At 37.2% G+C, this 260,107-nt stretch overlaps 23 protein-coding genes, 7 long non-coding RNA genes, 1 other non-coding gene and 6 pseudogenes across 53 annotated transcripts in view; 21 read left to right on the top strand and 16 right to left on the bottom strand.

The window, feature by feature from the left end:
• The first annotated feature begins 7,711 nt into the window (after positions 1-7,711).
• On the top strand, positions 7,712-9,314 carry LOC148693167 (uncharacterized). Its single transcript, XR_015952939.1, has 3 exons — positions 7,712-8,553; positions 8,646-8,728; positions 9,150-9,314. It is a non-coding gene; the product is annotated as an uncharacterized LOC148693167 (long non-coding RNA).
• Positions 9,315-12,143: 2,829 nt separating this feature from the next.
• On the top strand, positions 12,144-14,954 carry LOC137742875 (F-box protein At3g62230-like). Its single transcript, XM_068482820.2, has 3 exons — positions 12,144-13,363; positions 13,934-14,113; positions 14,269-14,954. The coding sequence occupies exons 1-3, from the start codon at positions 12,386-12,388 to the stop codon at positions 14,566-14,568; spliced, it is 1,458 nt and encodes a 485-aa protein (XP_068338921.2). The 5' UTR covers positions 12,144-12,385; the 3' UTR covers positions 14,569-14,954.
• Positions 14,955-18,438: 3,484 nt separating this feature from the next.
• Positions 18,439-19,424, bottom strand: LOC148693166 (uncharacterized). The gene is made up of 2 exons (XR_015953590.1): positions 19,285-19,424; positions 18,439-19,006 (listed from the first exon to the last, which is right to left on the bottom strand). It is a non-coding gene; the product is annotated as an uncharacterized LOC148693166 (long non-coding RNA).
• A 25,171-nt stretch (positions 19,425-44,595) lies between these two features.
• On the bottom strand, positions 44,596-47,086 carry LOC137743409 (septum-promoting GTP-binding protein 1). Its single transcript, XM_068483293.2, has 6 exons — positions 46,635-47,086; positions 46,388-46,508; positions 46,203-46,299; positions 46,050-46,089; positions 45,506-45,589; positions 44,596-45,164 (listed from the first exon to the last, which is right to left on the bottom strand). Exons 1-6 carry the CDS (start codon positions 46,947-46,949, stop codon positions 45,000-45,002), a joined length of 822 nt encoding a protein of 273 aa, XP_068339394.1. The 5' UTR covers positions 46,950-47,086; the 3' UTR covers positions 44,596-44,999.
• Positions 47,087-56,206: 9,120 nt separating this feature from the next.
• On the top strand, positions 56,207-60,927 carry LOC137743329 (uncharacterized). Of its 2 annotated transcripts, none has more exons than XM_068483198.2 (9): positions 56,207-56,372; positions 56,526-56,676; positions 57,049-57,161; positions 57,509-57,587; positions 58,061-58,089; positions 58,490-58,583; positions 59,092-59,181; positions 59,276-59,453; positions 60,439-60,927. In XM_068483198.2, exons 2-9 carry the CDS (start codon positions 56,533-56,535, stop codon positions 60,849-60,851), a joined length of 1,140 nt encoding a protein of 379 aa, XP_068339299.1. In that variant the 5' UTR covers positions 56,207-56,372; positions 56,526-56,532; the 3' UTR covers positions 60,852-60,927. The 2 variants fall into 2 exon arrangements, with proteins under 2 accessions (XP_068339299.1, XP_068339300.1); XM_068483199.2 differs by having other exon boundaries at positions 56,207-56,404.
• Positions 60,928-61,376: 449 nt separating this feature from the next.
• On the top strand, positions 61,377-64,810 carry LOC137743311 (chloroplastic lipocalin). The gene is made up of 5 exons (XM_068483177.2): positions 61,377-61,602; positions 62,179-62,302; positions 62,797-63,036; positions 63,378-63,668; positions 64,344-64,810. The coding sequence occupies exons 1-5, from the start codon at positions 61,547-61,549 to the stop codon at positions 64,620-64,622; spliced, it is 990 nt and encodes a 329-aa protein (XP_068339278.2). The 5' UTR covers positions 61,377-61,546; the 3' UTR covers positions 64,623-64,810.
• Positions 64,811-65,570: 760 nt separating this feature from the next.
• On the top strand, positions 65,571-69,799 carry LOC137742804 (protein MOS2). 6 transcript variants are annotated; one of them, XR_011069440.2, is made up of 4 exons: positions 65,571-66,958; positions 68,377-68,557; positions 68,651-68,676; positions 69,221-69,799. XR_011069440.2 is itself a non-coding variant. In XM_088679897.1 (2 exons), exon 1 carries the CDS (start codon positions 65,617-65,619, stop codon positions 66,949-66,951), a length of 1,335 nt encoding a protein of 444 aa, XP_088536023.1. In that variant the 5' UTR covers positions 65,571-65,616; the 3' UTR covers positions 66,952-66,958; positions 68,351-68,835. The 6 variants fall into 6 exon arrangements, 1 of the variants encoding a protein (XP_088536023.1); XR_011069442.2 differs by having other exon boundaries at positions 68,351-68,557; positions 68,651-68,911; XR_011069441.2 differs by lacking the exon at positions 69,221-69,799 and adding an exon at positions 67,894-68,012 and having other exon boundaries at positions 68,371-68,557; positions 68,651-68,835.
• Positions 69,800-70,265: 466 nt separating this feature from the next.
• On the bottom strand, positions 70,266-71,964 carry LOC137743272 (protein LHCP TRANSLOCATION DEFECT). Its single transcript, XM_068483140.2, has 2 exons — positions 71,645-71,964; positions 70,266-70,633 (listed from the first exon to the last, which is right to left on the bottom strand). Exons 1-2 carry the CDS (start codon positions 71,903-71,905, stop codon positions 70,376-70,378), a joined length of 519 nt encoding a protein of 172 aa, XP_068339241.2. The 5' UTR covers positions 71,906-71,964; the 3' UTR covers positions 70,266-70,375.
• A 6,656-nt stretch (positions 71,965-78,620) lies between these two features.
• On the bottom strand, positions 78,621-80,813 carry LOC137742471 (uncharacterized). Of its 6 annotated transcripts, none has more exons than XM_088680477.1 (3): positions 80,525-80,813; positions 80,117-80,335; positions 78,621-79,999 (listed from the first exon to the last, which is right to left on the bottom strand). In XM_088680477.1, exon 3 carries the CDS (start codon positions 79,722-79,724, stop codon positions 79,224-79,226), a length of 501 nt encoding a protein of 166 aa, XP_088536603.1. In that variant the 5' UTR covers positions 79,725-79,999; positions 80,117-80,335; positions 80,525-80,813; the 3' UTR covers positions 78,621-79,223. The 6 variants fall into 6 exon arrangements, with proteins under 6 accessions (XP_088536603.1, XP_088536604.1, XP_088536600.1 ...); XM_088680478.1 differs by having other exon boundaries at positions 78,621-79,838; XM_088680474.1 differs by having other exon boundaries at positions 78,621-80,335.
• Positions 80,814-82,656: 1,843 nt separating this feature from the next.
• On the bottom strand, positions 82,657-83,708 carry LOC148693165 (akuammiline synthase 1-like; annotated as a pseudogene).
• Positions 83,709-84,616: 908 nt separating this feature from the next.
• Positions 84,617-90,178, top strand: LOC148693164 (uncharacterized). The gene is made up of 5 exons (XR_015953340.1): positions 84,617-84,917; positions 85,012-85,155; positions 85,256-85,418; positions 85,520-85,593; positions 86,526-90,178. It is a non-coding gene; the product is annotated as an uncharacterized LOC148693164 (long non-coding RNA).
• Positions 90,179-91,102: 924 nt separating this feature from the next.
• Positions 91,103-93,476, top strand: LOC137721902 (uncharacterized). Its single transcript, XR_015953339.1, has 5 exons — positions 91,103-91,553; positions 91,648-91,791; positions 91,892-92,088; positions 92,190-92,263; positions 93,196-93,476. It is a non-coding gene; the product is annotated as an uncharacterized LOC137721902 (long non-coding RNA).
• Positions 93,477-96,132: 2,656 nt separating this feature from the next.
• On the top strand, positions 96,133-100,682 carry LOC137743587 (TORTIFOLIA1-like protein 1). Of its 3 annotated transcripts, none has more exons than XM_088679775.1 (5): positions 96,133-97,176; positions 97,528-97,719; positions 98,277-98,382; positions 98,502-100,066; positions 100,371-100,682. In XM_088679775.1, exons 1-5 carry the CDS (start codon positions 96,442-96,444, stop codon positions 100,566-100,568), a joined length of 2,796 nt encoding a protein of 931 aa, XP_088535901.1. In that variant the 5' UTR covers positions 96,133-96,441; the 3' UTR covers positions 100,569-100,682. The 3 variants fall into 3 exon arrangements, with proteins under 3 accessions (XP_088535901.1, XP_068339612.2, XP_068339611.2); XM_068483511.2 differs by having other exon boundaries at positions 96,142-97,176; positions 98,490-100,066; XM_068483510.2 differs by having other exon boundaries at positions 96,166-97,176; positions 98,475-100,066.
• Positions 100,683-101,202: 520 nt separating this feature from the next.
• POLGAMMA2 (polymerase gamma 2) lies at positions 101,203-110,721 on the bottom strand. The gene is made up of 12 exons (XM_068483509.2): positions 110,302-110,721; positions 108,837-109,713; positions 108,477-108,668; positions 107,015-107,691; positions 105,570-106,026; positions 105,339-105,434; positions 104,993-105,085; positions 104,727-104,921; positions 103,747-103,839; positions 103,361-103,573; positions 103,148-103,237; positions 101,203-101,794 (listed from the first exon to the last, which is right to left on the bottom strand). Exons 1-12 carry the CDS (start codon positions 110,415-110,417, stop codon positions 101,633-101,635), a joined length of 3,261 nt encoding a protein of 1,086 aa, XP_068339610.2. The 5' UTR covers positions 110,418-110,721; the 3' UTR covers positions 101,203-101,632.
• Positions 110,722-116,418: 5,697 nt separating this feature from the next.
• LOC137743588 (putative serine/threonine-protein kinase PBL23) lies at positions 116,419-119,235 on the bottom strand. The gene is made up of 5 exons (XM_068483512.2): positions 118,775-119,235; positions 118,025-118,206; positions 117,734-117,923; positions 117,232-117,623; positions 116,419-117,126 (listed from the first exon to the last, which is right to left on the bottom strand). The coding sequence occupies exons 1-5, from the start codon at positions 118,896-118,898 to the stop codon at positions 116,902-116,904; spliced, it is 1,113 nt and encodes a 370-aa protein (XP_068339613.2). The 5' UTR covers positions 118,899-119,235; the 3' UTR covers positions 116,419-116,901.
• A 3,143-nt stretch (positions 119,236-122,378) lies between these two features.
• LOC148693163 (uncharacterized) lies at positions 122,379-124,251 on the top strand. The gene is made up of 2 exons (XM_088679776.1): positions 122,379-123,031; positions 123,518-124,251. The coding sequence occupies exons 1-2, from the start codon at positions 122,379-122,381 to the stop codon at positions 124,221-124,223; spliced, it is 1,359 nt and encodes a 452-aa protein (XP_088535902.1). The 3' UTR covers positions 124,224-124,251.
• A 165-nt stretch (positions 124,252-124,416) lies between these two features.
• Positions 124,417-131,968, top strand: LOC148693162 (uncharacterized; annotated as a pseudogene).
• A 246-nt stretch (positions 131,969-132,214) lies between these two features.
• Positions 132,215-134,157, top strand: LOC148693161 (uncharacterized; annotated as a pseudogene).
• Positions 134,158-134,541: 384 nt separating this feature from the next.
• LOC148693160 (uncharacterized) lies at positions 134,542-136,092 on the top strand (annotated as a pseudogene).
• A 4,572-nt stretch (positions 136,093-140,664) lies between these two features.
• Positions 140,665-142,785, top strand: LOC137742795 (uncharacterized). Its single transcript, XM_068482748.2, has 2 exons — positions 140,665-140,924; positions 142,320-142,785. Exons 1-2 carry the CDS (start codon positions 140,762-140,764, stop codon positions 142,601-142,603), a joined length of 447 nt encoding a protein of 148 aa, XP_068338849.1. The 5' UTR covers positions 140,665-140,761; the 3' UTR covers positions 142,604-142,785.
• Positions 142,786-145,217: 2,432 nt separating this feature from the next.
• Positions 145,218-145,831, top strand: LOC137742877 (uncharacterized). Its single transcript, XM_068482822.2, has one exon. It carries the CDS (start codon positions 145,329-145,331, stop codon positions 145,710-145,712), a length of 384 nt encoding a protein of 127 aa, XP_068338923.1. The 5' UTR covers positions 145,218-145,328; the 3' UTR covers positions 145,713-145,831.
• Positions 145,832-148,726: 2,895 nt separating this feature from the next.
• Positions 148,727-149,338, top strand: LOC137742878 (uncharacterized). The gene has a single exon (XM_068482823.2). The coding sequence runs from the start codon at positions 148,822-148,824 to the stop codon at positions 149,191-149,193; it is 372 nt and encodes a 123-aa protein (XP_068338924.2). The 5' UTR covers positions 148,727-148,821; the 3' UTR covers positions 149,194-149,338.
• Positions 149,339-155,961: 6,623 nt separating this feature from the next.
• TRNAM-CAU (transfer RNA methionine (anticodon CAU)) lies at positions 155,962-156,033 on the bottom strand. Its single transcript has one exon. It is a non-coding gene; the product is annotated as a tRNA-Met (tRNA).
• Positions 156,034-156,069: 36 nt separating this feature from the next.
• Positions 156,070-158,222, top strand: LOC137742699 (vacuolar protein sorting-associated protein 22 homolog 1). Of its 2 annotated transcripts, XM_068482634.2 has the most exons (7): positions 156,070-156,220; positions 156,304-156,414; positions 156,653-156,788; positions 156,900-157,054; positions 157,532-157,639; positions 157,761-157,850; positions 157,964-158,222. In XM_068482634.2, the coding sequence occupies exons 1-7, from the start codon at positions 156,170-156,172 to the stop codon at positions 158,063-158,065; spliced, it is 753 nt and encodes a 250-aa protein (XP_068338735.2). In that variant the 5' UTR covers positions 156,070-156,169; the 3' UTR covers positions 158,066-158,222. The 2 variants fall into 2 exon arrangements, with proteins under 2 accessions (XP_068338735.2, XP_088536702.1); XM_088680576.1 differs by lacking the exon at positions 157,532-157,639 and having other exon boundaries at positions 156,092-156,220.
• Positions 158,216-159,626, bottom strand: LOC137742698 (fatty acid desaturase 4, chloroplastic). The gene has a single exon (XM_068482633.2). The coding sequence runs from the start codon at positions 159,498-159,500 to the stop codon at positions 158,559-158,561; it is 942 nt and encodes a 313-aa protein (XP_068338734.1). The 5' UTR covers positions 159,501-159,626; the 3' UTR covers positions 158,216-158,558.
• An 8,620-nt stretch (positions 159,627-168,246) lies between these two features.
• LOC137742150 (uncharacterized) lies at positions 168,247-172,399 on the top strand. Its single transcript, XM_068481917.2, has 7 exons — positions 168,247-168,679; positions 169,502-169,642; positions 169,743-170,108; positions 170,376-170,621; positions 171,185-171,277; positions 171,388-171,588; positions 171,954-172,399. Exons 1-7 carry the CDS (start codon positions 168,374-168,376, stop codon positions 172,167-172,169), a joined length of 1,569 nt encoding a protein of 522 aa, XP_068338018.2. The 5' UTR covers positions 168,247-168,373; the 3' UTR covers positions 172,170-172,399.
• Positions 172,400-173,504: 1,105 nt separating this feature from the next.
• Positions 173,505-176,109, bottom strand: LOC137742056 (protein FATTY ACID EXPORT 6). Its single transcript, XM_068481798.2, has 3 exons — positions 175,773-176,109; positions 174,811-174,898; positions 173,505-173,773 (listed from the first exon to the last, which is right to left on the bottom strand). The coding sequence occupies exons 1-3, from the start codon at positions 175,969-175,971 to the stop codon at positions 173,701-173,703; spliced, it is 360 nt and encodes a 119-aa protein (XP_068337899.2). The 5' UTR covers positions 175,972-176,109; the 3' UTR covers positions 173,505-173,700.
• A 565-nt stretch (positions 176,110-176,674) lies between these two features.
• LOC137742371 (uncharacterized) lies at positions 176,675-182,087 on the top strand. Of its 4 annotated transcripts, XM_088679364.1 has the most exons (7): positions 176,684-176,920; positions 177,047-179,234; positions 179,358-179,485; positions 179,568-179,804; positions 179,957-180,084; positions 180,185-180,317; positions 181,495-182,087. In XM_088679364.1, the coding sequence occupies exons 1-2, from the start codon at positions 176,711-176,713 to the stop codon at positions 178,118-178,120; spliced, it is 1,284 nt and encodes a 427-aa protein (XP_088535490.1). In that variant the 5' UTR covers positions 176,684-176,710; the 3' UTR covers positions 178,121-179,234; positions 179,358-179,485; positions 179,568-179,804; positions 179,957-180,084; positions 180,185-180,317; positions 181,495-182,087. The 4 variants fall into 4 exon arrangements, with proteins under 4 accessions (XP_088535489.1, XP_088535488.1, XP_088535487.1 ...); XM_088679363.1 differs by having other exon boundaries at positions 176,675-179,234; positions 179,579-179,804; XM_088679362.1 differs by having other exon boundaries at positions 176,675-179,234.
• On the top strand, positions 178,727-182,087 carry LOC137742372 (CRS2-associated factor 2, mitochondrial-like; annotated as a pseudogene). Its single transcript, XR_015953167.1, has 6 exons — positions 178,727-179,234; positions 179,358-179,485; positions 179,579-179,804; positions 179,957-180,084; positions 180,185-180,317; positions 181,495-182,087. The product of XR_015953167.1 is annotated as a CRS2-associated factor 2, mitochondrial-like (transcript).
• Positions 182,088-182,888: 801 nt separating this feature from the next.
• LOC137741762 (purple acid phosphatase 18) lies at positions 182,889-187,662 on the bottom strand. The gene is made up of 5 exons (XM_068481482.2): positions 187,325-187,662; positions 185,185-185,853; positions 183,902-184,090; positions 183,729-183,817; positions 182,889-183,349 (listed from the first exon to the last, which is right to left on the bottom strand). The coding sequence occupies exons 1-5, from the start codon at positions 187,460-187,462 to the stop codon at positions 183,130-183,132; spliced, it is 1,305 nt and encodes a 434-aa protein (XP_068337583.2). The 5' UTR covers positions 187,463-187,662; the 3' UTR covers positions 182,889-183,129.
• A 5,584-nt stretch (positions 187,663-193,246) lies between these two features.
• LOC137743462 (cytochrome P450 71AU50) lies at positions 193,247-195,356 on the bottom strand. The gene is made up of 2 exons (XM_068483357.2): positions 194,382-195,356; positions 193,247-194,117 (listed from the first exon to the last, which is right to left on the bottom strand). Exons 1-2 carry the CDS (start codon positions 195,264-195,266, stop codon positions 193,503-193,505), a joined length of 1,500 nt encoding a protein of 499 aa, XP_068339458.1. The 5' UTR covers positions 195,267-195,356; the 3' UTR covers positions 193,247-193,502.
• An 18,655-nt stretch (positions 195,357-214,011) lies between these two features.
• Positions 214,012-217,363, bottom strand: LOC148693159 (uncharacterized). 2 transcript variants are annotated; one of them, XR_015953714.1, is made up of 4 exons: positions 215,690-217,363; positions 215,462-215,520; positions 214,602-214,672; positions 214,012-214,438 (listed from the first exon to the last, which is right to left on the bottom strand). It is a non-coding gene; the product is annotated as an uncharacterized LOC148693159 (long non-coding RNA). The 2 variants fall into 2 exon arrangements; XR_015953713.1 differs by having other exon boundaries at positions 215,462-217,363.
• Positions 217,364-221,729: 4,366 nt separating this feature from the next.
• On the bottom strand, positions 221,730-224,041 carry LOC137742879 (clathrin light chain 2-like; annotated as a pseudogene). Its single transcript, XR_015953649.1, has 3 exons — positions 223,459-224,041; positions 222,966-223,118; positions 221,730-222,324 (listed from the first exon to the last, which is right to left on the bottom strand). The product of XR_015953649.1 is annotated as a clathrin light chain 2-like (transcript).
• Positions 224,042-224,429: 388 nt separating this feature from the next.
• On the top strand, positions 224,430-225,029 carry LOC148693158 (uncharacterized). Its single transcript, XM_088680320.1, has one exon. It carries the CDS (start codon positions 224,430-224,432, stop codon positions 225,027-225,029), a length of 600 nt encoding a protein of 199 aa, XP_088536446.1.
• Positions 225,030-231,332: 6,303 nt separating this feature from the next.
• Positions 231,333-235,038, bottom strand: LOC148693157 (uncharacterized). 2 transcript variants are annotated; one of them, XR_015952857.1, is made up of 4 exons: positions 234,501-235,038; positions 233,571-234,413; positions 231,890-232,873; positions 231,333-231,775 (listed from the first exon to the last, which is right to left on the bottom strand). It is a non-coding gene; the product is annotated as an uncharacterized LOC148693157 (long non-coding RNA). The 2 variants fall into 2 exon arrangements; XR_015952856.1 differs by having other exon boundaries at positions 231,890-232,899; positions 234,501-234,784.
• Positions 235,039-253,170: 18,132 nt separating this feature from the next.
• LOC137743452 (cytochrome P450 71AU50) lies at positions 253,171-255,220 on the bottom strand. The gene is made up of 2 exons (XM_068483343.2): positions 254,248-255,220; positions 253,171-253,977 (listed from the first exon to the last, which is right to left on the bottom strand). The coding sequence occupies exons 1-2, from the start codon at positions 255,121-255,123 to the stop codon at positions 253,363-253,365; spliced, it is 1,491 nt and encodes a 496-aa protein (XP_068339444.1). The 5' UTR covers positions 255,124-255,220; the 3' UTR covers positions 253,171-253,362.
• Positions 255,221-259,883: 4,663 nt separating this feature from the next.
• The window catches only part of LOC148693156 (uncharacterized), a 2,404-nt gene continuing 2,180 nt past the window's right edge, over positions 259,884-260,107 (top strand). For both annotated transcript variants that reach the window (XR_015952938.1, XR_015952937.1), the window contains exon 1: positions 259,884-260,107. This exon is cut by the window's right edge and continues 63 nt beyond it. This is a non-coding gene — a long non-coding RNA (uncharacterized LOC148693156).

Below are 260,107 nucleotides of genomic sequence, written 5' to 3'. Positions count from 1 at the left end.
AAACAGTTAACTAGAAAACTCAATTAAGATATCAATACACAAACTAATTTGATTTGTGATTAAATGACGATTAATGTTTAAGAATTAATTCTACTTATACTATATAGGATCAATCCTAGAGAGTAAATGACAGATAAGCAGTATGCTTTGGTACCGAATAAAAAATTAAAAAAAATTAAAAAAATGCAGAGAATCAAAGATGCAATCAACGAAGGGCAAGGTTAGCCTTCCCTAAAAATTCAACGACAGGACCCTAAAATCCCACTCTCAACACAGGAAAACTACAAGTCTTGGGGCTTTCAAGGCATTGTAAAAACAGATTGTAAAATTTGCTATTATATTATCACACTTCTACGGCTTTAGATTGTGAAATATATTGCAGAAATATACCAACTATTTATATGATCAAATATAACAAATCAAGAGCACGTTTGGTACACCTCCTTAGGAGGGATTGGCTTGGACTACCTTAAGTAGGACTATAATCCTACGTTTGGAAGGTTGTGGGACTAAAATCGACTACGAGTCCCTGCGCACTTCGCTAAAGCTCTCAGCCTAATCCCACGCTTTTGCTTGGTATTAGCAAGGACTAAAAGAAGGAAACCAGGCCGACATCCAATCCCCACTTACGCTTGCTAAACACCCCCCCCCTCCCCCAATCCCTCCACGCTCCGCCTTCTTCTGTGGAGCTGTCACCATGGCCAGGGTGTCCGCAGTGATCCACCTTCATCTTTTGTGCGACCAAGATTCGGTGTCATCGAGGGAGGACGACGACGAGCTCGAAGAAGAAGAGATCGTCGACGAACCAAAAGGAATAGCGCTGCAATCGCACACTCTATAGCATTCTTGGACCTTCTGGAGTTCTGGGTTAATTTTGTTTGGTTGGTAGGAAAACTTGTATGGATTTGGCGTTGCAGTGTGGAGTTCTGGATTTAATTTTGATGTTAATTTCTTTCATTTCCTTTTTTTTTTTTTTTTGGTTTAATTTTGAGTTCTGGGTTAATTTTGTTAGGGCCTCAAAGTCTCTTTCTTGAAGGAATATACAGTGTGTGGTCTTTGTCATAACCGGCATGCTTTGCTCATCTCCATTTTCTAGTGTTTTACACTGCCCATCATCATTTCCAGGTCTGGGTTTAGTTTTGATGTTAAATTTCTTTAATTTTTTTTTTTGGTTTTAATTTTGTTTGTTTCGGTTTAATTTTGTTTGTTTCGGTTTAATTTTGTTTATTTTGGGTTTAATTCTGGAGTTCAAGACCTTTTGATATCATATCGATTGCAATCCTAAAAATTGGAAACGATGAATTTGGCTCAATGTGGCGTTGCATTTCTTTCTTAATGTTCTCTTATTAACAAAAAAAAATTGGGTCAATATTTTAGTCCGACACTTAGTCCGGCACTACACCAAACACTTCACTATTTTTATCCTATTTAGTCTAAGCCAAGTCGGTCTAGCTTAGTCTCTGAAGCTAGTCCAATTCGAGATAGTCCGGTACAACAAACGCACCCCAAATGTATAATCACTATTAGACTTATGAAAATTAAATTAGGAATAAGAATATCTAGCCTGTGAACTAAAGAGAGGCGCGATGTCACTGGTCTAAAGCCGTAGGCGCCTCCCTACATGCAAGTTATGGCGGTGCCTACAACTCCCCTCATAGGATGTCTGATCCGTTATGCACGCTAACGACATACAGGATTGCCAAGTAGTGATCAATTGCCCAAGAATTATAAAGTAGAGATGTGAGAGCTGAGGGAGACAGAAAAGTTTTTTTAGCGTATACTATTTTCTGCCTGAGGTTTCTTATTTAAATAACTTCTTATACCGTTTCAGAAAAGGATTATGACTCTTCAAATAAAACACAACTCTTAAACATTAAAAATAAATAAAATAATAATAATAATAAGTTTTGAATCTTTAAAATAAAATATAATTAAAATAATTAAAATAACCAACACTTGTATGCAGAACTTGATGTCGAAGGGGTAGGGTGCTCGGAATGCTTAATAGCATATGAAAGAGTTATCATTCAGTCAGCTGAAGTGATAAGTGGTGTGAAGTTAAGCGTTTATGGTTTGCTGCGTACAAACAACCAATGAACCAAACAATTGAATGAGTAGTGGAAAAGTTAAGTCCTCTATTTTTTCAGCTTCCAGTGCGAGCAATCGAATAGATCCTGTAGCGCCTTCACAATATGCGATACCTAATGAGGCAGTTGCTGAATCACCTAGTGCAGCACCTGCAGCTGGTGGTGAGAAAGTAAGCAGTGAAATGCCTCGAACGGATTTTTCTAAAGACGAGGAGCAATGAGCAGCAGCAGCTCCCGAACATACTGGGAAAGTATCCACTCATATTTTGTGTCATATATGTCGTAGATGTTGAATGAATGCATGAATTTGTGATCAGTTCATGCATTAAGTCATTACATTTTACAATAAATTATTCAGACACAGAAAAAACTAACATGCTTGTTCGCTCGAATAGGTAGACCCTGCCATTGTACGTAGACCACACATGTATTAGACAGCGTGTCAGTTAGTGTCCATAATAGCAGGGCAGCACCCTAGCTATATTTTATATTTATAATGATCTTTTTATCTTTGAATCTGTGAGTTCTTGACCTAATCCAAGATCAAGCTCAGGGGTTATTCTTTTGTTTGAGAAGACAATAACCCGAAGTAATATCATCGTAATAACGCATGTCTTATCATACCAATGAAAGCGGTAGAGGCGAGTCAAATTGCTCAAATTTTGTACAGTATTTGATTTCTAGTACCAGTCCTTGACCATCTATCTCTTGCTAATTAAATCAGCTAGGTAGTTAAATCAAGATTAATATATGTCTGTGTGAATGATACAGGCCCATTTTCCAGCAATAGTTGAAATACAAAGGCTCTGTTGGATAGTGGCCAACTTGCAAATGCTTTCGGCTAGACAAAAATCCAAACAACTTTTGGCTATAAAAATTATAAAGAAAGAAGGTGGACAACACCTTTCCTTGTTTTGGGGAGGAAAAAAGGGAAAAGATTTTTTGTTCCCTTCAACACCCGTGAGTGTTGGTTTAAGAAAGAAAGGGGTTTTTTTGCCTTTGGAGCTGAATATAGAGAAGAAGAAAAAAGCTCAATGCTCTGCTGAAAAAAGAAAAGGAGCTGCAAAGAGAGAGAAGAGAAGCTGCTGCTTCATTCGGTTAGTAATCATCTACCAAAGTAGTTGTTGTAATAGCTTTGAGCTATATGTATAGAGAAGAAATTATTCATTATATTTCTCTCTCTATTTGTTTCTTTGGTGTGTGAGAGCTTTTGGGGTGTATTGGGTTAATTGGGTTGTGAGATTGCCAACACTTTGTAAACTCCCATTTGGTTGATAGTGGATTATTGGGTGAGCTCCTACTGCTCCGATGACGTACTCTAGTTACACTGACTGTGGAGGAACCTCGTTAAAATCTTTGTGTCATTTATATTTTTGTTCTTGCATTTTCATTTGATAAAATTTCCTGTGGGTTAGTTTGAGTTGGTTCCATTTAGTTTGGTGCTATCCTAGCACAACAATTGGTATCAGAGCACTGGTTGCTCTTGGGTACTGTCTAATTGCCAAAAAATGTCAGACGGGCAAGATGAGAATCCTTTTGGAAGCAGCTCCAGATTTACAAGAACTACGGTGCAAAATGCAAAGTTCGAAGTTGAAAATTTTGATGGCACAAACAACTTTGGGATGTGGCAATGTGAGGTCAAAGATGTGTTGGCTCAACAAGATCTACTTGCCGCTTTGGGAGAGAAGTCGAAAGCTATGTCGAAGCCAGAATGGGAGAAATTAAATTTGTGGGCTTGCTCTTCAATTCGGTTGTGCCTTGCAAAAACTCAGAAGTATTTTGTGATGTGGGAGACATTGGCAAGTGTGTTGTGGCAAAAATTGGAAGACAAGTATATGACGAAGAGTGCAGAGAACCGGCTACACTTGAAGAAAAAGCTCTACCGCTTCCAATACAAAGAAGGTACAAAAATGATTAGACACCTTGATGCTTTTAATAAGTTGATTGCCGACTTGTTAAATTTAGATGAGGATATTAAGGATGAAGATAAGGCCTTAATATTGTTGAATTCCTTGCCGGACTCTTATGAGCATTTTGTTACCACTATTATGCATGGTAAAGAAACTGTGAAATTTGAAGATGTGTCAAATGCCTTGATGAATTATGAAATGAGGAATAGAGATAAAAATCATGATAGTACCTCGGAAGCTTTATTTGTTAGAGGTAGATCATCGGAGAGAAGATCATCTTCTAGTAGGAAAAAAATCACAGTCTCGACCTAGAGGAAACTCTAAAGGTAGAAAACCTTTAGAAATGGATGAATGTGCCTTTTGTCGTAATAAAGGCCATTGGAAGAAAGATTGTCCTAAATTGAAGACCAAAGGTAAAGAAAGTTCTGAAGCTAATGTTGCTGAAGTTGAAACAGATTTTCCTGATTTTGCTTTAACCACTTCCTCATCATTTGATTGTGCTACTAAGTGGGTGTTGGATACGGGTTGTACTCATCATATGACTCCTCACAAGGATTGGTTTTCAAGCTTGAAAGAGTTTGATGGCGGTGTTGTGTTCATGGGAGATGACAATCCTTGCACAACAAAAGGGATTGGTACAGTTCGTTTGAAGTTGCATGATGGCATGGTTAAAGAGTTGACAGGTGTTCGGTATGTACCGAATTTGAAGAAAAATCTTATTTCTTTGGGAACTTTGGAAGCCAAGGGCTTCAGGTTTCATTCAGATGGGCAGACATTGAAGGTGACTTATGGTGCACTTGTTGTGATGAAAGCTCCTCGATGTGGCCATTTGTATTTATTGCAAGGAAGCACTGTGACAGGTGAAGCATCTGTAGTCTCAGAAAATATGGGCACATCCGATTCTGATACTACTAGATTGTGACATATGAGATTAGGCCATGCCGGTGAGAAAGCTCTACAAGGGCTTGTGAAACAAGGTCTTCTAAAAGGTGCCACGACTTGTAAGCTTGATTTCTGTGAGCATTGTGTCTTGGGGAAGCAAACTAGAGTGAGGTTTGGTACTGCTGTACATCAGACGAAGGGCATTCTTGATTATGTGCATTCGGATGTTTGGGGTCCTACAAAGACTCCCTCTTTGAGTGGTAGACATTGGTTCGTGACCTTTGTTGATGATTATTCAAGAAGGTCTTGGGTCTACACTATGAAGCACAAGAGTGAGGTGTTGAGCATTTTCTTGGGTTGGAAGAAAATGGTTGAGAACCAGACTGGAAGAAAGATTAAGATTTTGAGATCGGATAATGGTGGTGAATACACATCCGACCCTTTCTTTAAAGTTTGCAAAGAGGAAAGGGATTGTGAGACATTTTAGTGTCCAGGGAACTCCACAACAAAATGGAGTTGCAGAAAGATTGAATCGAACCTTGCTTGAGAAGGTTAGATGCATGTTGTCTCAGTCGGGTTTGAGCAAGTCGTTTTGGGCAGAGGCAGTTACTTATGCATGTCACATCATCAACCGATTACCCTCAGCTGTTGTTCAGGGTAAGACGCCAATGGAGGTATGGACTGGAAAACCTTCTAATGATTATGATTATATTCGTATTTTTGGTTCACCTGCTTATTTTCATGTAACTGAAAATAAACTTGATCCTAGAGCCAAAAAGGCTATCTTTCTTGGTTTTAGTAGTGGTGTCAAAGGTTACAGGTTATGGTGCCCGGAGATGAAGAAACTTGTAATCAGCAAAGATGTGACATTTGATGAAGAAAATATGTTCAGAGACTCTGAAAAGAATGTGAAATATGTCCAACAGGTGGAGCTTGAGAAAGTTGCCTCTAGTACTTCAAATCCTATTTCCGCTAATGTCGAAGCCACTACAAGTGAAGAAGTGGGAGACCATGAGGATGTTGAAGAAGTTGAACTTGAAGATTCTATTCAAGTTGAAGAGCAAGTTTCACCTCAAGAGTCTATTGCCAAGAACAGAGGAAAAAGACAAATTACCAAGCCAGCTCGGTATAGTGACTATGTTGCTTTTGCTCTTCCTATTATCACTGATGAGATTCCATCCAATTTTGAGGAAGCCATTGAGAGTGAGGAAAATGAGAAGTGGTGCAATGCCATGGGTGATGAGATGAATTCTCTCTTGAAGAACAAGACTTGTGAGTTAGCTAAATTGCCTAAGGGTAAGAAAGCTATTGGTTGTAAATGGGTGTATGCCAAGAAAGAAAATGCTGATGAGAAAAGCAATGTAAGATTCAAAGCAAGATTAGTTGCTAAAGGGTATGCACAAAAGGAAGGCATTGACTACAATGAAATTTTTTCTCCAGTTGTGAAGCATTCCTCAATTCGAATTATGTTAGCTCTTGTTGCACAATATGATCTTGAGCTTGTGCAACTCGATGTGAAGACAACTTTCCTACATGGTGATTTGAATGAAGAGATCTATATGTGTCAACCGGATGGGTATAAAGTGAAAGGGACAAAGAATTTGTTTTGCAAGTTGAAGAAATCACTTTATGGCTTGAAACAATCTCCAAGACAATGGTATTTGAGGTTTGATAAATTTATGAGAGGCCAAAATTATTCTAGAATTCAATATGATCATTGTGTGTACTTCAAGAAGTTGCAAGATGGGTCTTTCATTTATTTGTTGATATATGTTGATGATATGTTGATTGCCTCAAATAATGTCGAAGAGATTGATAAATTGAAGAATCAAAAGAAGAATGAGTTCGAGATGAAGGATCTTGGTGAAGCAAAGAAGATCCTTGGCATGGAGATCACTAGAGACAGAGAGAAGGGTCTGGTTTGTTTGAATCAAAGACAATACCTTGAGAAGTTGATTCGGAAGTTTGGAGTTCATGATTCAACTAAACCGGTTAGTACCCCTTTGGCTCCTCATTTTAAATTGAGTTCTCTACAATGTCCTGAAGCTGATAAGGAGAAGCTGCAAATGAAAAATATACCATATGCAAATTTGGTTGGTAGTTTGATGTATGCAATGGTATTCTCTAGACCAAATATTGCTCATGCAGTTGGCATGGTGAGTCGATATATGCATAATCCTGGTAAAGAGCACTGGCAAGCAGCTAAGTGGATATTGAGGTATCTCCATGGTACTCAAGATGTTGGTTTATGCTTTGAGAGGGATGACTCTGGTATTAGTCATTTTGCTGTTGGTTATGTTGATTCAGATTATGCAGGTGATCTGGATGGAAGGAAGTCTACTACAGGCTATGTGTTTACTATGGCTAAAGGGCCAGTTTGTTGGAGGTCCATTTTGCAGTCGTCTGTTGCCTTGTCTACTACAGAGGCTGAATATATGGCAGTTGCTGAAGCTATAAAGGAGGCCATTTGGATACATGGACTGATTAGAGATTTGGGGGTTGATCATAAGCAGGTGAAGGTGCATTGTGATAGTCAGAGTGCCATTTATTTGGCTAAGTATCAGGTTCATCATGCGAGGACCAAGCACATAGATGTGCGTTATCACTTTGTTCGTGAAGTAGTTGGTGAAGAAGAGATCATTCTCCAGAAGATTCCAACTAAAGACAACCCCGCTGATATGTTGACTAAGGTTGTTGGTGTAGCCAAGTTTATTCATTGCTTGAACTTGGCTCACATTTTGCCTATATAAAGAAGGCAATGAGTAGTAGGACTTTTTGGAGCAATTGGCTCGGCATGAGTTGTTCTCTTGCTAGTGTTTAGGAGTGATGTTGTGTATCAATTGTGTTGGTTGGCTTGTCATGGCGTTTTTCGGAATTTGGCCAAGGTGGAGATTGTTGGATAGTGGCCAACTTGCAAATGCTTTCGGCTAGACAAAAATCCAAACAACTTTTGGCTATAAAAATTATAAAGAAAGAAGGTGGACAACACCTTTCCTTGTTTTGGGGAGGAAAAAAGGGAAAAGATTTTTTGTTCCCTTCAACACCCGTGAGTGTTGGTTTAAGAAAGAAAGGGGTTTTTTTGCCTTTGGAGCTGAATATAGAGAAGAATAAAAAAGCTCAATGCTCTGCTGAAAAAAGAAAAGGAGCTGCAAAGAGAGAGAAGAGAAGCTGCTGCTTCATTCGGTTAGTAATCATCTACCAAAGTAGTTGTTGTTGTAATAGCTTTGAGCTATATGTATAGAGAAAAAATTATTCATTATATTTCTCCCTCTATTTGTTTCTTTGGTGTGTGAGAGCTTTTGGGGTGTATTGGGTTAATTGGGTTGTGAGATTGCCAACACTTTGTAAACTCCCATTTGGTTGATAGTGGATTATTGGGTGAGCTCTTACTGCTCCGAGGACGTACTCCAGTTACACTGACTGTGGAGGAACCTCGTTAAAATCTTTGTGTCATTTATATTTTTGTTCTTGCATTTTCATTTGATAAAATTTCATGTGGGTTAGTTTGAGTTGGTTCCATTTAGTTTGGTGCTATCCTAGCACAACAGGCTCTTCATTGCGATGCGGGATACGACAGGACTGGAGTGGAGATTCACCTAAATGGCAGGACCAACATGTATTTGTTAGACTCAAGGGTTACATGCTTTTAAATCAGTGGCGGGCTGGTGATAAAGGTAATTCATGCCTGCAAATCTCTCCCTCTCGCTTTTTCTGTTTCTTGTCAGTTTCATTGAGCTAGACTGGTGTATATCTTTTATCGTTTCAGTGATATTTCATCGAATTGTTTCGAAAGGAAAGCTTCAATCGGAACAATAAAGGCTTCATCTGATCTACCAGCTCTAGTTTAAGGTACTGATGCTGCGATATGACTTTTCGATTGAATAAATATTTGAAATGTGGAACACAAAACTGGATCGTGAAAGCAACATTTTTCGTTGCCCTACTTGTTACATAAAATCTTGTACGATGAACATGCTACAAAGTATTTAAAGCTTAAGATCTGGGACTAGCTCTGTAGCCTATGAAGGATATTAGAACTAATTAAAATGTTTTACTGCTTGCTCTTTTATAAATTCATACCGCATTCCTGGAAGCATGAAGAATCCAGGAAAAGATTCATGCCGGACTAAGGCACAAAGAATTCTTGGAATTATATTATATGATTAAGAGTTAATATTCTCCACCATACCATAAATCAAGCTTTATCATCCATAATTTATTCCAGATTTATTGGCTAACTAGCAACATGTGATATATTTTCTTCTAATAGGAACAATCTGCGCCGGATAAGAAACAAGTCTGAAGAAAGAACAGGAAATACCTTTTCTTTTCGATCGAGTACTTCATTTGCCATTTAATATTACGGTGTATTTATCTTTATTTATAAGTGAGGAATCTTAAATTTTAATATCGGAAATAACGAGTTTGCAACTAATTTATTTCTCCACCCCTTATTGTGTAAATACATCGTCAAATAAAAAAAAAGTTATTTCACCATCTTCAATCTTGATTCTATTTTGGAGATATTGTACTCATGTTCGAAAACAACTATACAGAGTGGCAAATTAGTACCAAAATTTTCTTCTAGTCAACTTGTGATCATAGACTGGAGAATAAGTAGATAAAAATTTAATATTTATTCTTAATCTTTGACGTCAAATTCAAAGAGTAAGTGATCATAAGAATGGGACTACAAGAAATACATGACCACTCACCAAGCTACCAAAAGAACAGAATCCAAAACTAAAGCCCTTCCTCCCCTCTAAAATATCACATGGTATGCAAATTTCTATTATAAATACTAATATATGCTCACACACAAAGTGTGTATAAAAGTTTTAATTTTGTTTTTTATTGGAGTAGAGAGGAAGAGAGTGAGACAGAGTGGCGATAGTGAGGAGAGCGGTTTCTTTTTTATTTTTTATTTTTTTATATATTTAAATTAGAGATGTTAAAATCACCTGTATATGAGGCTTAAAGAAAAAACAGTAAAGTTTTATTTTGGAAAATTACGTTACTAGCTTTAACTTTTTTATCGTGATATAAAATTAAATAGTATTTTTACTCTTTTTTTATTGACAACGAGGATATTATTAATATGTAGTTTAGATAACTTTTTTTTTTCTGACGAAAGAAAAGGGTATTATAGCTTTTTATGCTTTCAACATACACTTACACGCAATTTTTTCATTTTTTTATATTTTCTGATTCTTTCGGAATCTGATTATAAATGAATTTGAATTTGGATTAAGCCTCATCCAATTTAAAACGATCAGTTTACAAGTCTACTAGATCAAGGCAAAACTTCAACAATTAAGACTCGAAAACATCCAACCAGTTACTTTCATTAAAATTGTGTTGTAATTTGTAACTAGCATATGGGCACACACAAAGTGTGTGAGAAATTTTTTTATTTTTTGTTTTTGAAATAGAAGGGGAGAGGAAGAGGGTGATAGAGAATGTGGGAGTGGGAAGTTTTTTTTATTTTTTTATTTTTTTAATTAGAGATATGTTAGGATTACATGTATGTAAGGTTTTAAAAATAAAAAAAGAAACCAAAATTTGGTTGTCTGAAATTACATTTCTACCCCATATTTCTTATTCTTGTTCTGTTTTCATTAGAGGGTTAAACTGATACTTTCATAAGATTTTGATGAGTTTTTTATTAATTAGTAGAGATGAGGAAACTGATACAGGGATTACAAAAAAGAGTTGAATCTTAAATCTAGTATAAATATGGCTGACCAGAATCTTGATCAGCAACTTTGCAGAATGAGTTCTCAAGGTTTTGCTTTCATACTTCTTAACTTTCTCAACAGCCTTCTCTGTTTTAGATGTAGCTCTTACAGAAAGAAACAGAAAACATAGGAAAACATGTTGAGAAAAATCTCACATTGATGAGAATGTTGAGAATTGTGAAGTTTCTGAGGTTGGCCTACTCCTCATATAATCAATTGAAGTTATAGTGGAATCCCAACTTCTTTATGATATCAAAGTAGGTTGTCCTTGTGTGATGACGTCAAATGGTCACACTCGCTTTACGTCACCTTGTTATGTTATTCACGTATAAGGCTTGAAAATTAATTCAACAAATGTGACGGAGCTTGCTGAGATGAAACCAGAAAAAGGCAAATCACAAAAACATTTACCGAGTCAATTAAACGGACACCTCAGAGATCGCAGAACGAGTTCATAAGGAAGAACACCCTCCCTCAATCTCTTCCCATGCTTTGAAACCTATTGTTGCACCTTTGACATGATCAGTCACAGAGCCATATCTCAGCTGACCTCCAAAAACATAGAAAAGTTTTAAAACAGATACTTTTCAGCCAAAAAGCATGGTGGAGAAGTAACCAGGCTAGCTCGCACGTCAAAAATACTTCATATTGGGAGTAGCAAATATACCATCTTTTGAAGAACTTGGGAGGAGGCAACAATCATAAGTTGACTATCAAATTGGTGATCATGCAGTATGCCACTCAACACCGTCCCTCACAAAACCATTGGAGGCATCTGATCCAACTAAGGAGCAATCCCCCGTTGAGGATAGAACAAAATATTCAATGTCGAACAAGCCTTATATATCTTTAATATTTAAAGTCGAAAATCTTATATTTTGCGTTTGTTATCTCTCTCTCTTCTTTATATTTCGTCTATCTTTTTGTTGTTCTACTATATAGTTGTACACACACAAAAAGGTCAAATTTAGTCATTTCTGGTCTATGTAGTTTAATTCATGTTTCACTTTAGTCGTTTTAATTTCAGGTGTGCTAATTTTGGCCATAAGTTTTTCGTCTATTTATGTATGATCTTTTGTTCAATTGATGATGTGCCATATGATATGGCAATTCGTTATACTATGATGTACAAGCCATACTAGCAGATTTTGGACCAAAACTGTGAAATTGATTGCTGTTTAGGGACACAAAGCATCGATGTATGAGAAGCCGAATCTCCATGATGAGTACGTGTGTCTTGTATGTTAGCCTATAAATGGGTCCTAGAGTCACCATCTTCAAATTAGGGAAGAACAAGATGGTCAACAGTTAAAAACATAAACATAAATTGAGATGATTTTAAAAATGTACAAATTGAGAAAATTAAAACTTCGCAGCTCGTTTTGAATCATATTATAAGTTCGAAAGGTGTAAAATGTATGGATTGTTTGATAACCATTTCGTTTTCAAAAATGTAACTTTTAGTTTTCATGTTTTTGAATAGTAGTTATGGGTGACAACTGAAAACAAAAAACGATATTGTTATTACATTTTTACACCCACAGGGCCACAACAAGTGAATTTCACTCGGTGCTTAAAACTGCCACTTCCCTCGTATACGCAAATAAAAAAAAACCGAAGAGATCACGCACTTAACATTTCGCCAACCAACAAAATTGTGCCACAAGAAATCTCTTCTTCTCTTCACTTCCACCTTCTTCTTCGTCGATCACTCCTGCAACTCCTTTCATATTATGCAAGAAGCTCCGCCAACTTAGTAGTTAACAACATGGACAAGTTCTCACAGTTACCCGAACCTCTCCTTCTGATCATCATCGCCAACTTGCCCTTCAAAGAAGCCGCAAGAAACTCCATTCTCTCCAAGCTATGGCGTCGCCTTGGGCGTTCCACCCAAATCGTCGAGTTCAACGAGCGTTTCTTTGTGAAAACTGACGCAGCACCGGCGGACAGAGCGATTCAGAGACTAACTTTCATTGATTTTGTGCGCCATTGGATTGACAACAGCCCAAAAACGCCTGTGGGTAAGGTTGCTCTCACATTTTCTGAACCTGAAAATTTCCAACAATTCGTGCTGGATTGCATCCAATTTTGTGTGAAGCATGTTGTCAAACAGTTGGCGCTCGATTTTTCTGACCCCGCAGGGGATGAACTCGGGTATGATTACCACGAGTCCTATTTTGATTTGCCTTTGGATGTGTATAATCACCGAGTTCTTGAATCCCTAGCTCTGTTTTCTTGCAATTTTGATGCGGATTTGGTTGGGAATTTTCATCTGCTGAAGCACATTTCATTGGGTTGGATTGCTCTGCCAGTTTCCCTTCAAGAAACTCTGTTAGCACAATGTAGGTTGGTTGAGAGTCTGAGTCTGAAGAAATGTTGGGGGATGAACTCCCTTGACGTTCGTGGAAATGACTTAAAGCTAAAAACTTTGGTGGTTGATAGGTGCAGCATTTGTTACCCGCATTCCTTTTATCTTGAAGCACCAAAGTTGAATTATTTGAAGTTTGTTGGTGGGGATGTGCCGGCATTGACTACAGGCGAGGGTAGCGAATTCAATTTCTTTGAAGAGTTGGACCTCGACTTGAGTCCTGTGATAGATTTTCATGGCTCTGCTAGTCCCAATTCTATTCTAGATATACTTCCTCGTAGCCTTGTGATAGATTTTCATAGCGTTGCTAGTCCCAATTCCATTCTCGATATACTTCCCCCTTCAAGGAAGTTGACAGTCTGCTCTTACACTCTTCGGGTACACATTTCTCTCTTCAACGTTTCATTGTTTGCACTAGTAATGTGGTTGGATTGGATATTGTTGAACTTCAGAGGCACTGACAAAACTTACGGATTCATAAGATTATAGGGCTACATGCATGATCACAGGATTAAGGAATATAGTTGGATTTGTGTCCGAGAATTTGAGCAAAACAACCTTTTTATAGATGACAAATGAGGTGATCTGCGAAGTAAGAATGTCTCGAGGATAACCCCATTCCTTTCTTAAACCATGACTCAGAACATCTCCTAAAAGCCCCAAATTTAAATTTAGTAAAACAGGACTGAGAACTTAGCTCCAACCAGTACTCAAACTCTACTGAAATCAGCTGGGATTTACTTAAGCGTTTCCCAAATCAAGTTTGGTGCTTCTATGTAAGATTGTTATCAGCCTACTTCGCTGTAAATATTAACCACATTTAAAGGATTCCCTATTAACTGAGTTGGAAACTATACAATACCCTCTTATATGAACCGTCACGTTAGTTGGTGCGTTCTACCTCTTTCAAACCTTGTTATTTAAGATTTATGTGTTATTTGTTTGCAGGTTATAATCAATCATACGGAACAGGAACCAATTATTCCGAGTCCTCGTTTGACAGTGACAGATTTGACACTGAAAACGACAATGCATCACCATGAACAACTCGGCATCAAGTTTTTCTTGAATTGTTGTCCTCATCTGGAGACTCTTACAATCAAACGATGCCCTGAGGAAATTTATGAGGTACTCATAGTTAACTATGCTGTATCATATTTATGGGATTTGATATTTGATTAATTAATGTTAATATTGTTTTTGTGATCTCTCTTGGTACGTTATGGCATATGATATCTAATTAATTAATGTTTAATACTCATTTTGCGATATCTCTTGGTCAGTATTACGTTACTCCTGTACTGAAGCCTCAAGAGATGTGGAAGGGAACTGTAGAAGTTTACGAGTGCATAACCCGAACACTGAGAATGGTTGAAGTAAAAGATTATATGGGGTCACAACATGAACTTGACCTGCTCAGCTATCTTCTCACACATGGCCGGATCGTGGAACAGCTTACTGTCGTTACATCAAGTGATGAGGAAGTTAATGGTGGAAACCCCGAAGAATTCAGACTCAAGGCTCGAGAGTTCTTGCATCAAGTCGAAGCAGCCTCACCAAAACTGGAAATAACAGTTCTGTAAGTAAGTAACCGATTAAATCTGCTGCATGTGTTTGCTTCCGGCAAAACAATTGGCTTTCATGTGCATACAGTTGAAGATGGAATGTTCATTCTGAGTCGAGTCTAGCTGAAAGACTTTAAGCATCCGATGATATACTTTTAGTTTCATGTGCAGTTCAAAATTAGAATCATGGAAGTTGTCTAATTCAGAGACGAGTATAAGTCTGTAAGATGTGCAGTTGCTCTTTTGATTCAGAAGGAATGATACATACATGTGAATAGTTCTCTTCGTTAGTGTAATCGTAGATTAGATCTAGTACTGATTTGAGTCCTAGATAAAAGGAGGAGACAAATAATTGCTTGAGTGTCTGAGTTCAAAGTTTGATTTCATATATTGAATTTGAAGCATACATTGATCAGTCAACATTTATATACCTTAAAACAACTCAATTCAGAAAGTAATTACGAAACCTAGCTTTAGTCATTGAGAACTTAACCCAACCCTGCAAAACCTACTTTCAACAACGAAGTCCTAGAAGTAGATGACTATGTAGTACCTTGGTCTAATTTGGTTTAGCGGACGGATGTGCTTAAAGTAGGTCAAAAGCTCGATTCAATCCAATGTTTCATGCATCAAAACTATGATTGGCTTGTTAGAATGAACTTCCATGTTTTTTACTCTTGCACCCAAGTTGCTTATATGGTTGTACCTAAGTTTGCATGCTCGTTTCAATATGTAAGAACAATTTAGAAATTCTCTTGTTAAAAAGAACTTCAGTTAAAAAAACTTTAATTATTCCAATAACTTGACCTTGCTTAAAATAGGTCAAAAATTTGCTTTAAAAAAACTTTGTTCACCTTTATAGCCTTTGCAATTGCATAAGCCCTGGACTACAAAAATATAATTATAAGGGGTTTTTGAACTTTAATCCTTCAAGAAGATTAAAATTTAATAAAAACCTCGTGTTAGATTGGATATCAATTTTAGTACCTTAATGTGTACTTAATTCAAATTTATATTATATTTTTATTTTCATATTTAATAGATATCTTATTTAATGTCATTACATTAAATTTTAAATTTATTATTGTACACATTTTAATTCGTCAATTTTATTTACTTCCTCTAATTAATGTACCGAAGTGTCCGTACCTAAATTTATTGTAGTAAATTAGTGGCACATAATAAAATATGCAAAAATATAAGTGTACCGAAAATTCCGTACCCAACTATATGATACTAAACTAGTATACCAAAATGTCAATACCTAAATATATTATACTAAACTAGTGTACCTAAATATTCGCACCTAAACATATTATACTAACCCGGTGTACCGAAATATTTGTACCTAAATATATTGTAATGAATTAGCGGCACTTAAGAAAACATGCAAAAACATAATGTAACGAAAAATCTCTACGAAAATATTTTCTTATATAAGATACTCAGCATAATGAGAATTAAAATTTATAATATTTTCATAAAATTTAATTTATGAACACCATAAAATTATAAATAAAAAAGAGAGTGAATACATATGCCCACATTTAATAGAGTCTAGGGACTAAAATCAATTTTTAATCTTGTATAATCCATCAAGCAAAGTTTATTCAACCAATGGGGCTTTAATGCAAAATATTGATGCGGAGAGAGAGTCATGAGTTGGGCATCTGTCAAGCCTCGGAATTGACAAGACCCCCCAAGTATGGATCCTCTTCGGATTTATTGGTCCTAATCCATAAAGTCACATCATTCGGGTCATTAAAATTTGATCCAACAGTTACAAATAAGTGCCTATTTTAAAAGTTATAATAATTTTAACCGTTTGATCACATTTCAATGATTTGGATGATGTGACTTGATGAATTAGTTATTGTCCTTCGTTATTAGTTATTGTCCAAAACGTTCTTGTCACCTTTTGAAAACCAAATTATCAGCTACCGTGATGGTCAAGGCAATGTCTTAGATTCTGGTTTTTTTCTTTGGCAGAATGGCAATTCAATTTTTTTATTTTTTTTTGGTGGTGAAATAAAGTTTTTTTTTTCTTTCTTAGAAATAGATTGGAAATGTAGATTTCGGATGATCAAACATTGGAAAGAGACATCAGACCGAGATTTGGTTAGTACAACTCTGCCATTCAAAGCCATAAATTTTCATCGAAGTGTTCTAGAATCTAAACCCTCAAAGTCAATTTCAAGCTTTAATAAAGCATATAAAATTCGAAAATAGATAAATTATGATAAGCGTCCATATCTTTTATTTAGTAATAGGCCCACTCACAATAGAATATGTGGCTTATCCTAAACATGATATATTTCCTTCAAATTTATGGCCAATTTAAAATACAATGGATTTACATTTATATTTATTTTATCCAAGATTCCCTTTAAACTAAAAGCTCCCAACTTTTTACTGCATATTCAATATTAAAAATTATTGTAAAACTAACTATTTGGGAGAAGGTAAAGGGAGGGCCGGCAAGAGAAGAGAGAAAAGAGAGAGACTTGAGGAATTCTATATGTAAATTCCCATGCGGTCTAGTTCTTTTATTTATACTAAACATGATGTGTTTTACTTGCTCTACAAGTAGTACATGTTGTACAAGAAAATGATCTTCTAGTTCCTATAGGATTCTACTTCTAATTTACACAATCACACTAGTTTTGAAACACTATTTACAACACTCCCCTTGACTGTGTAGAACTTAAAAAGTAGTCGAATCAGGTTTTTCTGATTAGGAGATCATGGTTGTTATCGTCAGTTCTCCTTTGCCACAGGAGAAGGGCTGCATATAATTAAGGAGATAGTCTTACTAAAAATTGGCTACAGTAAGCTCAGTTGGACAACCCATAGTTTAAGAAGAAACATGTGAGTTAATGCAATGTCGATACTTGACATCTCCAAGATGCATCAAGTAGTAGAAAACAAGCACAAAGATATGACTAGCCCCATGTGGTGTCTCATCAAAATCTATCAAGTTAGCAAAAACTCATCGGAAAAAATGCTCGTGATCGTAGAGATAAAAAATATATATTAAGGTCAAATGAGTATACTTCAGGATGCTCCCCCTGATTTTGACAAAATTCCCCCCTAAGAACTACAAGTGTTGTTAATAAGATAGTTATGTGTACCAATTCCTAAGCTTCTTGAAGGTTGACTTAGGCGGTGACTTTATGAAGAGGTCGGCAAGGTTGTCTTGGGATCAGATCTGCTTAACTTCAATCTTCTGATCTTTGCTGATCAGGGAAGAAAATCTTTGGCGGTGGAATACCCTTGGTGTTAACTTTTTGGATTGTCAGGTCGATATAAGCGGCATATATAGTCTTCATAGATCATTGTTAATTAAGCATGTATTATTGCATAAATTAGATATTTTTTATTGTTATTATATATTAAGCAATGAATTTATAACATTAATGTTTTTTTTCTTTTCTTTTCCTAGTTTGTAAAACCATTAATTATTTCTTATAATTTCTGTACATCAAACATTTAATTAAATGTGGAGTATTTGGGCATCCAAAAAATATATAATGCATAATGTCTATAATTAATGAATTTGTTTATATGGAATTTGGTCAATGAATTTTATTCGAGTAAAAAACTTATGTCAGGTTTTATGTGGAAAAAATTGGCTAAAGTCTTATTTTCAGTATATATACTTGTTTTTTTTTTTTTTGAGTTTGCTGTATTTTAGACCTCTCGCTGTTAACATTGGAAGGTTACAGCTGCAATGGCCATTGCTCTAGCAAATGAAAAGAATAAGTTCCCAGCTGGTAGGATTTTGGGCTCATCAATATGCTTTCATAATGTTGTTCAAGTCACCACCGTTAATAATCAAAATCAAAAGGAAAAGACAATCGACTCGTTCAAAAAATTGAATAGACTAGGTTGGAGATGAAGTAATCTCTTTATTCATTGATCTCGCTCTATCAATTACATTATACATGTAAACTTCATATTGTGCAAGAAGCCACAGAAAACCGTAAAACTTGTAAGCCAAAAAATACATAAGCCTGGTAAATCATCGATTCGATAACAAACAGGAAATGACAGCCTCACATGTACGATAGCAGATATAAACGGAAATGAACCTTCAAAGAATCAACGGGGTTATCGTATGATTTTTACTTTGAAATTTGTCTTAACTCTGGCAATTGTTCATCGTGCATTGTTGAAGGTTATGGTGATTTTGACCTTGGTTCATCACCTCTCTCTGCACGTGCATAGGTGTTGGTGTTGATAAGGTGAATAACGGCCATCCTATCTTTGAGTAATAGCTCTCCTCTGGCCTTGTAAAGAAGAATCACCAAAATGTGGGCCAATTTGAGCTGCACTCACTGAGCCTAATGCTCTTTGCTCCCCAAGCTGCCCAACATTAGGGTCAAGAGTAACCCAACTCGTAGTTTTGACTGTTTCTTTCGTCTTCCTCCTTATCCTCCTCCAACTCCTTCGAACCCTATACGATATTGAGGCGGTGAATACAAATAATTGATGAGTTCTTATGTACCAAACAAATAAAAAATTATATAGGTTTAATGCATATGAAGGATTACTTGAGCAGCCTGGCCTCTCTACAAAACAAACTCAAATCTACTCGTTAGTGAAGATATATATAGAACAAAAATATAGCAAATAACAAGGAAAATGAAACGAAGCCCTAAAATCCAAGATCAATAATCATTGGTGTGGGAAAATTGAATATCAAATCAAGGATAATTGATTGATTATATATACCTCTGGTAAATCAGCGATTCGATAATAATGTCGGATCATTCTCCAGTCTTTAGCATCATCTTCCTCTTCACCTTGACCTTCAGACAAACCCTCGGAAAACAAAACCATTCCTGGTCTATTTAACCCAAAACCTAGTGAGAAATAATATGAGAGAGAGAGAGAGAGAGAGAGAGAGAGAGAGAGAGAGAGAGAGAGAGAGAGAGAGAGGGGGGGGGGGGTGGTTGGCAGACTCGGGCACATAGTAACTGATAAGTGTTTAGCTCGGTTTTATACAAAGAAATTGGACGGTGGTTTCATAAAACTAATGGCTACAATACCTCGTTCTGTACGCTATTAGGGTTTGGTGGGTCATTCTTATCGCATCACATCCTGCCTCAGCATTCGTCAGCTTCCATTTGGGGCAAACGTGTTATAATTGTTGTTTGAGAAAACACAGGAATTTGTGTTATTTCACAAGGTGATTCGCTACCCATCTGTTATGGATGGGGCAAGCTATATTAATTTGAGAGCTTAATGAAAGACGAAAATGAATTTCTCACCTATCTTGACTTATTCTTTGCATAACCAATCAATCTTGCGTAACGGTGCATATATCTTTTCATAATTTGAACCATTCACTTCAGCTTCCATAACTGAAACATAACCAGTAGGATAGCACCAACAACTTTTATAACCGTTGTGATCGCGAATAAGAAATCTAATATGAACTATTATTCCTCAAAGAGGCATATGGATCCATCAAACTTCGGAGATTGACTGCAATACATGTATTTAAAAAAATCGTTATCCAACGACCAGATATAATTTTTATGAATATATGTATTTAGTACAATCACCACATAACCGTTGAGATGGTAATTGTATTAAACACATGTAAGAATTATAGTCAAATCCCTATTGCAAATGAATATACAACTCTGTTAATAATAAGAGCCTAACAATGCTAACCACTTGTTAACTGTATTGCCGACTTGCACAATCATTTAACTAATCCTCTAATGACGTGTAACACGTAATTAGTGGCGGATGCATTAAGGGGCAGGGGGGGTCAGCTGACCCCCCAACTTCGGTGAACGTCCATGGATACCTTGGGTGATGACCCTTCGAACTTCGGTGAATGTCCATGGATACCTTGGGTGCTGCCCCTTTGAAGATTAGAGTTGGCTTCATACATTCCCTCCAACTGACTTCAGGCCTACCAAGACTCAGTAAATGTCCATGGATACCTTGGGTGCTATCCCTTGCATACATTAATAGATGTGCAATATGCATTTCCAAATGACTTCAGGTCTACCAAGACTTAATGAAATGGCAATATGCATGCTATTTTTGGTAAAAAAAAATTTGCACGCACCCCCTAATATTATTTCTTGAATCCGCCATTACACGTAATAATCCCAAACATGGATATCAAAGCTGAAAATTTTGGTGGTTTCCATTTAATGTTTTGCACCATTTTTTCCCCTTTTTTTGCTAATCAATATTTTATGAGGTTTCGAAATTTTAGAAGTCTACTAGCGGATACAATTAACAGTCATACTAACATTACAAAATTTCTCTTCAAGAGGAAGATACTAGCTATTTTCCTCATTTACCTTCTTTCAATTTGTCATTTTCACTCCTCAAGTACCACGTAGATTTCACTAACACTCAAAATAAATTTGTAATGCCTTAAAAAACTCATAAATATTTTTCTTGTTTTACCCCTAATAAAAAATACCTTCCATCTTTTTTTTTTTTTTTTTTTGGAACAAACTACATTATCTACACTAAAGGGAAGGAGGTGGGTTTAGCCTCATAATGTGTTAGCAATAATGTGGTTCAGATTCGCCTTTGGTGAAAATCGAATATAAAACTTCTTACTTACAAATGAAAATGAATACTACTAAACCGTAATACTAAGTGGCAAGAGCAAAAATCATTAGAATTCCTTCCATCTTTTTAAACCCACCGACTCTTTCTTATCCCTCGGGTGTCTGCAATTTTTAAACCCACCGACTCTTCCTTTTTCAGTTTAGCTTAGTTTGCCCCATATATCATTCTAGGGTCAATTGCTGCATGCTTTAATGGGCATCTTGATTTTTCTTCTTTTCAGAGTTTTATTTTATTTCTTCATCAATCTAGGCTCATTTAGAGCTTAATTTTCTTATTTCTTTTATTCATTGATTTGGGCTTTATATATTATTTCTTAATTAAGAGATCTTTGCATTGAATTAGCAACTATGACAACCGTCTCTAATTTTATGATTTTATAAATTTTAAACAAGTGATTTGCCGAAAATGCCCTTAGAAGAAAGGACGTTGACCAGAGTATTGTGAGATGTCTGAAACATTCTGTTAGCATATCCTCATAGTACTCGTCATTACAAATGCGTCGACGCAAGTGGAATCGAATTTGGAGCTACGATAGAGATTTTACGGACTTACAAACTTTAAGGGTGATTTGGTAATTTCAATTAGGAGATATTTCGTGACTTGTTTTTTGAGCCACGTGGGGCCCACACCCCATTCCTCCCTCTCTTCTGTGTCTCCCATTTTCCCAGCTCTTCACTCAATTGTCACTCTCTCTTTAACTCACCCACTTTCTTGCTGACACCTCACTTCACTACTCAACTCTCTTTCTCTTCATTCATCTCTCTCAGCTCTTTCTCCTATCCCGACTCCTCTTTCTCTCTTAGCTCTCCCCTCCGTCTATAGCATCGACAAGCCGTGAGGCAAGCCACCACTCACCACGACGGCGAGCCGACACTTTCACCATGTCTTCCTCCTCTACCACTGCTTCACTCTCCCCTATCTCAAACCCTCCCGCCCTCTGTGAAAACCAATGCAGTCATGCACTGCACCACCACCACCTTGCCGTACTCTGACAAACCTCATGACCAAACAACTACCATATCGTCACCATGAACCTTGTGGAGGACCACCACCTTTGTACCCAATTTGCTCAGAGCACCCTAGTCGGAAAAATGGATCTGCACAGTGATTTTTATCACTATTCACTCGTTTCTCCGACATGGTGAATCTTGAGAACCATGAATCCTTCTTGTTTCGAAGCCTTTATGGTGTTGTTAATCTTAAAATGGTGTTTGGATGATGAATTAATGCAGGAAACAACTTGGGAAATATTTTCCAGATTTCTGGAAAGCTAGGAACCCATAACCATTTGGCCACCTTTAGATCATCTTTCATGCCAATGTTGATGATAACTCAACCCCACTTTGGTATGGACTTATTCCTCACATCTCAAACTTTAAAATGGCTTTTGAATCATCGAATTTGGTTAAGTATCAAGCTACAAATTAGCTTTGGAAGTTAGGAAGAAAATCTGCAAATTTCTGGCCTTGAAAGGAAGACGAGTATGCCAATACTCGCAGGCACGTGGGGTGTGCATGGTGCAGCTGTGATCAACGTGTGAAGCACACACACCTCCCTTGAGGTACTGTGTTGTACGGCGGTGCCGACGACTTAACTGCGGTGGTGCGTGGAGGAACTTTAGGTCCCTCCTTAGGTTTCTCGAACGTGCCAGACCCGATTTGCCCTCCGTTTTCTGAAATTCAATCGTTTTAAAATAGTTCCTTTATTAGTCGTACTTTGTACAGAAACGCGTAATTACGTTAATACGTTATATTTACGTATATTGTTTCATTTCTAGGTGAAATACATCGCAAGGATCTTCGATGCCCGCGAGGTGGGTTTGACCCGATGACATGATTTGTGAGTGGGTCTTTTCTTTGATATATATATTTGTTTAGTTTCCATACATACTTCTAATAATGAATTTTCTATACGAATGCCGTAATTAAATTATTATTTTAGGAAAAGACGAAACGATGAGAATTAGGAAATCACTTTAAATCTTACGGGATGCCTTAATTAAATTTACGACTATGAATAATGTTATGTTGACTAAAATTATCAAATCATTGTGGCATTACTATATTTATGTTATCTGTTCATCGTTTGTTGCACCGGTGTTAGTACTCATCGAGGCCAGGGCCGATCTTTCACGTGTGTGCACATCGCATCGTATGCTCATATTGGATCCATTGTAGGTACCAGTCCTGTCCTAGATTGCTATAGGCAATTAGGACTCGTATGTGCTACGCATAGTGCCAGTCTTCACGTGATTGTAGTACTGGAGCGTATATCTTTGTTACAACCAGTCATGTTCATTTCAGAATATCTCTGCATGAACTCGTGTGTCAGCATGTGTCAATGAGCACTCGATGTGATATGTTGGCTTATGTGAGATTATGTGATTACAAAAGTCATGTGTTTGTTTTCAAAATATTGTGACATATTGAATTCTTGAGATGTTGCAGGCTGCGGTAAGTATCTTCTTACTATACGTAGTATGTATATTTTGAAAACTATACTTGTTTTACGGTGAGAGGTTATTATGTTTTCGAAAAGGTTTTTACAAAGCTTTATTTTTAGGCTCACTCACCCTTATTTTTAGCCCTTCTAGGTTTTAGTGGCTGAGCTTTTATGTCGACAAGAATTCTTAGCAAATCTCGGTATAGGTGCTACCTTTGATGGTATAATTCTTATCCTACCCTACTATACTTTACTTGTGTTCTGACATTATGTGTGAAATGGGTTCATTCATTCTCACAAGCGCACTCTTATATTTAGGCACTTTTAAGTTTAAATTTATTCACATTTTCCACATCATTATACTTTATGGCTTCGTCATCCTTTTGGTGTCAGCCAGCACAGCTCGATTTAGAGTCCAGGTAGACATTTCGGGTCAGGGTGTGTCAGTTTGGTATCAAAGCATAAGTTTGGGTAGTATTACATTCATCACGAATCTTGCCACCTCGTCGAGCACGAAAAATGTGTTAACTTTTTCTAAGTTTTGAGAGACTTAGGCGACTTATCGACGTTCTAGATGTTCGCAACCATCTCTAGACTTTAAACAAAGAATCTCGCTGCCAAGGAAAAATCCCGAATTGAGACAAGTTGACATATCGATAATTGTATGCCACCAGAGATTTACCGATCAATTCCACTACCATCTAGTCATTTCTACCAACCCTTCTAAGTTAGGAACCAAGTATAGCTTTGATTCCTTGGCAGTATCCGTTAGTATATCATCTATCAGAATTCCTATGAAGTTTACCTTCGTCGAGATTTCATAAATGTCTTGAGCGACAATGTGGTGCTACAGTGGAAGCACTTGACGGAAGAACATTTGGGGGACAATCACTTTTGGACCCCGATAGCACTAATCTTTTCAAACGCATTAGTGATCATTCCGAATCTTCAAGAGAAAGATCTACTTCCGTTTAAGTTCGTTCTAAAGTAGATTATTAGCAACTTCCTTTTTCTGGCCTTAGGATATTCCAACCAATACTAGCTTCCAAAATTTCTTTTGGTGCTGTACTCATCATTTCGATGAGCATACACACAAGTGTACAAGTTGTTATACCTACGATTAGTAGAAATCCCCGAAGTAGTAAGTATTTCCTAGAATTAGGAAACCACCTCATAAGACCAATTCCTAACCAATCGTCCGAAACCATCCACCTGAGCAGACTCTGACCTGTAATCAGTCTACGGTGGCGCTACTAATTGACGATATTATCCAATATCTTGGAATGTCAACCAGTATTCAGGCAGTCTGATTTCTGATACCAGACACATGCTAGTATCTAAGAGTGATACCCTTATGCCAGAACTTCGGTTCACAGTTTCAGAGTAACGAACAATATCAAAAATATCAAAAGTATCATATATTGGTTAATTAGCGGCGCGACTGCTAGATTGATTAACAATGACTACTTGGGCCAAAGAAACCAAATCTTGCAAAACTTATGAGTAAACTTTATTGGAGAACAGTAAACTTGTAGTTGTTTTAACCATATTTTCCACTTAGGTAACCAAAACCACTTCAACCAGCCATTTTTCCAATCACCTCCACAAGCAAATATTAGTTTAAAGCATGAATTAGTTTCCCACTGTAAGAGCGAATTAAGTATCGAGGAAGCTATGAAGACCTATTGATAGGAGCATATTTAGGCGACTTACTTTGCTTGTTCTCGTGCATTTACGTTGTGTTTCTTTAGTTATTTTAGTCCTTTATGCTTCTTTTGTGTGTTTTCAGGATATTAAGACGTGTTTGACGAAAGGATGCATTGTGGAGTGTTTTGGAGCACTATTGGGCTAAGGATGGATAGCTTATACTTGGAGCCCAAGTGTTGGATGAAATTGAAGGCCTTGTATGCACTTGAAGACACAAAACAATGGCCCTAAACCAATCACATAACACCTTGCCATGGGCTTAACACAAACACCATTCCTTGCCATGCAAGGATGAGCAATTTGGGTCCATTTCATGTACTTAAACTCTAGCCCAATCCACAATCACTTCAAAGCCATGCAAAACCTTTCAACACCCTTTAATCATCCCCCTTTAAGTTATGATTTTATTTCCTAACCCTACATGCATTATTTATTAGCATCTTCACATGCATTCACACACACTTTACACATTCAAACACTAGCCAAAACCGTGAGCTCCCATTCCCTTATGCCATTTTCAGATTTCCACCCACTAACCTAGTCATCAACACATGCATTCCCTTCACATTCACCCACATGCACTCCCACTCTTTAATCATATGCACTCCCATTCTTTATTTCAACCACATTCCAATTCAACACATGCAATTACACACACCACTCAACCCTTTTTCCATCCTTTGTGCCGTGCATTCCCAATCCCTTTCCATCAATTCACATGCATTTCCCCCTAATTCCAACTCACCACAAACAAGCCACATGCATTTACACCCCACATGTCCCTTTAATCATTCAACCATAAAGCCACATGCACTCCCATTTCTCTTCCCATTCACCCTTTGCCGTGCATAACCTTGACATTTCTAATCTAATCCACAACTTTTCCTAGCTGTTTGCATGTGCATTCCCCATTCAAACTTCCAGCTTTCATTCTACATTATTGCAGCTGCATCCTCTCACCCTTTAATCATTAAGCACATGCAAAACTTCATCATTCATCACACATTCCTTGGCATACAAAACAGCACCATTTAAACCCCAAAACAACTCTTTGCCGTGCCTTTCCATCATTTCCAGCATCCACACACATTGCTGCAGCTTTCCAACTTTCATTCTTCATCATTGCATCCATTCCACATGCATTCTTCATCATTGCACCACAATTCAATTAATCCCACACTCCATGCCGTGGCCTATTCTCATTTCAGCACACTCCACATGCAATTCCAGCTTTTCTCCTTCTCTTTGCAGCCACAAGTCACATGCATTCACTCATAATCATTCACCAAACATGCAGCCACATTTCGACCCACCTCCTAGCTGTTATGTTCCCTCCATTACTCCTATAAATACCCTTGCATTCATTCATTCAAGGATCTCATCTCATTCACAACACAACACACCACACAAATACACATCCATTACCGTGCATATCCTTCCAATCTGTGCAGTTTTTATCCTCCATTTCAGCCACTATCCAACCACTTCCCATCCTTCCAAAACACTTCACATAATCCCCAAAGCTCACCTTAGACCTTGTGCCACAACAACGAGGAAGAGAAGAGTGCCTAAACGTTCATACAATTCAAGTTTGAGTTGTTGGAATGTTTAGGTGTTTCTTTGATTTCAATGTTTGAATTCAATTTTCTTTGTTTTGTAATGGAAGAGAAGAGTGCCTAAACGTTCATACAATTCAAGTTTGAGTTGTTGGAATGTTTAGTTGTTTCTTTGATTTCAAGGTTATGAGGAACTAAACCCCCTTTAGCTAGGGGGTGATTCGAAACTATGTTTATATTTGCAATATGAATTGATTACTTTTGGTTGGAATTTCATAAGTTGTGGATTCAATTCGTTTAACTGTTTGATTGATAACTTATTTATGTATGTTCATTGAGATTGCAAGCTTAATTTTCATGCATGAATATGACGCTAGAATATAAGTGAGTTTCACCTAATCGTTATGAACTTATATTCACAAGTAGTGGAGGTTGCTTATAAACAATCGCGTTAAACGAATTCTTGGCATAAGTTTCATGCGTATTCCATAGTAACGAATGCCTCGTCAACACTTATAATTTTCATTGAACTTAATGATCTTTGTTGAATGTCTCTATCATGCGTATTCCATAGTTAGGGACTTTGATTAAGAATAATTTGGTTGTAATGCGTATTCCATTCAATCCAACGAATTTAGGGAAATCTGAAAGTTAATTTAAGCGGACCTAATTAACTTGGAGCATTGAGTTTCACAACTTATCGAAAGACCAACTGAGAATCAATATTGTATGCAAGTGTAACATGTGTGGAGAAGAACCCCTTGGCTATTCCATCATCCATATTTTCATCACATTCATATTTACATTTTACCTTTAATTATATTCTGTCTTTTTAATTTAATATCGTCCAAACACATTTCCCCCATATTTCGTTGAGTCTTAATCATTCGTATTTGTTTTATTTTTGTATCTTTAAGCTTTTGGAGTCATAAACACTTTCAAATTCGTCTAAATTAAGTTCTAGTTTCTGTTTGAGTCAATTTGATTGTTTTAAGCAGTTTGAGTCTTTCAAAGCTATTCTGAGTCATAGTAGTTTTGTTAAGAGTCTTTACATTTAGTTTTTGTGTTTTCAAGTCAATTCAAAATAGATTAGCACCCCTAGTTAATCCCCGGTTAGAACGATCCCTACTTACATCATTACTACAATTGTCACAAATAGGGTTTAGTTTGTGTGCGTATAATATACGTATCAAATTTTGGCGCCGTTGCCGGGGATTGGCATCGATTGAAGCCCTATTACGAGACGTTTGAGGAGCATGTCGTGGAGGAGGTACCCATCCATGCCGTGGAACATAGTCAAGCTTAAACGGAGGTAGCGTCCGGCTGCAAGACGTAAAAGAAAGCGCTACTTGGGAGACAACCCATGCATTCAACAAAGGAAGACTTAGAAAGCACTCCAATTCCAGATTCCTAAAAACTCTTCTCTTTGTTGCTATTTCGTTTCTGCCTTGTTAGGTTGTTTAGTTATTGTTGTTTGTTTATTAATTGTGTGAGTCTATGATTGTAACATTGAGAAAATGTTTGATTTATTGATAGGCACTGCTAAACAAAGAAAGATGGAGCCTTCACAAAGGGCGTTTACTTAAAGCCCCACTACGAGGCGTCGAAGCAGAAGGCATAGAAGCAGGAGGCATAGGGGCAGAAGACATCGGAGCAGAAGGCATCGGAGCTAGAGCATTCCAGGCCTCAATACTTGGCCAAGCGCTGGATGACCCAGGAAAAAGGTGCCTCTGGAGATAAGTAGCAAGCTTTTGACGGTCACTTTGAATCCGACCTTCAGATTCTTGCAGCTCATCAAGCTTCCTCTTCATGCCCGCCGAATAGTTATTTGCAAGCACATGCAAACTTCTATTCTCGTACTTAAGCTGCTGGATCTCCTGCTTGAGACTTTCCACCTCTGCCATCAATGATTCCACCTGACGGGAGCGGGCAAGCAGGCGTTGGCCCATGTTGGACACAGAACTCGCACACTGAACACTAAGTGCGAGGGACTCTTGAACGGCCAACTCATCGGACCGTCCTGACAGCAGCCTACTATCTTTTGGAGTGAGGAGGTTCCTAGCTACTATTGTAGCTGTTGTGGCATCCTGCATCACGGAGTCTTCACCTGTAAGAAGACCGTTAGAAGATAAGAAAGAAGGGCGCCATACGTTACCTTGACGCGGCGCGCCCGTATCACTGCTAAGGCTCAATTCCAAGATAAGGTTCGATGAGTTTGCCATTTTCAAAACTGTTCAAAAAGAAGGGGAGGATGAAGTTAAAATTTCAAGGGGCCGGAGACGATGTTCAAGAATGGGAAATCTTCAGAGTGTGTATGTTGGCGGTGATCGATACCTCTATAAGAAGCCAAGGCGACGCGTCCACCGATTCAAAGAGCCGGATTTTCCGGCGTAAGTTAGGCGACGCTCCCTCGGCTTTTCAGAAAACGCGTTCAACTTTGTCAAAAGATTTCTGACAAAGCTGAAAACACGTGGACGCCATCATCGCAACTACACATCTTTAGCCGACAAGCGCAAAGTTCGGCGACGCTTTCTCTGCTTTTCAGAAGACGCGTGCAGCTTTGTCAAAAGGAGCCGCATCTGCACTACCACGTGTCGTTCAGAAATCGAAGGGGCGCCTGCTCAGAAATCGAAGAGGCGTATTCAAAGATCGAAGAGGCGCCACTATTTCAAAAAGCCGGAGTTGCGGGATCAAAACGTTTGTCGACAAAGGTAAAAAGTACCACCACTTGCTATTATCTCTATATATGTCGACCTTCGTCTTTTATGGCAGGGCAAACCTGAAGAAAATGCCCAACTCTCCCTTACCTCTGAGGGCGCACTCCCAGCAAAGCCTTTCGAAATACTAAATTCCTTCTTCTTCCCCAAAGATGATACCAGATGTCTGGAGTACAGATGACCCAGGAGGAATCAGCACAACAAATACATGTGCTGATTCATTCACCGCTTCTTCAAAAGCAAAGGTATCTCATATCATCAAGGTCAAAAGCAAAAGTATCTCATATCATGCTCTTTCCCTGTCTTTTTCTTTGTCCTTGTTCTTACTCGCATGGCAAAGTAAAAGAAGCAATCAGCCGGCACCTGGAGTCAGTCTTCCGTTCTGGAGCCAACTGCCTGGAATCTATTCCTGATCGCTTACCTAGCGTTGCTCTCGAGTAGTCATCTTCAACGGTTGATACACTTCCGGAGAAGGGACCACTTCTGCAAAGGGGAGCGAGTAAGGCAAGTGAAAATGATACATTGAAGCATGTGGAGACAAACATAGGCTGAGTTATCCTCCAACCCTTTTCATTACGAATTGGAAAGATTGAACAAAGAAACAGACCAAAGGGGTAAGCTCAGACCTTCGGGGAAGACCAAAAGAATCCTCCAGCCCAGTAGCACAAAGGAAAATCAATGATGGGCGGAAACCAGTTCGAGAGTAAGCCTGTGGAATCATCAAGATCAAGCCTCAATGCAATCAAGAAAGAGAAGAGGGAATTTACACTCCATAACCAGATTTGCGTCCCTAAACTCTTCTCTTTGTTAATTACATTCTGCCATGTTTAGTATGTTTAGTTGTTGTTTGTGTGAATCTATGCTTAAAACATTGAGGACAATGTTTGATTTAAGTGTGGGGGGGTAACTAAGTATATTTAATGCAAATTCGTGGGATTTTATCACCCACATAACTTCAAATGTTGTTCCTTGCTATTTTAAGGTGTTTTTAAATTGTTTTAGAGTGTTTTAGAGTGTTTTGTTTTATAACTCCGAAAATCACATAAAATTTTGAAAAAAAAAAAAAAAAAAAATGTTTTGAAAAGCCTAAAAAGAGTGTTTTGAGTCGTTTTTGTGTGTTTATGTCTTAGGGTACCTTCCAACACAATGATAAGGATTTGGTTTGTAATTGCATGACGGTTAAAAAGAGTTATAAACATAGAAAAAAGTTTGATTTACTCTTGGTATATGCTTGGTTATGGTTATAATGTATGACTTCACATGCAATCATAAAAGAAAAATTCGTTTTTGTAACATGCTTGAAGGAAGGAACTCAAACAAACGCTACATCCCTGTGAGATTCGAGCCATTACTTTCTTTGGAGAGTTATTTTCTGTGATTCTTTGTTTTCTAAAGTTGTTGCATGATCTCATTATTCCTTGCTTGGTTACTACTTAGAATGCAATTGTATCATGATAGAACTAAATGCTAGAACTTATATCCGTTTCATTCAAAGCATGACATTGAATTGCATAACATATATCAAGATGAAGTTGTGTAGTTGCCACCATAGCCAAATAGCCTTACTTATGATAAGGTGTGGCCACCTTATCATATTTTCTTTTAACCCCGTTGAGCCTCGTTTGTCCTATTTTCTTTGCTAACCACATCACCCCTTACCTAGCCTAGAGTAGGACTTTCCTATACCCTTGTTCTTAAAGTATAGTAAGCATGACTTAAATGAATTCCTTTTGAGTTACATTATGCAAGAAAATGAGTGTGGGGGAGTAAAAGTTTGTTCTTACGTTTATATGTATGTTCCGAGATTCAAAAGAAAAAGAATTAAAAAAAAAAAAAAAAAAAAAAAAAAAAAAAAAAAAGAGTGAAAATAAGTAAGAATGAACTCACGAGCGTTGATGGTTGAAGAAAGGGTCCAAAAAGTTGAATATGGCCCTAAGTTTTGTGTGACTTTCCCTTGGGTGTTCAAAGTTGATTTTTGCGTTCTAAAGGGAATTCTAAGTGCCTAATTCAAATACTTTGCTCACTATTGCTTTAAGAATGTTTGTTTATCCTTCACCTTTCATTGTTAGCCAATACCCTAGCCCCGTTACACCCCTTTGACTTCTATCTTGATCGTTATGTGTTCAATAATGTGGAGTTTGGAATTGATATGAGCATATGGTGTCACTGGTTCTTGCATCTAAGTAGTAGCATTCCATTCATGAGATCATACCTAAACATGCTTATTAACTCCAGAAATTGCTTCCTTTGAAATACATATATGTGAGTGTTCATTTTTATGTTTACATCAATCTTCTCACATATACCTAGTGTAGGGTGTGTAGTCAGAAAATCTGTGTGAAAAACGAGAGTATATCTTGTAAGGATTTGAGCAAATTCTCTAAGGCATGTTACTACATTCGAAATGTGTTTTAAATGCTTAATTGTGAACTAGTATGTGGTGACTATGATTAAAAATGTACTTAAGTGTAGAGATGGCTAAAATCTGTGGGAATAATGATTTTTAACTTGTTATGTGCATTGGAAATCCGTGAGACGATTGTTGGAAGGTGTAGGTGGTGTTTTGTTCGTTTTGTCTAGTTTCGTGTTCTTTTGTTGTTTTGTTTTGCTCGAGGACTAGCAAAAGATAAGTGTGGGGGTATTTGATAGGAGTATATTTAGGCGACTTACTTTGCTTGTTCTCGTGCATTTACGTTGTGTTTCTTTAGTTATTTTAGTCCTTTATGCTTCTTTTGTGTGTTTTCAGGATATTAAGACGTGTTTGACGAAATGATGCATTGTGGAGTGTTTTGGAGCACTATTGGGCTAAGGATGGATAGCTTATACTTGGAGCCCAAGTGTTGGATGAAATTGAAGGCCTTGTATGCACTTGAAGACACAAAACAATGGCCCTAAACCAATCACATAACACCTTGCCATGGGCTTAACACAAACACCATTCCTTGCCATGCAAGGATGAGCAATTTGGGTCCATTTCATGTACTTAAACTCTAGCCCAATCCACAATCACTTCAAAGCCATGCAAAACCTTTCAACACCCTTTAATCATCCCCCTTTAAGTTATGATTTTATTTCCTAACCCTACATGCATTATTTATTAGCATCTTCACATGCATTCACACACACTTTACACATTCAAACACTAGCCAAAACCGTGAGCTCCCATTCCCTTATGCCATTTTCAGATTTCCACCCACTAACCTAGTCATCAACACATGCATTCCCTTCACATTCACCCACATGCACTCCCACTCTTTAATCATATGCACTCCCATTCTTTATTTCAACCACATTCCAATTCAACACATGCAATTACACACACCACTCAACCCTTTTTCCATCCTTTGTGCCGTGCATTCCCAATCCCTTTCCATCAATTCACATGCATTTCCCCCTAATTCCAACTCACCACAAACAAGCCACATGCATTTACACCCCACATGTCCCTTTAATCATTCAACCATAAAGCCACATGCACTCCCATTTCTCTTCCCATTCACCCTTTGCCGTGCATAACCTTGACATTTCTAATCTAATCCACAACTTTTCCTAGCTGTTTGCATGTGCATTCCCCATTCAAACTTCCAGCTTTCATTCTACATTATTGCAGCTGCATCCTCTCACCCTTTAATCATTAAGCACATGCAAAACTTCATCATTCATCACACATTCCTTGGCATACAAAACAGCACCATTTAAACCCCAAAACAACTCTTTGCCGTGCCTTTCCATCATTTCCAGCATCCACACACATTGCTGCAGCTTTCCAACTTTCATTCTTCATCATTGCATCCATTCCACATGCATTCTTCATCATTGCACCACAATTCAATTAATCCCACACTCCATGTCGTGGCCTATTCTCATTTCAGCACACTCCACATGCAATTCCAGCTTTTCTCCTTCTCTTTGCAGCCACAAGTCACATGCATTCACTCATAATCATTCACCAAACATGCAGCCACATTTCCACCCACCTCCTAGCTGTTATGTTCCCTCCATTACTCCTATAAATACCCTTGCATTCATTCATTCAAGGATCTCATCTCATTCACAACACAACACACCACACAAATACACATCCATTGCCGTGCATATCCTTCCAATCTGTGCAGTTTTTATCCTCCATTTCAGCCACTATCCAACCACTTCCCATCCCTCCAAAACACTTCACATAATCCCCAAAGCTCACCTTAGACCTTGTGCCACAACAACGAGGAAGAGAAGAGTGCCTAAACGTTCATACAATTCAAGTTTGAGTTGTTGGAATGTTTAGGTGTTTCTTTGATTTCAATGTTTGAATTCAATTTTCTTTGTTTTGTAATGGAAGAGAAGAGTGCCTAAACGTTCATACAATTCAAGTTTGAGTTGTTGGAATGTTTAGTTGTTTCTTTGATTTCAAGGTTATGAGGAACTAAACCCCCTTTAGCTAGGGGGTGATTCGAAACTATGTTTATATTTGCAATATGAATTGATTACTTTTGGTTGGAATTTCATAAGTTGTGGATTCAATTCGTTTAACTGTTTGATTGATAACTTATTTATGTATGTTCATTGAGATTGCAAGCTTAATTTTCATGCATGAATATGACGCTAGAATATAAGTGAGTTTCACCTAATCGTTATGAACTTATATTCACAAGTAGTGGAGGTTGCTTATAAACAATCGCGTTAAACGAATTCTTGGCATAAGTTTCATGCGTATTCCATAGTAACGAATGCCTCGTCAACACTTATAATTTTCATTGAACTTAATGATCTTTGTTGAATGTCTCTATCATGCGTATTCCATAGTTAGGGACTTTGATTAAGAATAATTTGGTTGTAATGCGTATTCCATTCAATCCAACGAATTTAGGGAAATCTGAAAGTTAATTTAAGCGGACCTAATTAACTTGGAGCATTGAGTTTCACAACTTATCGAAAGACCAACTGAGAATCAATATTGTATGCAAGTGTAACATGTGTGGAGAAGAACCCCTTGGCTATTCCATGATCCATATTTTCATCACATTCATATTTACATTTTACCTTTAATTATATTCTGCCTTTTTAATTTAATATCGTCCAAACACATTTCCCCCATATTTCGTTGAGTCTTAATCATTCGTATTTGTTTTATTTTTGTATCTTTAAGCTTTTGGAGTCATAAACACTTTCAAATTCGTCTAAATTAAGTTCTAGTTTCTGTTTGAGTCAATTTGATTGTTTTAAGCAGTTTGAGTCTTTCAAAGCTATTCTGAGTCATAGTAGTTTTGTTAAGAGTCTTTACATTTAGTTTTTGTGTTTTCAAGTCAATTCAAAATAGATTAGCACCCCTAGTTAATCCCCGATTAGAACGATCCCTACTTACATCATTACTACAATTGTCACAAATAGGGTTTAGTTTGTGTGCGTATAATATACGTATCACCTATTAGCACGTGGCGTCCTGAAAGGAAGTAGTATGGTATGTTTCGATGACGTATACCTTTGGCGTCATTTCTCAAAATTTTATTTGGGATATCACCAAATGGTGAAGTGACGTACACCATCGATCCACTTTCTTGTACTACAACAGTTTTCCTTACGCCTTTTCGAACGACTCCTTTGACACTGAGGAAACTTAGTTGTGAAAGCTTACCAATGCAAAAACTTACCAATTAGGAAATTACCCAACCAAACACCTTACCTAGGGAACCTCAAACCTACCCGCGAAGGTGAAAGGCTAAACCTTGGGATCGTATCTAGAGTTGAGCAACTCCAACGAGTGACGATTAAAACCGTTAACCCTAAATTCGAAATGATGGTCTACCCGACCAACCTTTTGAGCCGAGTTTTCTTCCATAGCCTAACGAATTCGTAGTAGTCTTACAGATGACTTTCTCACCTACCTTAGTGACAAGATTAAATTTTCAAAACACCAACATCCAGCTTTATACTAAATTCCTTAAATATTACATTTGTTTAGATAGGTACTTTTCTTGGGAAACGTGATCTCAGTAGACAACATTCTTGTCAATTTCCAAAAAAGGTCCAAATGTAGAAAATTTCATATTCCACAAATCGTAGTGAAATATGCGATATCCTTGGCCGTGTTGATTTTATCAATAGTTTGTATTTTTCCTTTCATGTTGGCCCAGGAAAAATCAGTTTAGCTGAGACATGGAATATGATTTAAGTTGTGATAACTGAGGTGTTGTCTATTTCCTACCCTTGTTCGTGCACCTTTCGATAACATCAAGTATTTCGAAATCCACGATGATGTTTTTCTGTATATTTTGGTTACGTATTATTGCAACATCATGGAGTATCGCATATGTTTTCAACGGTTGGAACCATATGAAATGAACCATCTTACTCATGACCTTGAGTCAACAATTATCATTCTTACTTGAAAATCTGGATGACACTTCTCTGTGGAGAAATGTGTCCAAAATCTTTACCAACCTCACAAACTCCTCAAATACATCATCATTTGAAAGGAACTAGATTTCTGACTGTGCGATGGAATAACCAAATCAATGTCTACGATTACACCATCATGTGTTATCCCAATTGTGCAAACATAATTACCGGTTACCACAACAAAAGACATACCTACCTTTGGAACACTTTCAACATATCCTACCTCATTACAATTGGAATTCAGGAGAGTAGATATGACGTTACCTACAAACCATCAAGAAATCATTCGAGTGGTTATAATCACTTCCTGTATCCAAATGGAAATGGGAAAATATCACCATAAGCTCCTTGTACGAGATATCTTGCCCATGTGGAGATTATGGTGATGTTTCAGTGACTATCGACCGGCTTGATAAGCTAACTCACATTTCGTTGGTCCAGAAGGACTACGTTTAGACCCCTTGGTAAAATTCCTCAATCTTGACATTATCAGATTTTCTGACGTTTCGACAAGCATCTACTATAATTGTGATTCCATATTCACCTTTTTGTGTCGGAAGGCATTCCAGTCAGCCTTGGGTACATGTCTACCCTACTGCACTTCGTATTACTTCTGGGGCGAACAGACTGTTTAGGAAAATCGCTGGGATATCTAATTACTAGTTTTGACCATTAATGCTTCAATCACCCGACAAATACTCTGCTAAACGAATCTTTATCGTTGGTGATTGAATATTCCAGAAGCTACCGTTGTAGCGAGATGTTATACATTAATCTAGTTACTTTGTATTCTTGATTGTTCTTTTAGCCTACTTGACATAGTTTTTCACTAAATTCAAGAGAAATTCATAACGAATCTAGTTGTTGAGGCATATGTGAGTTACAATGTTCGGTTGCATTGTGTGCATGACACTACTTTATCTCACTGTGATGCGTATTTCGCTTCCAAGTCTTAGGAAGTCTACTTAAAAACCATGGGTACTAAGTTTTTGTCCATACCACATTTCACCCTCAGACTAAAGGCTAGTCTAAACGAACTATCCAAACCTTATTAGACATGTTGCGTTTATTCGTTCTACAGTTTTAGTATGATTATGACTTACACCTATCCCTATTAGAGTTGCATGTAACGACGATTACAATTTTCAATTTTGGGTATGGCACTGTTGGAGACGTTGTATGAAGACTTTATGCACTGTACATGATTGACAGAGGTGTATTACGAACAGGTATTTGAATAATTGAGACTACAATTTAGGAAATTGTGTGCTATTTACATTGTCGCTCGAGAGGGTAGTATGTAAGCGCGGGACAACAGTGAGTTGTCGATATCGCAGGTTGTATACTGTAATATCGATAACTTATTCATTGGGTTCGTTAAGCAAGTGGCAAGTAAGTCCGTTTAATTGTTGTAGCATTTTTATTTATTTATTTATTGTTTGGGCTTAACCCAAAGATATTACATGCATATCTTTGGAGTACATAATGCTACGAATACGTAGGTGAATTTTTTTTTTTTTTTTTTTTCTATTTTCAATTTTGATTTCAATACAATTATTTTTACTTCATTTTAAAATATACGTTTTTTGATGATATTTTACTATATTTCTATTTTTTACTTTATGTTTTAAGAAATGATTTTATATTTTAGTATTGTACTGAAGGAGAAGGAAAGTATGAGTTTAGAGACATGAAAGAGGAATCATTGCAATCCGATCGCGATGGAATGGCATTCTCTTTCATGCAACCGCACTAGCTTGATTTGTTCTTTATGTATTTTCTATCTATCTTTGAGTATTTTATGTATAGAAATTTATTTCAAATTTTGGGGATGAAATTTTTTTTTTAAGGTGGGTAGATTATGACAACCTGTCCCTAATTTTACGATTTTATAAATTTTAAAAGAGTGATTTGCGAAAATGCCCTTAGAGGCAAGGATGTTGACTTTCATTGACCAGTGTATTATGAGACGTATGAAACATTCTTTTAGCATATCCTTGTAGTACTCGTCCTTACGAATACGTAGGCGCAAGCAGAATTGAATTTGGAGCTACAATATAGATTTTACAAACTTACAAACATGAAGTGCGATTTGGTAATTTCAATTAGGAGATATTTTGTGACTTGTTTTTTAAGCCACGTGGGGCCCACACCCTATTCCTCCCTATTTTTCATGTCTCCCATTTTCCCAGCTCTTCACTCAATTGTCACTCTCTCTCTCTCTTTAACTCACCCACTCTCTTGCTGACACATCATTTCACTACTCAACTCTATCGCTTCATTCATCTCTCTCAGCTCTCTGTCATCTCCCAACTCCTCTTTCTTCCTTAGCTCTCCCCTCCGCCTGTAGCATTAACAGGTCGTGAGGCAAGCCACCACTCACCACAATGGTGAGCCAACACATGCACCATGTCTTCCTCCTCTGCCACTGCTCTACTCTTCCCCATCTCAAACCTCTTTGCCCTATGTGAAAACCAATGCAACCGTGCACTGCACCACCACTACCTCGCCGTACTTTAACGAACCTCATGACCAAACAACCACCATATCATCACCATCAACCTTGTGGAGGACCACCACCTTTGTACCCAGTTTGCATAGAGCACCCAAGTGGGAAAATGGATCTGCACAATAATTTTTATCACTGTTCACTCATTTCTCCGACCATGGTAAACCTCGAGAACCATAAATCCTTCTTGCTTTGAAGCCTTTATAGTGTTGTTAATCTTAAAATGGTGTTTGGATGATGATTTAATGCAGGAAACAACCTGGGAAATATTTTCCAGATTTCTGGAAAGATAGGAACCCGTGACCATTTGGCCACCTTCAGATCATCTTTCCAGCCAACGCCGATGATAACTCGACCCCACTTTGGTATGGACTTGTTCCTCACATTTCTAACTTCAAAATAGCTTTTGGATAATCGAATTTGGTTAAGTATCGAGCTAGAAATTAGCTGTAGAAGTTAGGAAGAAAATCTGCAAATTTCTGGCTTGACGAAGAAGGCAAGTAGGCCTGTACTCACAGGCGCGTGGGCTACGCGTGGTGCAGTACTGATCGGCGCATGGAGTAAACGCGCCTCCTCGAAGATACTGTGCTCCGTCGTCGTACACAGCAGCGCCGGGGACTTTTTCAACCAACTTTCCGATGACTCAACTCGACGCATGGTGGCGCATGCGGTGGCGCGTGAAGGAACCCGAGGTCCCTTCTTAGGTTTCTCTACGTGCCAGACTCGAATCCGCGTTTTTCAAAATTCGACCATTTTAAAATAGTTCCTTTATTAGTCGTACTTTGTATGAAAATGCGTAATTATGTTAGTACGTTATATTTACGTAAATGGTTTCGTTTTTAGGTGAAATGCATCACAAGGATCTTCGATGCTCACGAGGCGGATTCGACCCGATGACATGATTTGTGAGTGAGTCTTTTATTTGATATATACATATATTTGTTTAGTTTCCATACATACTTCTAATAATGAATTTTCTATATGAATGCCGTAATTAAATTATTATTTATAGGAAATGACATAACAATGAGAATTAGGGAATCACTATAAATCTTACAGGATGCCTTAATTAAATTTACTGCTATGAATAATGTTATGTTGACTAAAATTACCGAATCATTGTGGCATGACTATATTTATGTTATCTGCTTATCGTTTGCTACACCAATGTTAGTACTCGTTCGGGCCAAGGCCAGTCTTTCACGTGTGTCTGCACATCGCACTGTACGCTCACATTGGATCCATTGTAGGTGCCAGTCCCTTCCAAGATTGCTATAGGCAATTAGGACTTGAATGTACTGCGCATAGCGCCAGTCTTCACATGGTTGTAGTACTAGAACGTATATCATTGTTACACCTAGTCCTGTTCATGTCAGAATATCTCTGCATGAACTCGTGTGTCAACATGTGTCGATGAACATGTGATATGTTGGCTTATGCAAGATTATGTGATTACGAACGTCATGTTTATTTACAAAATATTGTGACATATTGAATTCTTGAGATGTTGCATGATGCCGTAAGTTTTTTCTTACTATACATAGTACGTATATTTTGGAAACTATACTTGTTTTAAGGTGAGGGGTTATTACGTTTTCGAAAAGGTTTTTACAAAGCTTTATTTTTAGGCCCACTCACCCTTGTTTTTTCACCCCTCCAGGTTTTAGTGGTTGAGCTTTTGTGTCAACGAGAATTCTTGGAAAATCTCGATATAGGTGGCTACCTTTGATGGTATAATTATTATCCTACCCTACTATACTTTACTTATGATCTGACATCACGTGTGAAATGGGTTCATTCTCACTCACAAGCGCACTCTTATATTTAGGCACTTTTAGGTTTAAATTTATTCACATTTTCCACATCACTATACTTAATGGCTTCGTCACCCTTTTGGTGTTGGCCAACACAGCTCGATTCGGAGTCCAGGTGGACATTCCGGGTCGGGGTGTGTCAACAAAAATAGCATCAGAATATTGAAGTTAAGCAAATCTGTTTCATGACAAACTGACCGATTTCTTCATGAAATCATTGCCAAAATCTACTTTTCAGAAGTTTGTCCAAGGAATCGATATGCGTAAGTTATCTTATTTGAGTTGTTTATGGTTCTCATTTTGGAAATTTTTGTCAAACTTAGGGGGAGCATCCAAAAGTGTACTCACTTGATCTTAATGTACCTTTTGTTGAAAAATAAAAAGAAAAGCATTTTAGGGATATGATTAATTAGTGATTTTATATGATTTAATTACGATTTTGATATGATTTGATTTGGTCTATGTTTTCTTGTCTTGTAGACAAATGATTGTTATAATTTATTTCCTAGTATTGCTCCTTTATAATCTTATAAATACCTCCTTATGGAAAAGAATAAAGAATTGAAGTTGTATTTGAGAATTGTGAGATTGTAGAGAATTCTAAATTTATCCTAAATCCTTTTATTTTTAGCTTGGTATCAAAGCAGTGTACAATTCTTGGTTGAACTTTGTTGTGAGTGCTTCCCCGTGGGTGCACGAAGTTAATTTTCTTTGTGCACCCACATGCCATGAACTTGAAAGTGAAGATTGTCTATAGTTGTTAAAACAAGATAAATATCTGGTGCCATCAAGAAAAAAGGGGAACACAAACTATGGTTTCGCTGACTTGAAAAAAGATTAAGAAAAAGATAAAATGTTGTCTTTTTGTGTTTTATTTTAGTTTTTCTTGTAAGTTTAGTTTGTTTTTGAGTTTGAGGAAAAGAAAACAAAAGGAGGACGAAAAAAAAAAAGATGAGAAAAAAGATATAAAAAAAGAGGTTTGGTGGTTGGTGTCACATCCCGACCCGGGCGAGACCACTTCCTGGGCCCGACTCCACTACCATAGCACGATATTGTCCGCTTTGGGCTTACCATTCCTTCACGGTTTTGTCTTTGGGAACTCACGAGCAACTTCCCAGTGGGTCACCCATCATGGGATTGCTCTAGCCCATTTCTCGCTTAACTTCGGAGTTCCTACGGAACCCGAAGCCAGTGAGCTCTCAAAAGGCCTCGTGCTAGGTAAGGATGGGAATATACATATAAGGATCACTCCCCTGGGCGATGTGGGATGTTACAATCCACCCCCCTTAGGGGCCCGACATCCTCGTCGGCACACACGCAGCCAGGGTTAGGCTCTGATACCAAATTGTCACATCCCGCCCCGGGGCAGAACCACTTCCCGAGCGCGCTCCACTACCGTAGCACGATATTGTCCGCTTTGGGCTTACCATTCCCTCACAGTTTTGTTTTTGGGAACTCAGGAGCAACTTCCCAGTGGGTCACCCATCATGGGATTGCTCTAGCCCCCCTCGCTTAACTTCGAAGTTCCTACGGAACCCGAAGCGAGTGAGCTCCCAAAAGGCCTCGCGCTAAGTAGGGATTGGAAATATACATATAAGGATCACTCCCCTGGGCGATGTGGGATGTTACAGTTGGGGTTTTCAGAAAGAGGTGTTAATTTCAGTTGGGCTTTCGAAAAGATTAGCATTAGTTCTAACATATTAAGATATTTATTTATCAGGCTTTCGAAAAAAAGATGTTAGTTCCAATTGGGCTTTCAAAAAGATTAGCATTAGATCCATTGGGCTTTATAAAGAGGCGTTAGTTTCGAGGATTACGCCTTTCGAGGATTACGCCTTGTGGCTCATTTAATGCGTGGTCCTATGTAAGGGGAAGTGTTGAATTTACAAAGTTTCAAATTAGATCTATTTCCTTCTTGGCAAACTCATGATTCCATCACGAGTTTGAAGGGGGTGTTGGAAAATAAAAAGGAAAGTATTTTACATATATGATTTAATTGGTGATTTTATATGATTTAATTAGGATTTTGATATGATTTGGTCTAGATATCCTTGTCTTGTAGAAAAAATATTGTTTTGATTTATTTCCTAGTATAGCTCCTTTGTAATCTTATAAATACCTCCTTATGGAGAAGAATAAAGAATTGAAGTTGTATTTGAGAATTGGAAGATTGTAAGAAATCTAAGTTATCCTAAACCGGCCTTTATTTTCAACTCCTTTTTCCCTTATAATTAGAGCATTTTCCCTTTGGGATTTTGCTGCCTAGCGAGGATTTGATGAGGCACTTATTCTGGGTTGTTCATACCCTTGTGAGCGTACTACTTGCATCATGAAGACGTATAGTTTTAACTTAATCCAACTACTCACTTTTCCACTTAGACTATGAGTCTTTCTTCCATATTTGGTTTTACTATAGCAAGGTTTTGTAAGTTTCACCACTGACTCCCTAATCCCGAGATGTGTCCAGAATCAACACATGACACGGATATATAAGGGGTGTAGGAAAAATACATACAAGATACATAATAGAACTAATAACTCAAAATAAGCATGTTAATGGGTTCTCTCCCACATAAATATACGAAAGTCTATACACCCAAAATATACAAACCCTCACTAGGACCAAGCCATGTCCGTAGATTCTAAAATATAAATCCCAAAATAATACAAGGAACCTAGATGCCCAAACTCGGTGGTCTCTGAACTGCTACCCCACTAAGCAACAATCCGGATAAGCTGCTAAACTCATGTGATTGACAATAATTCAATGTATATGATAATCGTAGAATAAATCTATTGATCTTAGTGATTAAATATCAATTATAAAAACCATACTTTATAAAATCATAATCAAACTCACTGGAAATCCCAAAGAACTCAATCAGATAGCCAACAACTTTTCTAAATCAATCCACAAAGGTTCTCAAATCTATAGTTCATAAATATGTTGAAAACTAGAGCTAGAGTGACACAACTCGATTGAAACCTACAATAAGCAACCAAGCAAGAAGTGGTCCCCCAATGCAGATTGACCAAGCAAAGTCACTCTTACGAATACCCATAGGCGGTGATCACTCAATGCTAAACTTGGCATTCGTGTCATGTTTTTCGTGTTCGGACCGTTTTCATGTCATACGTGATATCTTAACATGTCGTGTCATGTAACGCCCATTAAAAGGAATGGGTAATATGACTCGGCTCGAACTTGATTCGAATCCAACCCATTAACAGGTAATGTGACCAAACCCGTAACCTATTAAAGAAAATATATTTTAAACCAATAAATAATTAAATGAAAACATAATACTAAATTTGTATATACATGCGACATTGTCACATAAATATTACTTTAAAACATAAAAACACGTTTGTCTTTCAAGTATCAAATAAATATTAGTTAATGCAAAAGTGTGAATAATATAAAAATATATATATATAAACCCTCATAATGACAAGTTTTACAACTTTCGTGAATGATCAACTTAGAAATTCGCCAATACAATCACATAAACTACAGATCGAAATTTAACCGTTAATTGTCATTTACATTTACAGTCAATTCTTCTCACCAAATTTTGTTTTTCAGATTTTTTTATTTTGAAAACACGATCTTTTAGAAGATGCAGGAAGATGAACAGCTCGGGTCATTGATATTACATTCAGAGTTTTACCATTAGTGAAAATATTGCTCGGAGTTTATAAAGTTTCTAAAAACTATATAACATCGATGCAATGTTTTGTTTAAGTACTTTCACACTCAAGTGGGAGCTTGCAGACTCTATTTAATTAGAAATGTGATTGCGTAAATCAATTGTGATTACGTAAAATCTTTTAGATAGTGTCCTATTTCAGTTGAATACCTAAAGGGTCAGGAAATTACCTTTCCTGGTACTATAAATAAGGGTACACACCTCAGAATTCACCAAATCTCTGTCTCCTTGCCGCCACAACTTTTTCTCGCTTTCTATAATTCTTCAGTTAAATAGGCCTACAACAACGAATAGTTTATTTTCCTTGCATCTTCATTAATGTTCACCTTCTGGTCTGTCCCAATTTTATTGTACATCAGTTCTAGCCTAAATGGAGACACATTCCTTAATTTAGATTGAGGAAGGATGCGCTTGAATTAAGTGGAAAATTGATTATTTAAACATCTGCTATCTGTTTCTAATTTGCCTGAACAAACCATCAAATACTGGTTGACTTCCGAGTAAACAGTCGTGCTTATATTCGAATCAACTATAATTTACCGCATATGAATATTTGCTGCCGAATTAATTTGGCCTGTAGGGAGGAACTAAGCATTTTTCTTCAGACACAATCATAATATTATTATTATTATTGTTTTTGTAACTTTGCGTGAACAAACTCACTGCAACAACCATAACAAACTCACTGCAAAAAGAAACCAAACTACCACCTCTCTCTCTCTTCTTCTATCATTATGTGATTAATCACCAAATAACATGATAGATAGGGGTGAGCTCTAAACACAAAACAACATAAATCTTTTCTCTATATTTCGAGAAATGATATTCATAACCACATAATATTTTTCTACTCTCACACACTCTTCCTTATTTTAGTTCACCAGATTGAATAAATCAATCGAAAACAATGAACAAAATATACATGCGGTTATCATTTCCCTTTTTTTTCCTAAAAATATGTACACGGAATGAGTGGCTATAAAAAATACTTTTAAGATTTAATAATCGATGATTGGCTCTCCAATATTCAAATTTCTCTCTACTTTCCATGGCAAATTAAAAAGCTTGGCCAAGATAAATTTGAAGATCTTGTTCACATTGATGTTGTGGGTTGCACTCGAGAAGAAAAGGGTCGCCTTCATAGCCTTTGCATAAGCCCTGGCCTGCAATATATATATAAATCTATGATCCTTTGTGCAAAATTTAGCCAACAAGTGGGGCTTTATGCTAAATTTAGTCTACGAGTGGGGCTTTTATGTAAAATCTTGACGCGAAAAAGAGAAGCATGATTAGGCATATGTCAAGCCTCTGAATTGACAGGAGAAGACCCCCAAGTCTTCAAAAATATTTATTATCGAAAACATTCTTCTCCTCCACATGTCACACCTTGAAAACTAAATTATCAGATTAGTAGTTATTTAGACTAACCCATTGACGATATCAATTTTGTTTTTCCCTCTAGGTAGTATCAGTTTTAATCAAAATTTGGAGGAAATTTGAGTACCTGGGTTATAATTGTCCATTGCAGATCTGGAGGAAGTCTCACAAAATCATCAAATTTGGTCCCAATTAGTATGGGAATTGCTGTCTGCAAGTTAACAAACAGAAAGTACGAACTTAATTAGATAACTACATAGAAATAATTTCAGTGTTATTAATAATAACAACATTTCAGGAGTCCTTTTTTTCCTATAAAAAAAAAGATCAGATGGTGACTTTGCAACAATAGTCCACATTTTTGGAGACCGAGAAGATTCACAAAGACATTTGAACCTCCACTGATTGCCAACGGGCAATTCACCAATGCCGGGAATCAAACCTAAAGCATGTTGTGTGAACTATAGACTTAAATTTCGTCCCCAACTATGGGACTGTCCCATGATGGTACAGAAGTCCTTTTTCTAGCCAAGTACAAATTTTGCACTAACTTTTAAAAGTGGCCATAAATTTTGACATTGCTAACAGTAATCAATGGCTAATTAACTAAGGATGCCTCTAAATTTAAGTACCCAATTATAATCCTGTAAAAGATAAACTGTAAACAGTACCTGGTTCCATTTTCTTGCTTGACTGTACCATCCAATAACACTGCAAGAACAACAAAAAAAAAAACACGAATTTCTATTCGTATTAATAACCATAGTGCTAACTGCTGAACAATTTGAGTTAAAATGTCACATATCAGAAAATTATGAGCTGACCTGTTTAGTGTGCACCTACTAGTAAGATCAAACATGAACAAAATTGCTACTGCATCTTTACAGGCTATTGGAACATGATCTATCGAACTATGGTCACCTACAAAGAACTCAGAACAACAAATTAAATACATCATACCGTCTGATTGTCTGATAATAGAACATTTTTCACGCATATATGTGCATACCTCCGACATCCCAAATGCTAAACGAAATCCGAGCGCCTTGAACAATCAACGTCTTATCCATCAAATTTACTCCTGCCATCTGCAAATATCTATCTTCTTGCTCATCCCCAACATATTTGCTCTTCAAGAACAATAAGGAAAAAGAAGAAAAAATTAATAAAATTCATCATTATTAGCATAAGACTCTAGCTAGCCAACAACCAAATTAACAAATCATAATTAAACCATAAAGTACTTATATAATTACCATAAAACTTGTCTTTCCAATCTGGCAATCACCCAGCAAACTGATCTTCAAGCTCACCAAATCCGCATCCGTCTCATACACGTTACAACTAGTACTTGTGGGGTTGTCCGCCACCATAACTCCCTCCAAAACTTCCGGTGGCGGCGAGATAGCTCCGCTGGGCAATCTCCGGTACCTGGCCGCCGGCTTCCCTATCGAACAAACAAGAAACCTGTCCCAGATGAATCTGAAAAACTCCCGGAAAATCGAAACCCGGTCGAGTATGCACCACCTAAAATTAACGTGAACAATTTTTCGACAAAGCTGCAGTTTCATCTTTTGTGGTAATCTTCACGAGTAGTTGTGAATATTGAATTTGGAATTTGTCATGATTTTCTGTGTTTGGTAATTTGGTAGGAAGCATAAAACGTGATGATCTTATTAACAAACAAATATAAATGGTAGGAAGGTCGGAACGCGACTGAGTAGCAGCCTGCGGAGGGGGGTGTTGGACGGTTGACCGGTATTTTATTGTAGATTTGCCAATACAGTCCAAAATGCCGGCTTCTTGAATACTTCGCTCGTAAGGGTGTTTTGGTAAAAACATGCTTCTGGGGTGTAAAATATTGTGTGTGGTTGCGATGGGTGTCATGGTCATTTCGGTGGGAAAAGAACAAAGTGGTGTGCGTGGGGGATGATAAATTAAATTAAATTAAACGTTTTATAAAAGGAATAAAACTCTGTGGACTGCACAGAGCACAAGTAAGCTTATTTGTAAGGTGGTTTTGGATAAGAAAAAGAAGAATGCGACCTTTTGATATTTATCGACAATACTTGGCTCCGGTGACAATAAACTATTTCATTGTTAAAACGTTGTAATTGAAACCCTTATTCGATTTGAAAACTGTCTAATCATTCATATGTGTTGGAATAAATTAATCGTTATAACATTTTTATAATAAACAATCAATTTGTTCGATTTATATGAATGATTAAATTATTTTCAAATTTAATAAAAATTCTAAAACTAACTTTTAAACAATAATAAAGAAAATAACCAATTTCAGTATAACGTTTATACTATAAAATTATTACACGCTCTTGTATAAAAAAGAATGGCAGGAGTCAAACAGTTTTCCTAAATAAGTATTTGATACAATTTCGCGTGCTTGTGGGGAAGTCCGAAATTTCCCTTTCTTCCAGAAAAGAAAAACCAAAATGAGAAATTGAAAATGGAGTGCAAACATTTGGCAAGCCGTTTCAATATTTTATTTGGAATGGAAAGGGATCCTCTCTGAATCCCTTCCACCTAATCCTCCTCATCAAACAATCTGGATCCTTAAAATTTGATCTAAGGGTTAAAAACACAGGCACACTTTAAAAGTTATAATAAATTTAGCCGTTGAATCAAATTTCAAGGGCCTGGATTGTAAGGAGGAGGATTAGGTGGAAGGGATCTAGAGAAGATCCCCTTCCATTTGGAAGTACTTATGAGTTTTTTTTTTTTTTTTTTTTTTTTTTTCAGTCAAGCGTGCCACTACGAATTGTTAATCAATGTTTGTGAAACTTAATTAGTAATACATGCACATAGGGGTGGATTCGGTATGGTTACCATACCACAACGCTCGTACCAATTACTATACCAAACTTTTGGTTTGACAAAATTTATTACCATTATTGTACCAAACTTTCGGTATTGCCAAATAATTCGGTTGGCATGGTGTGGCAATGGTAATTGCCACCTTGTTTTGGGACAAAATCTATTTTTGTTTTTTTAACCCAATTCCGGGCAAAACTTTTTTTTTGTACCTTTATCTCATACATTGTAGCCTAAATTCATCTATTATTCATCATTCACAATTCACACACACAATAATTCAAATGATGCATCAAGATTCATGATGAAAATTAAGCTTACAATCCAAATAAAAGTTACGAACCAAAATAAATAGAAGTTAACAATCCAAATAGAAGTTAAAGTTTCAAACCAAATGAAAATTGGAACTAAACTTCAAAAAGTAAAATTCATTGATCAATTCTTCAAGCTTAAGATGTCGAAGCTTTTGGAGGAGACATTAAATTTGTAAAAGATTGAGCTTGTGTCAAGCCTACATTACAAACAAAGAAAACATATTAGTAGCATGAAGAATTAAAGTTGAAAACTATTTAATAACAAATTTACTAAAAAAAATTAAAGCATATCTTACTTGTTACCAGTTTTTCCATTTTCTTGTAAAATTGAAGTATATCTTCCGTTGCTTCCTTGTAGAAGTTTACTTTATCCGCCCTAAGCTAATCACTAGTACACACTAGTGCCTCTACCATTTTAGGAGTCAAGGATGCCCTAAAAGGGTCCACAACCCTCCTTCCTAGCCTAAATGCATTTTCACTAGCAACGTAGAAGTGGGGGTTGCAAAGATATATTTGGCTATTTGTAAAAGAATTGGGAACTCTTTTGTGTTTGATTCCACCAACTCAAGAGATCATAGTCACCAACAACAATGCTAATATAAGTAGGGTTTTATTTTCAAATTATTGGAATATTATAAATATGCATTATATAATTATATATTATATTATATTATATTTGACACACCCCGACCGAGATCAGGGCGTGCTGGCCGTCACACGAAGGTGACGTAGCCATGTGCACGTGCGGAAGCTAAAAGAACAGTAATGTAAAAAGTACGAATAATTAAAAACTAGCATACAAAGTACTAAGACAAGTGCTAGCATAAGTGAGATACAAATTCAGAGCAAGACTATAGCAGTCCAAAGAAAAGTTGTGACATAAGTACACCCGAAGGTGACCCTACGCTGGTGAGTATCTGTCAGAAATGCCGGACAAGCCCTCTGGGAAACCACCGAAACTGCTAAGCAACTAGAACCTGGAGAGGCGCAAAAACAAAAGCGTGAGTGGGCAAAAACAAAGCTCTTTGAAAACCATTTAGCAAAATACATTCTAACCCCTCGCCGTAAAACTTGTATACTTCCCAGAAAATAAACATATATACGTATGTATAAATATGCCAAACATGCTCAAGGGTATGCCAATCATGCTCAAGAATATGCCATGTCAGAACCTCATACTGAAATGCAAGTGCTCAGGTATAAATCACATCAATAGCATAACATCTGGCAGCCGGAGTCACCTAACGTGACCTGTACGGCTGCATATAGAGCTCAAATCTCACAATCAATAACTGAACCTGCCCACGAGTCGGAACCACCTAAAGTGGTCTGTACGACAGGACTGGGTGTAATATATATATACGCTCTAGTGCTATGATCACGTGAAGGCTGTGCGAATAATCGCGGGTCACCTACGAGTCGAAACCACCTAAAGTGGTCTGTACAACAGGACTGTGCACCTAACTTGGATCCAAGCTGAGCGTGTGGTGCGGGAGGTGAACATCACGTGAAGGACTGTGCCCTACTCTGGGCGGGAACACTAACACCGGGGGTGCAGGTTATGAGCTCTTTAACTATCTCAAACCACTACTGAACATAAACGAGAATAACGCTTACCTGGCACTTACCTGTGCGTCCACAGCACCCAATATACATATGTATTTATATGTCACTACTAATGCATGTGATGATGCATAAACGATAATAATAATGTGCATGGCATAAAACAAATAACTCTTTTAATCAATTTCTGGGAATATAAATGTATATAGGTATATACGGAAAACAAAAAGCCCACTCACTGGTATGTAGAAGGGTCGTAGCCCCCTTGCCTCGCGTGTGCACGCTCGTCCTCGGGGTACGTGTCACCTATATGCGAAATAGCTATAAAAACGTTAACTTTAAAGTACATAACCAACTTCTCGTAATAACTTCTCATACATTGCTCAAAATGGACAATTGAATATATCAACGTGCTCTACGCAACCTCAGGATCACAACCATATTTTTAGAAAAATTTTCCTCCGCCGCACGCGAGCCCCACGCGCAGGCACGTGCGGTGCACACGGACGGCGTCAACTGACGCCGTTAGGAATATTCCGTCAATTTTGACAGATTCCGTTAACGGCGTCAGGAATATTCCGTCAGACTTGACGGAATATTCCGTCACCTTCTCCGGCGAACCTCCGGCGAGGCTCCGGCGCCGTCGCCGGCGCTGGAAAACTGGAACTATTGAAGCCTAGGACTAGTAGAACACATTCAAACTACTTTTAAAAGCTAAAAATCACGCAATCATACCTGTCCACACAAACCAAAAACCGGCCAACTTCGAACCAAGCTATTCCGACGTCCAAACTCGTCCAACGAAGCACTCCGAGACTCCTTGGGACCTCACTAAGCCACCTACGAGCTTCAAAAACCCAAAAACATGCTAGATTAATCTTGCATGAATAGTACCCAAGTCGGACCACCTCGAATCGACGTGAAAACGGTAGTTTTCTTACCTAAAAATGGTATGATCGAGTTCCCCTCAACCTCACGAGCTCGACAGTGCCCTCAGATTCCTCGATCTGCAATGATTTGGTGCAGTTGTGTGTGTGTCCGTACAAGTTCGAAGAGAAAGGGAAGAAATGGGAGCACGGGAGAGACAGGGAGAAGACAGAGGGAGAGAGATAGGGACATTGTGTGTGTGGCCCAACACATGCCAACACCACACCACCCACCAAACAGAATAACGAAACGAACTAGGGGCAAAAATGTCATTTCGCACGTACGTTTTAATATTCTCGGGACGGGATGTCACAATATTTTCAGTATGGTACGATAATACCGTGGTAATGGTATTCATTACCAATACCGTACCATAAAATTTCGGTACGGTACAATACCGTACCATTACCGATTGACACAAAATCGGTATGACACAATTAGCAATTCAGTTGGTATGACAATTTGGCAAAAAATTCACCCCTACATGCACATACATCAACGACTAATAATTATTTACGTGCATGAATATAATTGCCATAAGCGTTTATGTACAAATCATTTATCGAGCATGACTTTAGAGTTGTGTACTTAAAAGTCAAAATCAGACTCTTTTTAATCATCTTAAACTCGACTTCAAATTGGAAACCATTTTTACTACTAACTTTTTTTCTTAAAAGAGTTTATAGTTTAATCGGATGAGAGCATTCATCATCTCATGAGCATATCAGTTCGATTATATTATGACAACTATTAGCACATGGTTTTAGCCACATGGTAAATGGTATTGTACTGTAACATTTTCCTCCTTAAAGCTTATTAAATAGCTAAATGATAGATCATAGCTTAGATGGCATGATTCCTTCCTGACATAAACAAAAAGAAATAGACATCTGTGTTGGTTTGGTTGGTGGATCTAGATCAAGGGAATTTCAGACTTTTCCGAATAAAGGAGAAAACTTTGAACCCCATGACAATGACTCAAAAGCCCACCTCAGCCCCTAACTCTTTGCTTCTTCATTTTTTTCACCATTAATTTCAGAATTTAGAGAAAGTAATTAAAATGAAATATTTTCTTTACTTCAGTGGTTGGTATGGTACCCTTGCTTCTCCTTTACTCTTTCTTCGTTTTTTTTTCCTCAATGAATTCTTCTTTACCCTTTCGGCGAATGTACTACTTTTTATGTTTTTAGTCTACACTATTTTTTAACAAAAAAAATACCCCGATACTTTTTACTTTGAACAATACTTTTGCAATGTAATCAGGTTCATATATAACATTTTATATTGATAGTGTAATAGGACATGCACAACGTAAACACCAATTTTATTCTAGTAATAACAATATTATTATGTGTTATTAACTATAACCTTATTATTATTACTGGACTGTAAAAGTTGATGATTATAGTGTAACCTTCCACTTTTTGATAATTCACACACTATATTAATAATGTTAATGTCAAGTTACAAACATGAAGGTATGGATCCTAAAAGTAAATATATTGATGGAAAATTGCATGAAATCCACTATAATTCTATTACAATATAAGGTATCAGTGCCCTTTTTATCACTACCAAGGCAATCAACCACTTGGTATATTCATCAAATTATTATCTAAACTTCAAAACTTGATTGTAAATTAAGAAAAGTTCATCACAGTTTTATCCTTGTATGGAGTTATAAGTCGGTTAGGTTCAACTTTAATAAATTAAGAGGTTAATATCAATTTAAATGTGTTGACTAATTGTGTGACTTAACGCAAGCCCTACACAGTTTTACCTGTGTAAATATATTGTTGTATAATCAAGTAAAGGGTTGGGTATATGAGAATATAAGAGCTGTTGAACGGGGGGAAAAAAAGAACAATTAACATTAAACTCACGAGCCTATGGTAGAAAAAAAATAACAATAAATTAAAAACATGAGTCAAGTAATCAAATTATTCTTAAATTTGAAATGCATTAGTGGAATTGCTACAAATTATAAGTACGTTATACACATGTCCATAATTCTATATAATTCATGGTTGCTAAATAGATTTTTTTTTTTATGATATTTGATATTTCTCCATCGGAAACAATATTATGGAATTCTATGTGCTTCATCGTTTAGGGTTTGGGGTGTTGGCAATTACAACATATAATATATTTAGTAATTTGACACCAAACACAAACTTCTCATCACTAACCAACAAGAATAAAACAATTAGATATAAAAGAAAAGAGAAATGCTAAGGGGACGGTCTCAAAAGTGGGACTTTTCATGGACTCTCTGTCATCTCATTTTTTTGCATAATATTTTACAATATTGTCACGAGAATTGACGTTAAACTATGAAATGGTAGTACATGAAGAGTCCCACTACTGATAGTTCTCTTAGCATTTCTCAAAAGAAAATTCCCCAAACTCATGCAAATTATCGAAGCTAGCTAGGTTTTGATGATCGATAATAGCTTGGACTATCTGAAAGTGCAACATTTGACACTTTCCATGCTTTGCCTCTCAAAAGTCGAGATCTGGTACAACTTTCAAGTATTTCTGCGGCTAATTTTATGCAATATTAGTAGCAGTTTCTATAGTTTTAGTTCACCTATGAATATGGTTGAGAAAAAAGTATAACAATTTTACATTTTTTAGGGTTACTTAGTCTAATCCAAGCATGCATATATTAATGACCATCTTACCGTCATTTGATTTGTTAATTAAATTGTATAGTTTAATCAGCAATATTCTTTTGGTTGGGAAGTACCTATAGGGTTGGGGTATAAATTAGGTCAAATGGTTTTGTACGTCTATATAATGCAGCTAATATTCTAATTGTGCAGCTAATACGACTATAACCACCTACCAATTTTATTATTCTAATTTCTCACCAAACCAATATATTTGATGTTTGTCTTCGATCGTGGTAGGTCATGGTCATGGCTCATGGAATTAGGGTGGAGTGTATATAATAGGTCCTACCAAACTCCACTCAGAAAATATAGAGAATACAGATTGTTAATGTATGAATTCTTTTTCTTCTAAAAGTGATAAATTTGATATACTCATGGAAAAGAAATTGCAACATTATCGCGGTCATACTCTACAGCCAATAGTATGAACATCGTTAAAACTAATGTACAACAAAAAAAATTGAAATCATACCTTGTGGAAACTCTGAACAATCGATTTTATATTTCATTCGTTGAGTATAACTTTTTTAAACAACATATTTCATAATTTGTGTCTTTACGGTTAAGTTTACTTTGTTCTACTAAGATGGTGACGACAATAAACTTGAAAGCTTGAAGAAAATGGGTTTTTGGATGCAAGTTTATCTTATGTTGGGCAAGGGGGTGTACAAAGAAAACAAAATTGTTTAAAAAACTTTAAGTCTTCAATTGTTATTCATATTAGGTCATATAAATTATTCAATACTCCCAAATTTTAAATAGGTGTCATGTATGCTTAATAAATTGTAGAACGTCAATAAAACCTGGAATTATAAATGATGAACAAGTTATTTTGTAATATATTATGTTGTGAAATTATAAATCGTGATATTTCGGTTGTTATATAAATCATGACAATATTGATTAGACTAAAACGATCCTCGAAGAAAAGATATGAGTTTCTACAATAAAATCATTTTGCAAAATGGTGGTTAACAATTCAACATCGTACTCAAAAAACAACTAACTGGATATGAGTTAGATTTAACAAAAGAAGAAAATCTATGATAAGATAAGATCTAACACCAAACAGTCAAAAGAGGATAAAGCAAAACTAGAAAGGAAGTATGATTAGATGTACTCGAATTTCTCTGCCATGCTCGAGTCAAGACACGTGGTGACACACAATAAAAAAGAATGAAAAGATTAGGGACAAGGATTGTCTCCTCCCACTTCCAGTGTCCTCCTATTTGTGTGTTCACAGTTAAGTCACGTCAACATTTTATATTATTATTTATTTTTGTCTTATTATCTCTATAAAAAAAAAAATATAAAATGTTGATGTGGCTTAACCGTGACTACACACAGAAGAATATCAAAAGTAGGAGAGTAGACAATCATTACCCAAAGATGGGAGGGTGCTTATTCTTTATATTGAATTTTCAAATAAATTTTCAAATTGAGAGCCAAATGACATTGGTTTATACTACACATCAACATTTGTTCTAGAAAGAATAAAACATTCGGAAGTTCTTTCTGATCAAAATGAGAGAATCTCATCTGGAAGTCGAGGAACAAATTTTATGCTGAGCGTATGAATTTCGTATCAAGAAAATGAAAATAAATTTATATGTTCATAAGTAAATAAGGTATTTAATTAATTTTATTACGAAATTTTAATTTCCTTTTTTAAGTTAGAACATGTTGTCTCATGTTTAAAGTTCAACAATCATATGCTCATGGTAACGTATTATGCTTGAAAATTTGCCGCATTTGAGAGGGTATTGTTGCAAGTATAAATTTCACAGTAAAAAAATAAGGGACCTTACATGTTATAAGTAATTGGACTTCTTTTTATATTACGTATTAGATTTATGATGAAACCTCAACTTCATTCATTTTAGTTGCGTCTTTTTTACTTGTGATTTTGAAAAAGTACCAGAATAGAGAAAAAATGATGAAAAAATTCATAACATTCACTTGTGATGGTAGAAGAGGAAGTTACCATGCAAGAAAGAAGAAAAATCAGCTCGCCAAAATGGAGAAACCACGTCAAAAAGCAACAATGCTTGGCTACACGAATTATGAAGGAATTTTTCCTCAAAAACTCTTTCTTGACTGATTCACATAACTTTGCGCATATGGTCAGACTTTTTATATTATAATATCATTTTGTAAATTTTATCTATGAAAAAAATGAATTAAAATTAAGATTATTTAGTTAATTAATCATAACAAATAAAGAGATAGTTCGTAATATTTTTATCAATCCAACCATTTGTTTTAATACAGTTTGATGATTAATTGATCTCATATTTTATTGATATTTTACATAATACTTTATAATATGAACGATTTCAATCAAAAGTAATGCCTTGTGCAAAAGGCCAGAGAATGAAGAAGCTCATCTTCGAACCCATGTTTGATGTTGGGCCAAAGAGTTGGACATGGGTCTGAGCCCAATATCCCATAAGAGACATATTTAAGCCCACTAAACAATGGGGTATTTAAGATACATGTCCAATTTAAGAGAAATTTGAATAAAAATCACAAAACAAAAACTCAAAAAGTTTTCAAAAAAATAAAATAACAATAAAAAGGAGAACGAGAAGTTGCCGCTGCAACCATCTTCTCCCGCCGACTCCTCCCCCACCCCTCTCCCTATCTCCTTCACCGTGTACGGCGGCCCGAGCTGCCTTTAAAGGTATTCAGAGAAATTGGGTCTCAATAGATTTGGTAAAATCCTTGTAGAATCACTCTACAAAAATTCAGCTCCCATTGCACACAAACTGTTTGCTTAAATGCCTGTATGATACATATTTTCAATCACAATTTCTCCAACAATGATAATCTGCAGTGACTCAATGGATGCGGAAGCAGAAGCTCTGGAGGAGAAGTTAGTATCTTTGCTTGGTCAGCTTCAAGCAGAGACGGCTATCCTAGAAAGAATGGTGTACAAGAACAAGAACCAGCACAGGCGCGGCTCCTATTTCCAGTACCTTATGAAGGTTTTCGAATTCCCCACCTTTTTATGATCATAATGCTTGTACCCATTTGTTTGGTTCCTCGGAAAATTCATGAAAGAGAAGGAGTTTTTTTTTTTTTTTTTTAACTTGTATCAAGCATGATTTGATTATTTGAATGGTGGGTTTTTGTTGCACAACGTCTTAAAGTCGGTTTTAAATTTTGAAGTTAGCTGTTTTTACAGTTCTAAGCTTCTTACTTTTTTGTTTGATTGCCTTGAAAATTTATGGAAGAACAAGAAAAGTTTCGGTATGCATTAATGGGGGTGAAGTTTTAAAATTTAATCATCTATTATGTGTTTTACTTTACTTTTTTGTATGCGTTTACATAGTTTGCCTCACTTTTGTTTATATCAGGTAAGGAGGGATTTGAGGCTTTTACAATCAACTAAACTGGAGGAACTTTTGGGTTGCTGTTTCCAAAGTATTACTGGGAAGAGACCTAAGCAAAAGTTGCACTTATTAGAAAGGTAAAACATGAATTTCAATTATCATCCGATGTTGCATTTTTTTTTTTTGGAGGGAGGTAGAGCGGAGTAGACGTTTCATCAGCGCATAATTAAACTTTAATTAGAGTTCCAAGAAAGCTTATTATGAAATTCGTAATTATTTTGTTAAAAGGAAGGAAAATGTATAACATATTGTGTTTTTTGGTTTATTAACTTTATCTTTTGTTATGAATCAAGATCATAGGTAAATGAGTTTTCTCTCTCTTCTAAATTGAAAATCTCAGCTCTGTGTTTAACAGGCATAAAGCTTTCATTATCCTGTCTACATAGTTTATATTAAAATCACATGCCAAATCGTTGTGTCACAGCTTGAAGAGAAGGAAATGTGAAAATGGAAAGCATAATTTTATGGAGCGACTTCTTGGAGCTGCACGCCTTTTATCACAGGTGGTTTCTTGCTTTCATCAAATGATTTGTTAATTTTCCCTCCCATAAACATCATAATAGTGGTTAATAATGCTTTATTGTGTATAATTTTTGCAAAATCAATTGACTGCTAGGGTTTGCTATAAGCGGGAAACCTTTCACTTTTATTTGAGGATGTGAGGTATACAACATGTTAACTTAGAAGAGTCCAACCATGAGGTTACATCATTACATTGTTTACTTTTGATTTATGAAGATACCTGAATCATGTTTCAAGATATTTTTACTTGTGAATCATGTTACATGAGTGTCTTATACAATTGAATGCCAGGTGTCAAAAGTGATCTATCTATTCATATGTCTTTCTGTGAGTGGTTGTGCATACTTGGATCCTGTAACCGATTCTATGCTTGTGATGAGGACTATGTTAGATAGTCCAGCATGAAATACGTGCTCTATTCTAACATGTTAACTGTGTTTTGTTTCTGTTGCAGATGGTTGAGCCAATGTTGAAGGCGGCTATGTATCCTTTGCTTACTAGTTACACGTATAGGAATTTTCTTGTAACTTTTATAAGATCAGAAATAATGTGAAAGCTGCTGTCCAATTGGCTATCACATTACCATATGTCTAATGCATCCGAGTCTCACAGTAGTGTCTGAGAACTGCTGTCTTGGTCAAATTATCTTAATAACTAGTTTCCCAAGTAAGCTGTAAGCATTTTTGCATGGTATTAGATTTGCAATGTATCTTTTCACATAGACCAATTTTTTTCTTTGTTATTGCAGCATAATTATTTTAATTTTTTAAACTATTATTTTGCAAACTGATTGCCATTTTGTATCCAGTAGTCTAGCCCTTGGATCACCAAACATAAATTGCACATGCATCTTGTGAATTTGTTGATCTTGACTATTCTACAGTGAGATATCTATGTTGCTTGCTCGATCGTTCTTCATGGGATTTTCTCTGACTGTGTTAGCTCTGCTTGCACGACTTCGAGTTTTGGTTCAACAAGTAAGAAGTAACTCCAAGCCTTTTTCCCATGATTTTTTAATTTGAATTGTACAGATTATTTATTAACCGTCTGTAGTTTATGGCAAATATGCTCATGTTCTTATCGTATAGATGGTTCAAGTTCTGAACCCATTCATAAATTCCCACAAACCTGGAGGCGAAGGAACATGGAACTGAGTTATCCCACAAAACATTATCCGTTTGTTAAACATGTCATATAGCCAAGTGGGTAGTTTGTGGTATCATGATGAAGGGAAAATGTACATGCTGCAGCAGCATTTCGTAGTGATTAAACATGGGATTGAGGTATCCAAAGAAGTAATAATGTTTAGGATATTATGTGGTCTCCCTGAGGAATGTGCCATTTCACTAAGTTTGGACATTTCAAGATTCAAGCTTTTTTCCGACAAAAAAAAAGAAAAAAGAAAAAGGGACATGTCATGCTTTAAGTTCATCTCTTGGAGTTGGACTGATTTGCTGAACTTTTCTTTTCCTCTATTTTCTACAGATTCTACTCGATGTTGTTTCAGTATTCAACATGGTTTCTTCTCTCTCCCAAAAACAGCAATCCGTCAAGATAATTCAAGGAGGACTTGAGGTTTCCCCTTCTTTTATTTGGAAAATTATTCTGTTATCAAATTATTTTTAGATCTATGTTTTTTTACTGTTCTCTTTATGCACGATTGATGCAGGTGTTTAGGGAGTTTTACCCTACAAATGAGGAAATTATCATTCTTGAGTGTGTGTGGAAATCAGATAAGTTTGAATTGATTGAGAGGACACATAAGACTGAGATTGCAACTCATGATGGAGATCTTTGTTTAGGGGAATCATCAGTGCTGTATCAAAGCACCGAGTCTATCCTTGGAGGTGAGGATACTCATGGATATTTTATTTTTTACTCTATTGAACAGTTCTGTTCACCTGGTCCCTTGGACCAGAGAGTTTCTTGGTCAGATGTTGCTGGATTAAATCCAGCAATGGAGAGCAGCATACTGTACGTTATGCCTCCATTTGCTTATCTTTTTCCTCCATTTGCAATGTTAGTTGTTCTAATGTGACATGATTGACTTTGCTGCTTTATGTGCTTGTTGCTGTATGATACTGTCTATGCCACATGGATAAAGACACTCAGTGTCTTGGCTAATTATTTTCTGTCATCGACATGAGCATTTTTATACAGTGAAGGCATTGGGGGCTTCAACTTTCTCTCATTTTCAGGATATACTATTCTTCCTTTTACATACTGATAGGAAGCAAAGATTACCAAGTTTTTTCTATTTCTATCTTTCATGTGTATATGTTGTTTTTGAGTTATTCTTAGGCTTTTACGATGTCTTTAGCCACTGGTAGGTTAGAGGTTCTGCACATTTGAAAGGATGGTTTGTCCACCGTGCTTGTATCTTTAGTTGTATCCTATCAATAAAATTTGTGTTCTCATAAAATATGAAAAATACCTTTTGGACTTCTATGTTTCTGCACAAAAACATAATAAGTTGTGCTTATGCATCTATCTTTGAGCGATACGAATAATTCATATGTTTCCTAACACATCTTCCAGTATGATGTATTTTTAGTCGTACGAGTGACTAATTTTCTCCTAAAGGTTCATTCAGGTTTCGTTTAAGTGTTTGAAAAGTCTACATGAAGTCCTAAAGAACTTGGTTAAACAGAGGTTTACGGTTATCTACTTGGTTTATAACCAAAGATAAAAATTGTGCGTAGCAGCTTTGTCTAAGTTTTGTTTTTTCATCGTGAAAAACTTTGTTCTTTGTTTAAACTTTGGTTTCCTGTAGTTTAATGTAATGGAAATTATAATTTACTTGATTCCTGTTAAATTTTTGGTTTGTGCCAGATGATGAAACTATTCCCGAAACGGCAGATGCAAACCACAGTGCTGAAAAAGTTCCAGTCGAGGTCAAGGAGGATAAGATCGATTTGATGTCAGGCCTGTCCAACGACGGTGATAACAGTCAGCTGGTTGAGCGTTGCGAAGATGGTCCAGACATTGGAGAGAATCCGAGCGAGAAGTTTTCCGAAGAAGGCAGCTTGCTAACAGGCACAAGCTTGTCTTCAAGTTCCGATGCATCAAAACTGAAGTCTGGACCTGTTAAAGTGGCGTTTATACAAGTGAAGCAACCTTTATACTCGACGGCGAATACAACTGAAATCCATTCTAAAGAAAATGACATCAGTAGCAGTACCAAGGAAGACCCATTATTCAGTTTGCTTTCTGGTGAAAATGTAATGAGTAGTAGTCTCTTCTGAGTAATCTCATGGATCATGAGCGACACCAGAACCTATTGTATTACATTTACAATGCAATACGATCATTTTTTTTCTCTTTCTGTCCCAATTAAATTTTCCAACATCACTAAAAAGGGTGGTGTCCTTTTAAGTCGAGTAAAAGGTTATATTATATATGATTACCGCCCTGTTACTGAAATCCGATTTTTTTTTTATTTTTTGTTGTTTTTATGGGCAACAAAAGTGAACAAAAAAATATAAAGGAGTTTGGTCATGTGGAAGTCTTGAATAATTGCAGGGCTTTCTCATCCACACATTTATATGCCCAAAACTCTTTTAACGTCTCCACTTTATTTAACAAATAAAATCCAACCATATCTACTTTGTTTTTGGTCGAAGCCAAGACACAAATGTGAGAAACTTTGAATCCAACGGTCGGTACTTTCTACATTTTACTCCCATATCCACAGTAAATTTAAAATAAATAAAAAAAAGAGTTAGTTCAAAACTTTTATATGGGATTGGTTGAGGTTTATTGGGACAGTTGGGTTTGGATTATTTGGGGCCTAGCTGATTCACTAAAGACAGGTGGTTGAAAAGGATATTGCAGAGATCAAGACGGTGACGTTTTGATGGGATTATAGGACGGAGGAGAGAGATCTTGCAGGTGGAAATTGTGGAAAACTCTGGAGCTTGTGAAAGGAAAAGCATAGAAAATGGTACTTGTGCTCCAATGCTCTCTTCCTCCTCCTCCAAATGTGTCCACCAGCAGGTCCATAATTCTCACTCATTTCCATTTCCCACTCTAATACCTTATATTGTTATGAGGCAATTTTTGCTATATTTGCTAAATTTTTTTTGTTAATGCTATTTATTTTTTCATTTTCTCTGTTTTTTTATTTTTTTTATTTTTTTATTTATCATAATCTTGCTGTAATTGCTCGTAAATGATTTGGTTTCCCAAGTGGAGGATTGCCCTGGTTGTTAGGACCTTCCTCTTCAACCTACTGCGCTCGCCCACCGTTCAAACTCTCCCCCTTCCATTAGATAACTTAGAGTAGAAATATCGCTTGTAGTAAGATAAAAATAATGGTAAATGTGAAGTAGTCTTGTGGGTTTTGATCTTCAACTATAGCCGATAGGTTGATTTAGAGTGCAATTCCCGTATGATCCTGTTTAATTTATGTAATTACACATGCAGAGATGCCTCTGTGTTCTCGGATTCATAAGTGATTACATGAATTATATATGGTTTGGTTTTAAATTTTAACAACATTTTCCAAGTTGATGTTTTTCGTTTCGTCTTTTTTGAGTGCAAGGAGTGACATTTTGTTCTTGTTATTTACAGGAGAGTGCCTGGTAAGATAATGATGAGTTGCTGTTTGGAGCAATGTATCAGCAGCAAGCCTCTGACCAGACAGGTTTTATCTGGGCTTGCTGCAACGTTAGTGTTCATCTCTCAAACGAACCAGGTTAGTAGATTTAAATTTTTCGTAGCGTTATAGGATGCTGGAATTTAATACTAGCACAATATTTGTATTGCTAGTTGCTAAATTTGGCTCATCAGATTACATAAAAGAACATAGGTGTTGGACCAATCATTTCCTTGCTGGACATTGTCTAAGCTACCCCCTTAGATTAACATTTGTTCGAGTTCTTTCCCTTGTCAAGAATGTCACAGCATTTCTGGCTGAGATGTTTGAGCTTGGTGTTCTTGATTTTTTATTTGAAACCTCATAGAACACTGAGTTTTCACTTCCTTTAAGGCTTCACTCTGTACAACCAATTTAAATGAGATTAGGATTTCCAATAGAATTAGCCGGACTTTGAATGTGCTTGAAAGTTTAATGGGGAATTTAGTCCAAAACTAGGTTGCCTTATGGTTATAGTAACGAAAAAGATTTAGGTATTCTTGTGTTATTGCAGGAGGTAGAAGATACATGATGCCTTTTACTGCTTTTGGCAGGCGGTTGCATTAGATGTTTCCCATCAACGAAATATATATGAGTTTGCAAATGTTTCGGAGAAGGCAGTTACTCTTCCCCTCGATAAGGGATCCGATGAAGGAGATGAGAGGCTAATGATGATGAGAGGCATGACAGCAAATAACTTTGACCCTATTAGATATTCTGGAAGATGGTTTGAAGTTGCTTCACTTAAACGCGGATTTGCTGGGCAAGGTCAGGAAGACTGCCACTGCACCCAGGTAAACACAAAGGGTACGTGTAGTTATGAACTGCGACGTTTTGTTTGAATTCTTGCTTCTGGAAATAATGTAGAATTGAGGGGAAAATATATAATCCCCTTTCTTTTGAATTAGACATGAGTGCAGATCCGAACTGTTGAACCTATTCATTAATCATTGTTGAGCTATCTAGTTGTTTACCGATAGCCCTTCCAAGTTTCAAGTGATCGAAATCATCCTGAAAGCGATATCAGCTTTCTTGTGATGATTTGCTTCTCATTGTTTATAGATGACAGGTTCTTTCTGTCACATGTTCACTACCTATTTCCTGACTGCAAAACCATATTAACTTATTATTGCAGGGTGTATATACATTTGACTTGGCGAAACGGGCCATCCAGGTTGATACCTTCTGTGTTCATGGGAGCCCTGATGGATATATTACTGGCATACGGGGAAATGTTCAATGCCTTTCGGACGAAGATTTGGAGAAAAAAGAAACGGATCTAGAAAAGCAGGAGATGATCACAGAGAAGTGTTACCTTCGTTTTCCAACGTTGCCATTTATCCCTAAGCTGCCATATGATGTGATTGACACTGATTATGACAATTATGCTCTTGTTTCGGGAGCGAAAGACAAGGGTTTTATACAGGTACTTACTCATGAACTGACTTTCAAGTTATCCGAATGTTAAATAAAATGACTCGTGTTTACTTGTTTGAACATTATATACTCTTGTCACTTGTTTGACACTTGTTTGTACCTTCCTTTCAATCGAGAGAACCACTTTGGTCTCACCCGAAATGACATTTTAGGTACAAATACTTCGATTTTTTGGACTTAAAGAAAGGGAATCCAGAACAATCCATTGTCGGGTTATTTTTCACGGATCAGTACAGAAAATAGTAAACACTCCATGATCATAATTAAATATAACTTGTAGGGATGATCTTTGAAAGTAAATCATGAAATATGGATGATTAGATCATTGGATCACCGGCGCATTGCTGGGCAGGCCACAACTGTCCCATCTTTCTTAAAAGGAGACACACACACACACACACACACATATATATATATATATATATATGTACAAACAAAAGTGGATTGTTACGATGTAAAGCTGTTCTTTTTTCTGCTCATTGGTTGGCTCTTGTTTGTGCTTTTACACTCCACATATTATATACGCTCACAACTGCACTGTTAAGATGCAGAAGCTTGTTGCGCAAGTTTTACTCGCGTCTTTACCATTCAGGGATGCATCAATCATATCTCCATATTCTGTTTTCATTTACTTGTGAGTCGTTTTGTGGCATTAACATTACAGATTTACTCGAGAACACCTAATCCTGGTCCTGAGTTCATAGAGAAGTACAAATCTTACTTGGCCAACTTCGGATATGACCCGAGCAAAATCAAGGACACACCACAAGACTGTGAGCAAATGACGGACACGCGGTTATCTGCAATGATGTCAATGCCCGGGATGCAACAGGCGTTAACAAATCAATTTCCTGATCTAGAACTGAAGAAACCAGTTCAATTTGATCCCTTTACGAGCGTATTCGACACTTTAAAGAAGCTTGTTCAGCTTTATTTTAAATAGCCCTGAGCTGCTTAGTCTTTGCCCTTCTTGTTTGTATCTGTTCTGTCCTTACAAATCAAACTAGAAGAGAGATTAAGTCGTTGTTCGTACCATTCATGGTTTCTTCTTTGTAATTTTCATACTGGTGCGGAGAGAAATTTAACTGTAAGATGATATTTTATAAATAATTTTGGGAATTGTTATTAGTACTTCAGCAATCTCATTTGGCACTTCAAACTTTCCATAATTAGAAAGAAAAATACATTTGTGAGGAGTGTAGAATGAGATTTTTGGAGTACTAATAACACTTTCTATAATTTTTATGTTAAACTTATTTTATCTAACAAAATCTATCGTTTGACCCAAAAAAAAAAACACTAAATGATAAATTCAGGAAAGTGATTTTCACACATTTTTTACACCATTCTTTATTTATGGCCATCGGATTAACTGTACAACCATTGTTGTAAAATCTTCGCCTATCACCTCCTAGGCCTTACCTACATGTTAGGCGGCTGGCCATAGTCTTGATTAATCCCTAGGTGTTTAAAAATTAAGAAATGACACATATCTGCTTAGGGGCCCACATAAGCATTACTTAGGTCGCGACTCACTTAGACAGAAAATAAATAACTTTCATTTTGTATTATGTTCTAATACTTTATGATATATATATATATATATATATCATTCTATTTTCAATTTATATATTTCAAAGTAATTATGTATTTTTTTAATTGTAAGAAGACACTTATTTATACGATATATAATAAATTTATTTAAATCTGCTCGATAGGCTCAAGCCCGTCCGATTATCGTTTAGAATATCCCATAATTTATTACTTACAATTGTCTGATTTGGCCCAATCGTAATTGGAATGGGTTAAGTTAAGGGACTCGGGTCAAAATAAAGCCCAATAAAAGCCCACACCAAAAACACAGGCAAACATAAACATAGCTAGTAGTAGCTAGCAATCCTAGCAAATTCATTTCTGGAAAAAACCAAAGAGAAACCATGAAACTCTCCTTCTCTCTCCCTCCCAAATCCTCCTCCAAGTCAAACCCTAAACGCAACCCCTCCTCCGCCACCGCCAACTTCGACGACGGCACCGGAAACAACGCAAACGACGCCGCTTCCAAGCACTTCGTCAGCGAATTCGATGCTTCAAAACCCCTATCCGCCGACCCCAAAGCCCGCGTGATCGCCCCGATCCCCAACGAATGGCGGCCCCACAAGAAGATGAAGAACATGGAGCTCCCCATCACCGAGCCCAACGGCCACGAGCTCCAGTTCGAGGTCGAGACGCTCTCGGTCAACGACGATCCCGACGCCAAGATTTCGTACGGTCTCAATCTTCGGGAGAAATCGGAATCCGAGAATCGGGAGAGGTTGGGGAACGATGAGCGGCTGAGATCGAGAGGCGTGGAGGATACGCTGCTGCAGAAGTTTAAAGATGATTTGGAGCGGTTGTCGGATCATAGGGGGTTGGAGGAGTACGAAGAGATGCCGGTGGAGGGTTACGGCGAGGCGTTGCTTACCGGGTACGGGTGGTACCCGGGTAGAGGAATTGGCAAGAATGCGAAGGAAGATGTGAAAATTGTGGAGTATACTCGGAGTACTGATAGGCACGGGTTAGGGTTTCTTGCAAATTCGAAAGAGAATTCAAAAGAGAAGGATAGAAAGAATAAAGAGAAGGAGAAGAGTAAAGATGGGGATGTGGGGAAGGAAGTTAGGATCGTTTCGGGTCGAGACTATGTGGGTTTGAGAGGTAGGATTTTAGAGAAATTGGGCAATGGGAAGCTGGTTTTGAAGCTGTTGAGTAAGAGCAAGGGGCAAGATGAAGAGGTTGTAAAAGTGAATGCGGATGAAGTTGCGGAATTGGGTTCGAAAGAAGAAGAGAAGTGCTTTAGGAGATTGAATGATACAAAAAGGAAAGTGGGTAGTGATAGTAAGCCGAGACGAGAGGAGCCGAGGGGTTATTCAACGTGGCTTGCGAGGAACATTCGGGTCAGGGTTATTAGCAAGGACTTGAAAGGTGGGAAATTGTATTTGAGAAAAGGAGAGGTGATGGGTGTTGTTGGACCCTACACCTGTGATATATCTATGGATGGGAGTAGGGAGCTTGTGCAGGGGGTGTCCCAGGATTTTCTTGAGACTGCCCTGCCAAGGCGTGGTGGACCAGTTCTTGTGTTATCTGGGAAGCATAAGGGGGTCTATGGTAGTCTTGTGGAGAAGGATTCCGACAGAGAGACTGGTGTTGTCAAGGATTCCGATACCCATGCCTTGCTCAATGTGGGTCTTGAGCAGATTGCTGAGTTTACTGGTGATCCCAACGACCTTGGATATTGATTCATAGGTACTTCGAGTCATAATTTCATTCCCCTTATACTGTGTTTGTAAGCCGAAATTCCTATTAACTAAATTTGATATCTTTGTTTCCCATGCTATACTGCTTGTATTTATATGAACTTGGGAGTTTATCATTATTTCCGTGTTTGAACTTTCCAGTGTTCTGAATTTTATTATTTCATTCAGATGAATATTTCTTTAGTGTAATAAGCGTTGCCTGTTAAATCTTATTTATGGGTATTCCACTACCATGCACTTCTGTTAGAGTTCGTTTAATTTTATCATCTTGCACCTATACCATCAGTCTTCATTGTACAATATCAAACTCTGTGTGAGTTGTATGATGAGCCTTTGTGTATCCATTACAATGGTGCTATTGGTAGTCTGGTACTCTGTGGGTTAAGAAGTCTAATTCTTGTGTTGTATGATGGTCAAAATTTTGAATAGCAGAACCAAAACCTATTGCCTTACCAGTTGGTTGTGATTTTGCTGGAAATAGAAATTGATTATTTTGATCTTAAAATGTCATTTTTCAACAAGTATTTTACAGTGATTTAAGACCATAGATTATCAGTTCGTTATCTAAATTTTTTTGACCGGATCTTTTAGTACTGAGGGTCTGAGAGACTGAGGCCTGACTCTCTAAGTCCATTTGATCCATGACCCATCTTGCCCTGATCTTCACTATCTTTTAACCTTACCAGTTTCTTAGGCTTCAAAAGGCCTGATGCAGCAGGTTGTCTGTTTCTGTTGGCATTTGTGATTTTAGTAGTACACATTTCTTCTTAATCAGTTTATATTGTCATGGCGACACATAAAATATGGTAACTTTCAGTTCTGATACACAACCTAGTTAGATGAACAGAAGATACTTTTTTTAGAGTATGGATAACGTAATTTGAATCATTGGTGGTCACTAACCGTAGACCCTTTCACTGTTAGATATTTTGGAATGTGGTTTCAACACTGAAGTTGCTTCACTTAACTGTGGATGTTCAGCACAAGGTCACGAACAACAGTCACTGCACCTAGGACAATTGCAAAGGGCGGGGCACTTTTTTGTGAGTTGTGACTTCAGATATTGAAATCATGTTTGAAAATAATTGATATATAGAGAGGAATTGTGTTTAACGGACTGTTGGGTCTAAAGTTTAATGGACTGAGTTCCTACCCCCACAGACGGAGAGTTAGACTCTATGTATTGCTGGACTTAAATGTAAATTCGAAATGTTTAGCATGCTTATCCCTCATTCCTGCTTGTCTGTTAGATATAATCCTTCCAAGTTGCAAGTGGTCCAAATCCTTCTGCAAGCAATATTTGTCTTGTTATGCTTTTCACTTATCATTGCTTATAAAAAAACAGGTTCTTTCGTTCAGAATCTTAAATTTCTGATTGCAGTGGTATTTCAACTTATGAAGTTGCAGGTGCATAAACGTTTGTTATGGACACATCATCCATCCAGGTTGATACCTTCTGTGTACAAGAGGCCGTACATGAGGCCCTGTAATGGATATGTTGGTGGCATACGGGCAAGGTTGAATCCCTTTTAGAGGAAGATTTAGAAAAAAATGAGACGGAGCTATCAAAGCAGGAGATGATCAAAGAGTAATGTTACCTTCGTTGTCCTAGATTGCCATTTATCACCCAGACGCTATATGATGTGATTGCAACTGATTATGACAATTTTTCCTTTTTCAGAAGCAAAAGATAGAAGTTCCGCACAGGTACTTATGGAAATGGCTTTTAGTTTATATGCAAAACTATGTAAAGTATTCATGTTTATTTGTGAGAAGGAGAATATGCTAGTCACTTCTATTTGGACCTATGCTTTCAATTACAAAGACTGGTCTCGCCCGATGTTTTACGTGGGACTTTTGGGTGAAGATTTTGATTGATGATGAGCCAACTACTTCAACCAATTCCACATGCATAAGTGAAGTCTGTTTACGAATCTCAGGAGTAAGTGTTTTGAGGATTGCCAGATGTAGGTTGAGTTAGATTATGGTGCGTCTTTAACTACGACATTGATAGGCTTTCTAGAGCTTTACACTCAGCTTCCATAAACATGCTCACATTAAACACACAGCTGGATTTCTTTTGGTGTACATACTGTGTTGTTTTACTACTTCACCATTGTCACACTATAGACTTGTTTATGCTCTGATTCTCTAAATGCTACGAGATGCTTTGACGGTTGACAATTACTTGTCTCTCCAGTTTGGGTATAACTGCAATTACTAAATCGTTTCTTTGCTATTAATCTGTCAGATTTACTCAAGAACGTGCAGTCGTGGTAATGAATTCATAGGGAAGTTGTAGATCGGAATGCAACAGGCTTTATACAAATGATTTTCTTGATCTGGAATTGAAAGCTTGGTGGTTTATTTGACACGGTTTAGGGGATAGTTCAGAAAGAAGTTAGTTTGTGTGGTTAACCCCACCTTCTGTTCATTGTTGGAGCATCGCATACACGACCACGATGCCGCCGATGCAGGCTTAGTGTGGTAAACCCCTTCCCTTCCGCTTATAACTCGTTCGGGGCTGCTTCTAATTTCACACCAAGTAAGCCTAAAAAGAAGCATAAAACTTGTTGCAAGATGTCATTTTCCGCAATAACTTTACGTTGTAAGGCTTGAGCTTGCTTTCTTTTAATTTAGAGGAATGGTAAGCGGTTCGCTCAAAAGTGAGACTCTCTATGAGGTCGCCAGTAAAATGCCTATAATAGCCTATCAGATCAGGCTCTGTAATAATATCGTTGTTGAGCTCCTTTGAGTATTTTTTTTGTTTTTTATTTTAACAAACGATAATATATACATCAAGAGGAAGGAGGTGTGCTTAGCCTTACAATTGATTAGCAATAATGTGGTTCAAATTCGTTTTTTGCGAGAATCGAACCTAAGACCTCATACTTCTAAGTGAAGAGGAATACCACTATACCATAGTACTAAGTGGTTCATTTGAGTTAATAACTCCATCCATGTCATCTGATTATCCTCCTCGTGTCAAAATTACTAAATCCATAGTCACAAAGCCTCTTTTTTATTACATCGATATAATTTACACTAAGGAGTGGATGATAAAGTGGTCGTAACTCATTATTCTCAAGATTCGAATCTAAAACCTCACTTTCAAGTGAAGTTGAATAGTATTAGACCGTAGTAGGAAGTCAAAAATTCAATTTTACTAGTATGCTAATCTTTTAGTTTAATTAATAACCCCGTATAAAAAAAATCCCTTGGTTGTTCAAAGTAGACAGATACCTTGGAGCCTCAAGATCCGCAATGACCAAAAACAAATCAATCAAAGCAAGGGATAAATTGACAAAGCCTCTAGCCATTGATGCAGTAAATCACCAACTGAAAATATTACACATTGTGAAACTCAAACCAAAGAAGGAAAAAGGAGCTAATGATATTATCCAAATCATGCTTTTTGAACCGAAAAACCAAGAATAAGGTCTTTGATTTCGTCACTCGCAGCCCTGTCAAGGGCCGTTCGCCCGTCCGCGTCCTTGACAGAGTAACTCGCCCCGGCTCTCAAAAGTTCTTCGATTTTCGGCTGGTCACCTTCGGAGGCAGCCATCAACAACAAAACGTCTACTGGGTGGATGTTTTGGCTTAAAAGAGCGTTCATCTTATCATATGTACCTTCCACAGCAAGCATGCCCATGTAGTTGAAATACTGTCATCGAAAGGCATAACCATGAGTTCTCCATCGCGGTCGTATTTGAAAAGTTTCGCTGTATGCAACAAAACTCATGTTTCGGTTGCACAAGTAATGTATAAACAATAAAACGGACCCTCTCTAACCAAAATGCTATTGAGTTCATAAGATCAACTCAAAGTTTTAAGAGGCCTGAGCAAGTTTTTGTTTCCGGTATATGCCGGCAAAAGAGCGTTGCTGCCCTGAGAATTGCTTGCGCTTATTCAATTTCTCATTGGGTGGACAACCAGAATTCAAAACTCAGCAAGAAATATAATTTGATCAGCATTTGCCAATGAGCACAAATATTAGTCTAACATTCATCCTTCCCTCTTGAATATTGGAACTAACGCGGACCAATAAATTCAATGCTTTGCCTAAAATTCACTCAACAAAACCGTTCTTACTTACTAAGACGTGCATATGGTCCAATATCCTAGTGGACATAGTATTGGATATCTATCTATGCATTTTGGTTCAAAACTCCCCTCTCCTAAATTAATGTAACTTTTCGAACCCTCCACCCTCCCGTTAATAATAGTAAAATGTAAAAAAAAAACCAAATAAAACAAAACTTACTAAGATATGTGCTTTAGATGAATAAATTTCTCAATTTCATTTCTTCCTTTAACCCTCATTGCTCTAGCTCTCTCCTCTATACTCTTTACACCATAAGATAATGTATCCAAGAATATTAGAAATAAAACCTTGTTTCAATCTTAAATTAGGCTTGCAAGTCGTTGATTGTCCCGGTAGATAGAGTCTCTTAAACATACTGTGTCTCGGGTTCAAACCCTGCCCTTCTACTCTTAGCCTAGTTTAGAGTGCTACTACCGATATAAAAGCTTTCCACCTCATACATTAAATATCCAAACTATGTTTATGTGATTAATTAACTAGTCATGAAACATCATCATATCTGTTCAACAGAAAATTTAGATTTTTCTAGAGAGAGAGAGAGAGAGAGAGAGAGAGAGAGAGTAAAAGAACCTGTTCAACGTCATCTTTATCATAATCGTCACGGGATTGGCTTCCATAAATGCCAGCATCTTCAGCACCCACACCATTTTTACCAAATTTGAACCAGCACTTGGCTCTCGACCCGTTGGAGGCTCCGATACCAACCGGTCGGACCCACCCGAGCCTATTCCGGGTGCCCAGAAACCGGGTACTGAATTCGATTGGAGGATTGAAGGACTTGTCGGTGAAGCATAAGTGGGTAGCAGCGCTAGTAAATGGAATTGAAGCCATTTCTGTGTTTCTCTGGATGTTCTCAGTTGGGTTACTTCACTCCCTTCTATCCACTCATGTCTTAAAGTGGTGAATTATACATGCGCCTTCACCTTTCATGGTTAACGTGAAAAAACGATCGTGTCCGTTCGTTTGCATTACTAATAGCCAATCTGTCCAAAATTTGTTGACTTTTGAGGCCCTAACCAAATTACAATACAAGGGAAAGACACTTGGAGTAAAACTTTGAAGAGCAATTCCACTCATTTTAGGAGAGTAAAAGCAAGGGAAAGACACTTGGATTGCCCTTACTATTTACTCTGTAGTTGAATTTGTGCAACTTCACCCATTTGGGATGGGAATGGTGAGAGCAAGAGTGTCACAGCCCGGCCCGGGGTCCACCACATCCCAGGTTCGCTCCACCACCATAGCACGATATTGTCCGCTTTGGCCCCGACTATGCCCTCACGGTTTTGTTTCTGAGAACTCACACGAGAACTTCCCAGTGGGTCACCCATCATGGGAGTGCTCTCGCGCGCTACTTGCTTAACTTTAGAGTTCCCATGGAACCCGAACCCAGTGAGCTCCTAAAAGGTCTCATGCTAGGTAGGGATGGGAATATACATATAAGGATCACTTCCCTAGGCGATGTGGGATCTTACAAAGAGTGATCACTATTCACAATTTTTTTTTAAAAATAAATGTGAACTTTCTAAGCTTTCTTTTTAAAATAAAACGATTGTCTAATTCCAATAAAAACATAACATTACAACAAGCATTATTAGTTAAACCTACCCTTAGAGTGTACGGAACTTCCTCTTCATTGGCGAAAAACCTTTGTCTCATGATGCGATTTTTTTCATTTCTCAAAAAACATTTTGAATTAAGAGACGTATCTTCATGGCGTCGAGACATGATGTCCTGACCCTTGTTTTCGTGCCTTTCTTGCCTATTTAACTCCCTTTCTCGCCTTTACTTGATCTCTAGCCTTCTCAAATTGACCATTTTGCCTTCTCACTCATTGTTTGTGGCAACAAAGGAATTTGGATAGTTGAAAACAAATATGAGAGATTTTAGTAACAATAAATATTGAGTTGTGGTGTGGGGAAGGAAGAAGATGGTTGGGTATTTATAGAATTTTTTTCAATAATTTTTTGAATTTTTTACTGTTGAATAAATCTTGGCTTTTGATTTCCAAAAATTTTGAAATCAAATTTGCCAAATTGTGCCACGTGGCACAATATGAGATTTTTCAAATTTTTTTTACCTTTGAAAATCCATCCAAATCAACGGACCGTTGGAAATCCATCAGTCTAGATCGACAAATCATTGGAAATCTAACGGCTGAAACATGCAGAAAAACGAGTCGTTTGGCTTTGGGTTGCGCACATGGAGGGAGCCCATTTTGTCATGTAACGACCCATCCCCAATTGTTACGATTTTTATAATTTTAAAACGTGACTTTACAATTGCCCTACAAGGAAAAAACGTTGACTTTTGTTGACCACATTGTCGTGTCATGTAAGATTTATTCCCTTAGCGTAGCCTCGTAGTACTTGTCGTTATGAATGAGTGGGTGTAACATGAAGTGAATTTGGAATTAAAACGAAGATTTTATGGGACTCTGAACGATAAGGGTACTTTGGTAATTTTACAATTGAAGATATTTTCCTATCATGAACCACTGGGGAGCTGACACGTGGCAGTTTCTTCCCCAATCTTCTGGAATCCTCTCCCTCTCCTTTCTCTCTCGGATCTTTCTTCCCTTCTCGAGTTTTCTCTTTTCCCTCATCTCTGCAACATCCATCTCTAAGCACGTCACCACTCACCGCACCCAACTCTAGCAACCCGCCACCCTCGAGACCTTTTCGTCGCTTACTCCAAGTAGCAAAAGGCTACCTCTCTCTCTCTCTTCCCTTGTCTCTCTCTCTCTCTGCACTCTCTTCTCCTCCATCGAGACACCACCACACACCATCACTATTCACCATCATCTCTGACGAGCATCACATACCAACCACCCTCCTCCGGCCCTCTCATACACCCTTGAAACTGGAACAGAAATCCAAGAACCACCGAGCTATAATGCAGAGAAGTAACTCCAGCGAGGTTCCTCAACTTTCCAACGTAGGGTAAGCATTAGGAAACTTATATCTCTTCATTTTACATCGTGTGGCATCAAATTTTGGTGTGATGGGTGAGGTTAGAAGACAAAATAACTCGGGGAATACTTGCCAGATTTTGGCAAAGGATACCGTGACTTGTAGACCATTTTCCAGCCACAGTCGAAGAAACCAAAGGTATTTTTAGATTCCTTGCTTCACGAGCTTCATTTTGGTATATTATATTGTGATTTTTTTAGTTAATATTCGAGTTCCACCAGAGCTCGAGAAACTTCCAGCCGAAATCTAACCTTCTTCTTCGTTGGGTCTAGTGACCCTCGAAGTCAATCAGGTCAACCCAACACGCAATCCTAACTCAGCCCAAAACCCAATCTGAAACCGGCCCAGTCCTGTGGGCCTTGTGACCTGTTAACCCAGCCCCAAATCTCTTAACCCATTAACTTTGGCCCGATCTGCTAACCCATAACCCAACCCCAAAAACCATTAACCTAGTAATCTGAGCCCAGCCCAAACCCATTAACATGTAACCGGCCCAAAGACTTGGCCCAATAACCTTAACCCCGGCCCAACCCAACAACCTAAGCCAGACTCAACCGTTGACTTTCCGATAGTGTTGACCATTGACTGGTCAACGTTGACTTTTTGGGTTTCTCCTAGGACCCTTCCTAGACTAATTTCAACGTCCTGATTCCAAATCCGCTATCCGTTTTTCCAAATTCTAACGTCTTGGTAGAGTTTTACTAAATGACCTCTATATGTGCTTAGGTGCATCGTGAGAAATGACTCCATCCTCGCTAGCTCGAACGACTTTCGGACAGTAAAATATATGTGAGTGGACCCCTTCCTTAACTTGCATGTTTTTATAAAATATTAGGCTTGCATGCATTTCATATTTTATGCATCGAATACGTTTCATATTATGTTTTCCGGATTTCCATATTTATGGTTTACGAGATATTTATGATTTATCGAATTTACGTTTTATTAAAGGTTACGAATATTTGAATTCTCGTATATGAAATACTATGGCTTTCAAATATGATTTATATTATGGATTTATGAATATGGATTTATGAGATGAGATTTTGAGATATGATTTCACTACTTATCTAGCGGGTTATCATACAACATATCCACACAACGTGAGTATGTAGATGTCTATGGCCATAAGACACAGTTGAGGATCTTTATGGATATATTCCTTCTTCGGCATAACCCGGAGTCGTACAGCTTCACCTTCAAGTAATAGGGCCTACCATGTTTCTTCACTAGCGTAACCCAATGTCTTACAGTTTCACCTTCGGGTGATGGACAGGTACTGCCTTCGGGCGAATGAAGAGTTGATGATATGGATGATATACCCCCAGCTTCACTAGCCCGGGGCTAGTGTCGGAGTGTGTGATGTTGTGTATTCCTTCTCCGGCGTTACCCAGAGTCGTACAGCTTCACCTTCGGGTGATGGGGCCTACCATGTTTCTTCATTGGCGTCGTACAACTTCACCTTCCGGTGATGGACAGGTACAGCCTTCGGCCGAATATGATACCCCTAGAGAAAGTACAATATTAAGGAGATTTACGGATTTGCCTTTGGGCGACGATAGCATCATCATTGAGCATGGTTTTACATTATACATGTTTTATGAATGTTTTCATTGCATGCTAGAGTTTTCAGAAAAACTTACTATGTAGTATTATATATGTTTTTAAAACAGGGGGTTAGTATGTTCAGAAATAAAAATGGTTTTCCTATTATTACTATTATTATAAACTTTGGTCCACTCACCTTTTCTGTTTTGTGCCCCCTCAGGAGTTAGAATCGAGGCACATAATTCCCGCGTCAAGGCACTTCTGTTCAGGCATCTTTGAGTCTCCTTTGTGTAGGACACATTCCTCGGTTCGTACCCTTCTATAATAATTCCTTCACCTTATTCTTGATTAGTTGTTTGCTTTGAGCATAATTATGCATTGGTGTATCTCTTCCTAATTACATATTTTATTTATATGCACGTTTAAAATGGCTTCGTCACCCTCAAGTGTCCGTCAGCACATGTCTACCCTTATATTTAGGGATATCGGGATTGGGACGTGTCATGTCACCACACTAATGTTGCCACTGCCAGCGCGCTCAAGGCCTAAAAATTCTTGGGCGGACAGTCCAACGGGCTTCTTGGAGCCTACAAGTTGCCTACCAAATTTTGGGCCCGTGGACCAACATTTTTTGGGGCAAAACCAATTTAACCCAATTGCCCTAGTGTTTGGAGCACCAGTAGACATGCTCTAACAATTCAAGTCATTTGTGTGGATAATTGAATCGGTCAAGAGAATTTATGGTGTGGTATGATTGCTTTATGAAGTAGGCAATAGTTTAAATTATTAACAGTTAAACACTCGAAAATTATTATTAACACTTTAAAATTTTAATTGTGCATTTTTAATAAGAGTATTTTTCTTCGAATTGTAGTGCCAATACCAATTCCCCAATACCTTGAGGAGTAATGTGAAAAAGCGAAGGGTTGTGTCTCAAGCAATAATGTTGTATCTTGTAGTTAGCTTTTGTTTTATGACTTACAATGGTATAAGGGATTGTAAGGGATAGGGATAAAAAGGAGGGTCAGGGACTTAAGGGTAGACTTAACTTGTAAGGATAATCTACACTAAAGACTTGAAAATAGTTCAGATTATTAAAATAAAATACAAAGCCAGTCATGCAGAGTATTCATTGGATTAAATAGCTTTTCACACGCTTTTTTTTTTTTTTTTTTTTTTTTTTTTTTACCATCAAATTAAATAAATCAAGTAGAAACAATACGGAAACAACGATCATAATTGAACATGAGAGTGTCTTCATTTCCCGTCCATCAAATAAGGTTATTTGACGAGTTCCTCAACCACTCCACATTCGAAGGGATTCCTAACATGAATTGCAGTATGTAATTAATTCGATTATGGAATTGTGAATAATCATCGGTTCGGTCGGTACATAATAATCTATACCTTTTTCTTCTATGTGAAGAATGGATAATGTATGACGAAGTCTCAACAAGAATTCAATCAATTTAACCCCATTGTTTATATATATATATATATATATATATTTTTTTTAAATTATAACTAACATAACATGAATAAATAAACACAAATAAACAAATTATTTTGAATCTCTATCTTCAAGAAATGTGATAGGATAAATTCAACAATTTCACACTTCTTAGAGTACCAAGAACTCATAAGAAATCATTAAAAAGATTTAATTGATTGATTTTTTATTTTATTTTATCAACTTCAATCTATTTGGCTTAGTGTACCTTATCATTCTTATTAATATTTTATGTGATTTAAACCCCCCCCCCCCCCCCCCCGGCGCCCAAAACCACCTCTGGTTTTTTTTTTTTTTTTTTTTTTTTTTTTTGAGTCTAATTTAGAGAAAAAATAGATAGAGAATAGTAAAGAACAATTAATTTTGAACAATAGATGTCTTTCACATCCAACCGAAAAACCTATTATAACTTTCTAATGACAGTTCCCAAAAAAGCGCACCTCTATTACAAAAAAATGTATTTGTAAAAATATTTGGAAATGGAAGGGATATAGGGCAGCATTGAAAGCTTTTTCGTTAGCGAAATCTCTTTCTGCCGGGAGTTCTAAAAGTTTTTTTTTTTTTTTTTTTGTGTAACAAACAAATAATCTGAATCATTCTAATAACTAATAAAGTGATATAATTTTGTTTATAGTTTATTTATAAGATTTACAAGCTATAAAAAGATGAATCGTTCTAATAACCATCTCTTTTTCAGTATCATTTTTTTGCTGTAGATAGGGAAATAGTATGGAGAGAAAAGATGAATAAAAAAGGGCGAAGCAACGATGGTAGAAGAAATGTGAAAATAATTCGTGTGAAAAAGACTGAAAACGAAGAAAAAGAAAGAAACAGAAACAGAAATTGTCGCAGCCAATTCATAGTGACCCATACCCCTCTGCTCATGACAGATTCTTAACTCTTCTGCAGAAAAATGGCTGAAAGTCTTGCCTCCCAACCTTTCTCTTCAATTTCAAAACTTCAATTTCTCCACCTGCCTCCCTTAATTATATGTTCTCTACATACCAATAACCAAACCATATTCTGATACTAATTTATTTTCATTTATTCTGACCAATCAGATTTAAGAAGAAATGGAGAGAATGAATCCCCTTTCTCAAATTAGGAGAAAGGGAAAATTCACATGGTGTGTGTTGAGAAATTCTATCACACCTTTCCCATGACCTCTTCAAATGTGATGTAAATCGAAAAAGAAAAACCAGGACTGCACCGCCATCCCCCACATCTACGAAGCACTCAAGTTGCTTCACCAAAACTAACACCATCCTTTTATTTTCCCTTGCCATTCAAGACATGAAAAGGAATTAACAACTTACTTTTTTCAATCGGCAACTATTGTCGGTGAGATTTGAACTCAGAGCCTCCTGCAAGGCGGAGACTGCATGCTGCTAGACCGGTCAAGGGGGAATTTCACAACTTGCTTAAGGAGAAAATAGAGTAACCAACATCGTCCACAGGATCATCCGGTCATAATAAATCCATGACATAATCCAAATGGTTAGAAAAGAGAGGGCACAAATAAATGAATCTAAGTTTTTATCTGCAAGCACATGAATGAGGTGATTATATCACCAACCAACCAACAAACGCTGTTCACTTTAGATAAAGAACATAAGGTAAAGAATCCTTGTTAAATACCAAAGGCAAAACACCAGATGTCCCAAAAGCAAAGCAATTTCCTCACCAGTACAGAATCCAAAACCACCTCTCGTCATCTGCAAGCCACCCCTTCAACTCCAACAGAACCGAACATGTATAAATCCGGCACTGTTGCCACCAGAGACGCTGCAAAGATGGCGGCATGTGCTCCTGCGGAAATAGGCACCAGAGGCACCGTTGGATCCCTCATAATGAGAGAAATCGAGCACTTCAGCCAACTCGAACTAAGCAACCGATGTAGCTCGCAAAAGGCTCATCCCCAACTCAAAGACATGTCTTCCTCTACTAGTCATTTGGGCCCGACTTTTGAATCAGTTATAAAAACACAAAAGAAGAAAAAGAGATGCAACGGGCTCCTACCAAGCATATGTTCTATGGTGGAAGTCTCGGAGAACAATCGACCAACTGGTATTTCTGCATACAGTTACAGGAATCTAAGATCCGATGGGAAGAAATTGCCAGGTTAGACAATGCTCTCAGATAGCTTTGAGAAACCCAGCTTCTTCAGTCGGTTTGTTATAGGGCCAGCCCATGCTCTATCCGAGCTCCCACATTTTATGTCCACAACTTCAACAATGTTAGTTCCTTTTTTACTAGTTTTCTGCCTACTAGGAGTTTTATCCAGACCAGGATGATCAGAGCTCAGCATCGGGATTTGACTAGTATTTTTAGTATGAGTTTTTGTTTTCTGGGAAACTTCAGGGTGTCTGGCATTAATGTCATTGCTGCTTCCACTGCTGCTAGCTTCATCACATGACTTTCTTGGTTGTAGCCTTTTTGGAGTAGTAGCACCACAGAGAACAGAAACAGAAGCTGTTTGATGTTTATTTCTGGAAGATGCAGGCGTCAGAGATGCGACTTTGCTGGACTGTAATTCTCTTGTCATTAGGGAACTGACTGTCCCAGTGGTCCCGATTCTAATGGATCCTCCACCACCCTTTATAGCTTCCAGCGTCTGAACCATGTTTCTTCTCGCCTTAATCAAAGGTTTGAGCAGACACCTTGTGACAGGGAATTTCTCAGCGAACAGATTCTTGTAGAGGGAGATGTTACAACCAACTCAGTTCAAGAGCCGTTCCTGCAACAGCATCAGCCAATGCAGTTCTGGATATGAATTGTGTATTTGAACATTAATGTAGCTCTAAATCAGACTGTAAGTAGAGTTTCTCACAAATTTACGGTCAACTTTTAATAGTCGAAATATGCGATATTTTAGAAACTCATTCAACTGCAAAATGACTGTACATAAACCTCAATTTCAGTAGCATAAGTGGATAAGGCAGGGTACATAAACCTCATTTTCAGTAGCATGAGTGGATAAGGCAGGGTATTGAGTGGTATGAGTGAGATCACTACCTATGCATTTTCGAGTAATTCCAACCCGAAAAGTAGTTAAAATCTCGCCGTTAGTTCATCTCATACAGAAGGAAATCCACCAAGTTTTCGCAAAATCTGAAGATCTTCGAAATTGCAATTTTTTAAGTCACAAAACCCACATTACAGATTATGCAGTAAATCTCACTTCCCCCATTTTCATTTATTTGCTCCAATTGCAATCAAGAAATCCAACACATCCTAAAAGATCAATTAAGTCCTTAATTAGCATCAACAACGTGATATTAAGATCCATCAAAACCCCCCATTAATTCAATTTAATCCAAAGATTAAGCATAAACAGTCAAATCTCACAAACTAATCCAAAAGGCATTGAGTAATGACAAACATTAAGATCCACAATCAAGTACCCAAAGTGAAAACAATTACCAGGTAATCAGATGATAAGAAATTAATAGCACTTGCCCAGAATTAAGCGAATGGAAATCGAGCTGACAGTGAATCCGGACCCAGCGAAGAATCAATCAATTGAGATTATTGATTATACCCATGTGAAAGAACCTTCTGAAAGCGAGAAATCAAAGAGTTTTATGAAGTTATGTTGAACACATGGATCATGACTCAACCTTTAAGAAAGGTACCGAATCTCACTTCAACGTATTTTTCTCTTCTTATTTGAACGAGCCAGACAGTCAACGCAAATCCAAACCAAATAATTGGTATGAATACGGCCTTTTTCTTAATTTTTAATTCTTTGTTGAAAAGTTATGTTTACTCTCTTTTTTCTTGGGTTTTCTTTTTATCGTAAATCATTTATGAATTTACCACAAACTATTTTTCTAAAAAAAAAAAAAAAAAAAAAACAAAAACTCATAAAATTAAAACAAAAACTAATAGGTTGCCATCATTGACACTCATCGAACCCATTATGCACTTTATATTTTCATATTTTACGATAAATGCACAATAAAATTTTAAAATACTAATGACAGTGGTACCACTCAACTGAAAAAGGGAAGACTTCATTATCTTAATTTGAGTGATTACTCAAAAACTTTTTTTACGAGCTAGACCATCTCTAAATGATATGTCAAATCTTAAGTGGAATGTTACGTAATCAAATTTGAAAGTAAAATAAAACTCTAACAGATATGTCAATCCTACATGGATTGACATATAAGCCTTTTGCGGTCAAATTTGACATATTAAAGTTCCAGCAGATACGTCAATTCTTTAATTATTTTATTGTGTAGATCCTATTAATGCACCAATTATAAATCTTGAAAAAAAAATTTAGATTAAAAAGGGGTCATACAAATTTCATTTATAACAAAAAAACATGTGGATTGGAGAAAGATAAAATTTGACATTGCTACATCAACCACCAAATTGGAGATGCTCTTATAATTTTTTTTATTTTTTTTCATTATTAGTTCTATGAGTAGTTTTAAATTTTTGAAAAAAAAAAATGTTTTCTAGGGTTAATTCACGTGGTGTGATATGAGTTAGTTCGGATAATCTATTCATGTGCCACACTTCACACTAATAGAAAGTTTGATAAAGTTTTGACGGAAGCAACAAATTGATGTGCGTCGATCAAACTTAGGGGCTATATCATCGATTTTAAAAGTAAGAGACCATAAAAATAGGTGTTTGGTTAATTTCTGAGACCAGTTGCGATAAAACAATTTTTTCCTTACTAAAGTTTGGAACAAGTGGTTACACTTAGATGAAATTTAGAGCGGTCCAAACAATACACCCGTTAGGTGATCAAACATATTGGCCCGGATTAAGAAGTTACAAAGTTTTTACAAAAAATCACATTGTTTTGTACTGTTAACAAAACCAAGGAAAACAAACAGTATAAGTGGGTCAGTTTAGCAGCAAAGAAATGGAGATTCATCCGCTAATTATCCTATAAAAAATGGGTCATACAAATTTCATTTATAACAAAAAAACATGTGGATTGGAGAAAGATAAAATTTGACATTGCTACATCAGCCACCAAATTGGAGATGCTCTTATAATTTTTTTATTTTTTTTCATTATTAGTTCTATGAGTAGTTTTAAATTTTTGAAAAAAAATTGTTTTCTAGGGTAAATTCACGTGGTGTGATATGAGTTAGTTCCGATAATCTATTCATGTGCCACACTTCACACTAATAGAAAGTTTGATAAAGTTTTGACGGAAGCTACAAATCGATGTGCGTCAATCAAACTTAGGGGCTATATCATCGATTTTAAAAGTAAGAGACCATACAAATGGAGTTTGGTTAATTTCAGAGACCAGTTGCAATAAAACAACTTTTTTCTTACTAAAGTTTGGAACAGGTGGTTACACTTAGACGAAATTTAGAGCAGTCCAAAAAATACGCAGTTAGGTGATCAAACAAAGAAGTTACAAAGTTTTTACAAAAAAAACACATTGTTTTGTACTGTTAACAAAACCAAGGAAAACAAACAGTATAGGTGGGTCAGTTTAGCAGCAAAGAAATGGAGATTCATCCGCTAATTATCCTATAAACCTTATCGTGACCATCCACCATTTCTTGTACTCAAATTCATACTCGAGAAAGAGGCCGCGACATATAAAATTCTGGCTCTGTCGCTGCGGAACAAGCATATGCAAGCAGCTCCTGGTTGGTTTGAAAAAAGGCCTTCTTCTTTCAAAGTCACGTGCACTTCCATGCCCATGCCATCGCTTGCATCCGCCAACCTCATCATGTTTTGCAACTCTCCAGAATCAGGGAAATCCACCCCATGTTGGCCTTCCCCGGCCAAAGTTGGTGGGGTAGAAAGGGAAATTGCAGGTACTGGAGGAACAGTAGTTGTCCTTGTCATCCTTTCCAACGTGCTCGTCATACTCTCTAAATAGTTGAAATACTTCCCCCGCTGTAATTCCATTAGCACACACAGCTTAACTTGAACTTTTCAAAGCCCTCTCTCAGTTTAGCAACCAAGCTTTCAAGATGTACAACTTCACCTTCTTCTGTCCTTGCTATAAAGAAAGGAAGTAAGATTTCCCAACACGTTGTCTCCCATGGGCGGAAGCAATATTCTCTGTAGGTTTATAGCTTGATTCCACGCAGATGGCCTTTCGGAACCATTGTTTGATCTCGATGCTTGCATTGCGCATTTCCAAACAAGCGCTGACACAACTTCAGCTCTGGTAGGATTTGGAACCGCGGTACTGGCAGCTTAGAAACTTGAGAGAAGCAATCTTTGGAGCATCAAGCACCAATCTCCTTTTTACAACACTACCAAAGACAAAATTTATCGGAGCTCGATCAACCGGTGAGTTGAGGAAATCCAGAGGTGGGAAACGTGATGCTGTAGCACCTATTTCAACAGCGACAGCCGTGGAGCCAAGGGCAATAATAGCAGCCCAGCGACGAATGAATTTACCGAGTGTGGATCCATCAGCGACCTTATGTGAAATGCTGATACCAATTGCCAATCCACCACATTCAAAGAAGTTGGCCTGGACTAGTAAAACATAGCGTGTCCCCGATTGTGGAATATACCATCTGGAAGCAATTTATTTTGCAGCCCAAGATCCGGCTGGTCCAAGATCTGATATGGGACAATCGACTTCGGCTTCAACGAGTGAGAAATGTACGAATTTGTGAAGCAGAAATGTTCAACAAGTTCAAGGACGATGAAGGGAATTTAACGAGTCACATGTCAATGATGTATGGAGAGGATGTACAAGAAGAGGCATTAACCTTCACCAGCACCCAAATTTTATTTGTTTATTTTTTCTTGATAGAAGGGATAAAGTTTTTCATTGCTAAGAAGTAAGAACAAACAATTTGCACAAGATACAAAAAAACTTAAAACCCCTATAATGTTACCACAATAGACCACCGCAAACAAAAGTTCCGAATAAAACTGTTACAAAGACGGTAAACGCGACAGTCCTAACACGGGTACCTGACACCACCGCTCAACTTGAATGGGCAGCAAATTGTTTAAGCTCCCCGCTTTCAAAACGATTAACTCGTGCATTGCACCAACCAATTTGGAAGGGCAACCAAAGGCTGGAGCCAAGGCGTTACTTGTCCATTTACCAGGAAGATGATTGCCATGATGAAACTCTCCTAAATTTTTGTAAAGTTGAATTTCAATCTCTTCCACCACAAGTCACCAAGTTTCCCTCTGATACAAAATCCCAATTTTAACAAGAATATATCCCACCCAAAAGTTAAATTTACAAAAAAAAAAAAAAAAAAAGGTGTAGAAGTAACGTATACTTACCCAACATGCTTATTTTTCAAATTTAAGTGTGGGAAATTGCAATCACCATGTTGCTGTCTTTATATTATATCCATGATTGTCATATAGGTGGCCCTCACATTGCCGATATTCCTCTTTTGATTACTGCTCTTCCACAACTCATAAACTATTGAATTTTTTTTTGAAATGTTATGTGAATTTATACACTTTTTTAACGATCCAAAGTTCCAAACGGTTTATTTCAAGTTATACCTCATATATCATCTGTGACATCCCGTCCCGGAAATATCGAAACGTACATTTGAAATTACAATTTTACCCCTAGTTCGTTACATTTACGTGTAGTGTTGTGTTGTGTAGTGTTGTAGGACCACACACACACTCACACACTCTCTTTCTCTCCCGTGATTCCCTCTCCCTCTGTCTCTTTTCTGTCTCTTCTCTCTCTCCCGAGCTCCCATTTCTTCTTCTTCCTTCTGAAAACGTACGGACGACACACAAATCACCCAAACCTTGATGGATCGAAGAAACTAAGGACACCATCGAACTCGTGAAGCTCGTACGAGTGCAACCATACCATTTTCAGGTGAGAAATCCTTCGTTTTCATGTCGATTCGAGGTAATCCGATTTAGGTACTATTCATGCAAACTTAAACTAGCATGTTTTTGGGATTTTGAAGCTTGTAGATGTCTTAGTGAGGTCCCAAGGAGCCTCGGAGTACTTCGTTGGAGAAGTTTGGACGTCGGGATCATCGTGGTCAAAGTTGGTCGGAGCTTTCGGGGCTTTTTCCGGCGAAACCACGGCGATTTAGGGGTCGAGACAGGTATGGATGTGTTCGTCTCGTCAATACCTTCATTTTGATATATAGTACGTCGAAAATGGTTAAGAAATGAAGAAGTTATGACACTTTGAAATTTACCCAGAAATTCCGGCAAAACACCCACCGCCGGCGAAACCAGTCCGGCGACGCGAGGAAGAAGACGCGCGCGTGGGCAGCGCGTGAACAGGGCGCGTGGGGGCGCGTGAGAGCTCCAAATTGAGTTCTGAAAATTGTCACGCGTTCGTGACGTCGTGTAGATCACCGTGGTATATTCATACACCCAAATTGAGCAACGTATGAGAAAGTTATGGACGAATGTTTGGTGTATGTGCGTTAAATAACGTCAATTTGGTTACTTTTTTTATAGGTGAAAATTATACAGCGGAAGAATGTAACCAAGCTAGGGGAGGTTCAGGGACCTATGAGACGTCGATGTGATCAGTGAGTGGGCAGTTATTTTTCAGTATATATATACATATATACGTATGCTTGACGTATTTTAAAAGAAATACGAATTAAATATCCTGTCATATATGCATCATATTTTGATATGTGCATTACCATAATTATGCATACTGTTGCATGGTGCTGAGGAGGCCCAGGTAAGCTACATTTAATATACATTTGATATACGTATGAAATACGTTTGGAATACGATTGAAATACTATCATCACATGCATTAGTAGTGACATACAATTATATATGTGTATTTGGTGCTGTGGACGCACAGGTAAGTGCCAGGTAAGTGGTATTCATGTTTGTATTCAGTAGTAGTTGAGATGTTAGAGAGCTCATAATCTGCACCCCCGGTGTTAGTGCTCCCGCCCGAGGCCAGGGCACAGCCTTCACGTGTATGTTCACCAGCACCGCATGCTCGCCTTGGATCCAAGTTAGGTGCAAGCCTGTCGTACAGACCACATTAGGTGGTTCCGACTTGTAGGTGACCCGCGATTTATCGCACAGCTTCACGTGATCGTAGCACTAGAGCATATATATATTACACCCAGCCTGTCGTACAGACCACGTTAGGTGGTTCCGACTTGTGTGCAGATTCAGATATTGAGTTGAGATTGGAGCTCTATCTGCAGCCGTACAGGTCACGTTAGGTGACTCCCGGCTGCCAGATTATATGTTATTGATGTGAATTATGCTTGAGCATTTACATTTATTATGAGATTCTAATGTGGCATATTCTCAAGCATGAATGGCATATTTTGGAGCATGATTGGCATATCTATACATACGTATATATGTTTATTTTCTGGAAAGTATACTTGTTTTACGGCGAGGGGTTAGTATATTTAAAGAGAAAAGAAAGTTCTGAATAAGTTTGTTTTGCTGACCCACTCAATTTTGTTTTGCGCCCCTCCAGGTTCAAGAATTGCAAAGGTGTGGTGACTACGAGGAAATTCAACGGTGTTCTGACAGAATGGACCAAATGAGGACTCACCTTCGGGTGTTTCATCTTAGAAGTTGTATATTTTAAAGCTTCCGAACTGTGTAAATGGTTACGTCACTCTCACGTGACGGCCAGCATGCCCTCCTTCGGGACGGGGTGTGTCAGTTGGTATCAGAGCCTAGTTTCAATCTTGGACATCTTGAGAAGTTCTAGTGAATTCTGTCAGAACTACACCGCCTCGTAGCAAACCACGTAGTTAGAGGAACTTAGTCTCCCTGATTTAGCTGTTGGGGGAAACTATTATTTTGGTGATTCAGTATATTATCAAAAAGAGACATTTTAAGATGGGTTATGAGTTGAATTTGAATCACCTTATGAAATGATGAACCTGAGGGAGCAAAGTGATGGATTAACCGATTGGAAAAGATGTTTTAGATTATGCAAGTCAAAGGAATCTTCCTTTTGACAGAAGGGTTGAGACGATTACCTGGTTTGAGTTATGAACTTGTACCCTGATGGAAACAGGAGTATAATTCGTTGTCACCGGAGGAAACAGCCGATTGAGAATTGTTTAAGGACTTGTTTAAAGAAAAGAATTAGTCCTTCGGCATCTTATGATGGTAGAAAGCAAGAGTTTGCAAATGTGAGACAAGGAAAGCTGACGATCAATGAGTATTATAGAAAGTTCTCAGACTTGCCTCGTCCCATTCGAATATTGCTGCTATTTTGATTGAAGTGTTATATTGTTTTAGGCTGGGTGGCATAAGGCAGTGGTATTTTGGGTGACCACTATCCATTGTAATTCTTACCAGGAATATACAAGATGTTGTTGAGCCTTGAGGACTCTGAGAACATGTTCAGCGAGAGTAAAGAAGAATGATAAAAGAATGGGAATCAAAAGAGGACGATAAAGTTAATGATTCGTCATATCAAGAATATAGAAAGATTCCGAGCTTCAAGAGAAGTGAAGCTAGAGCTAATTCTTCCAACTGAGGTTTTAATGCCATTGGTCAAAGTCAAAGTGATAGATTTACTGGAAATTCCAGATTCAGAGTCAAGGTGACTCGAATAAGGGAAATGTACCTTGTGTAGCAGGTACAAGACTAAACACTTTGGAAAGTGTGGAATCAGTGAATGTGTTTGTATAGACAGAAGGGATATAGAGTTATGAATTGTCCCTAGAATTAGTTATTACCCGACAGTTTCCTTGATACCACCAATATCAGTTCAGCAGGTGTTTGGATCATTAGTTTGGGTTATATGAACTGTGGGTGCCAAGATGTTTGATGAGTTGAATGTTCAGCCGAACAGACCACGAAAGGTGGATCCGGCTGACACATGAGGAATTGATGAGTAAGTCGTACAGGTTACTATAGGTAACTCCGGCTAATATGCTAGCATAACTAGTTGAGCTAGAGAATCAGCCGTATAAGTCATTCTAGTTGACTCTGGCTGATGTATTTCGTATTATGAATGATGTTGCCAAAGAAAGTGATGATGGAGCATGATTGAGGTGTTTATATGTAATTATCCCTGTGTGGAGTAAGATGGAAATGTAACACCTTCAGGAATTGTTGCTTACTTATCGAGACAACGATGATTTATCAGTATTGCGGACTGCAGACCGTAATATTAATAACTTATTCGTGGATTCGTTAAGCAAGTAAACCGGTAGGTTATCCTATATTAGTATCGTACTTATTCAGAGTGCTCAGTATTAGTAGAGTATATATTGTTGCCAGCTACTTTTGTTTCATTAGATTGTGGATTTCGATGTTATTCTAGAGCATATTATGTTATATACAGTGATGAGTTGCAGACCACGCGAGGTGGTACTGAATGTGTGCAAGATATACATGATATGATGAGTTAATTATGAGTTATATATGCAGCCGAGGGCTGAGTTGATTAGAATGAAAGAGTATGAGCTATGTTTATAGCTGAATGTTGAATTGATTATATGTTATTTTCCATCGGTCTGGATGACTAGAGATTACTTTTGTAAGTATGCAAAGTGGAGTGAGGCAGGCCGTTATTTATGCTGTGAGAGCAAAGAGATTACTATCAAAAGGCTGCCAATGATACTTATCTCATGTGGTGCTAAATGATGTCACTTCTAGTAGTGTGGAAGAAGTGGGAGTAGTCAAACATTTACCTGACGTTTTCCCTGAGAATTTACCTGGATTGCCGCCAGTTAAAGATGTAGAGTTCACTATGGATTTGTCTCCAGGTACAAACCATATATTATAGAATGTTGCCATTTGAACTAAGAGAATTGGAAATTGGTTGATAAAGGTTTTTATTCAACCTAGTACATTACGTTGGGGGAACCCCAGTTTATTTGTGAGAAAGAAAATGGACGTTAAGGCTGTGCTTTGATTATAAGCAGTTGAATCGGGTAACAATTGAAAACCGTTATTCATAACCTCACATTGATGGTTGTTTGATCAGCTTCTAGGTGGTTGTATATTTTCTAAGTTTGATTTGAGGTCTGAATATTATTAGTTGAAGATTATCGGTGAGGATGCCCTTATGATAACTTTCAGGATTCGTTAAGGTCATTTCAAGTTTGGTGATGCCATTCGGAGTGACGAATGCATCTACTACTTTATGAATTTGATGAATGAAGTATTCCAATGATATCTAGACCGATTTGTTGTTGTTGCTATTGAAAGGATTGATAAGACTAGAGCAAAGTATGCTAAACATCTTAAATTGGTATTGCAAAGATCGAGGGAACGTTGGGTGTATGCTAAGTTTAGCAAATGCTAAAGTTAAATGAATCAAGTGGCATTCTAAGATTTGCTATATCTGCTGAAGGTATTCAAGTGAATCCTTAAAAGGCAGCAGGAATTGAGAAATTGGAATAACCACGAGCCGTAATTGAGATTCGGAATTTCTTAGCTTACCAGACTATCTCGGATGGTTGTGAAAGATTTTTCAGTCATTGACGAGATTGTTGAGAAAAGAGGTTACGTATGAGTGGGAAGGAAATTGTGAGCAAAGGATTCAACAACTGAAGCATTTCCTCACTCATGCACGTAATTTAGTATTCCCAGAGAATAGTGGTAATCATAAATTTTTAGTGATGTTTCTTGAATGGTATTGGATGCATGTTGATGCAAATGTTAGGGTGATTACATACGTTTCACGACAAAAGGAACCTCATGAAATGAATTACCCTACTGGTGATTTGGAAGTCATGATTACCATTCTTGCTGTGAAGTTATGAAGACATTATATTTGGTAAGAATGCAAGATTTTTTTTTTACGAATCCAAAAAGTCTCCAATATCCATTACTTGGAAGGATTTTGATATAAGGCAGCGAAGGTGGATTGAATTGTTTAATGAACATGATTGTACGACCAGGGTGATCGTAAAATTGTTCTAGCTGATGCACTTGGTGAAAAGATTGTGGTAAGAATTAATGTCTGGCACGCTTGCCAAGATTGTCTTCTTGTGGATTGGAAATCAACTGAAGTAAAGTTGAGAATGGAAGATTGAGAAGAAGTTGTAATTACTAATTTTCAAGTTAAGTCTTTTTAGTAAGGTCGTACTCAAGACTCAAATGGTTAACGAAGAAAATTAAGAATTAACCAAGGCAAAGAAAGAAGGGAAAAAGAAAGATTGCTGAGTTCGAGAATAGGATGGTTATGATTGAACTTTAGGTGATAGTTGATCAATGTACCAAGTTAGTACATTTACTCCAGTGTTGAGTAACAACCACAGTACAACAGTACTTATAAGTTTTATGGAGAAGAGATTTGGGTTACGGAACTGCTGAGTTTCTTAAGTATGTTGGTTGCACAGTTTCCAAAGTAACGCCATAAGGACCGTGAAATGTGTCGATTTTTGTTGATTTGTGGAAGAAATACTTCTGGATAGAGAAGATTCGATCACGAAAGAGTTTTGGTAGGCCCTGAAACTATGGGTGAGTCTTCTCAAAGTATTCAAGTGATTAAGTTTAACCTGAGAGTAGCCAGGAATGGCAAAAGAGATTAATAGTTGAACATGTCACTAATCGAGTGTTTAACGTAGATGATCTTATAATTTTGAAGTTTTCACTTTAGAAAAGTATGATACGGCATGGAAAGGAAAGCAAATTAAGTCCTAAGTACCTCGGACTTTATGTGATCATCGAAGAGTAGGTGAAGTTGCTTGAATTACTTCCAGAGTTATTGTAAGAGCATGATGTGTTTCATGATTTAACATTTTTAGAAATTTCATCACGAAAAGAAATAGTGAGATTTGGAAAGGAGACAAAATAAGACTTAAACACATCAGACCGTTTTTGACCACTAAAGGAATCGATGAAGTTGCATACAAGTGGTGATGTCTTCAGAATTGGCTAAGGTGCATAATGCATTATATTTCGATGCGTTGTCACTAGATGGCAGATTCGTCACATGGAGTTCCGGTGCAACTATTGAGAATTAATCCAGATTTGACGTATGACGAGGAACCGTTAACGATCTTAGATTGGAAAGAGAAGGTTCTGAGGAACAAGACGGTGAATTTAGTGAAAGTTTTGTGGAGAAATCAGTCAGTCGAGGAAGTTACATGGGAGACAGAAGATTGGATAAGGGATTTGTATCCTAGATTGTTCTTTGACCACTAGGGGTCGTTGATTGGTTGTTTTGAATTTCGGGACGAAATTCTATTAAGGAGGGTAGGTTGTGACATCCCGTCCCGGAAATATCGAAACGTACATTTGAAATTACAATTTTACCCCTAGTTCGTTACATTTACGTGTAGTGTTGTGTTGTGTAGTGTTGTAGGACCACACACACACTCACACACTCTCTTTCTCTCCCGTGATTCCCTCTCCCTCTGTCTCTTTTCTGTCTCTTCTCTCTCTCTCTCCCGAGCTCCCATTTCTTCTTCTTCCTTCTGAAAACGTACGGACGACACACAAATCACCCAAACCTTGATGGATCGAAGAAACTAAGGACACCATCGAACTCGTGAAGCTCGTACGAGTGCAACCATACCATTTTCAGGTGAGAAATCCTTCGTTTTCATGTCGATTCGAGGTAATCCGATTTAGGTACTATTCATGCAAACTTAAACTAGCATGTTTTTGGGATTTTGAAGCTTGTAGATGTCTTAGTGAGGTCCCAAGGAGCCTCGGAGTACTTCGTTGGAGAAGTTTGGACGTCGGGATCATCGTGGTCAAAGTTGGCCGGAGCTTTCGGGGCTTTTTCCGGCGAAACCACGGCGAGTTAGGGGTCGAGACAGGTATGGATGTGTTCGTCTCGTCAATACCTTCATTTTGATATATAGTACGTCGAAAATGGTTAAGAAATGAAGAAGTTATGACACTTTGAAATTTACCCAGAAATTCCGGCAAAACACCCACCGCCGGCGAAACCAGTCCGGCGACGCGAGGAAGAAGACGCGCGCGTGGGCAGCGCGTGAACAGGGCGCGTGGGGGCGCGTGGGCAGCGCGTGAACAGGGCGCGTGGGGGCGCGTGAGAGCTCCAAATTGAGTTCTGAAAATTGTCACGCGTTCGTGACGTCGTGTAGATCACCGTGGTATATTCATACACCCAAATTGAGCAACGTATGAGAAAGTTATGGACGAATGTTTGGTGTATGTGCGTTAAATAACGTCAATTTGGTTACTTTTTTTATAGGTGAAAATTATACAGCGGAAGAATGTAACCAAGCTAGGGGAGGTTCAGGGACCTATGAGACGTCGATGTGATCAGTGAGTGGGCAGTTATTTTTCAGTATATATATACATATATACGTATGCTTGACGTATTTTAAAAGAAATACGAATTAAATATCCTGTCATATATGCATCATATTTTGATATGTGCATTACCATAATTATGCATACTGTTGCATGGTGCTGAGGAGGCCCAGGTAAGCTACATTTAATATACATTTGATATACGTATGAAATACGTTTGGAATACGATTGAAATACTATCATCACATGCATTAGTAGTGACATACAATTATATATGTGTATTTGGTGCTGTGGACGCACAGGTAAGTGCCAGGTAAGTGGTATTCATGTTTGTATTCAGTAGTAGTTGAGATGTTAGAGAGCTCATAATCTGCACCCCCGGTGTTAGTGCTCCCGCCCGAGGCCAGGGCACAGCCTTCACGTGTATGTTCACCAGCACCGCATGCTCGCCTTGGATCCAAGTTAGGTGCAAGCCTGTCGTACAGACCACATTAGGTGGTTCCGACTTGTAGGTGACCCGCGATTTATCGCACAGCTTCACGTGATCGTAGCACTAGAGCATATATATATTACACCCAGCCTGTCGTACAGACCACGTTAGGTGGTTCCGACTTGTGTGCAGATTCAGATATTGAGTTGAGATTGGAGCTCTATCTGCAGCCGTACAGGTCACGTTAGGTGACTCCCGGCTGCCAGATTATATGTTATTGATGTGAATTATGCTTGAGCATTTACATTTATTATGAGATTCTAATGTGGCATATTCTCAAGCATGAATGGCATATTTTGGAGCATGATTGGCATATCTATACATACGTATATATGTTTATTTTCTGGAAAGTATACTTGTTTTACGGCGAGGGGTTAGTATATTTAAAGAGAAAAGAAAGTTCTGAATAAGTTTGTTTTGCTGACCCACTCAATTTTGTTTTGCGCCCCTCCAGGTTCAAGAATTGCAAAGGTGTGGTGACTACGAGGAAATTCAACGGTGTTCTGACAGAATGGACCAAATGAGGACTCACCTTCGGGTGTTTCATCTTAGAAGTTGTATATTTTAAAGCTTCCGAACTGTGTAAATGGTTACGTCACTCTCACGTGACGGCCAGCATGCCCTCCTTCGGGACGGGGTGTGTCATCATCCTTGCATAATATTAGCTAAATCGGAAATATTTGAGGCATTTAATTGAGTTCAGAGAAATTGACAAATGCAATGTTTTAAGAAACATTGAAAGCTCTCCCCTTCCTTTGTTTTTTGAAAATTATCTCCCAAAATGCTATCCCTCTCCCAACAAACCCTAGCCGTCGACCACTTCGCCGCTGGGCTCTGGCTATGGCTGAGGGCCGGTGGCAGCCTCTCCCATCCCTTTCCTAGCTCCTCCTCCCTTCCTTTTCCCCCCTCTTCCCCATCTCAGCCATCCACCTCTCGCCATTCTCATTTTCCTTCCCACCTCCTCACGCCGACCCCTTATTCACGACCTTTCCCTTCCTCCTCTCCCTTCCCTTGCTTCTCTCCCACCATTTTGGTGCAAATTTCCATGGATATATGCCCTATACCCCGACCTGGGCCATGCCCTTTCAAGATTCTCTTCGATTTGGCGCTCTTTTTCCTTGTGTAGGGTTTAGATCTGTGCCGTAAGTGCCTTGGATCCCCCCTCGTTAACTCGGTTTCATGGTGGTGTCTCCTTCCTCGACGGCTTCGATGCTCTCAGCTCTGGAAGATCGGCTTGGTCTGGGAGTTTGGCATGTTCGTCTCGGTGTGGCTTGGCTTGGCTTGAGCGTGGACGTCGGCGTCCCACTGTCTAGAGTTTGGAAGAGGCCTAGGCTTGGGGTGCCTCGTTTCCCCTGTTTTTGAGTTGTACATCGGATTCTTCTCGGTGTAGTTTAGTTCCTCTCGTCCTTGTGCATCGCGGTGGCGCTGGTTTTTGGCTAATTTCGTCTTCGCCTTTGTGTGTGTGTGTGTATTGTGAGTCATGTCAGCTAATTGTGACTTTGACGTGGTCTCGCACTTTAGTGATGACTTTTTGTGGCCTCGCCATTCAACGATGACCGTTGTGTATGCCGGGTATCTCTCTATTAAGGTTATCGTTTATTGTGACAGATCTGTACTGGTACATTTGTGTGCTTGGTGACTGTGTGGTTGAGCTTGTGGGTGTCTACTAGGGATTTAATGTTATTTGTTTGTTTTGTGCAAATTCATTCCATATCAATTTATTGGTCACTGGAATTATGTACCCAATGACACTCTGTAATTGTTCGATGTTGATTAATGAAAGACTATGCTATCGTTTCTAAAAATAAAAAAAATAAATAAATAAAAGGGGCATTAAGATATAGGTCCAAAAAATTGACGTACTATTGGCTTTAGTCCAATTTTTTTAAATTTCTGATTTAGGTCCACTTAACTATTTTTTAAACCTATTTTACCCCTTGTTTTCAAATTTTGAATATTTAAACATTTGCAATCTACTAAACATTTAAAAAAACGTTTCAATTCTTTACCCTTTAATAAAATAAAATATTTTTATCATAGATTAAGTTTCAAAAATATACAACCTAATTAAAAGGTACTAATACATAAATGTACATATACCTATAAGTAAGATATCAAACGAAGAAAATATATTTAATCAATAGGTAGATAAACGAACTGAAAGGTACAAATACACAATTTACCCACCTATAAGCAAGATAAATTATTATGTAATATAGGAAAACATATAGAAGCAATCTGTGATAGAGATAGATAATAAAAATAAAAATAAATATAATCTACCTATAATAGAGGTAGGTTATATAACAAAATCTTGTGATACATGTAGATTAATATTGGCCATGAAATCAATTAATTTGAGTAAAAATACAACTCAAATGAAGATCCAATTTTGACCATGATATTAAATAATTTGAACACAACAAGCAATTTGATGAAAGAAGCCAACCGACCTCCATTCTTTGATCAAATAGAATCAAATTTCATATATAGTGGAAGCCTGAGAAAAGAAGAGGAAAACTGAACAATGATAAAGAAGAAGAAGATTCGCAAGGCAAATGATAAATCCTAACTAGGAAGAAGGTTTTAGATAACAAACTAAAAAGAAATAATAGATAAATGAAGAAGAAATGAAGAGGCATATCCTCACTTGGAGATATATAGGAAGTAATTTTATTCAACAATTATCCTATCATTAAGGGAATTTTATTCTTTAAACCTCAAATAGGTAAAACTTATCACAAATACTAATCCTAAAATCAAGGGATAATATTGATTACTTATAAGTAATTTTAGGAGTAAATTGGTATGAAAATGAAAAAAAACTGACATGGAATATAATTGGACTTATCTCAAAAATGACTCCCAAAATTGGATTCATATCAAGTTCCCCCTAAATAAAAACATTGAAATTTCATCGTGACAATTAAATAGGCAAATGGTTTCGGATTTGAATTGAATTTTTAATAGATAATCTATGAATTGAGACTTACAAAATTGACGGTTTGAATATTTGAAGTTTAATGTGTAACAGAACTCACAACTAATCCTCATTTTCGGAGACTTCTTCTGTTGAAGAGCCTGATCTCTTATATGTACTAATACGTAAGAAATCGGAAAAGTATTAGCTACTTCTTAAAAATTTGTAATCAAATTAATAATCAGGAATCAGATCAACTAGGGTTTACGGAGTTGATACGATCCCCTTTTCCATTTCTAAACATGTCCTAAAATTTGCTCAGAAATAACAAACATCGCAAAAATTTCAAATTGTAATTTGAAATTTCTTTTAGAAAATAATTTTCACACACATTTTAAAAAAAAAAAAATCTCAATAATGTAATTTGAAAACTGGTAAAACGTCTAATAAATTTATTTTATTTTCTGGGAAAAGAGTAAAAACATGGATTAGTGAGCTTTAATACTCACATTCCCCTCCCACTCAGATCGCTCCTTTTCAATTTCTGCAGCTTCCATCTTGCTTACTTTGATTGACAAGCCTTCTCTCTCACTCCACCCCTCACCTCTCTCTCTCTCTCTCTCTCTCTCTCTCTCTCTCTCTCTCTCTCTCCCCCCTCTGCAACATCATTGGCTGTTCTTCTCTCACTGTCGAAGTCTGAAAGCTTAAATCTCCGAATCAGAGAGAACCCATTTCCATTTTACATCCATCCCCGAAACTATACCACATCAACTCGAAACCATGAGTTTTGCCGGACCCAGAATTTCCAAACCGGCAAAGCCCCCAAATCCATCACCCACAATGCCGCCGCAGCCGCAGCAACCACCAAACTCCTCTTCAAAGTCCTCTGCTTCTTCTTCCCTCTCGACCCACCTGGCCATGGTGGAGCTCAAGCAGAGAATCCTCACCTCCCTCTCCAAACTCTCCGACCGAGACACGTACCAAATCGCCGTCGAAGATCTCGAGAAAATCATCCAAACCCTGGCGCCGGAGGGCCTGCCTATGCTCCTCAACTGCCTCTACGACGCCTCCGCCGATCCGAAACCCGCCGTCAAGAAAGAGTCTTTACGCCTGCTTGCATTGGTCTCTGCTTCCCACCCCGATTTCACCTCCACCCATTTGACCAAAATCATTGCCCACATCGTCAAGAGGCTCAAGGATGCCGATTCCGGCGTCCGGGACGCGTGCCGCGACGCCATTGGCTCGCTATCGGCGCAGTACTTGAAGGCAGAGAGTGTGAGCGACAATGGGTCGGTTGTGGGTTTGTTTATGAAGCCTTTGTTTGAGGCTATGGCCGAGCAGAACAAGGGGGTGCAATCTGGTGCGGCACTGTGTATGGCTAAGATTGTAGACTGCGCTTTAGACCCGCCTGTTTCGTCTTTTCAAAAGCTGTGTCCAAGGATCTGCAAGTTGCTTAACAATCCTAACTTCTTGGCTAAGGCATCGCTCTTGCCGGTTGTTTCGAGCCTGTCTCAGGTTTGCTCAGTAGAATATCTACATTTGCCTTTTCGCACTCAAATGATTTTGTGGGCATGTACATTGTGGTCTCGACTCGATATAGTCATGTTCATTGCTGTAGATTTTGTAGTAAAGTCGATACTTATGTGGTTGTTTGCTTGCTAAAAAGATGTAGGACACAGAAGATAGAAAAAGAGTGGTAATTTGGTTTGGAGTGTTGACTTGAAATGTGTTGTGTTTGGTGTAGTGTGAACTTATACATAGTCTTATTGCCAATAGAATGCAGGTGGATAGAACGATCACTTTGATCTATACTTTGGATGATTTAATTGGACTTTTACTGATCGAAGAGGTACCTACTTGTTGTAGGTTGGAGCGATTGCGCCCCAAAGCTTGGATAATCTACTGCAAAGTATTCATGAATGCCTTGGAAGCACAGATTGGGCAACACGTAAAGCAGCAGCTGATGTGCTGGTTGCATTAGCATTGCATTCGAGCAACTTGATTACAGATAGAACTGCTTCCACCCTGACTGTCCTCGAGTCTTGCCGTTTTGACAAGGTAGTCTTTTGTTGCATATTCCTGAAGTGTGTTACTTTTCATCTTACAGCAAAAATGTTTTGGTGAGTACTTAAGTATAACATTTTCATGTTTGATCGTTCAATTTACATTTTTTCAATAACTCATGGCTTTGTATTCATATCCGGCACACCATTACACATTGGCGATTTAACATGGAACACTATGTTAATGGATTATTTTTGCACGAGAAAATTCTTTTCAGTGTAATGTTATTTTTTACATGGAACTTCTAGTTTATGAATTTTTTTGGTGTTTACTGCAAGAGATAGGGGTAGGTGAAAAATTAAGTAAAATGTTGGACTACTTTGCTATAGTATTTCCTCACTTGGATACTGAATATGGGTTTCACACATCGGATAGGCGCCTAATATTATTTCTCAAATTTTCACTTTACTGGCTAGGAAAAAGCAATCTGCTTGAAATATTGAATTTTGGAGTTGGCCAACGTTCGTACATGAAATATGTAACGAGATAGAAGGGTGGCTATGTATTTCTGTTGTACTATTCTCTAAAATATTGTTCGGTTTGGTTTACAGATTAAACCTGTCAGAGATAGCATGACAGAGGCATTGCAGTTTTGGAAAAAGATAGCTGGGAAAGGAGAAGATGAAGCTCCAAATGACAAGAAAGTCTCGTCTCATGGTAAGCTTATCAATAATACAACCTTTATTAAAATGCTTCAATTCCTTTTGGCTCTCACCGGATCATTCTGTTGTTGTCGCATTTTAATAAAGAAAATTCTGAATCAGCTGAGTTGTCAGAGAAGAATGAGCCAAAAAATTCAAAGCCTGGTGAGAAAACAGATCAAGGAGCAAAGGGTTCATCTAATGGTTCATCTCCTACTTCAGATTCTGTTTCTGAATCCAAAGCCAGTGGAGATAAAGCGGGTGTAGCTTTGAAGAAGAAACTGCCCATCTTAACTGACAAAGAGCTAAACCCAGAATTCTTCCAGAAACTTGAAAAGAGGGTTTCTGATGATTTGCCCGTTGAGGTAGTTGTTCCTCGTAGACATGTCAATTCTTCAAACTCAAATAATGAGGTAGAACCAGAGGCAAATGATACAAATTCCAAAGAAACTCAAAACCGGATTGCAAACAGCCAATTTGATGATATTCATGGATCTTTCAGTAGTAAATACCGTAACACAGAGAGAGGAATAGCTGGTCTGTATACTAAACAACGAGATCATGATGACCTTGCGAGGGATAAATGGCTAGAAGAAAGGGCGAATGGAAAAGACTCCAGAATGAGAGCGGTTGATATTGATGACAGGATTGATATAAATCAAAGGGAGTCGTCCAGTAGTCGTGCAGGTTTCTCTAAACCTGATGGTCAACCTGAAGGATCCCTTGTCAATAACAAAGGAAATTGGTTGGCTATCCAAAGGCAATTGTTGCAGCTGGAGAGACAACAAGGTCATCTGATGAGCATGTTGCAGGATTTCATGGGCGGGTCTCATGACAGCATGATAACTTTGGAGAACAGAGTAAGGGGTCTTGAGAGAGTTGTTGAAGACTTGGCAAGAGATTTATCAATATCATCAGGTAGAAGAGGCAGTAATTTTTCGATGGGGTATGAGGGGTCTTCTAGTAGACCTTTAGGCAAGTATAACGGCTTTCCTGATTACACTGGTAACAAGTTTGGAAGAGGTGGAGATGGACGAATTCCATATGGCGAACGATTTGCCCAAAATGATGGACATGTTTCCGGCATGAGGGGACGGGGCCCTACTTGGAGATCTGACATGTCTGAGGTGTGGGATTTTCCAACATATGGTGGTTCCAGAGGTGGACATATTGGTTCGAGGAAGGCTGTAGGAGGTGGTCCTGGGGATGGTAGGTCACCCAAATCAGAGAATGGGAGTGATCAAGGTAACAGCAGGCGAGCATGGGATAAAGGGGCTGGACCTGTTAGGTTTGGTGAGGGGCCTTCCGCAAGAAGTGTTTGGCAAGCTTCCAAAGATGAAGCTACCTTGGAAGCAATTCGTGTGGCTGGAGAGGACAATGGAACATCTAGATCTGGAAGAGTGGCTATACCTGAATTGACTGCAGAGGCTATGGAAGATGATAATGTGGGCCAAGAGCGGAATCCAATCTGGAATTCTTGGACTAATGCAATGGATGCTCTTCAAGTGGGTGATCTGGATACGGCCTTTTTGGAAGTGTTGTCTACAGGAGATGATATCTTGCTTGTAAAGTTGATGGACAGATCAGGTCCTGTGATTGACCAACTTTCAAATGAGACAGCAACTGAGGTCTTGCATGCTGTTGGGCAATTTTTACCAGAGCCAAACTTGTTTGACATCTGTCTGGCTTGGATTCAGCAGGTATTTCCCTTCGTAACGGATGTGTGAGTTCACTATTTTTAAGGATGTGTTTCATTAGTTTCCTTCTTAATGGTTAGACTTCATATTAAGTGTTTCATGTCCGTAATAAGTTTTTTGGTTGAGTCTATTTTCTCTGATAATTTCCAAATAGTAATGGGAAGCGTACGCATTCTCTGCGTTTCTCTGCTTCATAGAATTCGATAGTATTGAAAATGTCCCTGTCTTTTCAATTTTATTGCTTTTGGTGTCTGGTCATAGAGATGCCTCAGTTTGACCATTTAGTCCCCTTTTTTCCGTTTCGCAGTTGGTTGAAATAGTGCTCGAAAATGGATCTGATGTTTTCGGTCTTCCCACTGACATAAAGAAAGAACTCGTTTTGAATCTGCATGAAGCTTCTGTAACAATGGATCTGCCCGAGGACTGGGAAGGTGCAACGCCGGATCAACTTTTGGTGCAGTTGGCATCATCCTGGGGAATCAATCCTCAGCAGCATGACAAATAGTTTCTAGTTGTATGTATTGCCAACTTGTATTGAATTCGAGCTTGCGTTTTGAGTGGAGTGAATGATTTTGAAGTCCTACAGTTCGCATGAGTTGAATTTAATTGCCATTTGACAGATATAAGCTTCCAGCATCTGTGTCTGCGCAGCTTAAGGTAGAAATTGTAGCCGATTGGTTTCTTATTCAAGTTGGAAATACACAAACTCCGTGATAACCAATATCATAACCTAAGATAAGGTATGCTACTGTCAGGTGTCAACTAAGTTTGGATGATTTTTAACCGTTAATGCATGTGGGGCTCACAAAACAATGGTCATATTTCATTAACGCCGTAAGCAACTAGGAAAATCCTTGCAATGGTAACAAAGCCCAGAAATTCTTACAGTGCCCCAACTCCCAAAGTTCCCTTTATTGGCCATTTCCACAAGAAATTCTTGTGTCCCACCGGGAGGACCGCATTACCCATACACAACCACGGAAACCCCTTGAATTGGGGTTCATGAAAAATCAATCTCATGGTGGATCCAATTCAAGGAGGTCCCGTTTGGTCGTGCGCAAGGGTACAGGTGACGTGATCCATCCAGAAAAGAAAAATCATTATACCAAATGATAAAAAGAAAGGGAGAAGCTGTAGAAGACAGGAAATAATAAGTATTGCATCTTCATGCTCTTGTTCAAAATATACATTTTCAGTTTCACCAAAGAAAGTACAAAGGCATTAGAAGAGTGTTAAAATTCAACAGGTAGTCGACTATTTCTATATATACAAGGCCTGCTCTTCCATGAGCCTTCTTCCCCAAAGGTCTAAACCTCACATAGTGCACATCAAAGCAGCAGACCGAACCCTCTTGTAGTAATCCTTGGCCGAAATGTGACGCATCAACTCTTTGATGACCGGAAAATTTCACATCTACAGACTAAAACAACCGATTCCTCAGGCAAAAAAACCTCTTACGAGTGAAAGCACTTAGAGCAAACACCGCAAATAGCTGCCCTCCGGATGCATAACACACCAACTGTCGAGGGTCTCAAACCAAAAGGCCAATTTTGTGATTAGCCACCGCATCTACTTGCCCGCGTACCAGTTTTGTGCACACTTGGCATCAACGGCAAGGTCGACTTTAAGATTATTCTTGCCGTTGAAGGGAAAAGACATGCACTCAACAACTAATTTCTTTGCTTCCTCAGCAGAATCTGATGGCCCTTCGAGGATCACTTCATCATGAACCTGCTTTCCAGATAAAGGTTATTTCCACAATTCTTGTCAAAGCTACTATTTGTTTTGTTTAACCCTTTGATTAAACATTCAACTGTCAACCGGAAGGCACGCAAACTCGTTCAAATTCTCACAGTAATTTAAGGGTTGTATAAATGTTGCGCTAGAAAAAGAAACTTGAAAGTATTCAATGAGAAAGAAAATGCATCAAGGAACATGTGAATCCAAGATTAAACATGAAGATTTCTAACAGAAGAAATTAAGCGAGGAAAACATGATTTAGAAGGATGCTTTCAGAAATAGAGCTGGAAAAGAAATGGCGACATGTTCTGCTGTCTGATTAACTTAAGAAATGATGCATTTATTTCCACACTATACTGCTTATAACACCCTCCCTCCTTGTAAATTTCTTAAAATTTTCCATTACACCCACATCTAAATTTAAATTATAGAAATTTTTAAAACCAGGAAAAACAATTTAATGGGCCAGCATGACCGACCTCTCAACAAGGGAAGACGAGGAAAAACTGGGAAAGGGGTGAAGGAGAAAGCAGGGGAGAAGGAAGCCAATAAAATTCTTTTATTCCATAAAGAAAAGGGTAAATAAGAGTAAAATGGATAATATTTAGAGGGATACACAGTGCAAAAAAAACTACCCATCAAAACATAATATCTAAATCTTTTAAAACAACCAAATTACATACATTCAAGGACAAGGAACTGCGCTCAGATGGTCAACTAAGATGAAAATTGTTTTTGCACACATTTCTAGACATTATAAAAACTTACTGCGAAATCAACAAAGACAGAGAGCCAGATAATGTGGCTTGAAAGGGCACAAGAAGATAGTACTTCCACTTAATTTCGACGAAGGATATAATGCGAGATCAACATAGGACATTATGGGAGAGAAAACTAAGCAAACACAGAATCTAAAAATACAAATATTATGTGTGTATTTTGTTTTGACCCCCTTTACTCATATTTTTCTCACCTACCAAATCTCAGAGTATAATACCATGACATCACACTCCTTTCCACCATTTATTAGAAAATGTGTAACAGAAAATTTTACCCTCATGAAGCAGATTTTATATATTTTCCGGATGCCTTAAATCTGGGCATTTAGTACTTAAATCTGGGCATTTAGTACTTAAATCTGGGCATTTAGTACTTAAATCTGAGCATTTAGTACTTAAATCTGGGCATTTAGTACTTAAATCTGAGCATTTAGTACTTAAATCTGGGCATTTAGTATTTATAGTGCCGTGTATTCTTTTCTAGATTGATTATGAAATTCATATTTTTGCTCCTGTGTTGAATGTCTTATATCTAGTTTAATATCTAAGGGAATCAGGAGTTAACCTGTAAAAGCAGCCTCCACCCAAGTTCATTCAAACGTGCATTCTTGGATATTTCTAACATAGCACACATGGCAACATCAGCAGCACTGCCCTGTTACAGTCACACAACCAAAATCTCACATGACTACAGAGGGAGGAGAGGAAAGATGAGGGGAAGCGAGGGAACAGGAGGTGAGTGGTGGGGAGAAAAGACAAGGAAATGCTCTGGAAGAACCTGCACTGGTGTATTGATAGCAGCCCTTTCAATATGACCTCTTAGAGCACGTTTATCACGAGATACTGCTGGGAACTGGCGAGCCCGTCCAAGTAATGTGTGAACACATCTATTTTCTATAGCTTCTTTTTTACGTTCTTCTTGCCAAATAAGCACTTCTTGTCTTTCTTTGTACCACAGTTTAACTGTGTTTTCTGCTTCCTGAACCGATACCTGGAACCACATACCATAGCGGATCATTCAAATTGATAAAGAAACAATATAAATATCTTATTATGCTTCAAGCTTAGGGCATGTTTACTTGCAAGGAATGGAAATGGAAGGAACGGATTTGTTCCCATACCCATACAAAGCAAGTAAACATGCCATTAGTGTTGCAAGATTACCTTCCAATCCCGGGAAAGCCCAACTGGAGTTTTCCCATATGCAATGGAAAAGTTAAGCATTTTAGCCTTCCTTCTTTCAGAAGCAAAGTTATCCTGAATATGGAATATTATTGTACCAGAAGATAGTGGTCAGAGTAAAATCTATAACAGTAACCGCATGCAACAAACCAGATTAGACTGGCAAAAAAACAACCCCAAATATCAAAATGTTACATGCTAATAGATGGTATCTGTATTAAACTACAAAATCAATGTATCAGCCGTCCAAATTGGAAAATATGCAACATGAAATTAGGCAAAATGAATTTATATAAAGTAACAAATCAATTTTAAAGGGTGCCCACCGCATGAGGCTCTCACCAAGGGGGTCTAGGGAGCACAAAATTTAACAAAAAAAACTAGAAAACTCAAATATATAAGCTTCGTAGTTGCTAATGAAAAAAGAAGAAAAACAAATGTGTTGTATTTTCATACAATGTCTACCCCAAGTCCCATCATTGTAGGAAGAAGTATTTAATTCATTCTAAAACGAAGTTTCATCTTTTAGTTCATGGCACAGCAGTTTCATTTTAGGGAGAAGAAAACCCTTCCCGATTAAGACTAAGGCAAAGGCAATAATACTACTGAATTGTGCCTTTTACTTGCTTCATTATTTTCCAATGGTATAATACTCTAAACCTCGCCCCAAGCCCTCACCATTTAAACAAGTTTATATCCTTTTGAGACTTTCACTGTCTCAAACAAAACATTGCCAACTTCATGAAACAAAGAGGGAGCAACAGAAAGAATTATACAGCATTTTCTTCTCCAAGGTTAAATTATAATGATCAATGCTCATATTTTTTGCTTCTTTTGGCGAAGAAATCTTTCTTTTTGCTTCCTAAGGCGAAGAAATTTTCTTCTCACAAAACTCATTTTCCAACTATCATCTCAAATAAATCCTCACTACTACACTAGGAAAAAAGATTATACTGTTTTACCTTCAATAATGGAACTGGGGGTTTCTCTTCGCCAGGTTGAGGATCCCACTCAAGTAGCACTTCTTCATTCTCAACGGCATCACGAATATGCTGGTACATGTTCATTGCAGTCCTTGAATGAAAATCTCCACCAGCTTTGAAGGCATCCAACATACTTGTACAGTTGGAAAGATGAGCAAGAATCCTGAGTTCGAGCTGTCATACGAACACATCAATTAAATATTTAAAATCATGAATTAAGTAAGCAGATAATACAGACAACACACCTGTCCATAATCAGCAACAATAAGAGAATTCCCAGGTGCAGCTACAAAAGCCTGGCGGATCTTATACCGGTCTTTCTCCAAAGCAGGTTGGTTCTGAGTCAGGAGAACCAAAAAAAAAAAAAGGATGAACATGCATACCTCCCAAGTTTCCACTAGAGTTGGAGACACTGGTTACAAGCAAGATATTTAATTGAAAATCATTGATGTTTTATTAAGTGATCAGGAAACCAAGGGAAGCTGGCCATCCAGATTTCATCCTTATTGAATGGTGGATGTCTTGGATAAAGCATTGATGGCATCTACATTTAAATAGATCACAATAAAAAGTTGACAGAACTAATAATACCTGTAAATTAGGCCTCCTCGCGGACAGACGCCCCGTTTCTGTGTTGATATTTAGAGAACAATGAATTCGCTTATTCTTGCCTGATATATTACTGCTCTGTAGTAGAAATAAACCAATTTCATTGTAAACATCCACATAAATTTTCAGTTCATAAACTCAAGAATGAGGAGTTAGCTTGCCAATAGTGGAGGTTTAATAAGCATAAAAAGTATGAAATAATGGCCGAAAGACCTGCAAAGGAAGGATGAAGTTGGATATCAAGGAATCAATAGAGCAAACTTGGCATAAAGCAGCAATGGCGTGGCAAGCTTCCTTCCCTTTCCCCTTCTCCTCTTTCTCAAATGCTTTAAAAGCTGTTCCATAAGCAGATATATCAACCTCAGACACATCCTCTTGTGTTCCCAAATATTCAGCATCCACTGTCTCACAAGCATCTCCAACATCTCCCTGGTCATCATCCACAAAATGAAATTCTGAAGAGACCTTCCCAGATAAAATTTTCAAAGCATCTCCACCAACTGAAGGCCAACCACTTGCTGTGTAAATCTCAGCTGGAAGATTGGAAACAATATTATGCAGAGTAATATTGCGAAATTTTGAGGCTGTATTCTTCCCTTCTTCAATCACTCCATCAATGTTTGGAACTCTGAAAGTCTTCTCCGTTGGAAGAAACTGGTTGGAGTCCTTTCTGTAACAGGAAACAATCAGGTCAAATTTATAAAGCTTTCTTGTCTCCATCAGGCTAGGGGGAACAGAAGTAATATTCTTTTTTGCTATTATCCCTGCATTTGAATAGCGTAAAAATTAAAGATTCTATTCAAATGGGGGATAATTCAGGTTCCAAAAGACAGTCTCTAGAGTGAGTGATTGAATTTTCTTTTGGTTACGATAAAAATAGTTCCAACGGATAGCTTTGCTTTTACTAGTAGACCTCATTGTATTAGTATACCTCATCGGGACAGTAGAGGTTCATTTTCAATCATACAAAAGCACTTACCTAAAATCTTTCCTTTCTAGCCTAAGTTTTAAATTTTAACTTGATGATTAAATAAAGGAGACTGAGAGTATTTTCTTCTCACATGAATCAAATTGTCATAAAATTTCGTAACTATTTCTGCTTCCTGCGCATGTAGTCATGCTAAGCATATGCTGCCCTTAACTATTAAGACCAGCAAAGCATAGTGGTGAACAGTTCTGACATAAGATTGTAAACTTTTAACCTTTGATACTTCCTCTTATCCAGAAGAAAAGAAAAACAAAAGGACACAACTTATGAGAACTAAGCATATCTATAACCATATCATAGGATAAAATAAAGTATTCAGCTCAGAAAGCTTCTATAACAGCTGAAACTTTCAAAAGCCCAGACAAATAGCAATGGATGATAAGCTCATTATGTCAACATCACTGTAGCACTAGACTTACTAAAGCGAATACGGTGTTGAAATAAAAACGTCAAGTAGATATTACAGTTTCTGTATTTAGAAGCAAGTAAACATGGTTTGTTGACTTCCATTCCACAGTCACCAACTAAAGCTGATATAACCAAAACATCAAAATAGCATGCATTTAGTATCTTGCACCCTGTAATTTGGAGTCTACCAAAATAATTACCTACAGCAAGATAATTATAACTAAACAGAATAAATTTATCAATTGAAATTTGAAATGTGTACCTATTTGCGATCCCACCAAAGAGGAGCTGGCGTAGTTGCACATCACTTCCCACATTCATGTAGTTGGCATCAGTGCAGTACCTAGACGCCCACCTGCGAAATCTGTTTGCAGCAATCTCTTGTTCTGCTTTGGCCAACTTCTCAATCTCAGCTAAATAATCCCGATTAACCAACATTCCCTCAGTTTCCATCTTAACTAAAAGCTCACCAAATGGTCTCCAATATTTTTCATAGAAATTAAACATGGTTCCAGGTTCTGGTTTTCCATCAATTTTCCACTCCTTTTTGCTTAGTTGGTTTTTCATACTCTCATAAAGCTTCAGTGTGCTTATTGAATCTAAGGCAGAATAACAAATCCATGGTTTTCTCTTTTCCCTTTGTAGCACTTCAACAGGGTCAATAATGGTCACTTTCCCATCACTTCCATCTTTCTTCACTTTCTTCCTGCCAAATATTGTTTTCATTGATATTTTACCAATCAAATCCTTCTCATCACTCAGTTGCGCCCCAGACATGACCTTTGGGTCATGTGAAAGTGCTTCAAGAGAATAACCACCTTTTAACCGCCTTGATGAATCCCACAAGCGAGCCATGTGCATCGTGTCAGCATGGAAACCAGAAAGCTTAATCCCATAGTTCTCTATTACATGGTTATCAAAGCTATAATTATGCCAAACCTACAAAAGATAGGGGACTGTCATTGTCGAGTTTATTTCTCAACAGGCATCTTCCATGTATGGTGAAACACCAGCCAAGTAATTTTCCAGGCTAAGAGAGAAAAGCACATACCAATTAAAACAGCCAACAGTAGTCGATAAGAAAAAAGGATATAAGACCAATCTTATTAAGAGGAAAATAAAACAGAGAAGAAAGAAAATAGAGGTGAGTAGCACTTTTATATATGATTATTGGGAAAATTTTCGACACAAGGCATTGATCCTTTATCAGTCAGAAACAGAAGCGGTTCTGAAAAACAAAAAGTTCATTTAGCCTGAAGTCACTAAGGTATTGAAACATGTCCTGTGGATGAGTTTGGAACAAACTGATATTTCTATCAATTGAAAACAGCAATGACCAAAATGCATAAAGAGTACGGAGAAAATGCTCGCAAAAATAGAAAATCATTTACCAACAATAGCATTGTGCAAAGCAACAGGTAATAGTAAACATCTGATTACCGTGACTAAGTTTTTCAGAAATAAAAAGGTGGGCCTTTTAAAAAAGCTACTCCCACCCTCAATCACGGGCTCACTGCCCAGTTGTCCGTAGACGTATACAGTAAAATTTTGAGTTCCAAGCTCCAGGTCCTCAATATGAATCAAATCTGTCAAAATCCTTGTGGTTTCATTGTCGAAAAACAAAATACAGTAGTCATGTCCCGAAAGTGCCACTATCTAACGATGATTAAGTTGTTTGCAAGATGCTGTGAGTCAAGACTATCTTAAAGGAAAGAAAAAGCAACCTTTTTGATGGAGGGATCTTCGAAAAATGGAGCAAACTCCATTAAAAGTTCCTTGCCACCACCATCAAGAACATCCACCCAAATACAAGACTTCCCATTTCCGAAATCCACATCTGGTCCAGAATAGATGCTAAAACATATTATTTCTCCATGATCAACAGGTGTTTCTAGCTTCACTTCTATATTCGCCACCTGTAAAAATTCTACCATTAGCAATTGCACAGTAGCTTGTAAATAAGAAATCTTAAACACCCAATACCCAATCACACATTTATTTTAAAAGAAAAGGCAATTGAAAAAAATTACGTGCAGACAGAACTTGTATCAATCAAAGTTAAGATAAACTTGAAGCATATATACCTCCGTGTCACAGGCATGGACAAGATGCCTGTATTGATCTGTAAGCATCCTAACAATTTTTTTCGCATCAGGGACACTGTTGACAACAAGAACCTTGTCATATATGCTACTAAGCTTCTCACGAAGATCTACCTCATTTACTGCTGTAGCAGCTTTAGTTTCAGAAGGTTTTTTAGCTGACTTGTCCCTTTGAATCACATGAGCAGCATCTACATGACCATTCACCTTCTTCTCTTTAATATTGTCAATCCCTCCAGAAGCTGACACATTCTGACGGTCCTGTCCATAACCATTCACCTTGTCCACTTTTATCTTATCAACCCTTCCATAAGCTGACACATTCTGATGGTCCCGTCCATGACCATTCACCTTGTTCACCTTAATCTTGTCAATCGCTCCATAAGCCGACACATTCTGACCGCCCCGTCTGTAACCATTCACCTTGTCCGCTTTAATCTTGTCAATCCCTCCATAACCATTCACTTTGTCAACATTATTTCCTTCACCATGTGCTTTACCTGATTGTACCTCAGGAGAAGCCTCAGCCTCATGTATGTTTGCATAACTTTCACTGATTTGGTCATCAGTTACCGATGTTTTGTAAAATGAGGCTTCGGACTTTACATCCAACTTATCATCCAAATGTAGGGAACCCTCATTCCTTTCTGGCGTATATGTTTCAATATTTACTCTACAGGATATGTTACTTCCATAAGGATTTTCCTTCACCTTTTCCTTTCTCAATGCCCAAGCCTCGTGTCTCCATGCTTTTCTATTATCGTTGGATTTTCTTTCGGGATTATAGTGAACTGGGTTGAAAGGGATTGTCGGATTACCTGAAATCCCAACATCAGCCTGGGCTGCATAAGCCTGTGGTCTGCAATGTTATCAATTCCAACATCACAGGCAGCAAAAGAATAAACAGACAGTACATCAATTTCTTCCTGCATTCCAAGTATGCAAAGGAAGCACAAAACATAAAGGAAAACTTGAAAAGGAACCCGGGATTCCAATGAGTTGTGGAATTGAACTATATTTTCACATTAACAACTAACATCGAAATCCCAAAGACAACACCGACCCATAAAACAATCCGCATTTGAGTTTCCCCACTTCCTACTCAAATTCCTCCTCCAATTCACAATAAATGCAAGTAATACTACATAGTTCCCAACAAATTAGTTCAGAAACAGTAAAATTAAAATGAAATAAATAAAATTCTCCCATAGTTCCACCAAGTAATTGAAGTTTAACTACAAACCAAACATTCATATAACTTCACAACCATTTGTTTAATCCAAAACCATAAACAAAGAACCCAAAACCTTTTCTAACATTAATATGGAAAAAAAAATTAAATCCAAAAAATAAATAAAGCACATACGTATGGTGGAATATTCAAAAAACCCAAATAGAAAAAGCTAGAACAGAAAGTAGTGAAATTTGAGTGAAGATTGAAGTTCACCTGGGACGAGTCCACAGGGACCTGGACGAACGGGGACAGGAGCGGAATAAGGAGAAATAAGAAGGGCAAGATGGTCTTAAATGGCTGGTCTGGATGGAGGAGAACCCCAAAGCCATGAGGTTGGAAAGAGCAACTTTCCCCAGCTTACTGCTCCAACTGTGGCTTATAGAAGCGGCCGTCTTGCTAAGCTTTGGGTGGCAAACCTGTAAATTAGGTGGGGTTTGTGGGGGAGTTATTTGAGGTCTGGGACTAGTGGGTCTGAGTTGGAAGCAGAAGAGCAGAGCATGGCCATGAGAGAGAGAGAGAGAGAGAGAGAGAGAGAGAGAGAGAGAGAGATTGAAGGAGGTGATGACTGCAGAGGCTCTCTCTAAACCCTGGGGTTTTCTAACTCGGAAAATTTAGGAAGAAAGCCAAATATTTAGAATAATATTATATATGGCTGGCAAATATTTGTCTCTGCAATTTCTTAATATTAAAATTTGAAAATAATATACTAAATTTACGATTTTAGGCCTAAGAGGTTTGGAGTTTTTCAGATGTGCCACTTTTGTAGTCCTCTAATTCTAAACATGTGATTTATTGAATTTTCTTCTTTTCCTTAGACACAGGATTAGGCCAACTAATGTCAGTGTGCTCGCCTCTTGCATCCAAATTAGATGTTAACATATGGTATAGTTCTAGACAAGTCTATTGGGACACGGTTGAAATTTTAAAATTTTTAATTTACTTATTTCGGGTCTAGATTTGTTGAGGTTTGAACTTATGTTCGTTTTGAAATGATTCAAAACTAATTGAGCTCGATGAGATGTATTTTGTGTGTGTCTTTACTTTTATTTGTTATTTTCATTAATTTTTTAATTTCATGTCCAAAAATGAAAAAAAATATATAGTAGGTGAAAAAATATTGGGTAAAGTACAAAAAACTACCTCAACTATTGGTGTCACGACACTTTCATACCTCATCTTTTAAAATTGAAAATGTCATACCTCATCTTACGAATTTGTGTCAATGTTATACCTTTCGTTAGTTTGGCCGTTTGTTTCTCAGTTAAATGCTGACGTGGTTTGATCGGAGACCCATTTTTTATTAAAAAATAATAAAAGATTATTAAAAACAAAAAAAATCATTTAATATTATTAAAATATTAAAATAATAAAAAAAAGTACATAAAAAATAAAAAAAACCTCTCATTTCGTCCATCCCCCTCTCTCTCTTCCCCATCTTCCTGCAACCAGAAAAAAGAAGAAGAAGAAGAAGAGGAGAAAAAAAAAAAAAAAAACCCAAACCAAACCAAACCCAGTTCATCCCCCCTCTCCCCACCACAAACCCAACCCCCTGCAACCCAAAAAGGAGGAGGAAGAAGAAGGAAAAAAACAAAACAAAAAAAAAAAAAAAAAAAATCCCCAACCCAACTTGAAGGAGGAAGAAGAAGAGGGAAGAAGAAGAAGAAGAAGGGAAAAAAAAAACAACGGGAACCCAGTTCATCCCCCCAACGTGTGAAAGAAGAAGAAGAAGAGAAGGAAAAGAAAAAAAAAAAACCCAGTTCGTCCGCCCCCCCCCCCCCACTGGCACCCACCCTCTCCCCTCCACACCCATTCCCCCCTTATTTTCTCCGCGCCCAGATTCTCAACCTTCGGAATCGCCCTGGCGAAGGTTTCCCGATTCCACCTCAACGGGATTTAGGTTTTTTTTTTTTTTTTTTGGGTTGTAGGTAGTGGGTGCGAGGTTGGGTGCAGAGGGTGGGGTGCGAAGGCGGGGAGGTTGGGTGCGTGGGTGCGGGGAGAAGAGGGGGTGGGGAGCAGGGAAAACAAATTGGTTTTTTTTTTTCTCTTCTTTTTTTTCTGGGTTGCAGTTGCAGAAAGGGGAATAAGATGAAGATGGGGAGAAGAGAGAGAGGGGGGAAGGGACGGCCTGATGTTGGTTTTTTTTTTTTAATAACTTTTCTTTATTATTTTAATATTTAAAAAATATTAAATGATTTTTTTTAGTTTTTAATAATTTTTTAATTAAAAATGGGTCCCGAATCAAGCCACGTCAGCATTTAACTAAGAAATAAACGTCTAAGCTAACGGAATGTATAACATTGACACAAATTCGTAAGAAAAGGTATGACAATGTCAATTTTAAAGATGAGATATGAAAGTGTCGTGACACCAATAGTTGAGGTAGTTTTTTGTACTTTACCTAAAAATATTTCTGAGTCCACTAGCACTAGAGTTAAAAAAGTGAATATTGTAATTTTACGAATTATATAAATAATTATTAACAAATTTATTTTATTTTTCTTGACAACCTTTTTGTCCTTGATAACCCATAAAGAGGAAAAGAGGATAGAACTGTAATTTTGAAGTGACTGCGATGATTAGGGGTTAACGTTGTCTCTCCCAATTTCATATATAAATTAATTTAATTATAATGATGAGTACTTGGGGCCACTTATATTCTAATATTCTAAAATATTAAAAGTAGTTTGGGGCCACCAAAGCTAATTGCTGTACCTTGTCACTGATGATGAAACTTGGCCAATAATCGAATCATGAATAATTGCTAATTTGTTTGGTTAGAGTATGTTTAATGAACACGAACAAACTCTACTATACGAAAGTCGTATTTTCAGGAGATACTGTGAAACAATTAAAATTCTATTTTAACGAGCTAAATTCAAAAAATTCGTGGCAAAAGATGTTATAAAATAATCAATATTCAAAATAAATAGTCAAGCAATTATTCACTTCCTAAATATTAAAAAATAATCACACTTAAGAGTGGACCTTTGATCAAGGAGAATAGAAAGAGAGAGAATGTTGTTTCAGAAGGAAAGGGATCTTTTCCGAATCTCTTCCACCTAATTCTTTTTATCAAACAATTTGGATCCTTAAAAATTGATCAAACGGCTAAAAACACGAGTCCACTTTAAAAGTTATGAGAACTTTAGCCGTTTGATCAAATTTCAAGGGTCCGGATTATTTGATGAGGATGATTAGGTGGAATGGATCTGAAGAGGATCTCTTTCCATTTTAAAAAATGAGTGGGATGGGTTTGAATTGTTAATAAAAAAATTATTCAAAATTTGTTAAAATAGAAAGTGCTGTTAGAGATAAAAAGTTAAACTGAGTGGCAAAAAAATCATCATTTTTTTTTTATGGTCATCCTAACGCCAAGGGGAAAGGCCCAGTCTTGTAAGAGGCGAGCTCCATTGGTTGTTGAGAGCCTAGCGTTTGATTGGATGGAGGCAAATATATAGAAAGTCTTAAGTGGGGTGGTTGTAAATCAGTAGGTTCAAGGAGTACCAAAAAAAGTGTTAAGGGCAGTGGGACATTTACGGATAATGAGAAGCTTAAAAGATGAAGGTTGTATTACAATAAAATGAACAGTTATTCTTTACATTTAAATAGCAACTATTTACTTGCTAAATATTAAAAAATAATAATAAGCATTATGTTTTCATTACTAGTGACTTTGGGATTCATTATTGGTCACTTTATAAAGTTTGACCATTTTCAATTGTTGGGTTAAAATCTAAAATTAGGTTTTAAATCCACCTAAATTGTCTCCAACCACTGGTTCTAAAATAAGTTTTAAGATAACTTAAAATTTGGGGAGATTTAGCCCAAAAAGGGGCCAAACCATTTTTCTAGCTCACCACTGTGCGTGGACACGCCGGACCCAAGTCCAGTCTCGATGCACTAACGTGCCCGACACTCTCTTCCACACGACACAAGCGACAGGGCAATCAACGCAGAGGCCCAGCAGGTTGACGCATGTCAGTCACTTGCATGAGCAAACGGTTTTTTTTTTTTTTTTTTTTTGTGATCCAATGATTGGAAATAATGGGTCGTTGGTTGATCCTATGGTCCATATTCAAATTCTTTTTTTTTTTTAATTTGATTTACAAGCACATTAAATTCAACAATTAAGATCGAATATAGACAAATTTAACGATAAAAGAAAGATCTAAAATATTTTCATCGGGTATGTTTAGTAATTTCTCATTATTTGTCGGAATTTAAATAGTTTTTGGTTGAAATGTTTAAATAAACTTGGGTAATCTACATAAATTTGATTTTTTTTTAAATTTTACCGAAAAGTAAATTAGCCTAAATTTATTTTTTAATAATCTTAGACTAAATTTAAGTGAAAATCATTGGAGGAGGAAAACTGTTTTTGGGTTAAAATCTAAATTTTAACCCCAACTTTTGGAGTTGTTCATAGGGTTAGGGCTAGAATTTTCCTAGGATTAGTGTTTTCATGCATGTTTAACTTCAGACATTTGCCGTATTTTTTTAAATCAAATTTACAAATTAAATTATGTAGTTGTTGATGAATGGATTGTCAAGTATTGATTAACGTGTCTATTTTATATTGATGACACATTATTTAGTTTGTAAATTTATTTTAAAATTTTGATATCTCTAACGTCACTCTCTTTTAAATGGTAGGGGAAAAATAGTGCAAAACCCCAGTGTTCCTTGGCGGGAAATCCTGGCACTGTAAAAGTCAGCAAGCGGCAAACATAGTTTGTCTGCCACCGAACTTTACTAACACAAACAGTACCTGCTGCATCCATTTGACAGCACCATTTTTTATTTGAACTGGACACACAAAAACCTTATAATATAATTCGTGCCTTTTTCATTTCCCGATCAACAAAGTTCATCTCATATTTTTAATTATAGAACTTTCACACACTATCTTATTTTCATGTTCATTCCCTGTTTATTTCTTGCATTCAATTTAAATAATGTAAATGAAAATAAAAATAAAAAATAACTAAGAATCATAGGAAGAGAAAATAATGTGTAGAAATCATTTTTTTTTTTTAATATTGAAGAATAAAAATGCATGGAATTTGACATTGGTGCAACAATTAGCACACAACTGAAAATAATCTTGAAACCAAATGAATGAAATCATGCTATTTATGCATGTTGTTCTAAAAATCTCCACCTAGTCCCCATTTAGGCTTTAGGTGGTTGGTCACCTCTTCGGATAATTTCTAGGCATTTGAAAATTAAGAAAATGTGCCTAAACCTCCTTAGACGTCTGTCTAGTCCGCCTAGGCGTCTGCATAGCCCGTTTGGACTTGCGTAAGCACTCACCTAAGTCCCAACTCTCATTTAGACAAAAAATCGTCAAATTTCATTTTAGATTTTGTTTTTGTTAAATAAATTGTAAGAGACTTGTTGAATACTTATATGAACATTCATTATTTGTTTGTTCCCCATATTTTCAACATGTTAAAACACTTTAATCTATATGTCATTTTATTTTGTGTATCCTAATACAATTATGCATTTTTATAAGTATAAATAGGCACTTATTTATACAAATATGTAATAAATTTACTTAAATTCGCATAGTCACTTAGACCCCACCTAGCCAGTAGCCGGTAGACGCTAGCCTTCAACCCACCACCCAATTAACGCTTAACATATTTTAGAACCTTGTCTATACATCAATCTACACAAAAATAAATACACACGTGCACCCTAGTTCCAGCCTCACTCCTTTAACTGGGGCAAGCTTGTTCTCTTTTTGGGCCATTTGGGCCTACCTATTCAAAGTGCCTCACCCTTCCCCAATTATTTAATTGAGATAAGGTTGATAAAAAAGAACCGAATTGCATATTAACTACAATCAAGTTTTGAAAAAGCATAATGCTTAGTCACAAATACTTTTATCTAATTCGACTTGTCATGATATTTTGGTAGGTATCACTCATGACTTGTGAAATTAAATTAACTTATAGTTAATTTCACTACCAGTCTTAGTCTTAGTTAAAACCTAAGAGGTCACACACCTATGGTAGTACTAACAATATTATATGAATAATAATTAAACAATTAATTGTAATTATATATACTATAGTGAATTGTTAATTATATAGGATCAAAATACATGAGTTTATTGGACATAGGGGTGGGCATGGGCATAGGCGGGGCCCAAATATTGCCATATCAAATTTTCAATATGGATAAGTTTCTCACCCTCCTACACTCCTTTAATCCTTCATGCACACTATGAATCAAACACACGTAAATATTTGTACTTTATATTGAGGGGTAATGATGGCTGCAATTTGACATTGTTACAACAATTAGCACAAACTGAAAGAGTTGTCGAAACCAACTAAACAATCATACTATCTTTGCATCAGTTTGCACAAGAATTAAATGCATATGTGAGTTAGGCCAGTTGTCTAGGACCATGTTTCCACTACATACATCTTAGTTCGAACCTCGCTCCCATTTGAATTGGGGTAAGCTTGTTCTCTTTTTGGGCCATTTGAGCCTGCCTAGTTAAACTGCCTCACCCTTCCCCTATTCTTTTATGATCAAACTTACAATTCTTGTGTCACAAGTCACAACTTCTAATCAAAGAATGATCACCAAAAATCTCACCAGCATGCTAACACCAAAAGTGGATAAAAGAAGTGATTTTTCGGTAATGGCACGAAGTTGGTATTTTACAGAGCAGCCTAGCTAGCTACAACACAACATGATATGATCACATTTCGATTTCATGAAACATTAGAATCCATAGGCTCCTTTTCTCATCATGTACCCTCCTTACCCTCAACACTAGCACCATGAGTAGTGTCAGACATTTTTATCGCCATTCGTATCATCTGCTTCGCCATCTACAGCTAAATACTCTAACGCCGTTACAACGTCACTGATCAGTGGTCGTGTAGCAGCTTCTTCTTGGAGACACATTGCTGCAACAGCAAGAGCTTGGTAAAGACCCTTGATATGGTACTTCCCTTCTAGCAATGGATCTACCATTAATGTAAACTTCCTTCTGTCTTTAAATAATGGTTGTGCCTGCGAAAAATCATGTTATTAATTTGAGGGGAAGTTGGCCATTATAGGAGGATTTCAAAGAGTTCTGCCGAAATAGCTTGAGAGGTTTTAAAATTATGGACATACCCAAGTAACTAAATTCTGCTCCTCAGTTGGTCTGTTACTGTCTATGACTCTCCGTCCTGTGATTATCTCCAAAAACACAACTCCAAAGCTGTAAATGTCGGATTTCGTTGTCAACTGCCCTGTGAGTGCATATTCAGGTGCACAGTAGCCATAGGTCCCCATCACCCTGGTCGATACATGAGTCTTACCCCCGGTTGGACCTAACTTTGCAAGACCAAAATCGGAGAGTTTTGGATTGAAGTTCTCGTCCAAAAGTATGTTGGATGCTTTGAAATCCCGGTATATCACAGGGGGATTCGCTTGTTCGTGTAAGTATTCAAGTCCTTTTGCTGCCCCTGCTGCAATTTTCATCCTAGTATTCCAATCCAAAGGCTTTTTTCCTGGAGCTAAATCTGAGATCCAAAGTTTTGTTGTTGATCAGAAAACAAGTGTTAAGAAATGTTACTGATATATACTTAAGTGCCTGGAAAGTGCAAATGCAAATAAGTAAATTGGTGCTTACCAAGAAGATGGTCCTCTAGGGATCCATTGGCCATGTACTCATACACCAAAATCCTCTGATCGCCATCTGCGCAATACCCAACCAAATTGACGAGGTAGGGATGGTGAAGAAGACTTAATATCAAAACTTCTACAAGGAACTCTCTGTTTCCTTGGAATCCATTCCTGTCTAGTTGCTTAACAGCAACAACCTGAAACGAGCGAACAGTAGGGGTTATGATTCAACTAAATTATTGTATGTTGAGGGGAAAAACAAAAGGATGGAAGGACGAGAGATGGATGGAAATAGTACTTGTTCTGTGACATCAAGTTTCCCTTTGTAAACCCTCCCAAAACCGCCTTCGCCTATCAAGTTGTCTGGATGGAAGTTGTTAGTTGCAACACAAAGTTCTCGGAAAGCAAAAATCTGAGCCGAAATATTTCCTTTGCCAACCTTTGCTATCTCTTCGGCTATGTACTTCCTCCTGCTGCTGTCTGCAGGTTAAAATTCTCAAACTTAGAGGCCAACAGTTTGAACTAGCTGTTCCACACTGCCAAGTATTACTAGTATACCAGAAATTATATATTAGGATCTGCAGCCAACTTTCAGTTTCAGAAGATTGGACAATTTGTGATAAATACAACAAGGAGAGAAGGTCGATTTTTATACGGTAAAACCAATCTTAGCCTTCAAAAGGACAAATCTCCATCAAACCAAAGGCAAATAAATTGGGGATATTTCAAGTAAAATCTTCCACATCACATAAAGATAAATACATGTATGTTTACGTACATATGTAAATAAAAAAAACTGATAAATTGCAGCCCTTGAATATGAATACATGATTGATAGACCAAAGTGTTCAAAGGCATCATAAATCTTTGATATTCGAATGCATGATATAATCCCTAACATGATTTAACGATTGGAAAGTAAGTCCTCGTCGCAGATCCATTCCCTATTAGAGATTAATCATGTATATTATACGTATGTATGTATGTCATTTAATGTAATGGCGTCATTTGATTTTTAGGGAAGATATACGGCAAGAGAAGAATTTACCTGTTTTGAAGGAAATGTTAGCAAAAGAGGCTAAAGTTTTGGTGTCATGGTATTCCTTGATACTCTTTTTTAACGACTTCCTGGTGATTTTCTCTTCTGACATGCAACATTGGAAGCAATTCATCTTTTCCTTTTGCCTCGTCAACTCTAATCCGATCGCAACCACTTTCAAATTGTCATCCCAAATCTTGCATGGATTCCTCGAAAAAACCACTCATAACATACCAAAAGAACTTCAAAACTTTGGTACACGACTCGATCCGAGAAACCAGGAAGTACAGACGAAACAAGCCTGAGAAATTGGTTAGACAAATGGGGGATATCGATATGATATGTTACAAAAACACCCTCGGCTCTGGAAAAACCAGAAGGCTAGTTTCTGGTCCTTCAAGAACCAAGAGCTTGATCCCGCACATTGTTTCTTTTGCTTGCTCTCTCTATCCAAACCATTGCGTTCGGACAGCCAAAACAAACTAGGTCAAGTTTGCTAAATATAGAGGGACAGCCAGGCATTCTATTTTCTTTGACAATAACAAAAATGGGTTTTGTTTTTTCAATATTAATTTGTTCTTCTATTTGTGTTAAGAGAAACAACCTCCTATTATTTCCATTACCAAAAGTTAACCTTTCCTTTAATTGGCAAAAATCCCACAGTGAATTTCCAACCAAATCCTCATTTATCTTCCTAGCAATTTTCTGGGGATGTAACAAAAAACAACTTTGTTTAGGGGTGTCGGATCATATCATTTCTAGGGTGCTTCTCACAAAAGCACGGGACTCCCCTGAATTTGGTCTCACCTGATCCAACGCTAATCCCACCTGGTGTGAGAGCTCCTTACAGAAGTTTCTAGATCCAGTGAAGCTTCTATCGGACAAGATTAAAAATTAATAAAACAACCCAAGGGTGAAATCAAAATGAGAGGATCAAAACGGCAAGTCAGCACACATTTCAGTTCTTTTATATCTAAAATCTATCCTGGATTATAGAACAGTCTTTGCCAACAATTTATATCAAACAAACTTGTTTCGACCATCATAATTTCAATTTAATAATAATGAACCATTGTGGCCTAAGGATTTTGTTTCTCTTTTGGGTTTACCCCCAGAAGTTTCTCCACATTCGCAACCCTTGTTAATAATCCAACTATCTGAGTTTGATACGTAGCACTCTCCATGCAGTCATCAGGCTTTGTTTTCTTTACTTCTTCCAGAGCACCTTTTTTTGTTGTTCGTGTTCATGGTCGTCAAACCCCCATAGGATCCTGGAGAGATCCTTCAGGCTTTGTTAATAAAAACAGTTCTCACAAGAGGCAGATTAATTGATTTAGAAGTTACTTTGTGCCACCAGGTGGCCCTAGGCTCGTGTCGCGAGGTTTAAGAGCTTTCGGGGGGACTCTCTATCAGGGGTTGAAACCTCTCCACAAGTGCAAGAACTGAAACGGTCCAGTAACCACAACCTCCTCCCCACAGGAAAGAGCTTGCTTCTTCAGCAAGCTAAGTCTCTGTAAAGACTTGGAAGGACTGGCGGGCGCAAGAGCATCCCTCTTCCCCTGTGACAAACATGCTTGCAATTGGAAAAACATTCTTACCAATGCAATCCTCAGGAAGAGAAGCAAAAACAAACCTTCGTAGGCACAATGACAGGAAAACTACATGTTCGCCATAAATGAGGAGACGTGTTGAGAATAAGATTCTACATTAATGATAAGAGTGATCTTAAGTATGCTTATAAGTAGTTGGGCTACTTTCCATATTGCCGATTAGTTTTATCGTGGAACCTCAACATTCTTCACAACCCAATAACCACATTCTTGTTGTGTTCCCTTGATGTCATATCCGGAGCTCAAAATTGCGTCATAAATTTCAGACTAGTTCCAGATGGAGCAGTTTTTACTGGCCAACCTGTCGACCCATTCGCTCCACTTTACCTAGCGAATCTTCCATCCTTTGAAGAACACCTTCGACGGACATTGCTAGAGGTCGTGAGGAAAGACCTCTCAGAGTACTGCGGTTTTAGGGGACCCACTGCGGTAGTGAAATCGGTTAGCGTGGCTTTAAGAACCTTGTGAGTCTCCTCTTTTGTTTGTGACTATGTTTTGGAGAGACCATGATTTCCTCTCTCTGTTCTTATATGCGGCGTGATGATGATGCTTCTGGTGCTGCTTTGTCTGCTGCCATTTTTTCAGAAAGTTAGGGACGAAGAAGAAGGAAGACGAAGAGGGTAGGGAGAGAATACAAATTTTGAAATTTGAACTACTCACTGCGCACGGTACATGGCCCGATAAAATAGATTAGTGCTACACTTACTATTTACTTGTACTATCTTTCTAATAGATGTACGGTCCGCCAACGCATGTGGATTTCATTTCTATTAGAGCAGCTCCAGTGTGGGCAATAACCTTGTGGACTAACTGCAAATCCAATCCAATTGCCTTACAAAGTGGCGCCAGCCCATTTGGGCTATTGGGCTAAGGGGAAGCCCGTTGGAAAGCTCTAGTGGAAGTCCAAGGCCCGAGTGCCTAAGGGGGGAGTGATGCAAGGCTGACGTCAGCCGCGTTCTAAGAAAATTTGCCTCAGGCCTGTTGACAAAGATATCAAATTTTAAACCTAAAATTTAAATTTGAAGGTTTATATGGTATTTTGACATCTTTTAAAGTTTTGCTCTTCATCCGATATGCCTAAATTTAAACATAAAACAAAAAATCATATTACTTTCCTTGCATTGGGAATGAAACAAAATGAATTAAAAGGTATAAAACTATTTAATATTGCATTGATAATGAAAAAAAAAATCAAAAACAAAAAACAAAAAACAAAAAGGCAACGCCTTAAATCAATAAACAAATTAATCAAAAGAATTTAATAATTAATTAAATTTTTTTTGAAGGCACTGTCAAATTTGGCAGCAAGGAGAAGACATGTCTTTTTATGTTATGCCACATCAAATTTGACTTCTCAGTTGGAAAACATTACTGCTTTCTTTTATTACCATTATTGCTGATTTATACATTTAGACATCTCATTTGGAAATGCTTTTATGAAGACTAAATTTGTAAACAAAATTTTGAAAACTTAAGGACATAAAAGTTAATGATTGATTTATTACTTAAGCGTTGATAAATGTGCATATTTCTATTGTTGACACATAATTTACTTTACAAATTTAATCTTTCTACCATTATCCTAAAATGAGTGAGAAAATATGGTAAATAAGTGTGCACTTAATTTAAATTCATGCATTTTTTTTCACTATCTTATTAAATGAGTTTGAATTTTGAGATTTATGTTTATCCATTACACGAATCTTAAAATTTAACTCATCTAACGGTGATTAATAGGATGGTAAATATATACCACACTAAATGATGGTGAACAAAAAAAATGCTACCGGGTTTCATGTTGTTTTTGTTTTACGTAGAAGCCGTAAGGGCGCTCTAAACGGCATACGATTGGACGTTCGCGCTCATATAAACCATTTTTCGTATTATTCAATCGAACCCCCTTTCACACTTCTTTTGTGCTTGACCTGAGGTTTTATTCAAACCCATAAAACTGAAAAGAACAAAAAAACGAGAGGGATAGTGAGGTCTTGAGCTTTGGTGAGATGGAGAACCCACCGGAATCAATGGTTGAAGAAAGGGAGGAGTTGATGGTTCCGCCATCCGGCGGAAACCCCTTTCTTAAAAAAGCTTACTTTCTAAAACCCACTTTGCCAATTTCCACCATTGATGAACTTCCTTTTGAGGTCCCTCACAGTTTCTCCTCCATCCCTTCCCGTTTCGAGCCAAAGAAATGGCCTTTGCAAGTTGAGTTCCACGGATGGAGACAAGGAACAAAAGATTGGAAATCCTGGGTTGATCAAATGGCTTCTGTGCACCAATCTTCATGGAAGGCGGTTGGTATTTATGAAGCAATCCTTAATTCAACGTACCAAATACGAAGACAAAACAGTTTGGTATACGGGCTTGCAGAGAAATGGTGTCCCGAAACCAATACGTTTATTTTTCCATGGGGTGAAGCAACAATCACATTGGAGGATGTCATGGTTTTAGGCAGTTTCTCGGTTTTGGGGGACTCTGTTTTAAGCCCTCTCGAAACCACACAACTTAAAGAAATTGAAGAGGAGCTACTAGAAGAGAGAAAGGAATTTTACAGGAGTCCGGCTAAGAAGTCTAACACAAGCTTGTGGTTGAAGAAGTTCATTAAGAGCGGGCACAAATTTGAGCATGAAGCATTTCTTGTGTATTGGTTGTCGAGGTATGTTTTTAACCATAATGATGTAACACATAGACCTGTATTCTCCATAGCAATTCATTTAGCTAGGGGGATTAAAATCGCTCTTGCACCCGCTGTTCTTGCTAGCATTTACAAAGATTTGGGTTTGTTGAAAAGGAAAATTGTAGCTTCAAACCAATTGGAAATAGGAGGTGCTGATTTACAAGTCACCCTTAAGTCGCCATTCCATTTACTTCAGGTTTGGGCGTGGGAAAGATTCTTGGAACTTAGGCCAAAGGCGAATGTTATAAATTTTGGTGAGACAAGATTGGCTAGATGGGATAAATTAAATGGCATGGAAGTTGAAAACTTGAGAAAGGTTTTAGATTCAGCCGGAGGAGATTTCGAGTGGCGCCCTTACGCCTTGGATGTCATTGAGAACTTGCATTTGCCTAAATACTATCCACAAAAGGGAACATGGGTTTTGGCTGGTTCTGATTCAAATGACGAATTACTGTCATTCATTAGATGTTTGATAGTAAGTGAGCTAGTTGGTCTTGGTACCATTGAGCACTACCTACCGCATCGTGTAGCTATGCAATTTGGATTTGATCAAGACATTCCATGTTCTATTACGCGACTTTTTCACAATTCTGATACAGCCTGGAAGTATTACAACAATGAAATCAAGAGTGTGAAATTATATCTTCCATGTAGGCTTTTCGAGGCCGATGTTAGCATAAAGTATACCAAGTGGTGGAAGAAATCAGTGTCTGGCCTTGAAGATGCAAGTGAAGCTGCTAGTCCACAGAAAAAGAAAGCAAAGGGTACCGATCGGTCGCCATTGATGGTTAACCACCCCATTGTACCTCCTGGGTTTGCTCCGAAATGCAACATTATGGAAGCTGAAGATCCTATGGATGATGATGATAAGCTAACAATATCAGGAGTTTTGAAAAGAAATAAGAAGTATGAGAATTTTGTGATTATACAAGATAGTGACAGTGAGAAATTATCAGGTGCAGTTTCGAGTTTGGAATCTAAAATTGCAGGAGAAAGTTCAGTTTGTACCAAGTCAGATAAGGACAATGGAAGAGTCGTTGGTAAAGAATGTGCCAGCAGTAGACCTTTATTTGAGAGCCGAGTTTTGGAGTTTGAGAAGCGAGGTTCAGAGATTACAGCTAGGATTAAGAGGCTTGAAAGCATGCTAGATGAGTTAAATGCAGATGTGTAGCGGAGCAAGTTTTAGGAGAATGTAACGAAATATGGCTCTCCTATCAGTTGGTATTTCCAAACCTTGTTATAACTTATAATTTACTGCATTTTTGTCTAAATCAGTGATGAGTGCATTCTTTTTTCTTCTTTCATTACTCATGTTTGCAAAATTTTGTGTTCAATTTTTTCATCCATTTAACGTTCGGTGTGCAATGCTGTACATAAGACTTCATTTCTGTTTGCTTCCTGTCTGATTCTCGACCCCGTTTATCTGTTTTACCAGTATGTCATTGAAAGTATACTTTCATTCATCTCGTCATCATTTTTTTAAAGTACATAGATGATTAGGCTGATTAATTCCTCTCGTCATTATGAGTGCAAAGTATCCATGTACAAAATCGGTCTTATAAATTGCATTACATATTTCTTTACCAATTGTGCTTTTCCTATCAGTAACCTCCAGCAGACATGTCAACTTGAACGCAATCTTATTTCTTTTTGCGTTACAATTACACCGTGTTTCTGTTATTCAACATGGTACCGACCTTTTGGAATCGCGGAGTAAATGCTTTCTTTTGTGTGCTCTTGTTCTTGGTGCAGGAAAAATGGAGGACGCGAATCACACTTTGGAATTGCAGGAACTTGGTATTTTATAGATATTTCATGGATTGCATATAATGCAGCAGGAGTTTTTGATAACTTGGTATTTTGTAAAAAACTGCGGTTTGCCAACCATAGAAATTGATGGCTTTTCTCTTTTGAGTAGTTCTTCGACTGCTCTTCCGTTTTCGAAAAAAATTGAAGGAACTATGGTTTGTCCAGTTTAGAACTTGAAAGGTTTTTGTGGTTTAAAACTATGCACCTCTTTTATGTTAAATTCTCCTGCAATTCGTTGTTTGTTTTATTGAATTTCCATGACGCAACAATTCGAAATATTGACATTGATACAATTTGGAGTATCTCACCCGAGAAATACCCGAGGAGATAGGCCAGTTAACGAAGTTGGAGTATCTCAGCTTCTACAACAATGATCTCCATGGTACAATTCCCGACCAGCTCAACTATCTCCAACGGGTAAGGTGCTTTTCAGAAAAAACCAGTTAATAAGAACCCCTGATGGATCTAACTTTTCCGTCATGCCTTTATTGACATACCTTGATCTTTCTCAAAACAATCTGGAATCAAAATTCCCAGCGTTTATATCTAAATGTTGGAACTTGACGTTCTTGGACTTGTCTGAGAATGCTTTGACTGGCTAAATACCAGAAGCAGTATTTACCAATCTGGGAAAGCTTGAGTATCTCAATCTCAGCGACAATTATTTCCAAGGGCGACTTCCAACAAGCTTTCCCAAGCTTAAACATCTCCATTCAGAACTGAACTCTTTCAGTGGTCAAATTCCAGAAGATATTGGTTTGATGTCTCACCTTCAGCGTATTGACCTGTATCAAAATTCCTTACAAGGAAGAATTCCATCCTCGATAGGCCAACTCAGAGAACTCCAGTATCTTAATCTTGAGGTGAATTTCTTAAACTTTTCGATCCCTTCTGAACTCGGTCTTTGTACCAACCTCACCTACTTGGCTTTGGCCAAAAATTCCATCAGCGGCGATCTACCTCTCTCCCTGTCAAATCTGAACAAGATTTCCGAATTGGGTTTGGCTTTCAACTCATTTACTTGTCCAATCTTGCCCTCCCTTATCTCCAATTGGACTGAATTGGTTTCTTTGCAGCTTCAAAGGAACATCTTCCATGGAAATATTCCAGCTAAAATCGGATTGTTGACAAAACTGACACACCTTTATCTATACGATAATTATTTCTCTGCCGCGATTCCCTCGGAGATCGGAAACTTGAAAGATTTGATAATATTGCATCTTTCAACCAACCGGCTATCAGGGACAATTCAAGTTACAATATGTAATCTAACAAGTCTTCAGAACTTAGGGCTTCGGGAAAACAATCTCACAGGGATAATCCCACCAGAGATTTCGCAGTTGAAACAACTGGAGTCTCTGAACCTAAGCCTATTCAACTTGACATGGGTCATTCCAACGAGTCTGGGCAGTTTGAGTAGCCTCCAGCTACTAGATTTGTCAAATAACAATTTGACAGGCGAAATACCAGGCGGACAGGGCTCGTTTTGCTGTTTAACAAGCTTTAACATAAGCCACAACAATTTATTGGGTGAAATACCAGCAGTGATTACTAACATATACACAAGTCACTTCTTGGATCTTAGCAGCAATTCTCTATCGGGAGCAATACCTTCAAACCTGGACAAGCTCACGATGTTAGTGGTTCTCAATGTCTCACACAACCATCTCTTAGGGGAAATCCCATCAGCACTTTCCAGCATGCCTCGTTTGGAACGGTGTGACTTTTCTTATAATAACTTGAAGGGCCCAATCCCAACTGGTGGCATTTTTCGAAAAGCATTGGCAAATGTTTTTTTTTGGAAACTCTGGCTTATGTGGGCACGCTGAAGGCCTAAAGGAATGTAGTTTCAGAAAGAATAACAACACAGTTCTAATTGGTGTCCTTGTACCTGTTTGTGGCCTATCAATGGTTATCGCTGCCATTGCTTTGATTTTAAAGTTTTGGAAGAAATCCAAGGCCGTTCTTAAGAAAATCAAAAGTTCCAAAAAATTTGAGAATTTTGAGTCGATGATAATGCAAGAAGAAGTGAAATTTACATTTCGAGAAGTTATCAAGGCCGTAGACGACTTTCACGAGAAGTATTGCATTGGAAAAGGAGGATTTGGTAGAGTATACAAGGCGGAGCTCGAATCAGGTCAAGTTGTTGCAGTTAAGAGACTTAACACAGAAGACTCTAATGATATCTCGGGAATTAATCTTCGAAGTTTTGAAAATGGAATCCGCACTTTGACAAATACCCGACATCGCAACATTATAAGGCTGTATGGATTCTGTTCCAGGAAGGGATGCATATTCTTGCTTTATGAATTCTTAGAGAGAGGTAGTCTGGGAAAAGCTTTATATGGGATTGAAGGGGTTACTGAACTTGGTTGGGCTACAAGGGTCAAAATTGTGAAAGGACTTGCTCATGCACTTTCTTACTTGCACCATGATTGCACTCCACCAATTGTGCACCGTGATGTAACCATCAACAATGTATTGCTCGAATAGGATTTTGAGCCTTGTATCTCTGATTTTGGGACAGCAAGACTGTTGAGTACTAACTCATCCAACTGGACACATATTGCTAGTTCATTTGGCTACATGGCACCTGGTAATGTAGCAATTCAATACTCTACATGTTTGGCATTGTTTCGTTGATTGAGATATGTTTTGAGGCTGCTTGTTTTGTTTTCCTTGATGTGCAGAGCTTGCATTCACTATGCCAGTTACGGATAAGTGTGATGTATACAGCTTTGGAGTGGTGGCACTAGAAGTCATGATGGGAAGGCACCCGGGGGATGTGCTTGAGTCTCAACTATCGGAATCATCAACATCAATGAAAGAAAATGCAGAGTTGCTTCTTAAAGATTTGTTAGATTAAAGGTTGGACCCTCCAACCAATGCATTGGCAAAGGCAGTGGTGCGTGTGATGAGTTTATCCTTGGCTTGTGTGCATACGCATCCTGGGTCTCGGCCGACAATGCTTTTTGTCTCACAAAAACTATCTACTCAAACCCTGCCTACCCTTTCCGAACCATTTGGGATGCCAACCATCAACAAGCTGAGAGGGTTACATATTAAAAAGAATGATATTACAGCTACCTAGTTATAGGGGTTTTGTCCTACATCTCCCTCTTTTTCTTGTATTTTCTTTTTCAAAAGGGTCAAGGTTTATGTCCTCCCTCTTTTTCTTGTATTTTCTTTTTCAAGAAAGGTAAGGTTTATATCCCTCTCTTGCTGTATTTGCTTTCTTGCTTTATGAGGGGTAAGATTTATTTCCCCTCTGACTAGGTGTAACTTTATTTTTTCAAAACAATAAAATTTTCTTGTACCGCTAAGGTTCTCTAAAAAAAAAATACTAGCTAGTTAGAAAACTCTACGTTTAAGAGAAACTTCATAAACATGTATTTTTTTTTGCTAATTCCTAGAAAATTTGAAAGTTGTTTTAATCAGGCCTCATTCCTCATACTACACATAACTCTTTTAATTAAAATAAAGGATTATGCGAGGTTAGCTCCTCAGTGTAGGACATAAAAACGTGGACCCTCACCCAAAGGCGAAGGTTCCTACAAATTCTCACAAAATGTTCAAGGGAGTGAGAATTGTCCCTAACAAATTCTTATACCGTGGATTAACATCCACACCATCCAAATCACTCATCTTTCCATTCGCGTGTCAGATTTGGTGACTGTTATACAAACACGTTCTCAGTTGTTTCTTCTCAATTGTTTCATTTTGCTGCACCAAATCCAAATTAGCCCAAAAAATATCTCAAATCCCTAAACCTTACAACATCTCAGATTTCCCCACTTGCTGTTTCATACATCTCTTCTCCTCTGTCTTTCCATCCCTTCACCCACATATCCTCCAATTGCCTGCTAGATGCTTACCTTCAATTGAGAAAAGTTTTCTGGCCATTGTGTTTGCTACCCACCTCGAAAGCGAGTCGTCCCTCACTCAGATGAAGGTGTGCAAAACCACTTCGGTGGTTTGGGTCTCTTCCCCGCCTCCTTTTGCTGTTTTGATTATGTTTTGTCTACTTGTTTTGTTGGTATCAGAATTCTTTTGGTGATGGTCCTCAAGTGGTGGACACGGTTGCTGGATTTGGTTGTTTCTTTGGTCTGTTGAGTGTTTTTGGATAATTTTATAGTACTATTTGTCGATCTTTGATGTTGTGAATTTAGGGATTTATGTTGTATTTCATTGGGGCTGCTTTGTATTTGTGTTTTTGTTTTGGGGCCTTTGGTTTTTGTTGGTGGTGACGGACCTGAGCATTGGAATGGCAAGTTGCGCAGTGACTGTGATGGTGACAATTTCTATCAACATACTGATCTGATTTGGCAATCATGTGCTTTTTCTTTGGACTTCCTTGTCTTTTCGTCCTAAATGCAGCTTATTTTTATGTTTATCTTATTTAACATCTATAACATTTTCTTCTATCAATGAATTTCATGTTTGACCAAAAAAAAAAAAAAAAAAAGGTTCGAGTTATTACTATACTTAAGGAGCTTTTCTGCTATTGAATAACAGAATTGTCACTCAGTACTACGATCTGGTAGTATTCTTCTTCACTAGTAACTGAGAAATGTCTTAGGCTTGAATCTCAGGATGGCAAATTCGATACCAAATTTGGTTGCCCATTTTGTAGCTTAGCCGAACTCCCCCTTCCCTTAGTGTAAAATATATCGTTGTACTAAAAAAAAATATAATAATAATAGAATTGATTCTGATTAAGCAAAAAAATAGCTAGCTAGCTAGGATTATGATTGGATATTCACCTCCGATCTGCACAATAGAGCAGCCCTCGTCATATTTTCAGACCAACTTCCGTTACTCATGCAAACTCTAATTTATTCCATCGACGGAAATTGTGGACTCGTTCTCATCAAACCATTTTTGAATGTTTAGCATTTTTGAATGTTCTAAACATTTTGGAATCATATTTCATCCTAAACCCCCAAAAAGTCCAAAACTTTCAAGCAGAAGAGAGAGAAAAAAAACGGACAAACATCTTCAAGGAAACATCTTGCCTTCCCTTATCAAACCATTTTTTAATGTTCTAAACATTGTGGATGCTCTAAACATTTTGCCTTCCATTATCTCCAATTGGACTGAATTGGTTTCTTTGCAGCTTCAAGGAAACATCTTCCATGGAAATATTCCAACTGAAATCGGATTGTTGACAAAACGGACAAACCTTTATCTATGCGATAATTATTTCTCTGCCGTGATTCCCTCGGAGATCGAAAGTTTGAAAGACTTGACAATATTGCATCTTTTAACTAACCGACTATCAGGGTTAATTCCTGTTACAATATGCAATCTCACAAGTCTTTAGAACTTAGGGCTTTAGGAAAACAATCTCACAGGGATAATCCCACCAGAGATTTCGCAGTTGAAACAACTGGAGGTTCTGAACCTAAGCCAGAACAACTTGACAGGGGTGATTCCAACAAGTTTGGGCAGTTTGAGTAGGCCTCCAACTACTAGATTTGTCAAACAACAATCTGACAGGCAAAATATCAGGCGGACGTGGCTCATTTTGCTGTTTAACAAGCTTTAACATAAGCCACAACAATTTATCGGGTGCAATACCAGCAGTGATCACTAACATATACACGAGTTACTCCTTGGATCTTAACAACAATTCTCTATCGGGAGCAATACCTTCAAACTTGGACAAGCTCACGATGTTGATGGTTCTCAATGTCTCACACAACCATCTCTTAGGGGAAATCCCATCAACACTTTCTAGCATGGTTCATTTGGAACGGTATGACTTTTCTTATAATAACTTGAAGGGTCCAATCCCAACTGGTGGCATTTTCTGAAAAGCATTGGCAAATGCTTTTTCTAGAAACTCTGGCTTGTGTGGGCACGTTGAAGGCCTAACGGAATGTAGTTTAAGAAAGAATAACAGTACAGTTCTAATTGGTGTCCTTGTACTTGTTTGTGGCCTATCAATGGTTGTTGCTGCCATCATTTTGATTTTAAAGTTTCGGAAGAATTCCAAGGCCATTATCAAAAGTTCTAAAAAAATTTGAGAATTATGAGTCAATGATAATGCAAGAAGAAGTGAAATTTACATTTCGGGAAGTTATCAAGGTCGTAGACGACTTTCACGAGAAGTATTGCATTGGCAAAGGAGGATTGGAGCTTGAATCAGGTCAAGTTATTGCAGTTAAGAGACTTAACACGGAAAACTCTAATGATATTCCAGGAATCAATCTTCGAAGTTTTGAAAATGAAATCCGAACTTTGACAAATACCTAGCATTGCAACATCATAAGGCTGTATAGATTCTGTTTGAGGAGGGGATGCATATTCTTGCTTTATGAATTCTTAGAGAGAGGCAGTCTGGGAAAAGCTTTATATGGGATTGAAAGGGTTACTGAACTTGGCTGGGCTACAAGGGTCAAAATTGTGAAAGGACTTGCCCATGCACTTTGTTACTTACACTATGACTGCACTCCACCAATCGTGCACCGTGATGTAACCATCAACAATATATTGCTCGAACATGATTTTGAGCCTCGCATCTCTGATTTTGGGATGGCAAGATTGTTGAGTACTGACTCATCCAATTGGGCGCATATTGCTGGTTCATTTGGCTACATGACACCCGGTAATGTAGCAATTCAGTACTCTACATGTTTGGCATTGTTTCATTGATTGAGATACGTTTTGACGCTGCTTGTTTTGTTTTCCTTGATGTGCAGAGCTTGCATTCACTATGCGAGTCACGAATAAGTATGATGTATACAGCTTTGGAGTGGTGGCACTAGAAGTTATGATGGGAAGGCACCAACGGGATATGCTTGAGTCCTAACTATCAGAATCATCAACGTCAATGAACGAAAATGCAGAGTTGCTTCTTAAAGATTTGTTAGATCAAAGGTTGGACCCTCCAACCATTGCCAAGCCTTGGCAATGGTGCTTGTGATGAGTTTATCCTTGGCTTGTGTGCATACGCATCTTGGCTCTCGTCTGACAATGCTTTTTGTCTCACAAAAATTATCTGCTCAAACCCTGCCTTCCCCTTCCGAACCATTTGAGATGCTAACCATCAACAAGCTGATGGGGTTACAGATTAAAAAAAATGGAATTATAGCTAGCAGTTAGAAAATTTCTACGTTTAGAAACTTGTGTTTTTTTTTTCCTTTTATTAAACATAAGGAGAAACTTCATAAACATGTATTTTGTTTGCTAATTCCTAGAGAGTTTGAAAGATGTCTTCATCAAGTCTCATTCCTCATACTGCATAACTCTTTTAATTAAAATAGAGGATTATGCAAGATTAGCTCCTCAGAGTAGGACATGAAAACATCCACCCTAACCCAAGTCCCACAAATTCTCACAAAATGTTCAATGGAGTTAGAACTATCCCCAACAAATTCTCATACCGTAGAATAACATCCACACCATCCATAGCATCCACAACACTCATCTTTCCATTCGCGTGTCAGATTTGGTGACTGTAACATGCATCAACCTAATAACCATATGGTCTGAGTCAAGGCCTAGTACGATTATAAACTTATAATTTTATGAATACAAAGTTATATAGAGACACGTTCTTAGTTGTTTCTTCTTCAAAAGCCTAGAAACTCTGCAATTCAAAGTTCCAATTACTACTATACCTAGCAGCATTTCTGCTATTCAATCATAGAATTGATTCCGATTAAGCCAAAAAACAGCTAGCTAGCGAGGATTTGCAGAACTGATCTCAGATGTGTATAAAATAGTGTTTAAATAAAGAGTTAGATTATACAAAAACTAATTCCAAAATTGTTAGAAAGCAAAAAAAATAAAAAATAACGAAACACGAAAGTTTAACAAATTATAAAGTTTAACCAATACTTTCATCTTTCCGTGGGGTGAAGCAACAGTCACAATAGAAGATGTCATGGTTTTGGGGGACTGTTTTAAGCTCTCTGAAAACCAAAGAACTGAAACAATTAGAAGAGAAACTGCTAGCAGAGAAAAAGGAATTTTACAGGGGAGGGTCTAACAAGGCTCACACATGCTTGTGGTTGATGAAGTTCATCAGGGCGAGCATGAATTTGAGCACGAAGCTTTTCTTGTTTACTGGTTGTCAAGGTATGTTTTTCATAATGGTAATGTAATACATAGGCATGTTTTCCCCATTGCAATTCATTTAGCATTGAATCAGCCTTGCTCCCACTATTCTTGCTAGCATTGACAGAGATTTGGATTTGTTGAAGAGGAAGATTGTAGCTTTGGACAAATTAAAAATAGGTGGTGTTGATTTAGAACTCATCCTCAAGTCCCCTTCCCGACTAGTTCAGGTTTCAGTATGGGAATAAATCTCTGAACTTTGGCCAAAGTCCAATGTTATAAATTATGCTAGGTCAAGATTGGCTAGATGGGCAGATGTTAATGGTCTAAAAGTACAAAACTTGAGAGTAGTTTTAGACTAAGCTGGGGAATTGTTCATGTGGCGCCCTTATGCAATGGCAGTCGATAACTGGCATTTGCCTAAATATTATCCACAAAAGGATTACTTGGTTTTGGTTTGTCCTGACTTGGATGATGAATTACTGTCATTTGTTAGATGTTTGAGGTGTAAGATGTGAGTGTCAAGGAGAATGACTTCTAGTTCTCAACAAACTTGTAGTTCAGCTTTGAGTTATCAAGTTGAGAAGATTACGCGCTTGCTTGGCTAAGATTGGGAGTCCTAATAACATGCAACTATATTCAAGTAACCTTATCATGTTTTGACAAGAGTTCATCACGGAATAGGACTATATCGAAACCCTAATCAATATAGAATATCCGGGTATCAGTTGATAGGCCTGATATCTAGGATGGTTGGCTATATATTAGGAGGTCCCTGCATTCACAGCCCCATCCCTTTTGAGCGAACCCTATTCTAGCTGGATCATTGGCTGCTGAGTGTAGAAGACCTTCTGTCATTCATTGAAGCAATGTCGAGCTCTTCTTCAGGTAAGGCTATTATATTTACGTATGCATGTCATTGTATGTATGTGGTTCTATGCATGCAGTGTATAAATAACTAACATGAGGGTCCCTGAGCTAGTTGGACTTGGCACTCAAGTCTTAAGCAGTACCTTCCACATCGACGTAATCACAATTCTGATATTGCTTGGAAGAATTAAATCAAGGAAATCAAGAATGTAAAGTTGTATCTTCCATCTAGGCTTTTAGAGGCGGATGTTAGCACAAGGTACTTGAAATGGAGGAAGAAAATAGTTTCAGGATTCAAAGATGCAAGTGTAGCTGCTGTGCCGCAGAAAAAGAAAGCAAAGAGTAGCAATTGGTACTGTTGAGGGCTAGCCACCCCCACCATATAGGATTGTTGGAATTCAAGCTTGCTCTGGTTAGATGAAGCTTAACGGAGAAACTAACAGAAATTTTGGTTTTGGGCTTCATTTCTAAAGGACTTCACCATAAGGGTTTAATCTGATTTTTTTACAGCGAGAACTATCTTTTGACTACTTTATAACTTGTATGTCTATAACCACAGTGATCATTTACCCAATTAGGCCTTTTATTTGTGTAGCAAATTGAGCTTAGTTTATTCAAAATAGAGATTGACCATCAAGTTGCTGCTTCTACATAACAATCACAATCTTACTCAATCACTACAAGTGACCATCAAGTTGATTATTCGTCTTTAACTTGATTTAATCGGCCATGACTGCTTGGCTGCCATGGTTGGATTACAACGAGTTGCATATGAGAGAAGGGAGGTTGGGGTGCAGGTTGCTGTGGAGGGAGGAGAAGGGAGGTTGGGGTGCAGGTTGCTATGGAGGGAGGGGGGTGGGTTTTGGATTTTGGGGGACTCTGTTATATGCCCTCTTGTGAGATCACAACTGAAAGAAATCCATGAGAAACTACTAGCAGAGAAGAGGCAATGTCCAGTAAGGGAGCGGCAACAACACAATTATGGCAGAAGAAGTTCATGAACAGTAGGAATGAAATCGAGCATGATGCATTTCTTGTCTTTTGGTTGTGCAGCTATGTTTTTGTTGGTAGTCGTTATTATATCCATAATGATGTTTTCTCCATAGCAATTCATTTGGCTAGGGGGACTCGAATTGCCCTTGCACCGGCTGTTCTTGCCAGCATTTATACAGATTTGTGTGTGTTGAAAAAGGCAATCGTAGATTCAAACAAACTGGAAATAAGCAGTAATGCTGTTTTAGAGCTCATCATTCGGTCACCATTTCAGTTAGTTCAAGTTTGGGCATGGGAACGATTCTCGGACCTTAGGCCGGAAAACCCAAATCCTCTCAATTATGGTGAGTCAAGAATGGCTAGATGGGATACATCAAATCGTCAAAAAGTTAAGAACTTGAGAAGGGTTTTAGACTCAGCAAGAGAAGAGTTCATGTGGCGGCCTTATGCATTGGATGTCGTTGAGAACTGGCATTGCCTAAATACTATCCTCAAGAGGAAAAGCGGGTTTCGGTTGGACCTGATTCGGATGATGAACTACAGTCATTTGTTTAGATGCTTGAGGGTGAGTGAGCTAGTTGGACTGAATGGTACTATAGAGCATTACCTTCCCCGTCGGGTAGCTATGCAAATTGGATACGATCAAGACCTTCCTGGTTCTGTTACTCAACCGAAGCACAAGTCAGATACTGCATGGAAGAACTACATCGAGGAAGCCAAGAAGGTAAAAATGTATCTTCCATCTAGGCTTTTCAAGGCGGATGTTAGCTCAAGGTACATGAAGTGGTGGAAGCAATCAGTGTCAGGTCTCGAAGATGCAAGTGAAGCTGCTGTGCCGCAGAAAAAGAAAACAAAGAGTATGAAATTGCTACTGAAGACTAACCACTCTTCGGTTCCTCCTGGTTTTCCTCCCAAACATGAAGGAATGGAAGCTGAAGAACAGATGGATAAAGAAGAAAAACAAAGTCTATCAGAATTCGTGAAATATAGGGACAAGCATAAAAAAAAAAAAAAAATTGGGATTAGACAAAGAAGTGACAGTGAGTAATTATCAGGTCAAGCTCATAATTCGGCTTCTCCAGTTGCAGAAGAAAGTTGTGTTAATATGATGACATCGGATGAGGGAATTGTGACCATCGTCGGCAATGGATGTGCTAGCAATAGCTCTATATATGATAAACAGGTGTAGGAGCTTAAAGCTAGATGTACAACGCTTGAAAGTATGGTCAGGGAGTTAAAATTAAATAGATTCATTTGAGGCAACTTTCGGAAAAGCTTCTGAAACAAGACTTTTTTTAGTTGGTATGTCCAGAACCTAGCTTTTATTACTGTGCTTTTGCTTAGTGATGAACACATTTCTTTCTCTTCATACATTTGACTTGATTTTTGTTTTGCTTGCAGTCTGAATCTGGATTCTGTTAGTTTGTTAGCTGAATGAGAAGGTCGAACGTATAAATTACCTTCATTTTTTTAACAATGCAGCCATTTTTAAGTGGTAAAGAACACTCTTAAGAATTTGAATCACTGATCACAAGCTAACAGACTTGCAATATTCGTTTTATTTACAAGTCCATTTAAAAAGATTTTTCTTCTTTCTAGCACTATTATGTAGAAATCTGAATTGAGTTGCTCTGTTCATTACAAATGCAAGTTATCTGAGTATGAAATTACCGCTTTTGTTCTTCTTATTGGTATTTACCTCCTATTCCTTTTCGTAAAACACTTTGCATTTTGTTTCTGTTGTGCAACATTGTTTCGACCTCTTGAGATCGTGAGATAAAGTTTTTCGTCTATCTGTTTTTCGTGTGCAGGGAAATTTCAGGAACAGAATAGAACTTGGAAGTATCAGAAACTTTGCATTGCTGATATATTGCAGCTAATATGTTCTGGAAAATACTTAACCTTTAGATCAAAGCCTACATTTGCCAATAGGTTTGCTAATTAGGATCTTAAGTAATGTGGTTCGCCTAGCAAAGAAGTTGATTGTTTTTTTTTTAATTGCTCTATTAATTGTCCATTGATCTTGATAAAACCAAAACTTCTGACCATGAAGAACAAAATTCCTGAGTCCATTGATCTTGATGCAATACAATTCAGTTCCGTTTAACTTTTGTTATCCGATAACCGAAAGTCATTATGTTCCTAACTGAGTCGCTCTGTTCATTACCCTTTTGATCTCAGTGAACAAGTTAACAATGTGGTTTGTCTATCAAAGAAGTTAATTGCTTTTTTGGTCGATACAGAAACCTTGGATCAAAGGCTTGAGAGATCTCTGGCCTCTCAACCAAGCGGCACCCAAGGCTAGCGTCCTAACCTGTTTCATAATTTGTTTGGGAATGTGTTTGGGGCTGCTTCTCGGTTTGCATTTTGAATCAAAATTTCAACATGCTTCTAGTAAAAGCATTTTTACCGAAAGCGTTTCTGAGCATAAATACTTGGCTCCAAAAAGCCCCAACTCAAATAGATCATTTGGCAGAAATATGTAGAACTGTCCTTCCCAAAAAGATTATTTAGAGGAGAAATATGGTTATCCGGTTTTCTTTTGGATTGGATGCTCAAATTCTAACTTGTTTCATTCCCATAGAGGAAGATATCGACCGGAGAAACGCGAATGTTGGGTTTTGTTTTATTTTGGTATGAAAAAACATAAATTTGGCCAATTTGGACTGCTTATGGGTTTGGTTTTCTATTAGAAGTTGACCTTAAGCACTTCGGTTAAAAGCGCTTATGAACGAAAGTAATTCTTATAAATGTCATTCCAAATAGGCCCTACTCAATTTGAAAATAACTAATGCTATTGAAAATACAAATGTCATAGAAAAATATCAAATAATTGAAAATAACTGGAAATTCCTATTTTGATCGGTCAAACTTTATAAATCAACAAGTGCTACAAATAGATGATTCGAATCATTAAAATACAATTTTTGCCCAAAAATAATCATTAAAAAAAAAAACAATGAAGAGTGTGGTCCGTAGAAATTGTCCCTCAAATGGAAATATTTGATGGATCGATCTCTTAAATAATAATTGATTTACCATGACATTTCAAATAAGGAAGAAAGTTCTTTTGTTGAAGAGGATAAGGAGGAAAGTTCTCATTTCCTACTAATGTGTCATTTCATTGTATAAATATTATAAATGGAATCATTTATTTTCATATAAATTTATTTTTCGAAAAAATTAATTTGATTTGAAGACATTCATATAATTTTAAGAAAATGATGACTTAAGCGGTATTCGAATACTCCCAAACAACCGAAGACCGAACAGGGAACTAAACCACACCGCTCTGGCGAACGGACATGTAAGAAGCACATGAGCTGCAGTTTCCTCCTCCCCTTGGCACACCCCACACGCCACCTCCACTCCCACACCTTTCTTGTGGAGATTGACTTTGTTTGGAAGAATATCATGGCACACCCTCTAGGTGAAATTCTTTAACTTAGGGAGGAATGTTAGCCTTCCAAAGCCTCGCATACGCACTGGCAGTGGTAGAGGAGGATGCACTGGCAATTAAAATGATGACTTATTCTAAGGATGCTATTTGTCAATATAAATGTGGATATCTAATACATTATGATACGTTATGCTGATTAAACTATCTCCATTAAATGATTTAAATAATAATAATCTTTAAATAGTAATAAACATAAGGGAAATTTTATTTACCCATATAACCTCTTCCTACACCTAACTTAAATTTTAATTGTGAATTGTTTTTTTAGTTTACCCTTTTGCATAATTACCACCAAATACGAGATGAAATTAACAATAAAACCAAAATTTATCAATAAACCCGCATCCCAAATAATCAAATTCTACTATCACACAATGTTTATCTTACTTTCATCACGCAATTAATCAACATTTATCTGAACCATTTATTCGCAAAAATCATCATTATGTGTTGTCTGCACTAAAAATAGCAATAACATCTTTTAAAAAATCGAAAATCACGAACCATAAAAGTCTTCATAAACTAAACATCCGAAACTTTCCAAGCATATAAAGCACAATATCTATTTCATCTTGAGGAAGTACAGCTTAATCTTCAAACTTGACAAAAAGAATAATTCCAATAGAAGCCAAACGTCTTGGATAAACAACAAACCGAGGAGCCATGACCTTGAATGCCGTGGTGAGGAAAGGAGATGTCAAGTATCCTCTTTGTCCGGTGATGAGACCCCACCGTCGATTTGTAGAAGCTCATACGTTGTGAATAATATTCCACGAGTTCTTATTCTTCAAATTGATGCACCAATATCTACTTTGGCTAATGTAAACTATTTAAGGGAAAGGTAATAAATACAAGTTAGATATCGATATATGAAAACAACGTAGTCAACGAGATAGAGATTTAATCTATACTCAAAATCTGGTTCACAGGATCTCAAAGTGGTACATGAGGAGGAAGACAAGATAAAATGGGAGAAACAAGCTTACACTACGTTATAATAGATATTGGCAGTAAGTGATCAAACTGCAATGGTCACAAATTAAACTTTTACGATATCTGCCATTAAGCTTTACTACGAGTCTAATGCTAAAATTAAAATCAAATTACAGTTGTTGGAAGCATCGATTCTAGCGGGATCACCATGCTTGAAGAGGTCCAGAAAAATGTAGATAGAAAGGGTCTCAAGGTATGATATTATGGTAGACTAGTTCTGTTTGATATAGTTCATATTTTTGTTTGATCTGTCAGCTTTTAATAGCAAACCCTGGAAGTGAGGTGATCAAGAAGCTCGTGCAGTCCAAGTTCACCAAGAAAATTGGTAAGGAATGGGTGTAAAGATAAATAAATATATAAATAAATAAATATTATATATATATATATATATATATATATATAGAAATTAAAATTGGATGGAGAAAGAGGTTCAACTAAAATTTCTCTAAACATAATGAAACTATTATTATTAAATATTGTACGATGATTTTTCCTTTTCGATAGGAATGAGGATATTTAGGGTAATCACACTCTTTTTCCTTTGTTCATGTTTGTTATTTAATTTTTTCAAATTCCACGTTAAAATAAATTGTGTTACAAGCTAACTAATACATGTGAAATTGTCATTTAGTACTACAATTTGGTAGTATTCATTTTCATTTGTAAAAGTATGAGATTTTAGATTTGATTCTCGCCAAAGGCGAATTGAAACCATATTATTGCTAGTTCATTGTAAGAGTAAGTCCGCCCCTCCTTCTTAAAAAAAATAAAATGAAAATGTGATTTTTTTTTTAGTACGAAATTGAGATGTAGCTTCAATAATATGTAGCATTCAATGACTATAAATATTGTAGAACTATTATATATTCTATGCTTATTTTTAGTTACGCTCTCTATAACTTTATTTTGATCTTACTTTGCCTCTTGTAACTTAAAAGTCATCATTTTACTTCTTAAAACTCAAATTTGTTTCAATTTGACCTGTGAACTCTCTTTTCGCTGAAACTTATAGGTCATCTTCTGAAACATATGTGGGACCCAACATCTAATAAGACTAAACGCTAAACAAAGGGGGTACAAAAAATGAATAATAATTGATATAATGAGTAATGACAGTGGTAAAAAAATCATCTTGATATATTTTATGTGGGAGCAAATCCTCTCTAGATCTACATTAGAGCCCAAGAATCAAATAATCTTGACCTTTAAAATTTGATATTACGGTAAAAAATTATTATAGCTTTCAAGAGTTTTCCATCTTTAACCCGGATCAAATTTTAAAACCAGATTTATTTGATCTTTGAGCTCCGGATGGATGGATCCGGAGAGGATTGCTTCCCTTTTATGTATACTTTGGCACGCTACCGACACTAAAGGCTAAACAAAGCAAAAGGAACAGTAGGTCCCGTAACCATAGACTCACACTTTTGCTTTGCCTGTTAATATTTCGAAGAAACAGTGAGTTGTGGGCGTTTGGAATTAGAACCCGACGGAGCAGACAGAGCAGAGATAGCAGAGCCATGGAAGCGCAGACGAAGAAGGAGCTGACGGTGGCGGTGGGGTTTGTTATCTTCACAGTCTTGATTTCCGGCGTCGGAGCCTGGACCGGTGAAATCCACGGCAGAGTTGTATGCGATGTCTGTGGCGACTCAGCCGTCGGACCCGAAGATCATGTTCTAGAAGGTCATCTTCTGTCTCTCTTTGCTCAACCCACCCAATACCCATTTATTTATTTGTTAGCTGTGAAAATTCTGAGCCGGGTTTTTATCTTTGGCTTGTTAATTTTTAGTTTTTGATCATTTCTCGCTCATCCGTTCGAGTAACTGGGCTGTAATTTTTATGGGTTGGTGATGATCATAAACGTTGTGCATTTTTTCCATTGATGTTTTTCGGATGTGGTTTGCGAGCATGTTTAAGAGCGTAATTAGATTGTATTGACATGATTTTTCTGAGACTGAGAAAAATTGAAGATATCTCTGGTTATATTATGTTGCCTACTCTGAGTTTGTGTAATTGTATTGTTCTGCATTGGTTTTTGTTTGTAATGGTTTAGTTTGAGCGATATGATTAACGGGTTTGGAATACTTTTCGCTTCATAGATATGAAGATGTATTAGAATTTCTGGTTTTCGCCTAGTCCTTAGAACAATAGCAAATCTTTGGAAGTTAACTTATAGGTTTTGTATTGACAAAACCCGGGTATTGACCTCTTATGTTAAAGGTCACACAGCTAGAGCAATGATTTTATGTCATACTACTGCACAAAGTCTTCTCATATTCCGATTTGAATTCGTCGCCTAATGGCATGTTTGGTTGTTAGTAATCGGAATGAAAGGGATGATATCATTCTCATTCCTGACATATCATGCGTTTACTAATATACAAAGAATGAAAAGTAGGTGGATCACACGATGAAAAGTAGGTCTTATATCATTCCAGAATCACTCCTGTACCATTCTTATACTTGAACAATTTGATTTCTATGCGTTTGTACTTCGTCAAGAATGCCGTGTGATAATCAAGAAGTGGTGATCATGTACATTAAATGCATAAAAATGCCTAGAAATAAAAACTTGCATTTAACATTTGCTACATAGGAAAACAAAATTGTGTTTCTCTTTTCCATAACTACGATTTCATCATGTTCATGCATACATTTTACACTTGATCTGGAGGTTGATCTAGTTGGATCAAGTTCGACCCTGTAAAGCATTAGGACATCCTCACTAACACAATGTACAAGTTGGTATTTGTTTTTCATGACTTTGATACGGTTTAGGATTTTAGAAACTTATAATATATAAACCATGAAAACAAAATGTAGTTTATTTGTCCCTATGTGCTTTTCTAAAACCTCTTCATTGGTGATTACGTCTATTAGATTTTGTGTCCACCTGATACATGATACTATGATAAGTCCACATCCATGCGATCTTCTGGTGACTTTGATCATTTGAAGCTGGTAATGAAAGTTAAAATGGTATAGTGGGTGTTTAAGCTTTTAACCGCTATCTAGGGTGCATTTACAATGTAGAAGGGAGAAATTAATGGTTTTGAGCTTTGATTCATTATAATGCAGGTGCTGAGGTAGCTGTACTATGCATTACGAAATCAGGTGAAGTTCTAAATTACCAGGCATTCACGAATGATAAGGGGGTATATACAGTGGCGGAGACGATGCCCGAGAGTGACAGGTGGGATGCATGCCTGGCACGACCTATCAGCAGCTTCCATGAGCACTGCACCCATCTTGGGGGTGGTAGCTCAGGCGTAAAGTTCACTTATAATCACCCATCTGGCTATTCTCACACCGTTAGAACTTTCGTCTATCGACCAGCAAGCGTACCAGCATACTGCATTTGAGAACTCTAGATCGACGTACATCTTTATTCCGCGGTTGCAGTACGAACTTTGCTTCAACTGAAAGGAAGGGGAAAAGAGATTATGTAGTCGTCGTAGAATGTGTTTATTACAAGGCTTGTAGTTTCTGCTAAACATCGTTCTTGTTAGTATAAAATCCCAATCCTTGATTGGTAGCTTGGAAATGCGCTTAGCTGTTGGAAAGCAGGTTTCACCTATCCGAGCTAAGCATCCGATGCGTCGTGGTACTCTAAGCATCCGACGCGTCGTGGTACTCTCGTAGGAACTCCGATCGATTGTAACAGATTTCGTGTTCATCAAGTCATCACCCAGAAGCAATTTTCTGGAGATTTAGACCGGAATACAAAAAGTACATATAAAAAATGCAATTTTTGCCCCTAATTATACCTCACCGTTGCATTCATTGGCATTTTGGACTGTCTTGGCTTAAGCCCTACACATTTATTCGTTTAAATGTCTTTGTTTGGGCCAAACCTTCAATCATTAGGCCCAAACCCGCCCATGAGGGCCGGGCTACTCGACCTTGATGGATCAAATCTGGGTGATTTTGTCCTGTACAACCAAAATTTTAAATTTTTCTTCCCCACTCTGGCATTAACATTTTTATATCACATGATATGACAACTGATGTGTTATCATCACGTAATAAATAATTTTGTTTCATTAAATTAGATGTTGATTGAGTGCATCACATAATACGTTATTAAATGCAGTACAAAAATATTTGAATGAATCATTAAATCAAATTCATTGATGAATGGATCCAACTAAATCCTATAACTAAAAGAATCGAATTTATTTCTTAATATATAAATTAAAAGTAATATTTGTAGACGACAAATGAGCTATCTTCCAATTTTTCAATTCTGCACTTCGGGTGTGTATTGTATTAAGATTTATATAGATTTTGCAAGTGTTTTTTTTTTTTTTTTTTTTTTTATTAATATTTTTTTATGTGATAGACTTTTGTAGATTTCATAAATTTTTGTTGACTAATAAAAAATCCATGAAATTTACAAACTTTTTAATGATAGATTTCTACAAATTTTATGGAGTTTAACGATAGATTTTGACCCAAAAAAAAAAAAAAAAACAACGATAGAGTTTAAAAGGAATTTAACTGACTTTGTAATAATTATACCTTCTTTTTTTTTTTTACTCAGACCAATTAGGAGTAGGCAAGGCTACCCGTATGTAATTTTACTTTTTCTGCTATAACAAAAATTGTTACACATGTGAAAGAATTCTTAACTCATGAACATTATTATTTTTAATTTTGAATTATTGTAAATTGTGTGTTTCGAATGTGGTGTTTGGGTGGTGGTGATGGGCAAGGTAAGACGGGAGTAAAGGTGGCGATCATGATGATGGCAGTGTTAGTAATGGTAATGGGTGGGTGTGATGGCAGTAAAGTGGGCGTAGAAGGTTTGTGATGGCAGTAAGGTGGCCGTAGAAGGTTTATGGTGATGATGACAGTGATAAGGGGTGGTAGTAGAGGTAGTGGTGGTGGCATGCAAGGTAACATGGTCCTACTATAGGTGGGATCATGATAGGCGTGTCAATGGCGGCAAAAAGATTGGAATGATAAGTATGACAAAATGATGGTAGAAGAAGTGATATGATAGTGGTGGTGGTGGCAACAATAGTGATGATGGTGACAAAATGATGGTAGAAGAAGTGATATGATAGTGGTGATGGTGACAACAACAATGATGATGGTGGCAACGATAGAGGCAATGTCGGCAATAGGGTGACGAGGATGGTCATGGTTAGGTGGTGGTGTGGTGGTGTGGCGGAAGTGGAAAGAGTGATCTTCGTTGCATCATTGTGGATGGTAGAGTATAAAAGTCTTTGAAAGTCCATCAAATTCTTAAGAAAAGAGGTTGGATTTGTTATGATGAACATATAACATAAAAATCTTCAGCATCTATGAAAGTTTATGACTTTTTAAAATCTTTTTAAATTAACGAACTTTTGAATACAACTGAAGTTTTTAGACTTGTAGAAAGTCATAATTGAAGACTACAAGACTTATATAAATTTTTTAGAAATTATTCAATACACAGTAATTTTTATTAGCTCTATAAAAACATATATTAAAGGGAATTTTCACGAAAAGCTTCTGATACTGTTCATTTTAACGAAAAACTACATTTTTACACAAAAAAATCAATCCTGGTACTATTCATTTTACCCTTTATTTTGTCCTTATCGTTAAAACACAAAATTTTTAAATTTTGTTTATATTAGTCTTCCGTATATTAAGGACAGATGAATTTAAAAGTCACCCCTTAAATTGGAAGAGGCGCCGCGTTTGCTTTTAAAATTGAAATTGCAATGTGTACAGCCAGAAAAGAACAAAGCGAACCTGCCAGATAACCTACAATCTCCACCGTAGGAAAACTACCCGTTATAACCTAAAGTACCCATCCAACGGTCAAAATTCCAGCCCGATAAAACAAACCGCGTTTCTGCTCTGAGTTTGGTAACACGTTTCCCAACCCCACCATCCAACTTTCACAGCCAGAAAATCTCACCGTCCAACGGTACTCTAAAGCCACGTGTCCTCCGCCCCCCCTATATAAACTCCCCACCCTTCTCCTGAAACGCATCATTCATTCAGTCGCCTCTCAATCCCTCACTTAATTCCTCTCTTCCTCTCTCTCTAAAATCTTTGTTTGAGCTCTCTCATTCTCTCTCTCTTCAAATGGCTCGATTCAGCTGCGTCGTTTTGGTGCTAATGGTTTCTCTCTTGCTGGCCTCGACCTGGGCGCAATCCCCTGCATCGTCACCAGCCAAGTCTCCTGCACTTTCTCCCAAAAAATCTCCCACCGCCCCTTCTCCTTCGAGCACTCCACCTACTGCCGCCGCTCCTTCTCCATCGAGCACTTCACCATCCGCTTCTCCTTCGACATCTCCCGTCGCCGACTCTCCACCTTATCCCCAATCGTCCTCTCCGACTACTTCTCCATCTTCAGTTTCTAGATCTCCCTCCGAGGCTCCCGCTCCTGCTAACGGTGCTGTTTTGAACAGGCTTTCTGCCTCCGCGTCTGTGGCCGCTGGGATCTTCGTTGCTGTATTGGTTATGTAGAGTTGGGGTGTTTATGGACTTTTGAATTTCCATTTATTGTTGTATTAAATTCTTTTATTAATTTAAATTTGTAGCAGTGTTATATGAGAATATAAAGAGACATTATTTTTCGATTATTATTTCAATATGTGTCGTCACCAAATTAGCCTTGCATTCATCCAAGAACCTCTGTTATTGGAATTCAGACACGACAATGCTTTTGAGATGGTTGAAAACGTTTTCAAACGATAAAAAATACTTTTGAAAACAATAACTCAAAGGTAGAGTACCTATGTTTTGACATAATTCACATTACAACGAAAGTATAAGCATCCATTGCTGAATCCAATCAAATTTGTCAGTAAAGCAACATGAGACCGTAGCAACTTTTTCTTTTGTCTTTCCTTTTAATTCTTTTGATGTTCCTAATATTGTTTCCCAACTCCTCAACTAAAATTTTCATACAACATAAGTGGCATACATGAAATCGTTACAAACAATGGTGACATGAACAAATTTCATTTTTAAGCAAGAAATATATATACCTAGTTAGAAGTGACATAATGACTTTAGTCCCCTCAGTGCATATAAATGTTATATGTGTTGCTCTACACCAAATTCAAGTACAAAATAACTTGGAAGCTATTATTGACACACCTCGATCCTGATGTCCCACGGACATCAGGATGGTTGGATGCTAGCCGATACTCGAGGGTGGCAAAAATCATTTATTGAAAACATGAGAACTAAAATATGAATAAGATAAAAGAATTTAAATATAATTAATATGCAAATTAGGAACGTGTTCAAAGTACACAACTAACTAGAACACTAAAAGAGACAATATAACATAGAAGGAATAAGGAATGGGTCCTACACCAAGATGACCCGAATATGTCGATGCGGAAATACCTTGATGCCGGAATTGTATGCCTCGATTATTAGTTAACATGAGTGAACCAAGTTAATATATATATATATATATATATATATATATATATATATTAAACTAAATAGATATTTGTGCTATGATCCAAGTAAGTCTTGATATATATATATGATTTGTCCTTGTTGTATCTGAAACATCTTGTTTTTTTTTTTTTTTTTTAAACATAAGGAGATAAAAGAAGCCACTGCAATTGTCAAAAATATTAAAGCTGACTAAAGGCACAAAAATGGAGCAGAAACTGTTGAGAGTTATCATAAAACGGGTACCTCGACCGGGAGCTAGATCATATGTGCAATGTCCGGTAAGGCATTCTTCTCATAGCAAGACAAATATATCGAGTCAAAACCTAATGGAAGTTGAACGGGCTATATAACCTATCTAGTCTTCTATGCCCTCTTTGAAGGGTTAAAAGTGGATTGACTCAAGCACTCCATTCCCTTTCTTACAAGAGAATCAGTCAATTCCACTTGACATTTTCTTCTTTCTTTCTTTAACAAAATCTCACTTGGACTATGTTTCATGCTTGCCCTAAAAATGATATGTCTACTTGATTATCAAAATCGTTTATTTTAACATTATAACAATCAACCAAGTAGAAAATGGTTTAATCATGCTGATGATACTTTATCGCAGCGACTAAAAGTAATCATGTTTGTGCATTTTAGTGCAGGTTCGATTTCCATCAATCCCGCTCCCTCCTAACAAATAACAAGTTAACTTTAAAGCTATTGTTCCTTAAAAAAATGGTTTAACCATTCGGTCTATTTCTTCATGTACAAAATAATTCTAATCCTATCTAACATGCCCTACTTTAGCTTCAAATTTTCCAAAGAGAGATTTTTATTGTATCAATCTACATTTTTATGGTTTCTATCATATTTTATTAAATAGATATCTGTGTTATGATCTAAGTAAGTCTTGAAATATATATAAAAGATTTGTCCTTGTTGTATCTAAGAAATCATTTTTTTAATATAAAAAATAATAAAGAAGCCATTGCAATTGCCGGAAGCTGGATCATATATGCAGTGTCTGGTGAGGCATTATTTCCCACAGCAAGACAAATACATCGAGTCAAAACCTAACAATTGAATGGAAGTTGAACGGGCTATAACCTATCTAGGCTTCCATGCCCTCTTTGAAGGGTTAAAAGTGGACTGACTCAAGGACTCCATGCCCCTTCTTACAAGAGAATCAGTCAATTCCACAAGACACTTTCTACTTTCTTTCCTTCTTTTCAAAATCTCACTTGGAATAAATTTCATGCTTGCCCTAAAAATGATTTGTCTACTTAATTATCAAAACTGTCTATTTTAATATTATAAAAATCAAACAAGTAAAAAATTGTTTAGTAGTGCCGATGACACTTTATCACAGTGACGGAAAACAATCACGTTTATCATTTTGGTGCAAATTCAACCCCCACAAATTCTGTTCCTTTCTAGAAATGAACAATTTAACCTACTAATGCTATATTGTTCGTTAAAAAAATGGTTAAACTGTTCGATTTATTTATCTTTTATTTTTATAAAAAAAAGTACGATATTCATTAATTGAGAATAAAACGTACAAAAGTGAAAAGATAATGTGCATAAAAAGACTTCGATAAAAACCTAGCTGACATGCCCAACCTTAGCTTCAAATTTTCCAATCTGGCACCAAGATTGAAAGAAAGAAAGATTTCCAAAAGAAAAGAAAAGTCCAACTAAAATAAAAAGAAAAGTCCAACTAAAATAAAAGAAAGAAAGATTTTCAAAAGAAAAGAAAAGTCCAACTAAAATAAAAAGAAAAGAAAGAAGCGAATCTGCCAGATAACCTACCATCTGCACCGTCGGATAGTTAACCGTTAGAGGCTGTAAAGCATACATCCAACGGCCATAAAAGAACCAGCCCAGTCCAATAAACAAAGCGTGTTTCGGCCCTGAGTTGGTAACACGTTCTCTTCACCGACCTTCAATCATCACAGAGAGAAAATCGCAACCGTCCAACGGCATTCTACACGCCACGCGTCTCCTCCCCCTCCCTCTATATAAACCCCGATCTACTCTCCTTAAACCCATCTGCAATTCGCCTCTCAAACCCTCACTAGACTCCTCTCTCTCTCTCTCTCTCTCTCTCTCTCTCTCTCTCTCTCTCTCTCTCTAAATCTCAGTTTGAGTTTCTCTCTTTCTCTCTCTACAAATGGCTCGATTCAGCGGCGTCGTTTTGGTGCTTATGGCTGCTCTGTTGCTGGCTTCGACCGGGGCGCAATCCCCTGCATCGTCGCCAGCCAAGTCTCCTACGCTTTCTCCCAAACAAGCTCCTGCCGCCCCTTCTCCGTCGAGCACTCCACCTACTGCCGCCGCTCCTTCTCCTTTGAGCACTCCACCTACTGCCGCCGCTCCTTCTCCATCGGGCACTTCACCATTGAGCACTCCACCTTCTCCCCCATCGTCGTCTCCGCCTACTTCTTCCTCCGAGGGTCCCCTTCCTGCTAACGGTGCCGTGTTGAATAGGTTCTCCGCCGCCGGGTCTGTGGCCGTTGGGATTTTCGCTGCTGTTTTGGTCATGTAGAGAATCGGACTACAGGGTGGAGATGTTTATGGACTTTTGGTTAACTTTGTCAATTTATTGTGTATGGATTCATTTATTAATTTATTTTCCATAATATTAGATATGTAGCACTGTCATATGAAATATAAAGGGACATTTTTCTATCCATTATCAATTCAATATTTCTGGTTTTATAAAACTAAGTCCGGAAATATTGAAGAATTGCAGTGTGATTTTGTGGCCTTTTAACTGACTAAAAGCTACATTTGCAATCAATTTGAAATCATCGTGTTATTTCTAATCATCAACAATCACATTTTATAATTTATAAAATTTAACCTAAATAATTTGTCTCTTTATCATAACTTTTTTTTTGGGTCCATGTTTGATCCTGCTTTTCGAAAAGCGCAAACATTCATGAAAATGAGAACTTTTATGTAAAGCGTAGACGTACATATTATTCGCTTAATGTGAGTTTGTAATTAAGTAAAACATTAAATTAATATAAATCGAATGAGTGAGTGATATATTATCATTTCATGTGATGTCCAAATTAAGCATGCCCCAAACCAGTGATATGAGTTGAATGTGTAAATGGTTTATTGTCATCTCACGTGTAGGTCAAATTAAGCACGCTCCAAGCTCTTGAATTAATAGAACAGACACCGCCTTTAATTGGTGGGTAACAAATCATCTTGATGCGAATGGCTAAAAAACAGTTTTTCTAGTCAATAGTCACGACCCCATCACACATGTTCACCCAACAAGTGTGCAAAACCCAATTTTACCTCCTACTCAAAAAATTGAAAACCCTAGCACCTAGCAGTCCTCCTCCCTTGCCAGTTGCCACCATGCCGGATTCGTCCACCAGTCCGATTGCTGGCCTCCTCACTTTATCTAAAACATTAAAAGTAGGGCATTATTACCATTGAGGAGCTGTTTGATGTCTCATTTTCACTCAATTAGTAATATAAAAGTTGATGTTGGACAAAATTTTTAACCATCGCACCGCATCAACAAAAAACTGTAAACCAAATCAAGGATGTAGTGAGAGAGGAAAAAAATTAAGTAACACTCAATTCTAATTTCAATTAAAGTTCACGGAAGGAGGGTGAGATAGACTGGGATAAGGCTAGAAGCAGCGAGACTTGTAGGCAGGGTCGTTTATGAAATTTTGAGGACCTTATGTAGAAATTATAAACGGGCTCTTTTGGTTTCGTATCTTATTACATAAACTCATCAAAATGTACCAAAATAATAAAAAAAATTACCATGTATTAATATCATAATTGTTCACTATCCAAATACAAATCTTCAGCAACAAATGATATTAGAAATGTGAAATAAAAAATCCACATATGCTTTCCTTAATCTCTTTTATCTCCTTAATCTCTTTTGTCTCTCAGTCCAAACAAGAAATAAAGTATCAAATCACAAAGTTATATATCAGCCAAAAGTTGGGGGCCCTGTGCAATTTCACAAGTTGCTCCCCCCTCCCCCAAGCCGGCACTGGTTGTACTTTGTAGGGGGAGTTTGATTATCTTCCCTTGTAATCTTTCTCTCATTCCCTCCCCTCCTATTTAAACTGTTACGATTACGCTACGTCAACATTTTGTATTGATTTTTTTATAGAGAGGTAAAGACAAAAAGGAAAGTGTGAGAGGAGGGGAGGAAAGGAGAGAGGATTAGGAGGACAGCTGATGGTTGGATATGATGACAAGGTTGTGGGTTTCTTAACTTTTTGTGTTGGTTCTTAATTTTTTAAGGATAGTATTATCCATACATTTCTTTTTATTTTCCACACATCATGTTAATTTTTGTTATTTGATCATTTTCAAATGAGTGATTTGATGATCGAAGGTGGAAAGTGATGAGTGGAAGGTAAAAATGAGTGTGCAGATATCACCACCATTTTTTAACATGGGTAAAAATTGGATTTCAAAAGACACAAAAAATAATGGGTGAACTTAGATGTTTTGTGGTGTGTAAATAGAAAACTCTATAACAACAAAAGTTTCCTAGGTTGTAAAAACACTTGAAGAAAGTGAGGTTTCACACCATTTGACAATATGAAGAGTAGTCTAACTACTTATAAGCACATGCAATGAGGTCTCTTCTTTCCCGGATGTGGAGTTCATAATCTTAATACGATCGAATTGAGATCCTCACTGGGTCTCACAATATGGAGCCCACAGACCCAATGGAGCACGTGTGACTGTTGAGCTTTGTGTAACATCCCACATCGTCCAGGGGAGTGATCCTTAAATGTATATTCTCATCCCTACCTAGCACGAGACCTTTTGGGAGCTCACTGGCTTCGAGTTCCGTAGGAACTCCGAAGTTAAGCGAGAAGGGGGCTAGAGCAATCCCATGGGTGACCCACTGGGAAGTAGCCAGTGAGCTCCCAAAAGGCCTCGTGCTAGGTAAGGATGGGAATATACATTTAAGGATCACTCCCCTGGACGATGTGCTTCCCGAGCCCGCTCCACCACCGTAGCACGATATTGTCTGCTTTGGGCTTACCATTCCCTCACGGTTTTGTTTTTGGGAATTCACAAGCAACTTCCCAGTGGGTCACCCATCATGGGATTGCTCTAGCCCCCTTCTCGCTTAACTTCGGAGTTCCTACGGAACCCGAAGCCAGTGAGGTCCCAAAAGGCCTCGTGCTAGGTAGGGATGAGAATATAAATTTAAGGATCACTCCATTGGACGATGTGGGATGTTATATTTGCACATAGGACAACTTGCTCTAATATCATAAAGAAAATTGAGGTTCCAATATTAAATCAATTGACAATATAGGGAGTAGCTCAATTACTTAAAAACACATGTAAAATCCATTTATTTTGCTAACGAGGGATTCATAATCTCAACAGCACTTTGATGCATCTCTCTTTAGCCAATATCCTTTTTGAAGCCCTAAGACCATCTCCAGCCCATGGGATAAAGCTTAAAATATAAGCTTTAAAACCCCCAAAACCGTCTCTAGTCATTGGGCTAAAACAAGCTCTGGGGAGAAAATATTTTTCTGGGCTAGATTCCCGTTAGGATTTAAGCCTGGCTTAAATTATTCTGGACCCACGAAATTGTCATATTTCAAACCTTATTTTGTTTTTTTACTTATAATCTAACTGCTATGATCAAATGAGATCACATCTAAGGGTTAAAAAAAAAGATTTGATGGCCCAAAATTAAATCTAACATCTAAAATAATTTAAGAAAACTATTTAAATCAAATTTAACTTAAAACTTTATAAATACCTATGTATTTGTATGCTTTTTAATTACTTATCGGAATTTAAATATTTTTAAATTAAAATGTTCATAAAAATTAATTAGAATAATCTACATAAATTTTATTTTTAAAAAGAGTTACCAAACCAAAAAAAAAAAAAAAAAAAAGAGGGGCTAAAATCATTATTTAATAATTTCAGGCTAAAATTTTCAGCCATAAAGATCATCTCCTACCCATGGGATAAAACTTAAAATATAAGCTTAAACCCCCCCCCCCCCCCCCCCCCCACAAAAAAAAAAAAAAAAACCATCTTCAACCATTGGGCTAAAATAAGTCTCGAGGAGAAAATATATATGTGGGCTAAATTCTCCCCAAGATTTAAGCCTGGCTTAAATTATTCTGGACCTACCAAACTACCATATTTCAAACCTTTTTTTGTTTGTTACTTATAATCTAACGAATATGATCAAATCTAATTGGAAAAGAAAAAAAAAAGGATTTGATGGCCCAAAGTTAAATCTAATGTCTAAAATAATTTAAATCAAAATTAACTTAAAACTTTATAAATACCTATGTATTTGTATGATTTTTAATTACTTATCGGAATTTAAATATTTTTAGATAAAAATGTTCATAAAAATAAATTAGGATAATCTACATACATTTTATTTTCAACAAAATTACTGAAAAATAAATTAGGCTAAAATCATTATTTAATAATTTCAGAGTAAAATTTTAAGTCATAAGGGTCAGAGGAGAAAAGTAGTTTTATGGGTTAAATTTTTGAACTTTATCCCCAAGGGTTGGAGATAGTCTAAGGGTTGGAGAAAAAAAACAATTTTTAGGTTATGGGTTAAAATTTTCTGGCTTAAAATTTTAAACTTTATCCCTAAGGATTGAAGATGGTCTAAGTATTGAAAACTAAATTGATTGCCAACTTGATCAATTACAAACTTGCATAGCACTTATAGACCCATTTTTCACCCATTATATTTTGGTAATTGATTAGTCCAACACTTGAACGTTGTAGAATTTTAAAATAATCAAATTTGACAAACTTATTTTTCTTTTTGTAGGATAGATAAATGAAGCGAAGGGGTTCAAATTTGAAGCATCTTTTTACCACTAAACGAAGAAAAATACCAATTAACCATAGAGCTCAACGTATTATAAAACTTAGATGTTCTTTTTGGTCGAGGAGATATCTGTAGATAGTAATCTTCTGATTCACGAAGCTCCCATGGAGCGAATGGGAATAGTAGTTTTCTCGACGATGATAGTTTCTCAGAGAAGAAATCCAATACCAGCATGTCAAGGAGAAAGAAGAGCAACAAGGGAAAGCAAAAGAAACCAGTTACTGGTAAAGCATCTCTCTCAACCGTGATGTTTTATTATCAGGCAGTACTTGAGAGCTTGGAAGCATCCTTTTTGGGAACTGCAAGTGTTCTGGGATGGTTAGGCCTCATGCTCGGAACCCTTGTCTATACTCGTTACTTAATGAAGATGAAATTAAGAAGAATCCTCATGTAAATACAATGTATTCCCGTTAATATTTCTAATGCCAATAGATTTCCTTTCGTTGAGATTATTGTGTTGATTGTGTTTTGATCGTGATCCATGCAGGTTGTCTCATGTTGGTTTCTCTACCTTGACACTCCTAGATATGTTTTTGTTCCCACTAAGTGAAATGTTTTAGGTTTTATTCTCACCAAGAATTCACTCGCTCGGGTTTTTCATTTTTTTTCCTGCTCTTTTCTTTCTCCAATGGTTGTCCCTTTCTACAAAAAGTAATAATTTGATCCAATCTCTCTACTTCCAATAGTATAATCAGAGAAAGAGCTCCGGAATGCACCGACTCTTCTTTCTCATAAGTTAATAAACCGACCACCCCCTCTATTATTCCTAATTCTTCAAATAAGAGCAAAGTCATGAGAAAACGAACCTATATATTGTCAGACAAATTCCCCGAAGAAATAACATATCAAATATTTCTTGGTTTGCCCGTCAAATCTCTAAACATATGCAGCTTGGTGTGCAACTCATGGCGGCCTCTAGTCAGAAACCCTACCTTCATTCGCACGATCTTCAGCCGGACAATCCAAACAAACCTACCCGACTTTCCCCTCCTATTGATGGCTTTAGCCGAGAGAAAGAACACCAGTAGGATCTACTCTTTGCATCGGGATACTCGGATTTCGGTGAGTATGCCAAGCTTGTTAATCGTTTTGCTTACGATAAAGAACCTATCGTCTGTGAAAATTTTACTATTCAAGCTAGGTTTTTCGACATGATCGGGACTTGTAACGGCCTCGTATCCCTTGTTTCAAATGCTAACTATTTTGACTGCAAAGCAATCGTAATTTGGAACCCTAGTGTTGGAAAGTTTGTGGTTTTGCGAGGCCTAGCGTTAGCCTAGCCAGGCTGGATTCGACTAAACGTGTAGCAAGTTATGCCTTTGCCCATGACTCGTGTGACAATGACTACAAAGTTTTGAGAACTATAAGTCATTTGAGTGGACCTACGGAAGTTGAGGTTTGGTCGTTAGCCAATTCCTCCTGGAGAAGTGTCAGTTTCATCGAAGGTTTTGTTTCGTTCCACGAACCTGCTTTCATCAATGGTCCGTTCCATTGGACTCAGCTTTTCGTGAACCTTGCGTTCTTTGTAGTCGAATCTGTAAGGCAAAACGGATATGATTTTCACATGTAGGTGATGACAGAGTATGGCGTGGTGGAATCGTGGACTAAATTGTAACCTGTTTGCCTGCAGAACGTGATACAGAGAAGCCGTTTATTTCTCCCAAGAGTGGTGAATTAGTGCTCAAAATGGTCGACGGCCGGGTAATATGGTCGACACTGAGACCGGACAAGCTAAATAGTTTAGAAAGGATGGATGTGGCATGTGAGTACTACTTCATGGATTCTCATATAGAGAGTCTCGTCTTACCAACCGAATGTAATTTCGTACCGAGGATCAAGCAAGAAGTAAGCTTATAGAAATGTGCCTTCAAATGCATATTTCCCACATGCAGCGGTGAAATTTAATTAGTTTTCAGTCGTGGATTGAATTCCCCGTTTTCATGGACGTACAGTTTACGCTTTTAATTGGTGTCACCAAAATCTACTATGGGCATGCTGGTTTACTTTTTCACGCATTCATATGTTGGTTTGCTTCACGCATTCATATGTGTGGCATTCACACCATATTTCATAATAATAATAACTATACCTAATTTTATGCATACACATAATTTAGTTTGCGAAATAATTTGTGCACACCTGTTTTCTCTATATACTGTTTATCTATATCTTTTTAACTCTTATTTGTGTCGGAGAAAAAAAGTCTCTCTTTCTTCAATTCTGTCAACATTTGTAACTTGAGTTGAAATTGTTAATTTAAAAAAAAAAAAGGCCAAACTGTTACTAAACTGTCATATAAAAGGCTCTTAACAACTTCTTTCTTACTCTCTAGATTTTAGAGTTTCTGCAAATCGGCAATAGCCCGTTAATTACGCTCAATCGACGGAAACAAAAAATCATAAAAAATAGAATGGAATATATCAGAGCCAGGTTTCGATCCTGGGACCTGTGGGTTATGGGCCCACCACGCTTCCGCTGCGCCACTCTGATCGTTGACAAATGTACTCCCAACAGTACATTTAAACAATTTTTAGGTTACTAAGTTATTGCTTGCGAGTGAGTTGGCTTTCCGTACTACTTTCCTCTTCTCAGCTCCACTGAAGCGGGTCGCGGAAGAAGAAGAACCATGAGGAGGAGACCTGGAATCGGCGGCTTGCAGACCGCTGCCGCCGCTAGGGTTTGTGATTTTTCTTCTTCTCCGCCTTTGATTGCGGCCACTTATTACCGAGTTCAATTATCCAATCCTTGCTTTTCTTGCAGGACCAATATCGTCAGCTGGGCGATAATGTTGCCAAGATCAGAACCGATCTCATGAAGGAGCAGCTCACCACTTTCCGAACCCAGTTGGAAGATTTCGCTCGAAAGCACAAGGTCCCATTTTTCTTCTCAATCAATCACTTTCAATACCAAATTAAGTCAAAATTTTTATATTGTATTCGATTTACATTGGCTGTTTGGCAAGTGTTGGATTGCCCAGGCAGATAGGCCTTCTTTTTGATCCATTGCGTCTCGGGTTCAAACCCTCTCCCCTCTCCTTAGTGTAGCTTAGAGTAGTAATATCGTTTCAAGATAAATAATTTATATTGACTGTTTGATACGGATGGTGCAGAATGACATTCGAAAGAACCCAGCTTTCAGATCACAATTTCATAACATGTGCACCAAGGTAGGAGTAGATCCATTGGCATCCAATAAGGGCTTTTGGGCAGAGCTTTTGGGGATTGGTGATTTCTACTATGAACTTGGTTGGTATCCGTCTCCTTAATCTCTTTGTATATCTTTGATTGGGTGTGAATTGTTATGGTTGCTTCGGATATGTAAGTGTGTTCTAAAAGGGAGCGGATTTGGTTAGACAGGGGTGCAAATTGTTGACATTTGCTTGGCAACAAGACCCCACAATGGGGGTTTGATCAACCTGCAGGAACTATGCAGTCTGCTTCGTCAGAGGCGGAAGAGTGATCGCGAAGCTGTTTCCGAGGATGATTGCCTGCGTGCTATAAGCAAGCTCAAGGTTATGTGGCTTAGCTTGTCCTTGCATAACATAGGGGAATAAGTTTTGTTACCAGGGTTGATGACAGTAGCAATTGTTCGAGTATAATCTCATTTTAAAGAAGAGTTAGCTTTAAGTTTGTTACTGCGGCTCTAAGTAATCGGTGGTGCTGTTTAGTCAGAATTGGTTTGTTGTGAGATTAGGTACATTTAGCAGTATGTTACTGATAGCTATATGATACCCTTTCCTCTGTATTGCAATTCAGTCAGTACATGTCAAAGTTTACAATTCCTTCTTTCTAATAGGAAATAATATTTTTGACCTTGAGATATTCAAACTCTGTATTTCATGATCTGTTATCATGCTATCGACTCTATTTCATGTACTTTCCCTTAAGCAGTTCATCGTATCATATCCCTGCAGTAGGCAGCACCATACTAGCATGATTATAGCTTAGTGAAGCATTGCATTGCACTCACATCTGTTACTTGATTCCAGGTATTGGGTAATGGTTATGAGGTCATTTCTATTGGAAAGAGAAAGCTCGTTCGTTCCGTTCCAACTGAGTTGAACAAAGACCATAATGAAATTCTAGAGCTAGCCCAGGTTCCAATTTTTGTTTTATCGTCCTCCTAACTTCACCTGGAATAACAGTTTCAATAATCTTAATTTTCTTTTTGTCGTCTAGATTGATATTTACGGTTATGTTCTGCTTCTGTTCTCTTAGGCTAAAGGCTTTGTGACTGTTGTTGAGGTGGAGAGACGGCTATCTTGGACCACTGGCCGTGCAATCGATGCCCTTGACACTTTATTAGATGTAAGTTGATGACATTTACTAATCGACTCATTTAGGATCCTCACTTTCCCTTTAGTCGATTTTAAATGTATAGTAGGATTCCCTTGGCTTAATAAAACCATTGATTTTCTCAGGAGGGTCTTGCAATGATTGATGATGGTCACAAAGATGGTGTCCGCCGATATTGGTTTCCCTGTGTATCCTCCATCTCCACTCCAGTAGGAGCCGAAGGTTAACAAACACAAGATTTCTCAACATACTGAAGTTCGAAGGGTTAAATGTGCATACCCAAAGATTGCTGATTTCTCTATTTTCCGTTTGTAACACTAGTTGGTTCAACAGTGCTGCTGGACAATGTATTTCATCGTATAAAGAAGACGTTTGCGTTTGAAAGTGCGTATTTTCTTGGTACATGAATATTGAACTAGATGAAGCTGATACAATAGCTGGTGATCATATACAGACATCACCTAATCTTTTGAAAGAAATACTGCAGTGAGTAAATAATATTGTGAACCGAAGAAATGGTGGGTAATCCATTAAGGGAAGGTTTTCTGCACTCCCCTATTCACCTCCAACACGCCTTTGTTTAGTTGCGTCCATTGTTTCTTCCTTGATTTATTCAATACAATGGCTAGAGAAAACAGAGGAGAGTTGGACGTCAAAATGTGAGTGCGGAAATCACCCATTTAATTAAAATCCCCAAAAGAATGTAAAGGTAAAAAAGGTTCATTGGCCTTGAAGTTGTGAAGCAGTCTCAGTTTCTTCAATCCATTCAGAGCTAGGTTCACTCCAAGACCTGGGTCTTAACCCTAACTTAAAAAATAAGACCATCTCCAATGCCTCGAAAACCTTCTGCTGGTCCAAAAGCTCATTCCAAACCCCACTCACAATGCAGTAATTGTTGTTGTAAGGCTGCCGGTGGTGTGCCGCATGTTGCGGCCGCGATACCAAGACGCCTAAATCTTGCAAGGCCACCACAACTGGCGGCAGGCGGCTCTTGGTGCCGTGTGCCCAAGCATGAAACTGTTGGCTAAACATAATGGAGCCAGAGCACACTGCAACAAACCCATTAACTACTGGATCATCACACACTAGGTCTATAGGAAGCACAAAGAAAGTCACCACACGAGCTAGGGCATGTAAGTTGTTGGCAAATTGGCGCCTAGTGATCGTCCAAGGCCACTTGTGATGGCCTTGGAACGCTTCGATTTGGGGACCAAAAATTGGAGTCGAGGCCCCACCATAATTGTCAATGCCCCAATGGTACACTCCAGACCCGAGGTCTGCCAGCACATACCCAACCAAGCCTGCCAAAAAGGGCTCGAGCCATATGTGTGAATCAGCTGCACAAGTTACGGATTTGGCTAGAGAAACTAGGACTGTTGTGCACCCACTAGCCACCCATGCACGGTGAGACCATGTGGATAGCAAACTTGGGTCATTGGGTTGAGGAGGACGGATGGTGGTGTCTGTGAGTAGGGCGGGTGAGGGCGAGGGTGAGGGCTCTAGCAGTTGCAGTGGTGGTTTGAGGACTAGCTTTTCAGGGGCGGGGTTCGCCTTGGTGGTGGAGGCGGAGCAATGCACGCTGGTGCGGAGGATTGGAGAGTGGGATGTGTGGAGTTGGTTTATGGGACTTGGGAGGAACTTGGTTTGGGTTAAGATAGCCATTGGAGGGTGCTAATGAGAGACAGTATAAGTGGCTAACTGGAGGCAATATATGTATATTTGTCAAGTTTAGAGGAGTGGTTGGGAACGAAGGAGGTGGTTCTTGTGGTGGTGAGAAGGTGTGGAGAAATGTTGTGGTAGGCATAGGGTAGCGTGGGTTTATCAAGTCCTCAACCTCCTTGTTGCGAATGAATTTTTCACGAACAATGTTCTTTTGGACTTAAAATGTCACCCTCCCCAATATAAACATCAAATATTAGTCTCATGATTTCCTCTTTTTTTTTGTTTTTTTTAATTACATATATAGAATGTATCTCACCACATATTGATGGTAGATTAGTTTTCTTTCTTATACAGTCCCGGTACCATATGAAATGATAGCGTACTTGTGGCCCTAAAGGCAAATAGTACACCGACGTAGAGTTGGTGACCTAAGGAATGCATCTCATGGGAGTTTGGATTCGGGTTGGGGGTTCCAAACCTTTGCTTGCGTTCCATTAGACTAACTCCTTGAGGTTTCCTTTATCATTTTAATCTTCATGCACTCAAACATGTTATATTATTAAGATTTAATTTGTATTACTATAGAAATAAAAAGCTATGAGTTTAAATGATGTATTTAAATGCGAAAGTTCAATTAACTTGTAGCTCAAGTAATTAAAAATCCGAAGTATTGGCAGCTTGGAAACACCTCATTAACAAGAGAGCATCATTATCTCCTTATTAATGGTGATCAATTTGAAAACTCATGTCATGCTTTTCACACAGCACGAGCTACCTTTGACATATGACAGCTTACAGATTACAGACGTGGAAACATCTAAGTCTTACATATGACAGATTACAGACGTGGAATCATCTAAGCCGTTGGATTGGTTTGACCGAAGGGACGAGTGCGAAGGAAGAAAAACCCAGTCCTTTGAATTGTGCGGTGGCTCATGAGTGTGTGGAGTTTTATTTTATTTTATTTATATTTTATTTTATTTTTTATTTTTTAAACAATCAGAGTGGCGAAAGCATAATGTCCATAACCCGCCTTTTTAATCGATATCACTTCTCTATGAAAAATCACTATCGCTTCTCGTAAAAAACCAAGAACAAAGATGGTATTTTAATTGCGTGGTGGCTCATAACTCTCACCTCATAAGCAAAGCATTTGAGATGTGGTGGTGGTCCTTTTCTCCTCGTTGAGAAGCTTCTTGCAAATTAAAGGATTGCTAGTAAATGATAAGGACACACTTGGCATGCAGTTGACGTCGGATATTCGTTTCCTCAAAAGCATCTACAACTAGCATGATTCTCCAATTAGATCACCATTTATACGGCATCGTTCAAATGAAAATTCATGTCAATATATACTAATTGCTCATCAATTTTAGAATTAAAAAGAATTAATTGCTCATCATTTAGAATTAAAAAGAATTAGAGCATTTGGTTCTTGAATTTTGGCCTAATTGAAGCTTTGATCATTAAACTAAAAATTCAAATCTTCTAGCTAGAAAATGCGATATGAGATAGGTGTTCAGGTGGTTTTCTATGATTTACAAGATGAAAATACTATTATAAATTTCATCCAAGATTCCAAAATAAAAAAGTTTAAAAAGCAAAACAATTGATGAAAATTCTAAAAGAGTTATAGTTCATTTGAGTAGCATAATTATAAATTCATCCTAAATAAGAGTTTAAAAGGTAAAACATGGATGAAAATTCTAAAAGAGTAACCTAAGAACTACTACTACACATTGTAATAAGTTTATGGACCAATATTCACAAAATTTTAGTTTAGGGATACAAACTCCAATTAGACTAAAACATATAGACCACTGCTCCAATTGTGACATCCCATATCGCCCAGGGGAGTGATCTTTATATGTATATTCCCATCCCTACCTAGCACGAGGCTTTTTGGGAGCTCATTGGCTTTGGGTTCCATTGGAACTCCAAAGTTAAGCGAGTAGCGCACGAGAGCACTCCCATGATGGGTGACCCACTGGGAAGTTCTCATGTGAGTTCCCAAAAACAAAACCGTGAGGGAATGGTAAGCCCAAAGCGGACAACATCGTGCTACGGTGGTGAAGCAGGCCCGGGAAGTGATCCACCCTCGGCCGGGATGTGACACCAATTATCTTGTAAAATTAAATTAAATTTGCAGAAGAATAATGGATTTCCTAAACAAGGCAATATTATTGATGTTCCAAACTATGACGTTGAGCTGAATGCAAAAACAGAAACTTTTGTGCGTGTCGTGGATTTGAAAAGTTTTAAGTAAACACCATAAACAAGACATTACGCAATCGAACTTCTGTGAAGATTGATGATAGAATTTTTAGTACCTACTAAAAGAAGGTTAAAATCACACAAATATTTGCAAGAGTACTCGGATGTTATTGTATAGATGCTCATGCAAGGTCGTTCTCCATAAGGACTATTTACATAATATATGTAAAAATAATTCCTAATTAACTACCTAAAACTAAAAATTTAGAAATATGATTTGGAAATTGGGTAATATTAAAAACGAATTTTAATTAAAAACAACTAATAAATTCAGTCAAAATTAATATGATAAAAGAAAAGAGTTTTTAAAAACCAATTTATAAAAGCACTAGGGTTCCACCAGCACCTAGCAATCCTATGTATTTTTACCAATTACTTATGATCTACACATGTCACTTTAAATGTTAGGTTTTCCTAATGTATATTCTACTTTAAACCTCCAACATAGAATGTATATCTAACATGCAATATGTCCGAATGTTCAGATCAAATATGAACATGAGAGACTCATTATGTTTGTGAAAACCCTTTGAAAAACCATGCAACCCTTAAGACGTGGTGTTCATCTTAAGCAAGATTACATTTACCAACCACAAGAAGCCAGCGTCAATTTCAGGGGACCTTCCGACCAAATTTGTATCAAATTACTTTTCTAAATATCCTAATGGTGATCATGCATTAAGACAATTAGATAGTTTAAGCATAGTGATTAATAATTCAAAGCACTATGTTTTAGAATTAAAAAAAAATAAAAAAGAATTAATTGCTCATCATGTAGAATTAAAAAGAATTAATTGCTCATCATGTAGAATTAAAAAAAAATTAAAAAGAATTAAAAACCATTTTTAAAATTGCTGCCTGCTTCAATTTTAGAATTAAAAAGAATTAATTGCTCATCATGTAGAATTAAAAAGAATTAGAGACTTGAATTTTGGCCCAACTGAAGCTTTGATCATTAAACTAAAAATTCAAATCTTCTGGTTAGAAAATGCGAAATGAGATAGGTGCTCATGTGGCATTCTAGGATTCACAAAATGAAAATATTATTAAAAAAATTTATCCAAGATTCCAAAATAAAAGTTTAAAAGGTAAAAGAATGGATGAAAATTCTAAAAGAGTTACAGTTCATTTGAGTAGCATAATTATAAATTCACCCTAAATAAGAGTTTAAAAGGTAAAACATGGATGAAAATTCTAAAAGAGTAACCTAAGAACTATTACTACACATTGTAATAAGTTCAATATTCATGGAAATTTAATTTAGAGATACAAACTCCAATTAGACTAATATATATAGACCACTACTGCAATTATCTCTTAAAATTAAAATTTGCAAAAGAATAATGGATTTCCTAAACAAAGCAATATTATTGATGTTCCAAACTATGATGTTGGAGAAATTTTTCCATTGTCCGGGCTCATTAGCTGACCTAGAGTTCCACCCATAATGACTTGACACTTGTAAACATTTTTCATAGAACATGCTGTTTAAGAATTAAAAAATAAAACATATAGGGGTTTAGGCCCCACTAGTCTCTTCTTCCTCTCTCCCTTCTTTAGGAAAGGCCTTTTCATCACCATAGCACCAACCTTTTCTCTTCCCTGTCCATCGCCGTCTCTATGCACACTGCCAAGCAAGCAATCTCCGACCAAAGCGTCACCACCACCTGCATCCGAACGTCCTCTACTGCCACCACCAAGATCACCCACTCGATGTTGATGCCCTTCACCCAACAACAACATCATGCCCACCACTATGAACACCCACCCGAAACTCTAGTCTTTATCACCCAACTGAAATATGAATTTGATACCATCTTCTTCTTCTATAGTCTTTCCCAACTGAAATATGATTTTAAAAGAGATGGCATAAAAATTTTGAAATTAATTGTTGAGTTATAATTTTAAATAATGTAAATGTAAAAATCTTGGATGTTTTCGGCAAAGATTGCTTGGTTGCCGGTGTGCATGGAAACGGCAAAGGGAGAGGAAGAGAGAAGACTGGCCGATGTTGAATTCATAAAATGCCTTTCACTTTCCCGAAGAAGGGAGATAGGAAGGAGTGGGTCCAAATCCCAATATATTTTTTTTAATCTTTAAACGGTGGGTTGGTGTTAAAATGTGTATAGGTGTCAATTCAAGATTGGTGGAACTCCAGGTCAGCTAATGAGCCGGGAACCTGGAAATATTTCTCATGACATTGAGCTGAATGCAAAAACACAAACTTTTGTGCGTGTCATGGATTTAAAAAGTTTTAGCTAAACACGGTAAACAAGACATTGCTCAATCAAACTTCTGCGAAGATTGATGATAGGATTTTTAGTACCTACGAAAAGAATATTAAAATCACACAAAATACTTGCAAGAGTACAAAAATGTTGTAGTATAGACGCTTATGGAAGGTCGTTCTCCACAAGGACTATTTCAATAATATATGTACAAACAATTCCTAATTAACTACATACAAACAATTCCTAATTAACTACTTAAAACTAAAAATTTAGAAATATGATTTGGAAATTGCGTAATATTAAAAACGAATTTTAATTAAAAACAAATAATAAATTCAGCCAAAATTAATACAATAAAAGAAAAGAGCTTTTAAATATCAATTTATAAAAGCACTAGGGTTCCGCCAGCACCTAGCAATCCTATGTATTTTTACCAATTACTTATGATATACAAATGCCACTTTGAATATTAGGTTTTCCTAATATATATGCTACTTGGAATCTCCAAATAGAACGTATATTTAACATGCAATCTGTCCGGACGTTTGGATCAAATATGAACATGAGAGACTCATTATGTTTTGTGAAATCCTTTTGAAAAACCATGCAACCCTTAAGACGTAGTGTTCATCTTAAGCGAGATTACAATTATTAACCACAAGAAGCCAGCGTCAATGTTAGGAAAGCTTCCGACCAAAATTGCATCAAATTACTTTTCTAAAGATCCTAATGGTGATTAAGCATTAAGACAATTAGATAGTTTAAGCATAGTGATTAATAATTCAAAGCATACATGCAATCAATCATAAGCAATCAAATAAAAATTACACATTCATGTTAAGGCTCAAGGCTTCGTCCTAGCAAAACGGATTAGTTATGCATATTTATAATTAAAATCAAAGAAAATTATATTATGAAGAAAAAGATTGAAAACATCTCAAACTAAAAGTCTGAAAATCTTCAAGAGCCCTAACCAATTTCCTATCTCCAAAGTCGCATGAAAGAAGAAGTAAAAACTAGGGTCGACCAAGCTTTATGACCCGGCCTCGGGTGACGACTCTAGTTCAGAAGAAGAGGTGATCTCGGCACCAGGTTGCGATAAAGGGCCCGAGAAGCCCAAGTCCGAAAAAAGCCCAAGGGGCTAGAAATTGAGAATTTACATGTCAACTACATAATTTAAAATAAAAATTAATAATTGATTTATGATTTTAATATCACATCTTTATTAAACTCCTAACTAATTTTCAATTCAAAACATTTCCCAGAAAAAAAAAAAAAAAGAGTAAGTTTGTACCCCTTAATTTTTTATAAAAAGGTTTTCAATTTTTTAATCTTATATGTACCCATTCATGTAACTTTTCAAATTTTTAATCTTAAAATGTACCCATCCTGACACTTAGTACTACAATATAGTATTATTCCTCTTCACTTCTAAGTGTGAGGTATTAGGTTCGATTCTCGCTAAAGGCTTTGAACCACTATTATTAGCCTATTGTGAGGCAAAACCCACCCCTTCCCTAATAGTGTAGATAATATCGTTTGTTAAAAAAAAAATACCTATTCTTAAATATACCAATTTGTTGTATGTAAAATGTACCCTTTTTTTTTTAATATAAAATCTATTCAATTTTTTCTAATCCATTTTTAAACTTATATGGGTACATTCTTTTTCTTGATTTGAGAATGTATCCATGTCAAATTTAATCAAAGAAATTTACGAATGTTATTAAGCCTAATATCTATTATTTTTTTGTATGATTTTGAAGAATGTACCAATATTTTGGTACAATAATTTTTTTTGTTAATTGTGATGAATGTACCATGTTTACACACACACACACACACACACACAATATATTGAAGTGTATAATTTTTGTTTTAGTATTTAATTTTAATCACACAAATTATAGTTTTTTTTTTTTTTGAAATTTAAAATCTCATTAATATAAACAACTATAATTTATAATTTAAAAAATATAGTAACCTATATAGAAATACATTATCACATTAATTATAGGGACTTTGATAAAAAATTGAAAACCAACAAGGTTTCATTTAAAGAATATTGATAATTAGGGACCGCATCTCAAATGTCCCTAATAAAATATACTAGAAAATAAAATCCTAATTAAGCTAGGAGAATCTGCCAGGGAATTGTCCAGCCACGTTTTAGCCTCAAATCTCTTCCAAATCCGGCCCATGACAACTTGTTTTAAAGATCAAAACATTATGAACACATCTCCAGAAATGGACTGAATCCAAAATAGGTCATCTTGGGCTCCAAAACTCGCAGTCAAGCCCAAAATGTCACTTTTCCAACATCACGCACTGCTCCTTTATTCTATTGCCAGAAAATAATTGCTCGGTGGAAAAATATGATATTTTGATATGATTAAGCTAATCGACTCACGAACGTCTTTCAATTGGAATTACTCCAAAATTCATCCATTTGAACATGTTTTGCTCCAAATGAAGTCAAAAGTCCTATATGAAAATACAATTTAAAGTATCAAAATTCTTTCAAAATAATAGATAAAATATACTAAGAATAAGATTAAATATATAATATAAAATCTGCTCGTCAATTGACATTATCATAAACAACCAGAAAGAACAGGAATACAAAAGTAAAATGCATTGCATTCAATTCAAGCTACAATATTTCGTGTTTTGGAACTTGAACATTTCATGTTTCATTCTTCTTAATCGCAGCTCAATAGCAAATTAATATACAAATTTAGTTATGGCACTAGTATAAGCTCGGTAGACCCAATTTAAGTAATTTCACTTTTTTCGGCACGTTTAGTGTCCTCGCTTGGATTATAGGCGGACTTGGAGTGGCTTGGAAACTCATAATATTTTGAATTCATAATAATTTTGGAAACACATATTTAAGGTTTGAAATTCATATCTGATTCGTAATATCACCACATTTAATATTCATGTCTAGTTCAAATGAACATAGAGTAAATTGTAACAATAGTCCCTTAACTTTAACCTAATTGGAGCAATGATCATTCAACTACAAATCTATTACTATTGGTCCCTCAATTCATCAAAACGTACAGTTATGGTCATTTTCGTCAACTCCGTTAGAATTTTCGTCAAAATAAGTCACGTGCCATGCAAGTGAGGCTAAATCAAGATGCAAATATGAAAAATCAAATAAGAAAAATTGTATCAATGATCCCTCATCTTTAACCAAGTTGTAGCAATAGTCTTTCCAACATAACTCATTTTGACAGAATTTGATGGAGTTAACGAAAATGACCATAGCTACACGTTTTGATGAGTTGAGGGACCAATAGTAATAAATTTTTAGTTGATGGATCATTACTCTAATTTAATTAAAGTTAAGTGACCATTGCTATGATTTACACAATGAACTTATCATCTAATGCGGTCCACCAAACAAGGGCCTAAATTATTTTAGATAATATTTATTGATATAATTTTGAAACTATTAAGTCATTGTGGGTCGACACAATGATCATTTTGTTTTGCCGTTTTCATACTTTAAAAGTCTGTTTGGAAGTGTTTTAATACTAAATCTAGTTTATAAATTTGATTTATGTGGCATTTCTATTTATAAATTAGGCCCTCCTAAACACTTGTAACTAATTTTAGAACCAACCAATAATAATATGACACATGTCACAATCCTAAAAAATCTAATTACACACAAAGCACATATACAATTTAGGCTTATCTTTAACTACACTATCTGCAACTCGATTTTAATCTCACTTTGCTCCATGTAACTTAAAAGTTATCACGTTACTTCCTAAAACTCAAAGGTCGCTTCATTTTTCGCCCTAGAACTTGATTTTAGTCCTATTTCACCTTCTCAAACTTAAAAGTCATGTCTATAAAACTCAAAATTCGCTTCACATTGCTGTGAATCTATTAATTTCTTATGTTTGTTTGATATGAGTGCGCTAGACTAATTAAACTTTTTTTAATTTTTTTTTCATCTCTTCAGCTTTTTTTAAAATATAATATTCTCTATGTTAATGCATAATGAAGATTTATAATTAAATTTATTGCATATGCGACATAGTATTATTCGACGTCGGGGTCGACATATGTTTTAAGAAGCGACCTATAAGTTCTAGAGAGAAGAAAATCCACAAATTAAAGTAGATGAATTTTGAATTTTAGAAAATAAAATGGTGATTTTTTTGAGTTATAGGTGATAAAGTTGGTTAACAATCTATCAAAAAGGACAAAATAAATATAAAAGCAAAACAAACTGGTCGTTGGAAGTGGTGATACGAAATCAATGTGCAGAAAACGTTTCTCTCTCTAACGGAACGGGGCCAGGTTCAACTACCTCAGGGATCTCTCTCCTCTGACAGAGAGAGAGCCATGGCTTCCTCTCCCTCCCTACTGTTCGCAGCCACCATAACCACCCTCACTTTTCTCTCCGTACACTCCGTCAAATTACCATTTCACCCCCGCGACGTCCTCCCTCTCCTGCCCAGACAGATTTCATGGCCAATCCTCAACTCTCTGCACGGCCCGGTCGATCTCCTGCCCACCTTCGTTGGCTCGGCTTCGTCCCCGAACGACAGTTTTGAGTGGAAAGGCGCGTGCTTTTACCAGAACACGGCGTGGATGGAGTTCCACAACAAGACTGGCAGCGAATTTGGCGGCGGAACTCTTCATCTCAAGGTCTCGGATCACTTTTTAGGTTTTTATTAAATTTCATTTTCGAGTTAGGTTTTTGGCAATTTGTAGTTTTTGAGTATTTGGATGATTGGGTATTGAGATTCCTTAGCTGGGTTTGTGGAAATTTGAAGTTTTGGTTACCAGGACATTAAATTTGAATTTTTTAGGAGGGTTTCTACTTTCTTGTTTCGAAAATGACTAACTTGTGGTTTTTCTTAGGGATTTTAGTCCTTTTTGTTTTTTTTTTTTTTTTTTGTAGGTAAATTATTATACATTTGGATAATTGGGTTTGTGGGTTATAACTTATTGGAGTTGTTGACTGTATAGTGGGAGCTTAGGCTTGTGGGTTTACTGCTGTTGGTTTTTTCTTAGGTTGAATCAATTGGTAAGTTTATTGGATATTCTAGAATATCAGAGTTGGGGAAGTTGGATAGTAAGGGCCGTTTGATAACCATTTCGATTGCAGTTTTCGGTTTTCATTTTCACTGTATAAATGAAAACTGAAACTAGAAACTAAAATTGAAAACTTGAAAACTGAAAACTGAAAACTGAAATGATTCTCAAACGGACCTGAGGTGTTAATTGCATTTTTGAGTTGAGCTTCTGGTATTTCTTTAGATTGTTTTGTGGGTTTTATGATCCAAAACATATCATGTTGGCTTAATTTTTTGGAATGTTCAGGTAATAGGTATCAGGTGTGTCGATATAGGTGTCATTAATTTCATATTTATGAACTTGAACTTCTTATGATTCTTTGATTACTAAAGTAGAGAAAATACCTGATTTGTATTATAACGATTAAGAACTGAATCTGTCTGTGCGCAGGTTAGTAAGCCTCACAGTTGGACGTGTATGGATATTTACGTCTTTGCAACTCCATACACTGTCACATGGGATTACTATTTACTGTCTCGGGAGCATACATTTGAGTTTAAAGAGTGGCAAGGAAAAGACGAGTTTGAATATGTGAGTTGCCACTTTCTAGTATTTAGATATTATTTGATATTTTGATTTGGTTTGAAAGGAAAAGTTGGGATTAATTTGGTCTTTAATCTTACCTTTTCAGGTGAAAAACAGGGGAGTTTCTATTTTCCTTATGCAAGCAGGGATGTTAGGCACCCTTCAAGCGTTGTGGGATGTCTTCCCATTGTTTACGAATACTGGATGGGGTGAGAACTCTAATATTGGGTTTCTTGAGAAGCACATGGGTGCTTCCTTTGATCAGCGTCCTCAACCTTGGGTAACAAATATTAGCATTGATGATATTCACTCTGGAGATTTCCTAGCAATATCTAAGATTCGTGGACGGTGGGGTGGATTTGAGACTCTAGAAAAGTGGGTGAGTGGAGCTTATGCTGGTCATTCTGCTGTTTGTTTAAGGGATTCTGAAGGAAAGCTATGGGTTGGTGAATCAGGACACGAAAATGAGAAGGTGAGCTACAGGTTTGTAAAATATTATATCGTATTATACATCTGTTTTACCTTGGGCTAGTGGCATATTCTCTCCCTCAAGAATAAGGCTTTGGTTTGGAGGTTCATTTCCAATTAATGCACAGGAATTTGCAGGTCAACTTTTTTTATTTTTAAAATTTTACTATTTTTCTTCTAGTATTCTATATAATACAGTCTGCTGTTAATGTTATAAGTAGTGCTTCTCAAGAAGTTAATGTTGAAGGTGCTTTTTCCTTCCATATTCTAGGGGGAAGATATTATTGCTGTGCTTCCATGGGATGAATGGTGGGAATTTGAGCTAAATAAAGATGATTCCAATCCCCATATTGCATTGCTTCCCTTGCATCCTGATATACGTGCTAAGTTCAATGAGACTGCTGCCTGGGAGTATGCAAGGAGCATGGAAGGTCAACCTTATGGTTTTCATAACTTGATATTCAGCTGGATAGATACTATAGAAGACAACTATCCACCCCCTTTGGATGCTCACGTGGTATCATATCTTTACTACATTTAATATTTCATTATGTGGCTAAGTTTACGGTATTAGTAAATGCTACAATCGTAACTAGTTCCCTTAGTATTTCTGTTTGATTATTTAGTTCTGGTTTAGTTATTATTGAACTTGGTAGTTTCCATTACCTGTCTGGGTTGAGGGCTGGGATTCAATAGAGGACTTGAAAAGCTAACTATTAGGTGCTTTACCCCAATCTTTCTCTGTATGATCATTAACTTCTGGCTTTCACACAACTCTATAAACGTGATGGGTATGGATATCGAAGTGCTGATGCAGAAATAATATGACTGTTTCATAGCGGACTAAAAGGGGTCTATGATGAGGATAAAGGTAGAAATTTCGTCTAACTAAAACGTTTCCAATAGGGTTATAAGTAGTGGGTTCTTTCACTGGAACAGAAGATAGAAAGAAATGCCTTGTTTAGGTTCATAGTGATTTGTGAGGCAACTCGCCCTCTCTCTGCTGATGCTTCTGTGGGCTTCAATGTGTTTTCTTAAACCTTAAACATTTTCCTGATCGTTAGCTTTATGGTTATGCAGGTTGCATCTGTTATGACTGTTTGGAATCAAATACAGCCTGCATATGCTGCGAACATGTGGAATGAAGCCTTGAACACGAGACTTGGAACAAAGGTGTTTGAAATGTGCAATATCGATTGGTCAAGATTTTCATTTTTTAGTCAATATCGTTGAGTCATTAATTTCCATTTGAGTTTCTGATGTACCCTTTGTATTTCATGCAGAACCTTACTTTTCCGGATATTCTAGTTGAAGTTGAAAAGAGAGGATCATCTTTTGACCAACTGCTGACAATTCCCGAACAGGATGATTGGGAATACAGTGATGGGAAGTCAACATCGTGTGTGGCCTTCATTCTTGAAATGTATAAGGAGGCAGGACTGTTTGGTCCAATTGCAAGCTCTATCCAGGTCACTGAATTTACGGTGAGTTTATCGTGAACAAAATTTAATCTGTTTGCTTTGAATAACCGGGCCACCTTTTTGCATCATCTCCAAAATTAATGCACTATCTGGAAAGGGGGAGAATTGAAACTAGTTCTAGGGAGACACAAGATGAATGACGAATATCTTTTGTTTCCTCTTCAACATGAATTGATGAAGTAGTAATGTTTCTACTTAATAATTGGATAGTGTTGTAACAATTACAAAATAAACAAGGAAATTGTTAGATTAATGTAGCTCTTGATCAGAAAGTATTTCAATGCTGGTACTTTGTAACGAAGTTGTCTCGTAAGGAATTTATATGTTGATTCGTATTAATTATACCTTTTTTTCTGTCATTGATGCAGATAAAAGATGCTTACATGCTCAAGTTCTTTGAAAATAATTCAAGCCGCCTGCCAAAGTGGTGCAATGATGGTGACACCGTGAAGCTTCCTTTCTGTCAAATTAAAGGGAAGTATCGAATGGAATTACCTTTATACAACACTATGGAAACGTACCCCCATATGAACGAAAGGTGCCCATCACTGCCCCCCAAGTACTCCCGGTCGCAGAATTGCTAAGTCCTGATTTTGTTGCGTTTACATTTGTTACACCCATGGTCGAAGTTGTTCACGTTTCTGTTGATTTTAGCATAATTTTACGGTTGGATACGTAGGCATGAAAGATGGGGAAGCTGTAAATATGTTCATCTGTCGGGTAAGCAGTCTAAGTTCTCCAATTGTTGTACAATGTAGATGATAAATGGACCACGAATTTTAATGCAAAGGGGTAATCTCTTCATTTTCCAGAATGTGTTTGTTCTTCTTCTTAGTATTGTTGTCATTCATAACTGCTCTGTGATTGGAAGCCACAACATTGTCGGAACAAGTGTTAATGAGAGGAGATGACATTGTGCATAGAATGCAAAGGTCTTGCAGCATGCACCACTGTATTGTATTCGATGGGTCCTTAGCCGCCCTTGGTCTTTAGATTCTTGGCCCCACATCCAGCCTTTTGTTCATCAGGTGTATACCATACACCAGAGCATAGCAGAATTTGCAAGCGAGTTGGGTTTTTCGAACCATAAGTTGGCTTGGCCTAAGTTCTGTAGAGATTGATTTGATGGTCTAATACAAGGGAGTTTTAACGAAACACTTTAACGAAAAATCATATTTTTACCTTTTTTTAGTACTATTCACTATATCTTTATTTGTCTTTTTTCATTAAAACTACAGTTTTTTTGAACTTTTCGTTAGTTTTCCTTTAACATACAAATGTAAGACGGCATAAACATTAGTTCATGACAGTTTCCTCCCAGTTTGTCTAGAGACTGGTTTGATGAGTCATAAACACCAGATGTTTTTGACAAATTTAGATTGACTTGATCGTTGCTAGATACCTGGTCACATTCACATTGACTCCCTTAATGATTTCATTTTTTTTTAGGACCAAGTCGGGACATGATCGGAAACTCAATGGCATGCGCGAGGCAAAGGACGAGTTTAGTTAATGGCAGACGATGGTTTTCAGAATCTAGGCCTAACCGAGACGGTTGATTCCTTAAAGAGTATGGCCAAAAGGATTGCTTCCAATCCTACTACGGTGGAAGAGAGAAGTTTACTTCATGGCTAATCCATATAGTGAATCTAATTCAATCCTCACCACCAAACGAGGCCTAAGTAAAATTAGGACTCATTTGAGGTTCCCATTGAAATAAAGTCTTCCATCCATCTAATTCCTGTTTTCAAACAAGCAGAATTTTACTTGAATTCATGAGAAACTAGGGTTATAATCCCATGCACTGAAGGCCGTTCCCCTCGACCATTAAACAAGAGTTAGCTAAACAAAGAAATCAAAGGGTTTATTACCGCAGTCACTTGATTCGATTAAAAGTAAGTAAACAAAGGACGAGGCAATGAATGAAGCAAGATTTCGACAAATTTCAGACTTGTCTATCGTTTTATACACACACTGACACACCTGATAGCACAGTATCTAGTGATATTGGATTGACTAACAGCTTGGTAACATCAAATATGGGCAAGTGGAAGTGGAAGGGTGTAATTTAAATATGCCAGCTTATAAGTTTTGGCAGTAAGTCCTCAAATACCATTACTTGGTCTTGGCCGGAATATGGTTTCCACCCGTTGCAATTTTGTACAGATAAAATCCAGTCATGACAATGCTGCAACAAAATGAAGTAGTTTAGATTCAAAAACTTCGAATATATCCTGTTACAAAGGAAGATCTATGAATAATAGAAACTGTTAAGATCTCCAATTAAAGGTTTTAATCATAGGTAAATTAGAGTCCACAATTAGGATTCATGACAATGATAGAAACGCTATACGATTACTGCAAAATGATAACCACATGTGACTTTATAATCTGATATAGGCGCATCGCCTTCCCTCCTTTATGCCCAATCATATAACAGGGTTACAGGATTGAGAATTAGATTCCACTCCAGCTCTCATTACTCTACCATTTCCTATCGACTTCTTTTACCCCTCCTATTCTGCAGAGACCACAGATAGTAGAGAATGCGGGAAGACAGAAAAAGGTGAATCATTCAAGTATGATATTCCGATAGCACTGATTGTACAGCGCTAAAACAGTTTCAACAGAAAATATGATTCAGGAGAGCTTCACTCATTCAGTGAGTGGGGACACATGATTGGGTGGATTGACTGGAAAATATGATATCCAAGTGTGAATTGATTTTGGATGAAAATTCAACTGAGTCAAGTTTCACCAAAAAGTGACATCGATAAAATTTAAAGGGCTATAGATAGGCCATTCTCGAAAGACAACCATATATAACATCTGCTAATCTTTGAAAAACTAACTATCCACAAACCACTGACAGCATCAACACATGTTCCACATGCCTCCAGTGCACAAACTGATTAATTCCAGTCAATTAAAAAGGTTACATTTGTTCAATTACTCTATGCTAATGCCAGCTAGGGACGAAAATAGGATATTCAAGCGTCCGGAATGGAATTTACTCGTTGGAAATAAAAAACAGGGGAATCAATGAAGTCATATGCAACAAATAAAAGTCATACTGGATGCATAAGGTTACTTCTAACACCTAACAGACTGATGACACACAAAATTTGGAAACGCTCTTGTGCACTAGTAAATAATTGATGGATAAATATCCAGCAAAGTGAAGAATGAGAAACACATAAAAAGGCAGATTTAATCTGAACTCACCTGATACCAGCAACAACACCAGCTGGCATGATCTTAAAAGTATGCAGATAGCGCTGTCCCATGACCCACGTAAGTATGGCAGAACAAACTGTTACAAGGCGCATCAATTAGTTCCAAAACAACATCTCACAGAGATTGAGCATCAATGTAACAGGAGCCAAACATGAACACAGAAAAAGGACGAGAAAAACAACGAATGCGATCTTATACAAAACCATCTTTCTTAATCTCTTCAATTCTTACAATTCTTGAAATTTTGATAGGCAATCACCGAGCACATTACACCTAAAACCACTTCGTTCAAATTGCCGTATCATGGTCGAATCATATTGCATTGACTAAGGCATGACTGATTAGTTCTATGACATAAATAAACCTTGCTTAGAATGAGCCTGGACATAAAGAAATAACGTACTTCGATATCAGTGGAGAACCAAACCTTTGGGATTTTACGCTGGCATTTCTAGCGTTACTCTAAGGTGACGATATCCCAAGCCTATCACCCGTCACCATGTGTTTAACTTGCTCACACGGCATAGCGTGACTGATTCGGGATACCGTTACCTTAGCCTATGAGTTGTATGTAAGTTCTTCTCCACAACGACAAACAGAAACCGAAGCTAAAACTACAAACCTAGAGACAGTTTTAACAGGAAACAAACACAACGCCTCCAGATTACTAGAGGTAACAAGGCAACCTCAAAAAAGAAGTCAGTTTTCAAACATAAACATCTGCAAAGTTAATGCAATCAAATAAATAAACTACATAAAAGTTACCTACTTTGTGATCCCACGATGTTTTTATCTCAACAAACAAAGATCCGGATTCTGATTTGATTTTTTATTTTTACTTATTTCCCCTTTTAACTTCCTATGATCTCAGTAAAGTATCAATTCAAATCTGGGATCCACACCATTAAAACTAAATAAATAAAAAAAAATAAAAAATCAATAAATCGTACCCGTTTCGAGAATCAGAGCAGGATACGAGTTCTTCTTCTTCTCGAAGGCTTTGAGACTGATATATCCAGCAAGAGTGAGGAGCAATCCGATGCCCGCGCCTCCAGCCAAAGAAGCCGTGCTCCCCTTCTTGAAATATCCAAAAACTCCTCCGCCGATCAGCACCAACCCGTAGGGGATCGTGAAGCAAAAATCGTGCATCTTCTCCAACTGGGTTTCCGGGAAAACTTTCAGATTCTCGGGGAAAAAACCACACTGGTTTATCCTCAATCCCTCACGAATTAAAGATTTTTTTTTTTCTTCTACAGACAGGGACTTTTGTGTTTGTCGTCAGTATTGGCGCGTGGCAAGCTCATACCTCTAATATAATAACTTTGACTAAACTGCCGATTTTCACCTTAATTTTCGATTTTTTCTTTAAACTTTTTAATTAGAAAATTATGGATTTAAACTACTTTTTTCAATCGATTTCCTAGTTTTTGATTCATTCAATCTAAATTTCTGTTAAATAAAAATATGTGCACAATATGTGAGAATAATTCGATCGCTACGTTCTTTAAAATAATTGAAAATCCTAGATTTCTAAAATATTGACTTGTGTAAATCTGTGTGATTCTATAGTTTTTGTGTTTAAATATCTAGCGAAATGACGTTTTTGTTTTCAAAAGAATCATATGGTAAGCACGTGATAAAAGTTAACGTTAATTTGGATAAAATCTACGGAAAACTAACGGCAAGAGGAAATCGGCCAGAAAAATTAGTTTAAATATTTGATTTTCCAATTTAAAAGTTTAGGGAGTAAATCGAAGTTAGGTGAAAGTTTAGGGATAAATCGGCAGTTTACTCTAATAACTTTATATAATCATGTATAAAACGAGACGTCGTTTTGTTAAACATTAGGCTACTCGTCGTCTTATCGCCTTTGTTTTCTTTTTCTACCATGGCTACTCGAACACATAGACGCTGGTTCGGTTCTCGGACCCGAAACAACAATCTCTGCTCACTTCTCCAAAACCCTTGCTTTCTTCCTCAAACCCTAAAAATGGTGACTACTCAGGCCGCTTCCAAACGACCCATTTGCCCATCGTGCTCCAAACCAGCTCGGCTCTGCCTCTGCTCTCGGATTCAGAACCCGGGGCTCCATAACTCTGTAAGTGTGACCATTCTTCAACACAGCTTAGAAAAGAATCACCCACTTAATTCCGCTAGGATTGCTAGATTAGGCCTCAAGAATCTCAGTGTAGTTACTGTTTCTGATGTGAATTTTGAATCCCAGTTCGTTATCCGGCCGCTGGACTCGGTTTCTCAAATGGGTTCGGACCGGAATGGTTTGAAAAGTTTAGGTTTTGATGAAGTTGTTGAAAGTAGAGAGACCCAGAAGCTGGATTTTGAGTATTGTGATGGGTTCAGCCCAGGGGAAGAAAATGTGGGAAAGTTGGGATTTGGGTTATCTGCAAATTTGGCAGAAGAGAAAAACAATAGTAGTTTGATTGATTGTGAGAAATGCAATTTTGGTAGTGATTTAGGTGATATGAGTAGTTCTCGAAACCAATTAGGGGATGTAGATTTTGTGGAGAAAGAACATGAATTCAGTAGTGAAGATTTCACTGATGGTATACACGTAGATGGGCAATGCAATGTCGATGAGGTTTCTGCTTCTACTGCGTTGGATGCATTATCCGGGGATTCTGATGTAGGTTTTGATGCGGTTGAAGGTATCGAAAGGGGTAATGGTGATCCTGTTATAACTGCTACCATTGGTAAGCATGGCGTCATTAGCTCACTTTCGCATAATTGGATGCCACAAACCGGTTGCAAGGATCTGAAATTTGATACAATTTTAGACATAGCAGATGCGCGTGGTGCACTATCAGAGGGGTTTGTTGTACGGAAGTTGCAAAAGCAGCCGTTGAAGGGAAGCATGGAGTTGGATGAGTATGTGGAGTTTGAGGTAGAGGTTCCTCCTGGATCTGTACTCTTATTTCCATCTGAAGAAGCAGTCAGTGTCGGGGACCTTGAGGCGATGGATATTAAGGTGAAGAATCTGATTGTTTTGGATGGAACATGGTCAAAGGCAAAGAGAATGTATGGGGAAAACCCCTGGTTGAAACTCTTGCCGCACTTGAAGTTGAATGTGGACAAGATGAGCTTGTACAGTGAAGTGAGGCTTCAGCCGAAGCCGGGATTTCTCTCCACTATTGAGAGCATTGTGTATGCACTTAAAGCAGTAGGGGACAGCCCTGGGGCGCTGGCTGAGGGGCTGGACAACCTCTTGGATGTTTTCAGGTCTATGGTCGAGGACCAGATACGATGCAAAGAAGAGAGATTAAGCAATGTCTCGCCGGGGTAAGTTTTGTCCTCGATTTCTACAATTTCAACATCATCCTGAAACCTGGCGATGAAAGCCATTGGAGTTGCTCGGTTTGTGTTTCAAGAAACCTGTTTGTGTAAAGCCATGTTTCATGGATATCAATGAAATTGAAAACAACCATGAATTTTTGCCTACTCTTTTCAATTATTTATGCTCGGTTTGTCAAAATCCAACTGGTAAGCCATAATGACAAACGGTTGTGTCGTGTTTGTCGAAGATGTATCAGTAACATGTTGATACGTTTTTGTTTTGAGTAGTCGGGGATGTTGAATCAAAATTAGAACGGACGTTTGTTGCATACCGGAGTATTTATAATATATCATATCAAAACGACATCTTCGACAACATGTGCTGATACATTTTTGTCCACGACAAAGATGTATTAACATTGGACTGGGCGTGTCTAGTTCTAGTGGCACTCTTTTGACATTACATATGGGTTTCTTTTAACTGTGGCCGTCGCATCTACGATGTTATCCCTTCGTTGTGACGCGCAAATTACTGTTATACCCATTTCTTCAACCCACCCAGTCCGAGTGCCAAGTCAGTCTGGTTAGCAACCAAACCGAACTGAACTCTGCTGCGATGCTGAAGCAACTCTCATGGCGTCACTCACCTCACAAAACCCTAACCCTAACCCTAGACCCAATCAAACCATTCCTCTCCATCTCCCGCCTTCTGACCCAGTCTCTCTCTGACGACGCATACGAATACGACCCTCCGTTCTCTCCGGTTTCCAAACACTCAAAGCCCAAAAAGAACCTGACTCAGTCTAAAGCTCCGGACCCGAAGAATGACCCGTCCCGGCCTCTCAAATCGGACCTGCCCTTCGACTTCAGCTACTCGTATTCGGAGACCAACCCAGCGGTCGAACCTATTGCGTACCGAGAGTCCCGCAAGTTCTCTCCTTTTGGGCCCGGTCGGCTTGATCGGAAATGGACGGGCACTGTTGCACCGGCCCAGCAAGAAGTGGACTTGGACCGGGTCGCGGAGGAGAGAAAACGGGTTCTCGGAGACCCACTAACGGAGGAGGAAGCGGCGGAGCTGGTGGAACGCTACAGTCATAGTGATTGTTCTCGGCAAATCAATATGGGTAAGGGTTTTCGGTTAGGGTTTAGGATTCTGAAATTGTTCAGGCATTTTATAGTATAATATGTAACTGGTTATATATGTAAGCTTTGTAGTCATTGACTTGGATGAGAAATTTTTGTATCAGGAAAGGGAGGAGTTACACATAACATGTTAGATGATATCCACAATCATTGGAAGCGAGCCGAGGCGGTGAGGATCAAGTGTTTGGGAGTGCCAACTATTGACATGGACAATGTTTGCTTCCACCTTGGGGTTTGAACTTAACTCTGGCTCCATAATTGAATCATAGGTTGAATTTCGTTGTTCGGAAATTATTAGCTGATGGGTATAGTAGTGTATATGCAGGACAAGTGCGGTGGGAAGATTATTTATCGGCACATTAATGTCCTTATTTTATATCGGGGTGGAAACTATGATCCGTAGAATCGACCTGTAATACCTGTAATGCTCTGGAAGCCATATCCTCCGATATATCCAAAGCTTGTGAAGAATGTTGCTGACAGTTTGACATTTGAAGAAACGAAGGAGTTAAGAAACAGAGGACTAAACTGTCCACCTCTAATGAAACTTAGTAAGTGTCTTATCTTAAAAATAAGGGAACTTAGCAAGTGAATTTTGATTGTTGGATGTTTCGGATGATGTCTGCGTTCCTTTGTTGTTTATAATAGTAAATGGGATGTGGAAAAATTTTGTGGTCACTTAGCACAATTTTTTCTTCTGCAGCCAGAAATGGTGTGTATGTGAATGTTGTGGATAGAGTTAGGGAGGCCTTCAATACTGAAGAGGTAGTGAGACTAGACTACACGCATGTTGGTGCCAGCGATTGCAAAAGGATAGGCGTAAAATTAAGGGTACGGTTTGTATTGGTTAAGTTTAGACAGTTTGGTGGTACTTATGGGTTTCTAACCCATTCTTATTAATTTTTTTTTCTTCTGTACTTTATATATTCAGGATCTGGCGCCTTGCATCCCTCTTTTGTTCAAGGATGAGCAGATTATACTTTGGAGGGGGAAGAGAGATCAAGAGCAAGACTCCAAGTGCATAGATAGATATGAAAAATCCACAGATGCTTAAGCGCGGTCAGGTTTGGTACTCAATTCTAAAGAAGTCTCGAATGCAAATGCCAATGCTCTATTAGGCAAGTTATAATATCAAAATTTTATGTTTGACACATTGTTCTTAAATATTACATGCCAAAGAGGACAAAGAAAATGTCATCCAACTAGCATTCGTTGTCAACCCCCATTCCTCCAACATTTAGTTTGCACTTTCTTGTCAATGTCAATTCTTTCCCTTGAACTACGATTTACCTTGCCATTTTTAATCCCGTTGTGCTTGGAGTGTAAATGAGCCTGGCCAAGCTACGGGCTCAACGCGAGTGATTTTTTTTCGAGCTCGTGCTTGGCTAAGGTTAGCTTTTTCAGACACTTCAAGCTTTTGGTTGACTTAGTTGGCTCAACTTTAATTCTTTGGATTTAACTGAATCAATTTGGGTTTAATTCTTTCATGACATTTTACTTTTAGGGATAAACTTAGCTATACCCTATGAACTAGGACCTTGTTCCACCTTGTTCCTTGATCTTTATATTATAAGATCTAATGTTTAACTTTATGGGGCAACCACCACTTAACTTTATGGGGCAACCACTACTTACTACTATGATTATTCTTCTCAAGTAAAGTGAAAAGTCTTAGATTCGACTCTCGTAGATGAGGAGTTTGAAATCAATTATAATGGCTAGTCTATTGTGTACCTTAGTGCAATTCCTCACCCCTCATTTATCGTTTACACACTAAGGGGTTAGGGGAATAAATTGGTTTTGAACTCGCTAATCGCGTGACTCGGACCTAAGACTTGTCACTTACACGTGAAGAGAATATCACTAGATTGTAATACTAAGTAGCAGTATATATATTGTATTAAAAAAACTTCATGAGGCAATGAACTATAGGAGTTTTAAATTTAAACACAAACTAAACAAGAACAAAAGTCTTCTAGAAGAGAGACGAACAAAACGCAGATTAAATAACTTAAACAAACATTTGATGATGACTTAACGCAATCCTCTCATTCCTTTTGTATAAATATATCATTGTATTCAAAATAACTTAAACTAAATAGACACGTTGGTTACAAAAAATAGGCAGTCACATAGAGGCAGTCTCTCTTCCTAAAAAGACACAGTTTATCATCTCCTTGTCTAACTCTCGTATTCATTTTTCAAAGGATCGTGTCGTGTTAATTGGGTCTAGTCCTGCAGGAGCTGACGATGATGCCAGTGACGAAAGGGTTGCTCCGTTCCAGAGCAACCTGAATGCACCCGCTACGGAATGGGACCCCGTAACTAAAATGGCACCTGAAGAAGACAGGTGCTACTTTTTAAACATTTCTCAACTTATACCCTCTCAATGATTGTCGAACTATAGACTTTTTGAACTCTCCCAATGCTAACACTCTTTATAAAGATAACCTGCAATTGGTTTTGTGTGGGCATACGGATGACGTGGTCCCTTGGATGCGAGGGACATCCTCCGCACCACCCCCATCTCAGTGCTACGCTCTCTTCACACCTCTCCACCAGCATCGGCATCACCATATTAACACTAGTTTCCTTGATCTCCACCTCCGGTTCATGAGGTTGAAGAAACTTCTAAGAATGAAAAGAAAATCTAGTTAGTTTCTCATTTCTCTCCCATTTTAGATTACTCATTGCTATGAACTCATTCATTTCTAATGCTTTACCACTTAAGAGTGTCCAAGTTCATTTATAGTGAAACGCCGGAGGGTTATTTCGGTGAAATTATGGAAGTTACATAATTAATCGTATCCATCCTTGAGATATATTTTTCCTTATATTTATAAATTGTATCCATCGTTGTGATATATTTTACTTCATAATTATATATCGTATCCACATAATAAATATACCTAGATGCGAAATTTGTATTGTCGGTCTAGCTTAAGCTATACCTGTCTTGGATGAGATTTTAATTTGAATCTGATGTAATTAATAGGATATAAATTGAGATTTCTAATCCGAATATCTGAATAAGGTTTGAATATGATAATCCGATTATAAATGGTTCCATAAATGAAGAAAGGTTGATCGGGTCCGATAATAATCAAATCCGACTTAATATGGCATGTTATTTAAATTTTTATACATTATTTTGAAAATCCCATGCTTGTGAGTAATTAAGTTCTTTCGTGAATTCAAAATATACATGCTCTATTTTCAATCCAATGATACAAATAGGAGTCGAAAATGGATTCGAGGATAGTATTTAGGGTAGTGCTATTTACACACTTCTTTTTACTTCTTACACGTTCTTTTCAATTTTCAGCTATCGGATAGGATGAATTGAAAAAAATCGATTACAAAATATTAACAAGAGTGTGTGAGAGTTAAAGTGAACGTGTGAACAACACTATCCTAGTATTTATTGTAAGCAGCACCACCCTTGACCAAGATGGGACCTATTCGTTGCTCGCGTTACTTGCTAAAGGGGCTATAGCCATTTATAATTTGTAAGCTATTTCAGTTTTCGGTTTTTTTTTTTTTTTTTTGGCTCTTAATAGACCGTTTGATAGCTATTTCATTTTTTTTTAAACTAAAAATTTAACCCGAATACATTATATTTACTACCAAGAACATAAAGGGAATCTTACTATATATATGTCCCATTTGAAATAAATACAGGGAAAATTCTACCACATAAATATATATGGTACATGCATGCATTAAGTTTGACAAATACACGGAAGAGCTTGCACATTCGAACTGCAGAAAGCCAATTTTCCGAACACGCCAAACAGATGAGAGAGCTCAAATAGCACAAAGTTCATCTTAAACGTAGAAACCCTTGATTTGATAAACTTCATTTGATTACATGTTCTATGGTTCGATGAGTATCTTCCTTTGTTCATGTCTCTTCTCAGCAACGCATCCCGAACTAACCAACGAGGTTATCCAGACCTGATCGGATCTTACAGGCTCGTCGTCGTCATTCCTATGCCAGGTCCATAAGGCATGGGTCGAGTTCTTTATATTCAGCTCACCATGACCAAAACTTGCTTCCCGGAAAACTGACCACTCAGGTGATGGCCTTTTATACCTGTAAATTTGTGAAATTTTAATATATAATCAGCTTTACACTGTTGTTTCAGCTGAAATATTCAGAATACTGCAAAAAATTGGTAATGGAAACCCCCGCTCTGTATTGAAAGGGTGGAAGCTTTCGTTCTTTTCCAACGCCAATGTTGGAGTACTTAAACAGTTAAAACAACCACCACGTTTGAATTGAAAGAGTCTAATGCTGATGAGACTCATATGTGCTGAATAATAGTATATCATAGAGAATTGAAAACTCAAATGTCCAGATCTCATGCCATTGAGAACCCATTTCAGGATTGTTTTTCCAAGCACATGAAAGTTGAGCAAACATTATATTTTCCAAAATTGGAAATTTGAAAATTTTGAGCATAGATACATACTTGTGAGCTAACCCTTCTCTGTTTCCGCCATCACCAATGGTTATGTGGACAGCACCGCATGTATCTGATCTTCCATTGTTCACACGTTTCTGTCAAACAGGACATCGTGGATTAAACATTGAGTGCCCTCAATTTATATTATTGAAATACATGCGAAATTAGCATAACTATACCGTCCGTTCATAAGCATGAACATGACCAGCAAACACTATATCCACACTGGCAGCATAAAGCAACGGCTCCATTGCTGCCATCATGCTGTCCCCTTCACCTTGATGAGCCTTGTTACTATTGTACCAGGGAACATGAAATAGCACGAGCAGCCAAGGCGTCTTCTGTCGGTCAACCTTTGAAAGATCAGCCTATTTCACAAGAATGACATCAAATAACCGTCACACGTGTAACTGAACAACTGGTTATGTTATAAAAAGATTGGCTCAAGAGAGGCAGTGAAAGAAGCAAAAAGCTCCAAAAGCAAGATAGAAGATGAAAGTAAACGACTCCAAAAGTACATCGAAACTGGTAGTGTAGTAATAATACTTGAAGACAATGCCTTGTTGGTATATTCAAATATGGACCCCTCATTGTTCAAGGCTTGCTTTGTGATTGAGATTGGCAATTCTTAGGGCTGGTTTGGTATTGCTGTGCTTTGAAAAAAAACTGCTTCTGCTGTGCTGTGAGAATAAGCTCATTTTTGCTGCTTCACGTTTTCAGTTTTTTTTCACCCAAAACTGTGAAGATGAGCTATTTTTAAGTGTTTACCAAACACCTTTTTGAGCTCAGCTTTTTTTGATAGCCACTTTTTATAAAAATACCTCAGTACCAAACTAGTACTTAATCAGCAAACTAACCTTCTGCACCTAAAGGCTACACTGGGAACAACACCAGAAAGATATTTATGTTAATAAATTTCCTTTTTATATGTTTCTACTTCCACAGTTGAGGCTCCGAAGATTTTTTGACCATCCCTAACTTCTGTACCAACTTATTTAGTGATGGATTGTTAGAATGGGTTCATTTACTTATTGAGCATATACGCAAATACTAGTAGCCACTAGGGATGAGCACAGGTACCTACCGCCACCGCCACATCCCTAGCACCCAATGTGCAATGGGTACCCAATGCCCATCCCTACTACCCACCATTGAACTTTTCAAGTTTCCAAAGACAAAAGATATGAAGACACATGGTGGGAGGGCATGCCATGTGCACCCATCCAAAAAACTATTAGCCAATCAAAGCATAGTGTGATCTATGAGAATATGTCACATAAACACATATAAGACCTATATGAAAATGTTACAGAAAACATCCAACAGATGGCACATACCGTAAACAGTTGCAAGATCCAAGAAGCTACAGATAAAGAATCAGAATGATTATTACTAATATACTGTTTATTACTTAGTGTTGAAAAGACTATTCCTTCTGATAGGAGAAGAGGATTTAACTAACCTTCAACCACCTGTATTGACCTGAATACTCATCATAATCAGTATATGAACCAAGCATGATAGCATGGACACCTGCAAGTTCGAAGGAATAGTAAAGATTTGAACTTGATCCGCTTTCTTCATACGGCATTTTCCACCTGGAATTATAGGATTGAAACCCATCCTTTAACAATGGTATATTTTCCCTTTCATGGTTCCCTTGGGTTACCATCCATGGCCTTGCACTTGCAAGTGGCTGCACCAGCTCACCAAATGTATCCCACCGAGACTGAATGTAATCAGCATATGAAAGGTCTCCAGGAAGCAGATGCACATCATATTTGCACTGGTCAATGTGGTCTAGGGTTGACTTTGTCCATCCAGTTTGTCCGAGATCTCCAGCCACAGCAAAAGTAATTGGAAATTGAGCTGGAGGGGTCTTGAACTGAAACTCAGGACCTTGGCCTCCACATTGGTAGAAGTAGACGGTGTCATGTTCAAGAGGCCCAATGACAGTATGGTGTATCTTTCCTGAGCTATAGAGCATATACGTATAAGAGGTGCTTTCTCCTTGAGCTACAGAACTGTATGTCCCAGATGATGTTCCATATTCGACAACTGAAGGAGCATATTTATCATCAGTGACCCACGTCACTCGCATGTGCTTGTCTCCTGCCAAAGAGATGTGGACCTGCGATAGGCATTTGTGCAGAAATGTATAATATTAGGGCAAATAATTAATAAACCCTGAAGAACACTGTAAAATTGGGAGTCCATAAACATAAAATATCAGACAAAGACCTAATACCTAACAAATTACTTTCCCCGAGTACAAATCATGTTGATTATGTCGCTATCAATGATAATCATGTTCATTATGCAATCATAACATCCAAGAACTCCAAATTTCAATTCAGTGTATACGCATTAACATGCCAATTAATTGAATAAAAGGAAAACTAATGAAAAGGGTTTGAAAACTTTGAGTTTTAACAATAAGGACAAAACAAAGGGTAAAGTGAATAGTATCAGGATTGACTTTTTAGTGTAAAAATGTGGTTTTTCGTTAAAGTGAAGAGCATCGTGGGCTTTTTGTTAAAACTCCCATCAATGAACATTCCCATATGTACTTCAGCCAAAAACCTTAGAAACTTATTCTGTTTAAGACAGAACGCATGGAGTCAATTGATTGACCAGAAAACTTTTCACCTGAAGTATGTTTATTTCTGCCCTATCCAGCTATGAGGGCTCATGAATTAAGGTCATCCTTGGCAAAGCCTTGAAACAAAATTACGAGGCTTAATTGGGTAGAGGCGTTAGCAAACATGGCCCTAGGAAGAGGTATTGAAATTGGCTGCAAATGGGGAGGTTATATGGTGCTGGTTAAAGTAGCCACTGGAACAAAATGTGCTGCAGCTCATGGTGCAACACGAAATGACTTTCAGTACCTAGTGTCTGAGTGAAAATAACAGAAAAATCAAGTGGACAAAGGTAATGACTCAAATCGAGATAGGTCGCTTTGGTCAGAATGAATTTGATTCTTAGTGGAACTGGATTTCGCCTACGATTGAAAAAATGATAGTTTGGAATAACACCTGTTAATCTTACACTACCACAGAGCTCACAACCGCAAACAAAAACTAGCATTACACTGAGCAAACCAACACAACGACCCCATCTTGATTTCGATCAATTTCCAACCATGCTCTCTTAATCTTACACTAGCTGCCTCTATTAACTAAACAAATAATAATCAAGTTACTCAACATACCGCTACTTAGTAGTAAGTTCTAGTGGTATTCCTCTTCCTTGTAAGCGAGCGAGAGATAATAGGTTCAATTCTTGACATATATGAATTTGACCCATATTATTGTTAGCTCATTGTGAAGCTAAGTCAAACCCTCCACGAAGATAATATTGTTTGTTAAAAAAAAAAAAATATTACTCAACATACCAAACCAAAGAAAAAGGTAAACAAAAACAAAGATTAGACAGAAAGTAAAGTATTTTCTGGCAAACCAAACAGAACCCAAGTTAAAACGGAGCAAAATTTTCCGGCTTTCGTGGAAAGTGGAGTTGGGATCCAAATTTTTCCACAGAAAATCTTGACATTTCCAGAAAGTGACAGAAACAGAGGAGCGAGAAGGTGGCGATTCACTCACCTGCTGGGGAAGAGAAGAGGATTTTCGACTCCATGGGAAATGGAGGGCCTTGCGAGGCGGTGGTCGGAGGTATTCATGGGCGGAGATGACGGTGGCGGAGATTAAGAAAAGGAGCGTGATTATCTGCTTGGGGTCCATTGATTCCCGCTTTGTCTGCGGCGATATCAATTACCCAGGTTCCATTTGGAGGCAGATGGTGCTATTCCCATCATTTTCCATTTGTGCGTGACCGGTAAATCATGTTAACATTGAATATTTTTATTGTTTTTTATCTTATTATTTGTATAAAAAAAATTAATATAAAATATTAAAATGGTTTAATTGTGATCGCACAAAATAAGAGAGGATGGAAAGGGGCACCTAAACAGGGAAGGCAGATCGATACCCTCCTGTTGGGTGCTCTTCCTATCCTCTCCTATATATGCGATCACAGTTAAACCACGACAACATTTTAGATTCCTATTACTTTTTATCTTATTATCTCTTAAAAAAAAAAAATACAAAACAGACAATTTGCCTTCGTTCCATTTTGGGTTGCTTTTTGGATTGTCGTAGTGGAATGACTAAATTACCCATTTGTCCCTTTCCTGAACTTTTACATTTCTGGGGGCGGTAGCATTTGGATGAGGTTGAGGGTTGAGCTAATATTTTGTTCAACAATTATATGACCACTTTGTAAATTTAAAATAGTTAAATTAAAAAAATTATTTTTATGAGATCTGTAAAAGAATCTCTACCATGAATAAAATGAAAGGAACTTTTAAAAAAAGAGTTTGGACTAAATTTATTTTAATAAAAAAAAATCATGTTATAGCTTTATTTAATGAAAAAGATTTAAAATTTAATAAAAAATCTTAAAGTTTAATAAAAAGAATAAAAAATATATATATAATTTTAATATTAAAAAAAAACTGATGCGCGGACTCACACAAATTTTTTATGAAATTTACTACATTATTTATGAAACTTAATGGTACTACACTGTTTATGAAATTTACTATACTGTTTATGAAACTTAACAGTACTACACTGTTAATGAAACTTAACGATACTACACTATTTATAAAACTTAACGGTATTACACAGTTTATGAAATTTAATGGTACGACATTGTTTATGAAACTTTCTACACTATTTATGAAACTTGTACCAGATTTTCAAGTTCTTTCACTAGAATGCAAAAAAAAAAAAGATTTAAAAAAAAAAAAAAAAAAAAACATGATAGAGATCAACATCCACGCCGTTAAAGTCATGCATGGCAAAAAGATAAAATAAACATGATAGAGATCAACGTCAACGCCCGCACCTGACCGACTCTTTCCCAACCATACCTTCCTAAATGTGGTTCTGAATCGAATGGAACCTACTTCAATTTGAAATTTTAATTTTAGAGGAATAAAATATGCTTGGAATTGAAAGATTGGTTGGGTGCTCATTGCATGCGCCTTTAGGTAGGTTTTTTTTTTTTTTTTTTGTTTTTTTTTTGTTTCTCTTGTCCTTATCATTAAAATAAAGTTATAGCATGATTTTTTGTTAAAACTAAAAGTTTTGAAATCATTTTCATTAGTTTTCCCTAAAATTAATAGTTATTCTTTAAATTTTGAGTGCAACTGTCACATCCCCGCCAGGGGCGGATCACTTCCAGGGCCCGCTCCACCACCGTAGCACGATATTGTCCGCTTTGGGCTTACCAAGCCCTCACGGTTTTGTTTTTGGGAATTCACGAGCAACTTCCTAGTGGGTCACCCATCATGGGATTGCTCTAGCCTCCTTCTCGCTTAACTTCGGAGTTCCTACGGAATCCGAAACCAGTGAGCTCCCAAAAGGACTCGTGCTAGGTAGGGATGAGAATATACATTTAAGTATCACTCCCCTAGGCGATGTGGGATGTTATAGCAACTACTTACGTGCTAAATATTAAAAAAATTAATAAATTCAAGGTGGACTCTTGAGCAAGGACAAAAGGAAAAAGAGGAGGTTGGTTTAAAAAACGAGTGCGTTCAGTAATAAATTATTTATAGTTTGTTAAAATAAAATATTAATAAAAAGTTAAATTGAGTAGATAAAATAATTTGAGTAGCTAAACTAGTTTTGTATATTGTTCATTAGCTCGTTTAACAAAAAAATTAGAATTTTTCTTCGAAATGCTCTAAGGCACATTTGGGAATGTTTTATGAAGGCGCTTGTTCTTGAGGTGCTTGGTGCAATCTTGTTGAGCTCTAAAATATATTTAATATTAGGATATGCACAATCAATCATTCGTTGTTAATAAAAATAAATTTAGCAAGCGGTATTTTTTCCAAAAGCAAGTGTATTAATATAGTAAGCTGACTGTACTCAATTGACAATTTGAAGAGTTAAAGAGTTATAAATTTATGAAGTTTAACAAAGTTCAATAAACCCCTTGTGAACTTTAGGTGAATTCATTCAAAATCGTAGAAGACAAGCATGCTTTATTAAAGCTTAAAATCTTTTAAATTCCTCTAAATTTATCGAAATCTTTCAATTTTTAAAATCCTTTAACATAAATTCTGATTTAACACACCATGATTTTATAGACTTCTTTAACATCTTGATTGAATACCTTTAAACTTTCATGAATTTATTTAAAATTGTCTGAGTTTGTTTTTATCTTTCAATTTTCAAAATCTCAAATCTTTGATAAAATTTGTTTTTAAATAGTTAATGAAGGATTAGTTTAAGTACAAATTATTCAACCAATCTTTGTGGAGAATGACCTTACATGAGCAAGTATACTATAATTATCTTGTACTCTTGCAAGTATTTGAGTGCATTTAACCCTATTTGTGCAACTATTAATAATTCTATTAAGAAATTGGCTTCGCTACCTATGATTGTTTTAAATAATTTGTTTGTATCATATTCTTGATTAATTATTGCTGTAAATAATTTTTATTTAATTGTAATTTTGGTTTTTCTTTTGCATATTTGCAATCTATGCATGGGCAGTACTAGGTCATAGAGACAACAACTTGCCCATTTTACGTGAAGAGGGGCCTCACATAAATGTTAAAAAAATAGATAGCATTTACAAGAAAGTATAATACATGCTTGGGGTTTGAGCTAATTAAATTTTTTGAGGCACTAAATACATTTTCATGTTGAAATTAACCTTCCAATATCAAGTCAATATAGAGAGTAGTTAATCAAAATTAAAGAGGAACAAATCAATGAAAAACGCTAGGAAGATCATGTTTTTAGACCATATTTTGGAGATCACATAATGTGACGGTTGATGATTAGATTTCTTCTTTAATGATTTTAAGAGCTAGTCCAACCATTAACATCTATATTATCACGTGGTCTCAAAATATGGCTCAAGGAGATGGTCTCTGTAGCATCGACCTAAGTTAATGTAGAATAAATTGGGAACTTTCGAACAAAAAAATGAGAAGAATGGATTGAGAATTTGAAGAAAGAAAAAATTCAAAGAGAACTAAGAGATTTACAAACTTTAATAATGTTGTGGGTTGGGAATTTGGAGGACAAAATATATGAAATATCAAGAAAGGGACAAGGAAAAGCTCAAAGTTTATTATTATTCGGTTGACAATATTTTTTGTAAAACTAAAATAGACTTTACATTTTAATTTTAAGAGTTATTTATAAAATAAAATTGTTAAATTTATTTTTAAGATGAGTGTTGTTGGGAAATTCAGTGAAAAAGATACCTCTTATTTTAATTATTGGTGAACATAATTTAAGAGTTTTATATAAACTAAAAGAGGTATACTACTAAAGTTTTTTTTTTTAAAAAAATATAAAATTGAATGTTACAAATGGCTAAAAGAGTGAGGGTGGGGCTTGGCCTATACTGACTTATTAGTGCCTCTGCCCCTGTGAACGTAAGATAAGACAGAGGCGAAGGGAATGTAATTTGATGTGGGAACCCTCACTACATGGAACGTTTCTGGAGAATCTGTTTACTGGGGTTTTCAACAATAAGGATACAATAGCATTAGTGATACTACCAGCTGGCCGACCCTTGCGAGAATCTTTAGCAGCCTGTGCTAATGACTTGCTGAGTTGCATTGTTTATCAAGAAAATGAGGAAGGTGATTCGTTTGAGATAAGGCATCACGCGTTGGAATTCGCCTACTTTTCATGTGTTATCTCACGATGATCCTAACATGTGTATCACTAAATTTTTGATGGGATGCAAGACCATCTTGGTTAAGAGACTTTCAGCCAAATCTATCAAACTTCTTTTTTCCTTACACTCTAAAGAAAAAAGGCGAAGGCATGGCTCGTCACACTTCTATCTAGCAGCATTACTTCCTGGGAGCTATTGAATGAAAAATTCCTCTCTATCCAGCCTCCAAGACTCTTTCCATTAGGAGGGAAATTTTGTCTTTTGCTCAAAAACCACATGAAGAGTTCCACTAGGCATGAGAGCGGTACAAAGAGTTATTCACAAAGTGTCTCCGTAATGGCATTGATGGAGATACACATACAAAACTGTTCTTTGACAGTCTAAATCAAACAACCAAGAGTTATTAATGCATCATCTGGAGGCGCGTTGACGTTTTAAAAAGTCAAAGAAGTGTTTGAGTTATTTGGGAACATTAGCAGCATGAATCACAACAATGGACATCTGAACTATCACAAAAAGTAGCATTTTTGAAATTATATCACCCAACGGCTTGATATTTGTTGAGAAAATAAAAACAATGGAAAACAAAGTCAAGCGGCTAAATAAATTAAGCAGACTATAAGGTAGTTCACTAACTTCAAAAAATAAAAATAAAAAATAGATTCCTTCAGTTGACCGCTACCACACATTTCGCCCGCATTTTCTAGTGTCAGCTGGAGTGTTTGCTTGAGTCCAAAAAAAAAAAAAAAAAAAAGAATACTTCTTATTTAATAGTCAAATTTTCTTACAAGGACCTCGTAACGTGTCGTACTTGGAAATTTCCAAAATTAAAAAACAAAAACACGTAATATGTTAAATTTTGCATCACCCATTATTGTCTACGAGACGAATGCCATATTAATTCAAATTCAGGATAAGATGGTTGATTACGAAATTTTTATCATTATAGTAAGGTGACGTTTCAAAGCAAAATACATGCATCTGAACATTCGCGCTTACAAAATGGTGTTGCCCCAATAAGAAGTTGGTCCATTAAGGGATTTGGATTCTATCCGAATTCAAATTATGGAGATTCTAAGGATCCTCGTATTCTAACTGTTTATCGTACATCGTGTGATCATAAATCATTTTGAAATTTTTATTTAAAATTAAACACAAATAGTACATAACGAAAATTGATCATACAATGTACAATGAACGGTCATGATATGACGATCTCTAGAATTCCCATAAAAAGAATCCGAAGAAGATCCTCATCCGTCCACTGACTATTATATTTTTATTAAGTTTGTGATAAAATTGAAAGTTTCAAATAATTGTAATATCTTAAATCATAAGAATTAAATCCCCTTCAACCACGTTGCATTCAATCTTTTTACTTAACAATCTCTTTACTTATTTAATATACCTCGATCATATATATATTTTTTTGTGTGGATATTATGCGTACGTAACAGATGTATCGTTTGTAAGCTTCTTATGATATACGTTCAATTTAAAAAAATAGCTTGGATTTTTGAACCTGGATCTAACTACCCTTTAATTCAACAATTGCGTGGTTTTTTTTTTTATATACATAGAAAGTGATTAAAGTGAATTAGAATATTAATGGCACATTTTTGTATTTCCGTAAGGGGCCCTTTTTCTCCTCTACGCACTTTTATTTAATTATGTTTGTTGTTTTATTTGATTTGTTTAATTTGATAATCGAAAAATAAAGAACTGTGAAAGATTTAAATGGTGTGTGAAAATCAACTTCCTTTCATAAGAGTTGCTGTAAGCATGCTGTTAAGGTTGTTTCATAACGATTTTTCATTATTGAAAATTTGACACCACTTTATTTAATTTATTACATTCTTGTTCTCCTCATCAAGTGAAGAACACAAATGTAAGACAGTAGAAACACAGAAAAGATGCCTCCGGAAGGGAATAATAACAGTGGTTTGCTACTAGTTGTCTCTTTTTTAAAAAAAAGGAGGGAAACACAGAAAAGATAGCTAGTCCACGACATATACGTATGACAAGTAGGAAAATATATAGACACTACAGACACATAAAACATGATCAAGTCTGAAGGCGATATGAAGGAGTAAGGAGCAAATCCTTGGTCCTAGAAACTACAAGACCAAACACCTCAGTCATATCCAACTCATTTGGCAACATGTTGTCTGGAAGTTCCCAATCAAAACAATGCACAATCTGTGCCAACACAAACTGTATCACAGTAAGCCCTAACTGCATTCCAGCGCAACGTCTTCTGCCAGAGCCAAACGGTACAAGCTGAAAGTGCTTTCCTTTAACATCAATATTGCTGCCCTCAAACCTTTCTGGTACAAACTTCTCTGGATCTTCCCAAGCACTTGGGTCTCTCCCAATTGCCCATGCGTTTATGATGAGGCGCGAATTTTTCGGAATGTGGTAGCCATCGACAGTGCAATCTTCGATGGATAAATGAGGGAGCAACAATGGTACCACAGGATGTAGCCTCAAGGTTTCCTTCACTACCATGTCCAAGTACTCCAATTTCTCCAAGTCTGATTCCTCCACCATTCTATTGAGACCTACAACATTTTCTAGCTCCTTTTGGACTTTCTTCATAACTTGTGGATGCCTAAGGAGTTCTGAGAACGCCCACAGGATTGCTGTTGATGGTGTGTCCACTGAGGCCGCGAACATGTCCTGCCAATAAATTTTTCATTGTTAGATGAAGTATATATATAGTAGTGCGATACGTACATGTACATAGATGACAATTTAATGTACGTGATGAATTACAAATTTGTACCATTAACAGTCAATTTAATATATTCAAAAGAAAGTCAACCTAATAGTTCAGAATCACAATCTTAGACCACATCATGTTAAATCGTACAACAAGAAACAAGTTCCTTGATGTCAAGCAAGAATGAAAAGACAAATATGCAAAATGATATGTATACTTACCAACATAAGGGCCTTGACATGCACGCGTTCGATTCGGTAGTCTGATTCTTCAGACCCCATGTGGCCCAGCATGACATCAATAAAGTCCTTTGTTCTTTCTTCATCCTTGGATTGAAGATGGTCGTCGATTATCTTGTCAAAAAAAGCATCAAACGCCTTGTTGATAGTCTTCATTTTTTTGGTGAGCCCTTGCAGGTCAAGCGGCGCAAGAAAAGGAATGTGATCATTCAAGTTAGGTGCTGCTACTAATTGGATAGCCTCTTTCATCACCGCCGTGAAACCCCTCTCGTCAAACTCATCGTCCTTGTACTTCTTCCCAAACACCATCCGACAGGTCAGGTCAACGCCGAGCGATGAGATCTTGCCACTGAGATTGATAGGAACCCGTCGATTATTGGCTTCCTCTTGAACGGATTGAATCAGAAGAGAAACTTCTTCTCTCCTCATGGCCTTGAAAGAGTTGATCTTGTGGTTGCTAAGTAATTCGAGCATGCACATCTTTCGCATATCGCGCCAATACGAGCCATACTCAGCAAAGCTCATGTTCTTTTGACCAAATATGATGTGCTTTGCACCTTCATGAGGTGGTCTACTTGCAAAAGTAAGGTCGTGTGTTTTGAGGAACAGCTCGGCCGCTCGTGGGGACGAGATAACAACGTTGTGGTGGAGGCCTAGCCGCATGTACATGATGTCGCCGTATTTCTTGGCTAGTTGATAAAGATCCCTGTTAGGGACCTTCCCTAACAAGTGGAGGCTGCCAATGATAGGAAACCCTCTCGGACCAGGAGGTAGCATCTTGTTCTTGTTCTTGCCTTTTGATATCCATGTTTGCAGGATGTGAACAAGTGCAAGCACCCCAATTGTTGCCCAAATCCAAAATTCCATATTGCTTTATGGGAATTTTCAGGGAGGTTTTAGTTGTTTCAGACTTGGACCAGGTCTCAATTTGTTTCTGAGTATTATGAATGCTAACTGATGCTTGATTTTATAACTGTGGAGGAGTAGAAAAATCCAACTACTTGCAGTCTTGGACCTGTCCATTTTTGCTATTATTTTATTTTCTTGGACCTGTCCAATTTTGCCGTTATCATATTTAAAATCGTTGATTTATTAACCATTGTTTCAAAATTATTCTTATAAAAAATCAATTAAATACCACTTAGTACTACAATCTAGTGGTATTTTTCTTCACTTGTAAGTGAGAAGTCTTAACTTCAATTCTCGCCAACGGCGAATTTGAACCATATTATTGCTAGTTCATTATGAGGCTACTTAAGACTAACCCCTCTATTTAATATAGATAATATCGTTTGTTTACAAAAAAAAAAAAAAATTAAATCAAATATCAATTTGTCATCCATATACAATTAATAAATGGACAATTTATAATGAAATGTTGGTTAATATCAAGATAATCTATTTCTTGAATGCATGTGAATAACAAAGGATCTTGAATTTAAATTTATTATTTAGTAAAAATGATCTTAAAAATAATAATTAAGAAAATATACAAGTGGATGCAAGTATTTCCCTTCCAGATTATGATTTCAAAGATTGAACGGCCCATTGGACAAGATTCAAGATTGAACGCCCCCTCCCGAAAAGATTGAACGGCCGGCGGAAAAGATTATTCAACAGGAAGGAGTTGCAGCTAAGAAAACCACGGGTAGCACTATTGTTTGTCCTATTTTGTGATCACATATTTTGATAGTTTCTTGGAATATATATTTTTATAAGGAGATGGGAGTTTTTCCTATTAATTAAAAGAAAATTAAGCTGAGAAAAGTCGTACCGGTGAATGGACAACTCTGCCATTTAACGCCGCGGAAGCAGAAAGGGCCGAGTCTTTGTTCAGCCAAACAGGACCGGGTCTTTGTTTGGGGTCTATTTATTTGTTCTTATAATTGAAAATATGCCGAATTAAAATTAAATTATTCGGTAGCATATTGTGAAGTTTAGAGTTAGTTTGATATTGTTGTATTTAAAAAAAAAATTTATGTTTTGTTATATTGTGAACATAAATAGAAAGCAATTGAGTATTGGATAAACTTTTTTTTTTTTTAAAGTAAAAGTGGGCTTTCAAATTGATACTGTTAACTCGTGTTTTGAAAAAAAAAAAAAAAAATTTATATTCTCGAAGTTGCTATTTGCTACTTCCACTTTTTGGCTTCAAATGACCAATACTTTTGAAAAAAGAAGGTTGGCTTTTGTTTACCACACACAAAAACATTCCAGCTTTTTCCCCACATGTTTGAAAAAAAAAAAAAAAAAAAATTGAAGCAATACCATATTGATAATAGTTTAATTTCTCATTTTTAATGTAAATAATATCGTATATACAAAAAAAATGTTCATTGAGTGTTTTTATTAAGACCTTGTTTTGTTAGGCTATTTTTATTAAATTCCCTATAAAAAAAAAAAAAAGGGTTTTACATTTAAACTATTGATAACATTGGCACTAGAGGAGAATACTATTTCAAAAGATAACATTATGACTCGAGGAAAACACTATTTCAAACTCAATACTTTTGAAAACAAAAACAAATTACTTTGCAACGAGACCAAAGGAATTTCACAATTAAAAATAAAATAGCGCATGGCAACGTGGACATATGATGATTTCTTTGGCTAAATTTCTCAAATGGTTTTATATAAAAAAAAATATAGGCTTAAATGTCAAAATGGTTTTTGTGTTTTAGCAATTAGGTCAGTATAGTCTGTTTTTAATTTGGCCAATTTGATATTCGTGTTTATCTTTATTAGTCAATTAACGACATTGCATCCAATCATTCTTAAAATTTTCATAAACTATTATAAAATTATCTATTTGATTTAAAATATTTAAAAATAAAATAGAATAAAAATTAAAAGAAAAATTACTCTCGTCCCAACTTCCCGACCTCTTGTCTAACGTTCTATCCTCTCCCAATTTTCTCGACTCCCTCTTTTTTGTGTCACAACCTTAATAGTTTTTTAGATTTGAAGTATTATCTCTTATATGTGTTATTTCTTATTGATATGCATTTTTTTGTAACTTAAATTTAAAATAAAGATAAAGGGTAGTATATGGCTCCCTTAATTGCAGTTTGCTTTTTAATTACAAAGTTGAAGATGAGGAGGTCATGATTAAATTTATTAGGACTACGATAATGGAACTCGTGCAATGACAGGTGGATCTAGAGACGCGTTCGTCGAGTTGCATGCATGTGTGGTTAAGGTTGGGATTTGGGTTAAGGACAGGATGGATGGCAAGGTGGGTTTGTTGTAATAATTTTTTTTTTCATTTTGAAATTAAATTTCTTTTTATCTTAATTGAAAAATATCTTTCTATAACAGGTTATAATATTTTTATGAATTTATAGAAATTGGACGTAATGTCCTTAATTGGTTAGCGAAGATTAACACGAAGACTAAATGCCAAATTAAATACACAGAGGTTAAATTGGTCAATGACTATAACACATCGACCATTTTGACATTAAGCGAAAAATACACAGAGGTGTTCTTTTCCGTTTGCTTACTTTTTTTTACCAATTTGTGGCTTTAAAAAATATAGGTAATACTTGCATTCCTCCTCTTGGAGGGATAAGCTTGTTCTTCCCTTGCGAATTACGTGTATTGATCATACAAATTTATAGTTGGAACCCTTCAGTTTCTTACTCTTCATTTGAGTATCACCCCCATAAAAAGTCATTTCAACAAAAAATCATCTAGTCATTTAAATGTATAGAACAAATCAACGATGGTATAGATACCGAGTAATATATTTATGGTGAACTACATTTATTTTGATGTGTTGGGATGATAAAACAATCTCCGATTCAAATGGTAATTTTTATGAGTTATCTTTAAGTAAAAATTGATAAATTAAACGGTTCTGATCATTGATTTTATTCAAACAAGATAGTATTTACAATTGGGGATATGTGGGGATGCAATTAGTATCCAAAAAATATTCATTATTCTAGTCTCGAACTTTAATATATAAACAAATAATGAACGTAAAAATCACTTCCACATTAAAAAAAAAAAATCACTAATCTCAATTAACAGTACCACGTTAATTAAAAAGATAACAATCGGGTGGCGAATTCAAAGCTCTCACTTTCTTGGGTTGGTGAATCAAGATAACAATCGTATCTATCTTTGAAGGAAGGGGAAAGGGATCCTTTCCGGATTCCTTTCCATTACATCCACCTAGTTCGGGATCCGGATTGTTAAAATTTAATCCAACAATTATAAACAGAAGGTCACTTTAAATGCTATAATAATTGTAGCCGTTGGATCAAAATCCAACGACCCGGATCCTGGACTAAATGGATTTGGTGGAAAGGGATCCGGAGATGAGCACTTCCGAAGGAAGGGATGTCCATTTTTTCAAAGTAGGGATTGGTTGTGGGGCTTATATTAAATCGAACTTCAACAATCTCAATAATTTATTTTTCAAGTTGCATCTCATAGATCTTCCTTACAAAGTACTAGCCAAATAAAAAATATTTGAGGTATCTAATTGAGTTTAAAGAAATTAATGAACATCATTTATGTTCTAAAAAACATTGAAATTTCATCGTAATAGTTAAATGACAATGCCTAGATTGTTCTTTTCCCATTAGAATTTCAAAAAATATACAAAAAAAAAAAAATACAGAAGTTAACTTTTATATATAAATAATTAATCAACGTAAAAATCACTATTAGTTTAGTATTTTTCTTTTTTTTTATAAATTTTATTAAATTAGATATTAGATTAATTATTGACAGAGTTTAAACCTACGTCGTTATGCAACAACTTAATATATTTTCATCACGATAGTCAAAAGCCACTTGCATTTAGTATATTTGTTTGACTAATAGCAATTTACAATACCACGTCGTTGATTAAAAAGTAACGATCGGGTGGCGAATTCAAAGCTTTCACTATCACGGCTTGGTGAATCAAGATAATAATATCATTTTGTTGGGTTGGTGAATCAAGATTACAATGGTGTGTGTGTGTGTAGATATATATGACGTGATTAGTTATGGTGGGGGTTGGTGAATCAAGATTACAATGGTGTGTGTAGATATATATGACGTGATTAGCTATGAGGCTCACACCATATCGAATTATTTGGATTGTCTATTTTTCAAGTCACACCTTTTAAATCATCTTTAAAAAATATTAGCCAAATCGAAAATATTTGTGACATCTAATTGCGTTCAAAGAAATTGACAAAAAATTTGTGCTATAAGAAACAATGAAATTTCATTATGATAGTTAAACAAACAAATGATTTTGGATTGAATTGAATTTTTTGTAAGGATGATCTATGAATGAGACTTACAAAAATAGACGTTTCGGATCGTTGAAGTTCGATGTAGAGTGAGTCCCACGATTGTGTGTTTGTTGCCTCGGACTATCTTAGATTGGACTAGCTTAAGGGATTACGCTTGACTTGCTTAAAATCGACAAATTTGGACTAATTTAGTAAAGCGTTTAACACAAAGTCGGACTAGAAAGCATAGTAATCAAAACAAGAAAAAAAGAACTATATATAACAAAATATTCATGCTATTTGCTTCAATCCAACACCAAGGGAGCATAACCCCAATCGAAAAACCGAGGCACAAAGCTAAATATAAGAAATTGGAAAAAATTGAGAAATCAAAGAAGCAATTCCAAAAAATATAACAGGTGAATCTGAGCCACTTATCCTTTACTTTCCCAATTCTTGTAATCAGACTACAACTTTTAACTACAAACTAAAACAAAGATAAGAGCTTTATATTGAAACAACAGAACCAAACCAGTTTTGTAAACACGAAATTCTGTAACGAATGAAACGAGAACACGTGTACAAAGTAGATTTGTAGTGATGAATTTGTAGGGTTACAATCTCTGTTTACAACTTTCCTCTATTCAGTCTCCAAATTTGATGTAGATGTGTAGGTTGTTGATCCAAGGGTCGTGATGACTTGATCTCAGATGAACGATTGAACGATTGCTTCAAGTTTCGAGCTTGAAATAATGCTTGGATAGTCTTCACCTCTAGGTTTGTGTATGACCTGCGGCAAAGGTGATGTTGATATGGGATTTTGTTGATTCAAGGGTCATGACGACTTGATCTTGAATCAAACGACGTTACAAGTTTTAAACTTGCAACAAAGTCTTGAAGGAATTGGTACGTGTGCTTGTTAATTCTTCAAGGGAGTGCTTCAGCTTTGGTCGAAAGAAAGCTTCGGCTTTGGTTGTACGTTCTTTGAAGAGAGCTTTGGCAGCGTATTAATCTTCAAAGATTTGGCAGAGATTCTCCTTTTGTGAGAATTTTGGCCCTTCAATGTAGAAATTGTCCATCCTTTGTTTGTCTTGGGACCTTGTATTTATAGACTTCCAAAGCCATGCCTTTGGGTGGATTTAGCTTTGATTTGTATCTTGTTTCAGCCATTTTCCCTTGCTTGGCCAAATTATAAGGCTTTCTTGCCTATATTGTGAGCAATCTTGAATTCTTGCTTGTTTTGTGAAGATGCTTTAACTTTCTTTCTGATTTTAAGAGCAATTTGGACCCTTTGCCGATTTTAAGGGGTATTTTCCCCTTTTGGCCAAATTTTGGGGAAATTTTGAGCTTCCTTTGCTTGATTTGTGCCACATGTCATTGATGACTTGTCTATTTGTGATAAGTCATATGCCATGTGGAGCTTTGTGATGCATCATTTACATGCAACGAAATTTACATGTCTACAAATGCCTTCACTTCAAGGCCCGTTGTAGGCATGTGGTTATCATATGTAGGAAACGTGTTTTGAAGTTCTGCAATGTGAATGTCCTAACTGAAGGGTCGTCGAGAATTGATCTTGAATTAGTTTGCTTCTTCAAGGGCCGTAGAGGCGTATTTCTTGAATGAAAACATTTCTTCAAGGGCCATTGAGGCATATTTCTTGAATTGAAATGATGAATTTTGTCAAGCGCCGTTGAGGCGTATTTCTTGGACGAATATTTCTTCAAGGGCCGTAGAGGCTTGATCTTGAGTGAAAATGAATTTTTTTTTCTTCAAGGGCCGTAGAGGCTTGATCTTGAAAGAAAATTTGAAAATGGACAAAATCAACACATATTTATTGTGTGTATTTGATTTTCCATAATCTTTGGCAAAATACATTTGGTGTATTTTGGGACTTGAATTTTTTCCTTGTGGGTATGGGAAAAAATGCATTTCCTTCCTTAAGTAGGAGACTCCTTCAATTTTGGCAATGAGGGTGATTTCCTTCAAGGTTTTGGAAAACTTTAATGCTTGTCCTTCGATAAATAGGATTTGCATTTTTTTTTCCTTTCCCTTTCCATTTTTTTCGGCCAAGGGGGTATTTTCCCTCTTGGTTTAGGAAACTTGAAGACTTGTCCTTGCCTTAGAGGGATTTCCTTTTGTATTTTGGCAAGGAGAGGTACTTTCCTTTGATGTTTTTTAAATTTTTTATTTTTTTTTGGAAATATTGAAGCCCTTTCTTTAATTTTTTGTTTTGTTTTGTTTTGTTTTGTTTTGTTTGATGATTTTTGTTGCAAAAAAATACATAATTTTTTTTTCTATTGCCGTGTATCACCTTCCCTTTTTTTGCTAGGAATTTGCTTCCTTGTTGCAAGTGGAATGTGCTTCCTTGTTTTAATTTTCCTTTTGTTATTTAGTATGTATCTTCCCTATAGCATTAGGAAGCAATTGACCATTATTTATAGGACAATTGGGTGTGTGTTCTTGTCACAACACATCATTGCCATGCACATTGACTCTGTTTGCTGCCGTGAGTTGTAGCTACTTGAAGCTTGTTGCAATGCGTCACTTTTTACTGCGTGGTGATGTGCAAAAGGCTGCGAGGTTACGCTGTGTAGTGCTTTTTGGTCACAGTTTTCCCTTGGTGGTGACGTTGCTGTGTAGTGCAAGAAACTGCTTGCATAATCGCTGCAGGGTTGCATAGTGTGATTATGTAGCATTTTGGTTTTCTTTGCTACTGTAGTCTGCTTTGAAGGATCGTCTTATATCTGCCCTCTTTGTTGTGTTGCTCAAGCTTTGTGGCTGATTTCTTTTCGTCTGTGTGACTTTGTCATCATCATCTTTCAACGCTCACGAGGTTTGTCTTGCATGTCTTTTGCTTTAGTGAAGCAATTTTTTTTCTTCTTGCCGTCCTACTCTTATGCTTATGTTGCCTTGTTTGTTTTGTTGTAGCCAAAGTATTTTTCAAGTGCTTTAAGAGCTATACCATCACCATTCTTACGAAGGAAGATGATTTGCAAGATAGGGGAATGACGTTGAAGCTTTATGCGTCATTGACTGGCCCTAAGGCGTTTGTTCGTCCTGCGAAAGATAACTCGATGCATATCAAGTTGTGGTCTTCTAAGGTATCTTATGAGGTGACAGATTTTGGTCGATCAAATACGAAGAAGAAGGCGTGTACATCGAGGATTCTTATCTTGAGTCATTCACACCATGTTTGTGACAATCCACCGACTTCATTTGAGCTTCTTGGCAATCACATCCATAGCGGACCTATGACTTGGAATAACACCTTGTCAACTATTGGAGAAGCCGTCTCTGCTGAGTTTTATTGGGAGTGGCTTGAAGATGTCTTGAGCCGATCCAAAGATGTGCTTACTAACGTGGGCCTTTATCATGCCGTATACGCATCTTTGTTTAGTTATGATCGTCATTTTTCCGTCATTCGTGCGTTCTTTGAGCATTGGTGTTTAGCGACCAACATATTTCACACGGCTCAATGAGAGATGTCGATTTCACTTTGGGATCTCCACAAGATAAGAGGCTTGCTGATCTAGGGTAAGTTTTATGACGAGGTTGTTCCTAGCATGGAAGAATTTTCTCTTCGCAATAGTTGAGGATTGCATGCGAGTTGCCACTATTTGATTTAGGCGTATTAGAAGCTTTCCCAGGAGCCTCAGGGTAAGTCAGGTGTGAAGATATCTTCATGGATCTGATTTTGGTATTGGCGTTCCATGAAGTACAAGAAGCCTTCAAAGAAAAGTGGTCGCAACAAGACAACCAAGCTAAAGGGAAACTTAGATCCATTAGGTGCTATTGGTTCAACTTTTGTTTCTAACATCTTTCTTTGTCTTATTTAGGCTAGGCCTTCTTGTTCCTTTGATTTGGTGAACATGCGCGTTCATTCCTTTACGGAAATGCTATTTGGAAGCAGTCTACCCACGGACGAGGAGATTGGAGATCTGCCTGGCGCAGAGCTTGTTTCAAATCTGCCAAGTGACCCATGGTTGCTGAATGTAGATGTAGGCATGTCAGAGCTTGTTATGCGTCTAATACCTTTGCCAGCTAGTTTTGAGATCTCTCTTAGAGTGCCGAACCTTAGTGGCACTGAGCAGCTTATCCATCGCATTAACCTTCATACGGCTGTAGATATCAAGAGCCACATTGAGAATAGGATTTCAAAGTGCCCATTGGAGGACCTTGCATTGCTCAAGGAAGACTTGTTGAAGCTTGTTTCTGTGATTGACAACCTTAACGCTGATTCCTCACTTTTGAGAGTCAAGATTGCCGAGCTTATGGCTACCTCATCTGAGTATTCTTTTTTACATGATGTTTCCTTGAAGAAGTTGAATCTAGAGGTTAGAGTTTAGCAACTTGCTACAATAGACTTATCAATTGCCCATGTTCGATCTTCGTAGCAAGTCGATTCGGAAGGTTATCAAGCCACATAGACTTCTTTGGCTTTTGTCTATGCGCGTCTAGAAGCGTTGGTGTAAGAGCGAGAACATTTGGAAGTCAAAGCATCACTTCTTCAGGGTGTTCTCTTGGAGCAAGAAGCTACACTTTCTCAGCATCAAGAAGAGATTTCATGCCTAGAGCAAGAGAAAGGCATGGCTATGGAGTTGCCTATCTTGTTTCCTACCGATGTAGAGGCTTTGAAGACTTTGGAAGGCTTGCTTGAAGATGGTCGTTGTAGTTTTAGGGACATAGCTTTCAAGTAGTGTATTATGTTCTTTGTACTTTAAGCCTTTATTTATTTATTTTTATGGTAATAAAGCTTTGGAGCCGACTTCTTCCTTTAAAGAAATAAAGTATTCAAAATTTGAATTTGCTCCTTATTCTTCAAAGTGTTTTGCATTTTTTTTTTGTTGCTGATGTGATTGTACTTGAAGTTTTGAAGTTTCAAGTTGCCTACGTACCCTCAGTTGAGGAGGGATCAAGTCATGACATAGTTCAAAGGAATGATGGATTGTTTTTTTGATGGTTTTGATGGTGACTTTTCGTACAAAGTTTATGCTCTTGTGGGCTGGGAGTATTGAGTGTTGCCTTTTAAGCTCGTGTGAACAAGGAGCATTGGGTGTTGCCTTTTAAGCTCGTGCGAACAAGGAACATTGTTGTCGTGTTCAGTTTAGGCTCGTGCAGGCGAGAAATTTTGTGTGTTGTGTGCAATTTAGGCTCATGTTGGCGAAGAGCATTGATTTTTTGGTTTAGGGGAAGTAGCGCCTTAAGAACTTTCCGTTGATGGGGCCGATGTTTAAATCCTTTTCTGCCATGATTACATAGGCGTCGTTGGTGTAAACCTCTTGTATTATGTAAGGTCCATCCCATTTTGATGTGAACTTGCTTTTTGTCTTGTGAGTTGTGATGATAGGTCTTCGTAATGCCAATACAAAATCTCCAGTTTGTAAAGACCTTGGGTGGACCTTCTTGTTGAATACCTTAGATAGCCGTGCTTGGTAGCATTCCAAGTGTTGTTGAGCTTCAAGCTTCATTTCGTCGGGTGTTTCCAACTCTTGAAGTCGTAGCTTTGCGTTTTCCTTTTCAATCAAGCCTTCTTGTATAACCATCTTTAGTGAGGGGATTTAACTTTCGAGCGGCAGAACAGCTTCCACGTTATATATGAAAGAATAAGGTGCAATTTGGGTAAGAGTCATATGTGTCGTCCTATATGCCCAAAGTGCTTCACTTATTCTTTTGTGTCAGACTCTCTTTGTTCAGCCGATCACCTTCTTCATGAGGTTTCATAGCATTTTGTGGAATACTTCCGCAAGACAGTTGCTAGAACATGATACATGGAAGACTTGTGCTGCTTGAATTTGTATTTCTTGCAGAGTTCGTCCATGAGTCAGTTGGAGAACTGTTTTTTGTTGTCGGTGATGATGTAGCGAGGCACACCATATCGATGGATGATATGCTCTTTGATGAAACGGACGACATTTTCCTTCTTAACTTCCCTTAGGGGTACAACTTCAGCCCACTTGGAAAAGTAATCTATTATGGCTAGGATGTAGGCTTCTCATGTAGATGACATTGGTGTGATCGGTCCTACGACATCTAATCTCTATGCATCAAACGACCATGAAGCAACTGTAGGGTGTAATGGTTCAGGCAGTTGATGTATGAACTTGGCATGGAATGGGCATGCTTGGCACATTTTGGCGGCATGTTCCAGGCAGTTCTTCACCATGTTCAGCCATTAGTAACCTATTTTCTTGAGCTAGAAGTGTAGTTTTGGTCCAGACTGATGCGTTCTGTATACGCTTGAGTGTGCTTCTTCCATGGCTTGATTGGCTTCCTCTTCACCTAGGCATTTTAAAAGTACTCTTTCAAAAGAGCGTCGGTGAATTGTTCTTTTGTAGTAAAGGAAGCGAGGTGCTCATCGATGTATTTCTGAGCGGTGTCTAAGATCGTCTTGAAGCTTTCCATGTTCCAAGTAGTCAATCAATGGCTGTCTTAATTCTTTAGTGTCAACTGGAAGTATTGAGACGATGTTTGTTTCATCTAGTAGCATTTCAGTAATGAGTGGGATCACCCATCTTTGGCAAATTGGCACGCCCACAACTTCATTTTCTCCTAGCGCCATACTTGAGGCTAGGTTAGTAAGAGCGTCCACTGTTTGATTTTCTTTTCTTGTCACATGTTCTAGCGTCACGGTTTCAAACTTTTGTAGCAATTGAGTTGCTAGATGAATGTATGGGACGAGATCATCTTTCTTCATTTCATATTCAGTTAATAGTTGATTGGTTATGAGCTTGAAGTCGCCATACACTTCTAATGTTGTGATTTCTATGTCGATCGCCATTTGGAGTCCAATGGTCAGTACTTGGTACTCAACTACATTGTTGGAGCATAGGTCGCTTAGTCAGAAGGAATAAGGTAGTCTTTATCTTTGTGGCGATATGAAAACTGCTTGTGCCCCTGCTTCGTCCATTCGTGCGGATCTATCGAAGAACATTGTCCATGTCGGGAAGATGTCGATGTACAATACCTCTTCGTCAGGCAAGTCGTCTGAGATTTTCCTATTGGCTAAGATTGGATGGTCGGCGAGAAAATTTGCTAGGGCTTGTCCCTTGACGACTTTAGCTATGACGTAGATGATCTTATATTGATTGAGAAACAACGCCCATTTAGCTAGTCACCTTGTCAGAACGGGTTTGGACATAACGTTCTTGAATGGGTCAACTTTAGCAACCAAGTGGATGACGTAAGCATAAATGTAGTGTTTTAGCTTTTGGATGGTAATAACTAGGGCATGGCACGTCTTCTCTATCAGTGAGTAGTTAAGCTCGGCACTAGTGAGAGTTCTACTTAGGTAGTAGAGTGCTCTTTCCTTTTGACCTTCATTTTCTTGTGCCAAGAGTGCTCCAATGGAACACTCTTGTGCGGCAATGTATAGGATGAACAACTTTCTAGGCACGAGAGCTCTTAAGATAAGTGGGCTTGCCATGTACCTTTTTATGCTCTCAAAGGAATTGTGATAGGCGTCATCCCATATGAACGGAACGTCATCTTCATGAGTTGATTGAAGGGTTAATAACGTCCAGCAAGGTTGGAAATGAAGCGTCTAATGAAGGCTAGTCGCCCTTGTAGACTTTTCAGCTTGTGTAATTTCCTTGGTTTGGGCATGTTTTGGATGGCCTTGATTTTCGATTGGTCTACTTCAATGCGACGATTCTTGACAATGAAGCCGAGGAACTTCCCAGAAGTGATGCCAAATGCATACTTCAACAAGTTCATTTTGAGGTTGTAGTGTCGTAATTTGTTAAACACCATTTGTAAATCCTTCAAGTGATAAGATCTCTTTTTGGTCTTGACAACTAAGTTGTCTATGTAACATTCTACATTTTTATGTAGCATGTCATTAAAGATCTTCTGCATTGCACGTTGATATATAGCCCCAGCGTTCTTCAAGCCAAAGGGCATTACCTTGTAGTAGTAGATACCTTTTGGAGTGTGGAAGGTTGTTAGTTCTTCGTCTTCGGGAGCCATGAGGATTTGATTGTACCCAGAGGAGTTGTCCATGATTGATAATGCCTCGTGGCCAATGGTCGCGTCTACCATAATTTCGATGATTGGCAAAGGAAAGTGATCATTCGGGCAAACATCATTGAGGTCTCGGAAGTCTACGCAAACACGTATTTGTCCAGATTTCTTAAAGACAATGACGATGTTGGAGATCCACTTAGGGTATTACACCTCTCAAAGGAAGCCTGCTTCGGTTAGCTTGTCAATCTTGGCCTTAACTTGTGGGATGAACTCGGTTTGATAGCATCTTTGAGTTTGCTTTATCGGTCACGTTCCAGGCTTGACTGCAAAACAATGCTAACGATGGTAAGGTCAAGGCCGAGTATTTCCTTGTAGGTTAAAGCAAAGACGTCTTTGTACTCTAATAGCATTTAGTAGTACTCCTCGATCTCGTCCACAATTAGCAATGCACTTACGAAGATAGGCTTCAACTCTTCATTTATGCCTAAGTTGAGCTCCTTGAGATCATCAACAGTGGCTTGCCCCTTATCCTTGAGTTGTGGTGGTGCAGTAGTGACGTCTTCCTCAGGGATTTCGTTATCTTTGTCTTCTTGGATCGTGATGTGGAAGACGTCTTGGACCTTCTCTTCAGTGCCATCCCTTTGGGCTTGTTGGCATAAAGATAAGCTAGTGTATATGATGGTGCTCCTCTTTACATTTAGTTGTCTTTTTGTGTTGACTTCCAAGGTTGTTTGGCGCTTAATCCTTAAAGAAATCGAGCTTCGAAAGTCGTATTTTTCTGCTAAATCATTGAGCTTTTCTTCCTTCGGCGTTGTCTTTCTCTTGCTAGAAGGCTTCTTGGTTTCTTCAAGTCTTTTGAAGGCCGACCATCGTGGAGGAGAACTAGCCGTGTTGCTTTGCTTCTTAGGTTTTGACAACCTTTCGAAAAAATAGCTTTAGGGTGCTGGTGTGTTAAGTTATTTGAAGACTAAAGTTCGATTTGGACTACTAATGCGATTAAGTGCCGAAATTCAGGGTTTTAAAGGATTCAGCCTATCGAAGATTGACGTTCAAGGGGCGGGTTTAGGCCCTTCTTAATCTTGTTCAACGTTATACTGATGTGTTGAGTGTGAACATTTTTTGTTTTTCTTGAAATCTTCATGGGTGTATTTGGTGTGAAGCCAAGTCTAGCGTTGTTGTTGTTAACTCCGTAACCATGCTCCTTTAACTTCTTTTAAGTCTTGGTGAGGTCACGTTCTTTATCGTTGACGATGTTTGAAACCTTCTTTCCAAGATTTGAAGGGGAGGCAAAAATCGTCCCAGCCTTTGACATGAGTTTGTAGACGTTTGGGTCGAAACCTTCTTCGGTCTTCTTGGGTGGAAGAGTGCTTGGTTCTGCCCCCCTTGGCAGGGGTTTTACGAAACCTTGTGGTGGTTTTGAAATTTTAGCGTCGCCTGGCTGTGTCAGAGGTAAAACTGCCTTTGTCTTGAGCAACTTTACATCGTCCTTGTGCAGCTGTGTATCGACTTTGCTTGTTCCAGTTTCGAGTGGGGATTGCCCATTCTTTCTTCTTGATACTGGGATGTATAAAAAGACGGGTGGGTTTGGTCATTTTGAGGACGTCACACTTCCTTTGGTTGTTGTGGGTTTGGCAGGCTCATCATCGCCTTTGTTTGAAGATGACACAACTTCCCCTTCTTGCTTCTTGGGCACGGCTTGCCACTCTTGTTTTTTAGGTGCGGCTTTGTTTGTGGATTTGATCTACTTTAGAAGAGTTTTGAGTACCATGTCTTCATCCATGTAGAACTTGGTATCCGCGAAGTGTGACTCAGCTACAGTGAATGGTTTGGTGTCGCCTTGTATCACCTTTACTCATTCTCAGTAGAACTTCAAGCATTAATGAAGGGTGGACGGCAACACTCCATTTTCGTGGATCTAAGGCCTTCCTAAGAGCAAGCTGTAAAAAGTTCTTGCATCATTCACATGAAATATCGTGCTTGATTTGAGTTCACCAATGGTCATCTCCACTCGGATTATGCCCATCGCTCTTTGTCCTCCTTGGTTAAAACCTTGGATTAGGAGGCGACTTCAGAATAGTTCATCCACCTTGATGCCAATTGTGGTCATTGTTAACTTTGGCATGATGTTTATGGTCGATCCACCATCCATAAGTATGAGGTTGACTTTATGCTTCCTTATGTACCCAGAGATGAAGAGAGAACGGTTGTGAGGCTTTGATCCCAGCAGTATGTCTTCGTCAATGAAGTTGATTGTGTTATAGGCAGTACAACATGTGGCATACTCATGTGGCCGAAGTTTCAAGCCTTCGTCCTTGCTTTCTTGCATTTCGTGGTCATCGGGACTCGCCAAGACTGCTATTAATGCTTTTCGCATCTCCATTGGTAATAGTAGTGCTTCCTCGATGCTAAAGTATGTTGGTAGGCCTTCTTTGGGTGTGAGGGTATTCTATTCCTTGATGGCGATGACTTAGCCTTTTGAGGGCTCTTTTATCTACACTTTAACCATGTGACAGGCAACAGTAGTGCATTGTTGGAAGAAATCCTTCAGGAAGTACTCATGCAAGGAGACAGGAATGCTTGGGTCTTGCTCTATAGGTTTCCTTACGTACATTGGCTTAACAGCTTTTATGCTCCTTTTAGGCTTCATATTGTTACAATGGCGATACTTTCTCCCTTGTTCCACATTTGGCCGTGTAGCTTGTGGTCTTGGCTTCCTTGTTTTTTTGTAGGTCACAAGTATCCACCATTCTTCATCGTTGGTAGGTGCATTTTGGTCGCTTGCCTCTAATGATGGTTGTACGGAAGGTGCCGTGTGGCTTGAGCATGGACGTGAATGGTCATGTGTCACTTGGAGAGGCACAAGATCGAAGGATCTAAACACAATTTTGGTAGTATATGTTGCGGCTGTGTCTTCCAGGTCGAGTTCAATTTGGCCTTGTTGTGTTAACTTCATGATAAGCTCCTTAAGGATGAAGTACTTGCCAACAGGATGACTCACTATACGATGATACTTGCAGTACTTAGGATCGTTAACGCGATTCATCTCTTTGGGGCGCTTGCATTCAGGTAACTTAATTACCTTCTTTTCCAGCAAGTCGTCTAGCATTGCAGCCACGTCAGAGTCAAGAAAATGGTATGTCTTCTGCTCCAATTCCCTCAAGGTATTTTTGTATCTATCTTGGGTGCAAGAAGGCTTACCTTTCATCTCATTTGTTTTGCTTTTGGAGGAGATCTTGATGGAGGTAGTATGGACGGCGAAAGCTTCATTGGCGAGCTTTTTCCCAGTCTTGTCTACCTTTAGAGCAAACACCTTATCCTTTTTGAAGTTAGTGATTGGCTCTTTCTTCCCATGATTAGCAATACTCAACTCCATGTCATGGGATCGAGTTGCCAATTCTTCAAAAGTTCTTGGTTTTATGCCTTGAAAGATGTAATGTAGCCCCCAGTACATGCCTTGAACGCACATCTCAATGGTGGAGGTTTCAAAAAGTCGATCTTTGCAATCTAGACTTAATGAACGCCATCTATTGATGTAGTGGACAACAGGTTCATCCTTCCACTGCTTATCAGTTCTAGCATGCTTATGGTGTGGCGGGTACTGTATAAGCGGTTAAGGAATTCCCTTTCAAGTTGATCCCAACTGTTGATGGACTCGGGCTCGAGGTCGGTGTACTAGTCATAAACTTTACCTTTTAGCGAGCGAACGAACTGTTTGACGAGGTAGTCTCCCTCCGTCCCAACATTGTTGTAGGTTTCAATGAAATAGGCAATATATTGCTTAGGATTGCCCTTTCCATCAAATTACATGAATTTGGGTGGTTGATAACCCCTTGGCATCCTCAAGGCGTCAATCTTCTTGGATTAGGGCTTTGAGTACAACACGGAGTCATGTGAGCTCCCTTCATCCAAATCTTTGAGTACAACACGTTTTTTGCAATTTTTTGCGTATGCAATCTTGAAGCATATACAAACAAGTTTGATGGTTAGATCGTTGAAATTAGTTTCGTAGAATGCGTATTCCATCAAAATGATAGATTCAATAACACTTAGAGTTTATTCGTATTTTCACTAAGTATAACATAAGATTTTGTGGTATCCACTCGTGTAAATATTTCAAATTGAAGATCGAGTTCATTCATTGTATTCATATAGGGTCAAGGAGTGTAGCTATAAAAAAAATCATCAAAATCGGAGTTCAAATAACCGTTAAATCATGATTTTTCGTTGATAACCGTCGAAAAGTTTTGTCCTATTACTTGATCTTTGAATGTTTGTTTTTTACGATTTTTAGTGTATGCAATCTCAAAGCATATACAAACAAGTTTGACGATTGGATCGTTGAAATTAGTTTCGTAGAATGCGTATCCCATCAAAACGATAGATTCACTAACACTTAGAGTTTATTTATGCTTTCATTAAGTATAACATAAGATTTTGGGGTATCCACTAGTGTAACTATTTTAAATTGAAGATCGAATTCATTCATTGTATTCATATAGGGTCGAGGAGTGCAGCTGTAAAAAATCATCAAAATCTAAGTTAAAATAGCCGTTAAATCGTGATTTTCTGTTTATAACCGTCGAAATTTTTTGTCTCGTTACTTGATCTCTGAATGTTTGTTTTCTACAATTTTTGGCGTATGCCATCTCGAAGCATAGACAAACAAGTTTGACGGTTGGATCGTTGAAATTAGTTTCGTAGGATGTGCATCCCATCATAACGATACATTCACTAACACTTAGAGTTTATTTATATTTCATTAAGTATAACATAAGTTTTTGTGGTATCCACTAGTGTAAATATTTTAAACTGAAGATCGAATTCATCCATTGTATTCATATAGGATCAAGGAGTGTAGGTATAAAAAATAATCAAATTCGAAGTTAAAATAACCGTTAAATCGTAATTTTTTGTTTATAACCGTCGAAAAGTTTTATCTTGTTACTTGATCTCTAAATGTTTGTTTTTTTCGATTTTTGGCATATGCGATTTTGAAGCATATAGAAACAAGTTTGACAGTTGGATCGTTGAAATTAATTTTGTAGGATGTGTATCCCATCAAAACGATAGATTCACTAACATTTAGAGTCTATTTATACTTTCATTAAGTATAACATAAGATTTTGTGGTATCCATTAGTGTAGATATTTTAAATTGAAGATCGAATTAATTCATTGTATTCATATAGGATCAAGGAGTGTAGCTATAAAAAATAATCAAAATCGGAGTTAAAATAACCGTTAAATCATGATTTTTCGTTCTATAACCATCGAAAAGTTTTGTCCCGTTACTTGATCTCTGAATGTTTTTTTTTTTGCAATTTTTTGCTGATGCGATCTTAAAGCATATACAAACAAGTTTGATGGTTGGATCGTTGAAATTAGTTTCGTCTAATTCGTATCCCATCAAGTTCAATGGTATATATATATATTTATTAAGTAGATTTAAATTTATTTATTTTGTATGTATAGCATGGTATGTATATTTAAGCCGATCCAATGGTCACCAATTTTTAAAATTTAATTTAATATAGATATATATATATATATATATATATATATATATATATATATATATATAATTGTAGTTTATAGGGGGTATAAAATTGTTAAATTAATATATATAATTATTATAGTATTTTTTAGGGTTATAAAATTATAAAATTAATATTTTGGATGATCGAATTCTTGATAATGAAAAATTCCATACAAGGGTTGGCATGAAAGAGACTCCTTTTCTTGAATCATTACCATTGCCTACCGAGTTTGTTAATCATGCAAATGCCGACGACGAGCTAACAGATGATGACAGGGAATAAATATATTAATTATTTTATGTATTAATTAGACAATGTTTCAATTCGTGTATGATGATATTTTATCATAAAATTATATTTCTGTTTTTTTTATTAAGTATTATGTATAAATTAAATTTTATTTATTAAAATATTATATGAGATAACATAACTACTTATTTTTTAACTTTAGGTTAAACTTTTTTTTTTGGCTGGAATTTCTCGCTAGTTTCAACGCCACTTGCAATCACAGTCAAGTTTGTCAAGTTCACGTCGGTTTGAACTGACGCAACGTTTTCTTATTTCCACGCAATTTGCAATCACTGTCATGTCTGTCAGGCTCACGTCGATTTGAACCGACGCAAAATTTTCTTATTTTGACGTCACTTCCATCAAGTCTTTCAGGCTCACGTTGGTTTTAACAGACGCATTTTTTTCCTATTTTGATGCCACTTGCCTTTCAGTAAAGTGTGTCAGACTATGTGACTTAGTGTCGGTTTTAACCGACGCGAAGTCCAAATATTTCAACGCCAAGTGCGTTTTAGTCAATGTGTCAAAGAAAAGCAACAATAGAGCTCAATATATTGGGGTAATAATGCAGTCTTTATTTCTCATCTCTAAACCCCTTTCGAAAACTTGTGTTTACGTAATTTTTTTACAAAATTTCTTCTTCTTGAAATGGGCAGTGGTTGGAAGGGCAATATTCCCCAGAGGGTTCCTCTCCCCTTTCCTGTGTATGGAGCGTCATCTTTTAGCTTCTCGTACTACCAATTTCAGTTCGCCATCTTTCACGAAACCTTCCCATAACTGTTATGAGCCAAGTGTTCCTCCTTATTATGGAGACAGCAGTTTCGTCGGTACAACTCCACCTGCCCCCAGTTCTACCTATGATAATTAGGTATGCAAACTTCTCAGTTGCCACCTCTAAATACTGTTGTGATGGGTTTGTGGCGCTCTTGTGGGTTAACAGTTTATATGGTGTTTGACACATCCCGACCCGGATTGTTCACTAGGACTTCGAATCAAGTTGTGCTGACCAACACCTGGTAGATGACGAAGCCATAAAGTATAGTGATGTGGAATATGTGAATAAATTTAAACCTAAAGTGCCTAAATACGAGAGTGCGTTGTGAGCGGAAATGAACCCATTTCACAAGTGACGTCAGAGCATAAGTAAAGTATAGTAGAGTGGATTGAAAATCATACCATCAAAGGTAATCTCCAATACCAAGAGTTGCCATGAATCCTCGTCGATGCAAAAACTCTGCTACTAGAACCTGGAGGGATAAAAAAACAAGAGTGAGTGGGTCTGAAAATAATGCTTTAATAAAGACCTTCTAAACGTTATAATCCCTTGCTGTAATACCTATATAGTTTCCAGGAAATCATACTACGTATAAGTATGAAATCAAATGTAAATCAACAGTAAATCCAGGAATATTCCAAATCACTACATATCGACAGCAGTATATAAAAAAAAAAATCAGGTGCTCATCAATCTATGATAACACACGAGTCAGAGTTGCCCAACACAACCTGTAAGACTCATAAATCAATCTATGATAACACATGAGTCGGAGTTGTCTAATGCAACCTGTACGACTCATAGGCAACCCGTACGATAATGTCGGAGTTTCCTAGTATTGCAACCTGTATGACAGTGTCGGAGTTGCCTAGTATTGCAACCTGTATGACAGTGTCGGAGTTGCCTAGTATTGCAACATGTACAATAATGTCGGAGTTGCCTATCGCAACCTGTAAGACCAGTGTCGGAGTTGCATAAAACATAAATATAGTCAAGCCATAACTCAATCATTTCAAATAACACCATAAAATCACCTGAACTTACCTGCTTGTCCCGCGTTCACCTTATCACTTCCAAGCATTCACAACAATTATATGCAGGTAATATGCATATGGATATGCCATGATGCAATCTAAAACTCAACCATATCATAGTATTTTAAAATATATATTAACATGGCATAAAATGCATAAATCAATTTAAAAGCATTAGTGGAACTATCAATCATATATATACTATAAAAAGGAAAAGTCCCACTCACCTAAGGTCCGCACCACGACTTCCTAGCACGAATATCGAGACATCACGAACGATCATCACCTAGAACAAATATTCAATCACATCTCAGAACTCTTATCAATAAAATACATAACTTACATAAAACACATCTTAAGGACGTTCTAGAATGATTTAAGACCCATTGACCAAAAGTCAACCATCCGTCAAAGATCAACGGTAGGGTCCACAACCCTATCCAGAAGATCCGTACCTTGGATTTCCGATCCGTAGCTTCCAAAGATCCATATTATGCTTCTAGAACAACATCCTAAAGTTTCGGAATGATCTAACGGTCTAATCTCAGCCAATTGCTAAAATTAAGTAGCGGCCGATGTTTTATTTTACGAACTTAAAAATCTAATTCGAAAAGATCCATATGTCAGATTTCTGATCTATAAGTTCCTATGGTCTTTAAATATTACGTACTATAAGGTACTAAGGTTTGATGACAATCCAACGGTCGGATCGTCATGCAAGGACCTCGTGACAACCAACTAGGTGGTAGTCAACTACGAAACTACATTAAACCATCTTAATTTCACTAAACGGCTGTCAAATATATAATTGGAGCATCCAAATTAGCCAAAGATGATCAGTGGGGACTCGGCCTACGCGCTGCCGCACGCGGTGGCTAGCTATCACGGTTCGTCGGAAAAATTCGACTATTTCTAAAAATTCTCAAATTTCACAAAAATGAAGATCTCATACAGAGGAATAACTTTCATGCCGGCCACAAAGTCCAAAAGTGGACTGAAGATGGTCAATTTTGCCCACAAAGCCGGCGGGTGCCTAAAGCTTCCCGGTTGTCGATTCGTTGTCTACGATAGTCCAACGGGGTCAAGGTTGGTTGGGATTTTCTCCTGGGATGATGGGCTATTGATGCGTGATTTATATGCACACAAATTAAACCCTCTTTTTGTCAAATTGTAGTAAGTATGTAAGTAGGGATCGTTCTGGACCGGGGATTAGGAGGGATTGTTAATCACTTGGATTTGACTCAAAAACGTAAAAACACAATATAAAACACTATACTAGACTCAAAGAATGCAAAACTAAACTTTAAAACATTAAAACAAATCAAAAGACTCAAAATAGCACAAACACACTCAAATCTGCCTAAAGACCACTTTCTGGGCAGTTTTGAGCACAAACCCAAATTTGGACGAAATTAAGTTGTAACTTGACTCAAGACTCTTAAAAACACAAACTAAATTGATTTCTAACTAATTTGACATTAAAGTAAAGGGGGGTTTTGATTTGACGAAATTAAATTAAATGGACAGATTGCAATTAAAACAGAATGTAAATATGAAATTGATGAAATGGAATGGATGAAGGCTAGCTAAGGGGTTCATCTCCATACATGTTATACTTGCATAATAAAACCACTTTCTGGGCAGTTTTGAGCACTTTGACTACTTTGGACGAAATTGGGTAATAAATTGATTCAAAACACTTAGAAACACAAACTAAGACACTTTCTAACTAAATTGGACACTAAAGTAAAGGGGGATTGAGGTTTTGACGAATTTGAAAACAAAACTTAAAACTTTGTAAAATTAGAACAGATTGTAAAAACGAATTTGATGGAATGGAATGGATGGGAAGCTAGCTAAGGGGTTCATCTCCACACATGTTATACTTGCATATAAAACGATTTCCAATTGCTTTTCAATAAACCATGAATTCTCAACGCCCCAGATTAACCGTGAATTGCACTAATTAACCCTCAGATTTTCCTAACGTTATTGAATTGGATGATTGCATACGACAACCCAAAACATTCCCCACAAGTTCCCTATATGAACTGCATAATAGAGATACAAGCAAGAATCATTACGTTCTTTGAAAACCATAAGCATTGACGAAGCACTCGTTACTATGAACTGCATGAAACTCTTGCCAATAATTCATTTAACGCGATTGTTTATAAGCAACCTCCACTACTTGTGAATATAAGTTTGTAACGATTAGGTGAAACTCACTTATATTCTAGCGTCATATTCATGCATGAAAATTAAGCGTGCACTCTCAATAAACATACATAAATAAGTTATCAATAAAACAGTTAAACAAATTGAATTCACAACTTATGAAACGCAATTAGAAGTAATCAAATCAAAATGCAAGCATAAACATATATTTCGAATCCCTCCCTAGCCAAGGGGGGTTTAGTTCCTCATATGTACAAAACAAAGAGAATTGAAATTAAACATTGAATTCAAAGGAAAAGAAACACCTAAACATTCCAACAACTCAAACTTGAATTGTATGAACGTTTAGGCCCGCTTCTCTTCCTCTTTGTTGTAGCACAAGGTCTAAGGTGAGTTTGGGGATTATGGATGATGTAGAATGATAGGTTTTGTGGAATGTGGAAGGAAGTAATGGTGTTTGGATTGGTAGGGAATGGGTGCTGTTTTGTACGGCATAAAGGCTCTCTTTGGTGAATTTCTGAATGTATGGAAGAATGTGTGAGAATGAATGAATTGTGGCTGCAATGGATGCTTATTTATAGGTGAAAAAGAGGGAATATGACAGCTAGGAACTTGGTGGAAATATGGAATGGTGATGGGAGATGCATGTGGCTGATTTATGCATGTGATTAAAGGGTGAGAGTGCATGTGCTTTGACAGAAATGAAAGGAAATGCACGACATGGGATGTTTGGTGCTGGAAATGAATGTGAAAGCATGTGCAATGAATATGTGGCTGCATGTGGATTAAAGGGGTGTGAATGATTATGGGATGCTGGAAATCTAGAGTGGGAGTGCACGGCAATGATGGGTTGAGTGATTGAGTGTGCATGTGGCTGATTTATGAAGGGAATGCATGTGCATTAAAGTGGAATGACAGCTAGGTTATGATGATGAATGCATGTGCAAAGTTGAATGGGATGCACGGCAATGATGGTGATTTTCTGGAATGATGGCAGGTTGTGTATGTGAGTGATTAGGGTGAATGTGCATGTGCTTTGAAATGGATTAAAGAGTGGGAGTGCATGTGGCTTGTTTGTGGTGATTGAATGTGCACGGCAAGGATGATTTCTGGGTGCATGTGGGTTGGAAATGATGAAGGAAATGCATGTGCACGGCAAGGATGGAAGAATGATTATGTTGGTGATGAATGTGGAGTGGCTGGAATGATGAAAGAATAAAGGGTGCATGTGGGTGAATGTGTTAAAGAGGGAAGTGCATGTGGCTGCTGGAATGAAAGGGAATGCACGGCAAGAAGTGTGGACAATTGAATGTGCATGTGGATTAGGTTGTGAAAGCATGTGAATCCATGTGTTGATGAATGGGATTGTGGAGATGCACGACACACCAAGGATGTGCTAGAAATGAATGTGAAAAACAACAAAAAGGGAGGGTAGGCCACGGCAATGGTGAGAGCATGTGCTGATTTATGAAGATGCATGTGCAATGAAGTGGAATGGATTTACACGACATTGGTTGTGTGATTGTGATGGTGTGTTGTGTGATGAAGTGTATGATATGTGGTTGGCACGGCATAAGGGAATTGTCTCCTTTGGTCTTCAATTTCGTCCATCCACTTGGCTTTAAGTATATGCAATCCATTTAATTCTTTAATTTGCTCCAAAAGGCTCCAAAAGGCATCATTTTGCATACTTTGCCCTTAGAACCTGAAAACACACAAAAGAAGCATAAAGGACTAAAATAACTAAAGAAACATAACGTAAATGCACGAGAACAAGCCATTTAAGTCGCATGAATATGCTCCTATCAGCTATAAAGCGCAAGTGGTGGCATCGGCCATCACTTTGCCGATTCGTCGAAAAATTGAAAAGAGTGGCCTGAGCACTGTTGATTTTCGTCAACTTTCGTGGCCTCAAACTGCCACATACCGTGGTTAATCAAGGCGGTTCTTGGGTGGTTTTGTAGAGGGGAATGAGAGCTTCAAGATGGTGGTGGTGGCGTCGAAAAACTCCACCGGAGTTGGCCGGAATCGGCCTTGGAAAATGGGATGTCGAACTGGGTTGTGTGGTGTGCAAGGGGTTGAAAGGGAAGAGGATGAGGTTCTTCTCTCTCCTTCCTGATTGGCTGATCCCTCTCTCTAATTTCTGATTGGTCCTCTTTCTAACATATCTAATTGGTCACTTAAACAAAATCCCGCTCTCTTATTCTTGCTTAAAATCTGATTGGTTTCTTTCCCACAAGGTAGGAGTTCAATTTATTTATAGCTAAACTTTAAATAACCAATTTCAAATGTCCGTAACTATACCATTATAATCCGAACTCGCAAATGGTTTTCGCTTATGCGTTCGTGGCAATGATTACTACGCAAATACTCCAAAATAATGACTCATGCATCTCTCTAAATAATGGCCAACAGAAGTCAAAATCCTTGCCTCTAGGGCATTTTCGTCAATTCATGCTTTTAAAATTGATAAAACGTAAAATTAGGGATGAGTTGTTATAGTGTTCAACAGGTTTGCCCTATTTACGTTACAAATCCGAAAGACATGGCCTTTGGTTGCGGGCATCAGGTACATTTTTGAACTATAGTTTCAAGATGAGTTAAGACAATCATATTTTTAGTACTGTGTTCTTAGTGTTATGTTTTCGGTGCAGACATGTTGCAAATGTGGATAAGATCTTCAGTCGTGCCCAATATGCCGAAGTGCAATCCAAACTCGGATAAAACTGTATTAACGACGACGTGTTTTCATGCCGGAGTTGGCTAACATTGTGTGTATTTGTATATTTTTTCAATCACATTCTTTGTAATCCATTGCTTCAGGTGGTCAAGAGGTTACTAGGTTTGGTAAATGGTTGGTGAATCCAGTGTATGGTGATGATGATCCAAATATGAGTTAATATTCTAGTGATTTTTTTGGTTGTTTGAAAAGAAAATGAAAAAGAAGTGAAGTGCTAGCATCTCTACATTTTTGTAATTTGATTGTTGCTCTATAGATGCCAGTCTATTTTTTTCATGGAGGTGGAATTTCTTGTGTATGGATGAGAGATTTTCAATGTGGATTGATTGTTGCTCTATAGATGTCGGTTAGGACCGTCAATAGCTTGCATATTTTAATGCATCGGGATATTTTATTTGTTTAATTTTATCACGATGTTGGTTAAAACCGACATTGGGTTGGATATTTTATAGTTTAATTGCTACTTGATGTCGGCTATGACCGTCATCATGTCAGAAGACCACGTCGCTTTCAACTGACGTAAAGTTCGGTGTTGCTTTTAACCGACGCTACTTAGTGACGGATTAAGCGAACAAACAGACATCGAAGCCCTTTCGTGATGCTAGCAAAGATGTCGCTATTCTAATCCGACATTGCATGGTTTTATGTCGGATTTTTACCAAATTTTCGACAAAAATTGGAGTTCTTGTCGATTTTTGCTTCGCCAGTGATAGCCTATTTTGTAGTAGTGTAAGATTACCTTCAACTCAATAAGGCCCATAGAGAAAGAAAACTAAAAGTTTGTGATGACACTCTCAATCTCCCATAACACCATTCAAATTCAATGGAAATTGAAATATAAGCCCCAAACAAGAAGTGACGTGACGTGGCCGAGAGGAAAGACCCATTCCTCTTGCCCTTCCTCCACCGCCACAACTCTGCTGTACTCTCCTGAGCATCTGTGCTTCTAGCTGTGGCAGTAGGTTTACAAGCCGAGAAGAGAAAGATGAAATGGAAGAGAGAGAAGCACGGGAACGGAGATAAGACGGTAGGGAAGAATGGGTAGGGTTTAATCGTATTTTTATAAAATGATAAACATGTTATTAATACTTTTGAGATTTTTACTAAAATGTGAGTAAGAAAATAAGACAATGAAGTGAGATTATCAGCAATCAAACATTATTTGGTTGAGAGAAAGAATTGTAGGATGCATATAAAATTTGAGTGTTACTAAACTCACTCTATAGTCTTTTTAACCCATCCATTAATAAAAATATTAAAGACATATTTATCTCTTAAAACAGTCTCTAAAGGAGATATATAACAGTAACAAATGACATACCATTTAGGGTTGGTTTGGTATTGTTGTGCTTAAATTTTTTTTTTCTGCTGTGCTGTGAGAATAAGCAGTTGTAAAATAAAACAGCAGAGTGTTTGGTAAACTTTTTTGTAAAAGTGCAACATTATAGTGTTTGGTAAACTTTAATGTAAAACAGCTGTGACTGTTTGAAATAACCAAAAAAGGTATAATACATATACTAGATATGCCATTAATTTAATCCAATTTAAATAATTAGTTCAACCATTGTATGAAAATTTAATGTAACATATAGAGTTTACTATGTATTTTCTGAAACACTCAATATAAAAAAAACAATAATTATAATAAAATTTGGATAGGTCCTAGTTCCCTTCCGACTCGCATTTGTACATATGAAACACAAAATCTAACGGAATATACCCATCAGGAAATGTTCAACTAAAGGAGAAAAACTCCACAATGTTGTAATGGAAGTACATGGTTTCTACAAAATAAGCCTAACAAAGAACGCCAGGCAAATTACGAAGTAACTACTACAACCTTGGGGGTAACCGCCACAACTGCAGCTTTCGGGGGAGCAGAAGTACTCAGTTTTGCATCCTTGGTGGGAGCTGGAGCTGGAGGTGAATGCTTAAGGTGGGGGAGGTGTATTATGCTTCAATTTTAAAAGTATCTGCCTCACCCTCGAAAGCTCGGTTGGCTTTCCAGGCTTTGGACCTTGGACAACAAGAATGGATGGCTTCTTTTCCATATCCTTCTCTTCCCTCTCTTCTTCTCTATTGCTGGCACCTCATTGGGGATGAGTCCGTAATTGCCTTCCAGTAGTTCTTGTCTACCTCAACATGAAACTTCTCATGATTAGCTAGGAACTGCTGAGAAACGCCAAAATACAATTTCAGAATAATGTCAGAAATGCATGTTAACTCTTCGCTTCTTTATACCTTAGAAGTTAGATGCCAGAGAGATCGATATGGATATTAAAGGCAAAGAAACCATAAAGTTGTGAGAAAGTTCAATTCCAAAATGTTTATCTAAAAGGACTAGAGTTCAAAAAATGATTAACACGACGAATATTAGTAGTATTTGTTTTGCGATGAAGCCTAATAGGCAAACATTGTAGATTTGCATAGAGAATCCTAAACAGTTGTGCCCATCCCTTAGTTGAATTCAGAAACCCAGCAGAGAGAAAAAGAGTTACGATCTTGTAAAAAGTTATGAACAACCAAGTTGAGTGGATGTCGGGAGCTACATGTCAACAATTTGTGGTTATTCTTCAACGCCTATTTCGATCAAGTATTCAATTATTGAATGAATCATCAATTCAAAAATGAAAGTTAAATGAAATAAACAGACTATAAGCATCAGTCCAAAGAATCTTCATATGCATTCCAACCAAAAACTTAAAATTGAGGCAGTAAAGTAAGAAATTGACATTATTGGAAGAGCTCATTAAAAAAAAAAATATATCGTGCCGTGCCAATCATAATTTTTTGGAAAGCTAATTTGGTCTAACCTTCTCCCTTTCCCTCTTAGTAGCCTTGTTATTTTCAATAGTGATCTTTCTCTTCTGGTAGAATCCCACCTTGAATTCATCTGCTTCCTCAATTATTTGAAGCAACAACTATTTTCTTTCTTCTCCTCCTCCTCGAGATGAATCGCATTCTGCCTAAATGTCCAAAAACTCGGATTATTATAACTCCCTTACAACCTCACAGAATTCAACCATTTATTTCTCCTACCACCTTCAACCATTTATTTCTCCTACCACCTTCAATGCAAACATAATATCACTTTTTGGTAGTTAATAACTACAATTTGACATCAATCACGAGCCTTTTTTCAATTCGAATTTAGCTCCACAATCTTAAACGAATAATTGGCATGCCACATAATTCAAACCAAATCAAAACCAACAACTTTCAACTAAATTGTACAAAAGAGTCAAAATTTAACTGCTAAACAGAACTATCGATTCAATTGAAAACAATCATAATTCGAGACCCTACCTCCTCCATTCTCTAAGAGCAAAGCCCTCCTCGGGGTAGCATCTTTGACGGATGGGGAAAAATTGAATTGTCGGACCCGCCAAACCCTCCATCAAAGCCCTGGCTGTTCGATTCGGTGTAGATCAATGGAGCAGAGAAGGCCTCCAACATTGACTGAGTGGCGAAAACGTCGTCTACGATAGAGCCGTGGAAGATTGGGAAATCGGTAACAAAGTTCTTGAGTGACTCGGAGTCGACGAAGGAGCCGAATCGCTGGAAGGAAAGTCGGGGGTCATAGCCTAAGTAACCATCGTCGCCCACTCCTTGTCTCATCATTCTCTTTATGTCTCTCTCTGCCACATCCTAAGGAAGGTTGGGTCGCTGATAAATTCCACTCCCTTATCAAAGACCACCATCACAGCAACACCCATCACAATCCCTCAAACACAATCCCTACTCTCTTGACATAGATTTTGGATAAGTCGTGGGAGAATTCCCTCCGTGTTAGAGGCTTCGTGCTGTACTGTATTGATCGACCAGCTTGCTTTCACCCATGATGCCCTCATAGAACGCCTTGAGTGCGTCAACGTCCATGGCCATGATGGAGCCGTGGTTTTGATGAAACTATTAGTGTCTCCTAGCCATTAGGATTAGGTTTTAGAGTTCTAGGGTTTTAGGCTTATTTGTTGTTAAGTTGAATAATTCCTCCTTGATTTGAGGAACAAGATTGTTTTTCCCATTTCAAACTAGTCATGCCCATGATTGTAGGTCCTGTAAAAATGTGGGTGATTATTTCCTTTCCTTCGCAAGTGTAAGGCTATTTAATAGCCACAAAGGTTGTTCAGTACAATAAGAATTCTCCCAGTTTTTTAGTAGTCATACTTTGCACAAGCTTTCAGCTATCCTCTCGGTTTCAACATCTGGTATCAGAGCCCCATCACGGGGCCTGATCAAATCTTGCGACTCAAGGACTAGAGTGAAGAAACAAAGATATGGCGGGCGAGAGTAGCTTTGTGCAACCTGCTATTCCAAAGCTTGATGGTCACTATGATCATTGGAGTATGTTGATAGAGAATTTCCTGCGTTCCAAGGAGTATTGGAACTTGGTAGAGACGGGGATTACTGCTGCAGCAGAAGGTTCAAATCTTAGTGAGACACAGAAGAAGAGCTATGAGGATCAGAAGTTGAAGGATCTCAAGGCTAAAAACTATTTGTTCCAAGCCATTGATCGGTCGATCTTGGAGACCATCCTGAAGAAAGATACAGCAAAAGATATTTGGGATTCCTTGAAGCAAAAATATCAAGGAACAGCACGTGTCAAGCGTGCTCAGTTACAGGCTCTTCGTAAAGAGTTTGAAGTGCTACATATGAAGGCCGGGGAGACGGTCAATGACTATTTCGGTCGAACTCTCATCATAGCTAACAAGATGAGAATGCATGGAGAGCGGATGGAAGATGTTGTGATCATTGAAAAGATTTTGAGATCTATGACCTCAAAATATGACTACGTTGTCTGCTCCATTGAGGAATTTAATGACCTAGACACCATGTCCATTGATGAGCTACAAAGTAGCCTCTTGGTGCACGAATAACGGATCAGTCGCCATGTAGATGATGAGCAAGCACTTCAAATCACTCATGGATCCCAGCAAGGAGGAAGAGGTGGAGGCCGAGGTACTTACCCAGGAAGAGGAAGAGGAAGGGGTAGGTTTGGGTTCGACAAATCTACCCTGGAGTGCTACAACTGTCATGAACTAGGGCACTTCCAATGGGAATGCCCTAAGCGAGCCAAGGAACAAAAGGTGAATTATACAGAAGCAAATGAGGATATGTTGTTGATGGCTCTTGTGGATACCAATGAGCAGCAGTGGAACACATCTGGTTCCTTGACTCTGGGTGCAGCAACCACATGTGTGGGAACAAAAATATGTTTCAGGATCTGGATACTGGGTTTCGAGAATCGGTGAAGCTTGGGAATGATTCGAGTCTTACTGTACAAGGCAAGGGTAAGATTCGAATGGAAGTAAATGGGCTTGTGCATGTGATCACAGAAGTATTCTACGTACCAGATTTAAGAAACAACCTGCTGAGCATTGGGCAGTTACAAGAAAAGGGGCTGGCAGTACTTATTCAACGTGGAACATGTAAAATCTTCCACAGCGAGAAAGGCTTAATCATGGAAACTGCAAACACACATAATATGATGTTTGCTGTGTGTGCTCATTATGTCCCAAGGAAACAACAATGCTTCTCATTGACCACAGATCAAGTAGAACTATGGCACTGTCGATACAGACACCTCAGCTGGAATGGACTCAAAGTGCTCAAACAAAAGAACATGGTGGTAGGGTTACCTAAGTTTAACGCCTCACAACGAGTGTGTGAAAACTGTTTGGTAGGACGACAACACCGTGATCCATTCCCGAAAGAAAGCATGTGGAGAGCCTCTAACATTCTCTAGTTGGTGCACGCTGACATATGTGGACCAATCAATCCGATTTCAAATAGCAAGAAACGGTACCTCATCACCTTCATCGATGACTTTAGCAAAAAGACCTGGGTTTACTTCTTGGTGGAAAAGTCAGAAGCATTTGCCACGTTCAAATCATACAAGGCAAAAGTTGAGAAGGAAACTGGAATACACATACCGGGTCTTAGAACAAATTGGGGGGGGGGGTGAATTCACATCACAGGAATTCACCAATTTCTGTACAGAGAACGGAATACGTAGACAGTTGACGGCGGCCTATACACCCCAACAAAATGGGGTCGTAGAAAGGAAGAATCGCACCATTATGAATATGGTGTGAAACATGTTGGCTGCAAAGCAGATTCCCAAGACCTTCTGGCTTGAGGCAGTGAATTAGACGGTGCATGTCCTAAACCGATGTCCCACTCTTGTTGTGAAGAATAAAAGACCTGAGGAGGCATGGAGCGGGCACAAACCATCAGTGGACCATTTTTGAGTATTTGGAAGCATTTCTCACGTGCATGTACCTGATAAGAAACGGGTAAAACTTGATGACAAGAGTGTCAAATGCATATTATTGGGCGTAAGTGAAGAATCCAAGGCATATAGACTGTTTGATCCTCTCTCAACCAAGATAATTGTTAGTCGAGACGTGGTGTTTGAAGAAGATAAGCAGTGGAGTTGGGATGATGATTACAAACCATCCATACTGGCTGATCTCGAATGGGAGGATGGAAAAGCAACAGAAGTGGAAGGCGAGGAAGATGAAGAAAGTGAAGAAGAGTCCGAAGCAAACGAAGAACTTGGAAATATTGAACCCGAGTCTGATGAGAGTAACAGCACAAAACCTAATAATGAACGTGCACTCCGTGACATGCGAGCTAGAAGACCACCGGTGTGGATGCAAGACTACGAAAGCGAACAAGGCCTCTCTGATGAAGAAGGCTCAAACCTGGCACACTTAGCTTTCTTCACTGATGGGGATCCAATTACATTTGAAGAAACTATAAAGTCTAAGAAATGGAGAAAGGCCATGGAATAAGAAATTCAAGCCATTGAAAAGAACGACACGTGGGAACTAACAGTGATGCCTCCAGGAGGAAAAACCATAGGAGTGAAGTGGGTTTTCAAGACGAAGCTCAATGAAAATGGGGAAGTGGACAAGTACAAGGCACGATTAGTTGCCAAGGGGTACTGCCAGCTACATGGAATTGATTATGCTGAAGTATTCGCACCAGTAGCACGGCTGGACACTATTCGAATCGTAATATCCATTGCTGCTCAGAAAGCTTGGGTGGTTTACTAACTTGATGTAAAGTCAGCCTTTTTGCATGAGGAAATCAATGAAGAAGTCTATGTAAAGCAGCCTTCAGGGTATGAGCAGAAGGAACAAGAATCCAAAGTTTATCGACTCAGAAAAGCCTTGTACGGACTCAAACAGTCTCCCCGAGCTTGGTACAGTAACATTGAGGCATATTTCATCAAAGAAGGCTTTACCAAATGCCCATACGAGCACACCTTGTTCCTTAAAACTGCTGATGGAGGTAAAATCTTAATTGTGTGCTTATATGTTGATGATCTTATCTTTACTGGAAACGATGAAGGAATGTTCAAAAAGTTTAAGAAATCCATGATGAAAGAGTTTGACATAAGTGATCTCAGAAGAATGAAATACTTTCTTGGAATTGAGGTATTGCAAAGGACAGATGGTATCTTCATCTGTCAGCGAAAATATGCTCAGGAGATGAAAGATTTAATATGGATCAGTGCAACTCAGTGTACAATCCAGTGGTTCCTGGCTTTAAGCTCACGAAAGATGAAGGAGAAGTTGAAGTTGACAGCACCATCTACAAACAAATGGTGGGAAGTCTTATGTATTTGACTGCCACACGTCCTGATTTGATGTTCATTGTTAGTCTGATTAGTAGGTACATGAAGCGTCCTACTAAGGTTCATTTACTAGCAGCAAAAAGAGCTTTGAGGTACATAAAAGGCACTGTTGGTTATGGGATGTTCTACAAAAGGGGAGGAAGTGAAGAACTCGTGGGATACACTGACAGCGATTACGCTGGTGACCAAGATGACAGGAAGAGCACCTCAGGATACGTGGTTTTAATGAACTCAGGAGCTGTTTCTTGGTCTTCAAAGAAACAACCAGTAGTTACGCTCTCCACCACTGAAGCTGAGTTCATAGCCCCAGCTTCAAGTGCATGTCAAGTCGTGTGGTTAAGAAGGATTTTGAGGTGCCTGAATCAAATGCAAAGCAATCCAACGGTAGTGTTCTGTGATAATATCTCAACAATTAAACTCTCAAAGAACTCGGTGATGCACGGTCGCAGCAAGCACATAGATGTAAGATTTCATTTCCTTCGAGACCTTGTCAAGGATGAAGTCTTAGAACTGATTCACTGTTCTACACAAGAACAAATTGCAGATATTTTGACAAAGCCATTAAAGCTTGATGCATTTTTGAAGATGCGGGGTTTATTGGGTATGTGTGAATATCCAGGTGTAAACTGAATAACAATGGCATTCAGTTTAAGGAAGGATGATGAAACTATTAGTATCTCCTAGCCGTTAGGGTTAGGTTTTAGAGTTCCAGGGTTTTAGGCTTATTTGTTGTTAAGTTGAATAATTCCTCCTTGATTTGAGGAACAAGATTGTTTTTCCCATTTCAAACTAGTCATGCCCACGATTGTAGGTCCTGTAAAATCGTGGGTGATTATTTCCTTTCCTTCGCAAGTGTAAGGCTATTTAATAGCCACAAAGGTTGTTCAGTACAATAAGAATTCTCCCAGCTTTTGAGTAGTCATACTTTGCACAAGCTTTCAGCTATCCTCTCAGTTTCAACAGGTTTTCCATGTCGTTGAAGAAGTCCATCATCGCCGGCCGCATCACTCCGAAACCTAGATTACCTAGAATCGCAGATCACCTAAATTACCCAGAAATCCAAATCTTCCAATTCTACCTTCCAATTATTCAATTCAACATTCCAATTACCCAGAAATAGGGGTTGAAAGAAGGAAATTTACCTTTTTATTGATGAAGAGTGCTCGAACTAGATGAGAGGGAGAGATCGAGCTCGAACGGAGAAATAGAACTAGAGAAATGAAGTGGGTGAGAGAGAACATCGAAGAGACGGGTGAGGGTAGGTTTGGGAATTTGGAATTTTCATTTAATGAACACTATTGATCCGTGTTTTGGTGAAAAGAAGCCGGTCTTTCAAAGCCTATTTTTGCTACTTCATGTTTTCAGTTTTTTTCACTCAAAACTGTGAAAATAAGCTGTTTTAAAATGTTTACCAAACACTTTTTTGAACTCAACATTTTTTTATACCCACTTTTTATAGTACTTACTCTAACTGAGATGCAAAGTTGATATGAAAAAGAAATCTAAGTTGACATGGACAAAGAGATATCAAATTTGAAGCTGCCTTTAAATATGGTTTTTGCTATTTCCAAAGGCATTTCACTTGCTTTACCTTAAATGCTAGCAAATTTAAGTATTATTTTATTATTTAACCTTAAATGCTAGCATATTTAAGTATTATTTTATTATTTTTAAACCAACAACCCAACTTTTAGCATATTTAAGTATTATTTTATTATTTTTAAACCAACAACCCAACTTTTATTATTTTTGTTAAAAAAAAAATATGAATGAAGCAATAAATTTTGGCATATTGGGTTGAAGGAAAATATTGACAATATATCTAATTGCCAAGTCAGCCATCAAATTAAAATTTGATGTTTTGAATTTGACATCCTCTTTAAAAGACTTTTAAACCCTTGTTTGTCTATATATTCATTATAATGTTCATAACAGAAAAGAAAACAATATTGTTGAGCATAGATCAAAGTATTCCAAAAATAATCATTTTGAAACTATCCCCACATAAAGATTAATTAAATCAGAATTAATTTGTCATACATACATACATACATATATATATATATATGTAGCTAAAAATGTGGATAATTTATCATGAAATGTGGCTTGGCACAAGGACTCTCTACTTGTTTGAGGCTTATAAATAAGTAATCATCTCAAATATGATTAAATTTTTGTAAAGATGATCTTGAAATAATGGTCAACAAGATAAACAATTGTTATTGAAGAAAGTTGAGGTTTCAACCATAAAACTAATTGACAGTATGAGGAGTAGCCCAATTTACTTATAAGTCCATACAAGATCCCTCTTCCTATCAATATGGGATACATTCTCAACACACCCCCTCACGTATGGTGAATTTTCTAGCTTAGCACGTGAACAACACAAATTTGGTGATGTAGAAAACGTGTGGATGTTGGGCTTCATACGTTGGACAATATGTTCTGATATCGTAAAGAAAGTTGAAATTCCATTGTAAAACCAATTGACGATATGAAAAATAGCCTAACTTATTTATAAGCAAATGTAAAATCTCCTTCCATCAAAACGTGAGATCCACTCTCAACAACAATCATAAATTTGTATTATAATAATACAGTAGTGGTAAAGAGAGAAAGTGGTGAACTTAATCCGGTGGATGGCAAATATTTCCCTACCAGTTGGTGATTTCAAGCATTGAACGATCATAAGAGAAGATAGCATTTTGATTTGACAAGCAAAGTACAACGAGTTTAAAATTCAACGCTCGGATTAAGATTTGGAGTACTCCGAGGGGGCGGATCCCGAGCAAGAGAAGGGGGATCCGAAGTAAGTGATTTTCTTAGCATTACTTGGTCTCCATAATACTTCTTTCCCATTCAAAGCGCAACTAATCTATATGTTGACGAGACAAGCAATTTGGATGGTACTTCGCCTACCACATTTCAAACAATATCTAAAAGAGGTTGACAGGCACGAAATTCTTCCATCTTTTGTGAACAAGTTACAGCGCAAGATCCTTCCACGGTTGGTAAAATGTGTCGAATTAGAAACTGGTCATAGGTTTATTTCTTATAGCACTGATATTGTCCCGACCTGGTAATACCATCAACACAATCTATCAGGTGTGTAGTTTTATCACAAAATGATTTGGTATTAGTTGAAGTAGGGTTAGAATATTTTAACTCTTCTTTTCTCATAGATGCGGTCGATGTGGGATATTTCAACACACAATCTCATGTGGAACCTAATTAGTGAGCCACAGGTGGAAAATTCACATATCAACAATTACGTGAAACCAAGAGGACTCACAATACACGCAGAGCTTAGAGACCCACCATCATCGTATGGGATCAAGAAGAGATGCCCTTCTCATATACACAGTCGATGTAGAATTTTTTAACAAAATATCCTGTAAAAGTTGTATAGACAGAATAAATTACATAGCATTCGATTAGGCTAACAAAACACCAAATATGAGACAGAAAAAGCAACTGTTTTCCCAACACGGGAGCCTTATCCTGGTAAACAAAATGATAACTTACACCCGTATCATTTAAAAGTCAAAAGACTAGCAGAGCCATCAATCTTGATTTCCCAAAACAAAATGATAACTTACACCCATATCCTTTAAAGGTCTAAAGACTAGCAGAGCCATCAATGTTGATTCCAGTGATCGCAATAAAACATTACAAAATATTTGTAGGAAAGGAAAAAAAACAGGTTGGAGAGCTCTTAGATAACATTCTAGTTGAAGGCGAATTAAACAATATTATTTTTAATCTATTATGAAGTTTAACCGGCTTTCCCAGTACTTAACGTAGATAAAATTGTATACCATCTCTAAGAAGGATTCGTTTCAGCAGGGCAACCTATCTTCGGCCACAGTGCTTTCACAACACACCATTCTTCCACGAAATTCAAACCATTAGCAGCAACAAATTGAAAGAAAGCCCTAATTAATGCTAGCCCTACCAATTTACCTCCAAACTTTTACCCTGAAATCAAATTGAATTGATATGTTAAAAGGCCATGATCGAAATCCTAACCTTGGAATCGCTTTACCCACGACACAACAAGTAAGGAGAAGAAAGCAAATGGAATGGATTTACCTGCCGCAACCCGAGAGAGTGCCGCATCGGTGATTAGAGTCGTCACAAAATCTTGCCTCGTTGTTTTACTTGTCTTTCTGGGGAACCAAGCAGGGGAAGCCGGAGAAGATGATTTTGAGCGAGAGAGTGATAAGATCCGATTTTCAATTCCCTATGTCAATCAGGAAGCAGCAATGAACTGGGAATGAGAATGGCTATGGCTTGGCCTAATAAAACCAGCTTGCAACAAATCTTGAACTGCTTTCTCAATCTCAGTCTTCTGCAATTGACCATGTTGGTAGGGTTTGATATAGGTGGCTTAGCTCCAGGCATCAGTGAAATCTTGTGGTCATGTTCTCTAGGAGGTGGAAGTTCAGATGGAATCACAAATATTTCTTCAAATTCCCCCAAGACTTCCTGCAATTCTCCAAGCTGTTGAGTAGTGAGATCAGAAGCTTCAAGTTTCCCTGAGTGCATAGAATACAAAAGCATGCCTAAGTTTGAATCATACAACTCCTTGTCAAGCTGTTGGAGTGTCATCTCTTGTACCAATGGTGGTGTTTTGATGGCACTATGAATGAGTTTGTATGTTTGAGAACCCTTAGTGAACTCCATGGTCCGTAATTGAAAATCCCATAAGATAGGACTGACAGTGGATAGCCATTGAACTCCCAAGACTATATATCATAACCCCAGAGACAAAACACAAGTTCTTCACTAGTCTAGAATCCACAAAATTATGGGTGCTACCGAAATCGAGCAAAATTCTCACATGTTGATTCTTAACAAACCCATAAACCTTCATAGTTTGCAGAGTCTATTTAGCAAGAGTACCATAGAAGGCACATTCACTCCATTCCGGTGGCATTTCATCCCCTTCAATCACCTCTTCTGCACTGTCCATGTCTATCACGTCTAACATTAGCAATTATGTGGGGACGTTTGTGACCTCTGGCCCATTTCTCCCCTATCTTTCTTGCGTTGCACCTCTTCAGGGTTCAGTTTCTTGTAAGGTAAGCAACATGTTTAGGCTTTGAAACACGCAAATAGAGCAATATAAGTGGTTTTGACTTAGGTACTGACACTTAACCAGAGGCAATGGGTTTAAGATCATTAAACTTAGCATCGATTTGTACATCAATAGCAAAAACATCATTAACAGAAAAAGGTCTCAACAATTTTACATCATATTTTAATTCACGTTTCAATCTTTTCAAGAAGCAACTCTTCAACAAACTTGGACCAACATCAGTAGATCTATTAGAAAGTCTACGAAATTTCAATATATACTTCTTAAGAGCATCACCACCAGTCACCTGATTACAAGGGCAATTGAATTGAGTTGCCCTTTACCCCAAAAAAAGTATGCCAACAGTCCGCAAAATGGAAGGCAATTGGGTTGAAGGTAGCTGCCCCTTCAACAATTGCAAGGGCTTGCGCCCTACGTGAAGCCCAATAGACAGGGGGGCTCACGTGAAGCACATATTTGTCGCAACCCGTGAGCTATTCACCAGCTCTCCCACTTCCCCCCACTTGCAAATTTTACACTTTTAAAATCTTATAAAGTTCAACACACTTGCAAATTAAACGTTCAAAACTACTCAAAAATCTATGGCAACAATGATATGTGGGGATAAGACGAAGAAAACATTAAAATATTTAAAAAAATATGTTTGTGAATAGGAATTGCCCTTGTCATTACCTTTCTTCCCTTCACATTGGTGGACTTGCCAAAAGGAATTACTGTTTAGAGTAAAAAATAAGAATAATTTTATTGCCCTCGCCTTCCAATTGACATTGCCCTTAACCATCTGGTGAAGATGCTCTATGTGTACCTATTTGCCACAGCTTAAACAAGGCTTCATTGCTATCCTTAAATTATGAAGGTCCAAATTCTTGGCAGAAGGCCCGTGTAAACTCGCCTCAAGTAGGAGTGGCACGAAGGCAATCCAGCCAACGAAGCCATCACAGAGCTTTGTTGTCAAGGTGAAAAGAGACGGTGACAACCTTTTGGTGCTTGGTGGTATTGTAATAGGAGAAATATTGCTCAGCCTTGTAAATCCATGCCAAAAGATCATCGCCATCAGAAAAGCATGAAAAATCTAGAAGATGTTGCCATTAGGGACAAGGAGTAAGTCCACCACCATCATAATTCTCAAGCGAGGGTATTCGGGGGTTGTTTCAGTGCTGTATAAATCAGTATCATCAGTGAGGATCGGTGGAGGAGCAACCAGATCTGAGGTCGAAGTAGCCGGGTCAGAGGAAGAAAGTCCCCCACCACCAAACAAAAGCTCCCGACATAACTGCTCAAGGCACACTGCCAATTTGGTGGCCATGGAGGTGGAAAGAGAGGACATCATCAAAACAATCGACAACTGAATAAATTGGGGTAGAGCCTCTATTGAGGATTCAAGTGTAAAGATGCGACCATCCAAGGCGGAAACATGAGAATTGGTTGTGTGGCAGAGCATACAAGAGGGAAACTAGAAACGAGAAGGATGATACCAATGATGATAAGATCCACTTCCGAATTCCTTTTCCGAACCTGCAAGCAGTAATGAATTGGTTATGTACTAAGAACGAGAGAAGAAAAAGCTCGGCTCCAATGTTTTTGTATTAAATTATTTTTTACCGAATGACCGCCATAACCTCCGACAAAAAAAACCTAGAAAACTCAAAATCCCAATCCATATCATAAACCCAAAATCGGCAAATCTGTGTTGGCTAGGCTTATCTTCAAACTAGTAGCTTTTGGAAATTCGGTGATGATGAAGGATGAACGACAGATAGAGCTGGGTTTGAGAGAGAGGAGAGGACAAGTCAGGGAGAGTGAGAGTAGCCTACTCCATACAAAACTTAAGACGCCGACAAACTTGTTGTCGGCCATGGGAGTCCATTTCAGTATTGGATCGTGGCGATGAGGTCGTCGATTGAGTCAAGAACGCCATGGAAGCGGCCGAGTCAAACCAGATTGGGTGGTCAGCAACCGAGGATTGACAGTCCACCAACTTCAGCGAGAGCTTGAGGGTGGCTCAGTCGTGGTGGTCATGATGGCAGTGATGGTCTCGGTGACTTCTGTGCGAGTGGTTTCGTCAAGGAGGAGAAGAGTGGGTGGCAGGGAGTCTCGAGGGGACAGTGGGAGTCTTTTAGAGTCCAACAACTACCATACCATTTAATGCTGAGGCTGGGTCTCGAGGTAAGTTAGAAATAGGCTGGTTCGGAGCTCTGTTGTTCTAAGAGCAACTCCACCCTTAAAGACTTTGCGCCAGCATCCAGCCCATTTATCCACTTAATTGAACAGTAATAGACCCAATGAACAGTAATAGGCCAAAGCATCTCCACCCCAAAAAAAATGTGCTGGCACCCAGTCTAAAAATGCGCTGGCACAAACGATCTCCACCCCTACAAAATGCGCTGGCACCCAGTCCATTTAAAATATTAAATAATTTTTTTATAAAATAATAAATAAAAAAAATAGTTTTAATTTCGGATAGGATTTTTAACCAATCTCGTCACGCCACGTGTCATTATCCGAACGTACTATTTTTTGAATAGATTTCCGCTAAGATTTTCAACCAATCCCGACAACCCACGTGTCACTTCCTCTTTACAATAATTTAGGCAAGATTTCGATAAGATTTTTAACCAATCTCGTCACGCCACGTGTCATTATCCGAATGTACTATTTTTTTAATAGATTTCTGCTAAGATTTTCGACCAATTCCGACACGCCACGTGTCACTTCCTATTTACAATAATTTAGCCAAGATTTCGATAAGATTTTCAACCAATCACGTAGTGCCACGTGGCATTGTCCAGAACCTCATCTTTTTTTTTTTTTTGTCCATATAAACCCTACATCCCTACATCCCTACATCCATCCTCCCACTAAACTCAATCTTTTTTTTAGCTTAGAATTCTTCTTTATCGTTTTCAAATCTTGAGTTCTTACAATGTCTTCTTCAAGGAGAGCGTATAAACAATTGCAAGAGCAGCAGAAAAGGTTGTTGGCACAACAGGAAGAATTGGTCAATCTTGACCAACGTGGAGGTGGAGATGAGGCCTTCGCAATGGAGGAGGATGAGGATGATCACCATAGAAGGTGGAGGGCCTCACATTCCCGCCGTATCATGGAAGCTATGGGTCAGATAGCCAAACCCAGACGTGCGGCAAACATCGATAGAAGAAGGGAAAGACGAGGTAAAGATCTCTTGGAAGATTATTTTATTCCCAACAGTGTTTTCCTTGATCATGTTTTTAGACGTCGTTTTAGAATGCAACGAAGTTTGTTCGATAAAATCATGAGTGATGTTTGCAACCATGATCCATATTTTGTGCAAAAAGAGGATGCTTTTCATGTTCTAGGTCTTCTTCCTGAGCAAAAAATTATGGCTATATTGCGAATGCTTGCATATGGAGCATCTGCAAATCAAGTGGATGAGATCGCAAGGATGGGAAAAACAACAGTTCTGGAGTCCCTGATGCGGTTTTGCTCTGCAATTGAAGCCCTCTACACCAATGAGTACCTTCGGCAACCCACGACAAGGGACATGCAAAGGCTTCTGAGGAAGGGTGAGATGCGAGGCTTCCTTGGCATGATTGGAAGCATCGACTGCATGCACTGGACATGGAAAAACTGTCCAAGTGCGTGGCAAGAAGCTTATGGTGACAGAAAATGAGCCAAAAGCATCATTCTGGAAGCGGTGGCTTCTTTTGATACAAGGATTTGGCATGCTTTTTTTGGTGTTCCAGGAGCTCAGAATGACCTAAATGTCCTTGCCCAATCTCCAGTGTTTGACGAACTGCTACAAGGAAATGGGCCGAGATGCACGTATTGGGTTAATGGTAATAAATACGAGGGACCATACTACCTTGCAGATGATATTTACCCCAAGGTGGTCAACATTTGTCAAAACAGTGTCACACCTGCAGAGTGAAAAAGAGAAACACTTCGCAAAGTGTCAAGAAGGGTGTAGGAAGGATGTCGAGCGTTGTTTTGGTATCCTGCAAGCTCGTCGGGCCATTGTCAGGGTTGCAGCTAGAATGTTTGATGTCGAGGCTCTTCGATCCATCATGATAACGTGTATTATTCTACACAACATGATTGTTGAAGACGAGTATGATTATGATGCTGTAGATGAATACGAGCCGGATCCGATGAACAACTCAAGAACACAAATCTACTATGCTCATGACCGGACCGAAGATCCCGTGCAACACGAGCCGTTGGAACGGGATGGACATTACAATTAATTGATCGTTCAACGGTACACTTCATTGCAAGAGCCATACTGGCACATAACCCGCCAGAATGACTTGATTGACCATCAGTGGAGATTGCACGAAAGCGAAGATAATTAAAATAAGGCTTGTGGTTGAAGAATAAAGTGTATTGTTTTTTAAGTAATCTTATTTAGTGTGTTTGTTTTTTTTTTAAGTTTAAATGGTGAGGTTATGTAATTTTATTTGGTGTTTTTTTTTTTTAAATGTTTATTTGGTGAGTTTATGTAATCTTATTCAAATATTTAAATAAAGTACAAAAATTACATAAGAAATTAAATAAAGTTCTAAAAATAAATAAGAAATTACATAAGAAATTAAGTTCTAAAAGTAAATAAGAAATTACATAAGAAATTAAATAAAGTTCTAAAAATAAATAAGAAATTACATAAGAAATTAAATAAAGTAGTACAAATAAATGCGAAATTATACAAAGTCTGTGGAGTTAGGATATGTGGTGCTAGGATCTTGGTTGCTAGGATTTCTGTAGCTGGAACCCCCTTGACTTGTTTCGGCATCTCTTGCACGCCTCCTTCGCACGACATCTCTTTTTTCTGATGTCCAAAAATATTTTGAATTCGGAGACAGTCCTACTAGAGACTTGTTCATAGTGTCACGATCTATTTGAGCCATCCTTTCTTCTCTAAGCATCTCATTCTCTCGATGAAGTGCTTCTCTAATCATCTCGTTCTCTCAATTATCTATTTCTCTTTGTCTCTCAGCTGCCGCATCACGAGCCTCAGTAGCTGCTATTATTGCTGCCATAGCAGTAGCTTTTTCCTCATCTCTAGCCTTTTCCCATGCCGCCAAGCAAACCAATCAAACCATATTTCAATATATACATGTCAAATCTCATTTCATAAACTTAAATCAATGTCTCAGTATTGGAAATAACAATTCAATAGAAACATATTCATAAACCAAATCATATCCACATAGGATAATAATTACGAAAATAGAATAATCACCAATATCACTTATATTAAAGTCACTCATAGAAATGATAAACCTATATCAAATCAAACCATCTACTATGTAACATTGCAAAACTAGAAATAACCAAATGTTGTGCACAGAGTTTGTCTTCATAAATGGTAAAATGCCACCTATTGGTAATCACACATCTTGTTCCTTTGTGGAACAATATTTATCATGATATAAGTAATGATCCATCGGAGCTATCACTGAGATGTGAAACCATGCCAACTACACAACATTTTTCTTAAACATACATGTTTGGACTTCATTAATAGCAACTAGATCATAAAAAAAAAAATCCATATTATTTGTAGCACATTCTTGCATAGCAATTACAGGAAAGCAAGACAACCTTGGAAGGAGCATGAGAATAAAACTTGATCCCACTTTTAATCCCACATGACTTGTAGAATAGCTAGCTAACGTACCACATTTGAAGGCATCCGGAAAACATAATCAAGACCAATATACATCTTTGAGGGTTGGAAATGTAGAAGTATAGTTAAACTAAAGTTGTAAGGGACTTTCCAGCATGCACTAATGTACTATTAGATTACCACATAACACAAGTATTTACAGCTCGGTGCAAAGAAAGTAGAGAAGTTATTTGACGAGGTCTTACTCCAAGGAGATAATATCAATAACCACTTCCCAATAGTGTAAAAGAGTTAATTCAATACTACCATATGTGCATCATCATGGTGATGTAGCTCATGTCTCACAAATTCTATAATCTACAAAGACATTGTGATCTGATGACAACTAAACAGAGAGCACCTCCCTTGTTGCTTCACTAATCTCCCCATGACAGCACGATAATCAACCAACGCATTTCAACCAAATGTATGTTCTCACAGTAAATTAATAATCCTAATTCTGCAGATATATAGTATCTCAAGAAATACGCTTTCCAATCTTTAATTATGGGAATTCTAGTTCTTTAATTCAAAAACTACCTCTCATCCATACTGAAGCATGCCAATTTGAAATAACAAAACTCATTGAAAAAAAAATCAAAATAACAGAACCAAAGCAATCCAAATCCAATGACAAGAAACCAAAGTGGAAAACCTTATCCCAATAATCTGAACTCGGAAAGCTAGAAACTATAGATACCATGCTGCTGAAACTGGATCAAGAACTCGTTTGGTTTCTTTTTGAAACCAAAAACCCAAGGCTGAGACTTGATAAATGATGGGGGTATCACTATCACCTTATCAGTGAACAAAACAAAGCAGATCGAAAATGATAGTGGTTAGAGAAGTTGAGTTTAGGTAGGAAAATAGGAGAAGAGTAGAAGACCGCAGGCCCCCCCTGCACTCGTCCACACCCTTCTCCGATTCATCCCCCTTCTTTTCCCTCCTTACCTCATTCTGATTGGCAGCTCCTCTCCTTTCTCCCCTTTCTCATTGGTCCCCTTTTCCACTTAAGATGGCCGGTCCTTTAATCCCAAAAGTGTTTGGGCCTTTTTATCCTTAAGTGGAAATTAAAATAATTCCCACAATCTATAGTTTCACAACTTCAAACGTCCATAACTATATTGTTATAATCCAGACTCGCAAACGGCTTTCGCCTATGCGTTCGTGGCTTCGAGACCTATTTGAAAACGTTACTTGTGACCTCAAAAGGTCAACGAGTAAATAATAATTTTTCAAACTTCACTCTTCGTAACTAGTTTAATTGAAATCTAATTTCAAATAAACTAATATAAATTCTCAAAAAAATAATATAAAATCTCAATAATACAAATACGTAGATTATAACAATGAAATCCGAAAACGGAATTTCACAGTCAGCATTATTTGATGCGTGGGACAGGCAAGGCTGATTAAAAGGGGTGGCTGTATATAAGGAGGCGCCCATAGTCCATCACTTATTGTTTGCGGATGATAGTTTCATTTTTGTGAGAAGTTCGTTGCAAGAAAATTTAGAGGTTAAGCACTTACTAAAAGTTTACGAGGATGCTTCTGGTCAAGCTGTTAATTATCAGAAGAGTTGTGTGGCTTTTAGTGACAATCTTAATGAGTATGATGGTCAATTACTGGCGGATTGCTTGGGTGTAATAAGGGTTCCGTATCATGACCGCTATCTTGGTTTACCAGTATTTGTGGGTAAGGCAAAAAAGGCAACATTCTCTTATTTGAAAGATATATTGTGGAAGAAGCTTAATGGGTGGAGAGGAAGCTTGTTGAGTAGTGCGGGGAAAGAAATCTTGATAAAAACTGTGGCACAAGTTGTGCCATTGTTTACTATGCAAACGTTTTTACTTCCTAAGACACTTTGCGAAGAGCTAGGTCAAATGGTTGCTCAGTTTTGGTGGCAACGTGAATTGGGTAAACGTCGAATCCGTTGGATGAAGTGGAGTAAAATGTGTAAACCTAAAAGTGAGGGGGTTTAGAGTTTAAAGATTTATACGCTTTCAACCTTGCTTTACTTGCTAAACAAAGATGGCGTTTAATCTAACACCCTGATTCTCTTGTTGCCCGTATTTTCAAGGCTAAGTACTACCTGAAGTCAGATTTTCTACAAGCTGCGGTGAGAACAAATGTGTCATATTGCTGGAGAAGTTTGGCGGAAGCGCGCGTAGTCATTTAGAGAGGTGCTCAATGGATAGTTGGCGATGGTTCGAAAATTAAAATCTTGGGGGATAGCTGGCTGCCTAGACAGAATTTCCTTAAAGTGTTAAGTGCTATTCCTCCGGGAGTGGCTCACGATAGTACAGTGGATAGTTTGCTAGTGGATGAAGGTTGTGTCCGTTGGAATGGGGATTTAATTACAAGCATATTTTACGAAGAGGAGGCTCAGCTGATTCAGAGCATTCCATTAAGTTATTTCAAGCCACCGGATCGATTGATATGGGTCGCGGAGAAGGATGGCCTATTTTCGACAAAGAGCGCCTACTTGGTAGCTCGGACAGGAGGAAATGTTGGAGGGGAGGAGACCACGACTTCCGAAATGGATGGGGAGTTGAAACATATGTGGAAGGCTTTGTGGAGAGCTTGTGTCCCTGAAAAGGTGAAGATTTGTGTATGGAGGTGCTGTTTAGATGCCTTACCAACACGGGCAAATTTGATGAGACGTAAAGTGATCACAAATGATGCTTGCCAGTTCTGTCAGGGAGAATCAGAAACTGTCGAACATGTGTTTTTAAGCTTCCCTAGATCAGCGTCCATATGGTTTGCTAGCCCTCTATGCTTGAGAACGGACCGACAATTACATGGTGGATTCCGTATATGGTTGGTGGAGGTGGCAGGGTTACTGGCACGTCAAAGTTTTGATCTAGCTTTGATTCTAATATGGGGTATCTGGAAAGAACGCAACTCTTTTTTATGGAATGGAAGGGCATTGAATCAGGTGGAGATTGTTTGCAAATCACAAGCATGGTTGCAGGAATTTAGGAAATGGCACGACTCGAAGAAGGGCAGCAGTCGGACAACCACTCATAAATGGGAGAAACCCACCGTGGGATGGGTTAAATGTAACTTTGATGGGGCGTGGGATGACCTAGGTCAAAGAGGGGGTGTTGGTGTCGTGGTGCGAGACGAGAAGGGGGACTTCGTTGCAGCCACTGCGCTGCAGTTCAGAGGGATTAGCTCGGCAATTTTGGCTGAAATTATGGCTGCTCGGGCAGCAGTCCTATTTGCACGTAATATGGGAGTGTCGCAAATGGTAGTGCAGGAAGATGCAATGATGGTTATTAATGCGTTGCAGAATGACAAGGTAGCACTATGCAATGGTATGTTTGGTAATGTTCTGCTTGACGCCAGGCAAATGTTGCAGTCTTTTCAGAATTGGAAGGCTACGTTTGGTCGACGTGAGACGAACAAGGTTGCTCATCGGCTTGCGAGATTGGGATTGACTTTGGGTACTCGAATCTCATGGTTTGAGGAACCTTCTGATGTAATTTTTTATTTTCTTGTTGAGGATAGTATTCCTAGTTAATTTTTGAGGTGCAGGATGCTCTTTTTCCCTTGAATCGGGTTGAAAGCTTCGGCAAAATTTTTATCGAGGCCCACTATTAGCACCCTATCCCTGGGACTGTATGATTTCTTGCTCATTAATGGAATATCGTACTTCTTTAAAAAAAAATTAAAAAAAAAAAAAAACCTAGAAAAGTTGAAGTGTTTGGTTGATGTATTGGTATTACAGTGCACCTATTTTCCAAAGAGATTTATATTCAAAACCTATGTTATCCTAGACAACCAAAATGATATTTGAATTGATTGGTGTTCAATTAGTAATGCCAAGTTATAGGGGAAATACGACAGACTTTTACGGAGATTGATTATATTAAATTTTGTGGAATTCTATATTATTGTTGATCTTATTGGTTGATTACTCTTGTTAAGTGTTATTTGGATATGTATACGTCATTGTTTCGTTGGATGTCTGTTTGTTATTGACTATGGAATTACTCTTGGTTGACAATATATTGTGGTATATGGGAATGATGAAATGAAAGTATTTGTGATCTGTGGTTGGAACTTCTAGTGTTGAGAAATGAATTACGAAAGGGGGGTAATGGAAATGATCTTTTGTTTAATTGAGCTAAACTCTTAGTAGGTACTAGGTCTCAGGCAAGCCCACAATGCACAGTTTCTTTTCTGGTAATTCGGGGTTGGCGATGAAGAGTTTTGGCAAGACGACTAACAAAAGGGGAAATTGGGATGGTTGAGTTACAGGGGGTGTATAATAGAACATTTGAACCACCACTGTAGAGGTAAAATGCACTGTATGCGACGTGCAAGTCCATGTGTTTTATTATATGAATTAACAAGAATAGTCGAAGAGTTTGCATTGCACTCATGCATTGTTATTGCTAATAATGTGATATTTGGTTATATGATTTGAAGACACTTAATTTAGTATTGTCAATTTAGTGTGATAAGGTTATGTCCCTACTAAGCTGTTAAAGCTCACCCCCTATTGTTATGTAGGTTTATGAACTAAACAATTAAAAAGAGTAGACGGGATGAGATGTGATTAAGTGTGAGGATAGAATTTTGTACTTATTTATTTTAGCCTTGTAAATAATTCTCGATTCTTTTTATAAGAGAAATTTTATATATTTTCACCCCTTTCATCTTTTCTTTCTATTTATTTTTATTTTTATTCTTATTCAAGCAGTGGGCGCATGGTTCATTTTTCTGTCAACCCGAGTCCAGGGCGTGATACAAATTTTTGAGCTTCCATTGGAGAAAGATTGCACTGTGCTTTATTTTTTTGTGAAAAATAAAATAAAATAAAATAAAAGCTTCCATGGCCGATGTCACATCCCGACCCGGGGCGGATCACTTTCCGGGCCCGACTCCACCGTAGCATGATATTGTCCGCTTTGGGCCCCAACCACGCCCTCACGGTTTTGTTTTTGAGAACTCACACAAGAACTTCCCGATGGGTCACCCATCTTGAGAATGCTCTCGCGTGCTACTCACTTAACTTCGGAGTTCCTATGGAACCCAAAGCCAGTGAGCTCCCAAAAGGCTTCATGCTAGGTAGGGATGGAAATATACATTTAAGGATCACTCCCCTGAGCAATGTGGATGTCACAGCCGAGGCCAGTAAACAATAATTCCAAAAATAAGGATTGGCCACTAAAAGGCCTACATGAGCTAACTTGTCCGCAACCAAGTTTTGCCTCCCTAAAAATATGATGCCAACAAATCATCTAAAAGGCCGACGTTTGTTGTTTAATAATCTTTAATAATCGGTGAGAGATGCCATAGGGGCTTTCCACAGGCCCTTGCACCAACTAAATGATCAATACAGAATCCGCTTCCACCTCTAGCTTCTCCACATCTTTGCGCCTAGAGATGACAATTCTAACCGTTAAATCCGAAAACTATGGATAACCGCCAGGATGGATTGGATTTGGGTATGAAAATTCGAATATATTATGGATATGGAAAAAAACCGTGAATATTATGCGGTTATGGTTTTAGATATGATTATAAGGGTCCCCAATCCGAACCGAATAATGTATAATATAATTATATATATTATAATATAAGCAAGTGGCCTACCATAGTGATGGGAATGTGTTTCCCTTGCACCACGATGTAGGTGCGAACTCCGTCAACTTCTTAATCTAACAAATATATCGTTTGACAAATATATATATATATATATATATAGAGACATACCACACACACACACACGCATATATATATATATATATATATTCATTTTCCACCGATTCTATTACCTTGAAAATACAAAAGTTGCATTTTGTGGGGTTCAAAAGTTTTGAGATAATCAAAATCAATCAGAATTCTATGGTACTTATGAAAGATATCAAGGATCAGCCAACATCATCAATATTTAGCTTTAATTTTTATACTCCACAAGACCCATCCATTCAATCATTTTATACATCAAATATTTAATGACAAAATTAATACTAAGTTATAATGTGTCAATTGAATGAATATATTTTTTGTATTGACGAAGATGGATATAACTATTAACCGATGAGAAATCCGTTACACGGTGAGTATGATTATGGATAATAAATGATGGTTCATTTATGGTTATGGATATCATTAATTTTCGGTGTAATGAGAATGAAAATAACATTTCCATCCTCAAATCGAACCATTGTCATTCCTATTTGCGCCTGGTAAACAAACGACCATATTTTAACACAGAAACCTCTACAACCGAAATAATGACACCATCAAGATCCAAAGCACCGGCCCAATAGGTTGACCATCCTCATCCCTAAGAACAAACGTGGTTGCAACTTTCTCCTGACAAACCGATCTGTCAATTTTTAATTTTAAAAAGTCATGAGAGGGAGGACGCCAACAAATAATTTATCAGTGACACTGGCTGCTCTTAGAGTATTTTATTTTTTATTTTATTATTATTTTATTTTATTAAATTAGCCTCAAAATAGGATAAACCAACTCTAGCTGGAATTGCAATGCTCCTGGAAGAATGAGGAATATACTTCGAAACACTTTGTTATTTCTATCATTCCCAATTTGCCAACAATTTCAAAAAAGCTTTATTAAGCTAACTCAAACTATTGCACTCGACACTATTAATAGATTCCAACCAATCCAAGATATCGTTCAACTGAACGGTATTATTCAACCAAGGATTCAGCAGCGAACGGTTCCACATTTCTTTTGAAAACTCACAATTAAGAAAGAGATGATTTTGAGTCTCATCATCCTTTCCACACAAAGGACACGATTTATCCATATTTTGAATATATTTACTTAACCTCACCCTAGTGTTCAATTTACAATGAATAAGAAGGCAAGCAAAAATTGATACCGTATGCGGGATAATTAACTCCACATCCTCTTAAGGAGCTTTTGCCGATTCATTTCTTGGTTTTTATTGCTCTAAATCCAAGTGGCTGACTTAATTGAAAGCTCATCAGAAGAGGAGTGGTCCTAAATAAAGTAATCCTCCTTATCTTGCAAGGGAATAGACACCAAACAAAATTTTCTCACATTATCCACATCCAGAACTCGCAAGAGTTTATCCTTGTCCCAACTCTTATTATCAATAAAATCACTAACTTTAATTTTTGGATTACTATTTTGCCCTTGACTTACCGGAATAAGATGGAATAATGGGTAAGGAAAAAACCCATCTATGGGTCCAAAAAATGATATCCTTACCATTACCCACCACCCACCTCATTCTCATGTGAATACTGTGTCTATTAATTAAAATGTCTTTCCAAGCCACAGAGTGATTTTGCTTAATCTTGCAACCTAGGAAATCCCACTTTTTTAAGTATTTCCTTTTCACAACTTGGACCCACAAATTATTCTCATCCTTTAAAACTTTCCAACTATTAGCAAGACAAGCATTATTGAAATGATCCACCTTGGTCCTCCGAATTACACAGTTCGCTCCAAGCTATAGGCGAAGATTTCCTATCTCTCCCCCAAATCAACCTTCTGTAAAACAACCAAAATTCTATTTTAAAGAGTTAAATTTTAAAAAAAAATTTAAGAAAACTCATCTCCATGAGTAAATGAGTCTTTACTATAGCAAAATGAGCAGTCTCTCTTTAAATTTAGAGTGTAACAACTCACTTGCAAATTATTAAAAAATAATAATAAAACTCAAGTGTAGAGCAAGGAGAAAAGGAAGAGAGAGAATGTTGTTTTACAAAATGAGTGGGTTTAGTTTAAATTGTTAACAATAAAATATTCAAAGCTTGTTAAAATGGAGCTTTTTTTTTTTTTTTTTTTTTTTGGGAGAAGAGGGATAATTCATTCAACATTAACATCAACATCAATACATCATAACAATTACATCAACCACATGTAAATCAGAAGGGTCTTGGAAGAAACCTTGACCCAGCAAACCAGTGGGAAAAACCTTGGCCAAGGAAAAAGAGACCATACATGCACAGTACAAATGAACCCCAACCCTGGACTCAACCATGACACTACGCAATAGCCATGGAGTTCCGGTTTCAACCCAAAACGATAACTCACAACATTGTGCACCATAACGAGCCAATCCATGTGTCACAAAATTAGCTTCAGTTCGTACATAGACAATCATAATCTAGTGCGCGCTTGATCAAAGCCCGAATCCCATCCACAAAAACCTTGTCCGCAGCTAAACAAATTCCATTACTGTATAAGTTGAACTGGGTAGCTAAAATAAAGCGTTGTTAGAAATGAAAAATTAAACTTAGTAGCTAGAATGGTTTTTTGGCATTGTTCCCTTGCTAGTTTAACAATAATTTTTCTTGAAGATGCTCTAGGACACATTTAGGAAGGTTTTAAGAAGGTGTTTATTCTTGGGGTGCTTGGTAGTCGGTACAATTCTGTTGAGCTCATAAAATATTTTTAATATCAGGATAAGCTCAATCAATCATTTATGTTGTGAGAAGAGGTCAATAAATATAAAGTTTATCAAGCAGTATTTTCTTTCCCAAGCAAGTGGTATTAATCCGAGGATTTAAAAAGAGTTATAAATTCATAAAGTTTAACAGAGTTCAATAAAAAAATTGGAAGAATGTCAAGGTCCTAAATAAATTATCGGTCTCTATAGAATTTACATTAAAAATAGAAAAAATAATATTTAATAAACAATTAATTGAATCATATTATTGCTAGCCCATTGTGAGGTTAAACCCACCCCCTCCCCCTTAGTGTAGATAATATTGTTTATTAAAAAAAAAAAAAAACAATCATTTGACAATTAATTTAATCATACTATTATCCGCGTGCAAAAAACATTTTTTATAACTGGCATTACAAGCCTCTTAAGATGTTTTGAACGTAAAAATAGAGAAAATAATATTTAATAAACAACTGATTGAATCACATTATTGCTAACCCATTATGAGGCTAAGCCCACCTCATCCCCCTTAGTGTAGATAATATCGTTTGTTAAAAAAAAACAATCACTTGACAACTTATTTAATCACATTATTATCCACGTGCGAAATACTTTTTTTTATAACCGGCATTACACGCCTCTTAAGATATTTTAAACGTGTTTAAAAATAGAGAAATTGAATCACATTAAACAAAAGGAAAATCAAATATTTGAAGTAAATGAATAATTTTAGATCATGCTAGAAGAAACCCCTCATAAACCAATTAAAACAACTGAATTCACATAATAAAATCGATCTCCATAGAATTTACATTAAAAATAGAGAAAATAATATTTAATAAATAATTGATTGAATCACATTATTGCTAGCCCATTGTGAGGTTAAGCCCACCCTTCTCCCTCTTAGTGTAGATAATATCGTTTGTTTAAAAAAAAAAATAATCATTTGACAATTAATTTAATCACATTATTATCTGCGTGCGAAAAACCTTTTTTTATAACCAGCATTACATGCCCCTTAAGATGTTTTGAACGTGTTTAAAAATAAAGAAAATGATATTTAATAAACAACTGATTGAATCAAATTATCGCTAGCCTATTGTGAGGCTAAGTCCACCCGCTCCCCTTTAGTGTAGATAATAATTTGTTAAAAAAATATATATATTTGACAACTTATTTAATCACATTATTATCCGCGTGCGAAAGATCTTTTTTATAACCGACAATACACGCCTCTTAAGATGTTTTAAACGTGTTTAAAAATAAAGAAATTGAATCACATAATTGCTAGCCTATTGTGAGGTACTAATTATTAAAAAAAAAAAAAAAAAAAAAAAACTGTACCAAAAAATTAATTTAAAAAAAAACACTGTTAAAATGACGAAAATGCCCCTACCTTATTTGATACATTATTTTGGGACGCCTTTGAAGTTTTTTGTCTTGGGGGCATTTTTATCCAAATATTTTGTTGAAGCTTGGTGACACCAAAAGCACTATTGACCTTTTGTGTTCTCTTTATATATAAGATTTGGGTTTCTTCTGTTGACTGCTACCAAAAATCGCCCGCACAGTTGGAATGGTGCTTCAACCATTTTCAGTATGCTTCTTATGTTATTGTCAAATTTTCTTAAAATCATAGTCTATAACTATGAAATATAAGAGCACAAGAAGTCAATACTAACTTTTTCAGAGAGTGATTATCCACTTTTGCATTTAACATCTATTGTACTTCAAGTGCAAATTTTGATTCTGCCATAATCTTCTTAATTTCATTATTCTTATCGGTAACAATTCCATTATACATTAGACCCATATAAAATGAGTACTCAAAAAGTCAAAATTTTATTGCGTCACTTGTACATGTTTTTTGTGTTTTTGGAGTGTTGTAATTATGAGGTCAAAAGTTCTTTATCTGAAATTGTTTCTCATTTTGGCAAATGAACGCATCCAATACGCTATTACACCCCATGAAATTATTACTTCAAAAACCAAAACCTTATTTGGTGTCATTTGTACACGCCTTTTATTTTTTTAAGTGTTGTTGTTTTCATGGGGTCAAAAGTTCTTGATCTGAAATATTTGTTTTTCAATACTTATATAATGGCTATATTAACCAAACAAATATCTTATTTTGGAATGGTAATTGAGAACTAAAAAAATTAAAAAGTCATATATTTTTTTTAGTACAAAAAGTGCTGTATTTAATTCTCAACAACTTTACTATTTTTTATATTTAAATAAAAATAATTAAAGAGCTAAAATTTGGACCGAGCAGAGCGACTTGCTCATTGGCCTGAATTTTTTTGGCCCGTGGGTTGAGTAAGGGCTTTTTACATATTCAGCATGTAGTCATTGAAAAAATATAAGGCCGCTCTGCAACCATTTCATCGAAAGAAAATAAAATATCACATGAAATACGCTATTACACCCCATGAAATTATTACTTCAAAGACCAAAAATTTATTTGGTGTCATTTGTACACGCCTTTTATTTTTTAAGTGTTGTTGTTTTGATGGGGTCAAAAGTTCTTGATCTGAAATATTTGTTTTTCAATACTTATATATTGGCTATATTAACCAAACAAATATCTTATTTTGGAATGGTAATTGAGAACTAATAAAATATCTTATTTTGCATGCCCTGACGCTTTGTTATTTGTTGGTTGAGAAAATACAAAGAAATTGGTAGAAAAGTCAAGGTGCCGCTGTAAGGTTAGTTGACTAAATAGACAATTTAGATTTCTTCTGTTGATCGCTCTCACTTTGTAGTGGCTGTTGGAATGGTGAGTTAATAATTTTCAGTATACATTTAAAACTCCAACAACCACAAAAACACGTAGTATGTGAATTTTGAAATCATTCATGACCGGTCATTGTCTGGAACACGAATGCCAATATGCCATATCAAATTTGTGGACCATGAGATTTATGAGAGTTTCAACTAATAGAATAACGTAACAACATTATTTACTTTACATAAACTTTTTTCAAGGAATAAGAAAATTACTTTGCAAAAATAGTAATCCATGTGATTTTTCTACATGTGAATGGTAATGAACTATTCATGTGAGCCATCAACATATTATATTATAACAAAGTTTCTATATTATTTATATCGAACTTTTAACATCCGTAACTTCTTCGTTATCGCTCCGATTCGCCAACGGTTTTCACCTACATCCTTGTGGGATTGAGCTCTATTTGAGAACACTAAAGGTTTACAGTTTTTAAATGATTGCTTACGAAAATTCAAACTTTGTAACTAAGTAAATAAAATTCTAAAATTACCGAAATTTGATTTAAAATAAAAATCGCATAATTACGATTTTTTTGAGATGTTCTATGTGGCATGACATCTCCTTTAGAGATGTTCTAAATCATAAGAATTAAATGGGTTTTTGAACTTTAATCCTTGAAGAAGATTAAAATTTAATAAAATCTGGTGTTTGATTACATAAGGGGGTAGGGGAGTGGGCTAAATCTCACAATGGGTTAGCGATAATGTGGGATCAAATTCACGTTTGACGAGAATTGAACCTAAGACCTCTCACTTATCAGTGAAGAGGAATACCACTAGACCGTAGTACTGAGTGGCGATTACAAATCAATTTAAGACCTTTAATGCATACTTAATTCAAATTTATATTATATTTTTGTTTTAATATTTAACTATTTAATGCCTCCACATTAAACTTTAAATTTATTATTATAGACATTCTAATTCATTAATTTTGTGTAACTTCCATATTGAAGCTCATATCATGGATGGACAAAAACAACAAACCTGGAGATTATTTGCAGCGTCTGCGAGTAGATGAGAAGAAAGGGCGTGACCAATGGAGAATTCTTGGCAGCAGGATTCAGGGAGCAAATGACCCACGTCTTGTTATTGGAGAGTTCAAGGATATCTTGGACAAAAGATTTTTCAATGTGCTAGGAACATGGGATGGAACACCACATATCTCTATACAAGTGATGAGATTCTTCTATTTAAAAAATAAAATTTCCCACCATTTAAATAATAAAGCGTGGTGTACCACTTGTGTTACGGTTACAAAGAAATTTCTATCTTGGACGAGCATGAGAAAGAGGGAGGGAACCTGAAGACCACGGCAAGCATGACAGACTTTAGGGATTTTGTAACCTTGATGGTTTAATTGATCTAGGCTTCACGGGTTATCCCTTTACGTAGAAAATCAGGAGAGGAGGGATTTATACAACAAAGATTGGACCGGGGATTAGCATCGCTTTAATGGTTCAATTTGGTATGATTTGTATGTTTTATGTTTTAGTTCACTAGGTTTGCTAGATTCGGTATGATCAATTTGGTACGGTTTGTATTTTTTATGTTTTAGTTCATTAGGTCCGATAGATTCGGTGTGGTCAATTTGGTATAGTTCATATTTTTTATGTTTTAGTCCATTAGGTCTGGTCAATTTGGTACAGTTTGTATTTTTTATGTTTTAGTTCATTAGGTCCGTTAATTTTTGCATTATTGATTTGTTAGGCCTTATACATTAATTATGGTTTACAAAATAGAAAACTTCATTTTAATCCCTAAATAAGATTGTTATAACATTGTACCTAAGATTAAAAATTAAAAATAGTCCTCCATATCAGATTATAGAATTCAATGTCACATTCAACTTGTATATATATATATTTTTTTTTAATAAATTTTGTTGCATTTTTAGTTTCCCTATTTACCCTTATTACTCTCTTAAAACCAATTAGACAAACAAATATATAATTAATTTTCCAAGAATGCTTACTTAACTAGATCCATAATTAACATGTTCGTTATAACAATAACATTATGATCATTACCATAAACCTCCATGTGTTATTCCAATCAAAGAACCCAGATAACTCAGCCATGATCAAACAAAAAAAGCTAGGAAATTCAGAAACCAAAAATCTTGTTGTATTCGGAAGAAAAAAAGAAAAAAAAGGCTTTTAGATGCCAAATTGATGGTGAATCCAGAAATGAATGAAAAACAACACAAATAGAGAAAATGGAATGTGAAATCACAACTTAATTGACCGTACCGAATTGATCAGACCTACACTATATAGTACCTAACCGACTTTACTGAATGGATGAGACCTAATTGACAGTACCTAAATGAACAATTTTGTATGTAGAACAATATAGTGTACCTATAATCTCAATGCATTTTTTTTTATTTTATAGTTTTGGATTCAATAAATTAAAAATGAATCCAAAGATAAATGAAAAGAAAAATTTTGTATGTAGAGAAAATGGATCGTGAAATCACAACCTAATTAACCGTGCCGAATTGATAGGACCTAAACTTTATAACATACCTAATTTATTGAACCTAATCTATCATACCTAGTGAACTAAAACATAAAAAATACAAATTGTACCAAATTGACTGTACCAAATCTATCGAACCTAAACTATATAACGTACTTAATTGACCGTACCGAAACTATCAGACATAAATTAATGCATTCTTCACAGAATATAAAATTTGAATAAATATAAAAAACAAAAACAAAACAATAAACAAAAAGTAGGTAGTTATAGACAATAAAGATGGTATTTTTCAGACAATGAAGATGGAGGTTACTTTTATAAGTGATAATGATGTAACCGTTACATTTTTCAAATTTTGATAGTGGAGGTTACATTGTAGACAGTAAGGATGACATTGTTGTGAATAGTATTAAAACTTGTGGTTTTATTATAAGTGACTTGTCATGGTGCATTAAAATGAAGGATCTTTTTTAGACGTTGAAAACCTTTCATGTTATATTCTAAAAGTCATCTTTGACAAGCCCTTATCTCTAAGTGTTCCTTTACAAAATACTTTTCAATTTTTTGTGTTTGAATCCCTTAAAAGGGGTAATATAGGCAAACCAAAAATGCTGTAAATTCATAAAAAGTAATTAAATCTGACATGCAGTATATAAGCTGACGTGGACACGAGTCAAATGACTATTTTTAGTTTTTCATCTTACATGCGGTACTATTAAAAGCATAATCTTTTTTTCCATAAAGCGAATTAGAATAGTAATGGCACATCTTTGGTATTTTTGTAAGGAGCCATTTTTCTCTTCTATTCACTCCTATTTAATCATGTTCGTTGTTTTTGTTTGATTTATTCAATTGGATGATCGAAAAATAGAGAGGTGTTGAAAATGTTAAAGGTGTGTGAAAAACCAACTTCCGTTCGTAAGATCTGGAGTAGCGTCTTGATAAGGTTGTTACATACTCGACTTTTCATTATTGAAAATTTGACACCAATTTATTTAATTTTCACCATTATTTGTTCTCGTCATCAAGTGAAGAAAACAAATGCAAGACAGTAGGAAAAAAACACACACACAAAAAGAAAAAAAAAAAAAAAAAAAACAGAAAAGATAGCTAGTCCACAACATCCATGATCAATTCTGAAGGCGATATAAAGGAATAGCGAGCAGATTCTTGGCCCTTGAAACTGCAAGACCAAACTCCTCAGTCATATCCAACTCATTTGGCAACATGTTATCTGGAAGTTCCCAATCAAAACAATGCACAAGCTGAGCCAACACAAAGTGTACCACAGTAATCCCTAACTGCATTCCAACGCAACGTCTTCTGCCAGAGCCAAACGGTAGAATCTGAAAGTGGTGTCCTCTAACATCAACGTTGCTATCCTCAAACCTCTCTGGTACGAACTTCTCTGCATCTTCCCAAGCACTTGGGTCTCTCCCGATTGCCCACACGTTTACGATAACGCGTGACTTTTTCGGTATGTGGTAGCCATCGACAGTGCAATCTTCGATGGCTGCATGAGGAAGCAACAATGGTAACACGGGATGTAGCCTCATGGTTTCCTTCACTACCATATCCAAATACTCCAATTTCTCCGTGTCTGATTCCTCCACCATTCTATTCAGACCTACAACATTTTTTATCTCCTTTTGGACTTTCTTCATAACCTGTGGATGCCTCATGAGTTCCGAGAGCGCCCACAGGACAGTTGTTGATGATGTGTCCGCTGAGGCCACTAACATGTCCTGCCAATAAATTTTCCATTGCTAGATGAAGTATATATAGTCGGGTGACATATGTACATAGATGACAATTTAATGTACATGATAAATCATAAATTTGTATCGTCAATAATCAATCTTGTATATTCAAACAAATGTTGACCTTATGGTTCAAAAGCACACAATCTGAGACCACGTCATGCTAAATTGTCTAACAAGAAACAATTTCGTTTTAATTTGAAGTAAAGCAAGATTAAAAAGACAAATATGTAAAATGATGATACGTAAACTTACCGACATCATGGCTTTGATATTCAAGCGTTCGATTCGGTAGTCCGATTCTTCAGACCCCATGTAGGCCAGCATGGCATCAGTAAAGTCCTTCGTTCTTTCTGCATCCTTGGATTGAAGATGCTCGTCAATAATCTTCTCGTAAAAATCATCAAACACCTTGTTAACAGCCTTCATTTTTTTAGTGAGCCCTTGCAGGTCAAGCGGTGCAATACAAGGAAAGAAATCTCCCAAGTTAGGTACTCCTGCTAGTTTCAAACCCTCTTTCATCACAGACACGATACTCCTCCCGCCAAACTCCTCGTCCTTGTACTTCTTCCCAAACACCATCCGGCAGGTCATGTCAATCCCGAGCGACATGACCTTGTCAGTGAGATTGGCAATGCGTCGATTATTGGCGTCCTCTTGAACAGATTTTATCAAGAGAGCAACCTCTTCTCTCCTCATGGACTTGAAAGAGTTGATCTTTTGGTTGCTAAGTAATTCGAGCATGCAAAGCTTTCGCATGTTCGTCCAATACGAGCCATACTCAGCAAAGCTCAAGCTTTTTTGCCCAAAGATGAGGTGCTTTGCACCTTCATTAGGTGGTCTATTTGCGAAATTAAGGTCGTGTGTTTTGAGGAACAGCTCGGCCGCTCGTGCGGAAGAGACAACGACAGTATGCTGGAGGCCTAACCTCAAGTACATGATGTCACCGTATTTCTGGGCTAGTTGACGAAGATCCATGGTAGGGAACTTCCCTAACAAATGGAGGCTGCCAAAAATAGGAAACCCTCTCGGACCAGGAGGTAACATTTTGTTCTTGGTTTTTGATATGCATGCTTGCACGATGCGAACAAGGGCAAGCACCCCAATTGTTGCCCAAATCCAAAGTGCCATATTGATATTGCGCTCTTTGGGAGTTCTCAAATGGTTGAGCTAAGCTAGCTAGCAAAGTTTTTTTAAGAGAGGTTTCCAGCTATTTCACTTTGAGTATTATGAATGCTAGCTGATGCTTCGTTTTATAGATCTATAAAACTTGAAAGGTCAAAGCTAGTTTCAAACATAATAATTGTAGATTAGAAAGTCAATTTTTCTTGCAGTGGATAATGTTAAGGAGATCAATTTTTTAAATCAAATTTTGTAAACCAAATTTTTAAGCCAAATTTTTAAGCTAAATCTTCACAACTCTATGCCACTTTGGAAAGATTTTTTAATGTGTTCAGAACATAAGATAATACACAATGTATCTCTATACAAATGATGAGATTCTTGTGTTAAAAAAATTAAATTTCTTACTAAAAATAGGAAACCCTCTCGGACCAGGAGGTAACATCTTGTTCTTGTTCTTGCCTTTTGATATGCATGCTTGCACGATGCGAACAAGGGCAAGCACCCCAATTGTTAACCAAATCCAAAGTGCCATATTGATATTGCGCTCTTTGGGAGTTCTCAATTTGTTTCTTTGAGTATTATGAGCTATAATAGTGGAAAGATCAACCACCTAGTTTCAAACATATTAATTGTGGATGAGACAATCCCGTAAATTTTCATTTGGAAAGGTCAGCCAGCTAGTTTCAAACATATTAATTGTGGATGAGACAATCCCCTAAATTTTCATTTGGAAAGGTCAGCCAGCTAGTTTCAAACATATTAATTGTGGATGAGACAATCCCCTAAATTTTCATTTGGAAAGGTCAGCCAGCTAGTTTCAAACATATTAATTGTGGATGAGACAATCCCCTAAATTTTCATTTGGAAAGGTCAGCCAGCTAGTTTCAAACATATTAATTGTGGATGGGACAATCCTGTATATTTTTTTAAGGGTTCTTTAGATATAGACCCTTGAAACTCCTATTTTCCAAATAAAAACCCATCTAAATTTAAACATTCAAATAAAACCCAAATTTCAAATAGCCTACCATGTAGACAAATATATGACCAACTATTACAATACAATTACAACTTATGCCATAGAATCCTAATTTGGTCAATAAATGTTATTACTCATCCTAATTATGATGAGCAATTAAATCCATATGGATATTTTACCTTTCTTGTATCATAAATATTAGCAACATATATAAATTAATTTACCAAATTTAAAAGAGAAAGACAATCTTGTACGGAAAAAATAATATTGTTTGAATTATGTAATTACCTACATACAAATTAATTTACCTACTTATAAAATATTATACTAATAAACCTGCATTTTGAATCATGTAATTACCTACATACAAATATTATACTAATTTACCAACATTTAAATTAATTTACCTACTTATAAAATATTATACTAATTTACCTACATTTAAATTAATTTACCTACTTATTAATATTATACTAATTTACCTACTTATTAATATTATACTAATTTACCTACATTTAAATTAATTTACCTATTCCAAAAAAAAAAAAAAAAATTAGTGATATTAGATAATGTTCGAATGTTGTGGGTTTGTGCTTGTAGGCAATTAAATAAACTTTTAATCTAATGCACATAAATCATGTAGGTAAATTAGACCATTTTGAAAGTAAACTAGACCCTTTAAATTTTGGTTTGATGTAATAGGTAAATTAGACTATTTTGTAGGTAAAAATTGTGCGGAACTACAGCTTTTGTTTTGTGTATTAGGGATTGGAATATTAGCCGAAGCTGTTTTAGGTTTATTGTTGTGTTGGTAGGTAAATTAATTTATATTAATACATTGAATATACAATGAATGGCATGAATTATTTTGTAAAAAATATATAATTAATTAAATGGATATAACAAGTAACTGATCCAAAAACCCCATCCAAGTATTAATAGGGGTAGTTTAGGCATTCGAAAAATACACAATTTGAAAAGTCAAAATTAATTAAAGAATTTGTTTAATTGGAGGGTAGTCAATGGACTTTATTCAAGAAAACAAAAGGAGATGGGTTTTAGTAGAGGAAAATATAGTTTCAAGGGGTAATATCAAATTTTCAGTTTTTTTAATAAATAAAATTAGGGAAATTAAAATTTTACATTAATTTTGTAAACAAAACAATGTGGTTATTGATGATTAGATTATTAATTGAGTGTCAATTAACATGTTTATTTCTTATTAGTGACACGTAATTTGGTTTGCAAATTTGGCAAGGTTATAAAGATACTAGACGCTAGTTGGGCGACAAGCTGGGCCTAGCTGCTAGGTGGGACTTAGGCAGGGGCCAAGACGGATTTAAGTAAATTTATTATATGTTAAATAAATGCTTATTTATACTTAAAAAACACACATAATTATATTGAGATGCATTAATTACAAAATAAAATGACATATAAATTATAAAGTATTAGAATATATTGAAAACATGGAGAACAAATATATAATGATTGTTCATCCAAGTATTCTATAAGTCTCTTACATTTTATTGAAAAAATAAAAAGAAAAATAAATGTTATTGATTTTATGTCTAAGTTAGAGTCGTGACCTAAGCGGATGCTTGGGCAGGTTTAGGCGGGCTAGGTGGGCGCTTAGGTGGGCTAGGCGTACACTTAAGCAGGTCTAGACGCACTTTCTTAATTTTTCAAATGCCTAGGAACTAATCAGGACAGTGGCTAGCAACCTAGCACCTAGACAAGGCCTAGAGGCTCTAGGCATGGATTTTTAGATCAATGAAATTTGATTTAAAATTTTGATCATTCTAGCATTATCCTTTTACAATTATCGTATTTTCATGCACAAATTGCATAACTTAAACCGCTAATTTACTAATCGTCAATTTAAAATCATGCTCACGAAAAATCTATTAAATCAAATATCAATTACTCACTTATATGTAGCTAATAATCACCCGATTTATTATAAGATAGATCTTGATATCAAGACAAAAAAAATTCACTGCATATGATTGACTAATGATCATGAATTTATATGTAAAAGTAATTTTAATATGGATCTCCGTAGTGGTTACAATCAGTGGGTCAAGAAAACCTCAAGGAAGAGCATGAACGTTTTTTTTTTTAATAAGGTTAATCTCAGTTTACTATCATGAAGTTTATTGATTTTTAGCATTTCATACATTAAGTTTTTTCCGTCTCAGTCTGGTACCAAAAATCATAATTTTGGGACACTTTCATACATCTGTTAAATTTTCTGTTATAACTTCTATTAACTGATGACGTGTCGCTCACATGAATAATGACTGGACGGCACTTGTCAATATAGACTCACTTGAATATTAAAAATTTTAAAAATGTTTTCCTTCCTCTCCCTTCGTCCTCTATCTTTCTCCCCTCTTCCCGTCTCTTCTGAGAGAAAATCCAGCAATCATTAATCTTTCCCGTCTCATCGCGTATTATGGATGCTGGCTGTTGCTTGATTTTATGAATGCTGGCTGTTGCTTGATTTTATGGAGCTATAATAGTGGAAAGGTCAACCAGCTAGTTTCAAACATGTTAATTGTGGATGAGCTGTATATTTTTTAATGAATGATGTTCGGGAGATTAAATCTTTACACTAATTTTGTAAACCAAACAATATGGTTATTGATTATTAGATTATTAATTAAATGTCGATTAACGTGCTTATTTCTTATTAGTAACACATGATTTGGTTTGCAAATTTTGCAAGGTTCTAAAATATTATAGACGCTAGTTGGGCAACAAGTTGGGGCCTAACGGCTAGGCGGGACTTAGGCAGGGGCCTAGACGGATTTAAGTAAATTTATTATATGTTAAATAAGTGCTTATTTATACTTAAAAAACACACATAATTATATTGAGATACATTAATTGCAAAATAAAATGACATATAAATTATAAAGTATTAGAATATATTGAAAACATGGAGAACAAGCATCTGATGAGTGTTCATCCAAGTATTTTACAAGTCTCTTACATTTTATTGAAAAAATAAAAAGCAAAATAAATGTTATTGATTTTATGTCTAAGTCAGAATTGTGACCTAAGCGGATGCTTGAGTGGGTTTAGGCGAGCTAGGTGGGTGCTTAGGCTGGCTAGGTGTACACTTAAGCAGGTGTAGGTGCACTTTTTTAAATTTTCAAATGTCTAGTGACTAATCAGGATGGTGACTAGTCGCATAGCACCTAGACAAGGCCTAAAGACTCTAGACAGGGATTTTTAGAACAGTGAAATTTGATTTAAAATTTTGATCATTCTAGCATTGTCCTTTTGCAATTATCGTATTTTCATGCACGAATTTCATAACTAAAACCGTTAATTTACTATTCGTCAATTTAAAATCATGCTCACGAAAAATCAGTTAAATCAATTATCAATTACTCACTTATATGTAGCTAATAAATAGATGATTTATTTTAAGATAGTTCTTGATATCAAGAAATAAAAATTTCACTGCATATGATTGACTAACGTTCATGAATTTATATGTAAAAGTAATTTTAATATGGATCTCTGTAGTGGTTATAATCAGTGGGTCAAGAAGAACCTCAAGGAAGTGCATCAACGTCTTCTTATAAGGTATAATTTCAGTTTACTACTATGAAGTTTATTGGTTTTCAACATTTTATACATCAAGTTTTTTCCGTTCCAGTTTGGTACCTAAAGTCATAGTTTTGGGACACTTTCATACATCTGTTAAATTTTCTGTCAGAACCTCTATTAAATGATGATGTGGCACACACATAGACAATGATGGAATCCACGTGTCAATATGGGCTCACTTGAAAATGTTTTCCTTCCTCTCCCTACCGTCCTCTTATCTCTCTCCCCTCTTCCCTTCTCTTCTGAGAGAAATCCCAGCAATCATTAACCTTTCCCCACCGACCTAATCCCGTGAGCCACCGGAAATGGGTTCCCGATCGAAGACCGAGAGAGAAAACTTGTGGGAAGGGAAAGCTTGCTTGTCTTGTTTTCTTTTTTCAAATCGCC

This window comes from Pyrus communis, chromosome 11 (assembly GCF_041283825.1).
Source record: "Pyrus communis isolate YQ-2024b chromosome 11, ASM4128382v1, whole genome shotgun sequence".
Lineage (NCBI taxonomy): Eukaryota > Viridiplantae > Streptophyta > Magnoliopsida > Rosales > Rosaceae > Pyrus > Pyrus communis.
This window is presented reverse-complemented; position numbering and strand designations above follow the sequence as displayed.

What these genes read in the sequence shown, in the direction of transcription:
- LOC137742056 (XM_068481798.2), bottom strand. Translation starts at nt 175,971, where the DNA reads ATGCACGATTTTTGCTTCACGATCCCCTACGGGTTGGTGCTGATCGGC. An exon ending in TGCTCTGATTCTCGAAACGG is followed by an intron (nt 174,899 to 175,772) that starts GTACGATTTATT and finishes GCCTTGTAACAG; the next exon opens with TTTGTTCTGCCATACTTACG. An exon ending in GGTGTTGTTGCTGGTATCAG is followed by an intron (nt 173,774 to 174,810) that starts GTGAGTTCAGAT and finishes ATTTTGTTGCAG; the next exon opens with CATTGTCATGACTGGATTTT.
- POLGAMMA2 (XM_068483509.2), bottom strand. Translation starts at nt 110,417, where the DNA reads ATGGCTTTGGGGTTCTCCTCCATCCAGACCAGCCATTTAAGACCATCT. An exon ending in TCCCTGTGGACTCGTCCCAG is followed by an intron (nt 109,714 to 110,301) that starts GTGAACTTCAAT and finishes ATAACATTGCAG; the next exon opens with ACCACAGGCTTATGCAGCCC. An exon ending in GGTGGAGGCTGCTTTTACAG is followed by an intron (nt 101,795 to 103,147) that starts GTTAACTCCTGA and finishes TCTGGAAAGCAG; the next exon opens with GTTCATGATGAAGTGATCCT.
- LOC137741762 (XM_068481482.2), bottom strand. Translation starts at nt 187,462, where the DNA reads ATGGACCCCAAGCAGATAATCACGCTCCTTTTCTTAATCTCCGCCACC. An exon ending in GTCAATACAGGTGGTTGAAG is followed by an intron (nt 184,091 to 185,184) that starts GTTAGTTAAATC and finishes CTTGTGAAATAG; the next exon opens with GCTGATCTTTCAAAGGTTGA. An exon ending in TTCATGCTTATGAACGGACG is followed by an intron (nt 183,818 to 183,901) that starts GTATAGTTATGC and finishes CCTGTTTGACAG; the next exon opens with AAACGTGTGAACAATGGAAG.
- LOC137743329 (XM_068483198.2), top strand. Translation starts at nt 56,533, where the DNA reads ATGGATGCGGAAGCAGAAGCTCTGGAGGAGAAGTTAGTATCTTTGCTT. An exon ending in CTGCACGCCTTTTATCACAG is followed by an intron (nt 57,588 to 58,060) that starts GTGGTTTCTTGC and finishes TTTCTGTTGCAG; the next exon opens with ATGGTTGAGCCAATGTTGAA. An exon ending in CACCGAGTCTATCCTTGGAG is followed by an intron (nt 59,454 to 60,438) that starts GTGAGGATACTC and finishes GGTTTGTGCCAG; the next exon opens with ATGATGAAACTATTCCCGAA.
- LOC137742804 (XM_088679897.1), top strand. Translation starts at nt 65,617, where the DNA reads ATGAAACTCTCCTTCTCTCTCCCTCCCAAATCCTCCTCCAAGTCAAAC.
- LOC137743452 (XM_068483343.2), bottom strand. Translation starts at nt 255,123, where the DNA reads ATGGCACTTTGGATTTGGGCAACAATTGGGGTGCTTGCCCTTGTTCGC. An exon ending in ATATCAAAGCCATGATGTCG is followed by an intron (nt 253,978 to 254,247) that starts GTAAGTTTACGT and finishes ATTTATTGGCAG; the next exon opens with GACATGTTAGTGGCCTCAGC.
- LOC137743311 (XM_068483177.2), top strand. Translation starts at nt 61,547, where the DNA reads ATGGTACTTGTGCTCCAATGCTCTCTTCCTCCTCCTCCAAATGTGTCC. An exon ending in CCAAATGTGTCCACCAGCAG is followed by an intron (nt 61,603 to 62,178) that starts GTCCATAATTCT and finishes TGTTATTTACAG; the next exon opens with GAGAGTGCCTGGTAAGATAA. An exon ending in AAGACTGCCACTGCACCCAG is followed by an intron (nt 63,037 to 63,377) that starts GTAAACACAAAG and finishes TTATTATTGCAG; the next exon opens with GGTGTATATACATTTGACTT.
- LOC137742150 (XM_068481917.2), top strand. Translation starts at nt 168,374, where the DNA reads ATGGCTTCCTCTCCCTCCCTACTGTTCGCAGCCACCATAACCACCCTC. An exon ending in CCCCTTTGGATGCTCACGTG is followed by an intron (nt 170,622 to 171,184) that starts GTATCATATCTT and finishes ATGGTTATGCAG; the next exon opens with GTTGCATCTGTTATGACTGT. An exon ending in ACACGAGACTTGGAACAAAG is followed by an intron (nt 171,278 to 171,387) that starts GTGTTTGAAATG and finishes TATTTCATGCAG; the next exon opens with AACCTTACTTTTCCGGATAT.
- LOC137743409 (XM_068483293.2), bottom strand. Translation starts at nt 46,949, where the DNA reads ATGAAACTGCAGCTTTGTCGAAAAATTGTTCACGTTAATTTTAGGTGG. An exon ending in TTGGAAAGACAAGTTTTATG is followed by an intron (nt 46,509 to 46,634) that starts GTAATTATATAA and finishes TTGTTCTTGAAG; the next exon opens with AGCAAATATGTTGGGGATGA. An exon ending in TAGCATTTGGGATGTCGGAG is followed by an intron (nt 46,300 to 46,387) that starts GTATGCACATAT and finishes AGTTCTTTGTAG; the next exon opens with GTGACCATAGTTCGATAGAT.
- LOC137742471 (XM_088680474.1), bottom strand. Translation starts at nt 79,724, where the DNA reads ATGGTTCAGACGCTGGAAGCTATAAAGGGTGGTGGAGGATCCATTAGA.
- LOC137743462 (XM_068483357.2), bottom strand. Translation starts at nt 195,266, where the DNA reads ATGGAATTTTGGATTTGGGCAACAATTGGGGTGCTTGCACTTGTTCAC. An exon ending in ATGTCAAGGCCCTTATGTTG is followed by an intron (nt 194,118 to 194,381) that starts GTAAGTATACAT and finishes ATTTATTGGCAG; the next exon opens with GACATGTTCGCGGCCTCAGT.
- LOC137743587 (XM_068483510.2), top strand. Translation starts at nt 96,442, where the DNA reads ATGAGTTTTGCCGGACCCAGAATTTCCAAACCGGCAAAGCCCCCAAAT. An exon ending in AGTCTTGCCGTTTTGACAAG is followed by an intron (nt 97,720 to 98,276) that starts GTAGTCTTTTGT and finishes TTTGGTTTACAG; the next exon opens with ATTAAACCTGTCAGAGATAG. An exon ending in GTCTGGCTTGGATTCAGCAG is followed by an intron (nt 100,067 to 100,370) that starts GTATTTCCCTTC and finishes TCCGTTTCGCAG; the next exon opens with TTGGTTGAAATAGTGCTCGA.
- LOC137742699 (XM_068482634.2), top strand. Translation starts at nt 156,170, where the DNA reads ATGAGGAGGAGACCTGGAATCGGCGGCTTGCAGACCGCTGCCGCCGCT. An exon ending in ATTTCGCTCGAAAGCACAAG is followed by an intron (nt 156,415 to 156,652) that starts GTCCCATTTTTC and finishes CGGATGGTGCAG; the next exon opens with AATGACATTCGAAAGAACCC. An exon ending in TGATTTCTACTATGAACTTG is followed by an intron (nt 156,789 to 156,899) that starts GTTGGTATCCGT and finishes TTGGTTAGACAG; the next exon opens with GGGTGCAAATTGTTGACATT.
- LOC137742795 (XM_068482748.2), top strand. Translation starts at nt 140,762, where the DNA reads ATGGAAGCGCAGACGAAGAAGGAGCTGACGGTGGCGGTGGGGTTTGTT. An exon ending in CGAAGATCATGTTCTAGAAG is followed by an intron (nt 140,925 to 142,319) that starts GTCATCTTCTGT and finishes ATTATAATGCAG; the next exon opens with GTGCTGAGGTAGCTGTACTA.
- LOC137742698 (XM_068482633.2), bottom strand. Translation starts at nt 159,500, where the DNA reads ATGGCTATCTTAACCCAAACCAAGTTCCTCCCAAGTCCCATAAACCAA.
- LOC148693158 (XM_088680320.1), top strand. Translation starts at nt 224,430, where the DNA reads ATGGCGGGCGAGAGTAGCTTTGTGCAACCTGCTATTCCAAAGCTTGAT.
- LOC137742878 (XM_068482823.2), top strand. Translation starts at nt 148,822, where the DNA reads ATGGCTCGATTCAGCGGCGTCGTTTTGGTGCTTATGGCTGCTCTGTTG.
- LOC137743272 (XM_068483140.2), bottom strand. Translation starts at nt 71,905, where the DNA reads ATGGCTTCAATTCCATTTACTAGCGCTGCTACCCACTTATGCTTCACC. An exon ending in ATAAAGATGACGTTGAACAG is followed by an intron (nt 70,634 to 71,644) that starts GTTCTTTTACTC and finishes TTTCGATGACAG; the next exon opens with TATTTCAACTACATGGGCAT.
- LOC137743588 (XM_068483512.2), bottom strand. Translation starts at nt 118,898, where the DNA reads ATGAATTGCTTCCAATGTTGCATGTCAGAAGAGAAAATCACCAGGAAG. An exon ending in TAACATTTCCTTCAAAACAG is followed by an intron (nt 118,207 to 118,774) that starts GTAAATTCTTCT and finishes TTTAACCTGCAG; the next exon opens with ACAGCAGCAGGAGGAAGTAC. An exon ending in AACTTGATGTCACAGAACAA is followed by an intron (nt 117,924 to 118,024) that starts GTACTATTTCCA and finishes CGCTCGTTTCAG; the next exon opens with GTTGTTGCTGTTAAGCAACT.
- LOC137742371 (XM_088679363.1), top strand. Translation starts at nt 176,711, where the DNA reads ATGGCTACTCGAACACATAGACGCTGGTTCGGTTCTCGGACCCGAAAC.
- LOC137742875 (XM_068482820.2), top strand. Translation starts at nt 12,386, where the DNA reads ATGGACAAGTTCTCACAGTTACCCGAACCTCTCCTTCTGATCATCATC. An exon ending in TCTGCTCTTACACTCTTCGG is followed by an intron (nt 13,364 to 13,933) that starts GTACACATTTCT and finishes ATTTGTTTGCAG; the next exon opens with GTTATAATCAATCATACGGA. An exon ending in GCCCTGAGGAAATTTATGAG is followed by an intron (nt 14,114 to 14,268) that starts GTACTCATAGTT and finishes TCTCTTGGTCAG; the next exon opens with TATTACGTTACTCCTGTACT.
- LOC137742877 (XM_068482822.2), top strand. Translation starts at nt 145,329, where the DNA reads ATGGCTCGATTCAGCTGCGTCGTTTTGGTGCTAATGGTTTCTCTCTTG.
- LOC148693163 (XM_088679776.1), top strand. Translation starts at nt 122,379, where the DNA reads ATGGAGAACCCACCGGAATCAATGGTTGAAGAAAGGGAGGAGTTGATG. An exon ending in CTTGTGTATTGGTTGTCGAG is followed by an intron (nt 123,032 to 123,517) that starts GTATGTTTTTAA and finishes GTCATTCATTAG; the next exon opens with ATGTTTGATAGTAAGTGAGC.